Source organism: Chamaea fasciata, unplaced genomic scaffold (assembly GCF_029207755.1).
Source record: "Chamaea fasciata isolate MVZ Bird 193981 ecotype frontalis unplaced genomic scaffold, bChaFas1.0.hap1 SCAF_14, whole genome shotgun sequence".
NCBI lineage: Eukaryota > Metazoa > Chordata > Aves > Passeriformes > Sylviidae > Chamaea > Chamaea fasciata.
This window is the reverse complement of record NW_027094099.1, coordinates 16,105,938-16,394,295: the sequence shown is the minus strand read 5'-3', so window position 1 is coordinate 16,394,295 and position 288,358 is coordinate 16,105,938. Positions and strand designations below refer to the sequence as shown.

The window sequence follows — 288,358 nt, the reverse complement described above, 5'->3', positions numbered from 1 at the left end:
TTGCAGAGCCATCACTCTGATCAGAAACTGAAATCCTGCTTTGTGCTCCTTCAGTGTGGAAATCTGTCAGGTAAATAGAAATCACCTCGTAAAAGCCCTTAAACAGCTCTGGTTTATATTTTAATTGAGGAACAGAACATTTTAAGCACTTTTATTGGGTGGCGCCTGCTGAATGACAGATGTCTGCGGCGGAGTAATGCTGAGCACACTTTCATAAAACAGAGAATTCCTTGCTTAAAACATTTACAATTAAAGGCTTGATTGAATAACAATGAATTCTGTGCACGGAGCTCATTTCTGCACTTGTTTGTGCACCTGAAGCAGGCTGTGATCATTCTGTAGGTTGGATACGAGGTGCCAGTTGCTTTGTTCAGTGACCAAACAGTGCTCACGGGCACAGCTGGAAATGTGCCTTTGATTTTCCACCAGGATAGAGATAAGGTGCGCTGTGCTGCTGTGCTGCCAGACTTGCTAACACCCTTGTTTCAGCTGCTTTTTTTTTTTTTTTTTTTTTTTTTCCTAAGCTACAGGTTAGTAAGTCTCCCAATTTGCCAAGAGCCAGGGATTTTAAAATGAACACTAATCCTTTGCAGCTGAGAAAGTCTTAACTAGCTTCTGCTTTACTTTTCCATCTAGCTCCTGTGACCCCTATTACTGTAATACCCAAGAACATCACCTCTGGTTGTGCACTGAGCCTCGCAGTATCTGATGAAAGTTAGACTTGCATTAATATTATTTTCCTCTGTTATATAGGGAGAACTGAGGCACAGCCAGGTCAAGTGACTCGCCCAAAGGTGCTCTTTGAAAAGGGGTCCTAGTGCTGTACACACGTGCCCAGTCTTTGGCTGGGATTTCAAATTTAGTCTTTTGATTGCAGAAATGGCTTCAAGCAAGCTCCAAACACCCAACAGCAAACCAGATGACACGGCACAAACCACAACCTTTTGCTCAAGGCAGCTGAGAGACTGAAGTGAGAAAGGATTTGGAGTTTCATCCCTGCTGAACTGAGAAAGATCAGTGTGTGAACTGACATCACTGCGGATCTGGGAAGGCACGGAAAATCCTAACGGCGAGAACCTGAACTTCGGAAAAAACAGCCTTACTTTTCTCCAAAGAAAAGATGAATCCACAGAGTAGATCTTGCCACAGCAGAAGGAACATGTGTCATGGGAACAGCAGAGGCAAAATGTGTCACGGGAAAATCTTGACGGATTCAGCCCAGGACGCGAATATGCAAATTGAGACCAAATTAAATGCAATTGAGCAAGATAACACATATCCCAGCAATGAAGAAAACTCACAGCACACTTGCAAAAAAGATGGAGTTTAAATCCAAGGGGGGTTCTGAGGATGTCTAAGCAGTCCCCAGTGATTAAATTTTAGCAGGAATATGAAAGTTTCCCCAAAAAAGAGTCAGAAAAGTGTTGCAGGAATCAAACAAGGACTAACTGAAGTGCAAGGGCCCATGACAGAACTCAGGGGATGAGGTGTAACCTGCCCCCCAACATAGCAACAAACCACAGGTACTAAATAATAATATCATTTTTCTGCTATTAAGAAGTTATCCCGTAGCTCACTTCTGGGGTACTGTCTGTTTTTTATCTCCCTGGCCTGCTCTGATGAAAGGGGGATTTTCAAGAGTTGCTGGTTCCCATCTCCAAAGTAGCTCAATTTCAGTTCCAGGGGAAACGAAACTCTCAACTAGCCTCATTTGTAAAATCTTTGAAGATGTGGGAATGTCCTCTGGCTGTAAGGAGAGGGAATGTGATTCAAAGCCTGGTACAGATGTATAAAGGGGTTCAATATTTAATTAAACATAATCTTCCTTGTGGCATGAGTGACTGAGCTCTTTTAGGAATAAAAATCCTTGGGTTTTATTAAACTATTCTCCAATATGTGACAACACAAAACCTTTTGCTGGGCCTTGCTGGCCCAGCACCTGCCTTCCCTGTAGCAGCACTTGCTGCCCTGCTGCTGCCAAGAGAACATTTTGGGAGCTAATAACTTTCTACTTTTACATGAAAAATCCATCTCTCTACGGTGTCAGATCGCTCTGACACGTCTCCCTGGCGCCTGGAAACTATGGATGCAGTCCCCACATCACTGGGGTGAGGAACCCCCAGTGCTGCTCTACACCGCAGCCTGCCCTGCTCTGCCCTTAGAACCAAACACACATTTTTCAGCTTAAAAAAACACTATAGAAGGGAGAAAAAAAAAAATCATGTTTTTGGGTAGTTATTCTCTACAGAGAAGAGGTGCCCTGATCCTGCACCCACGGCTGAGCTCAGCATGAGCAAAAGAGTTATGCTGGAAGCGTGTGCTGATAGAGGCTCTGAGGATCTGGCTTTGCAAAGGGTCAAGACAATCTCAGTTAGGGCACAACTCTGTTAGTTTTGTTCTGGTTTTCTTCTTCTTTTTTTTTTTTTTTTTAATATAAAAGGAAAAGGACAGCATTAGCTCTTTTCTTTCCTGGAAGTGATACTCTGCTCTGTGTGAGAAATGAGAGCAAGTCAGTTTAAAGGGAAAGAGTGCATTGCATCAGGCACAAGCCTAAATAATACCAAGGTCTACAGCTGCCTGGCTCAATTTTGTTTCTACATACTTAAAATTACTTCTAAAAGCACAGAGTTGTATTTCACCAACTTCTGCCGTCCATTGTTAACCATTCATAGCTGCCACCCACTCAACAATAAGAATGAAAAGAAATAATCTTTTTAGTAGAGAAAACGTAATTACTAAGCAGGGTCTATACTGCTCCGAAAAGCTACCGGGGTTTTCTAATGATAAATCCAGTCCCCACAAGCCCCTGATTCAGTGGGATGTGCTCTTTCAGCCTTGTGGGTGGGCTAGGAGGTATCCTTTGCATCCTGACACAATGGCCTTGGCTGGAGCATTCGCATTCCTGGGAAGTGCCCCGCTGAGAACGATGAGAGTTTTCAAGAAGAGGCAGCCGGGGCTGGAGACAAAGCACAGCGGTGCCGAAGTGAATCTTCCCAGGGATGCTGGGATGTGAAGCACTCCTGGGTTTCTTCGACAACGACAACACGAGTCCTTGTGCTGTATTCCCCAGGCTTTCTCCCAGACGTCTACCAGCTACACCCTTCCTCCCCGCCTGCAATTAGCACTTGCAGTGTTGCAAAGGGAGATGAGATTCGCTCTCGCTGTCCTCCTTCAGAACTCGCTCACACCTTCCCCACTGGGTGGGAACATGTGCTGCGGGTTAGGAAATATTCTCATAGTGGAATTACATTTGCAGCAATCCTACCCCCTGCCTACTGTTTGCTTCTGACTATCAGACTCTGCTGCTCATCGTGGCAAAGGAGCACGTGAACACCAGAGCTCAGACACAGCACTTGGTTCAGCAAAGCCTCAAATCTCCGTGACTCGCTTCATTTTCCCCGGAACTGCTTATGCACAAATTGGGCCCAGTTTGTTTCATCCAGGGTAACTGGAGCTGGGTAAGTGCCTGCAATTTTGGAAGAGTGGGGTGAGGAGAGAAGTGGGAGTGTGTGACCGTTGACCTTAATTAGAGGAGATAAAAATGTCGAAACATGATTCCTAAGAAAACCAAGGAAGGCCTCTATTGTCGAGTGTTTCCACATGGATGCCACTGAGAAGAGGTCAAGTGCTTTCTATATACTTTAAGTAAACAGCAGATTGTGAGTTCACAGTCTGGGCTGGATTTGAGCAGCCTCTGTGTTCTGCAAGATCATAATTGAGTCCTATGTACTTAAGATTTGATATCCACTGACATTATTACTTGACAGTGCCAGGAAATACAGCAGTGATTAAGAGTTATAAAGTTTGCAAGTAAAACTGCCCCGTGTCACAGATGGCTCACCCTGTGCTAGAATTATCTCAGGCTCCTGCTCTGAAGGAGCAGCAAGAAGGGACTTCTGTAAAAAAGAGTCTGTGCTGTTGGCTTTCTGTGATAGAGACATGCCTCCTCACATCATCATTGTCACATAAAAAATGCACAAAACCTGCAAAATTAAATCTGCTAAGTGAGCAGTGGGTTATATGTCAGGAACAGAGTGCTCTGAATCAGGCAGTTTATTTACATGCTACTGGGAAGCACATCAAGCCAAGTTAAAATGTTATGCATAAAATTCTTCTGTTCATCTTTGCAGCTATCCAGACTGAAGGTTAAGAAGACTGAATGTGGTGGGTTTGTCCCAAAATTATCTCTATTTCCTTACCTGGAGGTGGGATGACACCGGAATCAGAAATGACAGCTGTATTTCATATCTGCTTGTTCAGCTTTACCACTACTGCCAGCAGTTTTGGTGTTACCAGATGGAAGCAGCTTTCATCTCAGGTGCTCAGCATCTTCCATACCTTGAAGAATCCTTGCCCATATTAAAGGTCTTGTTTACAGACAGGGAAACTTAGTCAAAAAGCATTGATCCAAGTCCCCAGAAATCAGTGGCAGACCATCCAAAGCCCCAGCAGACCTAATAACTTCTCCAGCTATTACAAGCAGGAAGAAAGGGCAGGAGTGCTCTAAGGGGCATAATTGAAAACAGATGAATCACTGGAAATGTTTCTGTCCCTTCAGTGGGCTTCACATGATGATTTCCAATAGTCAGGACCCAAATTATTGGGGGTGCACTGCTGGGAGGAGGGAACGAGGCATGTAACTTGGGAAGCTCAGTCCTGGAGAGTCCTTTTGGAAGTGAAGCTGTAAAGCTTTATATACACCTGAAGCAAAAAGTCTTTTTTTTCCCCTGTCTGCATCTGCCTGTGAAAAGGAAAAAGAAAAGGCAGCCCATTTGTGGATGTTTTCTTGCTGCAACTCTGAATCGGAAATATCTGTCCTTGATTAAAGTGGGAAATGCAATTGCACAAGTCATTAATTATTACTGATAAAACTGAAGTAGTGATGGAGCCAAATAAAAATCTCCTGCCACTACAACGGGATTCTGGAAAAAAAGACAGAACTGGGTGCCTGCAGCCTATTTGCATTTCCTTTTCTTTTATTTTCTTTTTTTTTTTTGGGAAGTACATGCCTGTATTGCTGGGTCTCCAAGCCCTGTGTGTCCTCAGAGCACATGATGTCTACAGGTACAGATCCAGAGACCTGAACTTTCATCCACACAGACGGGGAAAAAGCAGCAGCTCATGGTGCCTGCCACACGTGACCAGTCCCAATTATGGCTCCTTCCACATGACATCAGTATGCAGTGGAGGATCTCACTTTTTTTTTTTTCGCCAGAGGCAAATGAATACATTATCCAGCAGCGAGGCGTGGGGCAGGCGGATGCGTAACTCTGGGGTGATTTGGATTCCACGCTCGCGTGGGGGTGTGAGCCAACCTCAGAAGTCATTTTCACTGATGCTGACACATAAGGCTTCCCCTCAGAGACCTGTCTATCAAACTGCAACATGCTATGCAGAAAAATTAGATTACTCATGCTACAATAAAGAAGGAGAAGATGACAATGATGAAAAAAATAAAAAAGAAAGGACTTCAAAATATAACAGCTATTTATTAAATGAGTAAAAATCCTGAGAAAGGCAAAGTAGCCTAGAGACTTTTTAAAATAAATTTTTTAAAATTTGTTTTACCTCTTGCAGCCCATTTCAAGGAGAGCTAGTTGGAAAGACCCTATTAATTCAGATGGTGCCTCTGGAAAAACCACCACTTTATCATGATTGTCACATCACTGTACTTGTGAAATATCATCTTAAATAGTCATTATGATTTTGCTGCTGGTTTTGCTGCAGTCAGCAGTAGGATTTCCTTTGGCTTTGGTAAAAGCAGGATCAGGCCCCCTTGCTCTCTCTCTCTCTCTCTGTCTCTGAATTGCAAATGGGTTGTTCACGTGTCACCTCAGTAACCAGGCAAAGTTCACTGTGCTCAGTTCAAAGCAGCAAGATGAAGCTCAGGGCATTTCCTTCACAGTATTTGCCGAGTTCCTCAGGTCTACAAACGTGTTAAAGTGGTTTAATACGAAATCTGTAAAACAAACATTATGCAGCTATGTTTGAACCCTTGTCCAATAAAATCCATTTCTTTCAGAAAAAAAAAATACAAAGTAGTAAAACATACTTAGTAAAGAAAAGAAAAGGCTATGTGAAGCTTAGTAAAATCCTATAAATCAGGATGCTGGGCAGCTTCAGGAAGGGTGATTTAAAATAAATTTGCAGAAGAACACACAAACAGAGACAGACACACAGTCTATAGCTGGAAATGGATCTGGACCAGTGCCGAGGTCAGAACATCCCAGACAGCACTGCAGGACTGGTTTTACAATATCAGATAATGGAAAGGTTTGGCCAAATGCTGATTTTTCTTCTCTAGTAATAACAAACCTGTGCTGGGGAATCTGCAGTATTTTCTTCTTGAGTTATTGCTATTTGGGAAAGATAATTGAGAGTTTTAACTCCACTTGCCCTGAATTACGTTATGGCCGCACTTCCTGCAGCTGCAAATTCTATTTTACCTATTGTTACTCTATTTTAAGGAGCCAGTTTTTGTGCGTTGGTTTGACTTGTGGAGTAACTCCATTCACGGGGTTTACTTTCTTGTCTTCAAGTTCTCTTCCAAATATTTCTTCCCAGAGATGAGTTTTGGTTCCCATCCAAGCCCAAAGAAGAGAACCACAGGCTCTCCTGTGGCCCTGCCTCTTGCATGGCTTCACTGGAGCTCATGGCCTGGGGACCACAGCAAAGAAGAGATGCAGGGTTGCCTTTTCCTGCTCCTTTTCTGACAGTGTGAACTGATCAGGAGATCAAGCTCATTCCACCCTTCAGTCTGCTGAGGAGTTTTTTGGGGCTTTGGCTTCTTGATACAGAACGGCGATTTCGACGTGACCACACAGAGGGGAAGCACGTGGAATTACAGGCCTCTTTAAAATTGTCAGGAGCAAATATGATCAGATCTGGTTCTTGATCTCATTACTGTCTAAAAGATTTGGCTGGCATTTTTAAATGCCATGATTTATGTTCTTCACCTTAACACAGCCCTCGGTGGTGTAAACTGAGTAACTCTATTATTCTCCTGGGCAACTCTACAGAATCCGATTGGAGAATTTTTGCAATGCTGTGTCTATAAGAAAATATTAACATGGATTAAGACAAGTTGATAGATTTTAAGCCAGGCTATTCAATGAGAACCAGTGAGAATAAATCAAATAACTTTGCCTAACTACAGAAAGTATTTGTAAAGCCCTGTAAGGTTTCCATTTCCTAAAGCCACCTGCCATCTCAAATGCCCCTAATCAGTCACAGATGCTGGATACCAACCTGCTAACCCTACGGCTTTGAGAAAAAAATATTGCACTTTGTAAACTCATTCTTGGGTATTTCCTTAATTTTTCTTAAACTAAACTTTCATCCCTTATTTTCCACTTAAATGTAATGAGTTAAATCAACTCTGACATTTTGTCCTGCTTACCCTTACAGTTCTGTTTAGCTGCTTTGCTATCTACTTCTTGAAAAAGCTTGAGGACCTCAGGTTTGGGGATTTTTAAAATTTCTCAAAAAATCATTATAGTATTTTTTTCACTCCACATCTCATGATCACCCTCCTGGTGTTGAGAAATCCTACTTAATGCAAAGTTATGACTGTTTCTCTAATCCACTGCCAATGGAAAAATGTATGTTTTTCTGTTCTTATGGTTATCCCCATGATGAAGATGTACCAAACACTGAGCTTTTCTGAAGTACTGTGGAAACATCTTTTAACCTGAAAAACAATTATAAAAAAACCTCTTTAAAACACATGACCAAAGAAGTCTACTCCTGAAGAAATAAGAGACATTTTAGAGGCTACGTACAGCACCCAATGAAATCAAAGTAAAGAATTTCATAGATTAGGGGAGGTACCAAAACAGGCCCTGGTGCCAAGCACCATTAGAGGCCATTCAGCTGTGCTGGGGGATGGATGTCTTGGCTCTGGAAGGAGCCATTATTCCACTTTAGCTTGTGAGGACAGGCTGGGAGTGGGAGTTGTAATGGAGGTAGGAAGCAGGCTGGATTTTATTAGTCTTCCATCATCTTTAAGAGACCCCTAAGCAGATCAGGTTTCAGCCTCTCCCTCCACTCCTGTGTCAGTCGTTGGTTCTGTTTTTGCTGGAGGATAAGTTTCATTATATTAATAAGCAGCACAAGTGGTTCCAATTGTGGAAGAACCACTCTGAGCTGTCAGAAATGATCAGAGGAGAAGTTTCAGCCTTTCCATGATCACAGCCTCTTCTTCTGGTGCCTCAACTCAGCACTTTCCCAGTGCACTTCACATTTTGAGCAGCCATGACAACAATAAAAGGTACCTCTACATTTCGGCTCGGGGAGGTTGTTTTGAGGAATTTTATTCCCTGATCATGGTAGTACATCAGCTCTCAGAAACCAGATGCTAATGGGAATAATTGGGCTAACATCCAATCTACTGGCTGGGAGACTAGATCTAGACATGCACTTAAATGAAACTATACATCTTCAGTCTCTTACTGCAGTCAAATTCCAAACACAAATATCTTTAATCATACCACTAAGCCTGTAACTTTGCATTTCTTATTACTCATGATGAGATAGTGAGAAAAACTCAGAGCAAAACACTCCAAAAGCTGGGACAGTTGGATCCCTATGTGAGAGTGATCCATTAATGCTCACCAACAGTAACACTCAGAATCTGTCTTCCTCACATCATCCACTTGAAGGAAAGGGTTTTAGGTAGACAAAGTAATTAAGAATCTTTACAAGGGTGGAAATATTACTAGATTAATTGTGCAGATAAAAAAAAAAAGAAGCATAGAAAGTTTTAAATACATCTGTGTTCAACAAGCAAGGCAGTAAAGAGAAGGGTCTGAGGCACAATGCTGTGCTCCAACCACTGGCAGAAAGCAGGAAGACAGGAACCCATGGAAAAAGAACTCATCAATCCTCATGCTGTGCCCACTGAAGCTGCTGGCATTTGTGCAGGAATACATTTCCACTAGTACCCAACCCCCAGGATGCAGGACTGGGGTTTGCATTCAGGGATTTACCACCCAAGGACTGAGAACTGCACTTCCTCCCGAGAGGTTCCCACAGCGCCCTGAGAGGAACTGAGCCAAGTTTAGTTTTCAAATTAGACTCACCCAGGACTAGTCACTGAAATCTCATCTGTGTTATGGAACAGAAAAAAAAAAAAAAAAAGAGGGGAGAAGTGTAAAAGGAAATCTTTGTAGCCAGGACTACCTGCCTCTCCCGCAGTAGGAGACGCAGGAATACTGTTTCATGTCATGGAGATGTAGTTAAAATGCAGACGGCATATCCTTGTTCTCAGAATCTGAGAGGTGTGGTTTGTGCATGTGGACAAGCCATCGTGCCTCCCTTTGATCTATCACTTGATGTAGAGGAAGGCTTTTATGTGTTAGTGCCATATAATGGATAATTTAATCTGAAGCCATTATGAAAAGTATTACATTTTGGGTACATATGCTTCAATTATTCTTGAAAGTACACAGGAATATTTTATGACATGCACACAGATTTCAAGTAAAAAAAAAAAAAAAGGAAATAAACCCAGAATTTTTGTTTACCATCCAAACAAATTTGTTCTTCTGAGGCAAGTCTGCATGCATTTAAAAAAAAAAATCTGCCATTTTATGATTTTTTTAAGGTAGGTTGTAAACAATATGCTTGAGTGTAATATTGAAAGTGACAGAAACACCATTCATTAAGATTACCAGTGGTCAAAGAATGAGAATGGTTTGGGTTGGAAAGAACCTTAAAGATCATGTATTTCCAACGCCCTGCCATGGCAGGGACACCTTCCACTATCCCAGGCTGCTCCAAGCCCTGTCCAACCTTGCACACTTCCAGGGATGGGGCAGCTTCTCTGGGCACCCTGTGCCAGGTCCTCACCACCCTCACAGGGGAGAATTTCTCGCTAATATCCAATCTAAGCCTGTCTCTGGCTGAAATCTCTAATCCTATCCCCCTTTTACAAACGGAGTGGGCCAGAGGAAGGCCTGACAGAGTTACCCATGAATCCATGGACTGCTGGTATGACATGAGACACTGTGACAGCGGGCAGGGCTGGAGTATCCCCTTTTCTCACATAAACATTTTAAGAATGATTTTTGAGAGTGGAGGGTCTCTCTGTTTATTTTCTTTTCCAGACATGCTTGCAATGACAGATCCTGGAGGTGGCCACAGCTGGACACCAGTCAGAGGTGAATGCTGACAGCAGTGTCACTGATGGCCTCCTGCAGGTGCCTTTGCGCCCGTTTCCCTATTTCTACATCAAGCATCCTCAAATAAGATATCTGTTTTTCAATCAGGAAAATTATCTTAGCTTGTAATTGTATTCCTTTCTGTTTTCTTCTACTGAATAAAATGATGGCTGTGGCCCTGACACATCAGCAGTGCCCAGGCTGAGCTGACCCAACCTGTCCCCAGCCCCTCTGCCGAACTTACCTCGGATGAAAGGCGTGGAATGACAGACACAGAGTGGAATGACAGGCACAGAGTGCCAGGGCTGGCAAAGAGGCTGCTTCTGCAGGCATCTTGCTGGTTGTTTTAAGGTCTTCTGCCTCTAAGTGGCACCACGCTGGGTGATTGAACGCTTGCTAGAATCTGTTCTACCTTTTATTGTAATGATTTCTTATAGAGCTCTGACTTTCCAAACTCTGAACTTTCAAGAGTACTGCCTGGATGTCAGAGCCCTTTCTTCAGAAAGACCAGAGCCTTCTGGAGTGATGGGCCCAGTACTACAAAATCCCTTTGGAAAGCCACAGCTCTTAACCCTTCACTGGGAAAGACTGAACTTGAGATTTTTGAGAAGGCTGTCACATCCCTGGGATTTGTAATGGCAGGGATTCAGAACACAGCCAGGCACGGCTTCTACTGGTGTGAACTGCCAGAGGGTTACACTGAATTGTACCCATCCATGACCTGGCTTATGGTTTTGTATTTGCTTAAAATAATTAGGCCCAGACTGTCTCATGCATTTTCTGCTCAGAAAGCAGGAAATAATTTGAGAGGGGGAAGAGGGTGTCCCAGAATGGAGGAGTCCAACCTACAAACACCCGCTCTTAGTCTGGGAGCCCTGAAACTGCTGAAGCAAACTGCACTCCACAAAGCAGCCATCCAGCACAAGAGACATTGTACTTTTTAAACCAATAGAAAGAAATCTCCTCTCAGTGCCATAACGGGCTCATAATGCTAAAAGATTTAACATTAAGATATTCAACCGTCTACCATGAAATCTGCCTTTTCTTACTATGTTATGATCCTCACACATCTTGCAGATGTTCAGGCTTTGCCCTCCTTTAAAATGCAGTGATATTGTCCTGTGCCTACATCATAAAACAAGCTCCACAGCCCAAACTCTACAGCTCCCAGCAATGACAACCAAGCTATGCAGCCCCAGAAAATCATTGGCACTTTAAGAGGACTAGAAAAAAAAAAAAAAACCAACAGGAAAGTTTTTCTGTATTGAGGGAAGGTTGTCAGGACAGTAATATAGTACTGTGAGTAGTGAAGACTGGGAGATTTATGTGCCAATTCTGTGCATGATTTATTTAGATGAATTGCTCTGTATCAATACGTAAAAATCCAATAAATGCAACTCCTTATACAAAGGGTTGCTCCAATCCCAGTGTTACAGTGGAGACTTTTGGCAGAAAGTCAGGATGTGCATTAAAAACACACTTTTTAAGAAGTCTAATAAATAAAAGCTCTGAAATATAGTTTCCCACTGAGAAAGGCATTTTAAATCATTTTGATAAAGACCTTAAATTAGGCTTTAAAAGGAGGGGGAAGCTAGATCCCTGTAACTAATTATTTATAGCTATTTTGAATATAAGAGTCCAAGAAAGCTGGTCTCCATCCCCCATTTTCTACCACAATGAGTGGGAGAGAAAAAGCCATTCTCCTCCCCAATCAAATTAAAAGTATTAGAAGGGTGAGGAGTAAAACGAAATTAAAACAGGGAACAAGCATCTGAACAAGGAAGTTTCACATTTTCTGCCAAATTAAAGTTGTGGGCAAGAGACGGGTGTTCAGTTCTCCTCTGCCTTACTCAAGGGAACTGGGCTTTTAACTCACTCTAACATCCCAAAGAGGGAATATACTGTATTTGTTAAACACCAGGGCGAATGTTTTTAGAAGGGAATAAACATCTGAATAGCCCTAGTCTCTGTGAAAGTCAAAGCAATTTAGAAACTGCACAGCAGTCAGAATTGCTGGGGACTTCAGCTTCTGAGTCACTTTGGTGCTTCTGAGTCTGTTACCCAAAAGCATAGCTGGCATTCTGCCTTGGAGGATTTACAGTCTGAGGACCTGCTACCACTCCCAGCAAAAGCTGTGGGGCGCGAGAGGCGTTGGTGTGGGAGTGGCTGGGGCTGGATCCAGTGCTGGATCTCACTCCAAGCACAGCAACTCCAGTTTGTAAGGCAGGAGACTCGGCATGGGAAGGCTGAGGGATGAGAGACTAATGCTCAAAAGCACAGTGCCTGTGCTGGAGTTTCCTGCTGTTGTGGTTGTACCTGTCAGGCTTCCCACCGAGGTTACTGCGCTATTAATCTCTGACAGAAAGCAGAATTGCCCTCCCATTCTCAGCAGATTGATTCTCCCCGAGCTCCCTTCTCTTGCCAAGCATGAGCATCTCCCAAGGCTCTGCAAAAGGAGTTGTTCATTCTCCTCTGCTCCATCAGGAACGTTTCCCTCTGAGCCTGAGTTCACTCCTCTCTTTAAATCTGACATTCACACCTGTTTTGTAGAAGGGCTCAGTGAGGTTTACTACAGAACTTGCAGACCCAGGAGGTCACTAAGAGGTGGCATTTTGATAAAGAAGGGAAATATGTGCCTTGGAAAAAAGGGGAAGAGGCTCTTTGGATCTAGAGTTTAACAGAGCCTACATTTGGCCTGGCTGCGTGGCCAGAACTTCACGGGAGACACTAACACACCTTTCACTGAGGAGGACCAAGTCTTTTAGTGTCTTCCAAGGCCTGCTTCCATACCAGCTGAGACTTCCAGACCTCTCTGCCAGCTTACAGTCCTCAAGAACCACCACCAGAACATCCAGACATGTCCTCTGAGGTCAGAAATAGTAGAAGAGCTCAACCACAGAGCATCAGTGCCCACTCTTTACATCCAAAGCCAACACAGAATAATGTAGCCAGGTTTTCAAAAGAACTCAACAGCTTCAGGGCTTTGTTGAACGTCTGTCTGTAAATACAACAGTGGGAACAGCAGGCTGCAGCTCTGGAAATCTGGCCCAGGCTGGGACTACTCAAAAAACTGGCCATGAGCCTCTCTGAAAATGCTGTCCTATGTGATCCCACGAGAAAAAGAGAGAGGGCAATAGCACAAAAAGCAAAGGTGCTGCAACTACAGGTAGCAGGAGTTTTCTCCCAGTTCAAACTAGATTTCAGATTTCTCCCAATCCACCAAAAATAAAAGTTCCTGGACACTGAAAACCCAAAAGATAAGATAAAAAAAGAAGTGGAAATTTGAATTTAAATTGAAACTTAAGCATTAAAAAAATTACAAAACATTTGTTGCTGTCACGAAAACTTAAACTCAGGCTTCTGACATTTTAAACTTAATAACCAAAACCATCAGCCATAATGATTTCTCCATCTGATTCAGCATTAATATTCAGACAAATGCCAGGGGCTGTCACTTCCCATATTAAGGCAATCCACATTCGTTTGCATCCAGAGCACCTATGGATGTTGTTTGTCTAATGAAAAAACTGTAATTTTTAAGCTGAAATGAAGGAAAGGAAAGAGGTGGAATAAGGCAGCTGAGTGTCTTTTGAAAAACATCAAAATGCATTTACTTTTGAATGCCTGAAAAGGATCTGATTATTGAGGGATCCTTTCCTCTTCACTTCATTATCATTACACCATCAGTGCTGGATTATCTAATTACTCATCTAGAACTGGAAACTTCATTTCCATGCATTAAGGTGTAAGAGGACTGGCTTGTCTGGCTCAGCAGTCAGCACTTAAAGAACAGCTGTAAAGAGCAGAGTCAGGACGACTGCAGCACAAGAGGAAATCCTCAGTAGAATTCAAGTGCTTTATGTCTGTCATAAACACACTTCCAGATCAAATTAAAGGAATTTCTTTTAACTCTATTCACAATCTCCAAATATTCCGCTCAACGAGCTGCCTGAGATCTTAGTCATTCTAAGAAATGAATCATATTCCCCCTGTCATCTGGCTGTTCTCTGCTGACTGCTAATTCATGGTATATTGATTTTAAGACTCTGTTAACACATTATATTTTCATGCTAAGCCAGGAAAGCTTTTCTTGCTGAAAAATCATGCCCCATCCTCATTCCTCATAATGCTCAGTTTTGTTCCTCCTCAGTTATTTAGAATGATTGATCAACACAATTTAATCAGCTTTAAATGATTCAGGGAATTGTTCCATACTATTGTACCACCTACATTGTTTTTTATCTGCGTTTAACACCACAACATGAATTCTGCTTATTAAACTTCTGTGTTTGCCCAGTGATGCAAGATTTTAAAAGACCAAGTAGTTCTTGGGCTAAGACACCGGGGTCCAGAAGAATTGTGTTGTAGAGATTTTGGAAATCAACTGCTCATTAGCTAGATGGAAGAATTTAAAACAAAGATCCTTCTAATGACAGGAATATTTTTCATCACTGATTTAAAACAAATCAAGACTTTTAAAACACCTGTGAACATCTATGCTATTACAGATGGCGATTAAAATTTAAAAGGAATTAGATAATAAACATTTTGTTTGCTTCGTTTCAAATGTCATTAATAGTGAGTGAGGTCTCTCATTGGACTAGCACAAATCTGCTGTTGGCAAAAATCTAAGTACAAACACAAAGGCTTCATGTTTCAGATGCTTATAAAACTTAATTCTCCTCAACAACACCACTAATTTGGCTTAAAGTTTATACATAAATATTTTTGGTGGGTAATGAGACCACAACTTTGCTTTTATTTAAATGTTTCTAACAGGCATGAGATCTTTGTAACTTCTAACTAAAGTAGTTATGCTTAAACAGAAGCATTCAATAAATTTTCAAATCTTTGAGAACTTTTCTATTAATGCTAAAATTTAAAAAAAACAAGAACAAAGAATATTTAATTTCTAAGAAATGGGTATATAAACGTAGTTTTCCATTTTATTCAAACATTAATGAATTGCCCTGCAAAAGTATTTCAGTGGGTTTTCTTCACTTGTAGACACTTGGTATACCAGGTTCTGGCTGCAAATATGGTGCAGGTGACTTACCAACTTTGTTTCTGAATATTTCTCAGAGGAAACACATTAATAAAAATTACCTTTTAAGTAAGATGAACATTTTAAATATGGAGTTTCTTAGTAGAAAAAAGTTAGAGTAGGAGCTACAACTCTGTTGATCAGCAAATTGCTGTACCAAGAACAAAACTATTTAAGACTAAAAGAACCACAAGAAAAGATAAAGTCATTAGCACAAAAATAAAAGAGTAGTTTACATATAATTAAACAATATATACACATACTTATATTTTTTAAAGTCCTCATATGTACAACATCAATATTTCCCCCATTCTGGGGTGGAACAACATACAAATGTAAAGGTTTGCTTGTTCTGTGTGGTACAATAGATATAAAAGGCAAGTTTGGGTCAGGGAATGATAAAACGTATCTGGGATCTAAATGAAGCTGTGCCATCTCCCCCTTGCCCCCCAAAATTATAGGTCTGGGGAGATTCTTTTTCATATCCCAGGAAACTGCAGAGTGGATGGAAAGTCTGTTTGCATGGATACACAAAGTATATAAAAGAAAAGAACTGCACTCAAAATTTACCACTGATTTGTACAATCAAGTAACATCCAACGTGAAATCTGAGGAAGCTGAGAAAATAAACCTCCTTATATAGTGCATTATATAAGTAACACATAATACATAAAAACTCCAATTTAGGTTTTACCCAGTAATGTAAATGGTAACATAAACCTACTATTGAGAGTAGTTTACTCTACAATTTTGGCTGAGAAATGCGCTGATGGGTAACTCACTCTTAGCACTGAGCTGCAGTTTATTAAACATTTCGTATCTGAGACGTGAATAGAGCGGAGGATTAAATTAGAGGATCACTTACTGCTAAGACTAACACTTCAGTCAATGCACAATTTTGTCCATTCAACACACCTTACAAAGAACAGACCCAATTCTGCTTTCAATTACTGGGGTGCAACTTTGACTGAAGTCAACAGATGTTGCACCTCAGTAACTGCTAGCAGAGCTGCACACTGAATAAAAGCCCGGGAGAAAAACTCTCTGATGGAAATATTTTTGATGGAAACCTGATTTTTCAAATAAAGGCAAGTTTATTGAACCGCGTGTTTCACAGAACAAAAAAAAAAAAAAAACAAAAAAACCCAAAAAAACACCCCCAAAAACCAACCAAACAAAAACCAACCAACCAACCAAAAACCCACCACCTTATTTTCATCAAATATTTTTCTGCTGAAAACTTGAAATATTCAGGATTTTTTTTTTAATGATGGGTCAGGATTGTTTTTTTGAAGAAAGAAGGAAAGAAGGAAAGAAGGAAAGAAGGAAAGAAGGAAAGAAGGAAAGAAGGAAAGAAGGAAAGAAGGAAAGAAGGAAAAAAGTCCAATCATTTGACATGTCACTGAAATAAAATATCTATGGATTGAAAAGAAAAAGCCATACTGAGAGTGCCAAGAAATGAAGCAACGTGAGAGGATGAAAAGCTGGCAACCCTCTGAACGTTTCTTACAAATTCTCAGTTTAATATTTTAATTCCTTAGACAGAGGGGCCAGATCTAGAGAGGTCCATGGCTCTCAGCATGGTGATGTGCAAGGAATTTCTAAACAGGAATGAACCAAGGCATGCTCTGGGCATTTGCTGGTGGTGGGTTTGTTACGTGGCCACCAACAACACAGTGGCTGACAGAAACACTAGTACTGCAGTTCTCATGCACTGGACAAAACACAGGGATAGGGCTCCAAAAGGCAGGGAAATTAAGTCTCCACAAATTCAGCAATTTCCCAGGGTGTAAATCCAAGCAGGGGTTTCAGGAAGCAGGACGTGTGAAATAAGACAGGTGTCTGTCCCTGACCGAGGCAGTCTGGAAGTGTTTAGTGCATTCCATGAGTGTTCCCTCGTGTGCTTCAGAGAGCTGCTGGGAGAGAAGCAGGGACTGAGAGAAAAGCAGAAGGGAAACAACTGCTCTGCTCCCAACAGCACAGAACCTCCTGGAAGGTCAGCCTGGTGCTTTGGGCCATAAAGGAGAAACACGAGTGAGACCATAAACTTCACTTTCATGGGGAGTCCAAAGAGTCCTGTGAAGTCATCAGGACTGTTTTGAGGATGAAGAATCACCCACATCAAATAAAAAATTCAGGATTGGGCCATAAAGCATGCAAAATATATTGTATCATGAAATGCAAGTCAGTGCTGCGATGATACAGCCATTACTCATGTGTGTGCTGGACATCCCTGCTCTAGGAACAAACAAATCTTCCATGCTTGGGAAAGATTATTGAAAACAGAACCTCTGTGAAGGATAGTTGGGGCTGGGCTTGGACAGCTTAGTTTCTTTCCAGCTAAGAGATCTGGGGAGCTGTTTGGGATAGCTGCTGCTCCTCTGTGGCCAGGTTCCCATGTGGCCTCCCTGCTCCCTGCTCTGTGAGATGGCACAATCTGCTCTGGCCATTGCAGGGGCTGTGTGATCAGGACATGGCAGACACCAGGAAGATGTGACAGAACCCTAGACCAAAAATGACTTTCGGTGTGCCAGGAATGGGGCATTAAGCTATTTATTACCTAAGGCTGGACAGTGAATCAAGAGCGTTTACTCTGGAGGTTTTAGTTGTGTACTAAGATTTCAGGGAGAAAGGAATTTTTTTATTTTAAATTTCTGCTCCTCTCATACCCAAAAGCCCCCGAGAAGAGATCCCCTAATGTTTTAGGCATTGTGAAATATGTATAAAAAGAGTCGCCACGGCACAGACCTTGCCTGCTATTTTAAGGCAGGCTACTGAAGCGAGGGTGGGTGAGACAGACTGTGAAAGGGAGGAGGAAGGGAAGGAGAAAGGTTAAATAGCAGTAGGAAACATGGCTAGAAAGGACTATTTGCACAACTGATGGTTCTGAGCTGTTAGATTATGCTGACAGTGTATTAATCATATGTTACAGCCATATGCACACACACTGGTAAATTTATATTTGTCTGCCTATAAATGAACATTAGATGTAAATATATGTAAATTATTGACTATTTTGCATCATGTTAATAGGATAAATATATTAAATATTTTAAATATAAAAATCTTTTCACATTACACCATCGGAAGAAATTGCAAAAATATGAATGTGGGAGATGAGCCTATGGCCTGCACCAGCTCCAAAGATTAGGCTTGAAATCCCAGATTGTCCACAGACTCCTTCTGCAACTTAGCAAAAGCTAAGATTCTTAAAATATTCCTGTCTCTTTTTGCCATTGCTTTCCTTCTCTTTTTTTGGCTTTTTCTCCCCTTTTGCCATATGCTGCCCTGATGACACTGCCTCTGGGAGGGAGCGTTTGGCCAATTTCCTTGACAGCGCTGAAAAGTCCCTTTGCATCCACCTCTCCCGTCCTGTTGCTCCAACTCCTGCACTGCTCACTATGGATGAATTCCTGCAGTGTTTTGTCTAACCACCTCTCATATCCCTCGTTGAAGGCTTGTGTGCTCAGCTTACATCCAGTCTCATCAGGATGTCTTTTTGATTTAAGCTCTTGTCTTCTCCCCGCTAGGCCTAATACCTCATCTGTTACCCACTGCTGGTGTCTGCATTGTTTCTTTATCCCAGGAATATGGTGTGCTGTGTCTGGGCTGACATCTTCTCCCTCACACCGTGGCTCATTTGGTCCCTCTTTAGTCCTGGCATGCTGATAGCACCTCTAACTGGCTGTAAATTTCTGCTCTGGAGCTGATGCTGATACATCCTGGGATAAACCCATTGCACGGAAAGAGCTTTTGCTTTGCGATGCGTTTTGTATTTGTTTGTGTGTGTTTTTGGGAGACATAACATGGCTATCAGGAGACAGGAGAGAGCTAAAAGAAGAGATGTGTAGCAGGAATTTGTTGGCACATGTTGAGAAGGAAGTCAGCTTTGTCCAGAGAAGTGAGTGTTGGTGGAACTGTCCTGTCACTGACTCTAAGGCAAATGGATTCAGTCTCCACCTCAAGATGAAATCTGTCCTTTCTCTTACTTTGCTCTTCCATCACCTCCATCTCCCATTCTTTCCTATATTCCTTATGGATAGAATCTTATTGTGCTCCCCTAGTAACCAATTAATAAAAATCACCACAACAGAAGCGGAATTGAGATGATAAGAGATATAGAGATAAGAGAGATGCACGAGAGACAGCTGATGTATCTGCACAAATCCCAGCCTTGATCCTGCAGAGATGCCCGCATTAAAGTCAGGGAAAGATTCCAGTGCAGAAAGTTAAGTGTGTGTATCAGTCTTTGGCAGGCTGAGACCTTGAAACCTGCTCAGGCATCACGGCAGGGTACAGACATAAACTTGACACTTGCAATGTTTCACTTAGCTTTGACAACATGTGATACTCGGGGGGTTGTTTTAAAAATAAATACGAACCGTTTCCCTATTAGTTCTGTTACCCTTTCAAATGGGCTTGGAATATAGATTTCTTGGGTTTGATACTTTCCCAGGGAAAGTATCGCTTAAATTAAAGGAGAAATTTTGAAAGAAACTTGGTCTGTTGTCACTGTCATATTGAGCCTTTTGGACCAACAGATGGAATCATATGGATGGATACGGAATGAAAGAATGAAGTAAGAAAAAAAAAAATGTTCCAAGAGCTGTTCTTAAAGATTTTCAAGGGCATTTGAGTAGCACTTCCCTCACTTAAAAATGCATCAAAAAGGAAGAGTGGATCTTTACAACAGTGGCCCATCCTCACGTTTTCTAGGACAAGGTTACTGCTGGCTGGCTTTGGAAGAAAAAGCTTCACCAAAGCACAGATCACTCTTTTTTTACAAAGTCATTATCAAAGCTCTTTGGAGCCAGAGCACTGGGTCACATCAGGCATGGCCAGGCTGTGGTCCTTCTCCACATATTCTCCTTTACTTTACATCCAAACGGACAATGCGTTTTTCCTACATCCAGGCAAGTTGTGCTAGTTGGAAAGAGAAAACACAGGCTCTAAATCTAGTACTTCAATTCATGCATTTTTGGGATGCTGTGCTACAAATCTATTTGGTAGCAATGATGTCATATCAAATCTACTCAAAATTTAGCAGCAATTTTCAGATCCTGAGAGGACCTGAGCAGACACAGCCTAACAGTTTCCATGAAAGCATTCCCATTCCCTTTTTATTTGCTTTCTACATCTACTGTGTTGAACATAGTTAACAGTGAGAACACTCAAAAAACCAGCTCTACAAAATTCTGAGCAAATGCAGGAGTAAATTCGTGGTGAAGCAGATGCCATCTCAAATGCATTCTCTCAAAAAAATTGACTCCACCTAACCATGAAATATTCCATTAAAAAGTTATATACTGGAACAAATAACTCTGGAAAATGGGCCTGTCTTCACGGACTTGAGGTCCAAAAAGTGCTGGTCATGCACAAAGATGTGTACACATACATGGAAATACATTTAAATTTTAGTCTAAGATAGAAATGTACCTATTTTAAGTACTATTGTACTCTAACCATGTATCCATGTTTGGCTTTCTGTGCAAATCTCCAGGGTTGTCGCTGGTGGTACCAATCTGAATATAAAACCTTTGAGAACAGCACAGACTCCTGTAATTTCTGACAGATAATGTCATAAAGTCAGACTAATGTGAGAGAGGGAAACATCTTGCAACAGAGAAGAAAACCTTTTTCAACCTGTGATCAGTGGATCTAACCAGAATGAAAACCAAAACAGCCCACTTGGATTCCTGCCCATCACATTCTTCCCTGAACAGTTTCGCTGTGAACATTTGTACCATGAAAATGTTCCAGTGATTCATAGTGAGGAGCAAATGAATCCCAGAAAGCTGCAATCCATTCAGAGGCAATTAAATCCTGTCGAGAGGATTCAGAGCCTAGGCTATTCTGCCAATCCAGAGCTATGCTGAGAGGGTTTTTGTGACTTCACTGCAGCACAGTGCACTCTGGCCTAAACAGCGCTTGCTCCACCTTGGTTGCGTTCAGCTTTTTCTGCAGCTTTTGTCTTTCTTGACTTTCTGGTTACTATGGTGAGTGGCTGTCACAGGAGAGTGCAGAGAGGATGTTTAGGACATGAGTAAAGCCAGCAGGCCAAGATGGTTATGGGACAGTGCAAGTCACAGCAGGTTCTGTGTGTGGGAAGGGGAAGTGAGAGCTGGAAGCTGATCCATCCCTGTGCTCATGAGGGACAAGTGTACATCTCCTGTCCCAGCACTGCAGCTCAGTCATGGCTCTTGTTTTATGGCTCAGGATGGAGAGACTAGCTCCCACAACACAGGCAGCCTTGGATACTGCTGCTGAAATCTGTGCCTATGGCAAAAGGAAGTCTTGGTACCACATCTGCAACCGATGGTGAAGGATTTGGAGGGGTGGGTGGATCTGTGGATCACAGATATTCTTTGTGATCCAGGATATCCAGACAGCAAAACTCAGCCCTAGATCTGAGCAAGTGCTGCCTACATGGAGTTAATAAAGTTGTGACCTATCCTTGTCCATCTTCATTCACCTGCACATTCTGATCAATAATGCATATTGCTTTTTGCCTTCTCCTCCCCTGTGAGAGGCAAAGCCAATAGAGCAGCATTCCTACAGGCACATCTATGTTTGCTGATGACGCAGAAGTCAGGAGGTTTGTCTGCCCTTGTGCAACCTTACCCTTGGATAAGGCCCCCCTGTTCCTGCTGCTGAGTTCCTTTCCCAGATGAAGATTGTTTAAGTCTTAAAGTAGTGAGTGTCTTCAAGATGGGAGCAAATTAGGAGACATGTCAAAAGAACAACTACAACAGGAACTCTTAAATACCAGGTCTTAAATCATTCTGGCAAATTGTCAGTGTGCTTATATTTCTGCCTCACTCCCCCAAGTTTGCTGATGGATGACCACTGATAGGAATAAGTTGGAACTCATGATTTGGCATCCGAGCTCAGCATTAACTAAATCACCCCCCTGCTGCCACGAAGAAAAAAGCATTGGTTCTGATCCAGTTTAGGAATTTAAAGCAACCACAACAGAAAAATGAAAACAGCACTGATTTCTAGCTCAAAGGAAGATGTTAGGATATAACACGGATTGTCAAGAGACTACTTTCCAACTGCAGACAGCCAAGTAGTGCTTTCTGCCCTGCTGAGGTGCATTGAAAACCCTCCTGGGGTTTTATTTCTGGCAAGTTGTGAGTATTAAGGTATTCAAAACATTTGAACACTCTGGCTTCTCAATGAGGTATTTCACAGGCTGAGAATCTGTATTATTCTCCTGTACGGCTGCGTTTGCCCCGTGTTTTACAGACCAGCAGACCAGCAGAGATGAGGTAAGTTACTAAAGAGCACATGGCAGGCAGGTGGCAGAACAGGAACTATTGCTTGGAAATGCCTCTTGCTCTTCTGTCTGCTGAGGAGTCAGACTATGCTGACCTGAGTGAATGTAATGAGGGAGGGAGCGAGGGAGAAAGAGAGCACAAGAACTTCTCTCCTTTTATCACACCTTTGCATGCCCACCAGGGCCCTGACCTCTCCTACGCCGAGCCCTCTGCAAGGGGGCAGGTTCAGGAAGGATCAGGGTGAAATGTGAACTCACTATTTATCGCTCTGAGAGGTCAGACTGAGAGTCTGGACGTGAGGCAGAGGCATCTTGGATTTCTTCCAAGGCTGGAGTAGCTGCTTTGGTTAGTGTTGCTCAGGATTTTGCAGGGCAAACTCTGAATCAGCTCTAAGTCCTATTAGAGGCTCTGCCTGAAATTTCTTTCATTCTCATCCGTTCAGCTGAGGGCATTGAGGGCATCCTGGCCACTAGGCAATACCCCTTTGGATGCTGCAATCCTTAGCCCCAGGGTCTGCAGCAGGGCAGCTCCGCAGCCAGTGGAAGCTGCGTGGCTCTGCTGACACAGGCTCTGAAGGATCTGGCCTCATATTTTGACTGTCACACACACAGCACGAGCAGCACTACTCTTCCCTATTTCCACCACCACCACCACCACCAAGATTTTGTTCAGGACTGGGGTTTACAAAGATCTTATTATAGAGAAATGAAAAGAAAACTCATCTAAAATCTGGTTACATTGAAAAATTCCAGCTGTCTTGCAATTCAATGCAGCTGTGCTATCTAGTATCTCTTTCTCTTCCTTTTGCATCTCTTTATGGAACATTAGCTTCTATAGAAAAATGCTTTTTGTTTTTTTTTTTAAACATGGTGATTTTTTTTCCTCCTTCCCTCTTCATTATTTGCTGGCTGTTATTTCCACCAATGAAACCTACAGACTCTGACACGGAAAATGCAAAGATATTTTGAGACAGAGGAACAGCAATGAGGAAAAAAATAGCATTCGGGAAGAGTTTCTACTGGCAATCTCGTGTCCGTGATTTTTTTTTTTCCTTATACAAACTGTAATATGATGATATTATGCAACTGCCTTCACGTATTAGAATCATTATGAGCCGTAGCTTTGTGATATCATACAGCAGGTGCTAAGAACAGTTTTTGCTTTTTCCCCAAAGCGACTACAAAATTACTTACGATTCCATTATAGAACAATCAACACTTTGTGGGGAGAAGTTTGTATTATTTTGTGATTGTGTTAGCGAGGAAAAAGAATTAAATCTATCTTTCTGGGGAGTTTGCAGCATTCTCTGGGTGAAAACTAAACTGAATTAATTTGTAGCCAAATGCCTATGCCCTTAGCCAGGCAAAACTCTGACAGAACTGGAAGGACTTCAATTCTAACTCAGAGAGTGAGAAAGCTCTGCTTTCTCTCATAGGGGTCTTTGCATCTCACCTGAGCATTGGATAATGCAGAATTCCAGGCAAAATTTTGTCCTGCAACCGAGACTGAAAGGGCCACTACAAGAGGTGGTCTTATATTTTTCTCACCTTTAAGATAAACCCAAACCCAAAGTGTTAATTAAAAAAAAAAAAAAAATCTGCCTCTGGGGGTGAGGCAGGTTCACAACCAGGCAGATGTGGAGCCCAGCCTGAGCCCTGTGAGAGCCACCTCCAAACAACACATGGCATTCACCTCCTCTCTGGGGAGACTCTGGGGCTTAGGAAAGCCTCACCTCCGGCCAGCTTGAGTTACTCCAACAAGAATAATTCCAGATGATTCCTGCTCCCAGAGGAAGAGAAAGCCACAGCCCAGGGTCTGCAGATCTCAGTGCAAGGAAGACCAACAGGCTTACACGGGGTTCCATTTTCTCCCCAGAAACCCCTCCTGGTTTCCAATGCCCACATGGCCCATGGACTGCCACCCCCAGAACTGCTTTATTTCCAACAGAAATAGGGCAGAGATCTCCCTATCAATTTTTAGCTAGGGAATTGCAGCACCGTGGCAGAAATCTGCCAGCCTCAGTCCCTCACCCCTTTCAGTTTAAAACCCCCAAAGACTTCAATTTTTCCTCCCAAAAGTCCATGCTGTTGTCCTATCCATCCCAAATGTAATTAATATTTTAAAAAGTACTTTCCCATGAAAAAAGCAAAATATGTCCATTGGGTTGTATTTTCTATCCCCTGAAGATAATTTGCTCTTATTTTATGAGCACTTAGTACCAGATATTCCCTTTAGAATCTGAAAATATTTAAAATAGCTCTCTCTACATTAAGGGTAGAAAGCAGAAACACAGGAAAAATCTATACAGAAAGAAATGTGAAAGTCTAGAGAGGCAGGGTAACCAAGTAATAACCAAATCTCTGGAATACTTCCTCCCATAATGTGAACTCCTAAAGTGCAAATTGCAACATTCAAAGCTCCGGCAAGCCAGAGCTGCTTTTGTTACATCTGAAAACAGGGATACAGACCAATCATACTCAGGAGAAAAATACCTTAACATCATTCCTTGCAGGAGGGCCTCTCTGAGCGAGCCATACCACGCTTTCAGCAGGGGCACCTTAAACACCAACCGCAGCCCATCGTGGTTTCACTGCTGCAGGAAAACACTGGGATAATATTGTTTCCCAGCCTCGGTGTCACATTAAATCAGAAGCAAGGCCGTGGATCGCTGCTTTAGCCAGGAGTTTCCAGGCAGAGACACTTCAGATCTGGCTCCCTGCAGCTACAAAGCGAAAGCACACAGAGAGCCAGCCAGGTGGTTCGTGCTCACCGGGCCAGGGGCTCTGCCTGCTTTGGGTGATGAATTGATTTCAGGATCTCTCCACGTGTGAGGGACTGCCTGGAGATTTCCAGCTGTTGCCGGAGTGAACAGCTGGGGACAACAGGGCAGCAACTCGGCACAGCCTCGTGCCGCGGCGATTGCTGAGTGTCAGACTGGCGGCAACTGGATGCTCTAAAACAAGCCCCAAACAGCCAAAGCATTGCTCTCCACAATGACACGCCACGTGAAAAAACAAACAAACAAACAAAAAACCTCCAACCACTTAAATTTGTAATGGCACCATCACCCCAGGCCACAGCAGACCCGAAATCAAACGAGTTACACTGCTCCAGCAGCAAATCCATTGACACAAAAAACGTTTCCTGGTTACAAAATCCACGGTCACATGTACACGTCGCCTCGCCCTTGGCAGCCAGCGCTGTGCCCCGGGCTCCTGGGCAGCTCCGGGCGCAGCGCCCACCCCGCGGGATCGGCGATCCATCCCCTCGCTCCCGAGCCGATTCCCACGATCCGCAGGGCGAATAAAGGCGCGTTTTCCACCGGTCTGACCTCGCCTTAAGGGGCTGAGATCAGCGAGAAGGCGCCAGGAGCGGACAAACGCCCTTAAGGGGCAGCGAGAAAACCAGCGGGGAGCCTGGCGCAGGCGGGCGACATCGGCGACAGTCGCGACAGGCGCGCGCCGCCCCCGCGCGGCCGGTAGATGGCGCTGGCGCACCGCGCAGCGCGCGCGGCCCCGCTGCCCCCCGCGCTCTCGGGGCCGCGGGTTCGGGGCCCGCTCCCGCCCGACCCCGCAGAGCCGGGTCACGGCCAACGTCCCGCGGCTCCCGCCGCCTTTCGAGCACGGTTTAGCAACGGAAAACATTAAAAAAAGAAAAATAAGAGAGAGAAGAAATTACCCTGAAAGCCTGAGATGCTGCAACACCCCCTCACCCCCCCCACCCCCCCTTCGCCCAGCAACTCCCGGGAATTCCTGTGCGGAGATGAATATGGATGAAAATCTATATTACCCCAGGCACCAACTTAGCACAGGGTGTTTATGAAATATTCCTGAAATGTAGTTTATTTACAAATCAAGTTATCCACTTATGTGAGATACTTAAAACATTGATGTGGTTAGTGGGCAGTTATTATTATTACTTAGCCCTTGTTACGCTCCAGGTGCTCCATGTGGCATCAGTCAGGCTCGGTCTCTCCTGCCAGGAACCTACAAGAGATAGGCCTGGGCCTGATCTGGGGAAGTTTCCCCTGAAATCAGGCTGTGGCTGATTTCCACAAGATACCCGAGGAAACCGAGAAGGGAATAAAAGCTCTAAGATTTTTTTTTCCCTTTTTTTTTTTTTTTTTTTTTTTTTTTTTTCTGCTGGGTTTGTTTATTTGTTAGCTATAATTCTTCAGAATAGCAGCTGGATCAAAGTTCATTTCAAGCAATTTTGATCATGAAATAACCAGATCAGAAGCTGCTTCTTTCTTCCCTTCTTACGTATCTTCATCAGAGGCTTTTCCCTGTTTCCTTTGAGCACCAGGCAGCAGAGATCATGTACCCAGCCCTAACAAAACCCAGTTTCACACCATTAAAAGGAGGATAAATTGGAACACTTGCCAAGGACTAGACAAGCTTCAAAAGAATATTTTTAGCAAACCCCTGAGTCCTAACAATTTGTAAAATGAGAAAAATTCCTTAGCAGGCTCTGAGCTGTATTCCAGCACACGGAGCTTGCTCTCAGTGTACCGGCGCTGCACTGTATGCAAATATATCACATTTTCCATGTTTGTCTGTACATGTTTTGAGTAAGGGCACACTAAAGCACTGTCCCTGACTCATGGAGAAAGCTCTGACTGTGGTTGTTTTCTGGATGTCATCTGTTGTCAAATGCTGCTGTTGTATTTCTCTGGTCTTGATTTTTTTTTCTTTTTGAACGGTAACTTTACGTCCGCTTTCTCACACACATGTTAAAGTGTTGCATCTGTAGCAAACCTGGGCTCCCTGAACCGGGTTTTGGAGCAGGACAAACTTCATGGCTGGTGATTTTTGTGCGGGGTGTCCTCGCCAAGCAAAGCTGCAACATGGAACCGAGCACGGTGCAACTTCAGGGCAGAGGGGAGCAGTTCTTTTCGTGGAGGAGAATCTCTCCAGCTCATCCAAGCAGAGCTGCCCGTGGAGAGTTTAAAATCACAGCAAGAACTTGTTACCCTTTTGGGACCTCTCTCTGGCCTGTGTCTGTGTCTCCAGGCAGTGCAGAGGGAATCGCTGTAGGTGCACGCGCGGCCCCTTTGCTTTTCGCTGCCTCACATCCCTGAGGAACAGAGGGAATTCTCTGCCTTGCAGCAGGGTTGTCCTTTGTTTGTTGATTTGTTCCCCCTGTTCTGTTTCAAGCAGGTATTTTAAATAGAAACCACCTTGAACAAATACCAGCTTTGCAGAAAAAAAAAAAAACCCAAAACATTGTTGAACTACCCAGCCTGGGCTGCCTGTACTGCGTATATTTTGCATACACCATTTATTTTTCTTTGCCATTTTCTCTTAAGAAATCATCCCCAAATAATCTCTTCCCGCCTATTAAAATTGCATTCTTTTTCACGTCAAAGAGGTGGAAAATACGCACACAGTGGTTGAATCTTTGTTATTACATGCTATGCTATTCTCTGTCAGATACTTAAACTCTTTCCTCAGGTAATCCTGCATTTTGCAAGTGCTCAGAGCAGCACAGGGACGGACACTGGAGTCCCTGTGTCACTAATGAGCTCTCTCCATCCAGCCTTGAGTTAGATATCTGCCCACCAAGTTACAGAGCTTTTTCCTGCATTATTTTTTCTTATATTAGGAGCATAACTTGTTCATGTAGGGTAAAAAAAAAAAAAAAAAAAAAAAAAAATTGTAATTTTAGAAGGTATAGTGGGAAAATTATTTCAGAGGGAGTTAACTGGCTAAAGTTGACCGAGATCAAAAAAACTGAATGCCCAAAATTCAAAAGGAAATATTCTGTCCTTTGCTCACCCCTTGGAGTGAGGAATTACAGCCCATCTCCCACTGTTTGGAGAGTCGTTTGCACTGTGTAAAGATGAAGCAGAGCAGACGAACCATCTCCCTTCTCGATAAATTCCCTAAATTTTTGAGAATTTAAAGGCAGACCTTTAGCGGGCACTTTAAGCCCTTTGAATATAAAATTTGCCCTTTCCCTTTCCTCAAAAAAATCTGAAAAGGAAAAGCCCTTCAACAGCTTCCCTCTGGATGTGTTAAGGAAGTACATCAACCAGACAAATATCAAATGTTGATGGAATAGGCATAATTTTTTTTTTTAAAACATAATTTCTAAACTTTCTGGCAGAAAGGACCGGTAGCATTTTTGGTCTCTGTTGTGGACAGTGTCAGATGACTTGGTCTCTTGTGGTCTTAAAATTTGCAAATTTAGGAACTGCTGCAGTTATCTGTGAAATCGTTGTCCCTCTGAGTTCAGGGAGGTAAAAATGAAGTTGCATTAAAAGCTTTTAGAAAAAATACCTTTAAGTGGTACTTATTTGAGAAGCGTCACAGTGCTGTGCCATGTATGTATATGAAATATTGTTTACATGGGGCTTTTTAATGTTACAGATTCCTCTTCTATTAAGTTAAATTATTACATAAATGATCTCCTGAAATCTGATTTTACATGTGAAAGCTGACACAGCTCAGAGAAGCTGGAAGCATGGGTGCTAAACCTGTGTACTGACAAGTTAGAATTTCTTTTTTAGGGCTCTTTAGCTAAAAAATAGCTCATATTTACAGTGAAATAAATCACCTGCCTTTAATGGTCACTTTCCCAAAGCATCTGCTGAAAAGCTTTTATCCACCTTCTGCACCTGCTAAAATCAGATTAAAGAAGAACCAAAGCTGTTTTCTAAAGGGTCCATGTCTGGGAAGAAGGTGGAGAATTAAAAAAGGAGCCACAATCAGGCTGACTTTTTAAAAAAGTATTTTTTGGTTTTGAAATAGGAAACAAAAAATGTAATTTTTAACTTTTTTTTTTCTTTTTTTTTTTTTTTTTTTTTTTTTTTTTTTTTTTTTTTAACATGAAACAAGTACTTAAAATAAGACTGTGATAAAACCAGCAATAAAAGTCAGGTTGAAATCTCTCCCCTGGTATAGATTTAATTAAAAGTATAAGAAAGTTTGTGACAGAAAAAAAAAAAATCTAACTCCATACCTAGCAATCCTCCAGTGGTTGGGGAGTATTCTGCAAAGGACGTATCTTTGCATTCTACCATTCTTTCAGGGCAGAAATACATCACCTTAGTTCAAAAATAGGTGTTTGAAAGATGTTGTTGGGTAAATGCTGACTTTTAATAACTAGGTTACTAATTATTAATTTGATGCTTGAACACCAGGGAAAAAATGCTCGGCTCTCAGAATTTGTCCTGTCTGAAGGGTAGAAGTGAAAAGAAATAACGCCCTGACAGACAGAATGTTTGTTTGGGTAATTACTAACAAAGCCAGCTGTGATGTACCTAAAGAGCACAGATCAGATATCATTTCTGCTTTGCATACTACATCTGCTTTCAATATTTTTGGTCATTTCAGGTCTCTGTGCAGAGTTATTTAACGCTGCCGTTTGTTGTGTAACACCAGTGAATTCTGTGATACCCGAGTTCTGCCGGTTCAAAGGAGATGGCCCTGTGGAGCATCTTTTTGATGTCATGGCTTTTGCTAGAGGCTTTTGTTTAAAGCTTCCCACACACTGTCTGCTCTCTCTCTCCTGCTCTCTCTCCTGCCTCACGTGTGGGAAACAGCAGAGTAATTTGCAATATAAATTACAGAATCAACTGTTGAGTTTACAAATTGAATATGCATGAAAATATTGCATAGTATTACTGTCTTCCTCAGCCTAATAAAGGTAAATATGACTGAAATTTGTGTTGGTGAAAGAGCGGATATTTTTATACTGTAGATATTAATTACAGTTGGGCTAATTTAAAGTTTCTGTTATTAATTCCCTTATAGTTTCTCTGTCATTGGGATTAACCGCAGCCACCTACAAGCACAACCATTTGGTAATATCCTTAATTACCACGAGAAGATGTTCCTCTTACAGTTAAAGCAGTGCTTTAACAAGTGCCTCCTACTCTCTTTTGTTTAGTCCAAATAAATATTAGCCCAGGGAAAAAAAAAATAAAAAAAATAAAAAAGGGATCAACACTCTGAGAATAAAAATGGGCTGGAGGGACTCAGAGGAGCAATGATTTTGGTGAGTGCTTAATTTCTTGTTTGGTTGAAAAAAGCCTGGATTGGCTATTGACAGGTCCCTGTCAATAGGCAGAGACCCCAGAGGTCTGGCTATTTGCACATGGCCTGATTGACTTGTCCTTAATAGACATATAATTGTTGACAAATACCTTCCAATAGACTGTGGCAGGCATGGCTGGCAGACAAAAGAGGCTTCCCTTCGGCAGGCAGCGGAGCCGAGCGGCTTGAGGGAGGTGGCACCTTACCCAGGGAATAATCAGCTTCCCCTGAGAAGCTTCTGGAGGAAAACCTGTAAAATCCACCCCGTTCTCATCCTCTGGTGGCTGGCAGCCAGCTCAGACATAAAAAAGCAGCGTTGTCCAAAGGCTGTGTGGGATCCAGCCAGGGTGTCCCTTCCTCTAGACAACCTCAAACTCCAAAATACATCTTAATCACAACAGGCAGCTTAATCATAACAGCGAACTCTGCACTGAGCCCGTCCTCTTCCCAGAGCCTATGGTTTTTGAAAAGCACAACTAGAATTTTTCCTATTATTGTTTTCTCTCTCTCTCAGATACTGCTTCCTCAAACATCCACCCCAGCTGTTATTTAGGGACAGGATTTCAGGGTAGGCGGCCTTTCTGTTGTTCTTAAGTCCTAATGTTTCCACTGATTCACTGAATAATATTGAAATATTAATTCTTAAGAGCAGAACAGCCAAGTGCAGTGGTTGCGGGAGCAAGATTCTGAAACATTCCCGTCCCCATGGATTCCTGCAGCCGCTGTGCGTGGTTGGTGCCTCTGAAAACAAAACTCAGAAATGGATGCTTAGTGTCGGTCACCCATTTGTGAAAACCTTGGCTGACTTTCCAAGGCACCTCAGGAAATCATGGTGGAGCCTGCAGTCTACAGCTAAGGATCTGGGTCTAAACACAGCCTCATTTTGTGCAGTGCCTTCACACACGCACACAATTCTAAATGAGAGACTTAAATAATACATTTACTGTGCTATTATTTTCTGTGTTAAATAACAGCACAGAAAAGAGAATGAAGAGGTGTAGGCAAAGGGAAAAAAAATAATAAACTGCATTTATCTGTCCTCAAGATAATAGTTCTATATTAGATATGTTGGAGCATTAATTACATGGATTTTTAGAATGTTTAGTACATTATAGGCATTGCAATACTTGTCACAAGACAAAAGGCCATTGAAATGATGCAGTACAGCCTTAGGCAGCCATAAAAGAACAAATTGTTCAAGTTTGTGCATCAGTGCAAGATCCAAAGAACCCTGTCTCCAAGAAAAATACCAGTGAAATTTAGAGATGTACCTACTGTGTGGATTTACCCAGAAATGGGCTGAAGCCTGGACTCTGGCCTTGGTGTGCCTGCCTTTCCCTGTCAGCAGCAAGCTGAGAAATTGCTCCTGAAAGTTTGCCTTGCAGGATTTCTTCCCTTGGTCGTTTTGGATTTACTAACATCTCCCCCCTTGGGACACGGTGCCTGTCAGGTGGAGGTAACACCCTCGCTCTGGAGCGTAAGTGACTCGCAGGGGGAGGGCAGAGGGGGGAGGAGGAGGGTCAGGAAGTGCCCTCCTTAAATCCCTAAGCTAATGTCTTCAGCCTCCCACCTCTCAGCTCCCCCACCTCCCAAACTAATAAAAACAAGCATTAAAAAAAGACATGCAGAGAGGAAAAAAAAAATACCCCACAAAGCAGTGCAGACTGTGATCAGAGAGGTAAGCAAAGTAGGGTACAAATTAGTGTGACACCATCAAGGTGACACTGTAGACAACCTCTGACACCCAGCACAAAGCTGGATGCCTGGTGCCAAAAAGACCTTGAGCCTTGTCTTTGATTCTTATTGATCAAATACATAGATTAAATACAGTATCAGATGACAAGGCTAAAGCCCGGGATTCTGCATACGGCGAAGACCCTCGGACATGAAAGAGCAGATAGACAACAGAGATAGGGAGACAGACAGAGAGATAGAATAATTGTATTGTGAATAAACAGATCTGGGCTGAGGCAGGCGGCTCTGTCGGGCAGATGGGCAGGGCTTTTTGTACTTACTGCACTTCTTACAGGTCATGAAATCCGAATGTCAATAATATCAGGAATAAGGGACAACGTTTTTAGCAGCGTTTTCGCAATCTCCAAACATTCCTGAGCATGTGCATCCTGTGACCAGCTGCTTCAAAATGGTGCACGCGCCTGTGCGTGTGCATGTCCATTAATTCAGAATTACTCCAATTACGAGCTTTTGATGCTCCAAACCCCTCTCTCTAACCCAAAAGAGATGGAGAGCCCTCGGCCTGTCCAATCAGATCATTTTCCCTCCTGCCTGCAGCAGATGTAAGCAATTTACTTTTTTATTTCTGCATATTCAGTGCGAGCGGAGCTGTTGGTGACTTCTCACCCCGGAGCCTGCAGGATTCTAACCCTATCAAATTAAAGCATTTTGCTCACTTATTCCCAAGCGCTCGGCGGGTGCTTAGCGGGCCTCCCGCTGCATAGCAATGGCGGGCGTTCGTGTCCGCTCATACCCCGAGCCTAATCAGAGATTATTAGGGAAAATATACAGTGCTTTAATTTGATGAGACTGGTTATAGGTACTGCAGTTAAAGGTCACACTCTTGCGTGTATCTCCCTCAGTCACTGTAATATTTCCCTCCCTGCTCGGCAATCCTCAGCTCCAAACAATAGGCCAAGGAGACACGTTTATTTTGGTCACACCGTGATGAGCTCAATAGGGACAAAAATGAATTATTTAAAGTTCGCAATAAACAAACAACCCGGGCCAGGTTCCCCTCAGCCCGCTCGCGCCCTCGGTAGTTTTGTGCACGTGTGTGTGTGCACACGCTTGGTTCCGCTCTTTCCTCCAAAGAACTCACAGTAAAACCCTTCCTCAGCTGGGAGGTGAAGCCATTTAGATGCCAGCTCCAGGCAGGATGGTGGCCAGGGGCCACTGCCCGCTGCAGGGTGAGACCCTGCCCGTTCAAGCCCTGCAGAAGCACTTGGGAACCTCCCAGCACCAGGTGCCTGGAAAAAGACTTTTCAGCTGCTCTGAAAGCTTTCCCTACCCAGTAGGAGGTAGTGGAGTTATCCGGGGAGGATGAAAACACACACAAGGCCTGATATGGGAGGCTCTAAGGCTCCCCGCTGCCACAGTGGGAACTGAAGGGTTCAGCTCAGCGCTGTGCAATTCAGAGGTTGGGGGAGCCAGGGAAGGGCATCGACTCTGACGTGCCTGCCTGTGCCAGGGGAATCAGCTCATGGCCTCCTCTAAATCCCCACGGCTTCCAGCAGAGGTTCTGCGGCTGCAGGGAAGGGGGAGGGAGGGCGCACAACAATTTTCTTCTTCTGTCAGCCTTAACTCTGCTGCCATTCGTTAAAATAGCAAGGTGTTTAGGCTCTTGTAAGAGCGGCATGGCGGGGAGGGGAAAAGCGAGCCAGTGAGAGACGGGTGGGTTAATTCTAATCTCCTTTCAAGCCTAATAGTTTGAGCATATGTGTCCACGCAGCAGACCAACAGCAGGCTTATTTACCTCCAAAATTTACATGAGAATTGCTTTATGCAGCTGTATGTAAAAATTCAAACCACACAGTGTCACTGTATCACACAGGTCAATCCAAAGCCCAGTGGCATTATAGCGGGAGACAAAAGCCTCACCACTTCACCAGGGTTTCCTTTCGGACTCAAAGTTGCTCTGTTAAAAATGAAAAACAACAAAAACAAAAAATGGGAGCCTATTTCCACCACCACCCCCCTTGCAGATTCCCAAAAGGCTGCCGAAACTATGAGGGCCTGGAGCCTGAGCCTGCTTTTGCCCCTCTCAGCAGGCTGCAGGGAGGGCTGCAAAGGACGTCAGGATCGGGCCGGCTTCATTTTGTGTCTGTGAATAATCCCGTTAGCTGATCCCCAGGCATAGACTTTTTATATACACATTACTGATGGGCAGAGGCAGAAGAGTTCACGGAGGTGCGGTTTCAGTATTTATCCTAAACAGAGGCAGACAGGCTCAGGCTGCTTGGGATGCTACAGGCATCTTGCTCCGTCTGGTAAATTGCTTGTGATTGCCTGGCTGTTGGTTTGTTTTCCTCCTCCCAGTCGGAAGGGTCTGTGATATCTTCAGAAAAGCCACAGCTCTATGTGCTGTGCTGTATGTAGAAATACACATTTCTTCAGAGATACGGAGGATCCTGCACAGCAGAAGAAATCAGGATCTTTCAAAATCACCTCAGTTATATTCTGCTGCACTGGTAGCATCCCATCTTCTTCCATATGAAAAGCCATTCTGTTTCAGTACCTCTAATTCTACCTGTTTCTCCAGTAATCTGATCATCTTTGGCTTCCAAATTTGACTGGTATTTCATGGTCTCATACTGCATTAACAGCCTCTGCAGTGGCACCCCCTTTAGAAAATGCAGAAGTATATCAAGGGCCAAAAAGTTACCTGTACATTTTTTTTAAACTTGATAAAAACTTTTTCTGTGGAGTCTTGGGACAGTTCTTATTTTAGTCTGAACCAATTATTCAGCCTTAATACCTGGACCCTGGTATGCTTCTGTCTTTGATCAGAAAGAACTTGCCTGAAGGCCAGCTCAAGAGAGGTTCAAAGTCAAATGCTTTGATTTAAACCACTCTGCTCCCATCCATGAAAGAAGATGAGAAGGAGCTCTCTGGTATAAGACACGGATAAGTGCAATGCAGAGTGTCACATGCAGCATTACAATGCATAGCATACAAAAAGGGATGTTTCGGGGAGCAGAGGGCTTCAAACACAAATCACCCAAACTGCCTGATGGTTCTGGCTGTGGTAAAACACCCCAGGGACTACAGCAAAATTCCCTAGCCTGTGAGATGCTCCCCATATACCACAGGAATGCAAGAAATAGAGATCTCAGCGTGACCAAGGACCTAGATTAAGTTGTTTGTGGTCTGAGAGCCCCTGGAACATTTATAAATGTCTTTGGATGAGGATGGGATGCTGCTGGATGGACCATTCCAGTTTTCTGAACAGTTCTTTCCTTGAGACTGTGTTTTGCTGCATAATACCAAATAACAATTAACTATGTGACCACAAGGATTTCCAGAACTGAAGCCAGCTAGAGACCCCTGCCCCATTATTTTAGGGAATAGAAGCATGATTTCTACTGATTGCCATGGCAAGGGACTCAGGCCCAGAAATCACCTTGGATCTCCACAAAGAAAGGAAGCATAGCCTTCTGATGGCAACAGGAGGTTGCTCTCCTTCCCTACTTTCCTCAAGCACCTTGAGTATTTCAGTCTTTGAACTCCCAGATGCTCAAAATGAAGAAAAATTCTCCTTGGGCTTCACACGGGAAATGAAATGCAGGAAACACAATATCAAAATACAGCCCTGGACTGGCAGTGTCACCATTTTATTGCTCGGGTTGTAATCACTCTTTAGGGGGGTGATCATTCCCCCATGTCCAGGAACAGGACTGACTGCACTGCCTGGAAATGCAGGAAGATGATTTTCCCCCATGCCATTCAGAACTTCACTTTGTTGACAAGAACTAAGGGAACAAAAAGGAGAAGAGCTTTTTCAGCTATCATTTTCCACTTCTGGTGAATGAAAGTAACTTTTCTTTAACCCTCAGTGCTGTGTCAAATGCATTTAGTCACTGTATCCTGCTGGGTCTTTTCACTGGGGAAGGTTTTGATGGCAGAGCCCTCTTTTTCTCCACTGACTGGTACCTTAGACATTTTTCTGTCTTCTTCTTCTTTTTTTTTTTTTTTTTTTCATTAATTTGCCCCTCCCCATCCTTTCTGGTGTGCTGATAATTTAAAAAGAAGAAACCCAGAATACATTGCAGCATAACACAACAGTACTAAAGCAACCCAGATTTGATTTTTGCCTTGGAATGGGACCTGGGGCCTCTTTGGAGGGAGCTCCCCAGAGCCCATCCCCACAACTGCACCAGGGAATTCAGCAAGACTGCTCTGGTGTGTGGGCTCTGTTGGCCAAGGTGTCATTTCAAAATGTACCTTGATGGGGAAATAGAAAAAAACCATGGTGACAAGTTCCAGGGCTGCTATGTCACCACACCTTGTGGTGCCACAGGCCAGCAGAAGTGGAACCAGCAAAGGAGACAAGTGAAGTGTTTCTGATACTGAAAAAGCAACTCAGGCCACAAACAAACAAACAAACAAACAAAAAAAGAAGAAAGAGTTTGAGGGCAAGGCTTTAAAACTCTTCTTCCCCCTTGCTCAATTATCAACATAGGGGAATCATGATTTAGAGATGATGCTTTCCTCATTCCGGCTATCATAACAGACTCCTTTCCAGGCTCTGTAAAGGGCTGTTATAAATGTATAATCCCACACAGCAGAAGAAAATCAAAATCAACATGCCAAAAGGCACACTGGGGCTGAGGAGATGCAGTACAAGAGATCAAACCATCAGAGAAGTAAAACACAGGGGAGGATGAACAAGGGTAGGAAAGAGACGGAGGGAGAGAAAAGGAATAATTAACAAACAGCATATGCTATAAGGAGCAGGAGACTCCAGCTCATAAAAGAAAGCACTGGGCTCCCTTCTCTGCCTGCACAGCAGTTCCACAGGTTTTGAGATGAGAATGATGAGAAACTAATTTCCAAGGTGCACCTCAGATGTTTGGTGCACAACACCGCAGAAGGCCAGAGCCTGCTGCCATCAAACAAATGCATCTTCCCAGAGGTGAGATTAAACTTTAATGCAACCTACCCTGTTAAACTATCCTGCCAGGCCAGCAAGGTGCTCATCTGCTGCTTATCAAGTGCAGGTTCTGGGAATGCTGCTCACTGTGCTGCTTCACCTGCGCCACGGCTTGCTGAACTCCACACACCCCTTCCACACATCCTAGTAATGCACTGGGTAAAATACAGAGGGAAATTTGACACAGCTTGAAATCTATCCAGGTGAAGGGCACTGTTAGAAACCAGGGTGGAAGGAAGGAGGGGTGTTTCTGGGTTCAGAAGTTCCTGCCGTGTTCTCTCATGAGGGAGGATCTCAAATTTTTGGTGTGCTGTTGGCCTCCACTTTTGGAAATGAGCAAACACTATTTCAGTGCTCTTCCTGAATACTGAGGGGGCACCTTTTGTAGCCTCTGCTTTTGTAAAAAATGGGGGTTTGACTCCCATGGTGTGACCTTCCTCCGGAGAGAGAAAAATCTGCATGGACGTGACAAGAGAATTCTTAGAACCTCTCCAAGCAGCTATGAGCCAGAAAGGAGAGAGAAACAGGAGTTCAGAGAACCATGAGAACACATCAAAGTCCATTAAATGTCGTGTGAGCCTTCAGGAAGTCTGGTCACTTGTGTTTCTTGCTGCAAAGCCTAATGCAATGTGGGTGTTTGTGATGTTTCCTTCCACACTGACAGGCCTGGAGCAGCCAGATCTTTGATTGTGCCACAAAACTCTGGGATTCAAGTAGGAATTTGTAGTTCATAAGGATGCTGTGGAGGAGAGATGAGAGAAATGGGAACTTCAGAGAAATGTGTTGGATTTTGGAAAGGAAATGAATTGATCAGGACATGACTTAAGCGAATGGAAAGAGAACAAGGGAAGAAGGAATGAAAATTGCTGTGGGGGAAAGGATGGGTTGAGAGTGCAGAAAGTTTCACAAGCCTAAATGAACACCTTCCTTTTATTATCTCTGAAGAGTGGCAACATGATGCCTAACTGAGGATGAACACATGAAATTGCACATCCAGTAGCCACTGCCAGTTGTTAATAGAGCAGCAAAGTGCTGCACTATACCATGGAGAGGGAACAGCAGCACCCACACCCTTTGTGCCCACTTCTTGCACCTTGTAGCATCATTTTCTTCTTCTTAGAGTAGATAAAGGGGACTTAGGGAAGACCTGTCAGTCAGCCTTTAATAGCTTACTAGATTTTAGAACAAATTTGAGGAAAGAATCAAAAGGAGTAAAGGGCAGACATTTACTGTATGGGTTTCCTGGGGCTAGGCTGTGCCCAGCTACCCTGATAAAAAATATATATATTTTTTAATTAAAATTCTAAAAAGGTATCCAGTCTTCATTAAAGTGTTTCAGCAGGTGCCACTTGGGAAGTACCCAGTTTCACTGGGGGAAAATAGAGACTCAGTCGGAGCTCTGAGGTCTGGGTTGGTGACCGGGGAAGGGAGGATGTGAGGTGCTAGAGGGGGGAATAAGGGGCTGGAGGGAAAAATATTAGGGGAGTTCTTCAAAGATCAGTCTTTGGACTGATCTCATTTAACGCTTCATTAATAAACCTGGCACAAAAAGTTAGAGTGTTCAAAAGAAATTTGCAGATTGTACAAAGTTGGGAGGCACCATCAACACAAACGAAAATCGCAATATCGTGCAGGAAGAATTGGATGACCTTGGGGACAGAAGTAATAGAAATGGGATGAAATTGAACAGTACAAAATGCAAGGTCATGCACTAAAGGACTAATAATGAGAATTTCTGCTAGAAGCTGTTGGGAATGACAAAGGAAGAGAAAGACCTGAGTTTCCTAGTTGATTACAGGATAAATATGTGCCATAATATAATGCAACTGAAAAGAAAGATGCAATCCTGGGATTCATCACCTGTAATAGTGCTAATAATGAGAGGAAAATATTAATGCTACTACACAAAGCACTGGTGAGACATTATCTGAAATACAGCATCAATTCTAGTTACCCATGCCCAAGGAGGATGCATGCAAATTGGAGCAGAGGGTGCAAAGAGGACTATTACAATGATCAGGGAACTGGAGAGCTTCTGAGAGAAAACTAAAAGCCTCTGCTTGCTCAGCCTACCTGAATGGTGGCTTAAAGGGACACAGATCCAGTTCGGGAATGGTGGTGTCCAAACCAGCTGGGTAAGGATATACGTGTGTAAAGGTGACCCAGGAAGAACTAGTTATAAACTGATTTTAAATTCAGGTAATTTGGGGATTACAAGATCCTTTTAACCATTGGAATAAAAAATCTCTGAAATGACTTCCCAGTGAGTGTAGTAGAAGGACAAAATCCCTGCCCAGAGGACTGAGATAGTTTTAGAATATAATCTGATCAGATTATGAATTCTACAATGTAACATTACATGAGGGCCATGGGACAGAAAAATGGATTTGATACTCCAGACACGCATTCTTAGATGGTTTACAAGCCATCTTTTGTATTTTTCCTTTAATGCCCAGGAGGATGGGAAGGGGCACCTCTTTGCCCTTCAAGTGGATAACACCAGTAAATGAGAGACTTTACAACACAAGAATCATTTGGAGATAACAGTTAGTCAAGTAAGTATCTCAAAAATATTATGAAAAATTTAGTTTGTGTGTATGTCATACCCTGAATTAATTTGGGGGAAAGATCCTACTTTAAAAAAAATTATTATTTGAGAAGAACTGTGGATAAAAAATTGATTTTTCCTTATTCTAAGAGTCCACTTGCCAGAATAACACACGTTCTTTGGTTTTCTCTGGAAATATGTCTTGATACCAATGATTTATGCAAAGTCCTCCTTTTGGTTGTCTATGACATGTATCAGCTATTGGCGCTCACACAGCGCACTGTAAACAATTCTGGTTTTTACAGATTCATTTTCATGTGAAAGGAAATATTAGTAGAGTGGTAAAACAATCTGGCAGTATCTGGGGCTCAAATCTCCATTATATATATATATATATATATATATATATATATATATATATATTTGCCACAGTTTGCAAGAAAGGCTAAAGCGCTGTGAAGGAGCACCTCAGCAGAAAGCAGATATTTACTTTTGGTGGCTGGGAGGATGAATATTGACCCAATAGTTTTAAATATTGTATCTAACTACAGCAAATGATCCCTCAACTTCATAATGGCACAAGTTCCAAAAACTTCCCCCACTGAACATTACAATGAAGCCCCTAAAATTGGAATAAGCAGGATAGTAATGACATTTTCAGTGCTTTCAGAAGCATCTTGCTTCCTAATCCTAGATGGAATTTTTCAGAAAATTAATTTCTTCACTGAAAAACCCAGCTTCAAGCTGACCACTGTTATCTGTAAATTCTAATAAATAAGGCAAAAAAAAGCAAAAATATTCAGAAAAGTCTACATACACACACACACACACACACACACACTTTCAACATTTTTTAAACCATATACATTGCTATCTCCCTCCAGACAATATTTTCAGTCCAAATATTGTTGGAACACATTAAAAAATAACATGTAAACAACCCAGAGATTTTTATATAGGTCAAGCAAAATATTTTTGATAACCCAATGCACTTTGGGAGGGAGGATTTTTTTTCTTGTGCAAGATACTTTTTTTTTTTTATCCCAAACGTCAGAAATGTCAGCTAAGCCTATTTTATAATTTTTTTTTCTTTAATCTTAGTTACTGGATGAGAAAAATCAGTTATTCAGCTGCTCTAATATCAACAGTTGGAGGGACAGAAGGGGAGATTTTACACTGCTGGAGTGTAGACACCCAAACTGGCCAATGCTGCCTGTGCTTAGCAAGTAATAATGATGAAATGAATTTGTCTAACTAATGCCTGGAGGATGCCTGTGATGGGAATGATATCAGAGCTCCACAGCAAAACTGGTGGGGAGTCATGCTCCACACAAAATACAGAGGCATTTATAAATAGGAATATAAGTATATAAATACAAATAGGAGTCTAAGTATATAAATAGGTAATATGTGTTTGTATAAAATGTATGTGATGGGAATATATGAGCACATCCCTACTTTGAAATGTAGGGATGTTATTCATTATGAATGCTCTCGCTGATTTGAAACCTCACCTAAATATTGCATTAAGAAGTGATTTTTAATTACAAACGTGGCAGGCAGCTACAGTTATTTCTCCCTGCATTGACATGATAACATTATCTCACTGCAAATTCATGATTCACTTTCTGAGGCAACTGGGATGGCCACTGGTGTGTAAATAAGGGAATGTGGGGAATTGCTGGAGAGAGCTGCTCTTTCCTGCTGCATGGAATAACCTCATGCAGTGGAATTCAATTTGCCCATTTACAGGGATGTGCCTTGGATGGGAAGTGTCACTGCTCTGCCTTGCCAAGCACTACGGCTCCTGCTATGGAGGCACAATGAAACCAAACAATTAGTTAGAATTATTGCTCTTAAAGAAAACTAATTTGCTTGTCTTTCTTCTGAGAGAAACTCAGTTACCGTATACCATCAACCTTGGCTTGACTGGCACTGATTTCCCTGGTCTAGTCTGCTGGGAACCTTAAATGAACATGAGCAATTATAAACCCAAAGTCTTCAGCAATTTGTAGGCATTATCTCAGGATAATTGCCCTGAAACGTTCACGTTGCAAAGCAAAGGTAGATAATTTTAAAATCCATCTTTCTCTGTCGGTGCTGTGAGTTGGGCGGAACACTCTTCCCTCCTGTGGGCCTTGGAGCGGGGTAATAAAGCCTGGAACTGGTCCTTTGGAAAGGCCTGTTGCTGTCTTTTGGAAAGCAAAGAGGCCAAGTCTCAGTTCAACCTCTTCTGGCTTTATTATTTTTATAAAATGAAACCCAAGCCTTATTTTCTGGCACAAACAGAGGAAAACTGGAATACTGAAAGTCGAGGGAACAAACCTGCCCTGAGGAGCTCTGCAGAGTACCATCCACTGCAAGAAAGCCTCCCTTCTCCCTGGGCAGGATAAGCACCCTTCAGAAGGAAATACTGGGTCTTGGCTTCCTCATGGCTGCCCATGCACTGGCACAGCTTGGTATTTTCTGGGAGCTTTACTTAGAAGCTTCTAAAAGTGCTCCTGAGTGCTCAGCTCCCTCTCTACGGCTGGTAAAAAACCTCCTGAGAAGTGCTGAACGTTCCTCTCTTCTCATGACTCACACAACTGCCTCATCTGTAGGTGGTTTCCTCAGTTCCTTGCCCCCATCCAACCGAGCAGGCAACTGAAATGCATTCATTGCCTGTCTGATTTATAGCAGCTCTTCCCTCCACTGCAAGGAAGGGAAGCTACGAGCAAAGCACAGTGATCTCTGAGCTCCTTCTGCAAAGAGCTAGCAGGAAGAAGGATGCTTGGAGTGAGGAAGAACAGAAAGGCTCACAGCTCTCCAGATTTTCTTGGAGGCTTTCAGAAAAAGAAGCCATCGCTGTATTTTTTTTTTTTTTTAATCTTGCTTTGAAATAATCAAACCACACAAAAGACCCTTCAGTGGAACTGGACTCTTGCAAAGCCACAAAGCTCATCTCAGTGAGGAATGGTGAGGACTGACTTCTGAGGAAGGAAGAAGAGGCCCCCAGAGCAGAAATACCTGGTGCAGTCAGTATCTCATACCTGTGCTTCTATATATCAAAAGTAGTCTGGCTCAGTAATTTCCAGAGAATTGTTACAAAAAAGGAATCATCAAAAATTAAAGCTGTACAAGCCCAAACCAGAGACTGGGTATCAGAAAGAGAGCATTTACTGAAGAAGAAATCAGTGAAGTAACAGGTATGTTGGAAATATCCAGTGAATGCTTTGAGTGCTCTCCCAGTACCCTTCAGTTTGAAGCCCTTACTTTCCTATGGAGACTAGGAGAAAATTCAAGGAACAAACACTATTGTCAAGGAAAAACCTCTGCAATATTCTGAGTTCCTGTAAATTTAATTGATTCTTGACTGTTCTGACCTTGGAAGAAAACCTGAATTTCAAAGACTGATCCAGTTCTTCGCACCACTTACGGCTCATCTGTGAACACCATGAGAAGAATGGGACTTGAAAACTTTCATCCTCCTCCATCCATGCCCCCTTTCTCTCCCTCACTCCATTGTTTTTCCCTCTCTGTTTACTATAAAATTGCAAACTATCAATGTTGCCATGCCTCATCAAACCATTGGGGCATCCATAACACACTCCTGCTGCCCATCATGTTCCTTACCTGAGTTTCCTTCTAGAGCTGGCCTTGCCCTCAGGCAGGGCTCCATTCTCCACAGTGCTGGGACACCGCACAGTGCATGGCCAGAGTGCAGGACATCACCAGCTGTGCCCAACCCATGGCCAGATCAGTCCAAATGTAGCACATATATCCTCCCTCACTCCAGCACTGCCCACTGCTGGAGCTGCCCAAGTGTGTTTGTTTTTCTGGGCCCTGGGGAGTTGGCTCTTTTCTCTCTCTCTCTAGTTATTCTATTTATTTTTTTTTTCTTAATAATTGAGATGCAGAGTGAACAGGGGAGAGGAGAAATGGGAAAAGGGGAGTTATCAGCAAGAGGGCTAGCTGAGTGAGGTTGGTGACCTGATTTCAAGTATACTGGGGGTATTCTGTGACCCCTGTAATTTTACTGCCTCCTGAGTTATCGCTTGTGATTTTCAGTGGAGCGAAATGACACGTCAGGGAACAGTAAGGATTCCAGCAGACCACAGACAGGCAGAATACAAAGTACCTACCAAAACAGCTTCTGTACCTCTGGAAAAGATATATTTTTAATCCTTTGGAATGGAGATTCCAACATCCTATCCAGATCCTCATAGGCTTTGCTAATTGAAAACACTAGAGAAGACACCTTATATATATATATATATATATTTTTACAATTGTGGGCCAAGCTGACAGTTCAGAAGCTCCAGAGGAGCTCAAGCTCAAGGAGATCAATCCAGATTCAAGCGTCCTCTCTTTGGACTTGTGGGGCAGAGCTTGTTCCCCATCAAGACCCCATTTTCCTTAATGACCAAACAGAAACTCCTTGCTCGCCCCAGCAATGCTGTACTCACTGGAGTCCCACCAAACAGCAGGGACTTGAAATCTCAGGTAGCTTAGCAACAACACACTGCCCTATCAGAGAGTGGACTGTATTAAAAAAAGAACTGCTCCAAGTAAAATATTCATCAAGGAACAGGTGACGTAAGAAGAGATCTTTCCTGCAAAAATAATGGAAACAGGACAGATAGACTCTCTTTTGGGTGAAATTTCAGCTTGCACAAACCCCAACTTTCTGCAGTGTTTGACACAGTCTGTAACTTCATCATGACTATCCCCAAAAAGCAAAAGCAAAAATGAAACTTAAAATATTTGCTGCATTCTGCTTTCAAGTTTAAAAAATGGTACCTTTTTAGAAACCAGTGAAGTCCTGTTTCATTTCTGCTTGGAAAGGGGAAAACAGCTTTTATTTCAGATAGGTTGAAAAGAGCAAAGGCAAAGTGACAGAACAGAGAGGATTATAAACACTTCTGTTTATATGTAGAAAAATGCATTGAAAAAAATGCATTGAACCAAGACACTTCTGGCAAAATTTCTTGCTTGAATTGAAAATCCATTTTCTATTTAAAAAGTTTAGGCAAGGAAGTTTTGACTGAGTGCAGTATTCACACACCTTTTAAAAACTGCTACAAGCTGAACATGTAATTCCAAATCCCCCTGGAAAAGTTCTATAAAATTATTATCAAATAAATAGAATTGTATAGTAATGACAGGAAACCATCTGTGAAATTGACTGCAGGATTAGTTCCCTGATAGCAAATGCAGACGGCAAGGCAAAAAGTGCCATAGAAGTTTGTCCCCTCCAAAATGTGAATATTTTTAATCATTCAGTGAAAGATTTCTTTCTTTCTAATGGATTAATGTGTGAAGAGTCTCTGCTCCAAAAGTGTGTGCTGAATACCTTTTTAATTTTTAAAGAAGAAATCAAACCCAGATCACAGCAGTGATGGCTTCTTTCTTATTCAAGTGCTTGGAGCAGGGTGTGATTTGAATGCTGACACTGCTGACGTGCTATTGCATTGCAGTTTGTTACATGTGAGCACCTGTTTTACCCAATCCCCCGATTTTCCTGGTGCATTTTGTTCCAGGCAGGGGCTACACCACAAGTAGGCATAGGCCGGGTTTAACCAATGATCTACAACTCACCTGACTTAGTTAAACAACTCTGATGGTCTAATGCTGCCAACAGGGAGAGAAGGGGAGGCGGAGCAGATTTCTGCGTGCCCCGAAGAAGCAGAAGATCAGATGCTGGGAACCTTCAGGCGAGCAGCTTTATTGTGATAGCTGGTCCTTCAGATGGCAACTGAAAACAAGGTTTCTAATACAAATTTGTGTGAACTTTCCCTCCCTCCCGTTCCCTCCATTGGCCTTGCAGAGCCTTTTGGCCATTTCGGCTTAGAGCCTTAGGGCTTAATTATTAGTATGACAAGCCGAGCTTTCAGAGAGGTGAAGGGGGAGAGCAGAGGTGAAGTGGCTGGAGACATCCTGCCTCAATAGGGCACAGGCAGCAGCCAGGCTTCCCTTCCTTTCCCAGCGTCACTGGATGGGCTCTCACAAACAGCTGGCTGGGGGCCCAGGTGGCCCACAGTGCTGTCCCTGTCCCCTCAACCTCCCAGCTCTCTCTGGAGGGTGCACAGCTGCTTTTGGGGCCCTGGTGTCTGAATTTGGGAGCATCTCCAGTGCCAGGCAGCACCCTGTGTGGAGCAGCGGGCAGGATTTTCTGTGCACACATCTCTGTGTGTGCTCACCCGTGCTCCCCAGGGCACAAACCCCTCTGAGTCCTCCTGACCTCCTCCTGCACCTTTCTGTTTTGATCCTTTTAAAGCCCAAGACTCATGCTTTAGGTTTTGGCATGAGATGAGAAACAAAATAATCAACATCATTAGCAGGCAGCTCTCCTCTGTGTCTCCTGCCCCCATGCCACTCACGGGCTCCTTGCCCTCGTAATATTACTGCATGTATCAGACAAAACCCCACTATTTCATTGCCTTAAACAGGAAAATGTTTTCAACTCCCCTATGCGCTCCTGCCTAGTTCATGGCTTGATTTAATTTTACAAGGCAAGAGCTGGAACAATTATCTGATTCTTCATGTACAGCAGGCTTTCAGTGGTCATTTCTGAAGTTTTACTGGTTCGTAACCTCTGTAATCAGAAGACCCAGCTAAAAAAAAAGAAACTAAGTGAACAGGCAGGAATCTGTTCATATTATCCCTTCCTAGCTGTCCAGGCTTTCATCCTCTTTTCTCCCACACATGCCCTTATTGCTCTGCTACTCACCCACCAATGAGGGTCTGTCAATGGCAGTGAGAGGTCAACATCAAAGCACTTTTACAGCTAGCAGCTTGCAGCTAATGCTGGCATTATGGAGAGAAATAGAGAGAGAGAGAGAAGCATAGGGATTGAATGAATGGCCCTCTCATATAGAAAGAGGCCGAAGAATAGAACAAAACCTCCTATTCTCCCGCTCTTTATAATACTCCTGGGCCGAGTGTGCGTATGTGGTACACAGCTGAGTTTGAACTGCATTAGCACTCTTTCAGTTTACAAACAAGAGGCCTAATTTAGAAGAAAAATCTCTTATCTGATTATTTCTTTGTGCTCACCCATGTGGTAAAAAATTTCTGTACAGAGAAGGGAGGGGGGCTACAGAGGTGACTTATTAACTTCTTTGGCTGTATCATAATTGTGAAAGGTAATTGGGGGGGGGATCATTATTCATCCATAATTTTCAGACTTGAGGAAAAGAAGCAGTAAAACAGTCCCTCAAAAGATATTTTGATGTGGATCAATATTTTTCCAAAGAAGGCATTAGAAAGACTCTGGGTCAGTCCCACACCAACTCTATGGCTGGTGCCACTCCTATCCCCTGCCCACACAGAAACCCAGGGATTATTTTTGTTCCCTGCAATTGACATTGAGATTGGATGCCTTCCTATAAATATGCTATGGCCTTGGTAGAGTGGATTTCACAATTTGCTGGAATTGCCACCTCATGCTAGGAGGATAATTGCAATCACCTCTCCTGGCTCACCCATCTCTGATTCTGCAGAGGGAAAGGAGGGAATTCAAGGCTGGTATGACTGCAAAGCTGTTGCCCAGAGACTCTAGCAGCAGGATTAGGGATGGATATTGTTTTCAGGACTGACAATGGGTATTGCTTGTATTTTCTCCCTTCTCTGGAGTCTGGGACACGCCTTCCTTCTAGGACTGCTCAGTTAATATATTCATATATTTTTGAATATAATCAAAAAACATCTTGGATCTCTCTGACACTTTTCTCAAGAAAAATCAAGGTTACAGTATTTAACTCATGCAATAAGGAGCCTCAGGGAAAAAAGATGCATAATTGTTACACTTATTTCACATCTCCATGGGTTATGCTACTCCCAGAAGGTTGATTGTGGTCTACCTGAAGTGGTCAAGTGAAGATCTAAAGGGGGTTTGTGAGGGAGAAAGGCAGCTTGAAAGAAATACTGGAAAGAAGCTTCACTGGGGTTCTCACTTCCAGTGGCAGCACATCCACACAGTGTAACACCTCAAGCCCTCTCCAGACCAGGGGTTTCTGACAGCAAGAATTGGTTATATTCATGCCTTAACAAACTAATTTTACATCCATAACTGGGATTTTTGTCCACCCATGCAACACATGAATGCATCATCCCAGCTGAAACAGTCTTTACTCTGGACAGATTTACATCAGGGCAAGCTACTGGGATACGAGTAAAAAATCTTAGTGACTCTGAAAGCTTCACCATGTTTTTCCTCCTTGCATTCAGGATGCAGAGATTACAGAATGGCTGGAAAAGTGCAGAGGTGATAGGTACTGAAAAAACCCTAATCTAGGAGACTAGAGACTGGAGAAAGTATTTTGGAAAACAGCTGGGTTGGTTTAGGGGACCTGTACTGGGGGATTCGAATGCTCTGTGCTTTCAGAGGCCCTCCAGGTGACATGTAATGAATACCAAGACTTGCCTTTCAAGCATAAATATGACAGAGATCTTAACCATGAGAGTATCTACTGCTTAAAAAATTCACCATGAGACCAGAAAAAACCAGAACAAGTAAACTACAGTATAAATACATCTGTGCATTGTAACTGCAGGATGCCTTGATGCCTCAAATGCCTTTTGAATACTGATGCTTTTCTACTTTACTACTGGAACTTTTCATGTTGAGTTTTGTAAATGTTACTTAATACACTTTTGAATGAGAAATCAGCACAATAAACATAAGAAAAATCCATCCATTTCCCCCCCTCTGTATCTTCTCACAGTACGGGAGCACCAGGGTGCTTGTCTTGCACAAAGGTCTCTAGTTTATATTTTTTTAAGATGATGAACGTGCAACTTCGCTTGGTATGTACAGATTTATTTTAAACAGAAGGCACTGCTGGTAACCTCAGAGAACTGTGTTCCAACCATGTTGGGCAAGAACTGCAAGTCCAGTAATCAATGAACTAAAGAGTGCTGGGTCAAAATTGGTGTTAATTGGTGGATAAAGGAATAATGACACCTGATCTCCCACCTACCCTTTCTGAGAGTGCCAAACACTTGCTCCTAAGCTATGAGCTATAAAGGGCAGAAAGAATTAATTATATTACTTTCCTTTAGGAGTAACTGTGCTGGCCCTTTGAGCTCAGTAGAAGAGAAGCAGCTAGAGGATATTACTATTTTTATTATGACAATTTTGCACACTCAGTCAAAGCTAAGCCTGACTTTATAAATCTAATGGTTTAAAGTCTTTGCCATGGCATTGATCTGTTTTGAAAATTCACACAGAAGCAGTAGGAAGCAGTTTAAGCAAGGAGTAGCCTTGGCAGCCGGAATACCAAATTTTTTTTATTTACCTTCTTGAAGATGGCTGTGACGGTTCATTAGTGCACATTCCTAACTATAGACTGTTTCACACAGGAAAAGAAAAAGGACATAAATATTTAACCTTTGAAAAGGGACTCATTTACTGAAAATCCAACTTTATGAACTGAGGTTATAAATAACTCTGATGCACTGCAATCAGCATAGTATAATGAGATCACATGAATGGCTGAGTTGTCTTTAACCTTTGATTGTTTAGAAGTGCAGTTATTCATTTGTGCTAAGGATTAGTGATGATGAGCACCAAAATGAAGCCGGGTGTCATCAGGCCCAGGGCTGCACAGAAAACATCCCTCAAGTGGAAGTAGTCCCCTCATCTCCAGTTTCTACCCCCAGGTAGAAATCCTTTCATTCCCAGTAATTCAGCTGTAGTCTGTCAAAACACTGAAAGGGACATATATTTCAAATTTATCTGTGGGGATTTTTTGTAATGCTAGAACTGGGCCTTTTCACTGTGCCAAAAGAGATCTCCTGAGGGAGGTCTGTCCAAGTTACACATTTTTAAGCATTTGTATTAAAATGCGATGTGTAAAATACATTTTTAAGGTATATTCTCCCACACAAGAAATATCTGCTGCACAATACATACGTATTAGCACAATGCATGGAGAAAATTCAGAAGTTTCACCCCTACAGAGTCCTTCCTTGACATTGTTCTTGCAATTCCAAGTCTCTGGCAAAAGGTGCCTGTGAGTTACCCAGGGAGGATAATTCTTACTGGTAGATTTTTTGGTTAATTGATTTTCAAAGCAGATGATTTAAAGGTCATTACATTGCAATGTTTTATAGCAATAAAAAGCACTCCCAGTCTTCTGAAGACTTCCAAGACAGCCCTGGATTAAATCTTACCATTTGTACCACTGAAGCAAACCACTAATTCCTGTATCATTAAACCCTTAATAAATGCTGAAGGTGAATCATAGTATGGTTATGTAACCTGCCCAAAAATACGGGAAAACCCAGAGCAAAAATACTAAGGGTCATAACTGCCCCCAGAATGCTCCTCAATGAGAAGGTTTGCAGAGTTGTGCATTCCAAATATTGTCATTTTGCACAGCTTTACTTCTCTTGATCTGAAAGTATTTGCTGATTTTACAGGCCACTGAAATATAGTTTACTGACTAATTTCATGATGAAACAGCTGTGTTTTCAAAATTACTCATTTTGGGGTGAAAATAAGCTACTGACTCACCCCAAAATACAGAAAAAAAACCCCTAATAACAACAACCAAAAACCCCAAGCAAAATGCAGAAAACATTCTTGACCAATATTTTTTTTAATGCATGAAAATATGAACTTTTTTTTTCCTCTCTAGTTCTGCTCACTTTCCTTAATACTTTGGGCTCAGGATTTGAGCTGCATTCTCAAGAGATGAAAAGCTTCTTCAGTATGTAAGGATAATAAAACAAGCTGGTGTATGCTGAAAACACTGAATTTTTCATCCATTAGGAACATCTGCCTATTCCAGGAGGGATATCAGAAAACGTGTCCAGGCAGAAACACAAATTGAGAAAATGTCTGTGGCAGCATCTGAAATAACCACAACAGGATAAATAATAAAATATTTACCATGACACAGTAAGGCTCTCTCACCATGGCAGTGTAGGGCAGGCTCTCCAACAACATAGTTCCAGCATTAGGTCATGGAAATGGTGTCAGAAGATGGTTTATTGTAAATTATGGCCTGGATTGCCATATATCCACTACACCTCCAGGAATCTGAACTCTGAAGTCATTTAGAGGTAGGGTTACATCTAGAAGAAAGGATATCTTCCCTGGGAGATAAAACAATACAGCACTTCTATGTTTTGCAGATGTAGCAAGAGGAAAAAAAAAATCATTGGAAATGGACATCGAGCTGGGGAAAACTCTTCTGAAACCAGAAAACTTTTTCCAGAAAAAGCCAAATAAAAAGACTTGTTTCTTGAGCATTAATGCTAACCCTGCCCCTCCTTTGGCCTTTAAACTGCAACACAGAGTCTGTTTCTGATTTTAATTTCATCTGCTCTTATCACTTGGATAGAAATGCAGAAAATCTTTGCCATCTATTTTCTCACCCTGGTGTGTGCTGTGGCTTGCAGAGAACAGGCCAGCATGAATAATGCCAATAAACAAAGTCAAACCACACAGCTACTTTTGAAGTGGTGTTCAGTTAATCTGGATACCTTTCCCAAGCCTTTCTTCCTCTTCTGCTTGCAGAATCTGGGGCACCCAAAACAGCAGCTATTCCTGATCTTTATCTCTGTTGCCTCAGCAGTGGTGCCCCACCAGCACCACGTCTCAACAGATTGTAAGGCCACATTCCACTTAAAGGAATTCAATTAATGAATGAATTAATGTAATGGAACAGTGAGAGCCAAATTAAGGTTTTCAAAGTTTGAAGTTGTGATATTCTTTTCAAAATACAATTTTTATTCTTTTTAACCAGATAGGGGTATTTAATTCCTGAGTAGACTTATCTCCCTTCCCCCCCCAGGTTTTCTTAACTTTGATAAAGCTGATTAGGAACCGAAGGAGGTAGAAAACTCCTTAAGTTATCCTTAAACACACCTCAAGTGGCTCCCCTGTGACACATTTGTATATCATTGTTCCCTCTCAAAGCATACATGGAAAGACTGAGTGATTTCCTCAAAATTACACAGGCTATTGGCACCAAAACTTTTAGACAAATCCAAAAATTACCAAATTAAGCTGCACCCCATTTTTCTGGAACACAGCCACTATGCCTAATTTTCCCCGAGGAAATAAATTACAATTAAATAAAAATTGAATGAATAAGGGAGGAGAAGCCTAAATATTAAACTATAACTGTTGGAAGAGAATACAACTTTTTGGCTGGTTCCACTGTGTCTATAAATTACAGCATAGCGTAATGTATCATGTCTCGGATACAAGAACAGCACTGAAAAGAATAATTTAGTTTCTCATACACAGAGTTAATGATGAATTACCATTTACATGTTTCATCATTCACTAGTACATATGGCTATAATTCAGGAATCGTGACGGTACAAAATCTATTACTCTAACAAAAGATTTGTATCAGACAATTATCTTGATGGTTCCTGTCTTGTTCTTGGAGTAGCAGCGTATTCAAAGAGCTCTGTGAGTTATCTGCCAGCTCTGGAAGTTCCTAGATACCAGTGAATCTCCCTGCTCAATCGTAAAAACAGAGAAGAAAAACTAATGTTATTTTTATGAGTAACTTAAGAATGCTGGCATTCCCCTCTCTCCCTGCTCGGAGAGGCTGCAGTAAACCACTCATTGAGCCTGTTCTTTCTGTTCTTTCTGTTCTTTTAAAAGGATTCCAGGGCTGCATTTTTACCTGTGTTTTCCTTCAGCTTTTATGTGTCATACAGCCAGTTTCTGAGGACTTGGCAATCCTTCCCCCCTGCACAAAATAACTGACTTGTTTTTCCAAAAGCACATTATATTATGATGTTACAGACTCGACTCTAAAGGTCATTAATTCATGATTTAATGTTGTATGGGACAATAATTTTTTACTCCCCATACTTTCTGTAGAACTATAAACCAAAAGAAACCTCCAGATTAACTCTTTCATCCCTGAATACCATGCCTATATTCATGGAGGCCTGAATCAAAAGCCATTTCTTACAGTAGAATACAAGTAAATATGTTATGAGCCACAGGGACATGGAATGAAGCCGTGAAATATTCAAATCCTGAATTTACTATTGACTCATTGTGCAAGCTTTCCCATGCCATTTAGCCTCCATAAATCTAGCTGTGAGGCTTCAATGAACACAGAACAAATTATGCCCAAATCCAACTGGGCCTATCTGGTTTCTGTCATGGTTTGACATCACCTGCTTCATTTTATAGCTCAACTTGCATTAGCAATCCATACCCAAACCCATGCAACCTCATCTGTGCTACAAAGTCCACAGAGAGAAGACCCATCTCTCCATTTGGGTTTTATGATAACTCCGTGAAGCTCTTCCTGGTCATAATTCTTCTCTCAATATCAAAATACATCTCCGTATTTTGATCCTTTACACTGCTCCATGAGGCAGATATAAAGAACTTTTGAATGTGGTCTCAACTTCCATTTTCCACCGTAAAACTCTGCTTCCTGGAACAAGTATGAGAATCAAATGTATGTATTGACACCGTCTCTTTTATTTCCAGTGTCTTATCTAAGGAATCTTCAGCGAGTCTGTCAGATTCCTTGATTAAATCATACGCCTCAGCTTTGAGCCTGTTTTTCCCTCAGTTGACATCTCGCCCTAAATGCAAGCTTCTGCTTAGGGCTACCTCTTCCTCATTCAACCTGTCAATCCTAAATTTATCAAAACTCAAGATGTGGATATCCTTTTAACCTATTTATCCACGTTAGATAATTCTTGACTTCTCCCCAGGAAACGTTTCTGGGAAGCTTTCCATTCTCTTGTCTGCTTATTAGGCTTCAATGTTGTCACATTTATGCAATTCATTTGTACTTCTGACTTTCATTTCTTTCAGGAAATGACTATTCATTTGGGGAGGTCTGACTCAGTCAAGACAAAGTCCATGGGAGTTGAAAGCTCTGCTGTACCACTGAGGCTCCATCTGTGAAGAGACTTTGACAGTTCTTCCCTGTAGCTGAAGATTCTGCCTTTCCAACTACAGGTTTGACTCCCTTCTGGACTTACACTTGATTTTATTTCCATTATTGTAACTTACCACTTTCAGTAGATTGACAGTCAACGAATGAAGAGCTGGGACTAATGAACTAATGAACTGGGACTGATGAACTGAGGCCTTCATAACTGCCTGGACCTGGAGACAATCTCTACAGTCTTGGCCACAATTTAACACTCGGAAAACCACACTAAAACATCAAGTGGGCATACAGAGTTCGGAGTCAGACCTCCATAGTTGAAAAAATAAAAAAGGTGAAATTGTTCTTTTGTTCTTGTTTTACTGTTTGTGTATGCTAACATAGTGAGAAAGATACAGAAGGGTTTGACCATTATCCCCCTCTTGCCAGTTATCATAATTTTTCTGGAAATAGAATCATAAACTTGGATTAAGCCACCGCCCCCCACCCTAATTCAAAACCAAACTGGATCCAATTCAGGTCTCAGCCTACCTATCAAATATTCTCAGACACAATTAGCAGTCGTACTGAACAGGATTTAACCTGACTTTTCCAGTGGAGAACATTAAGTGAAATCAGTGGACAAGGGATGCATTTAGCTGAAGAGCAACTATACGGGTTCCAAGGACACCCCATGCATTGCATCAGGAATAAATCTCTACAAAGGTGTTTTGCCACAAAATTTTTCTATTTTTTTCTTTCCTGTCTGGAGGTGTTGGGAGTCCTATCAATCTTTCATATAGCATATTACATTCCCAAAATATACCAATGTGTTACACTGTAAAAATAGTACCCAAGGTACCTTAACTATGAACTTTACTGTGTTATAGACACCTAAGTGAAAAAAAAACAGGAAAATGAGGTTGTTGGAGCCACACATTTTAACATGCAACATATCTTTCTCATCTGGGCTTGCCTTCAGAGCTATGATAAGCAGTTCAAACAAACTATTTGTACACAAGCTATTGCTTGCAGTGCCTAGTAAAGTGGTGTTCAATTGTTATTCACACTCTCTCAACACATTCCCTATGGGACAAAATAGGAAGTTTTAAGAAAGTGAGCAGGAAAATAGGATTAGAAGGTAAAGCATGGACTCAGGAAAAGGTTACAGCCCATTAAGTGACAGGCTGTCACGGTCATGTGCTGACTTAGCCCCGGTCACCCTCGTAAAAAGCACACACGTACGTGGTTGGTTATCACAGATCAGCAGCAGTCACTTGTTAAATCTGAGCCTTAATTCCCAAACAAATATGTCCATCATGCTAAATGGAAGTAGGTATGTGCCAATACACTACTGTGATTTTAAAAATTCATTGGGAGGACTAAAAATAGCTCCTAGAATACATTAAAAAAATGTGTTTCTATGCTGTTCTTCGCGAAACCCGTTACTTCACTTGTGAGAATGTTGCTACACCGTCCATCTTTATGAGATTATAGACCACAGAAAACACATGGGGAAGGCTGATTCTCTTCACATGAAGCCTTCTCTGCACCCATCTGGCAATATAAATAAAGCTTAGTAGCGGGGATAGATGACACTCGGTTCCAGGCCCTTTACACTGCTAGACTGGTGTAAAGCAAAGAGCTGGTGTCTGGTGCTCGTCTGACAAGGAGCAAATCTATTTTTGCTTGTAGAACTCTGTGGCAGATCATTAGAATATAAAAAAACCCACAAAAAAACCAACCCCAACCCCAAACCCCAATGCTCAGATATCTCACTTTTGCCTGCTGGAGGAGAGCAGGCTGAAACAGCGCTGAAGACTCTGTTGAATCTTCCAGGACATTAATAACCAAGAACCACTAGAAATAACCATGGTAACAAACAGTAGCTAAGTACAGTACAATCACCCTGATTACCATAGAATTAACACAAAACAAATGTTTATTTTTCCTAAATACGTGTATTATGATGATGATGATAATGTTAGTAACTACCCCAAATTATAGAGTATTTGCCCAAAATGCCAATGGCATTGCATTAAATGCTTTGCTTTGCACTTGTTTTCAGACTTGCTTGCAGTAATTGGTGTAAGAAGTGTATTTATAACAGATTCTTTCCCCACTCTTTCTCCCACCCTGTCCCCCCTCCCTGACTCTCAACCAGCTCCATTAGTTTGAACATCCATTGGATTCATTGGTCACTTCACAGCTGACCACAACACTTTCCTGACATTAGTCATCATTGCACCATTAACCTTTTAAAAGGCTCTCACCTACTAGACAACACAGGTTTGATTTTCATTTACACTCAGGGATTGCGTATTCAGGGAATTATACCGTGAAAAATGAAAACATTAAACTAATAGAATATATGCAGGGTTGGTCTTAAGTGCATTGAGGAAAAAATGGTACTGTGTTGAAGGAAATAGAGATAATGGTAGTGCAGTGGGATGTTTACTTTTTGTTTGCTTTTCCTGAGCCCCTCTGTGTCTAATCCTACTTCTTGGCTTCATTCACTCTGCTAATGATTCTAGGTTGTCATCTGATTTCTCTGCTGAACTGTCACACTTCCACTGTGCCACTGCTAATATTTGCTGGATGCTGGCAAGCGTGCCTGGGAAGTTGACATGGCCAAAAGTTCTGGGCACTGCTTTTTCTGGACTAGTATACCTCCCCAGACTGAACACGTTTGGAAAGAATTTAAACTTCAGGATAAGAAAAATATTCTTGGGAATTGCAGGGACCACAAAGAAATTCTAGTAACCCAGGTCTACTGGTTTATCAGTGTCCCAGAGCTGTTGTAACACTCAATGACTTTCCTTTTGAGTATGATCAGATTCTCAAGTGCAAAGAAGTCTCCAGAAGGCAAGGATGCAGCCCAAACTCACACGTGATTCTGCCACCTGGGACAATGAGCACCAGCTGAAGCAGGGAGTGATGCTGAAAGGATGCTCAAAGTTCAACTAGAGGGAGGAGGCAAAGCTGTTGAGTCTGGCAGCTAGGATCTAGAATGAGACTGGCACAATGATTGACAGATATTCCATGGACCTGACCCCCTTGTCACATTCACCTCGTGTCAGTGGAACTGCATTAACTAAAACACAGTGACTCAAGATTTACACTGGTGCCAGTGAGAAGAAAGGGGAAAAAAAAACCCCAACAAAACAGGTTTTATACACACAGAATGGGAAAATGCTCATCTGGTGCAAGTGTCTGAAACTGTGAAGGGGACAGAGCTAGGAGGGCATTTGGTGTGTGCACACAGGGCTGTTACAAAGCACATATTCCACAGTTTTCATCATCCAGCACACATTTCCCTCCAACGACAGCACACACACACGGGCACAAGCAGCCACAGATCCCATCATTAGCCACATCCTCTGCCTGTATCAAGAATCCCAGAAAGTTGAGGATCCAGTGCAGTCCCAGACTGTCAGGCTGGGCTGGGTGTGAGCTGCACTGACAGCTGGCACTCGGCTGTGCTCAGCCCCCCTTTTGCAGTGTACAGCATCATGCTCCGACACGCGATTGAAGTAATTAGCTGCTGAGCGGCTGAACGTACCCCGCAGAGCACTGGTGTCTCGTCTGACACATCTGGGCACAGAAAGTAATTGAAACAGCTGCTTCTACCCATATGGCAGCAAAAGCTGGTGGTAGAGAGCCTGCTGGCTAGGCTGTACCAACCTCAGACAAATTAGCCATCATTAATCCCAGAATCTGACCAGCATACACACAGCCACTAATCAAGACATCTGGGGGAGGGGTGCTGACTGGGAGGGGGAGGGAGAACTGCCACGGGAGAAAGAGGCCATTTAAGATTATTCTTAATGGCAACAAAGTGTGAAAAAAGAAGAAGAAAAAAAGCCTAATACTTAAGGGAAAAAAGCAACAAACAACACCCAGCAGACCACCACAGCCCTCCCTCCCCAACACTTTTCTCAATCAGCTTGTCTAGGTGGCTTTGCCCACGCTGTTCATTAGAGAGCTGCTAAAATAGCAGCATTGCTTTCTGAAAGTGTCACACTGATATATGCACATGTCTGGCATCACACAAAGATTATAAATAGCGCCGTGTAATCTAAGAACCTGGGGTATTTTTACACTGTGTGGAATGTAGCAGTGAAGTCAAGGCTGTGGGTGAAAGCTGGACCTGCCCTTGTAGGCAGCTGAGGTGCACCCTCCTGTTCTGCAGGACCAAGCGTGGGCCAAGCAGGCACATGTGGGCTGTTTTCTTTCATTTCTCCCATACCATTCTTGGCTCTGAACTTTGTCACCTGCAGGGAAGCTGTGCAAAACAACGTGGCTCATCTTGCCACTGTAAAATCCAGCATGCAAGTGGGAGGACAGGGAAAACTTCATAACCATCACCTCATCACCACAGACACACTGACTGCTGTGCAAGGAAGGAAGCAGTTTGTTTGGGGAGGAATGGATCAGAAGATGCCCACGGTATTCTGCCTCATGTTTGGATTATTTTATGCCTAATAGGGTGTGAACCCTAACCTGAGTTTTTGCAGTTGCTGGGGTATTTTTGGTCTCCCTCTGACTTCCCTGGAACCCCTTTTTAATGGCTGAACTTACAGCTCAACCTTCACTTTCAAAAAGGTCAAATCCCTTTGGGGGGCTTTTCCTTAGCCACCCACTCATGTTTCATAAACTTACAGGAATGGAGCACCCAAGATTCTGCCTCAGTATCACATGTTGAATGGCTGAATTTACCAGCCAATTCCAGAGTCACTGGGGCATCAGGCATCCCAGTGACTGCACACACTGTGCTGCTTCAGTCACAGTGCTAGAAGACCTTTGAGTGATGCCAAGTGCATGTACATTAGCATTTCAGTTGGTTTCAGGAGTGCGCTTCTGATTAATCCTCCTTACTGTGCCTTGGCTGGAACTGCAGAGTGGCCTGGGCTGCTTCAGCTACATCCATTCCTCCTGGATGCATCCAAAGCAGGAGAGATGTGCCATGAGTGCACCTACTGCACTCCAGCTGCTACCAGGACTAGAAAGGGCCAAGCCAAAAGCAGCCCCTCAAAGCCAGGACAGTGTGGATGCAAATTCTGTGGTGTTTGACAGAGCCTCCCCTTGCAGGCTGCTTGCTGACACACATCATCTCCAACAGCACAACACTGCTGGTGGGGTGGTGTGATACAACAACCAGGAGCATCACTCTGCTGTTACCATATTTACTGTGAGCAACCAAACTATGCTGAAATCTATTCACAAACTGCTAGTGCTCTCCAAACAAGCTCTTGGCACTGCTACTTTCCGGTTCATTCTGGCTGTTCTCTGCACTGCTTTGGTAGTAGGAGTGGGATCACTTGCACATGGTCCCACGGTGTCCCAAGCAGCACCACATTCCAAATACTTTTGGCATAAATTTCTTCCACTCTGGGGAAAATAGTGCTACGCGCTTTAAAGCAGACATCTAGTCCCAGCCCCCAGTTCCTCAGCTTTCAGATCCAGAGATATGACAGGTTTTTTTGCAGGGGGAAAACCCCAGAACTAAAGTGTGAGGGGAGATTATAATCAGTGAACTGCATAGTGCCTGTACACCTTGCAGGTTTGCAAGCAGACTCTCTCTGGCCCCTCCAGAGCTTCATTACAATCTTAATCCTGCACATCTCACTTTGGCCATGTGGGATGAAGGGTTTAAAACCACTTGTCTGACAGTAGAAGTACAAACTCTGCCTGGAGGTTCCAAGAGGACTAAGTGGCAGTTTCAAGCTTGTCTGGTGTTGGTGATCCCTCTCCTCTGCTCACATCTTGTCGTGTCCCTCCAAGCCTGAGTATTCTTCAAAATCTGCTTTAGGAATACAGTTTCTTACAGAGATTTGTGAAATTTGGAAGCTTCCCTTAATAAACAAGCAATGTCTTTCCCCATTTGGAAGTCAGTTCTTCTTGATCCGCTGCTCTATGATTATTGGGATGAAAGATGCTGTGTAAAAGTCTGTGTTACATCACACCACTTTACAGCTTCACTGCAGGCTCATCTGAAGGAGGATGAGCTACAAGACAGCAATTGCACTGGTAATTAACAGAGCAAAAGACATTATGGAAGGCACATGAAAGGCAAACATGATTTCTTGAAAAGAGTTCCCTCAAATGTGCTTCTCTCTAGTAACATACTGTGGTTCCCTTGACATCCCAGTCCTGCTTTATTGTTTTAAACAAACCTATGTTACATAAGAAAAGTTCCTGTCTGGAAAGCTTTGCTGACAGCACGTGTCTGATGACAAAGGAGGCCCATAAACTCCAGCACGCTGGAAAAAAAATAGTACAAGCAATGTGACAATCTTGGCTGCTGGAAGTGTCAACGTGCTGGCTGTGTCCTGCCTGGCTCCTGAGGCTCTGCTCAGACTTAGCTTTGTGGGATGTGCCTGCTTGGAAGCCACAAGAGCAGAGTGAGGTGGCCCCTTGTGGTTTGTTTATGGGAATTCATAAACATGGGCTTCCATCAATCTGTGTCTGTGAGGGATGGAAGTATGGTGCTAATGCTTCCCCTGACACATGGATCAGGTAACGCTGCCAAAAAAATATCTCCCCCCTTTCAGACATTCCACAGCTTCTGGATCCTGAAGGCAGATGTAAGTTGTGTCTTCTATAAAGGCATCTGCAATGTGGTCTTTTCTTTGGTTAAAAATTCCACCCCCCCCCCTTTTTTTTTTTTTTTTTTTTTGATTGCTTGGCTGGCAGGCTAAGGCACTCTTTATTCTCAAGAAGGCTGTAAGAAGAGCCACAGGCTGCAATTTTTCTTCTAAATGCTGCTGGCTATTTGCTCTCCAAGTTTTTTTCCTTTATTCTATGCAGTTTTATTTCTATAGTTGGGCATTGCAAATATTCTGCAGTAATTTTGCTTCAGCAATATAAAATTGTGGGTGTTTTCCAAGAGCCATATGGAACATTTTCTTTAATTTTTTTTTCTAGGTCTACCTCACAAGCTTTTCCAGATACAAATTTTCTTTTATGTGAAGATAATTTATAATCTGATACATTAGCACTCACTGTGCACTAGTTGATCCACTACTGAAACACCTGAAGTGGAGCCCACTTTACTAATTCCCTAACAAATGCCCTGGTTCAGCACTTCCCCTGGGACACATCCTAAAGCAAGTGAGAAAATGACTTACTGATTATCAGGCCTCGTAGTCTGACATGTTTAGCTGTCCTGCCTAAGCACTTGAAGTAAATGAGATTTCTGTAATTTGGTGAATCAGCACAAATAAAACCAGAGCATCCCCCCTCAGAGGTAAATTAACAAAGCATTTTGAACTGAACAGCTGAAATAGTTTCAAGTGCTGGAAGTAGTATCTAGATTTTCAACTTTCTTTTTTCTTTTTTTTTTTTTTTTTTCTTTTTTTGGAAGACGTTCTGCAGTTCAAGCAAGTTGACAGGACTGAAACAAATTAACTACACATTAGCATCAATCTGAGTCGGCAATCTTTTGTGAGGAAGTTTTGCTGAAAACTTCTCCCCCTTTCAACAATGGAATTTAAAATGCATGAAAGGAGATGGATGCAGGAACAGCATCCAAAAATTGGTTGCTATAATCCTGCAGTCTGTGTAAATGGCACACAGGTGAAATGACAAGAGCAGGTGATGCTGTGAGAAAGAAGAGAAACTTTCTGTGTCTGCCGTGGCTAAGTGATGAGTAAGGGACAAAGAGTACTCTGGACAGAAGCATGACAAAATTCAGGGAATGCTTTAAGCAGCAGGAAAACTTTGCTGGTAGTAGGATCATTCAGCCTGCCAGTCTGAAAACTGAGTTCAGCTCTTTGAAATATTTAAAATCTGACTTAAAAATATCACAAACCTTGGTGGGAAATAGGGTTCTAGGCATGGAACAACCCATGAAATTGGAGAAAAGGAAACTTGGCACATTTGCATTGATTTTGTCTCTACAGTCTGTCATGGATCAGGACCACAGGCTGGTTTGGAAAAAGCAATGCCCTTGGCTTTTTCTATGGGAGCTGGACATTCCACTTATCACCTTGCACATTACTTATCTGTGGAAAAAAAGCAGAAGAGCAGCTTTTCCTGGACAAGAATGCCAGAAAGGAAACGTGTGTTTCTCCTTCTAAAGGACGGAATTTTGAGAAGTGCGGATTTGAATGGCTGCATTCAGCAGCAACAATAAATACTCGGCATATGTGAGCACCTGCAAAGCTGCATTGGTAAACATCTAAAAAAAGGGACCTCTTCCCCCCTCTCCCCTTTGTCTACTACTATATTTATGAAATGAATTACATTTTTCAACAAGAGGATCACTGTTTTCGTTCCAATTCCCTTCCCAATTTGAGCCCCGAGCACAGGAACCACACTGCACAATTAAAACAGTTAGCACAACACCTGGATTACAACTCTGCACTCGATTGGGGGCCATATGGTTTATTATTCCACGTCAAACCTCAGCCATGCATATATTCTCTCACATAAATGCACCCCTCCAATATATATTTTGAAAGCCTCTGTGCTCTATTTCTTTATATACAAATAGCTGTTGCACAAACTAAAATTTCTGTGCTCAGCTGCAGCAGACAATGGCCTGAAATGTTAAGTTTTCAGAAAGGTTTGCTTCCAGATATTTATGAAAAAATAAAAAAAAGAAAATTCTATTTGAAACATCTGCAGTTGTTCACACGAAACCTGCCCTGAGGGAATGTTGTACCTGTGTCTGAAGCTTCCTGCTTGACCATACCGAGTTATGGATTAATTATTAATCTCCATCTCATGTATGTGTGTGTGCTTGAAGAGGTGTTTATGTTACCAGTCTGTAAATACTTCTTCACTCTGAGATTTTAATTCATCTGCAAGGCCTGTTACCTACCTCTGTAAGAAATGTTGTAGGCTTAAATCTATGACATTGTCAGATTGAACTGCTTTTGCAATGAGTGTATAAGATTAAACAGGGTCTAAATTGTCTTTTTATATATATCTTATGAACGAAATTGTCCTTCAATATTCTATTTAAAAAGTTGTGAGCCCAGAAAGCAAACTGTCCTGTGCAGCAGGATGGGCAGTGTGGGAAGAGGAGGGGGATGATTCTGCTGAGGAAATTTTGATACTCTCTAGAGTATCTATGGTCCCAACAGCTCAAATCCATCTGTAAAGTTACAACCCTACCTGAGAGAGAGAGAGAAAACAGGATTGTAAATGACACCATTCATCTTTCTCGCCAAGCAGTTTTACCTAAAACTGTGTTTCCTTTATTTCACACTCTGCCTTCCCCTGACCCTTCAGCATCATCACTTTTTGTGCTGGGCTTCCACAGATCTCTTTTTTCATTTTTTAAATGGTTCTGAGAGCATGTCTTTAATTATAATCCGAGGAAGAAAATAAATGATATTTTTGGAGACCCCCTTGGAGCATTCTCAGGGTGGTTCACTTATAAATCAAATTATTGAGGGCTTAATTGTGCAACCCTTCTGTCTTGCAAGGCCTTACTCATCTGAGTAAGTTCAGGGAGACTTCCCAGTGGGTAAATGCTCACTAACATGTGTGCACAATCTGGCATTACATGAATATCACTCTCACATATTTTGTGGGCCAGTGTATTTCTAGTATTTGCAGTGTGTTAGATACAGTTTAATGGTAAACAGCTGTTAGAAGTGATTTATCAACATTATGGGCCAGTTTCTAACATCCTTACTCAGGGTGGTACCTAACTCCTCGAGGAGTCCCTTTCAAAGCAGAGGGAATCACACACTGGAACACATCAGAATCTGGAAAGCTCAAGTCTGCTGAGTACTTTGGCCTAGTCCACTAAAATATTTAAACACACTCTCAACTTTGAGCACATTCATATACATCCTACATCCCAGTCCTTAGCAAAGAAAGCACTCAAAAAATCAAAAATGCAAATGCATTTTAAATTTTTTTCTGCAGGGTACTGATTTTGAAAGAGATGCTAACATCTAATTATAATTAAGCGTGTGCATATGTTCTTTTAGCATTCTTCCTCAGACACCAGCACCTTGAAGGACTGACCATGCCCAGAAGAAACAGTTTCAAAACTTACTAATCATTGTGTGATGGAGTTTGTCACTTATTGCTTTTAAACCTATCATATGTAGGAGGCTGGCATTGGATGGGAATGCTGCAGTTAGGAAGTGCCTTTATGAAACTATGTAGTGGGATTTTTCTTAAGAAAACTAAAATATATATATATGTGGGTGCAAGCTTTCTGTATATACAATAGATTGGTGTATATAGACATATTCATTTTTTTCCCTGCATCTCAGCAAACAAGAACTTTTTTTGAACCTAGAACTAGGTTTGCTCCAAACCCTGTCTTGATATCAGAATATATTCCGAAATATTTTGAAATATTTAAAATATTCTGAAATATTCATATTCTACTAGGCCCTCTACACAGGGGCAGATATGCCTTGTAATTAATTTGAATATTTCTTCCACAATCAGCTATGCAAGCAACTGCTCTCCTGCCTCTGGATTTATGGAAGCCTCCCCCTTTCCTCCTGGACATTTAGAGAAAATTAAATATGGCCAAAAGCAGGATAAAGGAGACGGAAACTTGTGTCAGTGAGCTTAGTGAATGTCAGTCCATCTGTTAGTTTATAGGTTAATGTCCCACTCGTGCCCTTTCCTGTGCCATTATCCCTTGATTTCCTGGTGCATGATTTGGAAAACGAGACTCTGGGAGTCAGGCACACACATTTGCTTGTTACAGAGAATATGCTTGATAAGATGCTCTGTAATAACAGACCCCAACAAAATACAGCAAGACATGTAAGGAAAAGAATTGGAAATTTAACTTTTAGTGATAGTGACTGTGTGTAGAGCCTGCAGCAGTCTCATCCGTCTGACCTTGCTTTGTGAACTACAAATGACCTCACTGAAAAACAACAGAGACCTTTTCTTGCTCTAGGCTGTCTCTTGATTGTATCTCTTCCTTCAGGTTACTGTAACTGCTCTTTTCCAGGGGTTGGGAAGAAAAAAAAGAGAGAAGCAGAGTAGAAACACTTAGCTGAAGACCCAAAGGCCCCCCAGGCCTGCTTCCTCCTCAGTTCTACCATCACTCTATTAATAACAGACAACGTTTTCATTAAACGATGCACTTTCCCGCTCCAGGATAGACTTGAGTTTTCTGTACTGATCATTATAAAAGTCCCAGGAGGGCTCCTACAACCACACTGTCTTCACAACAGAGACAAGAACTATCTGTTCCTACACAAACCATACATTGTAGTGATCCCAAGAGTGAAAGAGACCTAATAACCCACAAGTGAAAGAGGTACGGAGCCTAGTTATCAAATTCCATCCTGCAGGATAAAAGCATCCCCCATTCAAACTTCTCATATAAGGTCTTTGTGGATAAAAGGTTTCTCAGAGCTGCCCCTGAATGGCAGGAAGCTGTTCCTCGTGCATGGCAATTGCCCTTGTTTTACTTGATTTTAAATTGAAGAAACCTCCCTTACCATACTGAATCTTTTTCCAGCGCTGGGCGAGTTGTTAGTGCATTCAGGAAACAGCCTTCTATTCAGCTATTAAATACTTGAACACTTTTAAGCTGTTGCCTCTTCCCCTCTCTCCTTTGAAGAATATTACTGATATCTATGTAACCCTGTGCTAGGAAGGCCATTATTTTGGGCAGGGGGCTGCACTATCACATATGGTGACACCACCCCTTGGTCTGAGGAATTTGCACTAAAAAGAGACACTACACAGCACCCAAACCAGCGCCCAGCCATCACCTTCCCCCTTCAGAATGGATGATATTCTCAGTACACCCTCTCCAAAAGGTAAATTAAATCCTATTTTCATTTTCAAAGGCTTCCCTGTACTCTTAATCTTTTCTTATGAAAACTGGATGAAGAAAGTAAAAAGATCAATAATTTAAACATGAAAGTAATCAAGCTATCATGAACAGCCGACTACAGGGAATTCCTCACAGTACTTCCTTGGAGCTCTTGGAATAAAAGGCTACCAAAACCATTTATTTATGGAATATTAACTAAAAACTGGCTACAGTATAGCTAAATATGTAACAAAGTCATTTGAGTTAGCACTGCTAGTAAAACTCAGGTTCACAGTCTAAAAAAAGTTCTCAAGGATATTATCCCACTGGGAAAAATAATGAAAATTTTACAGCTTAAAACTTTGTACTTGCAAAAATTACGACTATTGAAAATGTTCCATTAGCAGCTGGAAACAGATTGTGTGGCCACTGGTACAGTTAATAGTGCTGCTGGAATGCCAAACCCATGGGCACTGCTGGGCAGGGAGAGTGAAATGAAGCTTTACTTTTTGGGTGGTCACCTTGATTTCCAGATTAGTCTGTTCCATTGCAACATCAGCTAAAAATCTTGTAAGCCCTTGAATGAGGTTCCCTCTTTACTCAAATCTTCCAAATCATGGGACAGGAATGGTCCAGGCAGCAGCCACAGAGAACTTTGCAACCAGCTAATGCTTTCAGCAGTAAATAAACCTTCCTTCCCCTGATGGTCATTTTCATGAAGTCCTGGTCCACAAAAAGTACATACTCTGGATTTTTAAATGTCGTTTTCCTTGGAAATCTATATGACATAAACTTTTGCCTAAAAATCAATTCTGAGTTACAATTTGATTAGCAGAAAATTGCCATCACATTTGTTTCTACATTTGTCTACCTCATGTCCTTTTCATTCATAGGCTGGACGATTTAAGCTTTCTTTAAAAACTCCCCAAGAAAGTCTGTGACATTAAAATGTCCTTTGATGCTCTTTCACTAAGCAGTGAATATTAACAGTTATGGTGACCCTGTTCCCTAATGTGTCTCTGTTGGATCAATAGCAGTTAAGTGCCACTGTTTTACAATTAAAAAGGGGATCATTTTAAATTTAAAAGCTCATAGCTAATTTTCTTCTTGGCACTTAATAGTATAATTCATTTTTGAAAAACCACATAGGGAGAGCATATACTTTATTCTTTGTTGGCAGCCTTACTGGGGCTAGTTTTAGTACTCATTGTTGCATTATGTATAATTTACAGCAATGCCCAGTCAAGCCATCCGTGTGGCAGGAAGTGTCATACTGCTCCAAAATATGAGTTTGATCCACAGGCGAGAATGAGAGGAAGAACCTGCTGGTTTTATACCTCGGTGAACATCTCTCTGATAAGCATTTTGTAGCTACTTGCTTTCAGTGTTTTCTTTCTGCATCTTTTTGCTAGGCAAGGCCTCAGCTCTTAGCAGGCCAAGAGGTTTGTGCTTGGAGTTTCTGAAGTCTGGGCAATCCAGTAAAATAATGAGTAGTACACTACTACCACACTGAGCAGTACAACTTCACCCTTCCTACCTGCCAAAAACCCCACTCTCATCTTCATTCCTGTGAGGAGTTTTTAATTTTTTATTTTGCAGCTGGAAAAAAAAAACGAACAGAAGAATCACGAAAATCCTGCTGCTTTCCCCCCAAGTTCCCCAGGGGTATTTTGAACTTGGACATTTCCACTGTGGGTGCAGAAGCCAAGGGTGTGTCTGCACCATTTGTAGGCTTGAACCTCCTACTGCTCAAGAGCAATCTCAGATGAAGGCACAAGAACAATCTCAGACCTTAGATGCCATGTCCTACAGTGGAGAAGTAGCTCTTGTAGGGCTTACCTGTGGGGGAACAGAAGATGAGGAGGGAATGGGGAGGTTTCTGGTGAGTAGAAGCTTTTCTGTTTACAGTGTTTCTGCCCCAAGTATAGGAACTTACGAGTTCCATGTACTCTTCAAGTACCGTAGTTTCAAAATTTGGTTACTGGTAACCAAGACTTTGCAATCCCTAAATTCAGGAAGGAGCCCAGCCCCAAACAGTTCCAACTAGTTTCAAAGAGGGAACACGGACAGAGAACTGAGGGAAGTTTAGGACTACACTTCAATAAAAGGTGGCATTTCCTGAATTTCAGTCTCTTTTCACACTGGAGCAGAGAGCAGCAAAGAGCTGACTGCATCAGTATTGGGGTTTGCGTGTGATCGCAGTCACAGAGGTGTTAAGGTGGTGTTGGGGAATTATTACCTGATTTTTTCAGTGACTTTGTGAAGATGAAACCTACTCTTCCCTGCTCTCCTCCAGCCCTGAATAATCCTACCTGAACTCTAAAAGATATTTACCGAAAACAACACTTCTGGCCCCGGCTGACACTGAGGGTAGCAGACAAATCAGCTGCCCTCATTTACAGGTAAGCTGTAAAGATGAGCTGGGGCTTTTAATGTAAAAGCCCATATTCATCCTGAATTAAAGAAATTCTCTTTTAACAAATCACTGCTGTGCATTAGCAAAAAAAACCAAAACAAAACAAAAGAAAAACAAAATCCCAAACCCCCCCCCCCCCCCCCAAAAACCCCAAAACCAAAACCAAAAAAAACCCCACCAAACCAAAACCAACAAACTGAAGCCACCGAGCTGCTGCAGTGTGATAAAGGCACATCAGACAGAGGAAATGCTGGGTTAATGTGAGCTGGCCCCCCCGGGGCACTCTCACCCAAATGGTCACTGCTGTAACCCAAGTCAGCGAGGGGGTGGTGGCTGGGAATGGCCGTGGATCAGGTTCTGACAAAGTGTGCTGCTCCAACACGCCTCCGTACAACACAATTAACTGCTTACACCAGGCGTTGCCTTGTTCCTGCCACGTTACACTTCTCACATTTCATGTAATAGTGTTTGCAAAGTGCTCCCAGTTTTCAATTAGCCAGCCCTGCCTTCCCCTCACTCTCTGTGCTATTCCAGCTGAATCCAGTGGGCTGCCCAGGAGTTCAGTCTCTCAGACACAAACTCTCAGAGCGTAGGTTTCAAAGACCCTGCTGGCAGTCTTGCATTTTTATTATTTTCTTTCTAACGCCGGTCATTAGATGTAATCTATTCTGTGCACTTCCGGGGAATCAAATCAGGGATATAACTTCCCTTCGCTTTGCTGCAATAGGTGTCCAAACAAAACAAGCACTAACCACTTCATCTGCAGAATAACCTTTCTGTGAGTGTCCTTCTACCTATTGATTTGCTGATCTCCATCACAAAATCTCAAACTACTGCTTCATACCCTGCTTCCCTTTGAAGTAGACTTACGTAACTGTATACAGATAAAAAAAAGAAAAGAAAATAAATCGAAGATCCAGGAGTTTTGCCTCCCCTCTCTGTGCCCTGCAACGAAAACCACAATCACATTTGCCTTTTTTGTTTAATTACCCTTTCATATCCTTTCCTACCTGGGTGAGATGGAGCACTCCATAGGCTTGGTTTTCATTAGGTGCTAAGTGCTTACAAGTACCTGCAAGGCTGTCAGTTATCTCAGAAAACACACCATGTGATTTCCTAGGACTGCAATATTATCTTCATGAACCAGATTCTCCGTGGTCACTTGAAACCAGCTCATGTAAAACTTGATTTCTAATTCTCTAGGAGTTAAAGAAGATTCCAACCCAGTTACAGTTTATTTGAGTAATGTAGATGTTTGCTACTGGAGGTAGCAAATTAAATGGTCTGACAGGTTGAGCACTGGCTTGGAAACTTCAGATGATCAGAAATCTTTGAGCAGGTTTGTGTTTGGTACGCCAGTTTCAAACAACTCTCAGAAGCAACCAAAGCAGCCTCCTGTAAGAATTTGATTTTTACACATCTCAAGTCAGAAAGTTCCCAGGATAGGAACAGCCCAGACTGTGGAACAAGAAATGCTCTATCACACAAAACCAGATGCAAATGTAGTTCATGTTCTCAGTTTTCAGAGCTGGATGTGAAACTGAGCTAAAATTGCCTCCTAAACTACAACTTTTATTACAAGGAACTGGTTACTTCCAATTGCCTGATCTAGAAAACAAAGTGAGAAAGAAAAAAAAAGCAAGACATTCTTGTATTTCTGATAAGGCTTCAGATGAAAAGGAGTGACAATTACAATTTCTAAAACTTCCATGCCACAAAAACATCAGTTTGGAATGAAGACTAAAACCATATTTTGGTGTATCTATCTCTTCTGTCTTTACAGTAGTTATTGAAAAGGTACTTTGTAATCAGCAGTATTCAGCATGGCACAGGAACCTTTCTGGCAATCCAAGAAATAAAAGACCTTAAGAAACAAAACCAAGGTGTGGTTTTTTTTTTTTTTTTTTTTTTTTTTCTTCTGGAAAACCTCTTGCTCAAACCAGGCAGCCTTAGCTCGGAACAGCAATGAGCTGAAGCTGATTACACTCAGGCAGGAGTCTGAACCAGACTGGGAATGGGAATGACTCCCCATGTGTGTGGATATTTTACCAGACATTTGGGCATGTTGGTGGTAAAACCCTTCTCATGGTTTTTTCATCATCTACAATGTCCCCAGATAGGTGTACGCTGGAGTCTGGGTATGAAGGAGTTATAAGTGAAAATAGACCCCCCCCCCCCCTTCAATATGAATTGTAAACAAAAGCATCAGCTGGAGGAGCCTGACCTCTACTCTTTGCTAACATTCCAATGTCTGGAGAAGGAATCATTTTTGGTCCAATACATTTTCAAAACACAGAAAGGTCTGAGATATCCACCAGGCTTCAGACCTGATCTGGAGGCCAGAGGCCCCCCTGCTGACTTTGTGGATTTGGATCAGGGCCTCAGAGAAACAGCAATTCTTCCAGCCTGCATTAGAAGACAATTGCCATTTGTAGGCAACGTGTGAATATTCAGGGGACTTTATTACATTGAATCCAGTAAAGTTTTACTCTGTATTAAGTTATTGCAGTGTTTGAAACTGAGCTGCAAAGTTTTGATTAAAAAAAAAATCAGTAAATTCCATATGGCTCCCAGGTGTTCCTCAACCTGGTCCCCAGTTTCCCCCTTTCCCCCTCACCAGAAAAAGAAGAAAGAGATCTGGATTTATACATAGAGATACCCTTCACTCTGCCACCACCCTGATATTATTGTATCCAGCACTGCAGACAAAGCTTGAAGCTTCCTGCACAGTACGAGCCCAGGTTTGCTTTCCCACTACACAGCTTTTACAGATGTTTTCAGGAAATTTGCTCCAGGCAGGTGAAGAAAGAAGTAAACTTTTTGGTTTTCCTCTATATTAATATTTCCTCCCTTGTCCCAACATCCATGTGTGATTCATTCTCCATTCAAGATGTTCACCTAAACAGGCACAAAGTCAGTCAGGATTTTGTATTAGACCTTGTTAGGTAATTTTTTAAAGCATGTTTATGAGTTTGCTCTCATTCAGTTAATCTAACCACACAAAGTGTTCGAGTAGAACCAAATCTTAGAGGTACCATCTTAGAAGTCACTTCCAATGTTTTCCTTTTATTTATGATGTTGTAAAATGTTGCAGCACAGGAACAATCTTAACACCTTTCTTAGTTAATTTGCTCATTTATCTTGATAGAAGAAAAACACAGTAAAATTTAAACTGACTCAGATATTTTCAATTACAAACCAAAATGGATTGTGTTGTGTAAAACCACAGAAAAAACTCTGCACATTCTCATTCTTTTTTCCCCAATTTTTAAACTTAGAGACTTCATAAATGCAATTTTCCAGACTTCTACTGGAAAGTCTGCTGACATTTTTTGTTGCTACAGGACAAACAGTTTTAGGCAGATTAAACAAAAAGAGTCACACCAAGACATGGAAAAGACCAGCTAATGCTCCCTGTGGTTTTGAGGTAAGTTAAATAGACTTCCCCACATTCAGCTCCTAAGTCTAATTGTTTTCCAGACACCCAAAGACACTGCAGGAAAGTCAAGGAAAAAAACAGAAGTTCACGTGCCAACAAAAAGGAAATAGATTTTCCTACTGAGGACAGCTTTGGGACAAGGGAAAGGGACCAGCACAACCAAAGCTGTACAAGACTCCGTTTTGTGGAATATCTTTGTTCCTGTTAAGTGGGGGAAAACCGCACAGCCCTTTGCCCAGGAAAGCTTCTCACTTTTATCCAACAGTTATTGCTTGTTCTCTGTTCTCTTCCTCCCTCTGCATGGTCTCTGGGTTGTTCTGCATTTCCCCACTTTCCACACTTAAATTACCTTTCAATACACTGCCCCTTCAGCCACTGGAACTTTTTAAATACATATATGCAGGTGACAGTTGTCTAGGGAGAAGTACATTTCCCTCTTCTGGTCCTTTATGCTAGAGTTGATGCCACACAATTCCCTAAATATGGGTGTTTGCCATGGCAACAACTGCAGCACAGTTTTGCAGAACTTGCCCCTTAAGTGGCTTAATGGATATGGTATTTATTCCCTTTCTGAAGATTTAGCTTCAGTGACACATTAATACAAACATAAATGGAGCAAATATTTGTGTGCTTCTTGGGAATAACAAAGGCACGTTTATCTGATACACACAGAAAAGACATTTTTGAACCTCATTAATACATGAGTAGAAGTCAATGGAGGAAAATGGATCTTGTTAACTGGCTTCTTGGATACCAATAAGCATCTCATTTGCCTTAAACATATCAACCTAGCAACACCATTTATTCAATATAGAATAATCAGTGACATTAGAGAGCCCCAGCATTGCACACAGAGGAATGATTAATCTATTATTCATTCCACAATAAAAACTCTGAGGGATTTACCATATGAAAAGTGATATTCAGAAAAGGAGGTGGTATTTTTTTTCCCCCTGACCTGTATGGGAATTCCTGTCCTGTGGGATGAATTCCATTGAATAACTTTGAGAGTTTGGGTTGTGGGTTTTGCCTTTTCCTTTTTCTTTCCTTTTTTTTTAAGTACCCTTCCTTCCTGCAAGGCAAAAAAGAGATTCCAGAGGACTCGCACAGGCATGGAACTTTGTATAGGCTGTATCACTTTTATGCGCTTATTCTGAGGAGATGGAATTGCGTTGATTTGAGAAGCAGAAGCACCTTTTACCTCACTGGTGCCCATCTTGCCAGGATGGTTGGTGTGACACAAGGTTATATGCACATATAGACACTGGTGCTGTGTACAGCTGCCTCACACAGCCTAGTGTCCACATCCAGAGGATATCCACAAGTCTTACCCTGCACCCAGGAACAAAAAAAACCTCTGAGGACACTCTCTCTGCACACCCCAGCACAACAGCAGCTCTTGGACCAGAGCACAGCCAGCTACTTCCATGAAGGCCCCTAAACAACCAGACTGTGCACCTGCTTTGCAAAGTTTAGATGGAGCCATTAATTTTTTTTCATCAACTATTTAATAATTATTAAGAACCATTCTGCTTACTCTGCAGTAACAGCCATGGCCTGAGCTACAGCACACCAGCAGTCGAGCCCTGCGCACGAACAGATGCACAGCTGTGCATTTAATTGGTGTCAAGGTGGCACCTGAAAAGCAGTTATTTGAATATAGATTTAAATAACAGGACAGGTGACTTGCAATTACTACATGTGCATTTGTGTGGACAGCTTGGGATTCTGCTGTTTCAAAGACCAAAACTTTTTAAATTTCTTCCCTCCAGGAAGTTTCCTCGAGAAGCTAAGAGGCCATTACAATCAAGGAGAACTTTTGTGTAAGTAAGCGCTAAGTAAAAATTACAGAACTGGGATTTAGATCATGAAACTGTCTAAAAGGCAAGTTGTTATTTGATTTTGAAATGTAATTGAAAATAAGAATAATGAAGATAATTCCAATTACTCTGGAATGGCCTTCTGCTCCTTGCAGGGTGTGCAGTGATTAACTAGCCTTTTATAGCACTTCATTTTTTTTCCCCCCAGTGATGGAAGATTTACCCAGGAATCCTTGGGTAAGAATAATTTGTTTTGGCAAAGATGTTTGCAGTAGAGTGGGGGGAGGGTGCTAACCTCTGTCTCAGCCCACTCAGCCCTTCTGGGCTGCCAGGGCAGGACACAGGAGGAGGATTCTCCGTGCCAGTTTGAGCAGGCAGCAAACCATGGAGACAACTGCAACTCTGACCATTCTACCTACCATAAAATTCACCTTAGGGCTACATCACAACCTACAGGCCTCAGCACACCTGTAAACAGCACTGAACTGAGTGTTCATGAATAGCAACCTGCACCTCTAAGGACCTGTGATGAATCCTCCCACTTTGCACTGTTGGACTCTGGACTCTGTTGGACCTCATTGGTGTATTTCTTTTTCCTTTCACTATTAATTTTGGAGAGTACTACTGACACACATGAGTTATGTGTTGTCTTAGGATATTCTTGCAATGCACTAGACTAAAAGCAATGGTGGCTTCTCTCATCAAGAACTATACTGCATCTTACCACTTGTCACCCTTGTACATCTTTATTGAACTCCAGAGATCTCCGAGAAAACACTTACTTTTGACGACTAAAATAAGGGTGCCTTTTTTTGGCCACAGCTTATCTTAAATTATGCAAAACTCCGAGATATGCGAGGCATATAGGAAAGGAAGAACAAGGCCTTTAATTGAATTCAAGATCCATTTCAACTGAATTGCTAAAGCCCTAAAACAGAGGAGCAGTTTTGCATTCTGCTAACATAATCCACCTCCATCCATGTTACTCCCCATGAGTCACATACACATAAACCCTCAGTGCACAAGATGCAAGAAAAGACCACATAGCAAGCAGCTGAATCAGCCTCTCCTTTTAGGCCCCATATTCTGCCCATGAAAATAGTGAGTATTGAGACAGGACTATTCCAAGTGTCATCTACAGCTCTTTGTTAGTGATAAGAAAGGAAATTTCTTCACTCGGAAATTCCAGTTTTTGTGCCAACAGCTGCATTGGTTCCTCTGCTGCTGTCAATAACTGTGTTCACTTCAGACCTTTCTAACACAGCATTTCAGAAACTGTTTGCTGCTTCTCAGCCCACAGCAGAGTAATTTCATCTGTAGGGCTGCGGCTCCTGGAGGAGACAGCATTTTTGTATTACTGTCCTCTGAATAAGTTTGTAACATGGACAAGTGAAATGACAAAGGCAATTAATGAGCAGAAGCACATTCCCTGGGCCCAGAGATTCAGGCCCTCAAAGCTTGAATCTACAGATCCTAGAGAACAAGGGCAGAGAGACAGTGCCGGGATGTGAACCACAGGAGCATCTCCTCCGCTGTTCCTCCTCCTGAAACCCACTGTCCCCCTCCCTCCCTGTGCTGATGCTTTCCCACAGTCCTCCATGCAGCAAATCCTTTCTTGGTCCAAGTCAGCCTCCACGGCCCAAACCAGCACCCACAGCCTCCAGGAAGGGGCTGAGTGGGGCAGGGGATAAATATTCCCTTGCTCTGGTCAGCAATGGCGCGGTGAAGGCACTGGAGCCCTGCCTGGCCAAACACCTGGGGCCAGCATCCCCCAGCAGTTACCTCAGGGTGTGGAGGGTGGAGGGGCAGCCCAGGGCCAGGTGAACTCCTCAGCCCACTCTCAGCTGTGGAAATGAGTTTCCAGATCATTCTCCTCACCCCTGCACAAGCAGCAGATTTTCCATGCAGCCTCCAAGCCCTGAGGGTAGAGGGGGCATCTCTCCTGTGCTACACCCACAGCTGCAGGAGACAGGGGACAGATCCCTCAGAGAAGCCCCAGCAGCTGCTGCGGCAATGGGGGGAGGCTGGGGGGTCGTGGGGGGTCCCCAGGAATGAGAGGTGCCCACATCTCATTGTCCCCACGCAGCAGCAATCAATAGGGCTGTAATTACCACTGCTGCTGTTTGGTCCCCTGAAACAGGGGGAGCACAGCTTTGTGCCTGTCCTCCCATCGAGGATGCAGCTCTGCAAAACTACTCCTCTTATCCTTCTTTACATATTTATTACAACTCTTTAGACTGATCCATGCAAACCAAAGGAAAGGGACCAATGGAAAGGGGCCGGCTTGTGCCAGCAATCCCCAGACTGTCAAGCGATCACTGAAGATTGGACAGGTCCTGATGAAATAAATGTTGGCTGCTGACTCTTCCAATTTTGCAACACTCCTCTGTGTCACTGGAGCAGCCTTGTCCAAGATTGAGATATTTGCAAACTGTCATCTTTCATAAATATCTGCCTTGAGTGACACTTTGCCCCCCTCCATTTCCCTTTGAAATGTACCTAGCTGGCACGGAGCCTGCGGGATTTCATTGCTTGTGATAGGTGATTAGCAAAGAGATGATTTCCTCCTCCCTCCCCCTCCTCCCCTCTGCCAAAGGGCTGAGTGACAGGTCCAAAAGGCGAAAGGCAGACTGGGGAAGCAAATCTGCCAGAGGCAGAAGTGATGACACTCCGAAAACACTTCATTCATCTTGCCAAATTACAGGCTGGGCTGGGGACTGATGGAGACTGGAGGAGGGAGGGGGGGGGGGGGATAATCTCCTGCCTTTGCCTTGCGTGTTCTGTGCTCAAAAACATTGCAAAGCAGCTCTTGGAGCTTGAAGGATGCACCCCAAACCCTTGCAATTTCTGCTCTGTAATGCTCCCAGGCGAGCTGCTACCTGGCTCTGCTCATAGTCTGGTGACGAGGAGCATTAAAGTGTCTTAGTCATGGATGTCACATCCCCTCAGCTCCCACAGGCTGCCTGCCCAGACATCAATAATGGGGCTGAGAGGGAATTTCAAACAGCAAAACAAAGTAGGAGGTGTTTGGGCCTCCCTGACATTGGAGCTGATGCCACCTGCACAGCCTCCCCCTGATTTATCTGGCAGCGAACAGCTCAGAGGGCAGAGCAGGTATTTGTGGTTGAGAGTTTTCCTGTGTCTGCTTTGGGAACTTTTGAGAGGTACTTTGGGAATGAACACGAGTGTGAGCGGCTGATGATGCTGGTTCTCCATGAGCTGGGATGTCTTCTGAGCAACAGCAAAAAGTAGTTGTGTGCTTGGACAAAGTTCTGCATAAAATTTTGTTTTTAAAGAAGAATATGGAATAAGAAATCCATTGAGGTTTTTTTTTTCTTTTTTTTTTTTTTTTCCCCTCTTCAAAACATTTTCTAAGTAATGGCTTGATTTGGGCTTTTTAATTTAGGGAATTTATTTCAGTTTCTGGGTTTGAAGTGGATGCCTGTCTCAAATGTAGTTACGTGTTTGTTTTTTTTTTTTAACCTTACATTTAATGGTTAACATTGAGATGTTTCAGACTTGCCAATTAACTACTTCAACCCAAAGTATTTTGTCTGAATTCTCAACATGCCCCAAGTCTAGTCTATTTACATTTTCAGACTTGACATTTCCTTTTAACAGTGAGACTGCTAACAAAGGAAATTATGTTTCCCTCCTGTCTTTGCCAATGGACATTGTGAGCGGTGATCATTGAATCTTAGATTCACTTTTCCAACTGAAGAGCAAGTCAGTTATTTCAGATGGTGCAATTGAAAGTCTCTCTCTTCTGTCATCCTGAAGTACTTCAAGAGATACACAAACCACTCCTGAAGAATGAGAATGATTTTATTTTTAATAATACATGAGTTTTTCATTGCATGTCAAAGGGACAACATCAGATTCTGGTCTTTCCTAGGCTAGTCTAAGACCTATGGTGCACTCAAACACAGGCTTAATGCTGTTGTAAAAACTTATTTGAATTTTGTTATATCAGAACTTACATCTCAAATAGATGCCGATGTCACTTTTCATTTTTACTTGTGTAAATGAAGCCTTGGCTGGCTTTCTGTAGCATCATCTCTCAGTGGTACCTCCCAGGATACACTGAAAATGGAGATAGGGGCATAATAAAGTGAATCACTAATGACAAAAATAGATGCCTCATACATTACAGAGTGAAGTATCTAATCTAGGCAAGAGAAATATCATCTAAAATGATCCTTAGCTAATCATCCCAGAATCAAAAACATCAGGGGTAGAAATAATGAATGGCACTGTCTGTCCTGGAACTGTTCGATACAAGTGTGTTTACCAGGCATTTATCTGCTAAATTCTATTCAGCAGAAGTACATATGAAGAACTTAAGAATTTTCTAACAGTTGAATCCAAACATAACATGGTTCCCTTCTTCTCTTGAACACTGAAGATGTGCTCAGCTGGGAATCAGAATCTGCATGTTCCCAACTGCTGAGTGCCCTATATCCAAGTGCTCAATGCTGTCAGCTGGAAAAGACATTTCACAACAACAAAATTATTAGATTTTTTTTTCCTTATTGTATCAGCTTTTGCTTCTTAATTGCAAATGCTGGAAAATGTCCATCATTTGGTGCTGGAACTGGGGACTGCCATCAAACACAAAAATAGAGCACAGGAAGAATCAAAGTGAGCCAACCCTCTCCAGTAGATTCCACTACTAAAAAGTGTGAAAAAAACCCTAGAAAAAAATCTAATGTCATTTATTTTGATAAGTCCTGTTCTGTCATAACTCAGCAATTTACAACTTCAAACATCTAATTGAATATCACATACAGTATGAGGTAGGTCTGCCTAACAATGTAATATCCCTCCCCCTTCAGACGGAGAAATCTGGGAGGAGAAAAAAATTACAATGAGTTTCTCAAGGACAAATATTGAGTTTGTGATGGAACAGGGATTCAGATTTGGGTGCCCTTTGTCTCTCTTCAACCTCGCTGCTTTACACGTTTGCCCACACCCAGATCTGCGGTCACACAGCAGACAAACACAACAGAAGCAGGGAGAGGATGAACAAGCAAACCTGCATGTCAACACATGGACAAATAACCCAGTTCTGCACCTTCAGGGGAGCTCAGGTGAAGCTGAAGCACCTCCACAGATACTTGCAACTAAAAGTAAAAATCCGTCTCAGCTGTCCCTGTAGCTTAATTATTTTCCCTGCAAAATTAGAATAAGAGGGAGAAGGGATTCCTCATCCCGAGTGCTTTAGGGTGCTAGGGTCTGTGATGCCCAGCTCTGAAAGCAGCTCAGGTGCGTGGTGCATGCCAGCAGAAGAGCAGCTGAGACTGTTGCTCTCACCTCAGGGATGTCTCCTTGGAACTGCAGATGACGGTCTGGATCTGTAGAGAGCAGCAGGATTCATGCATCTGTTTAAGATTTCCCAGGGGTCATCTCCAAGAGTTCCTTCCTCACACCCTGACATTAGATGGCTCTGCATCAAGGCAGTGAGGCGTCTGAAGATTGTAGTGGATGCAGCCATCTAATTTCTGGAGATAAGGAGAAAGTGATAAATGCTACATATGTGAGCATGAGATGTGGTGCAACCCATCTGGCCACCTACAAACACATGTGTTGTACCCATGACAAGTTAATTGTGCATTAATCAGGATATAATCTCATACTGCTAATGCAAGTCATGATGTAATTTTACCTTTACTACCTATACAACTATGGCCATTATTATCCTGTAATAAATCGTATCACTTCAGACTGATGAATGATACTAGTTAATGTCTCTTCACCTAATTCGTTATTTCACATGGTGATGTAGCATTACTTTGGTTTGGTTTTTACTCAGGGAAGCTGCCTTACAGTTGTCTTTATTGGACTTTTCCAGAACACTTGGAACAGAAGGAAAAAAAAAAAGAAATTGATATTTGTTTTTATTTAAAAATAAAAAGGGGAAGATTTTACCAGAGGATGTTGTTTGCTTTTGTTAGGATACTTCTTTCCAGTGAGCCCAGCTCAGAGCAGAAACAGAGATACTTCAAGCAGCAATAACCAAAAATGCTGAATTGGAATTTAACACACATTTGGCCACATTGCTTCTTGTTTGTTGCAGGATTTTTTGCATGTTTGATGCAAGAATAAATAACTGCACATCCCCACTGCTCCCACAAGATGCACATAGGCCCACTTGCTCAGTGGCAAACTATTTAGCTGTGGCTAAAGATGAAAAATGTGTGTGTTGGAATGATACAGTCACTTTTTTGGGGGTTTTGAAACTCACCTCTTTGCCTGCACACCTGTGCGTCTGACCCTCACACCTTGAAGCTTTTTAAAGTTCTGGGTGGCGGTTGCAGAACACTTTTTTTTTTTTTTTTGTGATGAATAGGAAAACACAGAGAGGGGACAGAGATGTAGAATGAGTTATTTTTCTAATGTTTTTCCATTAAGCAGCAGCTGCTGTTTCCAAGCTGTCAGCTCTGTTGCCAGGGTGATTTCTGTGCGCATGGCACAGAGCGGGGCTGGCGGGTTCAGTGCATCCTCCCTCCTGCCTGGGAATGTCACTGCACCAGGGAACTCCCACTCCAGCAAACCCCTTCCTCTGACTCGGGTGGGAACCAGGCTGCAGGAGCACAACTCCTTGCTAAGGTCATTCAGCACTGCCTCTCCCGCACTGGCACAGCCTCGTCTTATCCCTTCCTCGTGAAGTGGAACATATGAAACGTTTCATTCTGACATTTTGAATTTTGCGTATAGTTCTTGGTCTCCTCCTCAAAGGACATAACAGATAAGCTAAGTTAGATGTTAAATATTTCAGGCGGTGGCAGCAAACACAGCCCACGAACCAAAATCAATGTTCAAGTGTCTGCACAATGCTAAGCAGTGACTTCAGTGGATCAGCTTCTCCCTCTAAACATTGTGCAAGGGTTAAAGAGCTTTGTTGAGCTACACAGAGGACAACAAGGTCGTCTTGCACAGAAAAGTGTTCACACTCCAAGCACAGAAACAAGGGGCTAATTTTTTTTTCTAATATTAAACTCAGTTTGCCTTCCAAAATGCAACATTTTCCCAGTCTACAAGGTAGGACTCCAAGACAGGGAGAGCACCTTTTTCCGTGGTTAGGGCATTATGATCAATTTATGGTTTCTGAGTGTCTAATGAATGCAGTAGGAAAGGTAAAGCGTTCACAATTCTTTAATATACTGGTGAGAAAACCTTATCAGTTTACTGGAGAATCACAAATGGCAACAGGTCAGATCAAATTTCTCATGTGGCATAAAATCATAAATGCAGTTCCCAGGGCTACCTCAACTTTAATAAAATGAAGTCATCCATGTGTTGCTTTGTATTAATATTGCAACTAGGTTTAAGCATATATGAGCCATGATTTTTCCTCAAGTGTTAAATCAAATTGAATCACAGGTTTTTATGAGTGATAAAATGATAATAGACCAGATCTGGTCAGCTAGGATAATAACTTGATTCAGTACTTTGGATGTAAGTGTTTAAGATTTCCACAATAAAACTGTAATGTTATACCCTAAAGTGTGTTAATAACATTAAGTGATGTAACAGTGAAAGCGAACTGACAGAATGTAATACCCACAGGGCCATCATAATAGAAATAATTTATAATGTAACAGCAATAAAATCTTTAATGTTATCTCAATCCAGTCCTGTCCCCAAGTCTGGGGTTTCAGATTACACGTGATTTTTTTTCTATGCATTTAAGTGTTAACTTAAAATAATTAAGAAAATGGTTTTCAAAGTGGAAGAGCCTTTCAAAGTTGCTGACCTGATAATAATATTATTAACTCTTTCCTTCCTACCAAATTCCCATGTGGCCAATAGCTGATACAAAAGGAGGTACATCTCTTTTGCTTCCATTTTTTTACCTTTCAAAAGCAATTTGCAGCATTCAAGGGATATGTAGAACTACCATACTACATGAAAAAAGTATCCCATTCTCACCATTTTCACATCTAAATGCAAACCCAAACCACACTGTAAAAGAGTTTGAACAAAGACCCAGTAAATGTCACCACACCGTAAGCACAAGGTTCATGCTTGTGGCTACTTACACAAGAAAGAGGAAGCCAATGGGGTATCTTCCATCCTCACTGTGGCAAACCAGAACTTGTCCTGGAAGAGCCTGATTGGATATTAGCAAATGTCCTTCCTGGCAAAATGTTGGGATAAATTCCCCAGAGGGCCCATGAGATCTTTTACAGTGAGATCTTTAAGAATAGAACTGATTAAACATCCCTAAGATGTGGACACAAAGTATTTTATCCAACCTATTAACAGAGAGGCAAATCAGAGAACCTCATGCATATGACAGACATTTCCTCCATCTCATGCAGCATAAATATGTTTTCTGGAATCTCAATATGGACTGATGTTTAATATCTCTTAAGACAGTGGTCTTTAGGAGATAAAGAGCTTTTTTTTTGCCTATTATTCTCTTCAAAACATATGAAAAGAACTGTCTGGACAGACGTGCACAGATCTTGCAAAATGTGTACAGAAACATAACATTTAGAAGTAAGCCAAAAACAATCTTTCATACTTAAACCAAGTTTTATTTGTTTCAAGGTAAGGTATAATTTTATTCCTTCTTCCTGATCAAATTGCTTGCTAAGAATATTGACTGTTTTAGGCAGGAATACTGAGGGCTTTCTATAATGTATGCCATGCCTCAGAGGAGCCAAACCGGAATAAATTCAGCATCTGAATTCTCTTGCAAACCCATCCAACCCAGGACTAATAACCTGTGTCTTTAGAAAATACTCCAGCATCAGACATACGAGATAGTTATTGTGCAATTAAGAGAAATCCTCTGACTCTCAGGTTCTCTCTGGACTCACCAGGGAATGCAGAAAAAAATAACTGGAACTGAACAAAGAAGCAGCTTATCATCTTGAAATATGCTGGGTTAATCGTCCCTTTAAAAGCAAATGTATTAGGAAAACATTAGATCCTTAGCCCTCTGTGACATAATTACACAGGCTTCTGATTAAACAGAGGCTCTCATTAAGTACAACATTTTATTTTAGTTTCTTGTTGGTTGTTGGTATTATTGGGCGTCCTGCCCAATTCCAGCCAGGCTACCATATGAACAGTGAAAACAGCCAACATTGTTAATACAATAACAACAACAACACTTGGCACTTCCAGCATTCCCTTGATCTCAAAATCTTGCAGCAATTTACAGATATTACTTGGGTGCACCATGTGACAAAGTGGTGGAGCAGGTAAGACTGACCATGCTTATTTCACAGATGGATAAAAGCGGGACAGAGAGGGATTCACATGGCTTTCCCTGGCTGCTGGAAAGTCAGTGGTGAGATCCAGAAGTCCTGAGGAGAAAACCACTTGGAATTTCTGTTTCAACAACGACTGAACTTTGTTCCTCCCTCCTTAATTGCTGTTGTTCTTTACAGGTTCCTTGTAGCAGAAGAGAAATTGTGCTGTGAAAAATCAAGCAGGGATGCAAATCATGAGGAAAAGGCAATTAAGCATTGCTTATTTTTTTGCCGTTTAAGAAAGCCTGGTACAATTTCTCTCCAAAAGAGACTTGTGGTGGTTTACATAAAGGAGTAAGGACCTAGTTTTGGCCAGCTAAGATGTAAAGTTTGCACAGTGGGTTAAAGTGGTAACAGAAGGATGTTTTGGTTTCTAGATCACCAAATCTGGCCCTTCAGACACAGGTAGAGAGGCTTGTTTGCAGAGCTTCCAGTGATGGGAATGTAAGGAGAACACTTTTGCATGGGATAAGGGGTAAATTTATGAATGCACAACCTCTGAGCTGACAATAGCGCTGAGCTTTTTCCCTCCCATCATCCTGATCCACCTTTGGCAAAGATGCTCCTCCCCCAGTGGCTGGGAAGGGGGCTCTGGTGTACTGGAAGAGATTTATGTGGCCAAACTTACAGAAGAAAGCACCTCAGATGTTGAAAGCTGAGCAGAGCTTACATTTTCTGATAATGGTATGGGTACAGGAGGAAAGTTCTGCAGAATACAGAGTTTCCCTTCACACAGAAAGGTTTAATCTCTAAGATTAGTAAATATTTCTCAGTGGTGTGCTGGCTAGTAAGGAGAATCACTGCTGATTTACCAGATTTTCTGCCACAGCCAAGTAATTATTTTTCTCTTTAGCCTAAAAGAAAGAACTTTTCTATCTAGGACCATGAAGTGTTAAACTCCTCTTAGGCAGTAAGGTTCAGAAACAAAATCTCACACAGTGCATATAAATATCATCTGCATCCAGACTCCACCGGTGTGGATTGTAATTGGCACTGCTGTGAATTATCTGTTGCTGATACACACCAACAACCCCTGATTTGGAAGCTCAGGTGCCCCTTCCTGGCTGCAAAAATAAAAACATAACACCCACGTGGAAACCTAATGGAGTCAGTATCAGAACAAGCTTTTAGGTCTGTGTGCATGCATTACAAGAGTAACAGAGGTGGAAACCTGCTTGTCACTTATTCGGCTGGATATGAGCAACTGGCTTCAAAAGAAACTCAGGAGTGAAAGATTAAAGGGAAGATGACCATGAACTCTCCTTTCCCCAAAGAAGTTCAAAGATTCCTGATTTAGGTTCTTATCGCACTATAAAGAGGGGAAGCAAGGAAGATAAAAATTTAAAAATAAATGATCTTTAAGAAATTATCCTCATCTGAGTGTCCTCCAATATGTCTGGTCCTCTAAGTGTTAAGTGAATTGTAACTAGATCCTAGGGAGACAGTTGCAACCTGGTTATCAGTGGCAGTAAATGGAAGATAATAGCCCCACTAGAGAGTTATGAAATGGCTTGTCTTTGAGCTGCCAAAGTGTTTAGGCTCTCTTTTATTATATTCACAGCAGTAATCCGATATGTCCTGACTTCTGTCATCTGTATGTAATGCTTATCAACTCTCTGCCAGTGATTCACCCCCTTGTCAGGGACAATTATTCCTCAAAGTGCTGAGGTTACGACTGAAGCAATATTATGACTGGAAAGAAAATATGAAAGGTGCAGCACATCACAGCGAGCAATCTTGGGGCTGACGTCAAAGTGGAGGAGAACATTGTTGATAAAAAAATAAGGCATAACAGGAGTGTTGCACTGCTGCTCCCATAGCACTCCTGAGCTCTGCTAAGGTCATGCATAACTATGACGACGGTGATGGAAGATTTTCCCATTATTTTCTTGGAGCTGGGTTTCCATACTTCCCTGCTTAGGTGCCTCTCTCCATCTCCATTCTATGTCCCCATTTAAAGCCACTTAAAACTGAAGAGGCAGCATGTATTCTGTCCCTCTAAATTTGCAGACAGGAGCACAGCCCAGGAAATTCATTTTCCTCCAGAGGATCATAAAATGAAAAACATAATCCAAGGGACAGAGGGCCCAATTTGCAGTTTTCGTGTCGCCAGAAATTACAGCAACACCTGCAGTGAAATTCTGATCCAAGCACGTTCAGACCAACCTGTTTCATCACTCTTTTAGATGCCTCAGGCAAAACTGAAGTAAATTTTCATCCTGAGCTTGTGACTAGGGGAGAGCCCTGGGGATGCTGAAGTCCTGGCACCATGAGGACAGTGCTGGAGAGCAGAAGGAAACCTGGGATCAGGGCATGGCCTCGGAGCACCAGAAGCTCAAGGCCACTGGGAGAGCAAGTGGATGTGGCATTTCTTTGTCTCCTCTCACAGCAAGGGGTGACTGTGGCTTGGGACCTCTGTCAAGGGCAAAGAGGAAAAGCAGCTGGTCACTGAACATAATGGTGGAGACAGGGAGGCCAGAGAGGGGTGGCAGATGGTCCCAGGGGCTGTCCAGCTGACCAACAGCAGCACCTATGCCCTGCCTGCACATGTGGCACCAATCCAGGACGGGTTCTTAGGTGTCAGCCAGCACATAATTCACCGGACTGAGGGTTTCAGCCTACAGAGTAACAGAAGTGGAGGAAAACAATACCTCTCTGTGGTGTTTTGATAGTCCTTGGCCTCTATAAGTACTGTGCAAACTCTGTATTTCAGTCCATTTTGCAAACAAGGGGTTGAGCAAGGCCATTTCCCTGCTCAGAGGGTCACAGGGGTCCAATTGCAAGGTCGGGGAGGCCCCAGTAAGAAGGCAAAACAAGCAAGGTTGGAGCAGGGAAGGAGGGAGGCAGCCAGGGCAGAAAAAAGAATGGTGTCCCAAATGAGCTGGCTCAAAGCAGAAAGTGGAGCCACTTCTCTGGGCACAGAGCTGAGTGCAAGCCAGGCCTTTGGCAAGGTCTGGTGCTGCCACTGGTGCTGGGATGTTTGGTGCTTCCTGCCCATGCACCCACAGGAGCCCACAGGGGTCCCAAGGGTCATGAGCAGCAGGGTCAGCTGTGCTTCCATCGGGAGGGAAACAGCCTCCAAAAGCACTGAGGAGAGAGAATGAATCACTGTGCCTTGTCTAATATATTGCAGTAATGTAATATAACAGCAATAACCCCCAGAGTACCATCTGGTGAACTTGTGACTAAACACAGCTTGTTTTGCTCAAGGCACACAGGCAATGGACAAGTATATATTTTATTCCTCCGCTTCACCCTGCCCAAGCACAAGTGGCAGCAAAACTATTTCTGGGAATTTTAGACCATCTACAAATCAGGGCTGCAAGCAGTTATTTTTCCCCTATGAAACACACAGGCAGCTCTCTCTGCAGGAGGGTGCTCAGCAGCATAAACTCCTGAGTCTCAGTTATGGCCACCAAAGTAGACAGAGGCCTGATCTCAGCTGCTCACTCTGTGTTAGTGACGCTGCAAAATCCCCTGTTGAACTCCTGTGTGTAGGTGGATGTTTCAGGTGATATTTCCCAGGGATGCAGCAAGCCTGACTCACCCATGAAGAATATTGGTGACTGGTTGCTCTGACCTTGGTCAGAGTTAATCCTGCAGGAATGAAAAGGTTCAGATTTCAGTACTCACTGGAAGAAAAGGGAAGAGAGGAGGAGCAGCCCCCTACTAAGATAAAGACACAGCCAGTGGCTCTGCCATCAGTTACAGCATTGCTTGCATTTGGCATTATATTATGAAAATATCCATTCAGAGGGGAAAATGAGATCAAAGACAATATTTCCGTAGCGATGACTTCAGCCCCACTTCACTCGGCTCCCTCTCCTCCTCCCGTCCTTCGCGTTTCAAGGCTCCTGCTCTATTCATCCTCTCCGTGCCACCCCGGGTTTATAACACCACATCATCAGCAGCACTAATAGCCCGTGATTCTCTCCCCCTATTGTGTTTGTCAGAGTCAGTAATCTGGGCACTATGGTGGCGCAGCACTGAAGAGCTACAGTGTGTTCCTATAGCAACCGGCTAATCCGCAGGTGGAAGGTGATTGGGCACCTTTTGCACCGGAACAATAATTTGAAAGATCTTTTTCAGTGTGCTGCTCTGCAGCGTGAGTTCATTGTGCTGCAACCCACCATGAATCGTTATGAGCTGTCAGGGAAAATGCAGCCGTGGCTGCACAAATCACAGCGAGGGGAGACGACATTCTGCCAACAACGAGCCCTTGAAATATTTCACGGCAGGTTAAGAGGCCAAATTGTGTATGGCGAGATGTATTGTATAGGATAAAACAAAGAGCTTGTATAATAAGCCAATGCTGACAGTCTCCAAGTCAGGGAATCCCAGTGAAGTGTAAGGCCATGCATGAATATGAGTTTTCCTGAGCTGTGGAAGGAAAACAGCCGTAATAAAAGAAAGTGCTGGGCAGAGCTCCCACATTCGACTCTTCCAAAACCAATTACTCCCACCTGGCTATTCCCATTTCTCCTAAAACATCTCCTGTTACAGAAGAGAATTTAATATTCTCTAATTGAAACCCCTAATTTAAGGCATTTGCTTGCTATCTTCAAAGTCTGAAATCCTGGCCTGGACTTTCACAGGGCGATTAGATATTGTGGAAGTCTCAAATTTTTGGATATTCAAAGTCAAACTAAGGAGCCTTCAATAAATACACAACATGTTTGCTCTGAAAGCCAGGCTCCATTATATTTCTCACAGTTGAATAGTCTGAACTTGAGGTAGGGTGTGATCTTCCCTGCCCATGGCAGGGGGCTTAGAACCAGATGATCTTTGAACTCACTTCCAAACCATTCTAGATTTCCCCAATCTTTCCAAGTAAACCAGCCCAATCCATGGAGAAAGGGCAGCATAGGCAATGAGAGAACAAACACCTTCATAACCAACCTCAAGCAACAGTCCCTGTCATTTGCAGTCTTGGTCTAATTTCTACTCTTTTTTCTTTCCTTTTTTTTTTTTTTTTTTTGAAAACACTAGACCAGAAGTAGTAGAGAAAGATAGAAACCTCTTTAAAGCTCAGTTGTAGAAGTTGATGCGTTTCCCATAGAGTCATTGCAATGAAAAGTGAGAGCAGATCATGGAAATGATGTAACAGACTCTGTCACAGGAAGGAAATAACAAGGAAATCTGTTAAAAACTTAAACAAGAAGAGAGAAATAGCACAAGTGCTTCTTTACCTCAATTTAATCACACTGAAGAAAGAAGGTCTCTATTAAGTGCCTGGACTTAATAAAAATGTCAAAAACTCTCATTGCATAAATCAGCTCTTTCAAGATTTTTTGGGGTGATGGAGGAGAAAACTTATAAACAGAGGGAAAACAGAAACTTTAGGTTTTTAGGTTGTGACTTTCAAGGCTGCAGCTTCAAAAGCTTCCCTACATTTACTGGCCAAAGATTCCAACCTGGGATGCTTCCATCTAAAGCAGATTTCCTAAGTATGAGACAATGAAGTCAGTGTCTCATTTACAGCTGAAGAGTTTCATAAAGCAACGTGTCCACTGAGAGCTGAATCAACAAACAACCAGTACAGGACAGACACTGCTTTTATGACCTAACTGTTTTGCTCATCCCAAAGTAGGATGAATAAAATGGAGGAGGCAGGTTCACATACTCAATCCAAACTGACAGAAGAAAAACTTGGATGGGGTCTAGCATATCCCCCCAGGATATTATTAGATTATTGAATATTCTACAGCAAAGATCAGTGTCTTCCTCTTTCTTCCCCCTCCTGCCTTTCACCTACCTTATAAATCAGGAAATCTTCCCAAAGAAAGTTTAACTGAAACAGGCAAATATCTCAGAAGTTTTCTTAATAAACTATTTCCAGAAAAATATTTAAAAAATTTTGACCATCTTTAATTGTGAAATGTATTGATTGTTCTTCTCAAGTAATTCATGCCTTAAAATGACATATTTTTGTTCCTTTCAGAGGACTTGGATAGATAGCATTGTTTTTCTTTCCAAAGCACATCAAAGAGCCCAATTTTTGGCAGGCTTTCTGTTTTCTTTAAAAAAAAAAAAGAAAGGGGGGGAAGAGAAAGAAAAACATCAGCAAAACAAAGCTAAGAATAACTGCTCTTTTCTGAAGAGTTGTGGTCTTCTTCACTTCCAGATTCATGTCATGGTGCTCACTTCAGGGAGCTGCTGAAACACAGAGCCTGGAGGTGGGGAGGAGGAGAGGAATGGAAAGATCAGAGAACTGGCACAGGACTCAGAGCCTTTCCCCTCTTGATGTTCAGGCTGGATCTAGACAAAGTCAGTCAGAACCCAGTGTCATCATGGTTTTTAAACACTTTCATGGGCCGTGCAAGGTCACACTGTGGCCTCTAACACAGGGGACAAGTTACCACATATCTGCAGCTGGTGATCAGAGCATCGACAGCTCTGGTGATAGCTGCTCTCCAGCTTGTTGTATCTCCATTTTGTAAGTGAACAAATCCTAGAAACTGGCTGGATTTGGGTTAAAAATGGCCCTTTCCTTTCAGGACAAGGATGTAAGTAAGCACTGAGAGCTGAGCACCTCCCCCTTCTGCTCAAATGTTCAGGGGAAGTAGGTTGCTATTGCTGCAGAAAGGTTTTCAATTTTGAGCACGTTTTTGCCCCTGGACCCATTTTTCTTGATTTCCTTTCTCAGCCAGTGATTATGATTTACTTATCACAGACCTGCACTCCTGTGGCAGGATCTGATGTCTGTGCTGTTGGTAAAATATCATGCACTATTGCCAGATGTTGAATATGAAGGAACAACATCAAAACAATGCAAAAGAAATGCCACCAGCTTTTACTCTGTGAAGCAACTTTTATCTTGATTTACCGTGTAACTGGGCTTATTTACTGGTGTTAGAATCAGATTATTTTAAGGCTTAAAATTCTCCTGGTGATTGTGGTACAAGTGACAGAGTTTCCAAAGCTGCTTTGCTCTGAATCGAGAATAAGATATGAGGAAAGAAGTGGAGATAGTTTAAGGGAAATGCCAGCACTGCCTGCTTTATCACCCAAAATGTGCTGTCACACTGAGCTGAAACATGCAAACCTTCCCCACCAAAGCCTGCTCCGGGGTAAAACTACTTTTGACTTGATGGGACTTTTAATGGACTGTTATCATCCAACAACCCAGACACAGCGCAGCAGGAACTGGCAGAGCATGGCATTTCTGGAAAAGGACACAAAATCCCTGGAGTGTGGCATGGAGCTGCACCCTGGCCCAGTTCAAGTCATGCCCACACTTTGGGGAATGAGCCGAAAGGCACAAAGACAGGGCAGCTGATACAAAACCCACTGAACTTCTCAGTGATAAACAGAAGTGCATCACTTGGCTAACTTGTAAATGGCTGGGGCAAAGAATACGTCCTCTGGATCAAGATGACAGGGTTCACTGCTAGAACAAATCACACAATATGTGAAGTTAGACTGTGACCTATTGCTTGGTACAATTATCTGACCTCCTCACAAAGCCTGGTGAAGATGGCAGCGATCCTGCATATAAAACAGAGCCTGGTGGAAAAGTTGCTATTCTTCAAACCCGCATCTAGACATCTTTCAAGTGATTTCAGAATTTAGGGTGAAAGTGGATCTTAGGCCTTTTTTTAAAAAGCCATTTCAAATCCTCATTCATATCATAAATGCTTTTTTCTCCTTTTTTCTGCAGGCCACTGAAATCTCTGGGGCCATGACATTGTCTGGCACTGAATGCAGCCCCTTTTTATCATTATAAAGAAATAATGAAAGCATATGGTGGAGAGGCACTCATATTTCAGTGGATGGTGCCTTCCTCCTTCTCCATAACCAAGCACTGAAAAATATATACTATGATGAGAACATTGAATATTTCCAATACACTAACAGAAAATTCCTAATAATTCAAAGTCATTCTTGCAGCCTAGCTTGATTGTAAGTTCAAAGTAAAAGAAACCAAACATCTCTTCACTTTTGTGCATTAAACATCAGCAAGTGACCTGTATTTTATTACAGTACACAGCTGTTTTATCACATAAGTAAATAAATCACCATTGAACCAACTTTGGGAACGAAGATTTTGAATAATAACACAATTAAGTTTTCCCACAAAGTCCAAATAGCCCACTTGCTCATAGTTGCTACAAGCTGTGATTCCCATGTGAAAGATATCAACTTATTTCCTTTTCCTGTCAATCACCAGTACCAAGTGGGGCCCTGGTATGTCAGGTCATGACCTTTCACTCTGGGCATGAGCCTGAAAGCCACTAGTGAATCAACTAGTTTAATTATTTAGGCTGTTTTTAATAAATATAAAAATGTGGCCTTAAATATTTCACATGCTTGTCCAGTTTGGGCTTTCAAGGACCTCTCATCGGGCCCACCAGCCTGAAAGCGTGCTCTTATTGGTAGGAAATCAGTCAATTAATAACCAAATCCAGCTTTTGGAATAAGGTTTATTTTGTTGATTCTGAGCTTCCTGGCTTGGGTGTCACTTGCTTGTTGGTTTAGAGGACAGACCTTTTGTTATCTTTTTTTTTTTTTTTTTTTTTTTTTAAATATAAGACTGTTTTTAATCAACACAGCAATGGCCTATTTGCCTACCTCCCAAAAAATGATCCTTTATATAGACGCCAGCATAGGATTCACAGATTTCCATACATGGTCTATTTTTCACATCCTCTTCACCTATGGGGGGAAAAAAAAAAGAAAAAGCAAACAAAAAACCAAGCAGGAAGAAATCCAATATAGCAAAGCCCATATAAAGCAACTCTTTTAAAAATATTTTTCAGTAATGTTGACAGGTTTGCTATTAGGTCCCTTAGCAGTGGACAGTTTTATTCCATTTTAGGTCAAAGTGTGATGACAACCTTCCTTTGCTAAACTTTTCCTAACAATTTCTTTCAGCTTGTAACTCCCATAATCTAAAATTCCAGGCCTGAACCAAGCTGCTGATTCTGGCCAAGATTCTGCACAAGTGATCTGCAGTAACTACAACCACATCAGTATAAAACAAGGAGTGATGCTTTCCCTGGATGTCAGGGGCAAAGATTTATGTTCTACAACCCATTTATGCTTATTGCTCAACAAACATTCCAGCTGGTAGATATAGGACAGAATTAAACTTGAGAAACTAATTGGTGGTGTCTTTTTAAAGAACAAGCCTCTGAACTTGGACTGCCAGAGTTAACTTTGCTTCTGAACATTCCTGAGATGTACAGAACTTTCCCAGCATCTCTCAGATTTATTTTGTTCTTCTTTCCCCTGGTGCTCTAAGACTTCTCAAGAAAGTGAGTGTGAAGGGCTGTCTCTTTTTATAGATGATAAACCCAATTCTTATCTTTCTCCCTCCTCTCCCCCTGCCATGGTCCTGCATCAAAGACAGAGCTCAGGGAAAGGGAAAAGAGATGCTCTCAGGCTGAATTTTCCAATCCCTCTCATGGGCTGCTGGGTTTCTGCAGGAAACATCAGCATGCCAAAATTTGCTTTTATTTCAAGCAGGAATATTAATCTAAATGATGAAATATATCTCAAAAAATGAAACTGCTGCAGTGGGGTGATCATCAAAGGTACTTTAATTGAATTATGCTTTGTTTGAGACAGTAGAAAACATTTCATCTTGATCCTGTTTGAATTCTTCATTCTGCCTTAATGGCTTCAAGGTGTGCACAATAGCAGTTTAGGATTCACAATATAACCAAACAAAAAGTCAGCTGAAGTGTTCTATCTTTATTGAAGAAAAGTGTCCTTGCCTGATATAATGCTGCTTCTCAGCAATTTCAGCAAAACTGCTGTAGCCCAGAGAAATCTTCCCAATTCATCTAAGTCACTGATGAAAAGCTGCCTCCTAAGAAGTTTCCAATCCTCCTCCCTCAAGATGCACCAGCAGGAGCACGTTCTTGTAACATGTGAGCAACTCCTGAAGCTCCTGGTGGAGGGGAGATCAAACCCAAGGCATCGATCTGAGGATCCTCCACTTTGGAATGAGACCTGGGAATGCGCCAGGGACCTGCGGCGGCTCCGGGGGCTTCAGCTGCAGCTCGTGCTCACCTGATACAGCTTTTCAAAGTCTGACCTCTGGCACACCAGGTTCAGCCACGTAGCAGCCGACCTATTAAATGTCCAAAGAAGCCGTGGGCCAAATCAGACAGTTTAAATAACTCAGCTGCGAGCACAGAAGCCCATTATCATTTCTGTGAGACCAACCCGAGCAGCTGATTCATCTCGGGCGGTTTGCTCTGGACGAGAGGTCTCCACAGCATCCATTTTAAGTTTTAAATCAGACCAGGGTGAAGAACTCTGCACTCAGACACTGTGTTGAGAGGTGCCATTTGAAAGGACAGACAGGCAGAGAGGTTTGTATTAAAGGCCTTTTTTCATCACATTTTACTAGGTCTGTTCTGACATGATTACTGATTTCAGTGGAATAAATGCATGCAGTGAAGTAGAGAGTTAGGGAACTGTATAGCCATTATTCCCTTACAACACACATTTCCCTGGTAAACCTGTCCTGACTTTGCATGCATCTGATGGGTTTAGTCACAGAAAATCTGTATTTACCATATATTTCATTACCATGCATTTACAGCACAAGCCATGAGAGGCCCTAGCCCAGTTTTAGAAAATTATGGGAGTTTCCTGATCCATACTTCTTTTGTCTTTCCTTCTCTGGTGGGGGTTCACACCTTTTCTTACTTGAGCCTAAAGGCAGAAGAATGCTTCCAGATCTTTAGCAATCTCTGACAGATCACACCCTTTTCGTACTATAAAAATATTAACTGGACAGGAAACTTACATGAGTCCTGAAACCAGCCTGGAAGATGTCAGAAGCAACTGCACCTTACAGTTCTCTGACACTCTTTCAACATGACTCTGCAAGGAAATGGCCATTATAAAATAGGAAAGATGTGATTACATTACTCCTTTTCCCTTGGACTATTATTTCATCTAGTAGGCCGTTGCATTTTAGACTTTATATGCGTATTCAGCAATTCCATAAATAAGATTTTCATTATCAACATTGAAATCCCCAGCAGTTTGCAGCTCCTAATGAGGTTTTCACTGTTCTCAGGCAACACTTGGAAAAGCCTTTTATATGATAAAATGAAGATGTGAGAGAGACTGAGCGAGGTGTATGTGTTGCCAAAGGCATTAGTTTCAAACAGTCCTCAGTTTCTTCACTCAAACAGGTGGTGATCAGGTTCTAGTAAAAAAACATACTTGAAATTATTTCCATTATCTAGGCACTGGGAAAAAACCCCCCCAAACAAGCAAACAAAAAACAAAAAAAAAAGGGAAAGAAAAGACAAATAAAAGCTGCTACTATAATCTTCTTTGGAGTCTCCAGAAAGTTCAAGCTAACATGCTTAGAAGAAATTTGCAAGTATTTGGATGATAAATTATGGCTTCCTGTAGGATGTTTCTAATAGTCACCCCCTCTTCTCTCAAGTTTAAAAATGCTAATTCTTAGGAAGCACGGAAAAAAATAAGTTCTTTGAAATGACATAACGAATTGATATATACAAAAAATGGTTCCCAACATTCCTGTACACAAATGCAAGTATTGGTGAAGATAAAGAGCTCCCAGAGTGCTGAGAAAAGGAGATAAAAGACAGGCTCAAGCCAAACTGCAGACTCTGAACAGATTATTTGAGAGGGGAAGGCAAGCGTGGTTCAGATTTTATAGCTGCCTCTTTGCCACACAGTGACAACGTGCTGCATTCAGATACTAACAGTGAAATGTGGGACCAAATTCTGCAGTGGAAGCAAGTCTGTACTTGAGGAAGGCAAAATATTTCAAATTTAAGCTGAACTTGCACTCTTAAAAGCCTAATGAGCATTGTAAAGGTCACAAGAAATACAGGAACCTCAAGCGACACTATTTTGTAGAAAGGTCAGACATTCTCCTTCAATTAAAATTAAGATGTATTTATGTATTTCATACTTTGCATTAAAAAACAGGGGCTTGGCTCCGGAAGCTGAGAAACTTATTTCGAGATGCCAAAATAACCTTGTGGAGTGGGAAGGTGAAGGGGATGAGCAGCTTGTGAAGGGCAAAGCAGTCTCATGGCTTATACCAGAGCCTGAATGTATGGAGGGCCCAGACTCCAGAAACTGTTTGTGCCCATGGAGACTTAAAAGAACCACCCAGGGCAGCCAGATCCTGGCATTAATGCTGATTTTGAATGTCTAAAGTCACAGTGAGTTTCATGGCTAAGTTCCATGATAGCCTTTGAAGATTTAGGGAGCGTTGCATTTCATTTGAGATAACATGCTTTTGCAGTTGAATGGCAAGTTCCATGAATTCCTCTTGGATAAAATCTGAAGTAAACATCACAAAGTTTTGCATGGGTTTCTTGCAATTTGTTTTGGAGCTTTTGTGTTGAACGGGACTGGAAAATGGCTGGCAATGTTTTATTTCACTTATTATACATGGATTTTGAGCATGCAAGTCTAAGCAAGAAATGTTTGGAGAGCACGACTGTGCTGCATTTTTTTTTCTGGGATAAGTGGCAGTTTTAATTAAAACAATTATACAAGTCTTTGTTTTCTTCAACTTGTTTGATTTAGTTGGTTTCTTTAGCAACAAACAAAGCTTTCATGGCTTCTTCACATTTGCACAGAATATTAATGCTGCTGCCTTTGATTTCAGAGTCTTGTAGACTTCAGCAGTCTCTCAGCATTTCAGCCTCTAACACGGCTGAGATTATGTGAGCAGCAGAGATGGGGATGTGGATATCCCTGCAGGTGGGTCAGGATAATCCCAGGCACAAATATGGGCTGGGAAGAGGATGGATGGGGAGCAGCTCTGAGGAAAAGAACTTGAATCTGCTGGATGAGTCCAGAGAAGAACATGGAGCTGCTCCAGGGCTGGAGCCCCTCTGCTCTGGAGCCAGTCTGGGAGAGTTGGGGGGCTCACCTGGAGAGGAGAAGGCTCCAGAGACATCTGAAAGCCCCTTCCAGGGCCTAAAGGGCTCCAGGAGAGCTGCCAAGGGACTTGGGACAAGAGATAGAGGGACAGGACAAGGGGAAGCAGCTTCACATTATTGTATGATTCTACAAGATGCTCAGTAACCCAGGGGGGGCAAAATGGACAGACAAAAAGGTGTTCTAGTATTTCAAAAAGCTACTTCTGTCTCAGAATTCCAAAGTTTGCAATGTCAGTGACCTTCAAAATCTTCTGATTCACTTTATAGCTGGCTCAAAGTTTTGGGGAAAAAAAGATTAGAGTGTTGTTGTTTCTTTTTTTGCTGTAAAGCTTCTAATTTTCTTCCTTACTTTATTTTTAAACATTTTTGATCAGCTCTACTACAGCGCATCATGTTTTCCATTGACACATGCATGCCTATGTTTAAAATATCAATTCATTTATCCTTCAGAAATGTTGACACAAAAGATAAGAATCAGTATAAAAAAGAACTGTTTTAATTTTGGTGCTTTTCAAAAGGAAAGGGAGCTTAAAAATGCACTTCCCTCTGAAAATATGGATTCAGATTTTGGCTCACACCCGAAATAGAAATAACAGTGGTATTTAGTTTCTCATCACTAATTCTGCATGGTTTATCCCAACAGAAAAAGTAAAATACGTGTCTGGGCATTGTGGCTGTGCCCCAGAGGTGACATTTGGGGTGGGGTGGGCAGAACAGGGCGGACAGTGCTGAAAGTGTCCGAGTTTGACCAGCATGGAGAGTTCAAATCCATCACGTACCAGAGAAGGGAGCTAACAGATAAATCTCTTTCTGCCTTCCCTTAAAATCCATCATTTAAAAGATCTGTTTAGTTTATGCCTGTTGCTGTTTTTAACATACATATAACTAAATCTCTATTTTCATTTATTTTTTTTTTAGCTGCTTGTCCAGAAATCAGTACATTTTCCTTTCTTGAAGCTGTAAGTTAATAAAAGCCAAACCCTTCTTTTCCAGAGCTCCTCCCAGATGAGTACATCTAGGTCAGGTTTCAGCCTGGCATAAATATTTTATGCTTGAGAACTGAAGGTCTGCAGAAATTGGGGTTCGCATTGGAACGCCTGACGCAGCCTCGGCCATAGCAGCACACGCGGGTGCTTTGCTTTAATAAAAAACCCCTTAATCTCATTTGGCTCTACCTCACTGGCAGCTTGAAGCACTTGAATCAAACAGTACAGCTGTGAATTGTGACACTGGCTGGATGGAAGCCCAGAAAACTTTTCCCAGAGAAAACCCTTCAGGGAGGAAAAAAAAAAAAAAAAAAGAGAGAAAAAGAAGGAGGAGGGAAAAAAGCTTTGACAACTGAAATACAATAGAAGCCAAATACAAAACCCACACAATCAAACCTTGCCACCCTCCAACCTGAATCTGAAACAAACCAGGAAACCAAAAGATAGATTGGATTCTTCTTAAAAAGGTTGTTTTGTAAGGTAGAAGGGCCAACCTGGGCAGCCCTGAGCAATGGCCCTGGTCTGTATTTTCTGCACAGCAGCAAATAAACAAAACTCAAGCCAAAGGATAGGAAAGTTGAATTATACCACTCCTTCAAAATCCATTTAAAAGAAAAGGCAGCTTTGATTTTTGTGAGGAAGAAGAAAAATATCCAGCTGAGGAAATTAAAAGAAGGTTGGAAGCACAAGTGCCATAAAGCAGACCTAGCACAAGTGCTCTTGCAATATTTATAATCTTCTTTTTTTGCTTGAATCCTGATGTTGATACCTTCCCCTAAAGCACATAACTGAGCAATATGGAAAAACAAAACAACAAAACCATAGAAAGCACATCTGAATGGAAGGAAATGTTCTTTTTCAGAAGGCAGCAGCCATACTCTGGAGTCATAAGGTCAAGAGGTGAATTTCTACTGAAGGAAAACATTAGAGCTGGATATTTCTCATCTGTCAGTCCCATTAAATACCATCTTTTAAGGACCCAGGACTGTGCATTGCGCCTTTCTTCAAGTTAGCAGGATAATAAAGATTCTGTTGCCTTTTGCAGATGTTTAAAGACATGATGTGAAAGACAAATTCTCCAGCTAAAACCCTCAAGAAATGTCACTTCTGTGTCTTACTGAGGGAGCTCCAGCACATTCGCTACATAAACATCTGCCAGAAACATTTTAAAAAGGAGGCTGTTTAAATAATGGCTTTCGTAGGCTCGGTTGGGATTTTTTTTCCTTCTTTAAAGAAAAGAAAATGAATTTGTGGAAAAGTTCCCTCTTCCAAAGCAACTTTCCTTTGCAAACATGCTTCAGCTAGGATGATTTGAGGGAGCAGCTGTAAAATGAAGAAGAAATGTTGAAAATATTTCTTCAAAACATTCTGTATCCATCACACCTCAGAGACAGTCATAAATCAGTGCTTTCATTGACTTCAGAAAGTTGTTGCTCTTCATTGTTATGCTAACTTGTTTGTGACAATTATAGCAAGGCTCTCTTTACATAATAATTGGATTTTTCTATTAAAATTAACTGACAAAGAGAAAAAAAAGGCAAACTAATAACCAACATTCTGTCAGGAGTGGTACATTTGTAGCATAAACTGAGAAAAGGAAAAAGAATGAAAATAAACTCCATTTATAGTCTTCTTACTGTTATTTGACTCCTCGTTCTACGTGACTAACTCAAGTCTACCTACATTTCTCCATCCTTAAATGTCTGCCAGAGTGCTGGGCTCTGCAGTAATTGTGCCTGGGTACCAAAATGGATTAAGATTTTGGATGGGTTTAGCTTATCTTATGTTTATTAGAAAAAGAAAAATCTACTCTTCTGGATGCAGCACTTCTATTTCAAAGTGACAGAAATCAGTGACAGCTGGAAACCCCTCTAGGGAAGTCCACCTGTTGCCAAATAAAAGGGTGTTTCTTCCAACCAGGACTATATTTCCATTTTTGGATAAAATGGGAGGGGTCTGGGGATGCTGTTTAATGCAGTCCATTAAAAGCTTTATGAAACCTTCCAGATCCCACATTAAAACAAACAAACTTCTGAGGATTTTGGAAAGGACACTGAAGGTGCAAAAATGCCATTGGATGATTAATATTGTCATTCTAACATATAATGATGTAGGGAGAGCTTTCACAAGGAATTTTGTGATATGGAATATGGTTTAAAGATTAACATCAGATGTTAGACTGCTTCTTCAGGACAGAGATGGAGAAAGATGAATCTACAGCAATTTATCTGATAAGCAGTCCAGAACTCCTATTTCCTTAACTAGGGGAGAGGGCAGGGGAAAGGCTGCCAGGCACTGTGAGGAAACAGGAGAAGTAAAAAACAATCTGCTGCAGTATTAGCAAGTAGACTGGTGCAATATATTTAACACTCAGGTCAAAATCAGGAGAAGAAACCAGTTAGATCTGTCTGATGGCACGGCTCAAGCAAGTGACGAGAAAAGAAAAAGTCTTCCATTTTTGCAGGGCTCAGAAGAGTTTATCCATCACTAATGCCCACCCCTCAGCATTATCTTCATCTGTGGATTTACCCACAGTATGCAGAACATTTACTTTCAGACAGGCCTTGATAATTTCTTGGCTTTGGCAAGGTACTCAGATGTGAATGGAACTATTTTGGCAGAGGCATCAAGGAGGGGAAAAAAAGTTCCAAGAGGCCAAAAATTAATTTTTATCCCCTGGTTCTGGCTTCTGCTTCTCGTCACTGATGGCACCATTATTTAAATCTCTTTTTCTTGTGCTATGCAGAAAAGGTCCCCCAGTGTTAACCAACATACTCTTTCCTTTCTTCCTAAAAACCAAAAGAGGTGAAGACCTGATTTCCTTCTTGTTTAACATCCCTGATTGTCTCATGAAGCTCACTCAGTAAAACTGCTTTCCAGACTTAAATACAGTAGATGAAGAAAAGCAGTAATATTTTCCAATTGTTTCTTATCTGTTGGTAATTTCTTTCACAAGTCACTAACAATTGTCTTTCTTGATGATTAGTTGCCATTGTATATCAGCTTGATTTTTGTATTCATATGCTTTCACAAAAAAGGTTGAAAGTTCAGTTTTTCCCAGTTTTCCCATCATGTAATAAAACATCTTCCGTGTGATCTTAGCTCCCAAAATCCCTTGTGACTTTGACTTCACACAACCTTGTAAAATTTGAAGTTCACTGGGTTTGTGAAGAAATGAATCTCTTTATTTGTGTGTCCCTTACAGACACATCAAGAATCTGTGTGATGTGACATCCTCATGGTATAAGTCAGGCTGATTTCTTCTGTATGAAAATTATAAACATCACATTTAACACTTCCTTTATTTAATCCATTTGCTTTTCTAGAATATGTGTATTTATGTTTAGTGATATGAAAAATGAGAATAGCTATCTAGGTAAGCTTTTAGAACATATTTCCAGGGTTTAAATGGAAAGATTCATGAACAATTCTGTGCAGGGGTAACTTAAGTAATAAAGGATAGGGAAATTGAGTCATCCTTTCCTACACAGGAGCAAAGAAAGTATTGGCTTGTTGCTGATTTAACTCAAATGATGATTGCTGATATTTACTCTACACTTCCTCTTAACAAAACTCCTAAACTGTACAAATCTCCCTGCACCACTCTAGCACAGCTGATAGACACCAGCTGTACTGTAAAATGAGGAGTTTCTGAACAGACAATGATTATCTGTCAGTGGATAATATCCTGTTCTGAATCACTAATGGCCTCTGCAGGTTCAGTGATGGGATATCAGAACAAGCTTAAGCATGAGCTTAAATATTTGCATGCAGTGAAAGCTGTGTCAGAGGGATGTCTGTATTAAAATATTTGTGTTAACGATTTATTTTGAGGGCTTTTCTGCAGAGTTTAGTACCCAATCATTTTGTGGAACATTTTACCATTCTGTGTGAGATCTTAGTAAGTATTTCTGTGTACAAGCCAGGCAGGGAATATGCCTTTCTATTAGCAGAGCTGGTGTGATCTAGACAGGTGTAGTTTGATCTTTCCCACACTGACCTTCACATAACTTCATACCTGACCTGAATGAAGCACTGTCTCAAGGGTAAGGAACAACTTGTTCATAGAGAAGAAAATGATTATGCTCCTGAGTTATGTGGTGCAGCTTTATAAGACGAAGTGTATTTTGGGCGTGTGACTACAAAGCCTCGTGTTTTGACAATTAGGCAGCATACGCAAAGGCCCATTTCATTTACAGAACCCAGGGGTACTCTACAAAGCTTTCTCTATAAACATGGGTTACAGCCTACTCACAAAGGTGCTGCATTGCTTCTTTTCTCACATTAACTGCCACACTCTAATTGTTAATTTGTGGCTAACATGCAAATAGCAGCATTTTATCCCAGTAAGCAAAACTAGAACAGCTTTGGATTTGCACTCGATGCTGTGGGAAGGCCCCAAATCCCGAGTTTGGATTTCATGTATTTGATTTTCAGGGATCTTTTCAGAGCTGGAAAAGAAGTATCTCCAAATAGCTGGAATTTGTAGGTTTATTTTGCCATGAGCAAGTTTGTTTCTCATTCACATTTCTGTGAGCTAGGGATATTTAGTTTTAAAAAGGAGTGAAGCTGGGGCCTTCAAGCCTGGATAATTCCTCTGGATAAAGGGTGCTGCAGCTGTTTCAGGTCTCAAACACTCTCCTGCAACGACATCTGACATTTAGCTAAAACAAAGAATGCAAATGAAAGCTCTGCCACCCCTACAGGCTGGAGTTCAAGGTAAAGGACCAGGCTTGTAGCAGGGGCTGGCAAGGACTAAACATCTTTTGGCCTTTGGGCTCTTCCTGCACTTCAGTTAATATGAGCTTTCCCTGGCATACAGAAATATCAGAGTAATAACTCAGTTTTTTAATTGCCAAGTGTTCCGAAAACCCTTTGAAGGAGGAGGCAGAGAAGGAAGTAATTGAGAGTTTAAAAAAAAAAAAAAAGAGGAAAAAAGGCCCTCAAACTTTCTCAATGTGTTGATATTTTTCAAGGCAACAAGGGTCTGATGAAGGAGGGAGATGGAAGAAAAGCCATTACCATGCTTAGTTCCAGAAATTCTCCAGTTATTGCTAGAAAAGCCATCCCAAAAGCATTTGAAATTGGTGCTGTGTGCTGTTTATACTCTTTGGAAGAAAAAATCAGAACAAAACCCCAAACATCTTCTCCAAAGAAGGGAAAGGTTAGAAATTATCTGTGCTGCACTGATCAATTTACCCGAGTTGTCTTTCCATGGATTGTATTAATAGAACTTCATTTTCTTTTATTCAGCTGCTGGCCAATTTTTTCTTGACTCTTAAAAAGATCAATGAACACATCTCACTATCTTTGTACAAAATGAGCCCCTATTTTTTCCTCAAAGTTTAAGGGACTTTATTATTTTCATTTGTAATGGATTTTTCTGTCTCCTTTTTCTTTCAGCCCCTGTTGTGATTTCTCTGATCTATTCTTTCTTTTTCATGGATTTTGTCTAAACTACTCAGGTTTGCTATTCTGTAGGGCACAGGTAGGTAGGAAGTTATGTCTTTAGGTCCAATAATGTGCAAACACTTAAAATTACACACAGCTCCTTCTTTAGTGCTGGTGTGAGACAGAGGAACCATCACTAAAATGAGACTAAAATAACAGTGTGTTGTTTGAGGAAATTCAACCAGCAGTATCAGTGAACTGAACTGTACTTTTGAAGTGTCTCAGTAAAATCAATCAAATATTACTCAACAGGAGGAAGGCTAACAAGTTATGGCCAAACAGGATTAACTTTAACCAGCAAGTGCTCTTTGGTTTATCTTTTTTTTTTTTTTTTTTTTCTGTTTGTTTTCTGTTTTGTTGTTGTTATGTGTGTGGGTTTTTTTTCTTTTTTTTTTTCTTTTTTTTTTTTGTTTGTTTTTTGTTTGGTTTTATTTGTTGGGTTTTTTTTGTTTTTAGGGTTTTTGTTTTGGTTTGGGTTTTTTGTGTTTGTTTTTTTTGGTGGGTTTTTTTTTGGTTTTGGTTTAGTTTTTGTTTTTGTTTTTTTTTTTTTTTTTTCCCTAGTTTCAACAGACTGTACCTGGTTTTAACCCTACATTTTCTTCCTCAAGCAAACATTACTGGTTTTTGAATGCACCTTGCCGGATGTCTTCTCTTTGTTTATGCACATACAGCACACACCACTTAAACAGCTACTGCTTTATCATGTCAGTTATTACACTCCTTATACATTGAAATCCTAAATTCTGCAGAGAAATTCAGTAATGTCCTTAATCATAATTTTACCACAAATCCAGTCTTTTTCAAGAAATGTTGAAAAATGATAAAAAACATAGTTTAAACATGGAAGTCAACCCCAATAACTTTCCAAATCAATCTTTTTGTTCTGACAGAAGTTCCAACACTGAAAACTGTGGGTTTAGTTAGTGTTTGAAAAGCGAACTCCCTTCCCTACCTATGCTTAAATTCTTCCTGGGAAATGAAGTTGTTAACATTGAAATGTTACAAATTACTGTTTTATTTTGAACAAACTTAAATATTGCATCCTGGTTTTACTTAGAAATAAAAAGAGAAAGTGAGTTTGAAATGACCATTTGAAATGTATTGCTAAAGTCATAGTAAAAACATTTCAAAATTCTCAAACGAAATTTTTTAAAAAATTGATCTGTTCCCCAAAGCCTTTGTGATTTAGGCAAAATGGCATTCGCTGAGTTCAAAAGCTTTCAATAAACAGTACTTAGCCTGTAGGACCACTGGAAGTTATAGTAATTCCCATTCTAAGAATCAAAATTTCTGGGCCTTGCTGAAGATGCCTGGGACTGTTTCTCCTGCAGCAGAAACAGCTCATATTAAGAGGGCTCATTGTTTTGGCCCTTCCAGGCTCACATCCGCAGACTGGGGCTGGGACTGGACGATTTTTAAGGTATCTTCCAACCCAAACCATTCTATGATTCTCTGATTTTATGATTACAGCTTATATCCACACAACACCTAAGGTGATTTAGCAGGTGCACAGATTCAGTCAAGAAAAGGAGCAAAAGAACAGATTTGCCTTCTATACAGAAATACAAAACCATAGTTTCAAAAGAAAAGACAAAGCTCTCATTCCAAAATCCCAGAATGTCTAAAGTATTTCGGAAGTGGTGAAAAGAAGAGAAAAACCCTCTGGCAGTACTGCCACTCTCCATTTTCCCCATGCACAGTCCTACTCCCATATGCAGCTCCTGCCTCCCTTTGGCTGCTGTGCTGCTGTTAATAAGCCTGTGCTGTACATTTGGCATGATTTCCACCTTCCACTTGCCATTCATTCCTTTTACAACCTCCCTTGTTATAGGTCTAGTGTAGCAAACTGCTGCTTTATGGGAATTTGCAGCCCACTTGACATATGGTACAGGATCACCGGCCAAAATGGCAGAGGAGCACAGAGAGGATTTTACAGCCCAAGTTCATCATCTGTCTTGTTCCAGGACTTACTTTGGTCTGTGCCCAATAGGAGCCTAAACTCCCAGTCAGATGATAACAAGACTGGCTCCTCCACACATCTGTTGGACATCTCCATGGCTTCCACTCCTCTTGGAAGAAATCATGGACAGTGCTGGCATCCCCTCCCCACCACCAGCCACGGCTCAGGGGCCTCAACCTTTGCTGCTTCTCTCTGCTGGTGACCCCATGACAATGAAACCCTGGTGCTGCATGTCTCCCCATGCTGAAATTCCTCTGGTTTTCAGAGTTGTGTCACCGGTGGATCAGGTCAGGGGAATCTCCCCTCCAAATGAATTTAGGAAGCCTCACAAGGATTGGAAATGTGGATTCACCTCAGCAGTGGCACCACTGCTCCTCTCCTTCAACCAGCAGTCAGAACAGTGTTTTTAGTCATCATTCTACTCCTCATGGCAGATATGAATTGATGCCTGTCCTGCATCAAACCCACACAGAATTTGGCTTCTGAACTTGGGCAATCATTTGATCCTGTATGAGATGCCCTGCTCTGCACCCTACTAGAGGAACAGGTGTAATCAGACACCTGGAATTTATCAAGTGTGAAAGAAACTTAAAAAAATCTGTTCAGACGTGATTTTTAGGTTAAATATTCCAGATTGAGTCTATTTTCATTAGAAAGACAGCAAACTGAACTTTTAAATGACCCTTCTCATTTTCCTTCTGCTTGAACACAAACAAATATAATTTTTATTTAAATTGCAAAACTCCAAAGTGTGCAAAAATCTCTTCACTAGGTTCTCTCTGTCTCTCTTGCCACATGTATTGCTGAAATTTTAATTTAGACGCTGTGCTGTGAGTGCTCTGTCCCCTTGCACTGATAGTCAGGAGATCCACTTGTCACTTGTAGATTAAAACATTCCAGCAGCCACATTCACAGCACAAATCATTAGTTGCTCAATTTGATTCAAACCACAAACTTCTATCACAAAACTTCTGTGTTCCACAGGGGCAGCACATCTGTCTCCCTTCCACCACAATGCTGGTGAAAGGTTGGCTTTCTGCAAAATATTCAAGGTCCCATTTCAGCTAAGACTTCTCACTTACAGAATAAATCCAACCAGAAAACTGTACGATCTGTGAGTAGTCTGACAAATGAGATGAGCAGTGTTTTGAATTAAAAAAAAAAAAAAAGAAAAAAAAAAAGAAAAAAAGGGTTTCTCAATAAAAATACTTGGTGGTTAAGCAAAGTTAATAGTCAAGTCAGGTAATACAGCCAGGCCTTTTCCTGGGATCATGTCTATGTTGCATCCCAGGCTTTATCAATATCCATATATTCTGTCAGATTCTGGATTGTTGCTTCCATGTACCCCAAGTCCTTGCGGCTTTTATTCCCTTCCTTTCATTTCCTTTCATTCTCATTTCTCCTTATTGTTGTTGCTTCTTTGAAAAGATCAATGAACAGGTCTTACAGTCTTGGCGCAAAAAAGCCACTATTTTCCTTTAAACTTTAAAAGAATTCATTATTATTATTATTTCTCATAAGAGGGATGTTTGTATCTTCCTTCTTGCCTGTAGCCCCCCTGCAGCTAAACTTTCTGATGGTCCTTTGTGTTTAAAAGAGAATTAACGGCAAAGAATGCACAATTTGACTTAAAACATATTGATATTGTAAAATGAAGAGCCATTTAATGAATTTTTTGTCCCCAGTGAAGAGCCAGTGTAAGGAACAGTAGGGGCTGCAAATAAGACTGAAAATGGCACTTTAATAGCAAAATGCATTTGTTTGAACAGTGCTTCCCTTTTCTAATGATTTTACAACATTGTCTCTCTTTTGTTCTCTTCATTAGTTGTCTGTGACCACAAACACATTCCAGTAAGAAAGGTAAAAAAATAAAACCATCCATCCAAATGTTTCAGACATTTCAGGAAAAACACCTATTAGTACAAGAAAGCACTCCAGTTGGTTGGTGTCCTGCCTTGGACGCACACAAAAACCCACAAAAGCAAAATCCCAAATGACCCAAACTCCCCAGCACGCTCTTGCCTTGCAAAATTTTGCTTCCTGCCCATGAGAAGAAAGTAGAGCCTGGAGGAGGGGAGGTTGTTGACAGGGAAGATGCCATTAATATTTCTGAGATTGCAAGAGCATTGATACAACTGTTATTATTTTAACAGCACTTACAAGCACTGTTGAACGTTAGGGACTGAAATACTGGTAGCTGTATTTGAGGCTTTACTTATTAATGCCTGTAAAATGCTTTGATATCTTCAATTACAGGATTTTTACAGGGAAAACTTTTCTATTGTCTTTAGCCACGCCAGCCTCAATCCTCAGCTGAAAGCTGATAAATACCAGTGCCATACTGTCCTGTAATGCAAGTTAATGTAAAATAACCACAGACCTCTCTCAATCAGATTGCTTGTGGCTGCTTGCATCCCCTGGCTGGAGTTCAGGAGGGTGGTACATTGTGCCAGGGTCAATCAGACCACTGCTCCCAAACCATCATGCTTCCTGAAAAAACATGAGTTTTCCATCTTCCACTGCCCACATTCACTGAAGGGTCTCAGCTAGTACAACTCCAGCGCCTGCTCAAGTCCACGTGCCTGGGATGCTGATAGGATTTTGCTGCACTGTCCCTGTGCCACCTGTTTTGCAAGGATGCTCCAGGTTGTACCAACACAACCTCAAATCACACCATTCTTTTCAGCCCATTCCCTTTAGTCCTGGGAACATGGCCTGGGATGGAGAGGGGTGAGCAGGACATGACATAACCTGGTTTGGTAGTGGCAGCTATGAAATTCACTACTCTTGTACCAGTTGTTAAAAATAATAGCACTTTTTAAGAAGTTCTTTTTACAGATCTTACTCTGCACTTTTTAAAGATCTGTCTTCAGCTTGGCGAGTGGCTGTTCCTTTCTCCTGCTCCCATTCCATCAAGCTGGAAAAGACCTGTAGATTCCCACCCCATTAGCTCCACCTCCACCTCCACCATTCTCTGTCTCTGAGCCAGTCAATATTTCCTTGGCAGCACAAACTGTCTTGGAATTTTCTCATTACTGTACATGGCAAAGCCAAAAGCCATTAACACGTGAGATATTCCTCAGAGACTTTTTGGAAAATCCCAAAATGGCACATATTTAATGGCAAACCATCTCAAAAGGAGCTGAATGTTTTAAATATAATTTAAATTTAAATTTACTTATACTGTTGTGGTTTCTTAAATTCTTTTTTTCCTTTTCTAAAACTATATCCTGAGTTTTATAATATTAAAAAAGGCTTGAAACAACACTTCAGCACATCAGAAAAAATTAGTTGTCACCATGTTTATAAGATGACAGTGTCATGAAATAATATTATTTCATGGTTTTCCAGCTTTTAACATGTCCCCTCAATCTATCAAATTATTGTTATCTAAGTTTATAACTTTTTGACAGAGTTTTTAAACAGAAAATCTCAAATTCTGGTACAGCACACACAAAAGCTTTCTGCAACAATCAAGGACATTTTTAGATCTTGACTCACACCAGGACATTTTATAACTGATTGATAAATGACAAATTGCTGTTTAGGTAAAATGTGATTAACAGTAAATAATATATGATGGTTGTCATAGGCAGTGAATGAACAGAAATCATATTTACTCACCACCTACAATACTTCATATCTACTTATAACAGACTAATACCTCTGTAATAAATAACCGCAGCAAGGTCATAAATCAGCATTAAATGAAAGCACTGTTTTAGAAAGCCAAACTCAACATTACATGTTAGAACAAAGATTTTCAGCTTTTGTTAATAATAACTTGGTATTTGATTTCTTCAGTCCCATTCACACTACTGATTTTTCCTTAGCTGAATTCATTTAAAGGCAGGCATAACCACAGAGGGTTTGCCTACTAATGAAAACATCATCAAAACCTAAGTCCCAGTTGCATAAATGGATTTCTCGCCTGAAATTTGCTCTGAACACCCAACTCTACCCCCCCTTACACAGGCAATATATTTTTAATATACTGATGACTGGTTTTAGACTGGCTACTCCTGATCTGGTGTGGGAGGTATTCACCCACTGAGCTGCTGCTGTTTAACACCACCTGCCGTAAACCTCCATACCTGGTTAAAATGAAGAAAATTCAATGGCACAAAGCTTTGTAAACCTGCAGCATGGCTGGCAGGATGCCAGTTTGAAGCCACGTCCCTTTGCCTGGCAGACCTGGTACAGGGCAGGGCATGTGACACAGGACTGGGGTAAGGCCATATGTGTTTGGCGAGAAACCTCTCAAACATTAAAACTCTGCAGTGGAGGAGTGAACAGGAATGCAATACCTCACTCTGTGGCCCATCACGACTGAAAAGGTTTGTGGTTGGACAAGGAGCTTCAGGTTTTTAACAGTCTCCTGATTAAAACATTCTGTTAATTAAACAAAACTAAACCCCAGTGCTGTGCGGTGCTCCAGGGCTCGCTCTGACTGATCCAAGAGCTTTTGTTTACGACACAGAGACCAATTGATTTATACTTTTTGCTTTCAACAAGCCTCTCGTGAAGAACACAGTGACATGCTGAAGTGCCAAAGCAGAAGAAAGGTACACTGATGAAAACCAGACACTGCAGCCATTAGCATCGATCAGCAATTGATCAGTGTATGAGCGAGCAGAGAGGTACGCTATGGTTATTGTGTGTAACAAAACCTGATTTAATCTCCTTCAAAAGCTGTGTGTCCTCTGAAGGGGCTCTTTGGTTGGGAGGCACAAACTTCATTAGCACAAAGCCAAGAGTCATGTAAGGAGCTTTGTCCTGCAGATTACAAAAGTCCCTCCTCGTGCAGATAGGAGGATATGAAAACATTTTTCAGATGATGCATTAAGTCAATCAATAGCTTCATATCAAAGAGGACCTTACCTCTGTCCTTTGCTTATTTAATTAGATATTTCACAAAACTGCCTAAACCCACGCTATCACATCACCACAAGAACATGATTGATTCTGGAGAATGAGCAGGGAAATCAGGAGAGCTGAGAAAGAACCTGAGATGCTGGGGATCCCTCGTGTGCTGGACAGTAGCACTGACTTCGTTAGGAGCAGGTTCTTCAAACTTAGATAACCCTGAAAGGACTTTCTTTTAAGTGGAAAAAAACCCACCCAACTGCCAGATTGACAGAGGCCTGTGAATTAACTCCAATTACACTCAGTCTGGGCTGATACAACATCACTTTTCACTTTCACCCCCAGCCCTAACGAGCTTCAGCCCTTGAGATGTGAAAGACCAATAACTTAATCCACTGTTTGAGGCAATCCCTACTTTTAAAGCAGTGCTATATTTGATTAAGCCACTGTAAAGCTCAGCAGAGCTGTGTCAAGTTAAATTATATTCTTTAAAGTAAAAATGCCATTTTTCCCGAAATGTACAACTTCAGTCTTACTGTGTTTTTAAAAGAAAATCAAGTACCATTTATTTACATCCAGGCAGCCCCCATTAAGAGCAATCTATAGCTGGCAGGTGTTACAGGCCTGGATGTGTTCTAAAGGACTAAAATATTGTCTTCTAGATTAATAGATAAAAATATCAAACTGTTTTCAAAAGTGTGTACAGATGCCCCAAAAGGACAGCCAGAAAATACCCCTATGATTATCACTGAGTGATTGTGCAAGTCCCAATATGATTTAAACACTGCTGCTTTTACCAAAACCACTTTTAATCTCATCAAAATTGTCCTCATTAGACCAATGGAGTATGTTTCCCCTGATCCCACATTAACTGGCATTTGTCACCTTGCCTTTCTTAAACCTGTTACCTGGGTCACTCCCTTCACTCTCTAAATATTGGCACAATATCAGATCTCTTCAAATCCTCTGGAAAATCACCAGCGTTTCAAGGTATTAAAAACCAACACTAAACACTCGGACAGTTCCTTGGCCACCTCTGTGAAAATTATTGGATGCAGGTTGTTCAGATCAATGTTATTAAAATGATCAGCTCTGGCATTTTTGGAAAAGAAACTCTTTCAGCAGCATCATGGTCCTGTGTGGCTGTGTACTTTGGCTTTTTCTCAAACACAGAACAGAAAAGTTTTTGAGCACTTCTGATTTTTCTGCATTGTTATTAAATATTCTATCTTATCCACCCAGGAATAGCCAAGCACAGTGTCCTGGTATTAACCCCTACCCTGCAATCCATGCATGTGCACATGCAGACATGCACAGTTTTAGATGTTTCACTGCTGTGACGGAAAGTTTCCTATCTGTACTTTGGTTCGCATAATTTTTCTATTCTTCCTAACATCTAGGCCATGTGGTGTTACCAGTTTGCCTTTTCTCCTTTCATTATGTAACAAAGTTAATAAAGATCCATTTTCCTTCCAAGCTGGGTAGTTGAGCAGTATCACCTTTTTTTAATTTTTTTTTTATTGAACACAGAACTGTAGCTTCTGAGACAGAAGCAGAAATCTGGATACTGTCTGTGGTGAGGCTGGTGCACCATTCCCACTGAATTTCAAATCTTATGGGAATGAGATGATCAAGAGGACTTCCACTGACTGATCTCTAAATTTGGAAATTAGATACAACACTGTTCAAGTCAGAGCTGGACATCTCTGAGAAGAATTTGTGGAAAAAGGTATATGACACACTGGAGTGGTTTTGTCTTTGGCACTGGGGACCTCAATTGCTCAATGTATTCCTGCATCAGTAGCATCCTTCAAGAACACTCAGATGTTCCAAGAGAATAAAGTTATAGTGAAGCAAATAAGGCACTAAATGTTGTTTTTATTCAAGCTTAAACAAGATTGGAAGGTCTTCAGGACACTAAACTATCCTGCCACTTTCTCCGGGTGTTTAAAACGAGGTTCAGACTTGTACCAGTAATTCAGATTTGTAGATATTGTCCAAAAGAATCCCAAACCTCAACAATCAGCCTCAAAGCATCTCCTAAGCGAAAATCCCACATGCATTCTATGGAACTGGAGGGGCATCCGATTTTGTCTGTGGACTGTAATAGCGAGAGGAACAAAGGTGAACAGGAGGGCGATCAAATTGTTGCCCCCGTATTTGCTGACACAGAGAGATGTGGGCTATACCATCAGGGCATCTCAGAGGCAAATCTGTTAACATTAACCTCACCTGTGATTTCCCTTACACTTTATATAAACTGACTCTCTGTGCAGTGTGAAATTCAGGCATTACCCCGTGAGCTGAAACAGCTCTGACCATTTACCAGAATGCCTTGGGAAGCTGAACAAACTTTCTCTCCATGCTGTGCTCCTGGGAACGTGAAGTTTTCCTTCACTGGGGTTAAAATGTTTGAAAAGTGGTGCCCTATATAAAATTCTGTTTGTGTAGCCAAAGTTCTGACGTTGTTTACCTGAAATGTTTCTATAATTCCTCAACTTCTGAGTTTCAGGTTGGTGATTTGCGAGTAGCAGATTGCACTCTCCTGAACTAAATCTAACAAGCGCCACAAAGTGAAAATAAACTGGAGAGACTTGAAATAAAAATCACTTCAAGAAATCTAAGCGTGGTGGGTTTTTTGTGTTGGTTTTTTTTTTCTTTTTCTTTTTTTCTTTTTTTTTTTTCCTTTTCCTCCCACTTTAAGCCAACTAAACTCCCAACACATTCTGATCATCTCGCCACAGTGTGTCTGTGCTGGTGACAACTGATTCATGTGTACATTTACATATCCCCTCAGTGCCAGCAGCAGAATACAAAATGGGTCCTCCTGCTCTGGCAGATGACACAGCGCTGGCAAATCAGGAGGAGCTGTCAAAAACAGCTGTCCATTAAAAGAGTTTGCTGAAACAACTAAGAGCTGTTTGAAAATGCTAGGTGGTAGAATTTAATTGGAGTAGCAACTGTTCAAAATTAAGATTAAAAAGGACCAGTCAGTGCGGGATTTCAGGTTTGAGGGGTGATTTTTATATATGGATATTTACATTTGGGATAGAAACAATTAAGTCTGGTGATTTTCTCTGCCTCTCTCTGCTTACACTCATGCTCCATCCCCTACCAGAAAAGTTTTGGCACGTCCATGAGTGCTCTGTTGCACAAACAGTGCAGCAACTCCCCACACTGGCACCCAGTGATGCCTTGGGAAGGCCGACCTGAAACAGAGACGGGACATAGCTAGAGAATAAAGCAGGTATTTACTGAAAGGCCTTTAGGGTACACCTTGGGCAGGACAGGAGCCTGACCAGGGCTACACCCAAGGTGGACTAAGAATGGTCACAAAATTGCTGACCAGTCACAAGGTCTGACATTTTTATATGTTTTGGTCCATTTGCATACTGGGGTTTAATTATCCAATTACAGCCTCAGGTTGTGAGGTCCCATCCTTCTTGTTCCTCCCTTCAGCCCACCCTTGTTTGTGCTTTTGGGCCTGAAAGCTGTCCTTGGTCTCCAGCAGGAAAAAGAATTTGTCTCCCTACTCTGTGAAGAGAGCTTACTGACCCTTAATATGAGGCTCAGAACTACACACCTAAGCAGCACAGAACCTGAAAAACACGAAAGCTAAAACTTAAGGCATCACAGACAGCATTATTTTAGAGACACTGGGGAAAAACAAGGAATGAATGATTTTTGGAAGCAGCCTGTGTGTGTGGGTGCAATCCCTGCTGTGCTGCAGTGCCCGTGTGTTATCAGCTGTGGACAGGGAATGTGGTCAGCTCTCCACACTGGGAACAGAACTCCAGCACAGACGGCCCCAGCAGAGCTCCCAGCAAGAGTATTCCATTTCACCACGCACCCTGCCTGAACACCACATTTGTCTCAGCACATAAAACTGCATGCACATAAATGAAGGACTTTATGAGGTTCTCCCTTCAGTATGAATGCAGCCTTGGGAAAACAGACCACTTGCAACAGCCCAGAAAATTTCATTTTTCACTAGGAACTTGTTTTGAATGTGCTGGAGGCGACGCTAAGTCCCACTTTGGCTTAGGTGGTCTCTGAATCAGAAACTTGACTGTGGGATAAATGTAGCAGAATAGAAACACAGGCAAGCAAAACTGTTTGGCAAAAGCTAGAGATCCTGCACATTCTCCCTAGTTCTAGTTGAATATTTTGTAGAACAAAACCACTTGAAAAAATACCGAAATGAAGTCAGTGTGTTTCATTTTGACAGTGTCAAAGCAAAACTATTTTAATTTTGTGATATAAAAGGTTTTCTGTTTCAAATTTTTGCTCTTTTTTTCTTTCTTTTTCAATACAAATATTCAAGATCCCAGAAAAAGGTCCCCTTCAAGCTCAAATAAAAGTGTTTCTCTTTTTGACGACTTTTTTTCCTTTTATTTCTCTCTCTCTGCAGCAGCTCAAGCACAGGCAGGCAGAAGATCCGCATTTAGTTCTTCATTTTGAGACCAAGTCCTCATCACAGTGCCTTGGGCACCAACTCTGCTTATGTGCTTTAGCTTGGCGCATCTGTAAGTGTGTGCCTTAAACATTTCTAACATTTCTAGCACTTGGAATGCTTGGTGCTCATTCTTTTCCTCACACAAATGAAAATCTCCTTGGCTTTTACTTTTAGAAGGCAAACACTGTCCATCACAGGGCAATGAATTTGTGAATTGAGAGAGGCCATAAATATTAAGTACACACCCAAGATTTCTTCTTCCTTTAAAATCAAAGACCTACATCTTGAAAGAATTCAGAACTGCCGTGGCCATACTGCAACAGTATTTTGTAAATTTTAGTGCCTTTGAACGTTTTTTACCTTTGTTATTACTTGGACCCTAGCTTTGGTTTGTTTTCTTTAAATAAAATCTGCCTTAAAATGTAAGAAAAAAAAAAACAACCCGTTGCAGCAAATCAAAAAGCATGCAGGCACTAAAATTAAATTTTCCATTCTGGTAGAAAAAAAATAGAAGTTGAAAAGGCATTAGGCTCAGTTTCCCAGCAGAAACCTTACAGTAATGCCTGTGACTGCAAGTCTATAGCTCCGTGTATGCAATACATTGCAACTAGAAGTAGCAGTGACAGCTGGTGGGTTAGTAAACAGATTTCATTTCAGTTTTTGTCTGAAAATGATACAAATTTTTCTTTAATATGATTCTTCGCTACATCTTCTGTTTCCATCCAATGATGAGGTCCTTTCCAATTTGTATCCAAGCTCTGTTAAATATTTTATTTGACTTTACACACACAAATGAAACAAACAGAAATAATTTTGAAACACTTTGAGTGAAGTTTGCAGTCTCTTGGAATGATTAAAAAACATAGGCCCTAATGGAATTTGGAAGAGGCTGGGGATAAACTGAGGGCACTTTAATGGCCTTATATGCACAGAGTGACACACAGAAATAAAACTTAACACGTATTTTAGAGTGTTTTGCTTTAGAAGAGATGTATTTTTAATTTATATTTTCTGAAATTTCCTTCAGGAAATTCCTTTAAGTAATCATTTTCCTTTTGTTTTCCTGTTCTTCCTTAAACCACCTGAAAGGCCTTCAAACAGAGGTAGGATTATGGGAAAAAAGTTGGGAAAAAAAGCAGAAAAAAGAAAATGCCTAAAGTGGTCCAAACCCCATAAACTAATGACACAAAAGCATGAGGGTTCACTCTGTTTGTTTGCAAGGATATGTATAGGTAGAAAAGGAAAACCAGGGATCGTCAAACGGATTGGGCAATTTTAACAACAAAAAAAATTCCTACCTATATTTACATTAAAAATTATATGTAACATCTATTTTATGACACATAACCTGTTAGTGTTCATTGGCCAGAGGGTAAATTGTGAGCCAGACACACCCCCAGCTCCCAGGAATGAGAACAGGGGTGGCTTACGGAATTCTGTGTGTGCAGGGTGTAGCCTTAGGGCAGCAGACAGACATGTCTACGACGAAATCTGTCACTGCATTTCTTCTTTTCATAGCCAAATAATTTGTGCATACAAGCAGATAGATTTAGATTAGTCAGAAACGTGCAAAGTTTAGTACAGCTTCACTGCTTTGTTTCTATCCCTGCAACCTCTTGCTGCAGAGATTTTACAGAAACAAAAAGCCCCAGAATCTTTTAATATAAACAAAAAATAAAGTGACTGTGGATTAAAAATCTCCCCATGACACTGGTGGGAGGGTGTTGAGGCAGGTAGGACAGACCTGTGCTACAATCACAGCAGTGATCATGAAAGAGGAGCCCTCATTATTTTCAACATTAATAAAGCTTTTCTGCCCTCTCTAACCAGCCACTAACTATGAGTTTCATGTCCCTGGATGCTACAGAATCCCACAGTTCATGAGTATTATCAGCCATGACCAATGTGTGAAGGAACAGCTTTCATATTAGTTTGTGTATAAATCAATATACAACTTCATTGAAATCTAGTACATTGCATAGACACTGATACAATCTTGCCATTAAGACATCACTTTCTATTTCCTTTTATTGAGGCCTTCAATGTAAAGATCAACTGCTCTGCATGCCCTGTCCTGCCTCCTGTCTCAAAACACTCAGCTCAGCATGGAATAACCAGCCCTGGGTACCCCAATATATTATCTTGACAATGTTTTTGTGGATGTTATTCCAGCCCACGAAGAAGAGCTGAGTCCAGGTAATGACAGTCCCTGAGAAGCCAGACACTCCTGCTATCTGCATGAAATCCTGAAAACACCATTTCAGTGCCACCACCAGCTCATTCCACAGTGCAATGGCACTGCCAAGCTGCACCACACATTTGCCATTAACAGCCAACACCCAAGTTAAAATTCAAGTGAGAAGTAACAGGTCTGTGTCCCTGTGCACATGAGCTCCATAGTGGCAACGAAGATCTGTTGCCCACAGGTGAGGTACAGATTGGCATCAATAAAGAACTCTTAGTTAAGAGTCTTGTCTCCATTTCTGCGAAACCTTGACATTTTTAATAAGGTTTGTAAAGGTTTTAGAAATTGAAGGTCTTGAAATTATTCTGATGAGGTCCAGTTAGAGGAGATGGAAAAGGGAATTTAAAGGAGCCAAAGCATGTACAAGTTCACTGTGATTTTATCACAGAATATCCTGAGTTGGAGAGGACCCATGAAGACCATCAAGTCCATATTTTTTCAATAGGGAGCTTTAATATTAACAGCCTGTTCATCTACAAAGCACAAAGCAAGCACAGCACTGGTTGCTCTCTCACAGATGTGTTCCAGGATTCCAGGATCCAACATAAGGGGCAGAGTGATGCATCCCTGGGGTGGAAGCTCTCAGACTCCCTTGAAATGACACTAAAACCTCTGCACACCAGGTCACTGGAGAGCTGCTCGTGCTAAGTAAAGTTGCCATGATGTTGCCAACGGGGCAAAATCCAAAAGCAACCTCTGACTCCAGCCACATACAATGGGGTCGACTGCCCGGGCAGCTCAGCCAGAGCAAAGGCAGCCCTAAATACCATGATAAATTGAGAAAGGAGGAAGGGGGATATATAAAAATGAGGGATCATTCTTAAATCAAAAGCTATGGCAGGTCACACCCCTCACTCATCTCTGTGTGCACTCCGTGATTCTCATTCAGTTCTTCCGGATTCTCAAACAAAGTGCGGAGTCCTAAAAATATTTGGAACTATTACAAAGCATAAATTATAAATGTGTCGAGAAAATGGAAAAAGGTGTCTTGGGCCTACTTAGAGCACAAAATGATCTCAACCATTATTCAACAATGATATGAAGATCTTTTATTTCATTTCTTCTTAACAGTTCCCTGTGTTTGCTATCATTTCTTGCCCAGCACCGTGTCAATAATTACTAAATTAGCAGGACGCCTGTACAATTTCAGCTAAAGTGTTATTACTGACAAGTCAAACAAAGAAAGCTGATCGAAAAGATGGGACTCCATCTCCTTATTTAAATGGACCGTGTTCACAGAGGAAGATTGAAACTCCTTTTTCTTCAAAGGAAGAAGGGAAAGGTATAGTTTACATTTTGTGCTGCTCAAGGACAGAGAGTCAGAGGAAATGCCTTTTTAATGTAAACCTCTTTTCATTTCCAAGGGACAAAAATGAAGGTTATTTGAAAGAATCATTCTTGGTGGAAGAAGTAATTATGTATTTTTTTCAAATCTCAGAAGAATAATGCTTTTATATTTCCCTGAGATGACCCAATTCGCTTTGTGATGTGCTCCCTTAAATGTAAGTGTGTTGACTTCTTTGAACCTCATTGTTTTTAGTGTCTAAAGAAGCTCTTCTCATACCCCACTGTTGATTGATTTTGACTCTGTACCAATGCCCAAATTTTCATAAATCTATTTCTGGTTTCTACAACTCACAAGTGAAAATGGTGTATAATATCTACTCCTGGATAGCTCCAAAATACTCCCGTGGAATGACACGTCAAATTGGTTTTTTGAGAAATATTGCCCCAAATTTGTTACTCATTTGGGATGGAGAACTCCATAATCTGGAAGATCCATGCAGAATTCCAAGATCATGCAGACTTTTCTTAATAGTTATTTGATGTTGTTTCTTTGTGGTAATTTTTGGTGGAATAAATGTGAGTAGCTACTGGCATCCCTAACTGTGTGAAACAAGATGCAGTTCTGTAGCCTTCCTCAGAGAAATATCTACCTTAACCCTTTCATTACTCCACTATCTCATTCCCCCCATAAATAAGAGTTTTCACAATCAGGATCAACAGCTTTTTTGATTTTTTGATCCAAATCACCTACTTTAACACTGTTGAAAGTGTTCAGGCACAGGTTTTTAGGCAGCAGACATGTAAATGTAGAAAAAAAGAAAAAGATTAAAGAACCATAATCACTTGAACATGGCAAAGCAGAAAATGAGAAAAATTTTGACAGTCTTAGTCATTCAATGATTAGTATGTGCTACTCCCCTAAATCTGGAATTTATTTAGTTGTTGTCACTTGTCATGTAAACAAGACAGTGGGGACTACTTAAATCTATAAAATTAGACAGTAGGTTTTAGGCCCTTCCATGGTTTTTTTTAGTAGGTCTCACTGGCTCTCTGGGCACTGCCTTAATGCAAATAAATAAACAATGATAAAGCTAACTACAGCATCTCGCTGACATTTTTCAAACCTTAAAAAACTATTTTATTTCAATTTTTTGGCAAAATTTTGAGTTGAGCTCTCACTAGCTCCTGAGCAAGTCAATTCTATTCCCATGGAGCTGAATCCAATTACTAATTTCACGGGTAGCACACCCTTTTCCATTCCTTAATTCTCAGTCAAAGGAATAACTGGTTTATTATCCGTCATCTGCTACTTGCAATTCCACAATCTCACAGGCTGGGGTCCAATTATGCAAACTGAACCAATTTCTAGGCTAGAACCATTTTAGGAGTCATCTTTATCTCTTTAATCTGTCTGAAACTTTCTTCTTCTTTTTTTTTTTATTTTTTACAAAATTGACTGTTCTCAGAGCTTTAATTTTCATGAAAAGATTGAATACAGAGGAATTTTTTTCTCCCCCCAAACACAAGTGTTTCAAAAAATGTGACCAACTGAAAGCAAAGAAACAGATTTGTACACAGATTTTTGGAAATGAGTGGCAATATTGCAGTAGACTTCACTTCAAAAAAGCACCAGTCTTTTTTAATGCTGAAGGTATTTTTGAGGCTGGCTGTGAAATGAACTAGTGCTAATGACTTATTTAATTATTTGCTTTTTATTCAAAATCCTTTGTAAGACCTTTAGGTATGCATTTTCAGTTTCTGAGGATGTCATAAGAAATGTAGAATGAGTTAAAAAAAAAAAGAAAGACAGAACCTGAATCAGATAAAACTTGAGTTTTTATTTTATCACACAGAGGGAAGGGATATTCTGTGAAAATGAAAGACAACTCATATTTGAATTTACTTCTTGCAGCATGCACAAATTAATCTGTGGTGCTCTAGGCCACAAGATATTTATTGAGGGTAAAAATTTAGCAAGAGACAAAAAATTACTGAGGCTGTACTCTACGACTCTTGATTCAATTACAGAAAATTAAATACTTTAAACAGTGCTTAATCTCCATGGAAAAAGGAAACAGCTTTTCTCAATGAACAGATTATATCATGCTATTTATTAGGGAGTTTCTCGCACTCGGTTGTGGAGCATCTGGTTCTGATCGCTGCTACAATCAGTCTGGGGAAGTAGGTGGGATTGGTCTGATCCTCACAGGCACAATCACTACTACCCAAACAGAGAATATCTGGGGTAAGATGTAGCTACACCTTTAGTAATGAAGAGGAACATCACACGAGGGTGAATTAAACACGCCTTCCCCTGCCATTGGGAGAACATGGCAGCAAAGGTAGAGCTACTCAAACTGGACTTGGAAGCAAAGAATTAAAACACGTTTGGAAGAAAAATAATGCCATCTAGACAGCTTTGCACGATGTAAAGTCATTAAAGGTAGAGGGAAAGTGGATGTCTACTTGAACCATCATTCCAGGAGAAACGTTCTCCTTGTTCATACATTCCCAGGCCATGCATGAAGGAAGCAATGATTGCTCATGCTAGGATGGATTTTCTCTTTACGCAGAATCACGGTGGTGTTTACTTTGGCAGGGAACAAATTTAATGCTAGTTAAAACATTTTTTGTTGACTTTTACACTCATTACATGCTGTTGCAGCAACTCATGAAAATTATTAATAGAAATACAAATAGCCAAATGTTTTTTAAAATCACTGTTTGTTGCCTTTGAGTCAAGTAATCAGATCTTTATATTTGGAGAACCGAGGTATTGAAGGAAAATCTGGCATTCTGAGGAACTAGTTCATTGCAGTGCATTTTGCAATATTAATGCTGTGTACGAAAGCTGAGAGTATGGCATAAAGGTTTAAAGAAACCCTAAAGATTTCTTAGCTTATCTCTAATTTTTTTTTTTATTTTTTATTTTTACCACTAGGAGTCCTGAGGGAATGTTCATAACTTCAAAGAAATCACACCAACAGTGCGACGTAAACAGCTACTTCCAACTCAATCTCCTTGGCCAAGATTTATCTCCCCCACACGAAGCAGCCAACTGAAGTCTCTACCATAAAAACACTGTTTCCCTACAAATAACTAAGTAGGCACTGGAGGAAAACAGAAAACTGTCTCATAAGGACAGTTCAGATCCTAGACAGGCTAAATTGCCTTCTTACGGTGCCTCTTTCACTCCATTGACTACGTGGAGAGCCACAGGAGAGAATATCCTTAAGCACCCTGTTTAAGTGCCTAAAGTTAGGTGGAATAAATCTGGGCCTCATGGGTGAAAGTCATTTTATACATGGGCTGATTCGTGTTTATGTCTTTTTCTCATGCTACACATACATCTGAAGTGGTTTAAATGTGCACTTTTGTGTACCTGGGCCCATTATGACATATATATTCATCCTGTTACAAGTGGAGTGCTAAAAGGGGTTTTAATGGAAATGGCAGTTTGTTCAACAGCGTTTAATTCAAGACAACTGGCTTTGTGTATATATACACTGGGATTCTATAGAGTGTTCATATCTATTCCTGTTCCTATTGAAAGAATGTTGTATCTCCTTTGTGAGAGAGAGACTTGGTCTCCCAGAATGCAGTGTTAAATTCTCAGTAAGTACAACTCCCCACTGTCTATTAAGCAGGTGACCTTACTAAGTGGTCAGCTGGTTCTGTTTGCTCTTCCTTCAAAATCTATAAAAATCTATACTGAACATAAGCCCACACTTACAGATGTGGGAAACCATGCATAAGAATTATTGGCTGACACCAAATTTTAGGCACAAGGTAAATTCTTCTAGCAGTGAAAACTCACAGGAAACGACAGAATCTTTTAAGTATCCCTCATGGAACTCTCTTGTAAACACAATCCCTGAGGAGAAAATGTTATGTCTCACTAGAGTTTATAGAAGAGTGATCACCAACAGTTTTAAGAGCAGGCATGGGCCTCCACAGCTGGTGTTTTCCTGATCCCACCATTCCCACAGTTGTGTGTCTAAATTTCGGCCACCTCTGAAAGTCTCCAGTCAGGAAAAGTGGACTCACATTCTTAATATTGTGTACACTGTGTTTTCCCTTTACAATAATTCAGTTTCCCACCTTCTGGTAGGAAAATGTTGATTTAGTTGCAGGATCCTAACCAAGAACTAATTCTTCAGGAAGATGTAAATAGTGCGTGAAGATGAAACAAACCCAGAGCCCTGATCTCAATGCCTGGTGTGATTTAAAGTCTTCACGCACACTCCAGGCCCAGCAATGCCCAGATGGAATTACAGTTGAAGGAATCCTTAACAAAAGTAATTTTGCAGGATCATCTTCTACCACAAACTCAATTTTTTAGCTGCCTGGGGCTGGTGCATCTTCTATGACATTTTTCTTAGCAAAGGGTGCGGTTCTGGCCATTTTGTAAAAAGATGATTGCTCATTTGGGGGGGACTGTGGGTTGGGATCTTCAGCTCATGGGAACTGACACAGCCTCCAGAAGCAAAGCCAGCTGACACCTGCTGAGGTCCTGGCACACCAAATTTTAAATGCATGTACAAGTTTCACTCCCCAACACCAAATGCTGTGATGTCTACATCAAACAGTCAATTACATGTGGGCTGCTTCTAAACAAAAGTTTTTCTAATTGTTTCAGATACACCATCTGTTTCTGATCAAAACCATGGTGAAACTGCAAACCCTCATAAACATCATCCTAGATTTCTCTTTTGAATGAAATCAGATTAGTACTGAAGGGTATAACTTCAAAGAGCTCTGAGGTGCTGTTGTTATCCAAATGTACATGAGGCTCATGGGTCTTCCTTGCCAAGAGATCTCAAGGGAACAGCTTTCATGCTAGTTTTTTTTTTTTTTTTACCTACAGGGAAAATAACATTAAAAAGTCTTTTTCCAGTTGTTTTTGTTTTGTTTCTAGAGAAAACTAGACAGAAGTGGTTCGGGACTTTATTATTTTCATATAAAAACACTCTGAGATTGGTGGTTAAATAGATGTCAATAAATATTTCAGCTGAAATCCTCGGAGTGCTTTTTGTTTTACTATGGGCATCTCTTCCCATCAAGATAGACGTTTTGACTTTAACTTCAGGATATTTCTTAATATACTGCCCACAATAGTGTTTACATTCCCCAAGCAGGGCTCCCTGCTTAGCCCATTCTTCTGCTCAGAAATATACTTCAGTGTAGCTGGCATGAGACAAAAAAGAAAACTTTCCTTGGCCCAACACCAACACATTTCAACAAAACTTCTGATCAAAGTGCAAGAGAGAAATGAGAAATAAGAAAGGCAATGCTTGCAACAGCTCAACAGCTATTGTGGAATTTCTTTAGGGAATTAGAAAGCATCCTTAAAGAATCTACATTGTGGCATTAAAGTACGAGCAGCATTTCAACAAAATGCCAAGAAGAAAACTTTCATCAAAGAAGTTAAACCATTTCTGTCAGTTTGGAGGTCAAAGAGGCAGAATGACAATACCTCCCAGAGGGAAAAGGCCTTCCGCTGTAGGAGGTGAAGAGCAGGTGAAAAGGAGGGATCCATCTGGTTCCAGAAGTCTGGGTACCACCAGTGCAGTCCAGCAGGGTGGGTTTGCAATGTTTTGTACAAAATGTGCCTCTCTTTGTGACTGTTCCTATGACATTGCAGGCAAAACTTGTTCTTGGTTAATCTGACACATCACAGCTGAATAACTCCAGATGCAATAATGTGGATTCTGTCCCGTTATATGTTTAAACCTGAACTTAGTGGATAAAAAGAAAATCCTTCAAATAATGAAAAAATAAAGAGAATAATGAAAGAATAAAGACAGCACAGTAGGACTACGGCTTAAACACACCAACACTGATCACGAGCCTGGTAATGAAACAGTGTTTACTGGCCATGATATTTTTATTTTCACTTAATTCAAAATATTTCCTGTGTGTAATTGCTCGGGAAGTTACAGCTCTAAGGCATGACATATTTTTGTGACGGCAACATCAACGTGTAGAGAGAAACATTAGTGCTCAGTGTCAAGCACACTTGGGTGTTTCAATACACTTGGAGGAAGATACTCATAAAGCCCCATCACAATGGCATGGAGGACTAATATTCCAGACAATTAGACTTTCTGCTTCAGATGCGACAATTCAAATGCGGATGTCTTTAAAGCACATTTTCATCCCCTTTATTGCTCACAGGAGGAAAAGAGAAGCCTTTTTTGTTTATAAAATGTAGGGCTGAAAACTGTCTGAACAGATGCTGGAGACGGTTATGTCTCACTTTCACTGTTGCAGAAACCACTACTTGGTCATCTCATGCCCCTTTCCCACTATATCTCATATAAATATGATTATGACTTCAATTGTTATGGCTTGCAGAGGGTTGTAGGGGTAGAAAACATAAAGCTGGAGTCAGCCATCTGAAAATCTTCCCTTTTCCTTCATGACATTTCCTTGAAAACTTACAAAATCTATGCTTGCTAAATAAAAGTGAAGGTCTTTGCCACCTGAATCTAAATTGAATATAATTGGATACTTGTATGTCAAAGCAATCAGAGACACAAGTCCAGGTATCAGCACATCAATAGGAAGGCAATTGGGTCACAAGGTAACCTATAGTATATATGTTATATCTTCTTAAAGCTGTTCTCAGAATCCAAGGAATTCTTTTGTTAGGCACTGAGTGGATGTCTCTTATTAAGGGGGTGTTTATAATGGTGGACAATACGATTCAGAGCCTACACTAGTCTTCCATCAAAGGTAGAGAGAAACCTAACAGCCTGAAATAAATCTCTGCAATACTTCAATGGCAGAATGTTTCAGCAATTTTTAAATGTAGTTGTGAGCATCAGAACTGTGTCTGAACCTGATGGAGAGCACAAAGGCAAAGGAGACCTTGAAACGATCAAAACCCACTTGTCCAAGTAATTATGCAGACAATGTCTAACATTTATTTTTCCTGCCTAAACTAGTTAAGAAGCCTCAGCCAGCACAAGGAGGTACCTTGGCCTGGTGATATGGACAGAGGATTTCTTGTTCCAACAAGGGATATAAAATGAAATTATAACTTCAGGCAGAAGTCTTAAAAAGTATTCTTACGAAAGAAGAGAAGTCAAGAATAAAATTAAGTGATGAAATCCTAAACAGGAGGAAGTCTTTTAATTTTACCTTGTCCCTAATTTAACAAGCCTCAAGTTTAATCACAACTGGTAAGGCCTGTGCTTACTGTAGAAGATATCAAATCCATAATCATTTAGCTGAAAATGGGGTTATGATGACAGGGCAGCAGTCTCATTGCTAATGCTGGCTACTAAGTAGATCAGTAAAGCCAAGTACCTGACTCTCATAAACTGAAATGTACAGGTTTTCTGATGCAGTGGCTTCATTTAGCACAGCCAAGTCTACAATACACCCAGACACACATAATTCTGCTTTATGGCACTCCTTACTGCACCATATGCACAGACTTCCCTCCCCATCCCACCAAGCTATATAGATTTTCTAAATGCATGCAAATGTATCCAAGATGGCTCATTTTGTTATCAACTCCCCAAGTGCTAACATTCTAATCATTAACTAATTGTCTCTGTGCTCTATTGACAACTTGGCCACCTTCTTGCTAATTTTTGCTGACATGATGGAGGCCCTGAAGAACTGGGTTAACCTTTCAATGTCCATTGAAGATCCACAGGTCTGATGACGATTGATTGACCTGGCCTCTATGTTAGATAAAACCTCATCAGCTTTCCAAGTGATTTGTGTAATGAGGCGTCAGTAATTTACAACAGGTAAGTGAACATACAAGTCCCCTTCTTTATTGCCCTACAAAAATGAGTAGAAAGTTCAAGTCTCTGTAATGGGTGCAAACTTGTAAAAGTTAGCAAGAAATAGGGGTGAATACATGTGAGTTACAATTTCATGAATTTTTTTTTTCTTATAGATACACACAGGAGCACAGGTGCAATGTTCTCAAAATAGATGGCACCTCTGACACGTAAGTGATGTGTGTCTCTTACAAATGCATGTGTATGTATAGGTATTACACATATATATTGTATTTTGGTTGTTACAGAAGCATATGCTCACTCCTGTGCTCTCATAAAATCTTCTGCATGGTCTAGGAGCCTATATAGCCCACATCAATCTGGATTATGATAATATAAAGCTATGAAATCTCTTTTCTGTTTCTCTGAAAACTCTTTCGGTGTCACTGAATGTTCAAGGAATGAGCTCTAGGTGGCCATCCACATTCTTGGGTGTCCACCTAACCCTGGCTTTAGTAAGACAGAGAGTTAAACGCTCTCAGATGAGCAAAGGATATTTTTCTCAGGATGGTTTTAGGGGTTAGGCCATACAACCCATACCAGTTTACCTTCTGTGGGGACAATAGAAAGTACTGCACACTTATCTCTACAAGAATCATCTCTGCTCCTCCCATTTCAAGTAATTTCTATGTGCTTCCAAACAAATTTATTTAAAACACTACTCACCTCTGTGCTCTCAAGATGTACCCCAAAGGATAACAACTATTCCATAAAGAGAAAGGGAACAACCAGATTTGCTGTACCATAAGCCTCTATGGTTGTCTTCTTTTAATTTTATATTAAACAGCTGTAAAAAAACCCACAAGAGACAATAACACAAGATGAAATAAGAGAAAATACTGTTAACAAAGAATGATTTTCTCACTCATCACAGTCAGCCAGAGAGCATGAAATGTTCCATGTATGCAGACAGGCACAGAGATGTACACACCAAAAGCACACACACATATGCTCAAATAAAATATTAATGTAGTATATCTCTTCAAAATTATTTGATCAAATTAAAAAATAAAAATGCCAATCCAAAATTCTGGATTTTGTATCCTAGTTCATCTGTGGAAAGACAGAAAATCTCCTGCCTTCCCTCTTCAGCACTGTGTCCCTGCACTTCCTTCTTTCCATTTCGATTTTTTGTGCCAAAAACACTTGCAGTTTCCAGATAACTCTGATTTGGTGTCCATGTGGCCATCAGTGCTTTTCATCTGATGACATAGACAAAACTGGCAGCTCTTGTCAGAACCAAGCCAATATCATCTCACACACGTATGTGCATTTCTGTTTGAGTATTTTGTAAATTTTTTTTTTGCGTCTTGAGGGTTTTCAAGAGTTCATATACTTTCCTTTCATAGCCATTATTTATTTGGCATTGAATTGCATATAGTGAAGTCAGTTTGATTACAATGATAATTAAAGAAGTAGAATTCTATAGAAAATCATGATAGAATCACAGAATCACAGAATCATTTAGATTGGAAAAGAACTTTCAGATCATCAAGTCCAACTGTTCTCTCAGCACTGCCAAGTCCACCATTAAACCATGTCCCCAAGTGCACATATATACATCTCTTAAATCCCTCCAGGGATGGTGACTACATCACTGCCCCGGGCAGCTGTACCAGGGATGGACAAACCTTTGGGTGAAGAATCTCTAGTAACCAATTTAAACCTCCCCTGGCACAATTTGAGACCAAAAACCACCAAAGAAACGCCCTGCTGTTGCTCAACAACAGTTCCTAACATAAAGAAAACACAAAATATTTTAAAATGTTACCTAAAATGAAAATACTTTTGTTGAAACAAATCACAGTGAGTGTTTTGTTCTGGCACAACTGAAATCAGTGGCAAAGCTGTTCCTGACTACTATGGGCAAAGGATCTCATTGATGATTCTTATGAACCACAATGGATTCTTATAGTCAAGTCAAGATTTTATTGAAGGAAACTTCCAATTCCTTCAATTGCACTGCTTGAAATTTATCCCCTGAAAATAATGAACTTGATAAAACAAGAAAGTGTTTTAAAACCAACCAACCAGTTTCTACTGGCCCATTACCAAAAGATGACCACCAGCTCTCAATCTTCGTAAAATCCCAATTTTCCTCCTTATGATGCCAGGTGTAATTTTGTTTAAGATATATGTGGGTTTGTTTATTTATTTATTTATTTTAATTAGCAGGCATTGCTGTTCTTTGGGGACAGCCCAATTCAAAACTTTTGTCAGCATCAAACAAATCCTACAAAATGACTTGGCACAGACTCCTGTGCACCTAGGCTCTGTCCTGGTCACTTTGATGCAGCCAAAGATGAGGTCTTACCTTTCCATAAGCAGAGACCATTAGTTCTTAAATAACCAGCCAGTGCAGTCCAGCTGAAAAGCTGGCTGCTTTGATTCTTGAAAACAGTTGGATTTTGGGAGAGATCCTGCAGAGAGGCATTTTTGATTTGGGGTGACAGTGATAAAATTTTCCTCAGTGAGTTCTGCCTCTCTGGGCTGCAAAACCCTTTCTTCATCATTGTCCTGCACAGTGTCAGTTCACAGGACCAGAACAGAACAACTACTTTTTTATTTTTCCTACGATTTTTGAAAATTTAATTTAGGTAAAATAAGGCAGACAGAGATCAGAAACATAAACACAGGAAACACCTTATAATTCAACATATTAGCATATTTTTCAAAAGGTCATAAGTGTCTTGAATGCTAGGAAATGAATCTATCATAAATTTATAAAATGAATAATCTAAATTTATAGAAGAGAGATTTTTTCTTCTTAAGATACTCATTACTTTCTTGTTTTAACATTTCTATCTCTAAATAATGAGTAGTTTCTCCACTATCAATTTGGGGATTGGATGAAAATTATTGAATTTTATCATAATCTTTGCAATATATTAAAAACCATTATATCAATATTGAAGTAACAGATTGAAATAGTTATAGCATATACACACACACATTTATATTTGTATACACTCTCCTCTGCAAAAATCCCAGTATTTAAAAAGCTCATCTACTGGCATCTTTTACCCATCAATTTAAAACTTAAGTGTTAACACAGTGCACTGCTAATAATTCTTGTTTAATATTCTTTGTTCTATAGTGAAAAATATACAAGTGAGTGATGTTTGATATGTAAAACCCTTAAAAAGTAATCAAATCACACTTGTTCTTAAACTATTGGAAATAACAGAAGCTTACCAGCTAATTAAAACATAAAGTACTGTTTTTCTTGATAATATATGTTGCATCTTCTATATTAGATAGTCGCAATGAATAAAAATCTAAATTTTGAGAATGTTTATGTTGAAAACCAATAGTGAAAAAGGGCATTTATTAACTAAGAATTCACTGATTTTACATCTCTACATGATTTTAAAATTAATGCAATAGGAAGAGTTTGTTAGAAGGTGTTCATAGTTGAATGACTTGACATGATATGGACTACATGGGTACTGTTCTCAAGAGCACACAAGTGTTTTAGGAATTTGAGTCTGACTTTCAAAGAGCACCTTTTAAGCAGTTTATGTAATTTTCGTAGATCTACCCCAAAGCACACACAACAATGGGAAGCCCATGGAAACATTCACACTTCCATCAGCTGCCTTAGCTCTACACCTCCTTCCCAGAGGTTTGAAGTATTCCCACATTGATCAGGAACTTGTGATTCCTTGGGGTAGGCACAAGTCTGGCCAGTGAATTGTACGCATGGATTGTACCTTTGGCTAAAATGAATATTAAAAGTAGCTCTGTATATGAAATTATTTCCTTTGCTGCCCTTTTTCTCCTTGCAAGAATGATTCCCCTTGATGAAATCCCAGGTAACAGTGCAAAGGAAACCTGGGAGTTACTTGGATGGTTCAACAAAGGACTTTTATTTCTTATCTCACCTAAATCAGCTTCCACAAATCTCAGTCTTAGGTTGGAAAAACAATGAGTCATGCAGCAAGTGTTGGGTGAGGACCATTCCTGGTTGTTTCCACATTAAATCGAGGTAGGTGTGAAAATTCCACACAAGTAGTAGGACCAACACTCACAGCAACACTCCTTCCTCTCTGCTGCTTCCTATTACCAGAGGCAAAGCAGAAATCTGGCATCCATTACTAACAACAATAAGTAAACCTGATGCTTAATCAATCTAATAAGGAATGTTGTTGCCTTGGGCAATTGCTTGTGTATGTTGCCTGCCCACAGGACCACCAAGCTGAGCATCAGCAGAATTCCAGCTTTGGCTCAACCCACATGTGCTCGTGTTTTCCTGTTTCTAATGTAATTATTCTAAGTTATTCACACATTATTAGTCTTTCCTATAAAGGGTGTTTTGGTGGTTGCAGTTTTCTTAGAGGTCATCCCTTCAAACCTTGCTCCCTATCTCACGACCTATCTTCTTCAGCACTCCCTCTGAAAACAAACACATGGGGACAAAAGCAATTTCTCCTCTATGTGGTGAAGGCACCAGTATAGGCTGGTTGTGCTGTAAAGCTGGGAAAGGAACTGTCACCTATGTCTGATACAAATGACTTCAGGAATAAAACTGGAAATACATCAAGCTCCTCCACTGCTGCACTTTTTAAAAATAATTATACATGAAAGGACATCACACTCTAAAATAGTTTATTGCTGTTGTCAAGGATGGGAAATCCAAATATGCTTTCAAGAAGTAGAATGTAAAAACTTTGCTAAACGAACTTATAGTTGTCAACTTCTTCCATCAAGACTTTATTTATTTCTTGTTTGTTTGTTGGTTTGTTTGTTGGGTTTTTTTTAAAATGAGCAGATTCAATGTTTGCATTAAATCATAGAATTCCAAATGGTTTGGGTTGGAAGAGGCCTTAAAGCCCACCCAGTTCCACACCCTGCCATGGGCAGGGACACCTTTCATTATCCCAAGTTGCTCCAAGCCCCATCCAACCTGGTCTTGGACACTTCCAGGGATGGAGCAGCCACAGCTTCTCTGGGAAAGCTGTGCCAGGGCCTCACAGGGAAGGATTTCTTCCTGATATCCAATCCAAACCTTCCCTTCTTCAGATTAACATCATTCCTCCTTGCCCTACCACTGTATGCTCTTGCAAAAAGACCCTCTCCATGAATGAAGACAAAAATATTTTAACACACTTAGAAATGGAGAAACTCTGTGAAAAGATAAAACTTCAGAAGAGCATAGATGAATTTTCAGGTATGTTGGTATAGATGACTTTTTTCTCTATTGCAAGGCAGAAAGGGGGAAAAGGTAATCAGTGTTATTCAAGCTCAGATAAGTAAACCAGAATTTTAATAAACAATCTATTAATTTTTTTCTTTTAAAATACTTTATTGCTATTTAATATTTATGGGGCCACATGATAGGCCTGTAAGGGCACACCCCAATTACTTGCATGAAAACTATGTATTACCAAGAGTAAAGACAAAAGGATGTCAAAATATTCAACTATTTCCAAATGACTTCTACAAATATGTGAACTCCCAAACTGCTTTTTATCCTCACAATGCTCCTCACAGTGCTTTATTGAAGCAAGCACTCAAATTAATCTGTAGCTCAACCAGGCACATAGACACATGCTCATCTGTAATTTTGTCTTCCATAAAAAATAAGTTTCAGTATGAAAATTCTTTGACTAGCTCATAATTTCCTGATTATCAACAAATATTAAGCATGCTGTATAAACTGCATTAAATTTACTGTTGATATGACATATTGAAATTAATGTTTTAATAAAAATGACTTCAAACAAGTGCAAAGTTTTAGTGACGATTACATTATTCCTGCAGACTATCTCAGGCCACACAGAGAAGTCTAAGTAGGAGACAAACCATTTTCTGCCCCATGTCCTGAATGGCTCAAAGTATGAAAAGTTGGAAATTTTCCCTTAAATTTAGCCCCTCTAAAAGGGACTTTAGTATGGAAATCTACACTAGAATGGCTGTACATTGTTTTGTATTTCTCTTTGGTCATGCGTTTTTTACTAGGCTTTCATTTGTAGCTCATTATTTCTAATGATTATCCCCAATTCAAAAGTGAATTAAGTCAGTGGGGAAACTTCTGTTAGATTCACTAGACTTTGAATTGAAATCCTAATTTTGTATTTTGCTATGCTTAAATTGTAAATAATTTTCTTTTAAAGTAATTGTTATGTAAAGACTTTGGCACATGGAAAGGGGACATATTTCAATTGAAATTATTCCCCAAGAATAATACATCCTTACAAAATTCATATATTAATGTTACTCATTAGCACAGTTTAAAGTTTACATATCCATGCGCATGGAATAGCAACGTACCTACTCTCTTCCTTTTTATTTTCCCGTTTTTAAAATAAAATGAGTTCTTTTTTAATAGACTGAGTCTGTAGCTGATACCAAAATCTTATTCCAGGCCTAAAAAATATGGTCTAGGCTGAATTTCCTCCAGATTTTCAAAATAAGCTTTGGGTTAATTTATAATTTTCTATTTAGCAGCCAATGAAAATTGACAAATGGGATTTTCCCATGCAATTTGTTCTTTTCCAGTGTTGTTTCTGTGGCTAGAACCTATTAATACAAATTGCATTAAAAACCTCAGCTTCCATTGATGCTATTCACATAGTCAGAGCTTTCAGTATAATTTTACTATTTGATAGATGCTAGGTATTTAACTCTAGTCATTTTTTTTAAACATATTCCAGTTCAACAGCAGTGAAATGTCTTTCCAAAAAAGTTTTTATGCCTTAATTTTTTTTGCTAAGGTCCCTTTAATTTTTGTGCAGCTAAAGAAGGGAGAAAAAAAATCCTTTTTACATGTGTGGCTTTTGGAGATAGGTAAGAAAAAATGTGAGCAGAGTGGGGAGCAGGGGGAATCTTTTTCAGATGTGAAGGTTTTTTCTCTCTCATCTCCCAAACCCTGTAGATGGAGCCCTCCACTAAGATCTTGCTGCATCTCTAGCACAGATTGACTTCTTTTGGGTTGATGATGATTGATCGTGTTGTTTTCTTCATTACTTTAAACCTAATCAGTGCTTGGTGTAATTTGAGTAATGATTGCTCATTATTGGCAATTGTGAAGTTTAAGGCTTTCTTCATTTCACCTCACAAGAGAGTCAGTGGGGACGTTCTCCTGCCTCCCCATTTGGGCAACTTTTGAGGTAAGAGAAGGGGGAACCATCACCACTGATAGGTGGTAGTGAAAGCTTTCTGCAAGTTTATTACTGTGTGCTTTCTTGGCAGGGGGCTCCTGGCTTTACTCCCATCATCAGATCCCATCATGAAAAAATGAGTTTCCTAGCAGACTCTATCATTTAGGCCTTACTGAAATGCCTCAGCCCAATAAATCATGCTATTTCCTAATACTGTGTCTTATAAAGTGGTATGCAAGGATTTGCAAATAAAAGGGTTTCTCACTTCCCCTTCCCCTAAATGGAAAGAAGATAATGAATGAGGATCATACACAGGCCAAAATGATATAGTTCCTCATTACCCAAATTCTGCTTTAACTTTGCTATTTTGAATTAAGAATAAGGGGAATTACTGTATAATGGAGTGGTTGATTTACAGGCACTAAGCTTGGTAAGCAGAGAAAAAGATGCTAAGCTGTTCCATACCTGTAGGACACACCATGGGGGCCTGGCTAAGCCCTCTGTTTGTGCTGAAATTATGCTAAGGACATAATGAAAATCTAAACAAATCAGAAAATTTCAGATTCATGGTTATGGGAGTAAGGGCAGTTTTCCTTCCTGGGTCTAATTCCACAGGTACAGCTACAGCACTACCTAACAGTAGATTATTATATTTAATGATTTGCCCAAACATAGCAATAAAGGGAAAAATGGATACTTTCCACATTATTGCTAATTCTCACCAACTGCTTCAACCATATTAAGCCAAAAGTCACAACTGATGTTTTATCAGCTCAAAAAATTGCTGTGTAGTTGACATAAAATACATGGCACTCGCATTAGATACCACAGTTTCATCCATTCTATTTTCAAAGCCTTCATTTTATGCTTGCCTTGACACGGAGAGTATGATAGCCAATAATTGAATTAAAATAAGGGGGTTTTTTTCGATTAAAAAAAAAAAATCTGCACTGAGCACAAAACACACGAACCTCAATTTGCTCTACAGATAATTCTGGGGTGAAGAGATGTCCTGAGACACCAGCGGAGGATTTTTGTGGGAGAGCAAGAGGGGCTGCGGAGCGCGGGGCTGACGCGGAGCGCGGTGTCGGTGACACGCTCGGCGGCCGAGGTGGCTTCACACGGGGAGGTCTCGCAGGGAGGTGACACGGGGAGGTCACACTTGTCCCCCTGCCAGGATCACACTCAGCCCTAGGGGCACTGCCAGGGCGTGCAGCAGCGCTGACAGAAACAGCCTCAGCGACAGACCCGCGGCTCGCTGGAGGGGACCACAGATCTCATTTGCTTAAGTTAGACCAGAGGAACCCAGCATGGATAAAGCTCAGCTCTTTTTTTATTTTATTTTGTTTTTCCTTTTTTTTTCCTCCTCACTGCTGTCTTTGTGGGTTTTTTTGGTTTTTTTTTTTTCCTGAAGAGAGAGAGAGAGAGACACTGCCTACTATGACTGTGCAAGTAAAAATAAATACATTCTGATATTATAACATCACAATAATGCGATCGTTTGGATTCATACCGAGAACAGTAAAAACAATATGCTTTCTGATTGAATTATTCAAGCTCGTAGCTTTTAAGTTTCAATTATAGATACAAACATTGTAGGCAAGAGAAACTGAACAATAAACAGCGTTTTCTTGCTGAGGTATAAAAAGCAGTGAGTTGCGGAAAATGATTTTTTTAAAGATGAAAGTGTAGCCCATCATTAAGATCAAATCTATGAGAGGAGAAGCTCTGCAAAGCACAGTGTTGTTACAGTACACTACTCCAGATGTAATCCCACACAGACTTCCTTGGCTATGATTCCGACTTATCCAGTAATTACAAGCAACAAAGAAAACAGGCGCCTGGTAAGTGTACGTTCAAATACTGAGTTTAGATGAAAAGTAATACCCAAAGCCATTAAATCAAGGATAGGAAGCAAAAAGATGTTTTAATTTCTTCTTAAGCAATGCAAAAAATATCTCACACTTTAAAAAAAAAAAAAACCAACAAAACAACAAAACAAGCAGACAAACCAAAACCAGTTTGTCATTGTTTGCAAAAATGCACAGGGAAATTCTAAAGGCTCGGTGTGTGTTGGTGTCTGTCTGGTTTCTCAGGTAAGGATTTGGACTCAAACTATTTCTGTCCTAAGAAGACTTCTGCAAGATTTGTTACAGTGCTACAGGCCTATAAATGCAGAAACAAACTATATATCATACACATGCCTTTGTGAATGAAAACAAATAAGAATCATTCCATTTAATAAAGATTAAAAGCCTAACAGAAAACAGGGTATTTATAGCCTTAAATTGACTCACTATGTTCTTAACTGTAACCCATGTTGCTGATCCCACCCCCCCTGAACAATTCTGTGATCTTGTGTCTTCACCGGGGGGCTGATGCTGCAAGGATGTGTGCATGTAGTTCTAATTTCTTTAATGGCATCACAGAACCAGCTGCATTGCCTTGCAGCCTGGCGTGGCTGACCTAATGAGGCAAAACCACGTCTCGCTGCTTAACTCTGCGTGCCACGAGAAGCCAGGCTTAAGTCAAATGTTGAAGTTACTCTTTCAAAGCACACGGAAGAGAGGAGCCACGTCATGTCTCAGCAGCTCTCATGATTTTTCTTCTTAACCCAGGACAAAAAAGTATTACTGTGAGCTTCATAAACAGTTATTAGCAAATTCACTTTTTCATAGGGATTATGGGTTTGGATGCATTTTAAAATGTAGAAGTGAAAAGGTTCTTTTCTGTGTGAGAACCAAATGAATCAGTTGCTTTGAAAATTTAATTCGTCCCCCAAAGCCACTTTTTAATGAAAACTATTCATGGTCCGAACCGTTCAATTTGCTGCAGTGCCTGAAAATATTTTTGACTGTGCAGACACATTAGAAACTACTGTCCTGGAGATCCCAGAACTATTGAATACTGGTCAGACTGGTTTATAATGGCATTTCAGCCTCCTCCTTCACCCTGGGCCACTTTTTTGTGCTATGGCAGAAAACGAGTAAAGAAATGTCTCTGTGTGACAGGTTGGTTTTCAGGGATCTGCTCCTTGATCTGCACCTTTGGGTGTCTGCAGCGGTGTTCACCCAGGCACAATTGAGGGCTGGTACCCACAAAGAGAGGGTAAAGGGTGGGGGCAAGACTTCTTTTCCCAGCACACTTGGTTATATTGAATTAAAGTATTCAGCAAACCACAGTCTAATTTGTCTTTAATCTAATTTTGTCTTTAACTTCTCTAATAATGCAATGGCATTTAGCTTCAGCCTGAAAGGGGCGAGTAAACAAGTTGGAGAACCATAAATATACAGAAGGACAGTTATGTTCCACAGCTTGTGTTGCTTTACAGTTCTATTCTGCACTAGAAAATAACTGTGGAAGACATTAATATGGCTGAATCTACCTTTGGCTTTTTTTTTAACATGCACTTGTGGCCATGTTTCATATAGGTAAATAAAATATATGGTCAGGTTACATTTAAATAGATGGCAGACGCATAAAACTAGGCATGTGAGGTTTAATTATAAGCACAAAATTAAATATTAAAAGCAATTTTTTCTTTCTAATTGAATTTTGATTTGAGTTCTAATTTCTTGGTAAACAAGAGATATATATGCAGATCCATACAAATACCCACACCCACAACTAAAGAACTTCTAAACCCAGGATTTTCACTTTTGGGCATATTTTTCATCATTTATCATCATGATTAGTTTTAGATTAGAGCAATATGTATTCCCATTTTAAGTTGTTTTGAAAGAGATTCAATATTGATTGCACGTGTTTTCCCACATCAACATGAACAGAAAATGAATGATAAATACACTCTCTGTGGATGTTTTGAATACAGCAACATTTGGGGGTTAATGAAGGTAAAGAAAAAGCTCTCAGACAGAATCATTGGCCTTCTGCCACAAAACTAGGGAAGTAAACTGGGGCTTTAATTTCCAGTTCTGATGGAGCTGAAACAAGACAGCAAAACTCCAGGGCTCCATGCGTGGTACATCACCCTGCACATGAAGTTTAGGTCCATGCTCCCCCAGGAATGGACAGCCACGGTGGGTGGTATTAATTGATGGGAACCATGGTCTGGTGGCTCCAGTGGCATTCCTCTTTTATTTGGACATATTGGAAGGAGAGGTGGATAGATGATACCATATGTCAGAAATAATTACAATGCTATTGAGTCTCAGTATGACAAAGAGAAAAGTAATGACTCTGGCTAAGGCCAGAGAGAATAGAAAGCAATATTTTTTTTGGAAAAAAAAAAAAAAAGGTCAGTGTCTGGGAAGATCACCAGAACTGGGGATGAATGAAAATAGCAAATTTTGAAGCCAATTCTTCTGGCTTTCAAGCAAGACAGCAATCTATGTCGCTGATAATTCATACAAAATTTGAGTTAACTACCTGTGCATCTTTGAAGAAGCCAAAAGTATCTTTTCAGCTAGATTTGCACATTCTAGAGCTGACTGACTACTACATTTGTGATATAACTCAAAAGCAAACCCATATTTGCTGTCCTAAGTGTGGACCTTGCTGAGTCTTCCAAACAAAGAGGAGCCCACAAGAACAGATTGCAGGAGGACCAGCTTTTGAGGAAAGTTGATGAATCAAAATGAAGAAAAGACAAGAATCAAGGCACAGCCTCTTCATGGCTAGTGGGGCAAACGTATCTGAATTGATTACTGAAAAACCCCTCCATGTTTTGAGTGCATTTTGATGTGTTTCATTGAGCAAAGAGGACGTAGCTAAAGGATTGCATGGCTGTGGTGATTAACAAGATTAATTTGCATGAGGAATTGGTGCAGTCCTGGAACAGAAAAATATTGCAGCAACACACCCCGCCGAGAGACAAATGAAGCCAATAAGAGGAGCATTAAAAGCTGAGCGTGATGCTTGCAAGACTTATTTAAAAATCAACAATGGAACTGACTGGAAAGTTGAGAAGCTCCACTAAAATACATCCTGGCTTTACTAAATTGTTCCTGCCAGAGGATGTTTTTGCCTCTAAAGTTCAGAAGCATTCCCACTGGGGAAGAGCAACAAACACGAGCTATTTACTAGAAGTTGTCTGAGGCAATATACACTTCCCAAATCTTTCTTAAAAATGTTCAGTCCTATCTGAAATGACAGCAAACATTGTCCAGCAGTAATATTTAATGCAGAGCCAGATCAGAAGAACGAGGCCAATTTGTACCAGATGAAGAGCCAAGGCACAGAGGTGCCTGCTGGTGCTGGGCTGTGTTTCTGGCTGCACTGACTGGAAAGCTCACCCCCCAGCCCTCTGAGAGCTTTCCTGATAAAGGGATTGGGGAATTTTTTTGGACCACTGATGTCTCAGTGGCAGCAATTTCTCCAGCTGTATGAGATGGAGAATTCTGAGTCCCCTGTCACTGCCTTGGCAGTAGAGGCAAGTTGTGCAGAACTTGGGAACTGAGGGAACTGAGCTGTTCCTGAAGGACAATTTGTGGATCATGTAACTGTGTCCTGTATCAGGAGGCTGCTCACACTTTCTGAAGTGGTTCCACTCACTCCTGTCCTCCAACCTTCTCCAGGCTGGCTGTGTATGTTCAGCAATGCCCCTCGACATTAAAGCAAGCTGCAGAGTGAGTTCTAAGGCAGGATCACTCCAGTGGGAGAGCAAATCAGAACATTTCCCAGCCCTTCTCCCTCTCCTCCCTCAGTGATGCACCCACAGCACCATTACTCCAGACCAAAGGGCAGAATTTTGTGAAGCTTCTCGTTCAAGTCCTGGTAACATATAACTTGCAGGCATGCACTTTGACCCTCCCTGAGCTTGGAACGGTTCTCTCTGGCAACTGAGAGTATTTTTCCATCCTGCTGATGACTTAATTAAATAAATAAATCTTTGAGGCTGATATGGTTGCCTCGAGGTTTCATTCCTTGGCTGAATGCCCCTTCTTCTCCAAAGCACTGTCAAGTAGGGATAGGACAGCAAGGGAAAAAGAAGATTCTGGTCCCCATTACTGCTCTTGCCACACTGGCTTGTGGAAATCAGAGGCCTTAATTTGGAGCTATGTAGGAAGGAACTGGAATAGGACCAGGACTACCCAGAGGCAGGTTCAGTGCAAAGATTCTCTTTAAAGTGAAGAAGAGCTGAAAATATGCTCCTTTTATAAAAGAGACCAAACCTTTGCAATGTTAGTGGGAAGGATCTGCATGCTTCAAAGAGAAGCAAACATCTTCAGTGCAGTCCTTTAGACAAGAATGCTCCAAAGGGGAAACAACAATAACTGTTTGTTTTAAACACGTTGGTGCCACATAGGGTATAATGCTGAATGTCAGCTCTTATCTGCCATGAAAAGACACTACCACCATAAACACCTGAGTGGAACTGATCCCCTGCAATCTCACATCATCCCCGTGGTATACAGACCTTTCCTGGGTTGTTTATTTGCTCAGATGATATGCCCCTGAGCAGCATGTCAGAAATTTGAACACTGATTAAACCTCACAGCTGACCTAACCTATCGGGAAGAAATGTTCATGTATTAAGCCGAATAAATTCTGCCCAGTTATAACTGTGAAACCCAAATACTCTTCAAAATAGGCCAAAGACAGAAACCCAGAGCCAAACTATTTGCTCTCTTAGGAAGTCTAAGTCTAGAATTTTGCTATATAATAGCAACAGTAATAGTGCTGCTTCAACGTGCCTTAGAGCCAGTTCTGTGGGGGTCAGAAAGATGTCACGCAATTTCAGATAAAATGGGATTTATTTAATGCTAACAATACATATTTTATTCTGCTGTTTTGGACTTGGTTTTATTTGGGGGGATTTGGATGTTTTTGAGTATTTTTTTTAAAAAGAACTCTCTCTGAAAAGGCAAAAAGAAGCTTTTCTGATGTATGTCAACTGTGAGACCAAGCATTCCTTCTTGGTTATTTATGAAAGACTTTCCTGGCTGACTCTTAGAGTACTCCTTATCAGTTTAATCATAATTAGTTTATTATTGCTCACTGTACAGACTAGGAAATCAAACTCCAAGTACAACATGATTTTAAAAGTTTGTTTTAGAATTCTGCTCTTGGCGTCCTCTCACTGTGTTTTCAGATGGCAGGGAAAAGTCCCTGGAACTCAACAATATTCAGAAAATTGTTTTGATTAATAAAACTGTTATCCAGTCCTCTAGCTTGATCCCCAGGTGATTAACTTAGAGATAAAGTTTAAGTCTTGAAATGTTCAGCAACTACAAGGTGTATAATACAACCACCCCCAGAGGATTCAAGCATTTTACAAACTACTTCCAAATGGGGCTCCATAGTTAACCCAGCTTAAAATTCAAATCACTCCAACAGGTGGAAGCAGTTTTCTACTGCAGATCTCCTCCATCAGGTCGAGAAGGGAATTGTTTGAATCACAGGCACCACAAAGAACAGTAAATGCCCCTGTTTAGAGTTCAAAACACTGACCTGAGCTGGTGTTTTTCATCATGGCACTGCCCAGAAGGCAGTGGTATGTGCTACAGGAAAAAAAAACAAACCAAAAAAACCACCAAAAACCCCAGCTTTAACCTGGTGCATCAATGTTCCCTAACCCAGCTAATCCAGAGGACAGAAGATCAGTTATCTGCATTTTGGACATCGTACTCTTATTTGATTCAATCCATGAGATTTATCTATTCTGCATTAAAAGAGTTCAGAACAGCTTCCACCAAGTCTTCCCACCAAAGTTTTTTGGGGGTGGCAATCAGGGGCATAGTTTACAAATATACCAAGAGCTGCACTGTATAAACCCTGGGATGCTCCTGAGCCTCAGCAGTTTGCAGAAGATGTGCAGCAGCTCAGTGACTCATCCCCACTTTTACTTAACACAAAGGAACCCACCATTGCAGTATTTCATCGATATTTCATATCAAATGATCAGACTGAAGCCACAGTCATACAGAGGGTTTAAAGCTATCTCTAAAAATTATTTTAATGTGGGTTCTGTGTACAAATTTTGATTGCAAAGAAATTCCAAACAAAATTCTGACAAAAACTATGAAAATAACACAGAGTTATCAAACATAACCATTTATGGCATGAAGTATCTCCTCTGATATATCTTCTGTATTTCCAGCAGCAGTGTACATACATATTAAAAAGGAATTTGCCTGAAAGCATGTGATTAGATAACCCATCTCATATTTAATGTCAATTTATGAGCATTAGGCAAGTTCTTATGAAGCCTTTTTAAACCAATTCATTGCCACAGCAATGATCATTTATATCAGTCCTTGTACTCAGGTAGTAAAATTCCATAATTCACTTCACTAGATAACACTCTTAGCAGAAGGCTTTGCTAATGCTCAATATATTGTCATCAATACTAAGGAATACTATTATTCCCCACTAACAGCATTATTCATGACAAATGGAAGACGCCCTGTATCTGCTACTGGTACCTTTGATGCTAAATAATCCTTTTTCTCTCTGACACATAAAGGCTCAGAGGAACACTCAGCTCTGCCACTCACCCCCCTCAGAGCCCCAAGTGAATCTTTTAGTACTGCAAATATTGGGGAAGGCTCTCAGTGACAAAGCAAACTTGACTTTGTTGCACCAAGAGATTCCACCACTCTGTCCTGTTCTCTCTAGAAGCCTTTGGGCAGAAGCAGAGGAATGAGTCAATGGAAAGACACCGGCACCTTGGAAATTATGGGAATCCAAGGCACATGGGTCTGGGCCTTCTGACACACAGGGATTGCACTGCAAGAGTTACAGAGATACAGACAAAACCTTACAGTCCTGGTATCCACACACAGCTACCAAGGGAGCAGAAATTCAGCCACGGCCCAGTCCTGCCCTTGCTTTTGGGTGATATTTTCCAGCAAACTGGTTCTTGTGAGTCTGACTGGGAAGTATGACTCACTTGATAAATCATTTCAAAGTTTCTAAAATATTGGAGACTGTGAAAGGCCAAAGTATTATTAGCATCACAAGAGGGGCTGAAACACAAAAAGCAGATTTGGATTTATGGCTTTCATTTCTTTGCCAAAGCTGGGGTCTGAACATTCAGTTCAGTTTAGTCTGCAGATAGGGACCCGCTCTGACATTTAGATTGGGTTTCTGGTTTCAGATTCCAAATCCATTCAAAGTTGTGGTCTCTTTAATATTTATTGCAGAAGTTCAGATTGGCTTCACCCAGTGGCCCCATGATGCTGCCACGGCACCAAGGCCAGCTGGCGCTCCAGTGCCACAGCCACAGCTGTGCTTTATCCTCATGTCCCCACGCTGGCTCCAAGAGCTCTACTGAACCCAGAAACTTCCAGGAACAAGGGAAAGAAGGACACCAGAACACAAATGTTGATGTGTGGTTCAAAATGGCATTTGGTAAAAGGGCACCTAGCAATGCTGACACTAGGAATATACTACAGGCTTGTGGGGCCACAAATCACTCCATGAAATAATCAATAAATACAGCATGACATGAACTAATCAACCTTACAGTATAGCCCTACAGGTGGGGCAAATCTAATCTAACATGAGCAGCCTCTTAGAAACAGTCTCTTTTTGAGCAGGGAAGAAACAGGAAATACCCATTCCCTTTCCGGTATTATGTGGCGCTCGACTCAGATGAGGTATCAATTAGCATTTTTCTTGATGAGTATTTGACAAACCATTATTTCAACTATTTCCACTGCCAGGTCTTTGGGAAAATTACACTCAGTGCCAAACAGTCTGTTAAAATCTTGCCTAACAAGTCTGCACGTTCCACACTTGAGAATTTAAGCAGATGCTTTATGTGGCTAAGAAAAAGAGCTCCCTCCCAGTATCCACGGTGGAATTTCAGGTTGCTTTAATGGTATCCAAATTCCTTCCCACCAGACACATTTCCTACCAAATCATGAATAAAATACATCTTCTGCTTAGGCGTTAAAACACAGAGGAGAAAACACATCAGCTGTGATGTCTTAATGAGGAAGGCTGAGAGAGAAAAGGTACGACTGAGGTCCACAAACGTAGGAGCAATGATGTTTTCCTGGCAGGTGTCCTCTGTAGGTACATCTCATAATTCCAGCAAACATACAGAAGTAAAGTTCGAAGTTGTAAATATTGTATTATTCAAGGGATATTTGAAGTTTGAATGCAAATCATGCTAAACAAAATATTACGGTTGTCTTGTACTTTGCACATTAGAAAAAGAGCAAAGAGGTAACACTTGATACTATGGAAGACAAGGATTACAAAGTGAGTTCAGGACATTTAAAGCTGGGTAAATTCTGTTTGAGAAAATCTCTTACCCAAATCCCAAATTTCCAGATGACTGTGTACAATCTCTAAGCCACGTTAGTCATCAGACAATTGCAATGTGATAGGAGCAGTTATTTAATTATATCGTGCCATTTGAGGCTGCAAACTTATTAGAATAGGTTTTGTGAGACACCAGGAGAGGAAGAGTGGGGAAGAAAACTCTTTGAAAACTTTTTGAACTGAAGGAAAAGTGAAAGCCTGGGACACATTCCACCCAGGGCCTGAAACTTCACTACTTTCTTGTTATACCCACAGGGCTGCTCCATTTCTGAAACAAAATAAAAGATATCAAAATAAAATAGGAAAAATGAAGTAAAATAATGCTTGCCGATTACTAAGAACCTTCTAACTGAAGATGGAGGACAAGAGATGGCTAAGATTTACATAGTTCTTTCCAAGCACTGGTCTGTGATTTTCTTAAATTAAATAATGTTTTACTCAAAATTACATGTATATTAAGAGATCTGTTTCCTCTGCAATGACTGCCAGTAGCATCACATAGTTTTATGGAGTTCCCAACCTGAGGCAATAGCCTCAGAGAATGGAAAATCACTTCCCATGTGACAGAGATGGTAACAACATTGTCCTCCTCTACCAGCTCTCCAAATGGAAATGCAGTCATCTGCTCCTCTTCTGAGCACTTTGTGCTTATAATAGAAAGGAAGTGAAACTAAAAGCATCAGCAAACTAGAATGAACATTTTAGACCAGGCACATTTTAGACCCTTCAGACAGTTTGCCTCATTGTATTGCTCTACAGTCAGAGATGAGAAACCCCTATTATCAAGTTAAATGTTTCCTTAATTGTTATTTAAACTAGTCAATCCTGAAAAACCCTCTCTTTTGCACTGCTAGATTGTTTTTAGTTTCCAACACCACTGGAAGAGGCAGTACAATGAACTGGGAATTCAGACATGAGTTCCAGCTCTGTGTGAAAGTCACTTCACCCCTCTGTGTCCCAGTTTTCCCATTTGCCAACTGGTATCAACACCTACAAATTATCTGTGGCCTGGGGAACCAGTGCGATTGATCCCAAGAGGTGTTGGGAGAGCCAACACTCCCTGCCCAAGGTCAACTTTGAGGATGAAAACTCCTCATTCCCATATTGTTCTTTCCCACACTCCCTCAACTTTGAGAGCAATTTCCTGAAAAGTGGGTTATTTTTGTGGCAGGACAGAAAGAGACAAGGAAAGGTCTTCTGAGCTGCACATTCTGCTGTTTCATGTCAATAAACCTCTCCAAAACCCTTAATTCCTGTGAACTCAACCATTCTCTTACCAGGCTGTAACTGACCTGTCTATAGCAGGTCTTGACATTTTCACCTAAGAACGAATGGATTTAAGCAGTTTTATCAGAAAAAAAAATAAATCTTTCTCTCAGATTTTTTAAAAAATATTTTGATCATCTTATCTTTACACTGCACATATTCTACAGATCAGTGTTGCATGTTGGTGTGAAAGCCTGGATTACCGAGTTTCATTTTTCACAGCAAACACGAGCTCTTGGATACTTCCTGCACTCCTCAAGCCCCAGTGGCAGACAGGCACCAGTCAGTGGCATTATTGCAAAGGTTAATTGTTTCGTTTTGCTGTGATATATAACAGAGGCATCCAAACCAGAGCAGTTTGAGAACCACTGGTGAAGGATGGAGCTCGTGGTAAGTGCACTGAGGTACTGCTGGCCCAGATTCCCTGCACAAATTAACGCTGGTTTCCAGCTTTGCTAATGAACGGCTGTTACACTTCGCAGCTGGAGCTTTCTGCTGCAACAAATTCTGAGAGAATTTCTGAGGTGGAAGAGCAGGCACAGGCACAGAGACCACGAAAACTTACTATTGCAAGGGACCATCATTTGGACGTTTGCTTTAAGAGTGAATTATATATGATAATGGCTTCATTGTCATCAAATAGAATACAATTAATTTTATTTTTTAGTATGTTATCAGCAAGCAAACCACCAGTATTAGCTAGATACCATCTGGGAGTGACAGTTTCCTTATTACAAAATATGTAAAAATATGGACTCCCTTAAGGAATCTGTTGCACTACATCTGCTCCGATTTTTGTTATATGCTAATGGATTTTAACCCAGCATATGAAGCATGTAAAAAAAATAACAGAAAATTTTCAGCTAAATTACTTGTTTCACATTTAAAGTGTCACAAAGACAGAGACAGCCACATATGCAGCCTTAGCTACAGGGGACTGGGAAGAAACAAAGAAGTAAGGAAGAGGCATTTCTTACCTGCTGTTTTGCTATCCAAGCCTCACTCTCATGAGGAATTCTAGCTGCCCACATAATTAAGGCCACTTGGTATGTGAAGGAAGTATTGGGACTATACACATTTAAATCTCCAATATGCTTAGGTGATAACAAAAGATTGTGGCTGCTGAAGTACAATTATCTTCCTTATTTCCCTCTGTTCATAATGTTTTAAACAATCACAATGATTAGAATGGGCTATTACAATTAAGAGACTATTCTCCAGGGGAGAGGGTTGGATTTTCATGGTCTTCAGGCATTTCCTTAACTTTTTTTTGCACTCATCAGATCTCAAGAGTCAGCTGGAATGACAGACAAGGCAGTGAGGTAATGATGAGCTACCTAGATTACACAAAGAATATGGTAGATTAAAAATCCTTTCTGCTGAAATATTGGTGTCATCATTTTTTGTGAGAATGACCCACGACCAGAGTTTGAAATAAATGCAAACACAGGGCAGAGGAGGGCTGGGGTTTTTTCCCTGCCTTTTTTTTTTTTTTTTTCTCCCCCCTTTACAATTATGTAGTGCTGTAGCTTTGGGCTAACAGAATTTTTGCACTTGTAAAGCAGTTTGGTATGAATTGCTTTTCCATGGATCTGTGTCCCCAGGCCCTGCAATGTGAAATATTCCAGGCATTATTTTTTCATTAGCATCAACACAGGACATTTCTATGTATTAAGCACTAAAAAATATTTCATGATCTGTTTACACTTCGTATTCATTAATTAGAGCTGGGAAGTTTTTGACTGCACATAAGCATTTTTGCTCAAGTTTTCCTTAAATAAAAGAAATGCACTGCCAGCTGTGGAGTTCCGGAGATTGTCCAGACTATTTGGAAAGACAATCTCTTCTCTTGCCTGTCCGTGTATAGCCATGCATATATAAATATATACAGACATATATGGCCACACACGTATATGCTCACACATACAAGATATAATTAGTTACAGGTATGAAGATGTAACTTACAGTGAATTTCTAAACTCAGTATTTTCTAGAAAAAACAGTGTGTGATTGCACCTAAGTAAATGTTCATAGGAGGGAAAACTACCTTACACCTTTAAAAATCAGTAGTTACATGCTTTATACAAGCTCTCTGGTGTGACAAATTGAAAGAGCTTCAGAAATATAAATTAAGTTTCGCAGCACATGGGAAAGCTGGGTAGGTGTTCTTTACCCACTAATAAACCCAAAGGGTGGATTTAGGTGTAAAGAATCTGAGTGACAGGGCCAGGAAAGAACTCAAGTGTCCCCATGGTCTATCTTCACTTTTCTAACAACCAGATCACATTGCTTCCAGACAAAGAAAGAATTCCCTAATCAAGACAGATGTATAAATCAAAACAGAATACTCTCCCTTTTATCCTTAGTGGCCCAAATTCCAGATTTGCAATTTCTATAATTTCTATGCTGCTAATCAGGGAAATACACAAATGAAAAAGCTATAGCCAGACGATTTGAATACTAATAATTTTTTTTAATGGAAGAAAAAAATAGAAATGGGAAAGATATTTATGTATAATGCATGGGATAGCTTTTAAAAAATAAATCCAAACTGAGATTCATTCCCAGATCTAACACTACGGGCTGTATTTTGATGCTTCCCATTGTTACATGACTTAGTACCTGCTGAGTCCACTCTTCCTCCAGCAGGTTAGACATTTCCACCCAAATAAATCAATAAGTTTAGACACATGAGTGTCATAACAGGAAGCAATGGTTTATGGTGGATGTTTCTGGCTAGACATTACAGCCTGCCCCTCCTCACCAAATGGGTGACTGCCGTCTCCCTGTGGAGAAAGTGCAGCTGGAACGACGACAAGGGATGGATTTCTGCTGGGCCCATCTGGGAACTACAGTGGGATTTACTGCCCTGGCTGGCAGGAACACACAGCACTGCCTGGCTGACCCAAAGAATCAGCCTTGAGCCCCTGTGCTTTTGAAGAGGGATGGAGGAAAAAAAGAAAGTGAGTAACTTGCCCTGTTAATGGTATAATGAAAGCAACCCTTCAGCACCTCACTCCCCTGTGCATTCAGAGGCAACAGACCCCTGTAGCATTCATTTCCATTTTCATGGAAACACTTCATAGTAAGTGGCAAAGTCGTCCTGCCTCCTTTGATACTTGCTGCAACAACAAATACTGGTGCTATATTTCACTGCATTAACTGTGCACCAAGCCTCTCCCAGCCAGCTCAAATGGACTTCAGCAGCTTGGGCAAGTGCTCACATCAAAGAAATTGCTTTCTCTCCAGGCACAGGCTCACCCAAGAAAATCCCACCTTCAGTATTTTATTTTGCTTCCTAATGTCTTTATTTTGCTTCCTAATGCCCTGGGACAAATTTCCCAGGGCAGCCAAAGAAAAAAGTCATTCAACCTTCGAAAAGGAAGTGAGCCCTGATGGATGCACTTGTCCACATATCCCAACCTTGGCATCTTTAGCACTTAGATTTAGTCAAGATGTGCTCTCAGAAAACACATGTGACTTCAGCAGCCCTTTTTGGACACATTTTCTGATTCCAAACCAGCCTCACTCTTGGTTTCTGTCTTGGCACAGCCGAGAACGCTGAGGTTTTCCCAATCAACAGTTGGTAGTACTGACTTTGTGGTGTGTTGATTTTGGGTTTGAGCAGTCACCGTGGAGTGCTGGATGGAAGCTGAGGGTTCTCCAGTGGCACAGTCAGGTATGTGTTAGAAAAGGCCAAGGGGGACTCTTTAATGACTCTCAGTGAATTCAGAGCCAGCATATCACTCCAGTATATTCCTAATAAGATGTACAAGAACAGATTTAAGTGGCACTTAATGTTTCTCCACCTACAGTACTTGCTGTCACTAGGTGCTAAATAAAAAGGACTTACAACCCAGGCCTGAACTTTGTGAGCCAGCACAACTGAGCAGGGCTCGCTGAGGGCCCAAGAGTTCAGGTTCATGGAGATACAATTAAAATGCACAAGACAGATGCTCAGTGAACTCTAGCTTTTAACATTTCACAAACAACCTGGATGCCTTTACACCTGACCCCCCACAAAGATCTTCTTTCCCTCTTGATACTTGTATTTAAGATTAATGACTAGCCATTTGGTTAAGGGGAGTTTTGCCACTGTAACTTTTTTAAGCACTACTTTTCCAGCCGCATTTCCGCCCCAGTAGTGCTGATTAAATGAGAGAGAAACATATACCAGCTAAGGAGAAAAATCTTGGTCAACTGATGTCCAAAAGAGACAGAGGGTAATAAATTAAATCCAGCCACTGCCCCCAAACTCCTGAGGTACCCGTATTTGCTACACTTCCTCCCCAAAACAGATGTCTCTTCCTGCACAGTTTTGGGCACTCATAATACATGTGAGTTTATTGTCCAGTATACCAAATTTGGGATCTAAATATGCTAATACTGCTGAATCAAGTAAAAGCAGGGTCAACATTACAGTCTAGGGAACATAGGAGGGCCTGAGATGCTCTTTAACAAGTAGGTCTGGAATGCTAGTTGGGAAGAGAGAAGCATATTTCCCATGCTGATTTGGCATTTGTGTAGACATGGTACTTGAGCTTGCCATTGACATAGATTATACTTTTATTTCCAGTGTCAAAAATTCCTTTGCGGAGAGAAGAGGAACATTTTTTTTCATTGGCTTATTTCCATGAGTTACATTGTACTGGGAACTTGTAATTTCTTTCTCACCATGAAAATTTCATGTATCACTAGGACAACAGTGAGTATTCTGTGTAGTATAGCAATCTTTGAGTAGCCAAAAATGGTTAATGAAGTCTATGTTCATTATACAAGATATCTGAAAAGCCCTGGATGTCTGAAACCCAGGCTCCCAAAACAGCTTATATATTCTGTCTTTTCCTGGTATTCATAACACTTAATACCCAATCATTGCATCACTCACAATAGACAAGAACACTGCAATTCCAGCCTGGCACTGACCTCCAAGAGTTTTTAAGGAGACACTAATGAAGGAACTACTCAAAAGGCAGGCCACAGCAGAGGAAGAGCGAGAGGTCTGTTTCATGTCAATGTTTCAAATTACCCGAAGGAGAGGAACGCACATTTTCGCTTCTGGGAAGCTGGCTTTGGCAAGTGGGCAAAACAGTGCAGGAGATCTGATATGATGTCAATACCAGATCAAAGAGGCTCATCAAGTCAGCTAGTGAGTGAGCCGGGAGCCCTGGGAATTGCTGCTGGATTCCCTCTTGCTTTGGTGCTTTGCAGATTTCTTAAACTTAGCAATACAACCAAGGGCTGCTCTTTTCCTTGTCCTTGCAAATTAACAGATTGTTATTGAAGATATTATTTTAGATTGTCCCTACCTTTGATTGCTTTCAGCACTCAGCTTTCAGAGCACATTAGAAACCCCCTGCAGCCTCACTTTCTACCTGTTGTCCCTGTAGATCAGGGACTCTTTCTTCTTCTTCTGCTCCCTCCCTAAAGTTATAGAACTGGTTAGCTAAGAACTATCAGTATTGATTCACAGATTTAAAATATAAACTTCAACGACAGTAACAGAATGACAAGCTGGGTTTTAGAAATGCTAAGAGGCTTCTCTTTGCCTTTGAGAAAAGAGGTTGGAAAAAATAACTGAAGGACTCACATCAGTAACGCGTTTAAGAACTCAGCAAGCAACAATTTAACTTCCATATTTTAACAACCCAAATACTCATGTCATTGCAGCTTGAGACATAAAAGCAAATCATATTTCAGATGGAGTTAAATTAATTTATAAGACATACTGTCAAAGAAACTGCTTTACACAAGAAAAGCTTCACTCTAAGTTTGTTTTTGTTTGTTCAAAGACAAGCCTACCTGGATGTCTTGATATTTAAAAGACATGGGGATATGATCTCATTTTGCTGTAGATCTATGGCATGAGATTTGTGCGGATAAATTCAAAACAAGTGTTCTCAAACTCTCTCCTGGCTGTGGATCACAGCTTCAGAGACTCTGAATGGATTGCTAATTGGTGCCTGACAGGCAATCATGTACAGCAACCACTCCACGACTCCCCATTCAGAGAAAAATAGGTAAGAGCACTGTGTATACACAGCTCCCTTATGGCTTGTTACAAATGAGAGAGGGAAAACAAGTTGTGCTCAGAAGGAGTGCTCAGGACCACTAGAAAGTGCCAAAAGTACAGACTGAGAGCCACTGAATATAGAATACTCATCTTAAAATGTCAAATTGATACACGCTTAGAGTGACAACATCTGGGGGTGGCTTAGTGGGTGGGAAGTGTTCGTTCAGCTTTTGAGGATGCAAATATTCAACAAACTCTTTCCATTCATTTCAAAAGCCTCTGGGCAGGCTCTTAAGTGTTCCTCTATTGGTATCATTATTCTCCATCTATATATCAGTGCAGGACACCCTCCCCTTGCCCACCAGCTGCAGGTGGCTTCCAAATCTCCGATGTTCTCATCTGTTGGCTTTCCTTCCTTCCTTCCAACCCATCTTTCTCCCACTCCAGCCTGCTCTTTATTTCTTAGTTTCCCATTCTGCTCTCCAAGTCTCACTTCAGGTCTGGTCTCCAGGGTCAGGCTCTGAGAGTGGCTCCTCCTGTCCCCTGCTTTTCCTCCCATTTTTGTACTGACTTCCAGCTTGTTTACAACCTTTCTTTACCTATTGCCCCAGTGATTAAAGATTAACAGAGTTGACACAACAGGGAAGAGTGGTACAATAGGAAATGACAGGTGACCTTTTGCAGGGCTGCCCACCTGCCTGTTGCATATTTGATACTAATGAAGCTTTGCCAAAAATAAAAAGGCTCAAACAACAAGACTAATTTATTTAAATATTAAGTAACCCCACAGATATTCGCATAGCTGCCCATACTAAAATAAATCCCCAGTCGCTTCTCCAGGTTCAGTGAAATTATTCTGTGTTTATAGCCAGAAAAACCAACACCAGAGACCTGAAGAGCGATCTGAGCTTCCAAAACAAACAGGAGTCTGAGTGTGCTGAGGGATCTGCACTCAAACAATTGGGACCCTCAGGTGATTGCAAAATTTGGAGGTAAGCCAAGCCTGCCATTTATTTTCTGGTTTGTTTGTTTGTTTTCAAGCACAGGTGTTGTGGGTTTTCTTCTATTATGTTCTTTTCTTCCCCCCCCCCCCCCCCCAGAAGAGTAATACACTATTCCTTTAAAAGCCTGTGTTATTTTAGTGCAAAAGGGTCTCTCTCCTCCACTCTGCCTCTCAGCCTTGAGGTTCACATTGCACTGATAGCACTAATCTCTGAAGAACATTTCAGGATCAATGATTATAGTACTGCAAGCCCCTTGTTTTGCAGACTTTTAAAAATAAAATAAAATAAAATAAAAATAGCCAGCACAATCAGGACACATTCCTTTTCATCTCTGTCTTTCTCATAATTTTCCATGGCAGAGTTCATGTCAAAAATGCATGGTTTCCACCCTCCACCCAATTGTAAGCTCTTCAAAGGAAGAGAATAAAAGTTGGAGCCTGAATCCCAGAGCAAATGCTCCTGCAGCCATGCTCGAGCCAGCTTTTGAAGTCTTTCGGCTCACCTCTTGATGCCAGGCAGGCCCCTATTATTACCAATGTTGTTAGCCATTTCAGCTCCATTTCCAGGCCTACATGGACAAGAGAGCAAGGGAGGCCCTTTCATGTCAGGCTTTGCAAAGCTGCTTCAGTGTTTGAAGGATGAAAGTCACTCTTGTTTGTTCTTGCTGCGGTGCACAACATTTGGCTTAAAAAATAGAGGATGTTGCCTTTCTTGAAGTGGACTGTGCATTGCTGGACACAATCAACGCTTAATGGCAGCTCTGCAGTCAGGGGGTTCAGGGCTAATTTTTTTTTTTTTTTCTTTAAAGAATGTAAACAGCCAAGTACAGCGGCAGTGAGATCTTTTTTAATTTAGAAGAAAAAAAAAATGTTTGTGCAGATAGCAGAGGAGAGGAATGGGGAGGAATCAGCCATTTCCTCGTGGCACATGTACAGATGAGAGATTATTATAATGAGGTTCAAGTAATGAGAGCCCTTAATTCAGGGACACTGAGAGGAAAAGCTTTTCCCCTGTCCTAGAAGCAGCCAAAACAAAGCTGACTTATCCCAGATACAGAAATGGTTTGTGAATCCCACAGAGAGCCTCTTCCTGGGTTTGGTGCACGACCTGGGGGTGCTGTGATCCCTCTTCCAGCCTCCTGAGGGGAGGTTGGTGGGGGAGGATTGAAACTCCCTCTATTTAAGGTAGTATCAACAGGTAGAGTTTTTCATCATGCCATCCTCTTTCTCAGGCTCATTATGTCCTCTCTCAGTCCAGGAGTTTCCACCCACGCTTGTGTTTTGAAGGCAACCAGGGAGGGGATAACAAGGAAAAGGGGAAGCTAAAAGAATCCTCCTGAACACCATTTTTTCAGGGAATGAAAACCTGACAACCTCCAGCAAAACTGCAAGCAATGAGGTTGCCAAGATAAGAGAACCCCAAGCAAGCGAGCAACTAAATACATAAGTACATGGAGAAAGGAAGTTTTTGTTTTGATTTCTTGTTAGCCATGATATTTTGCCTTTTATCCCCCAAAGTTCCCATCCACCCCCTCGAAATCCGGTGCTATATATTCCCCAGCAACAACAACAATGCTCAGAAGTCTCAGAGCAGGGAACGGGCGGTCAAATGAACTTCTTGGTCCAGCTGTGTTTAGTTTTCAGATGCCCATGTGTTCCTTGTTAGGCTGTCTTCCAGCCCTCCTCTGCCTTCTTTTCTATTCTTCACAGGCCAAAACTATGAACCAATTACAGACCACAGAGTCAGCTATTTACCCCCTCCTGCCTTTACACAGCTATTTCCTGCCTGCTATCAGCAAAGTCAGACAAAGATGACAACAAGCCCAAGGTTTTTACCATAAGTTGAACCATAAGCAGGGACCTGAAAACACCCTAAAGCTGTTATATTTTATGTAGGGGAAAATTTGAAAAGGATTATCTGAGGAAAGCAATCAGATCCAGACTGAAATCTATCTTACTGGTGTTTATATGATAAAATAATTGCCATTTAGGCCTCTATCACACTTGGAATATGAATCATATGTCTGGAGGGCTCTCCTGCAGAGGTTTGGGGGCAGAGCTTCCTTCTTCACCGTAGTAGCCTCTCTGGAGGTGCACATGGGTCTCTGGGCCAAAGAAAACAGTTGTGATTACAGAGTGATAGAGGCAGCCACATGCTGATTCAAAGACCTATAATCTTCTCCCCTTCACCCTCCCCCTCCCAAAAGCAACAAGTCTGTAAAACTCATTCACTTGCCAGAGGCTGTTTATTCTGTTTAATGGCCACCTATCACCCCTTCACTCATTCTTTTTAGATTTACTAGACAAGCACAAAGCAAATTAGTGCAAAATGCTTTCAGTCAAGTGTCAGGTGGAATCAGACTTGATGAATACTATACTGCTGGGCTTTATAACTGTAGGAACACGTATACTGACAACACTGTCTCCTTCAATTAAAGCTATGCTGCCTGGTTTCTGAATCCCTTATAGAATCCAAAAAAGAGAAAGAAACAGTCAAATTTATAAGTTTCCAATAACCTATTTTAATAAAGACGCTTTGACCCGCACCATGATGGCACAAACAGAGGAATCTCAATGCTAGAAATTTTTATGATGTGTTTCAAAAAACGTGTTCTTCAAAGGAAACATTTCAGTGTGACATACTGATCTGCAGCAAAGTGTGGATGTATTCGAAAATAGCACCGTGTCGGAACCTTGTAATGTAATATTTATAGTATAAATCTTGCTAACTTACCATAGAAATGAGCTTCCATTGTTGCTTATCCATAAGGCCAGAGGGGTGGGGGGCAAGGGTGGAGACGGGGGCTGGTTTCTCCCTGGCAAGGCAGGGCAGAGGTGTGCTCTCCCCCTCAAAGCTAAAGCAGTGCACACACATCAGGGGAGAGCGTAACCCCAAGGGGAGCGCGGGGACTCCCATTAAAGTCAATAGGAGCCATGTGGCTGAAACCCACACACACACACACACACACACACACACACACACACACACACACAGAGATCTCAGGAAATTCACCCCCGTGAGCCAAAAACCCTCTCTCTGAAGATGGATTGTATCTGATGGGCACAGCTCAGAGTAATGAGCTGATGATGCCGCGCTGCCCCGGGGATGCAGCGAGCCTACAACAGCATCCAAGGAGCAGACAGCTACACCAGAAACAGGCACAGCGTGAGAACAGCCCCACCGATGGCCTGGGATAACTGCTTTGGAGAGGGAGAGACTGCAGGCTCGCCTGGAAGAATGATTTCAGTCAGATCACTGTGGCCACACAGGGGCCACCCTGCTCAGAGCCCCTATGACAACGATGCTCCCCTGCCAGGGAAAACAGAGCGTGATGCTGCAGACTGACATTGAATACCTGGACTTTCCTGCAGGTAGAGCAAGATTAGCCCCATCAAAGGCTACAGCTGTAAGAATTTTCATCGCAACATCTCTGGAGAAAGCAAACACGGTAGAGATGCAACAGAGAAACAACATATTTTAAGGCATTCTGGTATCATGGATCCAATCCCCTGTGTCAAAGCCATCTTATGCTCCTTTTCAAGGCCTAAAAAGATTAAACAAAGATACTCCTACAAGACACATTAAATAATCAGAACTTCCCCATTTCTTGGAATTGCAGTTAAACTGGCAAAACACTCTGAAGCTGGGAGATAGTCATAAATAAAAAGTATTATTATTCTCTACCCTCTTCAAGGACTGGATTTCACAGGTAAAGTTTGGTTCTACACTCTATTACAGTGCCTAAAAGCAACCCTAAATTAGGATGAGAGAGATGAATAAGGACCTTTATGCAGGTGTATTCCATGAATGTCTTTTATGGATGCCAAGTTGAGGATAAAATCTAATTTACAGCTCTAAATTGGAAACATGCACAGACCCTTTGGAATGCCTGTTATTAGTAAGTCAGCTCAGAAGTCTGCATTAACTCATATCCAGTCACAGTAAGAAGAAAAATATCATAATTATTTCCTCTACTGCTCTTTGCTCTTTCTGAGAGCAGAAAATGCCCAAATAAATTCAAGTTTAACTGAATGGGGCTGACCCATTAATTTTGTTCTTATTTCCCCCCACCCCCACAGTGAAGGACAAACAGGCAAACTATTTTCCTGCCCCTCAGCATTTGTACTTTTTAAGTTTAACAGATCCTTTTTCTTTTTTTTTCTTTTTTTTTTTTTTTTTCTTTTTTTTTTTTTTTTTTTTACCTTTCCAAAATTACTCTTAGTGCTTGGTTCCTCAATAAAACTAACCCATGATGAGAATGCATTCAAGATGAACATGGGAAGTAGGGGGAGGAGGACAGAAGAAGGACCACCTTAAGATACTGCCTGACACAATGCCTCAGGCCACAGACTGAAAGGTGAAACTCAAAGCATAAAGATGGGCTGAGATGTAACAGGTTTGCTAAGCACAAAATTCCCTGAAAATCATAAATTTTGATGCCTAAGAATAAGTAGTGGATCATGTAGGAAGGGAAAGACTATTCCCTGCCTCACTTCTTTTGTCTTTCTAGAGGAAAACACAGACACAAAGGACAGCATCCATCACCCACATTTCAGCCATCTCTGGAAGTTTTTAATTAGTCATCTAGGCTTTGTCTATAGTCCATAAAGGGAGATATGAAAAAGGGTTTTCTCGCCATTTTTTGTTTTGATAGTTAAACAAAATCACAGAATCATTGAGATTGGAAAAGACCTCCAATATCACCAAGCCCAACTTTTGACCAAATACCCCGGTGCCCACCAAGGCATGTCATGAAGTGCCACATCTACTCATTTTTAGAACACTTTCAGGGATGGTGACTCCACCACTGCCCTGGGCAGCTTGATCCAATGTTTGACCACGCTTCCAGCAAAGAAATTTTTCCTAATATCCAAGTTGCGCTTCTCCTGGCTATATCCCTATTAGAAGCTCCACTTCTCCCAAGGTGGCTCATACCTAAATTACTCCAACCTAAATTACTGCTCCAGATTTAGCAGAGGCACTTTCCTGTTCTTCCATCCATCATCAGCACTGGGCTCCTCCACTGAATTCATTCAACCACAAGGTGGCAATTCCTTTACCAGAAAATGGCATTTTCCCAGCAAATCAGCTTTAGCAGCACGTGCACATCAAATCCTGAAGCATAGTTGCAGCAGGTATAAATCAGAATAGTTTCATGGACCAGCATAAGCATTTTCAGTGTTACAAGCTCTTTCTGAGGTAAGCAAAGAAAGAGAAAAATTTTGGTAAAAATTGGAAAAATGCCTAATGAAAACATCTACCAAGGAATTCTGTGAAAACAAACCTCTAAGATTTCCAGCAATTGTCTTCTCTCCACTGTGTTTTAATTTCCTATAGAATCTATATCACAGGATTTTACTAATTCCACAGAGAGCTGAGAACCTGGCATTTAATCCTGCCCGAAAAAAGCAGCTAAGAATAAAAATTCAACTTACAAATCAAAGGTGCAGAGTCATCCTTCCTACTAAATAATTTACCAAGATTTAATATGCTAGCTTTAAAAAACAATTATGGAAACAAAACCTGTTTCAATTTCCTTTCTCATTTTAAGATATGACTAATATTAAAGTAGGATCAGAGACTCATATCTGAGGTTTTTAAACCAGACTCGCTGTGTGTCACTGCTGCCTCACCTGGGGGGTTCTTTAAGGTTGTTTGAAGAAATGAAAGTTGTTGGCTTTAATTACTCTTCCTGAATGGTTACAGTGGGAAAAGCAGAAGGTTTCAGGAAGCAGGTTTTCTGTTCAGCACAAATGCTTTCTGAACGTGAAATAAATGGGATAAGCGCTAAATAATAAAAAAGCAATAAAAGGTGGTTATTCAAATAACAATTGCAACGTGTACAAGGAAGAGGAATAGAAATCATTCTAACACCTAACTGCCATGCCTGTTCATTGCTCTGGTTTGGGTTTTTGTCTGTGAACTCCGGAAAGGTTTTAGAAAAATCTCCTTTAATTGGTCCCTGACTTCTTGATTGACTAAAGAACAAGAAATGATAGTTTTTAATCCTCCAGTGTTTTTTATTGTAACATAAAAATTCTGCCAATAGTTTGATTAATAATAAATAAAGGCCCAGAAGCCCAGCTTCTTCCACAGAATGTCAAGCAGAGGCTGCAATGATTTACCTCCTTGTTGCTGGTAACAGAGATGCTCTGACCCAAAATATTCTTTGGAGATGAGCTTTGAGAACTGGACAAGAAAGAATAATCAGCAAATCTATGTTTTTCAGAGGCCAAATGATGATGATTCAGCATCAGGAGCACAGACAAAAGAACAATCACTGACCAAAGCCCAGCATGGTATCTCTGGTGGCTGCAGGGAGTGTCACCACAGCAGTGTCATCACACCAGTGGCTGTCACACCCTTGGCGGGTCATTGCCCCGGGCATGGGCAGTGGTGGCATGTCCACCCCCACTTTGATCTGCTGCCTGGACTTTGACAACTGTTTCAAGCCCTCTCTTCCCACTGGCACAAACGATGGTCAATCCATGATGGTTTCTTCTTGTGGCTGCCCCCAGTTCAGGGGGAACAGCCCCAGTGAATTCTGCCAGGGAAGTTACTCAAATCAAAGCAATCAGAGGGAATGATGCCACCTGGCCAGGGATCAGACTGAGGTTAGAGGTTGGCACAAAAGCTCAGGAAAGCTTCATCCCTTTCCTTTTCAGTGCTGGGCTTCATCAGCTATTGACCTGCAGGTCTCTGCCAGGAAAATGTGTGTCTGGGAAGGATCAAAGTGATTTCCTTCTCATCTAGGGAAGGTCTGAGGCCTGGAGACTCAGCACCAAAGAGGCATGCTGGCAAGACCTACAGGAAAGCAGAAAGGACCACAACACAAACACTGAGGGACTCGAAGTAGGTCAAAGGAGGACAACCAACCTTCAGGGAAGTGGGGTGGGAGACAAGAGAATGCATTCAGATGGATCAAATCCTCACGTAGCTGCGCAGTGCGTGACTGGTGGGAAGAGGCTGTGCTCTTCCTCCTGAGTGCAAAACCACTTCTCTTGTTATACCCACGTCACAGAAATCAGCATATGGCTTGCTAGCTCCAAAGGTTGTTATACTGACAGCATTTCCTAGCATAACGTGAAGCCATAATCTGCTGCTGACTGGAAGTGAGGAAGAGCCAATGCTTTCTGTTGCCTAACCACAGAGCTGAGAGTCAGGAGTCTGAATAATTTTTCCAGCTCAGCCAGTGGTTCCCTCCATACTGTCGATTATAGCCCTTGGACTCAGTTCTCAGTGGTGAAAGGAAAGGGTAACAACATTTCTTATTGTTGGGTGACTTGAAACTTAATTAATGTTTTCTAAGTGTGATGACCCTCAAAGGGGAGATGCCAAACATCACAAAGCACTTGGCACCTCTTTTCTCTCTCTCAGCCTCCAAGTCAGCTAAGTGTCTTGATTATCATAAAATCACACAATAATCCATGTCTTTTCTGCCTGTTACTGCTGGTGAATTCATGACAAGAACTGCATAAAAATGATTCCACTCTCCCAGACTCTACAACTCATATGGCAGGCCAAGAGAGAAGCTGACAAAGAAGTGAACTCATCTGCACCCATGTCCCTTTCCTCCCCATATTTTACAGCTTCAGAGGACTGTGCTGAAGCTCACTCCCTGTTACCTGGTTGGCAGGTCTTGCTCAGAAATTATTTCACTCATTATGGGTACATCCTCAGAACTGGATGCTTTTACACTTCCGAAGAGCAAGTGCCATAAACTGGTTGAGAAAAATGCACTGGCTGCCATAAACCAGCCTCTGTTGGATGCACTAAATATGTCAAAGCAAACTCAGAGGGTCCTTTAACTCCATAGCTGTGGCATCAGGAGGAAAAGTGCTTCTCCTCTCAGCAAGCAAGACCAGCTTAAGGACTCCACCTGATTTCTCCCTTGTGGAACAAAATATAGATTTTATTACCTGCTATGTAACTTGCTCTATTTATGGTTTGAATAATTTTTTCCTCCGTTCAAATACATTTCATTTTTATCGGCTTCAGTGGCTTTACACCTGATAGAGCCAAAGCCTGAACTGGGGCATTTAAAGACTTCTCAGAAACTCCAAGGCAGAGGCAAGGCCTGCTATCTTGCGTATTTTTAGGCCAAGTTTTGACCTCTGTTATTTCTCCTAAAATACCTCCCTGGGCCTTCGCAGTTCTCATTTTACCCTCAGTACAAATCAGGATAATCCCCGCTTTTGGAAAAGACTCACTATCCAATCCAGAGAGCCCATATACTAAACCTACTGCAAAATACAACTTCCTGAACATTTCAAAGTTGGATTACAATACCAATTGAGTGCATGATTTAAAAATAGAAGTCAAAAAACCTTTAAGTATGGTCATAGAAAAATGACACCGCATTTTGCAATGTTCCTTAAAAAAAAAAGGAAGAAAAGAAAAAAAAAAGCAAATAAAAGATGGCTGACTGCCAGAGTTTTGTGTTAACTTGAAGTGCAGAGGTGATTTTTAATGCTTCAAACATCATTCATGAAATATTATATGTATAATTTGTACTCAAAATAACATGCAAGCTCTCCAAGGAAACATTAAAATAAATAGCTTCTTTAACTCTTTTGTACCTTGATCATATCTTATTTTGATGAATCAATAAAAGAGGGACGTAAGATTGATGGAGGACAGATCAGTAGGGCAATCATGTACTTTATTACATATTTATGAGTCTGAAAGATCAAAGGATGTTTTTATGCACATAACTTGGCAAATGCGTTTTGCCACGTTCAGATATATTCCAAGTGACTTTAGCAGGAATGTGAAAGAAGTTGGCATGCTGCCCACAGAGCTATTTGGTAAGACTTTGAATGATGGTGGGATTACAAATCATGATAATAAAAACACATACAGCATAACATCGATGCATGTAAACAGTATATCCAAATGCATATGTGTGATTGTATAATGTGTGTATATACAACATATTGCAATTTCTGTGCACGTTCTCCTGTATCAAACTGGACTCAACAGCTCTTTCACACACTGGAAATCTCTCTTTTCCTTTTAGCACACTCCACATCAGGTCTCCAATGCAAACAAAAGAAGGGAAAAGAGTGCCCTTCAACCAGAAAACTTGAGCTCATGGGCTGCCATGCACAAACATAAGGAAATTAGAACATTTGCAATTTGGTTTTTTTGTCAGCAAAGGACACCCATTCCTCTTTGGGTCACTGTCAGATGCTACTCCTGTTGCATGGGCACTGAGATGGAAGAAGCAACACCATTAGCATCAGAACCTATAATTCCACCTTTCCCAGCTTTTGCACATGGATATTTCACATCCTAAACTCACATTGCTCCTGTTTTCACACATTAAATGCCTCAGCATGAAACAGCAGAGAGCATCCCGTTCACCCAGGGCATGCACTGTCACCCAACTGGTCCTATATCCATGCAAGAGCATGTGGGACCTGGAGAAAAGAGTGAAGAGCTGCCCTACTGTTCCCCTGCTGAATCCATTACTGTATCATGAATTCAATAATTCTCATTATCCCTGACACAGAATCATTGAATAAATCTGCACTACAACTAGTAAGAGGTTTACAGCAGAGTTTGAGTGGCTCAAGGATGCTGAAATCTTGTGTACTACTGCTACTACTACTACTACTACTAACACCAATAAAATTCCAGTGTCCAGAGTTTGAGGTAATGAGTGTCATATCTGGAAGTGAGAGGGTCACTGAACTTCGTTGGGACTGATAGGTGTTTGTGATCTGGAAGAGTTTAATCTGATCCGCAAGAGATCCAGGGCAAGTCACTTTTTCATATGGTTTGGAGAACATAATTTTCCTGTGAACTCAATCTCAAACACTGCTGCTCTCAGAAATACTCATTGCTAACAACAGGTCTGAGGAACTGTACTTGAGATCTCTGCAAATCTGACCCAAGGTGGGCCTCAATTAGAGCTAAAATATTCATGCACCCATAGTCATCAGATCCCCTTCTTATGTCCTCAAAACAAAACTGTCACTCATTTCTTAATTGCAAAGTGATAATAAAACTTCCCAGACACAGAGGGGATTGACTAAGAAAATAACTCTTGTGAAGACACAGAGATTGACAGAAAAGCATGAATCTCCCTCAAAGCAAGACAGCAGGACTGCTACCATTCTTCCTTTACAATTTTCTTACTACAATTTAAAAGTTAATGGTAAATTTTTTATTAGATTTAGCAGAACTTGATTGATTCCAGAATGCTGTAGAGGCCTGTCAAAATGTGCTAAAATATACAGTATCTGCCAACACCCCACAGGGAACATCAGGATATTACCTGCAGCTACAGGAGGGATGGGCTTTGGGATCTGTCACTGCTTAAAAGGTGCTACCAACATTCAAAAGAAAAAGCTAGTGAAAATAAGGTTTGTTTTTTTTTTTTAATATTAAAGTTCATGCGGGCTATTAGAGTCCCAGAGCAGAGGTATAAGGCATGGAAAAGCCAAGTGCCTTCATCACTCCTACTGCATTCTTGAGTCAGGAAAATGAGGAGTCACTCAGGGTAGGTCAGTGTTATACAATGGTAACACACTCCATGGTGTCACAGATCATGCCAGAGGATTTTGTCCAGTCATTAGGGCTGGAGGGATTCAGGTGGGTGGCTCTGGCTATGAAAAACCACGGCAGCAGGTTTCTCTTTCTGCTGCTCCCTCTCCTCTTTGCTCTCCTCCCCTGCTCTTGCCCCTCTGTGACTCTTCCAAAGCCCTCACAGATACCTCTATGTCTGTGATCCTTCATGCATTTGGACACTATGCATGCTCCCTTTGACTCTGAACTTCAATTGTCCATTTTAATTTTTTTTTTCATGTCACTGTGAGCTTTGGTGGCCTCACTAACCCCTTGACTTTGGTGTTTACACCCCTGCAGCACCAGCAAGGTGTATGCCCCATGATCTGGGGCAGGCATCACTTCACAGTTCTTTATTACTCCATGCACATTTTGTTCATTCTTCACGAGCCATTCTCTCAAGCGTCCTCACCTATTTATTCCTCTCTTTTCTGAACTATCTTCCTTTTGCTGGCATCATTTCCACTGAAGTGCCCAGAAAAGAAGTATTCCAATATCTGCTGGATCAGACCCTATTTTGCTGTGCCTACCCTAAGTACTATTAAGAAACCTCTCATCCTAGTATCTTCCCAAGTGGTCACCTTAATGACAGTCCTAGACAGCCCAGGCTCTAAAGTAATTTCTGCTACTGGCAGATTTGTTGCTCTTTGCTATTTTTCCCCAGTTTCACCTGTGTTTATCAATAGTTACTTCTACAAAGGTCTCCTCAGTGTCTCGGGATTGATTCAATGAAGCCTTTAAGCTGCTGTATAGAGTTAAGCACATGAATAAGCTTTCATGTGAAGACAATAGGACTAAATGGCTCACAAGACAATATACATTTAAGTGTTTTTTTGTAAATTAAGCTGTAATTGTTCAACAGTCTTGTGGGATTTTTCTTTTTTAAGGAAAAGAAAAAGCAACCCAAACAGCTCCTCTCTGCATTTCTGGTTACCCGCTGGTAGCAAGGCTGTTATTTTCAGAAACTGCTGATGGATTTCTCCAGTCCAAATGTTTATTAACATAACAACTATTAAAAACCACACCTCACCACATCCCCAAGACACACCCAGGTCCTTCTGTGTGTGGAACTCAGCAAACAAGAGTGTTAGGAGACAGCTGTGAGCTCCAACAGCACTAGGTAACATTGGATTGCAGCAAACTTAACAACTTTGTTATTCCAAATATTAGCACTACTGATGAACCTTTACTCTGTTTCAACAGACACATAATTAATTCATTTACAAGACCTGCAGGAGAAGGTTTCTCTCCACAGGAAGGGGCTTTGGCAGATTTGCTGGCAGCGTTTCAGGTGGGTGGGTTCAATTTATAGTTCCAGCTACAAGCTTTTGTTCACATCCAGGGAAGTGCCCTTAAGTTAGTCTGGGCTTAATTATTCAGCTATAAATCCTTTGACTGCAAGCTGATTTAGCCCATATTCTCTCTGAGCTTCACCAGGGCATCCTTTCACAGGGTGACATTAAGTAGAGGATGATAAAACAGAAGCACTCCTGATCTTTCCCACCCTCCAAGGAGGGCTGGAATGGGGATGGACCATGCATTGTTTCAGTCCCACATGCCCCCTGAATGATTTTGAATGGTGGCAGGCAGCACAAGAAAATACATGTACAGGACCATTCTTAGAGCTCACCAGGACAGATGATCCTGTTCCTTTCCTAGGACAGGAAGAGCCAAGGGAAGGCAGGGACTGCTTTCAAGTTAGGAGATATGTATCAAAATGCTCCACGATGAAATGCATGCTTAAGGACTGCTGAATCTGGCAAACCAACATGCCAGCAAACAACTATGTAAACAGGCTTTCCTGTTGTTGTCTTATTTAGACACAAAGAGAAAGGAGAAAATTAAAGATGGCAGCACACAGGTCTTGTTCATGGATGCTGTCATTTGTCACACTCTCTAGCCTGGTACTCAGCTCAGCTGGTTAGGAAGCTGTATTCACACAAGTTGAAGTGAGAATTTAAAATAAGAGTTAGGCTGGTTCATGTAGCTATGTGGACACGTTTACTGCAGTGTAATAACTTAATTTGAAATAGTTAATGTTAATTAGAAATGGATTTAATGAACTTTGATGAAGCTGCCATTTTGCCAAAGCAAAATTATCCATACAGGCTTTTATTCAGCTTATCTGTCTGCATTTAAAACCTCTTCAGATCATGCCAGAATAACTTTTTTTGCACAGAAAAATTCCTACACAGAAAAAAAACCCCACCCTCACTAAGCTGGAAAAGACAGTGGCCTGATGTAATCCCCATTGTCAATATGTTTATTGTCACGTACAGCTCAGGATCAAAGGACATGCAGCCAGAAGATCTAATTAAAAAGTGAGGATGTAATAGACAAGCCTCATCTTCTGCTCAATCAGCTCTTACTTAGTCCTGAGATCTGAATTTCACACAGGCTAGCACAGGCCTAGAGGTCAAGAGATTTACTCTTCATCTGAATCCAGAAAGGCTCCTTGTCTTGTCCTTTGCTTCTGAAACAAGATCTCCTGTTTTGCACAGCTAAGTCAACCCAGCCCAGCTGCAAACCTTTCACATTATCCAGCTGTGATATGTTTAGCTGCGATAAAGCTTTCCTTGCCTTCAGATTTGTTTTCAGGTTTTGCTACGGGGGCTGATTTTTCCTTTCCTTTTTTTTTTTTTTTTTTTATTTTTTTTTTTTAATTTTTTTTTTTTTTATTATTTTTTATTTTTTTAATTTTTTTTTTTTTAAATCAGAGGAAAAATATAGTCGAAAGTTTCCAACTGTGGACTGCCCTTTTATGTCATCAAATGTTATGAGACTCTTTATTTTAAAATAACTGCAACAGTTGCTTCTTGTTGTTTCTGTGCAAAACCAGTAAGAACTCATACACGGCACACCTGGCAATAATGATAACTCTGCTCATTTTCTTCTTTTAGGGGAAGATTGTGGTGACTGTAGTCCAAATAACAATGTATTGTTTGGGCTGGCCTGCTGGCAAGGTCTGAGGTAGGATCAGAGGATCCTCAGTGACTGAGTTTAGACCATAAATCATTACTGCCCCTCACTGAGAAGGGTAACTGAGTGACCCCAAACAATTTAGATGAACTTGGTTTATTTCTCTATGTGATAGACTAGGCTCATACCTGTCCTTAACCTTTAGAAGCTTATGTGTATTTCCATCAGAGTTTCTTCCACTTAGAACACTGATCACAGAATTATAGACTAATTTAGGTTGGAAGGGATGCTGGAGGGTCATCTGGTCCAACCTCTGTCTCAAAGCGGGGCCAACTTTGAAGTTGGGTATTAAAAACGTTTGCAGTCTTATGAAATCATCTCTCTGGGCCTTGTGAACACTAATCAAGAGAGGCTGATACCAGGTCTGTGAAGTCAGTATGAACCTCATCAAGGGTACAGAGGTGCAGAAAGATGAAATTTTCTGCCCTGAAAGTTAATAAAAAAGCTTCCAGTGAACAGGAGAGGAATTCGACTCCAAGCCTACAGCTGACCAGGGAGCACACTGCAAAGCTCATTTCTTTGTCTTTCTTACAACAAATATGTTTCCTTGAACCTTAATTTTCTGGCTAATTATGCTCAGGTTTACACCCTGAGATGAAATATAAAGATAAGATTCCACGTGAGGAGGAAGACACTCATCATCACTTCTGCCTTATTTTCAAATTTACAAATTAATTCAGAGCAGAATTATCGAAAAGAGATGTAGGAGTGACAGCATGTCCCAGGGAAGGTTGTTTGCAGTGGACCACAACTTTCCAGTGTCTGTTGGGTTTATTACTGTTTCATGCTGAAAAACTAGAGAAGCTTCTGCTGAACAGTTCAGCCATTTCTAAGAACAATCACACCAGTTGGTTCTGAAAGGTTTCGAATTTTTTCAGTGAAGTTCCACTAATGTTCACTGGGGGACTGTCTCAAAATGTGGTAGAGGCCAATGCAGGGACAGGGAGGTATCGTTCACTGTCCTCATGAATATTCAACAAAACGTGGCCAAATTATAATCCTCTGCAAATCACCATCTGCATATGCTCGGTGGAGGTTTGTTAGACGGTAGCAGCACAATTCCCAGAGCATTCTGTCTTAATTGCATATATGCCACATCTCCCACAGGGCTGCATGCCAACCACATGGGCCTGCTCCATGCCCACCTCATCCACTGACCTGGATTCTTCCACAAACTGCACCTCAGGAGGGGCTGCAGCTCGGCTTCAATCTACACACAAGGAAAAAAGGAGGTATTTCCAGAACTTGAGAGTTGCTATGGCAAAAGAAGGGGCAAGTTCTAGACATGGCAAGAAAGCACAAGGAAGGTGCAGTTTACACAGTGTTTAAGCTGCACATTTGAATAAGAGATTAGGATGGCAATAAAATATCTTACCCACATTAATTTTTTCCTGGTGACAAAGCATCTGGGATGAGATGTCAAAGAGATGAGCATATGTCTAGGCTTGGCTGCTCAAAGGCAAGCCACTGCAGCAGTATCTCCATTAGGAAAGAAGCGAGGGTGGTAACAGCCAAAATTATTATTACAATGGAAATTATTTGGATGCGGATGAAGATGAGTTCAGAGGACACTGCTTGAAGAGTTGAAAAAAAAAAAAAAAACATTGAAAAAGAAATGGTGGCTCAAGAAGGTCACTGTAGGAGCAAACAGAAAGTGAACAAGAGAAACAGGTTCCAGGACAGAGTCTTTTTAACCAAGATTTCAAGACAGAGATTGTAATGAGGTCTGTCAGATGTAGCCAAAATGTCAAAGAACATATGAACGGAATAATGGCCTTGAGATTTGGCCCTGAAGAGCTTACTAGAGACCTTGGCAAGAGCAGTTCCACTGGTGTGGAGAGAACAGAAGCTAGAATGAAATACAGAGTATTATTATACACCACAGTGATTGGCACCAGAGGGATCTGCTCATCCCATGGGCCATTTACAGGGACCTCTTGGGCTAAACCCTTAACTCAGCTAAATTGGCTTAACTCCTCCAGAAATTTCATCAGTTTACATCCCTCAGAAATTCCAGAGAAGAATAGCTAAAAACACGTCGGGTTTTTAATTTCTTTTGAATTTTGAGTTTATTTCAACCTCCCTATACAAAATAATCCCCACATTCTGTAGTGAGTAATCCATTTCCCCAAGCATCTCAGAACACAACACGTTTTGTTTCTTTACATTGTCTCAACAGTGTAAAATTAGGCAGATCTCAAGCTAGCTGCTCTCATTACACAGTGTGATGAATCTGAAAGGGGAACAAACAAACTCCAGGATGAATGATTAGGCATTTAGCCTTACAATAGCTTTCTTTCTTTACACACTCCTCTTCCTATCAATTTCTTTTTTAAAAAAATGAAAACAACAACAACAAAAAACCCCCACTTGCTATAAATTAACTGAATTATTAATCTCTTCTCCTTTGCAGACTTTGCATGTTGGACAATAGCCAGGGGATGGCAGTACCATGTGCTGCTGCAGGTATTCCCCTTGGAGATAGGACACATGCATATTCCTAGACATGCAATAAAACCTGAATCTTTAAAGGAAGTATGAGATGATCTCCCTTGACACTTTGCTTTTTAAATCATCTCTTTGGTGATTTAAAACCAACAAGTTTGAACAAGCCTGAAATCAGACCTCTTTGACCATCTCCAGCTCAGTGACGTTGGAGCTAGAATTACATGGAAAACGCAGTGCTTAGACTTAAAATTAGCAAGAGCTCTCCAGAAGGAACAAAAAAGGTATAAATTATGTTTGATTGAACAAACACAACTCCACTGTTGAACAGCCACTCAATGAAGAGGGCAGGGAGAGGCAATGGAGCACGGTAATGTGTAATATTACTAGTCAATGGGCTGTGTGCTGCAGTGGGCTCCCAAACGCTGGAGGTGTCAGGGAGATAAATAGCAGAGTGTCCTCCTCAAAAATATGATTAATACCCTCCTCGGTCCACTGCTGAAGATGTAGTGGGTGCAGCTGGTTTGGACAGCAGTTGCATAGAGGAAAATTCCAGGACGATTGCAACAGAGCAGAGAGGGCAAAGAGTAGGACAAGTAGTCAACTGAGTGGGAGTGTTGAGCCCCTACAAGGGGAGAAGTAGGCCAGAGCTGGCAAAGGTCTTTTGGCTGCTGTTTAAGTAATGTTTATAGAACTTTCATGCATGCACAACTGAGTTTCGAGTTCACGATCTTTGGAGGAAAAAAAGGGAGAGAAGCATGTTCGAGTTCATTGTCTCTTGTAATAGTCATGCCAGAGGTGGCTTTCAAGGAGCCATTCTTCTCTCCTAGCCAGCCCCCCTGCAAAGCCTGTACGTCACAGAAAAAGCAGGTGGAAAACTGAGAAACATAAAAAAAAAAAATAAACTAAGAAAGCCTCACTTTTTTTTTTCCCCCTGCAGCCAACTGTAATTTCCTGAGAAAACCAGGAGTGTGTCAAGTGGGGTTTTCACACTGTATCGTTTTCAAGGAATCCTCTAAAATTCTCAGAAAAACATCCTTTCATGCTTCTGTTGTCACAGCACTCAGGGGAGACTGTCCAGAGCTCAAATTCCCAGCATTAGAATCTGAACACACTATAATGTAACTAATGCTCCCGAAATCAAACAAAGGCAGAGGGCTACGGATGGCTTTATTTCTTAGGGCAGTGATCCCTGCCTTTGTTGGTCTGCAGGCAACAATACCAAGCAAGCAATATATTACCAGCAATGCCATATTATCCACCGTCTTGCATCCACAATGAATGTCTCAGGGTCACCCCTGAAAGCCTTGGGTGGGGATGAATGCCTCGGGCAATCAGACTCCCATCAGCAAGGAGGTGCTACAAAAGCTGCAGGCACCAGGCTGCTGCTGAATGGAAGGAAGGACACACGTGTTATTAAGCACACAAACACCACGCAAGCAGGATACACATAAGTACTTCTGTTTAACTTCAAATGACAAAAAAAAATAGGGTGGGGTGGGGGGAAGGAAAAGTTCCAGTGGATTATTGATCTGAAAGACAGTGATTAATAATCACCAGTTTAGTATTCTGCATCACCACTGCCTGTCACACTTCCCTGGAAACAGGATTAATATAAGAAGATATTATACATGTGAGCAAGGCACTAAGGTAGCACTGTATTGATCTGAACTTTAGAGCTGCTCAGTGCCATTAACAAAAACAAAAATAATGTAGGCACTTGCAAAAAGGAGGATGGTGGGCAGAAAGAAAGTAGTTGGTTTTTGTTTTACAAATTGCCACCACCCTGCTCATCTCTGCAAGGAGATTCAAGAATCAAAAGCTACAGACCCTTGGTAAACTCCGTGTAACCTGCCCCACAAAGCCTTTTCCTCACCGTTTGCAGGGTTGGTCCCTGACTGTAACATGGAAAGTTGATGTAAGAGGTCACATATCCCCATGGACCCACTTGCAATCCTACAGGAACAGCACTGCTTTCCAAGAGAATTTAGAGAAGGATATATATTTTTGAAACATTACGTAATCCAGAGAACTGTAATGCTCATTTGAAAAAAAAAAAAAAAAAAAAGTCTAGGCTGACATCCACCGAGTGTTTTAAGAAAGAAGAAAGGAAAATAAAATAAAGCTGCTTAATGTATTTAAAGACACTTTCAATGAAATGAAAGTCATTTAACTGCTTTATTAAACCACTGTCTCAAATTCACTTTGTTCTGTTCCTACCTTTTTGTTTCTGCATAAAGAGGGGGCACCACTATTTGTTCAACATAATATTAAGCATACTCTGCTACTCAATTAGTAAACATGTCAAGAGGTGGGTTAGTTATTCATGGTTCAGGGGCACAGCCCCCTTTCAAAAGAACTTTTTTTTTTCACTCTAATGAAATGATGGATAATCTGGAAGTAGGTGCTTTAAGAAGATATTAATCATTCTCTGTGGTAATGTTAATCATGCGTTCCATCATCTCCAGATGCTGTGCATCACCTTCCTCAGAGATAAAGGGCACCCAAGCCAGCAGAGTCCTTTTGATCACCTTTCTCACAGTAACTCTCATAAGGCATTAAAAGAAGTATTCACATTTCAGGGCATCCTTAAAAATGAAATAGAAAGTGGGAGAGTGAGGTAATGGAGGGATTCATGGACTTCAGTCTTGACCCTGTCATTACTTATGCTGCCCAGATGGGAGGTGCACAGTTCTTTCGTCCTTTGTCCTAATCTTTGACATTTTTCAATGCAATGTTTGGAATGAATGAGGTATGAGGAAAACCCTGATCACAGGAAATAGAAAATTAATTCACAAAAGATTTGAGGGAGGGAGGTGAGGGGAGAAGCAAAGGAAAAAAAAAATCTACCTTCACTTTCTCTGAAGAAAAATCCAACAAAATTATTCCCTCACAGTCTGCTATTCCATTCTTAGAAAACATTAGCAGAAGTCAGGTCAGATTTATCTCAGAGTACTGTGTGTGATGTCTCTTGCAGTTAATAAAACACACTGCCACCAGAGAGACTTCTGGCCAATTAGACTATTTTATGACTAATCTTTTATAGTTTTTCTTCTTTTTTTTTTTTTTTTTTTTTTTTTAAGTTACGTATAAACCTAGGGCATATCTTAGATGGCTGAAATATCTCGTCTTGCAGACTTAGATGCTTCAGAGACCCCAACACCTAGAGAAGAAACTTTGAAGGTCTCCTAGAGCTAAAAAGTTACTTTCTATAAACTGTTGAATAAAGATAAACCACAGGGGACCATACCCACTCAAAGGCAGGCGGTGTTTCTGTCACAGCATGTAAGTGTTGAGGAGAAAAGAAGTTGTGTGAACTTGAAATAAAACAATCCAACTTTCTTAAATCCACCTTTAAATACCAAATCCGTATGCAGAGGAACTGCCCGAATTGACTCTCTTAGACAGTCAATGATCCCCACCAAATGTCAGTCACGATGTACTGCTCTATAAGGTAAATTACAAAAAAATAGGAAATTTCACAGAATATTTAAAAATCATTGCACCCAGAGATGGTTTTGAAAATATTTCAACCAAGTTGTTGTTACCACCCTCTGAAGTTCAGGTGAAATGATGATGAAATACTCTTTTTATTTTTTCAGAATTTAAAGTAAGTCAGCCAATTACCCTCACCACACATTTAATACAAATATAGTTGTATTTCCTAGAATGCTAAACTTCTGCTTAAAGTTTCTGCAGTTTGATTTGGTAAAGAGAGTTTGCTCTTCCTAATTCTCAAAAATGGGTCATGCTGCAACACCCCATTTTTGTCCCTTTTTTTAACTCTTGACTCTTTGAAAGGAAAACCTAAAGCACAGGGCTGTCACTGGGCAGTACCCTGTGGTCAGTGTCCCTGGGGCAGCTGCAGGAAGGACATTCTGTGGAGTAAATAACCCACACTTCATTGAGTATGATAAAAGTACCCTTTTTACAGAGGAGATGTTCCATAGTCTCACCTGTGAGACACCAGAGGGAAGAATCACCACCTTGATGCTTTGCCACTGATATTAAGGAGCTTTATGTGCACTGAATTGTGCATGTGCTATGCTCAGTTGCCCTGGGAAATATGGATAAACAGCATTATCCAACACTACAGAATATATGCAAACCAGTCCCTTACTTTTTCATTTTTCGCCAGTAATTCCTGGAAAAACAAAGCCACACTTTCTCTGACATAAAGCTGCCTCACAATATGCACTAATTCCGAAGCTTTAGACAAATTACATCCTAATGTACTGAGGATCTTTGCAGTGAATTTATGTAGTGCAAAAATTTGATCCAATCTTTGCAGCAATTCCTGCTTTATTTTGCATTCCCTGGTGCTGCCTCCCAAGCAGTACACACTGTATTAACATAAGATCATTGGTACAGGCCCTTTGTAGACAGCAAAGCTGAGAGACTAATGGATGTCTGAAATGTGAATGTTTTTTCATTCCTTGTGATCTTGTTAACATATGTGTATTTAATGGTGGTAGCATTATTTCTGACTTACACCATTACACTACATTACAGTTGCTATTAATTATGCTTGCTATTGGGAACAGTTGCATGTTTACACATTTTTTTCCATGGGTAGTTCTAATTTATTTTTTGTAAAGACAGCTATTGTATCACTCAGTTTTCACAATCCACACAGAGCCATTGGAAATGTATTTATATTTAAATGGACACAAGACAGAAATTGTTGTCAAATTTAGGAAAAGAACTAAGATTTACAGGGCCTTGGTAAGAAAATTTCTGATTCCAGAACATGGTACTTCATTATTCTTTTAAAGTGAAACACCTCAAATTAAATGTAAGTGAAACACAATCTTAACAATAGCCAGAATTTCAAAGTGGCTTCAACTCTTCCTTCACTCAAGTGTGTACAAATCTGTTCCGAACATCACTAAGAGCTGGGACATCAAAATGCAGGTACATTAAATGGAGCTTGATCAGGAAAATTAGCAGTTACAGAGCTGCAGGGTATTTGGTGGATCCAAGGTGAATATGTTGATATACATCCTTTGTGAAATCCTGGAGTGGTTTCCAGGAGAAATAGGTACATAGTCTCCCACTTTATTTCTTCTGGGAAGTGAAGTACTCTTTCATTATTGATAAGATAGAGAGCTGCCTTTTCTATTCATTGCACTCAGCTCACATTGATAGATGGTATATAAAAATTTCATTTTGGATGGTAGAATTCAAGTGCAGTAATACAATGGTGCTTTGTGGATACAATCTATAAATCTTGAAAAAAAAAGGAAAAAATAATGCTTTCTGTCATCATGGATAGCAGATTTAGATCATGAAAATTACCCACAATACTAAGCCAAATGCATTCACCAAGTATTTTGGTTGATAGGGTCAGGAAATACAGACTTTGATGAAGTTCATCAGGCTTCTTATGTAAGAATGTGTGTGTACATGGAAAATAGGAGCTAAAATGCCTTCCAAAGCATCCTGGAATCTCTACAAGGTACTGGTGAAGAATCTTTTTTGGAATTTACTGACCAAATTTTTGCATGCAAAATAGATATCCTAGTCCTTATTAACAGCTCTGTAGAGTGCAAGATTATTTATTCAGACTGTGGGCCAAATCTGGATTCAAATTTTCTCCTTAGGCTAAAATCCTATGATTGTCACAACTCATTTCCTTGAAGAGATGCGACAGCGTGCCAAGACCACAGTATTTCCTTTCAATATTTTGATTTCACCAACCTTGGAAATACCTCTCAAGAACTTGGCTATGAAAGGTGGAAATTTCCTGAAAAGTTAATCCGAGCTGATTGCTCACTACTTTGAACCAGTATCTCACAAGAATGGGTGCCTTCTGTTTTCAAAAGCCTGTGATATTTCCGTGATGAAACATAAACTCGCCAAGAAAACACAAAGCAGTCTGCTGGAACCGCGTCGGAGAGACAACTGAACAAACAGCTGGTTAAAGGATTAAAGCCAAAACAAAGGACTGTTTGAAGGTCTCTCTAAGTTTTAGATAGCAATGGGAATCTTTTGAAATGGGGGCACAGTAGAGCTGCTATAGAAAGAGAAAGGTTTGGGACCTTTCCCATTTCTGAGATACTGAAACTCTGCAGCACTGTCTGGTGAGTCATTGGCAATGACAGAAGGCAGTAAAGGATAATAAGTAGATGAACATTACACCTCTGTAATTCCAATTCACTTTTAAACAAAACTCTTCAGTCTTTGGAGGAATCCAAAGCATTTCTCTTTATTAATTGATTGTCATTGTCATGTTCCAGTTAATATTACCTTCCCCTCTTCAGCCCACTTTGCCTCTCCCTTTAAATGAATTACTACTTTTCAGCACAATTAAGTGTTTGAAGCAACCAGGAGATACAGTTTAAGCACAGTAAAAATGTCCAATTGGAAAGGCTAAAGATCAATATCAAAGGTCTAAAAGGTTAGACCAATCCTATCAGCTTCAGGGGAAAGCTGGTGCTAAGCTACCCTCCAAGAAAGAGCTAATGGCCCACAAATGATCTTTGTTCAACCTGGTTTCTCCCATTTAAAAAGAAATCCTCCCTTTATTGAACACTGTAATTTTCCCATTGCTGAAAACACAGAAGCTTTAAATTCCAATTTTAGTTGTGCTGAAAGATGGGAAATAGTTTCTTTTAAATACTTTTCTTTATGAAAGAAGACAATACACGCTGCCTATTGGCCCTCATTATCCCCACCTCGATTTGACTTGCCTACCTGCTCCACTGCACTGGTTCAAGACAATTAATCCTAATATTCAACCCTCCTGGTGTAATTTCTCATCTTGGCAGGTCTCTTTCTATAATGACTAAAGGGGAGTGGCCAAATTCTCAAAACCTCTGGGGTGAGCTGGATACATTTCCACAAACACAGACAACAATTCCATCCTGATATGTTAATGAAATGCGGTACTATCAAACCAAAGTGAGTATTTAAAGCCACTGTCCGAATAAAACACACAGTGCTGGTCATTGTATTACAGATATGGTACAAACAGGGAAGTCTGCTGATTTGGAAGAAGGGCGTTGTAGGAAACCATTGTTTTAGGTTTCAGAGACAGCTGATGTTGAAGAGATATTTGTATTATTTTTCTAATTACACCATCAGAATCTCTGCATAAAACTCTCAGGTGTTTTAAGCAATGTGTTTATCAGCAAACCAGTCACATCTGTCTGTGGATGGGATGTTGGATGGGGATTATGGTCAAGAATCAATTCTCAGATAGAAAGATGTTTATCTGGAGTTTTCCCTCTGGTCGCAACAGCCCAGTTTTAGATATTTCAGACCAGAGTGGACTATAACTGGGATTCTGCTCCTTCATCTACCTCTCTGTCTTGCTTCCTCCCCTGCAGGCAGCAGGAACACCAAAACTGCCTGAGCAAGAAAACTGGTCATTGGCAGCTTTTTTCCCCAAGCCAATGCCATTTATTTGAGTTTTCATTCCCCAAGAGACAAAGAGGTAGCCAGGCAGAGGTAACTGTGGGGTAAAATACTCAATTGCTAAAATTCTGCTCTTCCAGTCACTCTAGCCACAGACCCTGGGTGTAAACTGGTTAGATGAGATTTCTTTGCTTCTGGAGAAGATTCATTCTGACTTGCATTAGGGAAGATTTAGACCTGCAGTGGTACAAGTTGAGGAAACCAAAAGTTACACTGGGTTTCATAAAGGTTTGGAATCTCCATATTTACAGATTTATGAATAACAATATTCCATTTCTTTGGGATTTTTTATCTTCAAAATCCTGAAAGAAAGCATAACCAAGGCAAAGGAAATCAAGATTCACCAGAACCAGTGATAGCTTCTCTGCAGGTAATGCTGTAGCTCCCAGAGCTATTTGAGTGGCTCTGCATGCCAGGGTTTGGGTTATTTCTCCTGTTAGGAAGGGAAAATCCCATGATCTTAATCAGAGGCAGAACCCACATCTAACCATGGAAGACCTACAGCACATATCAGTTTAGAGTCACAGCCTCAGTGGCACAATATACAAGTAGTTGTGGGTTTTCAGCATGAATTTACACTTGCTGACAGGAAGGCAAGCCAGAGAATAAAGCTGCTTTAATTCAGAGTAAAAACTTATCAGCTTTTTACAACCATTTCACATTGCAGTGGTGTCATGGAAGGATTTTACACCACCATAGTCCACTGCCTTTTTTTTTTTTTATGCCAGGGCTTTTTGTAACTACAGGTTGAATGGGACTGGTGAATTGATCCATCAGAAGAGAAATGAAACCTAAGATCTTCTCTTTCATGGCTTTTTCAGGCAAATCAGCTCCCCAGGTGAAGTCACCACATGGCTGCACAGACAGACACACCATCTCAAAGCACAGCAAAGCATAGGATGAAAACAAATAGGAAACGTTGGATTGTTAATTTTGGCATTGTGACTGAATAAATGCAAGCTACATCTGCATGCCTTTGGGCACACACAGAAAGGTAAAAGAGGGGGGAAATAAAAAAAAAAAAACCCACTTCCATAGAGTACTTATAAATACAATCCATATTTTTTTTTTCAGAAAGTCTTATTGGTATAAAGTCAATGTAGTAAGTATTTCTGAATTCCATTCACATTTACATTCTCCTCAGATCTAATATGGATATTTGGAAGTTATAAATATTTCCACTGAAACCAACATTTAGGGCAGTAGTAAACTTATTTCTTAAGGACCTACTTTATTTTTACTTAATTTTGGTTTGTTTTACTTTCCTTATTTTATTCTACTTCGTTTTTGCCTGTTAATTCAACATAGAAGAGGTAACATGTCAGCCTTTTCAAGATGCTTTCACCTTTTCTGAGCATGCTTCAAAAGAATGGTGGTGTTTTTTTAGCTGATATTGATCATAAAGCAAATGGCAATCTATTGGCTTAGCCAGGCAATCATAGCCATACCCAGGAAGATGAAACCTACTATTACTTTAAACTGGAATTAGGGCCTATATAACTACCAGGACTTAGTCAAAGGTCATAGGGAACAACAAAAATCTTTATCAAAAGTTAGAACAAGCTATAATAAGTATTTGAGCCAAATCAACCAAACCGCATTCTACCTTTTTTTTTTTTTTTTTTTTCCCCTTGGTGTTATCAAAGGGAATAAAATCTCCCCTTCCTTCACACATTATAAATTTAGGGCAACTCAGGAAATTGCTCATTAGAAAATGAATTTAAGTCATATGTGACCAAAGGCAGAGGGAGCTACTCCTGTTCTGACTGACTGACTTGGTCATACCAATAACCTGCACAGTGGAATGCTTGTTGCTGTTGGCTGACAGACTTGTGGATCAAGAACTATTTGTTTCAAAACTTCACAAATTATTCCGAGTAATCATTAGGCTGGTAAAAGTTGTGATCTACTCCTTGGAGAATTTGGGAACAGTAAAAATCAGAAAAGTTAACTGAAGGAATTATTTATTGCCCATTATTTGGTAAATTATTCCATCACTGAAGTTATGCAAGGTGTTGAAACCTTGTATTAACAAATAATTCCTTAAATATATCAGCCTAATAGCCTGATTTCCAAATGAACTGCCATGAACCTACCTGGGAAAAGTGAATCTCTGGTGACTATTTTATAGTGAGAACCCTACACTACTGTCTCCATCTGATAGTTATTTTGTACCCTGAGGCATGTGGCTTGATTTAGCCTAGACACTAACTACAAATGTCATTTCCATTCATATGGCCCTAACTCAGTAAAAAAATTAAACATATGCTCAAGACCCTGAGAAGTCAGCTCCTCACATGTTGAACATTAAGCACAGTCTTACATCCTTCGTTAAATTCTGGTCAGAAGGACCAGGATTATCCAAGTACTTAGAGGTGAACATGTTTTTATTTGCTTTGCTCAATTAGGACTAGAATGATCTCATTCTGTTTTGCAGATTCCCAAGCTCCCTGCTTCAATAACCACTATGGGTTTGGTTTGTTTTCACCCAACAATGAAAACTAGAAATTTTTGAATCCTCTGCTGGTTTAGCTGCAATAGTTTACTGTCCATCAATTCCTCTGTTGAGGCTGCAGTTTTTATACCACAGGTGAATGGGCAGCAGTAATTCTGGATTACAGAAAGACGCTGAACATCCAAGCTCTGATGACCAAGAGCTCTGATTCATAACCATATTGGATTAATCATGGGGCTGCAGAAGGTTACTGCCCCAGCTGTCTGCCCCCCCCCCCCCCTTATCTCCAAGGTTACTCTGTTGGAAGTTATCTCTTCAGTTGCTGCAGATAAACCTGTCAAGGAATGGGAATGAAACACATCTGGTTGATCCTAAGGATGGGAAAATGTAAACAAGATGGATCCCTCCCAAGTCCTGGAAAAAAACTGTATTTCCAAAACCTGTAGGAGAAACCTGCCCAGTTTCAAAGGGAAATGGAAGATCATGGAAGAGGAGGAAAAACAACTCCCACAGCTTAAAACATTGTGATTTTCAGATCATTCTCTTAAGTTGAAGCACAACATTATTATTCTATTTGCTTATGTTTCGCTCTTACTTTCAGAATCAAAAAATCTTAGCAAGTTACAGATGTTTATATTATAGAATTATGTCTTGAGAAAGACACGTAGAATAACTATTTAATTTCTCAAACAATTCAGCTAGCCAGAAAAGACCGAAAATAATTCCTGCCACCAGATTCCTGCACAAACCTGTCAGTTAGTCCCGCTACCACATATTTCTGTTCCTGCGCTTTGAGGTGTGCACCCTTTGTACTATGAGAATAACATTTCTGCTGTGGCTCCAAAGCTTTATCCTCTACACAGCTATTCCCAGCACCTCACAGCTCACTGTGCATCCTGGAAACATCAGGTGACCTCCCTTCAAGCTTCCCCACTGGTGTTAGAAACAACTGCTCAGTGGAAAAGCATCACAGGCTGTGTTCTGGCTCTGCTGTCACTGGAGCCAGGGGGAGCTTTGCATGCTTTGTTGCTTTGGCCACAGAATCACACAGAGATCTGCTTTCCTCCCTTAAATGACTGAAAATCAGTAATAATCAGGCTGAAATCAATGGAGTTTTACTGCTGTACGCTGTGTTAACACGAGGTGTGAATCTGCCTTTGGATCCAGATTCTGCAGCAGGGAATGGTGAGCAGGAATGCTCCAATTCCTCTGGTTTCACTCGCCAGTTGCTGATATTAACTCTATATATTTTAAGCAGACACTTGCAGTTTCTTAGATGTCTCCTCTTTCTCATTTATTAGTTGAGTTATATTTTAAGGGTGCTGAGAGATTTACTGTCAATGTATAAGATGTATTCATTTTAGTTAAGGCAAAATCCTTGCGCTAGGATCCAAATGTTGGACACATCTGTTAGCAGGCTAAGGAATGACCCTGTGTTATTATTATTTTTTAAACCTGACAGCTCACACATTTGAAAATTGCATAAAAATATGTAGCTTAGCAGCTCTGCCGTCTCTTTGTACTGTTTGCTCACATCCGGATCCATTTTTTCCCTCGCCTGAAGAGGGGGAAGGACAACCCCATATCAATGGCTCCCTACGCCAGATCACATTAGGGAAACCCCCAACTTTTCATTTCAAATCAGCAGCATCTTTCCTTTGATCCAGAAGACCACAGCTGGGGAGCTGACAGGGCTCTGCCTCGTGATTCCCCTGCTCCGAGCCCCTCTAACGAATTCTAGCGGAGTCACCTCTGCTCGGGTTTAGCAGAACCTTTTCCTCCTGTCACTGACAGAGCAGCAGAATTAATCACACTCAGCCCAACTAACGTTAACAATCTGTCAAAGTGGCCAACGAAATGCTTCATCTACTGTAACTAGAAAACTCACCTGAAGACCGGCTGATTTGTCCTGGCACTTCTGCCTGTAGGACAAAACAGACAGAAATCACCTTTTTCCCCCTTGTTCTCTTTTCAGTATTTGCCACCTCCTCTTCTGTTGCTTTTTTAAAAAATTATTATTTTATTTTGCTTGTCTTGGTTTTGTTTTATTCCCTTACAGTATTTCAGAAATCACTGAGTGGGAAAAAGGTTTCTGGTTAAAGAAATGCTCATGTAATGTTCTCTCTTAGATGGCAAGTGGGCCTTTACTGTTGACACCAAGCCAGGGGTTGTTGGAAGTTTTTGCAGTAATGTCAATAACTCAATACAGTGACTTTGTGATGCTTTTGCCCTGCTGCATTTTGACAGGTTTTTGACTTCCAGCTATTTACCTATCAAAGAAGTAGCTGATGCTGTGGATAAACTCTCCCTCGTAAGTGGATCTGCCCTACACAAGCAACTGGAAGGGAAGGCCCTGTTACCTGTCTAGGACAATGCTGTAAATCATGGACTTCACCTTGTAAGAGTGACTCTTGCAGCAAAACATCTGGGTTGCTACAGAAAGCGATTTTTAATGTTGTCTCTCTAAAACGATTTTAGTAAGGCATTTTTTATGTATCCTACAAATGGAGTCTAATGACCCTTGCAGTGAACATTTTGTCATCTACTCCTGAATGTAGTATGGGGTAAAACCCAGTAAAAATCAGAAGGGCAAATTTTCCAACCTTTTTTTTTTTTTTTACTAAGACATAAATACTAATTAAAATATGATTAATTATATTAATACTCAAACATATTTTGTCATGTTTTCTGCTTTGAAACTGATGAGAGATGGAATTTGCTCAAGCAATCCACATGTCCCCAGCCAGTCACCAAGGCTCATGGAACTTCCAGGGCAGCTCAATCAATCCCAGTGTTTGCTTTCAGTCCCTGCAGTGGATTTCCTAGCACTACCCCATGTTTTAATGGAAAAGGCAAATCTTCACATTAGGACACAAATATTATCCAGAAGACCAGAATATGTAAGAAATTACTAAACCGACTAGTCACTGAATTTTAATTTTTGTTCTCTTTGGCTTAGCTTATTTTTACTCCCACATTCTTTTGTTTTGCTTTGTTATTTTCTTGCACTAATAGATCCATGAAATCGATCTCCAGATGCCAAGTTGGATTCTATGGTCCTCGTGCAAGACCAATGGACTTGCAGGAAATGTGAAGCCTGAAATCTATCCCTGAACCAGCAACTTCAAAATCCAGATCAGTTGCAAAATTTTAAAGGTGCTCTAGGTCATTTAAAACATTAGCCAGGATTTACCTTCCTATGGACAATTTCTAGAAAATGACTGGGGCTTTCTTGGTCTGGATGTAGCTCCCAAAAGATTAACTTTTTAAAAAATATCCCATCTCTGACTGCTTTTAGACCCAATGATTTAAGGACACCAGGAAACCAGGGGGAAACTTTCAAGATACATGTGGTGTTACCTGGCTCATGAAGTTGGGCAGAATCACATCACAGGATCATTCAATTATGGCAGGAAAATTACAGAACGACTGTTTTATTGTTATTTTTAGCAGAGCCAAAGTGCAACATATTATTGGCTAGCAACATCAAGTGGCAAACTGTTAATGCATTTAAGGCCCTTGTTCAACAACACCCATAAACATATTTCCCACATCTGTATCTAAATATCTGTTTGACTTCAATAGGTTTTAAGCATGTGCTGAGAATTAACCTCTGTGCTTTTCCTGATGTGAGGCTCTGTGTAGGTAAAATGTCTATTGTAACATCACTGTCAGGTTCAAAATCCAGGTCTTTCCAAACTCCAGGTACTTTTCAGTACGTAAGACTAGAGGTAAGGAGGTAGACATGCATTGGCAGAACCAAGATTTTGAGGTTGTTTTGAGGTTGGGGGTTTTCTTATGTTTTACAGATTTCCAGATGTTTAGAATGAAAAGCCCTTGTGCAATTTTTGAACATCTCAAGTAATCCACCCTAAATAAAGTACTTGTGCCTTTTGGCACCTCTCAATCAGCAGTATTTGAACTGCTGGTGTTCACCCAAACGAAATGATTCTGAGTCTGTGACTTCCCTGGAAGGCCAAGGCATGACAGTGGAGAACAGAGGGACTGGGACACCCAGAGGGGAAACACTTCTGAGGAAGACCTTGGGTCTGCAGACACACAAAGAACTGCCCTGTTACATCACAAAGAGCTTTAAGATTCACTTTTATCTAAGCTTTGTCCTCAGAGGTCCATCTCATTAGAAGAAAAAATTTAAATTTAAGCTGGCCCTGATATGTCTACTCATTTATCAGAGGAAAATGAATAATCTGTGCTGCAAAAAACATATTCAGCCTTTGCTGCCTTCCAGAAAAAAGGATGTGCAGTTTGAACCATGGGAAACTAGTCGCTCTTATTTGTGTGTTTTTCTTTCTGCTATGCACTTAAAAGTAAGCAACTCATTACTACAACACAGAAAAGCATATTAAAATATCCATTTCCTATTGGAAATTGTCCACCTTAAAATGAAAACCAAACCGTGCTTTTCCTCCCCAATAAAATACTACACCATTGCAACTGGAACTAATTTGGTGGTAGCCTCAGGAATGAAGCAAAAGGTTCAGTTGCAAGGAGGGAAGGGTGTCCACGGCCAGGTCAAAGCTGTGGTAACACTGCAAGGCAACCCAGGAGGGGTTTGCATAGCTCTGGCTGCACATGGTGAGTAACAGTGGTCCTTCACCCTTCCAGGCTGTCAGTCTGCCACTGCTCACACACACTAAATCCACTCTGGTATTTAAAGGAGTGGCATTATTGATCCTTTTCACTATTTTTTTTTGCCCCCCACTCCAAGGCCACTACAGGCCACTGAAAAAGAAAAAGAGACACACGCATACACAGACAGACAGCAAAACTCAGGCAGCACTTTAGCTGTGAGTAACAAGCATCAATACCGCTGACCTTGCTGCAATTTTTTAAATCAGGGGATAGTAATATACAGCCCAGATAACACTATATTTTCTTTATTACCCTGAACTGTACTTAATTGATATAACTCCATGGGAGGATTAGCTTTTATACAAATACCCACGCTCTGTTGTATGGCCATTCCCTAAGGAAAGCACTGCTCATATATTTCTCTTAATGTGGCTTTGCAAACTGGTCATTGCACAGTCATATGCTCAGCAACACTACTTAGATGTTTAGCATTCATTGATTATTTTTTTAAATGCTGAAATCATTGGAGTGACTGATGGTTGCTTAGATATAAAATTCTTAACCACCAACTACTAACATCTTTGACTCAATTATAATTATAAGACAAATTTTGTTACTCTATATATATATATGTATATATATACACACACACACACACATATATCTTCAGTTGTGATGTTTAGATGGAAAAACACATAAGATGAATTAAGGCAGAATAACCCGACCCTTAATTCAGCTGCTTTCTGGGGTGAGTGGAGGAAGAACTTAATGGAAACTCCAAGGCCTTTTGTTTCCTTTGGGTGAGGGGATTTACATACTACCTAAGTGTTAGCACATTTAGCAGCTTCAAGGCCAATTTCATCCTGAAAGGAAAGCAAGAGACATATCTGCTCTGCCGCATGAATTTTCATCCAGATTTCAAACTATGTGAAGATGATATTAAGGCATATGCTGTGAACATAAATTCTGTAAGAAGGTAGAAAACACAATGGATTTGAAAGGTACCATGGTCTCTTAATGCTTTCCCTTTGTAAGAAGGGAAAAGGAGACTTCATAGGCCAGTTTGGAAATCTGTGGAGTGACCAGTATCCTGCTACGCCTCCTAAACCTAAGGATAAAATTATTTCTGTGTAAGGGGAAGAAACAGTGCTTCTCAACAGCATCCAACTAATCTGCAGAGGTCTGCATATCGAGAGAGAGATTACTCACCTGGAAACTGGGCCTTTCTCCTGACAACAAAACACCCTTGATTTAACTGGCAGTACCAGGGAATCACATCGATTTTGGATGGTGAATCATGTGCCTACACGGAGCTCAGAATTGCAGCCTTACAAATGTTATCACTCTGCTAGTGATTTCCTTGGAAGTACTGAAGTCTCCCTCACATCCCCAAGGCAGAGAATCATAGGATTTTCAGGCTGATTTTGAAAGACCAAAACACACTTTCCTAGTTCTCACAGCTACAGGGGTAACCACAAATATCAGATCTGAAAACATCAATCGAGTCTAAATGCAAGACTCAGAATCCACAGGGCAAAAACCCCCATGACTATGACATCTGTTAATTTTTATAGCCTACTTCCTGAAGAGAAAATGTATGTGATCAGAAGGTGTTTATGCTGGGGAGAGGGAAGGACACACTCGACAAAAATAATGATGCTCTAACAAGCTTTGTGAAAACAGGTGGCTGTGTAGAAGTGACTGTGGCTGTTCCATCAGTGGCCAGAGGGAAAAGAACAATGGGGACACAGGATCAGGCACAAGAGCATCCACCAAAGAAACTGCAGCTACAGGAAAATCTGTTGAAACTGGCAGTAAATTATGAAAAAAAAACAAATCATGAAGATACTGTTTCTTTTGTGCCACAACTTACAAAACGAATTGCTTGAAAAAAGGACTAATGATTTCAAAACCAATCTCAAATTTTTTGAAAGTTTACAATTGGCAACGAGATCTAAAGCAATTTGCAAATACCAGGCTGCTCCAGTGCAAGCAGAAGTTGCAGAATCAGAGCAGTAAACTTTTAGGTGACACTGAAAAATTACTCCTGATGAAGTAACCTAGAGCATCTCTGCACATGGAAGTACCACAGGCCAGGGTGAGGAATGAAATAAGGGATTCAAAGCAGCAAGAGAAGCCTAGAAAACACTACTGTGTATCATCAGAGAGATTGCGCTGCTAGAGAGACTTCAACACATCTAATTGATACTGAAGCCATGAGGTTTAAATACAGTGTATACAAATTAAGACATCTATATTCTATCAAACTCATTCAGAAGAATTCACGCATACCAGAGCCTCATTTGTCCCCAGGGAATGTGCAGACATGAAATCTGGCCTGCCTGCAGATTACATTCTCAGAAACATGGTCAGGATCTCATTTCTGGTTTTCATAATCCCGTGTGTGCATATTTATTTTTTGGCCACTGGATAGATCACAGACTGGATCCTTTCCTCTGCTCTAGAGGCGACATATGGATCTGCTGGTGAGAGGCTGCCTCACGTGTAGTTCAGCTGCTTCATGCAGGTCTCTCTGAGGCTGAGGAACCACCAGGTGCTGCTTGGGACATCCTAATGTCTCCTTGAGTTCTTAGAACCCAGCTGAGAACCCTGACAGCCCCAGCTAACCTCCAGCTCTGCCTGCCATGGTCTCCCTGCTGAGCTGCAGGCAGCTCAAACACATCAGGAAAGATTGAAGATTCCTCTAACACACACCTGTGCTTCCCATCCCTGAAATGTTCCAGGCCAGGCTAGATGGGGCATGGGACAACCTGGTCTAGCAGAAGGTGTCCCTGCTCATGACAGGTGCGTTTTGGAACTGGATGATCTTTAAGGTCCCTTCCAACCCAAACCAGTCTATGATTCTATTATTCTGTACTGTTGGGTTGTCTTGAAGCCTGGCACATGAACCTGCACAGTTTCCACGCAAAAAACCTGTTTTGTTAACAGAAATCTCTTAATCACAGGAGTCACAAGCCATTTTGCACCACCTGCAGAACCAGTCTGAAGCCAGGCTGGTTGTTCCCCAGACATGCTACGAACATGACTGAATACATCATGTTCCTCAATTTTAAATGGCTTTCATACCACAAAATATTTGCAGCTGAGAACGAGATTGGAGTTCAATCCTCAACCTACTTCTCTTACCAAAAAATACCAGTAGAAGTGCGAAATGCAGCAAAGAAAAAACCCAAAAAACACAACCCCAAACCTCCAATTAAATTAAGACAATACCAAGCATCTGTGTGGTTTTCTTGTCTCACTTCAGCGAATCTGAAGAAGAGTCATTGCCTGCGAGATACACCAGAAGTCTTTTGTTGATATCATAGTGCTGACAAGTGTAATGGTGACAGCAACATCATGTGAAATTATAACAGGAATCTTCCTTTCAGCAGTAGGTCTTGATAAATTGGACATACTGATTCCTGCTATTTGTTGCAAGGTAGTGTGGCATCTCTCCTTTTTTTCCTTAACAGGCGCTAATTATTGAGCATCAAATAGCGTAAAATATAACAGCTGTGCATACTGTCAGTGCTATATGGGCTGCTGGAGGTGTCTGTGTGTGCATATGCCAATGTGTGAGCAACTGACAGTGGGTGGTTTTGCTGTTTGCTTTATAAATGCATCTGAATAAACTGGATTTTTTTTTCAAGGCAGTGGAAATTCAACTGGTTTACAGCTGAGTTAACAGGGAGAAGCCAGTGTCTAGAATGCTTGTGATGACTTTGCTGCAGTGCTGGAGGAACAAGAGTGTTTCAGACTTCTGGGCATGGCTGGGAACATGAAAATTCTTGAAGAATAATGACATTTTTTTCTACCCCAAATGCCCATCTCACAAATCCCAACTAAATTATTAACATGTCTTCAGGAATAGCAAATAGGAAGTTCCAGCATTTGAAAAACAGGAGAAGAAAAGAAAATTGGAAAACAAACGAAGAGAAACCAAAATCTTGATGTACTATTTTAAGCTTTTATAGGCAAGTGTGCCAAATAGTGGGAACAGTTCAAATAGCAGGTGAAAGTTTGCTGCCAAAAGCTTTCAGTCCAAAGAAACTTTTTCCTTTGTGAGATGATTTAAACTGTAAACCATAAATACCCTGGTACCTCCCTGACCAAGATAACAACCTCAGGAGAAAAAAAAAAAGGAAAAAAAAAGAAACCCCTAAAAATATTACTGTGACCTGTTTTATGGTAAGGTCAGGCTCTTAATCAGTTTCGGGGTATAGCTCTTGAAACGAGAATGAAAGACTTTCTCCCTGAATAGTTTGCTCTCCTCAGGTTATAGTGAAACAAAATATGTAAAGTTTTTTGCTTCTGAGTGTTAGAGCTGCTCTTTTAACTTTCCTTTTAAGTTGGAAAAATGCAGTGAATAGAATCATTCTTTTCAACTCAAAACTTCTTCATGAAGGGTTGAGTCTTTTTTTTTGTGGTTGCACTGGTACTAACACACCAGCTTCAGATGACCTTTACAAGTATCACATGGAGGCTTTATCCTGATTAAAATGGTTTTCTACACAGAAGGGGAAGGCCTGTGACACCACTCCGAACAAAACCTCTGCAGGACAAGGTGTAAAAGGATAAAATACATTGCTTCCTCTAAGAGGAATGGAAAAAAGGACTGAGAGATTCTGAATAAGAGAGAGACATGAAAACCTGTGTTTCATTTTGATTAATTCTGCACAGTTCTTCTTTAAGCAAATGACTAATGTGGCCTCTGACCCAACAGGAGAATTCTTTTAGCTTCATCCTTCAGGAAACCCAAAGAAACAGTGCTAGGGTTACACCTAATGCTGACCTACCTCATCCATCTGCTTTCAGTGAGCAAATGTCAAGTTCATATTCTTCTCCCATCGATGAAGGGGTGGGGAAGGGAAGAGAGAGAGGATAAAATTGCAGTAACTTAATCCTGGCATCAAGATTTATTTACTGTTGATCACAGCTGGCGGACTTTTTGTATCTTGCATATGTGTGAGGCTGCCTGGGTCAAGGTGCATGTGCCAACGAGAGAAAAGCAGGGATAAAGTGCAGGAGGGAGGAAGGCCTGAGGATGTAGTGAGCCAACAAGGAATGAGAGGCTCCAGAGTAAATTTATAGTTATGTGATCTGAGCCCAGGGGGAAGCCTGGGCAACAATGCTCCCTGACCGTAAAAACGTGCCGGCTGCTGATGGGTGTTAATGGTGGAGGGGGGTTATGGAGGCAGGCACTGGGGGGTGGAAGTGCTGGGGATGGAAGTGCTAGGGGGTGGGCGTTTGGGAAGTGAGATGTTAGAGGGTTAAATTAATCAAATAATGGAGGTGGTGATGTCGTGCTTACAGCTGTGCGTGTGCGTGCCCCGCTTCTGCTGTCACCTTCCAACATGCTTGGGTAAAATTAAGGAAAGACAAAACCATAAAACAAAATACAGAAGAAAGGAAAAGAAGGATTCAGGGAATATGATGAAGAACCCAACTGGCATTTTGTGCAGCTAACGTGCATGACATTTCAAGAATTGTACTTTGCATTTCCCTTTTAATTGTTGTGCCCTTTTGCTCCCCGTGCACAGTGCGTGCCACAGCACTCTGCCTCTCCGAGGGCAGCTGGGAGAGCCCATGGATGTGCTCGTGTGCACTTTGGGTTCACAAGTCTCCATTTCCAATTAGCAGATGAATAAAGGATGTAGGACGGGGGCCTATTTTTGATTGCATGTTTTCCATTAAAACATTTTCTTTCTCTCTCCTCCTTCTCCCCCTTGTCTAATAATTCACCCCTCCCCTGAACCCACACTCAGACCATTAGAGAGTCCTTCCAGCTCCAGTGTTTGCAGTAGTACCTGCTGGACAGCATAAAATACAGGCATTTATCCCTCTGATTGTCACCAACAACTGGGACAAGGATGCAAGGACGCTGGAATGCCAATCCCATTCCCTCATGGCAACTGCTGCTCAAGGAGAGCCAGTTATTCACCATAATGGCATCACAAAACACCAACTTTCCTTTGATTGTGACTCCCAGCCCAACCAGCAAAGTGAAAAACCTGCTCTCATTGAGTAGGCTGGAACCTGTTTTCCTTTTTGAACTGGATTAATGGTCCAACTAAGGATCCTCTGGACCAGGCCCAAGCTAACCTAGTTAAAATGCAGGTGAAAGGGACGTCTAAGAAGAGAAGTTTCTTTTAAACAATTTCAATGTGGGTTTTTTTTCTCTTATTTACTAGAAGTTCATTGAATCTCACTCCTTTCAGTGAATATCTCATAAACCATTTTAAACGAGTCTCAGCCAAACCTGCATTTGATCAGTATGGGAAAAAGCCAAATATGCCACAGCTAAATGAGCATTTTTTTTTCTGGAGACTTTCTGAAAAATAAACAGAGTAGAAGACTATTGAAACACAAGAATCAGTTAATAAAGAATATCTTCTAACAAAATTCTGAGACTTCTCAGACTTCTAGCCTCAAGATCATACATCCCTCTTCCCACCTGTACTGTGCTGTTGCTTGTTGCACATAAACATTCCTGGGAAATGCTGGATGCATAGACCTAGTTTGAATTTGTGTATAAAGACGATATTGTACAAAGTCAGTGACAACTTTCAGAGTTCATCTGTAAACCACTAGTGAAATATTGAATTGATTGTAACATATTCACTATAGAATTCTTAAGGAAATATCATGATCTTTTTTTAGATATAATTCACTGGTTAAAAACAAAAACAATTTAAAAATCTGTAACCCACACCAATCTACACTACGCTGAGCATACTTCTTTCTGCCACAAGCTGCCAGAGAATATCCCCTTTAAAGATAAAGCACATGTTAACCCCTAAGAGAGTCACCTAGAATAAATGTTGCTGGTATTTTATCCATACAATTGCACTCTTTTTCCTTTCTTTTTTTCTTCCCCCTAAGAAGCACACTGGTCAAATGTACCAAGTGCCTCTTGTTAGAAGTTATCACTTCAGAAAGGAATCTGCAATCTGTAGCACTGCAGCCCTTGGATGGGATCGTGAGTTCCTAATCTCCCCGGGTCTGGCCTTTGAGCAGAACTTGAGAGGAAGGGGGGGTGGGGAATGAGAGAGAGAATGAGAGAGGGAGCAAAAGGATGAAGAAGAAAAGCAAAATAAATCAAAAGCAGCTTTCTTGGTAACACCAACATCTCAAAGGCCAAGTGTAAAAGGACCAGGGCTCTAATGATATCAATTAGGCTCAATCCTCTATGTCATTTTAGATATATTGTACTCTCTGAGTATACTTAAGTCCATATGTATAAGGTCATTTACTGGGTCCAGAACATAACAAATTATCAGCAAAGGTTTTGGGTTTTTTTTTTTTGCTTTTTTCCTTTTCTTCCTAACACTTTCTACTTTCTGAAATAAATTACAGCTCATAATGGTTTCATGTTGGGAACTAATTCTATTTAATTTTTTTTTTCCTGCTGTACCAGGGGAAATGATTACTATATCATTGCATATGTTCATTGCACAATGAACTAAAAAAACAAAAAACAAAAAAACTTGTTAGATTTTCTTGGATATCTCTCCACAGCTAAGACAGGTGACTTCCTTTTTGAGATGTCATGGTATAATTGGTATCAAAGGTGCCAAAGAGATAGTCTCTACAAGACATTATCTGCCTTGGCTAATCTCTCCCAGCGTCCCTCATTACACTGTGGGTTTCTTCACAGCAGCATAATTTCATATTCATTCTGAAGGGAAATAGTAAACTGCTAAGAAAAGCAGAGCAAGAGTCTTCAATATTGTCTGTTTGAATCTCTTGGCAGGCCTTCAGAAACATGTCATCTTGTACTATCAGCAGCATCTCAGGATGTGGTGACCACCTAAAGGCACACTTGAAGGCTGACAATAAACTTGTGCTACTCCCTACACTTCCTATAACAACAGGCTTCATGCTGCATTTGCCGTCATTTTTCAGTCCCTTGGAGAGGAACTATGCCAATTTGGGCAAACACAGCGGAATCTTGTTACATAAATTGAGTCAGTTCAGACTGAAGCTCAACTGTGCTTTTCATGATTAGGCAGAAATGTTTTCACTGAGGATACACAGTTATTGCACATTATGTTGAATGGCAACACCATTTCCACTGGAATCATTAGAAGGAGGATGTTTGATCTTGTGCAAGATGGGACAGCTGAAGCAACGCCAGGCACAGGTCTCACAGAGCAGTGTTTGTCATTGCCACATGGTTTTATTTTCACAGGGGTTACGTGTGTCTCCTGCTCTCACCACACATCCTGTGGGCACCCCCTTTGCCAATTAGCACCAATGAGATCGATGAAAGATCGATCGGTCGGGATAGGAAAATCAATCCTGTGGTGGTCAGGGCACTCACCTCAGCTGTGGGAAAGCCAGGCTCAAGACCTTGCTCTAATGAATGCTCAATTATTTATGCAAAGTAGAAAGGTCTGGCAGAACAGATTGAGGAAGTCTATCCCAGCAAAATGACCCACTTGGGGTTGGAACAGTCCCTAGGGATGGGGAAGGCTGAGAAACTGGAGCCCCTGGCTTGAACTAGGAAGACCCCCTGGAACACAGAGCTTTTTTTTTTTTTTTTTTTTTTGCGAAGTGGCAAGTTTCCAATCCAAATTTCAGTTGAAGCAAATGGGAATTTTAAATGGCTCTGCATGTAAATCTGTCCTACTGATTTACCTCCTACCCCACCCAGCCATGGCTACACCAGAGTGCCTGGGTTCTGCTGAAATAGAAAACAAAGCTTGGTTCAGACCCGGGTTGTGTCGATGTGCAGCCAGTGACAACCAGTTGGCCAAGAGATTCTTGATTACAAGTCTTAACATAAAGCTCAGCTCTTGTGAACTTTTTATCACCATCTCTTATCATTAAATATTGCTTTCAACTCCCAGCTTTTTTCCATCTCCTTGATAAATGCTGTGCAACCCAGAATTTACTTTTATTCCCACTCTCCTTCCTTTGGTTCTCTTCCTCATTGAGGACCTGCACGTCTGCTCCTCCATATTTATTAAAGGGGAAAAGAAATATTCTGTTTACCTTCCTCTATATTTATTACAGCTTATACGCTAGAAGTAAAAGAAATATGCAGAAAAAAAGGGAAAGAAAGCAGCCTTCGTCTTGGTTCTTTAAAACACAAAGTTTCAAAAATTCATCCTTTTTTTCATCCTGAGGATTCCCCTTTATATCCCTGTTCAGTAGTGATGGCACTACCCTTTTGTGTCTCATGCCTACCTGTCCTGTGAACTGCTCAGGTTGGAGACTGGTCCATCCCCTCCCCTGTTCCTGGGACAGCATAGGGGGTTACCAGACTCTGGGGCCTTTAAGTGCCTCTGTACTGAAGTGAAAGCACTCATCTCATTGCTCTCATTCCCCCCAGTACAAAGGGATGATTTCATGTCACGCCTGCATCACTCCAGATGTATGGCTTGGCATAATTTCATTCCTCCTACTATAGGGAATTAAACAAGGCCTCCAACTGGGAAGTTTTATCACTTTAAACTCCCTAAACACAAGGGCTATCTGGGTCTTGGAAAATCCAAGCTACACTCTGCAAAACCATCTGCCACAAGCAGTCCGGAAAGTACTGGGCTGGTGCTCCATGGTTAAATCCCTGGGGATTCAACTTCCCCACGGGGAGGTTCCCGAGGTTTGATGGAAAAAGGGGTGGAGTTCAGGCAAGGTGGGGGGGACTCCTGTTCCTTGTAAGCAGAGGTGGAAGTAGAGAGCAGGAACTGGGCCTTAGCTGCCAACTCTGAAATATCAGTCTTTACTAACTTGAGTTAACAATTAATGCACTAATGTGGAAAAGAACAGCAATGGAGGCACGCTCAGCTGTGGATTTTCCAAGATCCTTCTTCAATACATGCCCTACATCTTGGAAAGGCACTTCCTCCACTAATGTACTTGGAAGAAAATGAAATCTTGTGTCTACCACTCAAAGACCAATTTCTGTTCCTTTTCTCCTACTCCACATCTCCAGCCTGTATGAATATTATTCCTCTACTTCTACTTCCACTAATTGAATCTGAATACTAAAAAAGTGATATGAAAGCCAAGCAGTGAAGGGTCTTTATATGCCTTTTAAATTTTTTTATTATTTTTTAAAAAGCTTTAAACTGAAAAAACAATCTGATAAATTAATTCTCAGGTGTGAGCATAAAATAAGACGTCCTTTAGGAGTTGGGAATTAGCCCAAGAGCATCAGAGATACAGTGGCAAAGGGCATGCTTTAAGAATACCAAAAAAGATTTTGTAACAAATTAAGCTGGGGATGAAGCTGTGCCTGATGTTACAGGCCATTATTATGCACAGTTATGAAACACTAGTATGCATTAATAATAAAGATCAGTGTCGCCTTCTAGGGAAAAATTGAGCATTCTTTTAATTAACTTAAATTTTTCATCAAATTGATTGAAAAGCTCTCATCCTTTTTTACTTTCATGTAGCCCTACATTTTATGCCATAGGCTGAAAGCAGTTTTATCTCAAATACGTGGTGTTTTTGAAAGAGTCCACGTGTTATGAGTTTAAAAAAAAAAAAAAAAAAAAAAAAGAACAAAAAAAATCACAGCAACAACCTAGAAGCAAGCTGGGGCATGAAATGAGAAAAAATTGGTAGTAGCCTTCAAGTAAATCACTTTTAAAAATTTGGTGTTTATCTTTGATGGAAAGAAAGGAAATGTCTTTTCCCGGGTAGTGTGGCAGGGCTTTGGAAGGGGCTGGACCTGAGCACAGCATCCAGCTGGAACTGGGGAGAGCCCTGAGCTCTTCTCCATCACTGCTGGCTCCTGCTTGCCTTGGTTTCTTCTCTGAATTTAAGTGCCGAAAGTCCCCAGCTCTTCTCATGTAGCAGGAGGGTACGAGCCCTTCCCAGAGGACCTGGGTGGGATGCTGCTGGATCACTTTTAGGGCACTGTTTGGGGTGCTTGTCCACACACCTGGACAGCCACAGCAGTTCCTCTGTTGCCATCACACTCCTCTGCACTGATCTTAATGCTAAGAATTTGGGCTTTCTCTCACAGGAAATTCTCAGTCTATTTCCTCTTTGGAAATCTCCAGGGAATTTCCTCCATGGAATTCCCAGGGCAGCATGTAAGAAAAATGTACCTCACATACACTGCTCCACTCTATGATCCCTTTGCAGAGCAAGGTCTGGAGGTGACACTGGGCCACTGCTCCCATCTTGATGTGGGGCAAGCCAATCTCCCAGAGCAAGGGGATCCATAGCTACTTATCCAAGGAGGCTCAGGCATCTATTGCACCATGCCAGCAGTGCTGAGGTCCTCCTTGGGACATGTCTGCAGCACAAACACCCACAGACTCTCTCTGGGCTGGATGGGAGTTCAGGTTCAGAGAGCTTGGCCCACAAACCACGTAGCTACAATAGGGTAAGGTCACTGCAAAGTCCAGCTCTGAGGCAGTGAGAGCACATGCCTGTGAATATGCGAAAAGAGACACATACGGATATACTTTTTAACCTATTCTTTTTTTTTTTTTTTTTGTTTTTTTTGTTTTTTTTTTTTTTTTTTTTTGGTTTTTTTTTTTTTTTTTGTACTTTAAGATGAATGCTGAAAGGGAAGCAAACGGCTCACAGGTTGGTATTTGCATTACATAGCTCAGTATTGAAACCAAATCAATGGAAGGTTTTCATTAAGATCAGCATCAAACCTTTTGGATCCTGAAAGAACTGAGGGGAAAACAGGAAGGAGTGAAGGGGAAAGGGGAGATGAATGGATGGAATAGAATATTTTCCTTATTCATCACAGAAATATATCAATCTTCACAGCTTTTATTTCCTGTGCATCTACGCCATCACAGTCCTTCCCTCCCTGTTACCTATTAACATTCTACAGTGAGTGAACAGAAATATTTGATATTTTAAAACATGTCCTACAGTCATAAAACCTGACCACGTGAGAGCTGACAGGATCAGCACGACACAGGAGTCTCTCGGCCTGGGCACTTGTATGGGAAATTACTTTTTTACTGGAAACCTCCACGGAACAGCTGTGTGCGTCAGGCTGATTCTGCAGCTGACATTTCTATCTGAGCTGGAATGAACCAATATCCCACGCTGGTGGGAAAGGCCACAGGAGATGCTGGATCCAATTCTCCCCTCCCTTTTACGGGTGTAAAACAGGCGCTTAACAAGATTTCATAGCTATAACGCTGGGCTGAGGATCAAGCCAATTCTTCTGCTGGAGATGAGAAAATCAAAATCCTGCAAACAATTCTGACTGCAGTATTTCATTAAACTCTTCATAAAGGAAGAGATATGAGAGGAGTTCCAACCTCATTTGTAATCAGCAGCAATGGTCTCATTGACTCCAATAGGGCCAGGAATTGCACCTATTAAGTATATTATTCTCACAAAATTCTAATTGAAGCAATTACATCCTCCCATCCTAAATCCCACCTGGATTTTCAGCTGGATATTGTATTCTCCAATTTCTGGCCTCATACCCTTGTCTAGTGTTTCTGTGCACCATTAAACAACTGCTGCATTTCATATCTGAAGCAGGTGCAATTATATATCAGGTTTTTACGTGTGAAAAGTACTTTAGGATATTCGAGGGTGAAAGGTACAATATGACTATGAGATATTGAGCCTTTCTCACAGTTAAATCCACTTTACAGCTCCACACATTTCTAAAGAAGTGTAACTTAGAATTCAGCATACACTCTTCAGTGTAAAAGAAACTCTAAGAAAATAATTTTGATTAAAACAGATACAGTGCAAAAATACTTTCATTATGTGACCGTTTCAAGCAAAATTTTCAAGCTCCTTTTAAAAAGTCTTTTGTTGCCATGTTTGCAGTTGCTAACAAATAGCTCCTAATCTATATTTTTATCCAGGCCCATTCCCTTCTTACCTTGCCATTCTTTTAATGTGTACAGCACCTTATCCAGCAGTATCCAAGATTAAAGTTCCTCTCATTGACATAGAATGAAGGCAAATTATACCGTTTGCAAGAGAAGAGATAATAAAGGGGGAGTCTATAGAAATACTTTGATGAATTATATAGTGGCAATTTTCTGACATTAGTAATGTAGGGCAGAAGACAGTGTTTCTGATATATAGATGTAAATTCATCATCCAGACTGCATTAAAGAAAACTACATAAGATTCCTTGATTTTTGGATTGCTTACAAGAGCAATCAGGAAAATGCTGGAGTCTTGTCCAAGGAAGCTCCCTTAGTGCAAAAGGTGAAGAATTACATAGATGAAATAGGTACCCTTTTGTGCTAACCATCATAAAAACAGAGCCAAAAGACTTGCAGCAGCCTGCACCTACATATAGGGGGGAAGGGCTTTGTGCTGTAAGCTGAATAACCAACCACAGATGGAAAAATCAGTTATTTTATATATACAGAGATAGATACATAGGTATTTTACATATGTCTATATATATGGGTTCTTTTGCTTGTTTGTGAAGTAAGATAATATCCAGTTTCCTGCTTTTAAAATAAGGTGTGAAAGACCAGCTGGTGGAGAAGGACAGAAGGACATGACACACAGTAAGGCCTAGCATAGGGAACTCAGCAGTAGCTCCCAAATTTTATTTAATAGTTTCCTTCTAGTGAAGTATTCAAAGTGCTTCATTAATTCAGAAAATATTTTTCAACAGGATAAACTACTCATGTGATAAAGTGAACTGTTTTTAACCCAGAATTTAGGAAAACAAGGTGTATTGCAGCTTCACTACTTTCTACCAGGAACCTGGTGGTCTTTTAATTTTTCTTAGTTAAAATTACAGAGAGGAGAATTTTGGAAAGGAGTACTTTGGGGAAAACTTTCTTAGATGTTGAGTGTTCAGATTTTTGTTACTATCAGATGGAGACAAGGTTGGAAAAGTACAGAGAAAAAGGAAAGAAGCAGGAATGAAAGGATATGTTATAGAAGTTAATAAATCAGTTTATCAATGGCATGAGCAGCTACAAAAAGCACTGAGAGTTCAGAGCTGCTTGAAACTCCCATCAGGTACCAGAAGTTCATCAAAGCTGCTGGCAAAGCCTGTCTGAACCCTTGGCACCTCTGCCAAGTCTGTGTCCCTTCAGCACCTCAGTGGCCACAGGGTGACAAGCATTGTGAGATGATGCCAGTTTATTTTTCCCTCAGACTTTGCCTCCACGAGCACATCGTTCTCCTAAGCACATCCATGATCTTCTCCCAGCACCACAGCTTTTGCAGCTTTTCAAAACAACAACAGGACGTGATTTCTTACACAGCAGAGATTTCAGCTCTGTCAGACCCCCCCAGTGTCCTCATCCCCAGCACACCACGTTCTGGGTGCTGTGTAAACACAGAGCTCAGGGTCACGTCCTCATCTGCACATCCAGCAGGGTGCACAAGCACTTTCTGCAGTGCAGGGAACAGTCCCAAAGCACACAGGATTTTATCCTTATTTATTTTTTTCTCTTTTCATTTCTTCTTCCTCTACCCCCCCCTACACCGGTCTTGGCCGTTAGAGAAAATAATGGGTTCGTGGGTGGATTCAAGACGTCAGAGAGAGAGAACAAGCACTGCTGTTCACTTTGTAGTAAGGCAGGGAACAGTATTAAAGACGTAGAAATCAAGGAGTGGGGCTGCAGCAGCAGCAGTAGCTCATCCAAAGCAATAACAACGCGCAAAGGCAAGCCATGGCAACTGAAGGAAGGCTGGAATCTCGCGTGCCCATGGTCTTGTTCTTATTATTACAACACAGCGTGACTAAAAATATCAAACCAAACAAAAGAAATTCCTGCAGGCAAGGGGTAAGAGAGGAGGCCGACCACTGCTGGAAATTGAACTTATTGTTCACCTAAGTAGTGCAGCGGGGAACAGAAATCATAGAAGCAAAGGCCAAGATCAACAGCAGGAGCAGCGCTGAAAGTAACAACAATGTTCCTGAACAAGGAGCCACAGACTCCAGAAGAGGAGAGTTAGAAAGAGGCTTCCCACCCTCTCCATCCCTCCAGCAAATCACCTACACTGAGCACAGGCTGGATGGATTGCTCTGCTTCAGGGCAGGTGGATGCTGCAGCATCCTGGGATGGATCTGGGGATGGCTGAGGGATTCTGGGCCCTTCAGGTGTCAGCTCTCAGGTGACACAAAACTCTCAGGCAGGGATCAAAGCTCCTGCTCGTTAGGGTCCTCCAGGGCTGGGGCAGGAAGGGCACAACTGCTAGGCTCCCAACTGAGCCAGCCTTGAGGGAGAATGAGAAACAGCTGGATGCTCTTGCATCTGGAGCAGCCATGGGGCCAGGCTGCTGGCACAGAACTCTGGGATTCTGGGGGAGTTTGGAGCCAGGAGCTGGGAAACCCAAGGCTGTCAGACCCCAGGACACAGCCCCGGCTTTGAGAGCCTGGCGCATGGGTTACTGGGGCACCAGGATTTGGCTCCTTGTGGTGTGGCTGGTCCCAGCAGAGACCTGATTGATTTCTGTGGTCAGAGCATGCCCCTAGAACACTTTTTGCCTAGCTGAGCATTTTCTGACAGAAATCTTTTCTGGGGTGCTCTCTGACCAGCCCTAGCTCAGAGCAGCTGTGCGCAGAGAGAGAACGTTGAACTCCTTCTTTGGAAAGAAATATGTAGGAATTATCTGTAGAGCTAACTGGTAATAAAACTATTATTAATGGCCATATTTTTGCTTTGCACTCCTGTGATACCTTCTAGAAAATCCCCAAACCGTTTCACAAGTTAATGAGCCAAAAAAACTTCCATGCTGGACTGCCAGGCAAGAATTTTTACTACCTCCTTTTCTCTCCTAACTCCTCCTGCCTTGATAAGTTTTCTTTGGCTAGCCTGTTCTCCAGCCTCACATTTAAACATCTTACAGGAGAGCTGTTCCTTCCCATTCCATACTCCTCTGCATAACTCTGCCCAGGGACAGGAGGGAAACATGATGAGAATTGAGAACCCATTCTGAGACCCAGAAGAGGGACCTGGGGCACTCAGAGTGAGAATTTTATAAGGTACAGTGCTGTGGAGGATTGTGGAGATGCAGGAGAGGCAGCTAAGGATTGGGAATAGGTGTGAGGGGTCAGAGCCTGTGGAGTCATAGTTTCAGCTGGTGTAAACCAGTGTAGCTCTGCTCACTAGAACTCCAGTGCAAAGTCCATTTCAAGAAAGAGAATGACGGCTGGATAACACAGTGCTCAAAAATACATCTTCCTTTAATGTAAAAAGGGATGAACTGTGCTGTGAGATGGTGACAGGCCCAGATTTTCATCTTTCCAAGACAGAACTGCTGTATGTTTTCTACATCTGTATAATTTTCCCTTTTAGATTGTCACTTAGTAATGAATAAATATTTGTTTCCTATGTCAGAGCTCCTTTCCATTCCTTCAATTTCTCCTACATTAGGCTGTTTATAAAGGATGCTCCTGGGATGGAGAAACAGGCCCTGAGATCTCAGAGATGATCCTGTCTTTAAGCTTCCACTGCTACTCCACCTGTTTCATTCCTTCCTTTTCAGCATTGCACCATGCATTGAATATGTAATTTTCTCTCCCTCTGCCTGTCAAACACACATTTTTTTTCTGTGCTTGTATATCCCAATCTATAGAAATTCCCCCAACTTGTGCATACATCAGCCACACAGTAAAACAAAGGCTTTTATGTATTCAAACAGATGATAGACGGATTAGAAAGACACAGCTAATGTGACTCCTACTTTCAATGGAGCTTTAACTGACTGAAAACACATAGTTCATGTTAAGTCTTTGTTGAAATTCCTATCAGTAATACGCATATTGGATCATGAGAATAAACATAAAATGTCACAAGCTCTTTTTTTTCTTTTTTTTTTGGCCTGGTGGTGGTTGCAATTTCAATCTATTTGTTACAATCAGGGAAAACAGCGCGCCACACTGGAATAGCTGAGACTCTGATTCATTTCTGAGGACTGGTGATAGTGCAGGCCTGGAAGAACATTCCTTGCCACCAGGCTGGTATTAATTTCCTGTTCAAAAGGGGCTATATTGTCAATGTGACACTTTAATCAGCCACCAAAGTGACTCTGGGAACGCAGACTTCATAATCAATGTCAATGTATTTCATGTAGCTCCAATACGGCTCCGTCATTTCGACTCAGAAGCGCGCAAGGAGGGTCAATACATTTCATTAGTTTGTTTCATCTAAAGGACAGTACAACATCAGAACTTTGATTGTATTATAGGAATTGCCTTAATGTGACACCAGATTCCCTGATTGTGCAACACCAGGCACTGGAGTGCTAGAGGGCACTCGAATTATCCTTCACCCACGCACAGCCAAGATGTGCCTGTGAAGGGTGCTACAAACGGGGGAGAAGATAAGAGGATGCTGGCAATTTGCATAATACACAGTAGATTACGGCTCCTCTAAATACATTATGAAACTTAGCAAAAAAAAATCCTAATTTTCAAGGACACCAGTTGCCATGAGTCAGGCATTTGTCACTTGGAAAACCCCTTTATAAAATGCTTGGCATATCTAGGTAGGGCATTATTTTCATGCAGTTATTTATCACTGATAAACTAAGTAAAAATATCCATTTTCATATCAAGAACCAAAAAAAAAAAAAAAAAAAAAAAGGAAAAAAAGAGAATGTGAATCCTTTTGGAAACATCAACGTGAACTTATTCCAAGGTAAACATATGCAAGTAGAGAGATTCTTAGTATTTGTACAATTTGTACAACTGTTTTACTAGGAGTCTGATTAATGGGATAGGAGACAGGTGCATGTTATTATTTAACTGCCTTGAAGAGAAAAATAACACATAGCAGGAAAAAAAACCCAAGCAGGAGTTTGGCTGAGTGAAGTTACAGGAAAATCACTGGGGAAAAGGAAAAGTTCAATATTCAGCATTTGTATGTACCACAGGGAAGGATGTGAATTGGGCTTTACTTTAAAACGAACAGAGATAAGCCATACTGAAGGCACATTATTGATCTAATTTCTTGGTGGATGCAAGCATTTCAGCTTTGGTAGATCAGATGAAACAGTTTGTATGTTTAGATGGTGGTTTTTTCAGATTCCATACGACAGATGTCATTTCACAATATGCTCAGCACTGACAATTTCAAATATTTGGAATTAAAAGCCGTATACTGGTATATATCAACCAAATATCCAGCCTCAATTTTACTCTCCTCTATGTTTCTAATAGCAAGATTTGTTTCCAAAGAATTTAATATCAACCAGGTACCTCAGTGAGTGCAAGCATTACTAGCCCACGTATTTTTCCTAAACCTGCTGAAGTTTCTAAATTTCTAAGTCCTTCTGAACTTTGTATATATTACAATTCCATTCAGAATAAGAAAAAAGTGTCTCAGTCAATGCTTTAAAATTCAATCCAGTCAGTTTTTGAGTTCATTCACTGTAATCAGGCAGAAGGTTGATTTTTCTTTAGCCACAAGGTCCCTCTTAACAAGAGAGTTTTCTTCAGAGTTTTCTCACAGTATCAGGTGCCATCATGGCCAAAACACAACTATGGTTATGAAAAACCCCATCCAACCAAAAAAAAGCTCAAGAAAGCCTGTCTCCTATGCCACCTCTCCCTGTCATAACCAAACTGGAAATAAAAGAACAAAAATGATACGATTGATAACACTTGGAGGGACAACAAATATCACTGCACAAATCTGATGGCAACTTCAATTAAATCTGCTGCTTACTCTAGTTGTTAAAAGAAAGAAAAGAAGACTAATTTGCTTTGAATTTTTTTCTCTCCCATTTGAAACAACTTCAATTGAGAACAGGGAGAAGAGGGATCACAAAACATGATGATGACTCCGAAACAAGGATGGGTTAACCTCAGAAGGTTCAGATGTCTCTAGTCAGAGAAAGTATCAGGGAGGATTTTTCAAAATAGCTCAGTGTTGATCTAAACTTACTTCAGCTGAAGTCAACAATCAAACTCCCTGTGGAAGAAGAGTCAGTGACTTTGAAAGTGATACTTGCAAAGAAAAATACTTCTGCTGGCTTTGATCATGTAATTGAGATAGGAGTTTAACAAGATCAAGATTCTCAAGATTTCTTCTTGGACTTAAATATTGACTCTTACATTTAATTACTGACTAAATAACCTCTGAACTGCCGAATTTATTAACCGTAAAGTTCACTTTGGCACGAGATGTTATTCATAGACTTTTCATGTTTTATCTCCACAGTAGTGCTGATCACACCAGCTCTGTGTGGACTACTTCAAATAACCAGATGAGAAAGCCCACTTGGCAGTTCTTGATTATTTAAATATTTTAAATTGAGAGCTGAAAATGTTACAGCTTAAGACACATTCAAGTATTCACATTCATTAAAGAAATTAATTTTGGAAAATTCATGCTCCCCAGTTTGCATCAGTTTAGATCCCAGAATTCCTTCATTGGACATAATTAGGCACAGTTAAAAGGACCAGCTCTCAAGAGGAATGATGAACTGCTTTGGAAAAGCTGCTGGTGAGGAGTGAAATGGATCATACCTGTGAACGAGCCTGAGGAACATGTGTCTGAATTCACATTACAGCCTCATCTCATCAGCTCACTTCAAACTTGGGGGTTCTTTGAAAGCCATGCTCAGAAAGGAAATTTTTCTTGTCTGCATCTAAAACCCAAAGATAATTCAGATGATATTTTAAGTGATGTTCCTTGCAATTCAAGACAACACTTTTTCTTTTAGTTTTGTTATAAAATTTTCACGTGTCCAGGTTTGTACCGTGTATTTGTCAACATGAGTCAAAAAATGGCTTTGTGTCTCACTGTGGGATCTTGCTATCAGTGATCTGATTCTACTGACAATCTCTGGACAGAGTTTTAGATTAGTTTCTTGTAAAATAGTTTTAGATTATCTTCTCATAAAATAATTTTATATTATCTTCTCATTAAATAGCTTTACAGAGGCTAGAACCAGATTTTTTTATTTTTTTAAGAAGTGGTGTTGCACAAAAAGGGAGGGTTTGACATAGAGAAGTACAGACAGTTTTATTTTATGTTTTATTACAGGGCTAAAGAGGATTTCTGCAGTGTGTGACAGCTGTGCAAAACTTTTCACTCCTTTAATAAACCCAGTGCCACAGATGTTAATTTTAGCTGGATAAGAATTTGGCCCAGTATATAGAAATTTAAATCAACAATGTAGGATTTTTATATAGGGGTTTTGGGTAGGAAATTTGGAAGTTTTTTTTTTCCCCATTTATGAAGGATCTTTTCCTCCACCTAATTTTACTGTTGGGATATCCTTTGGCTACTGCCTTAGGAAACAGAGTGAATAAAAAGACAGGAAGATACAGCATTCTACACTAAAATAAGCACCTTCTGTTATCAGTAAAATTACAGATTTTGAGAGGAGTTAGCACCTTCAAGGATTTGGCTTAATAAAAGCGGCTGAAACTTCAAATTTAACTGCAAATTCCCTTTGACGCACAGAATTTATGGCAAAATTCCACCAGAAATAAGAACGAAGTAAGAAATCTTGAACATACACACACACTTAATATGTCAAAATAGAGCTGAGATATTAGATGCAAAGTTAAAAATGTAGGAAACTTTGGGACTTTTTTCCTTGAAAGCTGGTGTAAAAGACAGAGAGAACTTAGTATTAACTAAAAAAACCCCACAGACCAAAACATAATGGAAGAGGGGTATAGTAACTGAAGGAAATATTCGTAGCATAATTAATTAAATATTTTTAACTACAAAGAACCTCTTCAAGTCAAACAATACCGATGTGGGCAAAATCAGCTTTAATTTTAATAGCAATAAAGAGCCCCCAAAGTTGCAGAAAGAGAAGAAGAGAGAGATTTGCATCTTTGCACGGGTCTGATTTTGTGAGCGGCGAAACACATCCAACCACCTACTGAGGGCAAACAGCTGAGGCTGGACCTTTTCCTGAGCCGTTCAGGTGTTATCCTGAACTTCCAGGAAGCTCTTAAATGGTGAGAGAAAGTCTCTTTTTTTGAAGGACCTGTGAGCCACAGTCAGTGCTCCAGCACTGGATCTGCCCGTCAGCAACTGCCACCAAGCACAGGGCAGCAACGGGCTCTGAATAGGAAAGACCCATTTGAAAACAAGAGTGCCTAGGGGCAGATGACTGAATTTGATCACCAAAAAGACCTCAGAACTGGTGGAAAAAACAGTTAGGACACGTGGGAAAGATGTGTTCGCCCCAGGAAAACTCAGAACTTTGGGATATGAGGATAAACTCATCCTAGGATGCAAAGCTGAACCCCGCAGCAATAAAACTGAATCCTGTTTTGGAGGAAACTTGTCTTCCCAACAGGGCCCAAATGCATCTTAATGAACTCGATCTTGAGCAAAAGTAATTTAAAAAGACAAGACTTTTAAACAATACTTTTAAAAAGTTCCAAAATATCAAACAAGTGTTGATCGCCAAAAAATTTTTTTTTAATTCAGCTGTTTCAAAACATACCATTAATACACAATAGACATTCCCCCTGTCTGAAAATCTCTGACAATATATGTATATCCCAGTCTATAATAAATCACAGCAAAGATCAGTTGCACGCTTAAAATTCTTTGAAATTATGTATTAAATTTTTATCCTCCCAAAATAATAAGTACTTAACACTGACCAGGCAGATATTTTAAAGTGGGATGTTTTCAACTGACTTCAATAACTTACAAATAGTTGAAGTAGATTTGCTTTGTTAAAAAAAAAAAAAAAAAATCAAAGTCAAGACCTTTCTTCCCAAGATCTAACCTAGAGAATATTTTGACAGCTAAATTATAAACTATGAGAACCAGGGGAGTTGTTATGGACCATCAACTACAGTGAAGCCAGAGAGTGTTATTCAATTAATCATTTTACTCATTAGAGGTAAGTAAAAGCCAAAATAAAGTTAATCAAAGTCTTTTATGCCCTGTGTTTAGAGCAGCTCCCTGTGTCTTGATGGATTCTTCTTGTACCAGGGACAATGTTTCAAAGACAGATCAATAAAGAGAGATTCCTGAAGTTTTGAAAATTAACACCTTTCTCTAGTTATAAGTCAATCAGGAAATAATACCAAAAAAGAGTTGAAGAAGTCAACAGAAGTTCAGTGGGACCTTAACATGTGTGTCCCAAATTGCTAGATTTAAGTCGTTCTATTTTTCCAAGCAGCTAATTTTCCCTTTTTGAAGTACTCACAGAAGGTCAGGATCAGTTTAAACATCAAAGCTCCATGAATTAAACAGTTTCATGGAAAACAGAGGAAGAAAACTTGCCTGAAGTAAGACTCTGCAGTGATGCAACGTGGCCCACCTCCTTTCCAGGCCAAATTGGGTGTCTGGATATCAGTCCAAGGCTGCACTGGCACACTGGAGTGGAGCTGACAGCATGGCTTACCTTACACACACATAAAAATACACACATCCCCCTCCCCAAGGGCCTTTTGTCCCTGAAAAAAAAATCCTCTTTGACTAATTCTATGCTTTCAACTATCAACTGAATTTTTATGGATTTCTGCTGACATGTTCTATAATGTTTCAAAACATGATAGGAAAGACAATACATGAAGTATGAACATCGATTGCAAGAAAACAATCCACAACTCAAGGTCTCTGGAAATTTATCAATAAAAAAAGCTCAGTGAAAATAGTTGTCCTTTAGAAGAAAACAGGGTTGCTTCTTTTAATCCATTTCTAAGACAACGCTCTTTTGACAACTACTGTTAAAGACCCTTTCTTGATAGTTGTTACTCCAATTTCATTTCTATTCAGCAGGCCTAAACACAGTATATACTTTTAGAATAAAATTAGTGAAAAATTAATTCTGAACATAAAGGCATTTATGATTAATAACGTTTTATTGTGATGACTAATGGAAGACTTCCATGAACTCTGTGGTTTTGATTCCTTTGGGAATTTTAAGAGAGGGCTCTTATAAAAACATAGCCAAGTTGGTTTAAAAACTTGAGCCAGAAATCTCACAAAATCAGATTCAGCTCTTTAGCCAAATCTAGAAATGTTATAATACTGAAACAAAAACCCTTGTGTCATCCTTCAGTATCTGAAAATCTTCAGGAAGTGCCGTGATGGGCAGAAGGACAGAGCAGAGAGGTCGAAATGGGATCTGTAAATGTGAGGCTCATCTGCTCCCCCAGCCACTCCTTAAAGCTGCCTGCCAGAATTATTGCCTTCCATTTGCTGTTCCATCAAACAATACAGGAGGCATCATTCAGCAAATCAAAGGTGTGTCTAACCCCCGAAGACAGACTCTATCCACAAGCCAGTTGATGCCCTCATCATGCTGAGCTGATATTGAGAAACATTTCCCTGAAGAACTCAGCCAGATTCTCAAAGCAAAATGTCTCAGCGTGGCTCAGCGCTGGCTGACTCGTGCTGGTGGGACTCCACTAATTTCTTTGGAATTGCATCAGCGGTAAAATCAAAGAAAACTGTGATAAATCAGATTTTTTTTTTCTTTACCTTTGCCATCTCTGCTGCTGTGCTTTAGTGGCATAAATGATAAAAAAAGAAAAAAAGAAAAAAAGTGCAAATGTAATACTATCCAACATAAGTGGAGGATGTGTTCCATTTTCCACAAACAACATTTGTTTTATGAACTGAGCTCCTGGAGTCAGGTTCTTCGTACAAAGGGAAAAAGGAACAGAAAGGGAGTTGTGTGACTTATTTGGCCATTTCTAACTTCACAAAAGTGCTGTCTTGGTTTTATATGTCAGGTTAGAAGGCAAGTAAGATTTGAGAATATGGTAATTTTTTAAAAACCTCTACCCCAAAAAGTATGAACTGGATGCTCCACTGGAGGGAAGACATGTCACACTGATGAGGAAAATCTCCTGGTTCAAGCAGTGTGCTCAGCTCCAGCCAGGACACCTTTTCACTGTTTTTAAAGTAGATTTCTTACTATTCCAAAATAAACTGTACATGAGGATGCAGCTGAGAGAAAGCAAAGAGATAAAAGTAGCCAAAGTCCTCAGTGTATTAATTCGCCAATGCATTTTTTAATCACATAACTTTTTTAGAATGCAAATGGCTACTCTGCTGGCACTTGGAGTTAATGTTAAAATATCCTGAATAATGGGGGGTTTTGTTTGTGTATTTTTGTTTTGTTTTGTTTTGGTTTTGTTTTTGTTTTTTTTTTTTAAAATGTGCTCAAAACCTAAGTAAAGGAATATTCAAAGTGCATGTCTGGGGCCAGTTGTCACTTGCGGGGAGTAACGGGCTTCATGAATTTCATGGCTATCTGACATTCACTCCCTTCTCCCTTTGAATTCTGAATAGCAATGGTTAAAATATTATTTTAAAACCGCAAGTGTTGACCTTTCCGAGGTGGGTCCCTACATGGAAGGTGAAGGGCAGGTATCCTGCTGGGATAATGTCACTCCTCAGCTTGCTGAAATCCATTGTGAAGTGCTCTCGGAGTGTGACGTTGGCCCAGCAGGAGCCGTGCCCCCCGGAGTGTCCCGCTGCTGAAATGACAGAGCTGAAAGGTGGTCTGAGGATGGCAACAAAGGGAAAGTTTTACATAAGGCATGGTGGCTCCATGTAGCGAAGCTGGTTAAAATAATTAATAAATACCCAACTGACAGAACAACCAAAATTCCAGTCCTACCCAGAGGACAGCTTCCAGAAAATGCCATGGGTACAATATTTCATCTTATATCTGGTCTAATATTCAATCCTTGAATCAGCTGCTACAATCCTGAGCCAGTCAGAGCCATTCATATGAGAGTGAGATCTGCAAAACTTCATAAAAGTCAAGTGGATGTCAATGGTACTATTGTGAGCTATTATGGGAAATGTATTCAAGATATGATACAATGCCAATGGACAATTCATGACTAAATTATTCACTATGATTTATTTGCCACCGTATCTCACTTCATGGCAGGCATGTGGGAGATTTTCCAGGTTCACAACTAGTCCTGGAACAAACACAGGCTGCCTGTGAGCCCATATTAGAGCTGGAGGGAATATCAAGACAGTTTCTTAATCGAAATAACCCCAGAATTCTTACCTTAAGGCCTCCCTCCAATATATTTCCTAGTGCAAAAAGGACAACGAGCAAAGCCTTGTACCAGACCACAGGTGTGTGAGGAGGAGAGCTGGAATGAGGAGAAAGGCACCCCATGAAGTTCAGGATGGAGTGCTGCCAAAAAAAATGTGTGGCTATTGAATTACAGACGCTTGTAGTGACCCAGCAAAGCCAGTCACTGTGGGCTAAATTTGCGCTTAAGCTTGCAGGGGTGGAAAGAGAGAAACAGCACCATTTTAACTGAGAAGGTTTTCTATTTTTAACCTGCCCTTCCTTTCTCAGGTATGATACCTCCTCTCCACGGAGGAATTTTGGCTGGCATTGAGGGCCAATAGCTCCAAATGAAGCCCCAAACCTTTGCCAGCAGCCATGGGCACAGACAGCAAAATCCAGCCCTCCTCCTCAGAGACAGGCAGGATCCGTATGGCTGAAGGTGCTAGCACTTTTCTAAACTGTTTTAGTCCATCTCTAATGGAAATCTAATGGAAATCATAAATTACTGAAAAAGGTCCACAGGTGCTGAAATTTACTACTGTGTTGACTGCTGGCAAGGTCTGAAAGTGAGGAACAATGCAAGATGTGCTAGGAAAATGAAATATTTATGACATTCATATTCTCCCTCAAGCTTAAAAAAAAACCACCCAGCAAACCTTTTGCTTAGTGACCAAATAATAAAGCCAAAAAAAAAAAAAAAAAGAAAAACAAAACAAATGTGCAGGGATAAAAGGAAAAAACCTTGACCCATGCGGATGTTTTTAAAACTATCGTTGCAAAGGGGATCCTTCTCATAGCAGGTCATTGGGTGTATTTATTTTATTATTTAGAATATTGTAATTTTATCTGAGCATAAGAATAAATTGGTCTCAATGAAGAGAAGAATGGAATGGCTCATCATGTTAAACTCTGAATAATCAATGACATTTCTCAATATGCTATTCAGTACAGTACATTGTTAGATATTATATGCACAGAGAGGAAGTTGAGATAATTTTTCCCACAAGTAAACGCTTGCCGTAGTTATTGTAGTTTGCATGAGACAGGAATGACTTGGAGCAAGGACAATAAAAAAGCAGGGGGGAAATTACACTACAGATTTGATCTGGCTTCCACAATCAGTTTGGCAATTGGTTTCATTGGGAACAGCTTCAAGCCTTGCAAGAATTAATGAAAAATAAAGGTTGGCTTTGAGCAGGATCGGCACAAAAAAATAATGTGAATGGCATGAAAGGTTTTGATTTTATGCATTAGACATGGGCAGGGGGTGAAGAACAATCACTTCTAGATTTTCCAAATACGGAGCTGGATATGAACTTGGTGGCAGCCCTGTTTTAAACAATTCACACCTAGTTGCACCTTGCAGGCTCCACAATCACTCTGATGTCTACCATATGTGCAGAACGACAATTTAAAAAATGGGGTGACACAAAAGCTAGGATCTTTCTCATAAGGTGCAGTTCTATTGCTACAACATACTTTGGGTTTTAATGCCAATTCTCGAATGCTAAGCCTATGCTTGAGAGTCAAGGACGAGTTGGGTTTTATGCACAAAGATAGACAGTGAGTACAAAGAGACAAGTAAATGACCCTGCCATCAAACCCAGACACAGAGAGCCTGTGGGAGACTGTGTGTCTTTCACCATGAGCTGACTGTCCCTCCAGGGCTGAGAACATTTTGGATTATGACTCCTGTCTTCCTCTCCCTGGAATGTACCTTATGTGACGGATCGAGCCTGATTTCTAAATGACTCCACAAGAGGTCACCACAAGACGAACAAATTGTTGTCATGGATTTTGTAATGTCATTCCTCAAAATTTCACAGACATTGGTATAGATCTGCTGAATTGGACGAGAAAAACTTCAAGGGAAAAGGGGATGATGAGTCATCCTTGTGGTACCCTGCACCCCACTAGGTCAGAATGGAAATGGGGTCAGACCCTAATGATGTGGGTGATATTTTTCTGTGTGTCACAGGATTGGTCTTCTACTCCTTGTGGAGCTGGGGCTTTGAGGACATACCTGCCCTGTGCAACAGAGAGTGCCAGAGAGACACCTAAGTTAGAATGGTTTGAGGTCCTTCTGAGAGTGAAAAGGTACAGCCACATATGCCAGGAGCTCCAACACCTCCACTGGTTTGCAGCTGAGAGGCAGAACTAATGAATGAGTTGTTGCTGCAGCCAGGCTGAGCAGATGCCTCTAGCCCTGCTGAGAGGACACACAGCTCTCCCAAGGCTCCACGGGCTGTGCCAACCCAGTGCCCCTGGCAGGGAACTAGCTGAGCCTTAGGGAATTATCATGGAAGTCTGGTCTATCCACAAGCTGTCTCCTCCAGCTCACTGATAAACCCATCAAATGAAAATGAAGAGCAGGCGCTTGGTTAGAGTTCATATTTTAGACAGCTTAATGAGAAACTGTTGGAGGTCAGGGTGACATTAATCCCCCACAACACAGGGATAGACTTGGAAGTGGATGGAAACTTTCTCCAGCCCCCGCTCAGCAAAATATTTAGGTATGGGCTCACCCAGAAGCATTACAGCTGGCTTATTCATACACTTCGTATGGAGCATGGGAGAATACGTGCCTTTAAAAAAAAACCACACTGTCTGGGATCTAAAGAGACAGATAAACCAATATGTTCATTTTTGATTTGCTTGTGACATTCGAAAGGTTCAGGAGCTGTGAAATTCTGAGTCTGGAAAGCGTTTCCCAGTACTGTTTTGTGTGCTGATTTGATTTGTACAAGGATCAGCCTGAGACAGGTCACGCAGAGCAAATCACTTTAGTAAGCTAAACAGTAGTAATAATTTTAAGTGCTATTTTCCCCTTGAGATTAATTTTATTTTCTAATATAACCAGAGGCCAGACAGAGAAAGAGGAGAAGAGAATGACATTTTCCTGGATCCTAAAAGAAAGCTTAATGATGGAGAGGGGGTTCAAAGATAATGGGAAATGGGGAGAGGCAACAGTAATAACACAGGAAGACTTTACATTTATGGGGGATGAAATTCACCCTTATGCACAGGGCTAGGACAAGGATCATAAAGTTTAAATGTTTACCCAGCACAGAGGTGGATTTCACCCCTGGTTACTTGTCTGTCCTCCAAGTGTGCAGACACAGAGCAGAGAAAAGCAGAGCCATAACCCAGGATAAGGCTCTCAGACCAGCAGGCTAACACCACAGTGTTTGTATTTTATGCACAAAGTAGCAGTGTCAAAGATGTACTAAATAACAAAGATTGCTTTAACGATGTCAATAGTCAGGTGTGTGTAAAAAGAGAGGAGAGGAAAAGTGGTTTGGAATCAAATAAACCAAGAAAATCAGCAGGAATATCCTTTCCCCTGGATGAGCTATGAAGCTCTGGGCAGCCTTCCCCCAGTCACTAAAAAGCAGCTTTTTCCCAAAATCCAGCATAAACCTTGACCTCTCCAGACTAAAAGGACAGTGACTGATCCCTGGGAATTGCATCTATTCTCCGTGTGCTTCACCATTCCTGCAGGATGCATTTCCACATCTTCATTCTTCATAATGTCTTCCCCATGCCCATTTAGTACTTCCCATATAAACACAGATACTTCCTCAAAACATTCTTTAAGTCCATTGTTTGCCAGCACTGTCACAAACCCTGCTCAAGGTTTGACTAATAATTTGCAGAAAAATTTTATGGTAATTGTAGATTGTGTGGTCCTACAATTACAGGCAAACAAGAAATTTCATATGAAGAAATCCTGTATTTCCTGTAGTTGGGAGTCCTCTAAATTGTATGGGATTTAAATCAGCTTCCAACAGGCCTAATGAAAAACTCTTAGTAGCTTCTGTGGGGTGTGGGCTGTGTTACATGGCCTTTTAAAAAAAACAGTGATGTTAAGTTCATCAAAACCTCTGAAAATTGATAGTGATTTGAGTAAAATTCTGAATGAAAAGACAAAGATAAGGATAATTTTTTTTAAGGCAATATTACTTTCTAAAAGGCACTAGTGTATTTCCATATTTCTCTCACTTTTCCTTAGATACTGAAGATGGAAAAGGCAGAATAAAAAGTATAGAATGTTGTGAATTAAATTCAAGACTTTTTTACCTAAAGGAAAATAAGCCAAAACAGCAACATGTATCACAAAGTCAGACTTCCAGTTTAGGAGGAGGTAGCTTTGACTTTCATTTTTAAACTACAAACAAACAAACGAACAACCAGAAACAAACCACCAACATATTCATATCATCTTGAAACTGAAAATCTAAACTAAAGGAGCTAAAACTCATCTGCACATTCAGCTCCTGAGTTGCCTCCTCTGAAACTCCCTCTGGATTGTCCGTAAGGCAGCACAGCCATGGAGGATTAAATGTTAATCAAACACCAACTACAGTTCTAATCTTGCAGACACTTACACACATAAAAAACTTCCTATATGCAAGTAACCCTTTTGAGTTCAAAGCATTTACTTTACCTATATAAAGTTATTTACATGCACAAGTGTTTGCAGGTTCAAGGCCTATAACCTGAAAAGCACAATAATGTTTTCAATAGTCCCTCTTGAGCTACTTCATGGCAGTTCAGTCTTGGAAGGGAAGGAGTTTCTGAGTATCTATCTTTCTAACTAGTGTTCTTCATCCGGCCTCTCTCTGATTCTTCACAACTCACCAGATTTAAAAATATGGTATTTTCTACAACTGTTTTACTGGAGATGCAAAGCATATGGTAAATTTTGAGTAAACTGTGTGCCCTTCCCTAGAGAAAATACATTTAAAAATAAACCTGCTATAGAGTCTATAAAAAGGCATCACATTTACAACACACAACTAAGTCACTGCTGCACAATACAAAAAAATTAAGACAGCTCCAACGGGTACAACTTTCCTAAGCAAAGGAGGGAAAGTACAGTGAATGGGTGCAAAAGAAATTTAAAAACGAAACTGACGTTGTTAGCACTAAATTTTCCCTCCATTAAAGTCTCTTACTGTCATGTTTATCCTCCAAACTGTCCTCCCTGCATCCAAAATGGACCAGTCTGTCTCACTTAGGAGTTGATTCGGTGACAGGATCTACAGGGGATGCACATCTGCAATGCTGTGAAGCCCAGTTCTTTTCCCATATAAAATGTTCTATAGATGGCAATTTTTCCCACCGTTACTAAATATAATGAGTCCTGCAGTGGAACTTGGCAGCTCCTTAGCATTGTACAGCAATTACCAGGAAGAAGTGAAGAACACCATCATTTCCAAATGAAAGAATGGGGAATTAGACAAGCATAATGTAGTTCTCCACTGGAATAAGGATGGTACGCTGGAATTCTATGGCATCTTTTTTTTACATATACAAATGGGCTCTTCTGGTTTCAGAGATGCTCGGAGCAGCATAAATAGTCTTTTGTCAATTAAAAATCAGCCGGTCCCTGAGCTGAAGTCAAAGGACTTTCTACTACCTGAAAAAAAGATTTTGTATTTCTTGTCATAAATATCCTGCTTGGAATTGGAGAGCATGCTTTAAAGGGGGGAATAGAACAGAGCTGATCCTACCAAATAAATAAAACAAAATATACTGCACCAGCCATTTAGATTGCCCCCAGAGCAACTCCTTTCTCTTTTTCTCCTGAGCTTGAGCCTACATGAGAAAAGAGTGACCCCTCATTAATACCCTCCTTACAGACTGCTTATTGTTTTTACTTGTTTTATTTCCTTGCACTTGGAAATAGAAGCAATAAATTTCCAGGGAAATGAAACTCACTTATCAGATTTTCCAAGCATCAAGTTTCATATTAGGAAAGGGAAAAAAAAAAATCATTCTAAGGGGACTCGGTACGGCTGTAAACCAATATGTGGAAGCTCTATCAGAGAATAAACTCTCCTGGTAGACTCACTGTTATAGGCCTCAAGTTTCAGTCAGAAATTTTCATGAAAGGGCCAACAAATTTACAGGGCAAGTATTTAGTGATTCACAATCCAGACCCCTCAAATCAAATCAATGGAACTGACATTTAACAAGGTCAAATATTGTCATGTCTGAAACAAACGTGGATGGGCAGTGATTTTTTCACAAGCTATCTTTACCAGATTTATTTTTTTGTTTAATTTTCCAATAAACTTTTTTTTTCAATCTAACACCCTGATGGGAAAAACAGGATTAAGATTTTTTTTTAATTTAATAATTTCTGTTCACTCCTCCAAAACATTTAAATTTTTTTTTTCATGTTTTCCAGTACACAGATATTTAGGTATTTTCCCTAATGCAAAATTTCTCAGAGTCCTTCCAACCGACCTTGCTGAAAACTGACCTCACACAGAGAACAGGACAGGGTCAGGCTGACAGAGCAAACCTTGGACCAGGCTCTACCACCAGTTATCACATTATAAATCAAGATTTATACCACAAAACTCAGTGCAATGACTCAAGAATTAAATCTCTCCAGCAAGAACTTGGTTCACACAGAGAAATCCTCCCATGGTAGTAAATATCGATGTTGGGGAGGGGGCTGCAGGGCAAGGCTATTTCAAACCACTGGCCAAAGTGAAAGGAATTCTGAGGCTTTTTTGACTCGTTTTAAAAGGCCGGGCTTGGCATGAAAAATTCCTACTGCTCGTGTTTATGCACAATTCCACACAGCGAAGGAGAACGAAAGAGTTGTCAAATCTCTGAGCACAGGGGAGCACGAGGGGCAGGCAGGGATGCAGGCAGGGATGCAGCAGGGGTGCAGGCAGGGTCACCTCTGCCAGCAGCTCTGCCTGCAGCACTTTATTCCCTGACATCTGGGCCTGACCAGGCTCCTGCCTGTGAGCAGCTCCTCCAGACTGTCAGGCAAGCCTTAAATTCTACATCAAAGTTACTGTTAGATTCCAACGAGGAGACACTTCAGTGAGTCCCAATCAGGCCTTAATCTTTAAGTGCTGTTTTTTCTCTCTCTCTTAAAGATCATGCTGGTTTTTCACTCTCCCCAAGAGCTCTAGCTGAGCCAAAGCAAGCATCTCTCAGCCATCAAAACAAGCCAGTGAAAAATAATCCCTTTTTATTTTCCTGATTACTACCACGAGGAGGCACTGCAGCCTGCTTTATGGAAGGATTTTTTTAGTTATTAAAAAAAAAAAAAAAAAGAAAAAAAAGAAAAAAAAAGAGGCAAGAAAGAAAAGAGAAGAGGGAGGGGAAAAAAAAAAAAGAAAAAAAAAAAGGAACCAACCACCCTGGTGAAGTGTCTATTCGACACCAGCACAGCTCTGGTGTCATTCCCTATTTAATGGCTGTCAGTGAGGGGGAAAGACAACGTGGTGGGTAATTAAAACCAAATTGCAGGCAGGAGATGACTGCAGAAGGATGATATTGTCATTAATACTGATTTAACATGCACCTGGGTAAGGTGAGAGAGTGCAGCTAGGGAAATCGCAAAGGCACCAGGGTTGCCTAATTTAAAGATGTAGGGTTTCCAGCCGAAGCATGTTTAAAACCCGAATAAAACCATCATATTATGACAGCCGATATAAAACTGAAACAAATGTGCTACACATGTCTGTTAAAAAGAAAAAACTCTCCAACCCTGTGTTCACAGCAAAGCAAGCGCTGCGTCCTCTCTGAAGTTCAAAAGTATTTTTTTTAAAGAAGGTTTTTTGTTGGGTTCTCTCATATCTTGGTTTCTAATGTGTTCGGTGCTTCCTCTGCTTTTACAAAGCTGACTGACAAGAAGGGACCTTTGTTGGATGGAGGGGGGAAAAAAATCCCACTGAAAAATCCAGTCTGTCTCACAGGAAAAAAAAAAATCTGCTCCATTAATATTTCAGGGAGCAAAGATCCCCCACCTCGTATTTAGTGCATGACTGTGGTACAATTCACTTGTGAAGAAAGGAAACTGTGGACTGGCTACTGAGACAGGAGATAAAACAAGGAAAGTTTGTTAATGATAGCATGTTACAGTGAATGTAAATGTGCAGCTCTTAATTATAAATTCAGCTTTTCCTTAGTGAAACAATGCAGTTCAAAGCTTGGAAAAAAAATTATGACACCTAAAGATGAAAAAGGATATTTTACAAAACCTATACTTCCCTCCCCCCCTTTTAATTTTTTTTTTTTTTCCTTTTTGAGAATTCACTCTATGGACATTACATCAAGTTCAAATAACTCAAAGAGGGGGTTGCAGCCTTCACAGGCAACATATTGCTCTACAGGAAAACGTCCAAACTACAGCTGAAGTCGGGGTAGGAACTGATAAATCTCCTTTTAGTTTAGTTGTAAATGAAACGTGTGTATGGAAATTATCACCTTTCTGACTTACTCTTAAAAACTGAGTCATGATAGAAGTCATGAAGATAGATATACGGTCCACAGAAGAAACATATTAAAAGGTGAGTCTTCAAATGAAAATAATAATAATACTAAAAAATTAAAGGCATAATAAAAATAAAGGTAAAGATAAAAGAGCTCAGGTAGAGAAAATAAAGGTGATGGGTTTCTGACCCAGAGGCTGTTGAAATCTGTAGTGAAGTTCTCGAAATTCAGTAGACTTGATCAAACTCATATCAACCACTATTATGACAGGGTTTCACTGTTTCATTTTCCCTTTCGCAAGAATCTGAAAGGCACAATTAGACTTTTAATTAAACCGCAGAAATGTTTGTCACCTCCTTACGATTTCCACAATTTTCTTTTTTCACCATTCACAACGACCTGCGAATTAAATACTCCTTTTCCTCTCCCCTCTCCCACAACCCCGCACACCCGGAGCAGCAAAGCCGCCCCTCTCCTGCTGTTGGGGACACCAGCAGCGGTGGCTTTTGGGGTTCGCAGCGGTGGCTGGCGGGTGACAGCTCAGAAAATCCTCATTTTTTTTTTTCAGAGGATGCTGCAAAAAGAGCTCGGATCACACCTTGAAAGGCAGGTGTCGAGCGTGCTGAATCTCCAAAGCCCTGCGGGGAGCGGGGTGAGGGGCGCCGGCAGATGCGGAGCCGCGGGACCCGGGCGGCGGCCGCGACACGGACCCGGTGCCACCGGCCCCGCGCCCTCCGCCCAGCGCGGGGCATCCAGCGCCGAGCCGGGGGCGGCAAAGGGAAGGGCACGGCTCTCCGCAAAAGCGCTCCGAGATTCCGTGACAAGAGAGGCAGGCGAAGGACCCATGCAAGGCAGGTGCTGTTTCTCCCCGGGCTGGACGCAGAACAGACAAGCTGCTAGAAAAGACTGGCAAAAAACCCACGAGATCTGCCGAAGTCAGTGTGAGTTTCGCTGACTTGTACTGAATAGACTTGGAAAGCAGCTTCAGTATCAACAGTTTCTAAATTAAAACCTGTTTAGGTGATCATCAGATCATGCACTTGCTTGCCTGTTTCACTCAAATTATCTTTTTCCCCATATTCTAAAAACTGGAACTCCAGTGACACTCGCAAACAACATATGTTGGTCAGATGAACATAACATCAGCTTTTTTTTTTTTTTTTTTTTTTTTTTTTTTTTTTTCATTTCCCCTTCCCTGTGTGTCTGTGGATGAATATTTTATGGCTCAGTATTTTCCAGATCCAAGATCAGAATTCAGCTATCAATTTTCTGGACCCTGACTCTCCATTTTCGTAATTGGTAGTAATTTAAAAATCAAGTGACTTATTTGCAGCCTACTTTCTTGTTTAAGAAAAAAAAAAGGAAGCAGACATCTTTATAATAGCTGCCTAGAGAAATGTCATGACAAATTGCAGAACAGATCAGAAATACTACTTAGCAAAGAGCTTAATACAAGCAGCTTAATACATAAATACAAAAAACTAGGAGCAGGATAAAAAAAAAAAATAGAATCCTAATCTCTTTTGCTCAACTTTGAAATCTCTAAGGCCCACATCCTAAAAAACCCCGGTGCTTTATTTTACGATCACAAGGAGCCCTCCTCAAGTTAGTAACTCTAATAGAGTACATGCGTGAAAATCCACTGTGATAAGACTTAAAGTATATTTTCTAGTTGGGAATATTGTTTGCATTTTTCCCTTCCTGTTCCTTCTTTTCTCTCACTTATAAAATACATATTCTGCTATGATTTCATCTGTCTAAACAGAGGGATTCAGATAAACTACTTCCACTACTGCATCAAAGCATGATCTAAACGTTTGGATATGAATCAATTAAATTCTCCTTTTCACTTTGAAAAACTTGCCAGAGGAATAGTTTACTTTCCATATTAGTAGTCTGTGAGCTAGAGGGATTTTCTCCATATTCAGATCCCTATAAAAAATCCTGTCCAAGGACAGTTAATTTGGAAATTTTTAGGGTTTTTTTGAATATGCATAAAATAGATCATGTTGTAATTTCTTTTATGACACAAGGTGAAAGCATAGGAGCATCTAATATTTTCTTATGTTTGGTTCACTCTGAATTCAGAAAAAAAAATCCAGAGAAAAAAAGTCGCTTTCAAATTCTGTCATCTCTGCGCTTACCAACAAAGGGGGTTATATTCAATAAGCTCTGTGCTAACAAGGCCTCAGGTACCAGAAAAGAAAGTTGTGTGTTCCTCAAGTATCCCCACAAAAGGAAGTGATCAGTCTTCAAAGCAACTGATAATTCATGGACAGAAAACAACAATGCTCAACCCAATAAAAGCAGCTCTTCTGCTGTGAGTTGGAAATCTGACCCCATTCCCAATAGCTGACTGCAATAAAGCATGGAAAATCATGAAGCAACTACCTGACACTTAATACTGGGTTATTATTAGAAAACTATTTTCTTGTGGAGAAGAAAAAAAAAAAGTCATTTTCTTGTACGGCTATGAGAAAAAGGCAAATAACTTCCCTTTCACCTTTTAAAAATACTAATGCCTCTACCTTGAGTTTATTTGCAGCTGAAGTGGAGAAATACATGGGACAAACCTTCCCTAGGTGCAAACTGATATTGCTCTGTGGGCTTCAGTGTAGCTATTTTCATTTATTCTAGGTCTCGACCTGGCAGGGGAATTTTTTAATTTTTTTTTTTTCCTCCCCCCCAGAAAGGTAACAGCTGCCAGCAGCAAACCCAGAAACATGCAGTTTCTGTTATATTTTGCTTTCAGATGAAATGGAATGTCTTCGGGGAGCCCAGAGGCATGCTAATGAGACAGGTTCAATGGAGATGGACACACTGAGGCAGCACCTTGGCCCTTGCTCTGGCTGCCCTGCGTGCGGAGCACGGCTCAGCGGCTGGAGAGGTGCCCTAAGGGGGGCATGGCAGCATTTCCATTGCGCAGGGACTCTTGCTTATGAACTTTCATTAACACAGGGTTAATTTCTAAGGACACCAAAGAGTCAAAATGTCTTGCAATTGTTCCAGGACTGCTACACAGAACCATTTTCATACAAAAAAAAAAATTATTTGGATTCATGCAAATGTATTTTGTTTGCAAAGGGGAATATTGAATGTTGGACTTGTTTTAACTCAGCAAATACTGTAATATTAATGTATTCACTGAGTGGATTAGGAAATTTATCTTGTAATTTGTTGCTGCTACTAGTTGTCATTTTTGATTCCTGGAAAAATGAAATAAGATTTAACTTCAAAAAGTTCTTCTTTATTATCTAATTAAATAAAGGTGGCAGATTAATTGACTAATTGGTGCTCATGTATAGATGGAGACATATGGAAAGGATTTAAGATTAGACATATGGAAAGGATTTCTAAGATCTGTAAGACTGTGAGCAGCATTTTATCAGATGTTTTGTATACAACACGTGACCTGCGCAAAATGCTGCATTCAGCATATACGCCAGATTCATAAATGGGTACATCTGAAATTCAGCCTCGTGGACATGTTCACAATCAGCAAAGATGCAGAGTAGTAATTCCATTTTGGACACAAACCCGGCAACAAGGAGGAATCTTAAATACACACTAAAGTGCCATAATAAATAGTGATTTTTAATTCTTTTAATTTCTTTTTTTTGGGGGGGGACAGACTCTACCGTTCATACCCACACTGAGTTATACACAAACACTTTAAAAAATACCCATTCAAGCGTGTGGCAGCACAAAAGTGCCAGACTCCGAGTAAGATCTCAGGTGGCTGAGTTTAATGTGCACACAGAGGGACAAGGAGGGAAGGTGTGGGGATTTAAGCCACTCCATTTCAGTATTAATTCACAGGGAGGTGGTCTAGACAGCGGAACTCAACGCCACAATGTACACACAGAGCCAACAGATACAACCGCGCTCGCAGCAAAAAAAGAAAAAGACCGAGTCAGACAAGCCTTGCAAGAGAAAAACAGTTACATTCTGTTAGGTTAATGGGTTGCAATATCCCTGCCACATCTGCAATGGTTTTAGAGGATTTATACCTGTAGTGAAGCAAACGATGACCGCATTGCATTATCATCTTTCAAATAAATACAGTATATTCTTGAAATACTGCTTTGGTCAAGTGCCTGGGATTCTTGTTCGACTCTAGCAAAGATTTTGACTGCAACTCAGAATTTCAATGCCTATTTGGGAATTATAATAGAGCAACTTGCTACAAGAAAAAAGGTATATGCTTTTATCCCCAAAAGAAAGAAAAGGTCTATGTCATCGCTACCCTGAAAATGACACTTGAACTTGGGATTTGTGTAAATGTAGTGATGAAATCTTGAAACACTGTAAGAATTTATCAGCTAGAGAACTCTTCACAAGGGGCCAAATCAGTAAAGATGGCACTCTCTGTGAAGTTACCACCTAGAAAAAGGAGGTTTTTTTCTTCAAATACAGGTAGAAAGCCAGCAGTCACCTCCAGCTCATGGAGTTACAAGTGTTGGAAGAGGCAGATTTTCTGACTACACTGAGAAGAAATCCTATTTGTATTTTTCAAATGATATGAAATAGTAATTGCCTCCATTTGTGTTCCTGGAGCAGTCACAGCTCAATTCTAGAATTAGCATCATTTTTTTCAGCCTCACCCAATACTCCTAAGGAGTTTAGCATGCCATGATACCAAAACAACTAATTTTTCAGGTCCTGGTGCAAATGGCCCATATATAAGGGATGATTTAAAGACACTGATGCAGTTTATCCTCTGGAACGTGGGTACCCCATTATTCTGACTGTACCATGCCCTGCATACTTGACCCAACTGGGACAGTAACTCTTAGTCAAAATATACCCAGGTACCCACAGTGCCCACAAATATGAATAAGAAATTTGAAGATACTGATACTTTCCCTCAAGTCACTTTTCTGGAAGTAGCAAAATATCCCAGCTGGTCAAATTTAAAAGTCTTAACTCTTCCTAATCCTAACCATAACCTTAACCCAGCCCCAGACCATGGCTCAGAGAGACTTGGGAATGCAGCCCTGCCTGCAAATCAAAAAGAATAATTCCTTCAAAGCTCGTGATACTTTGCTCTCGTTTTATCTCCAGGAATTTGCAAAGTCCCACACTCATCTTGGCTGCTGCCTCCCTGTTTTTCTACTGCACAGGCTCAGTCTATCTGAAAGCAGACAACACCAGGTTTCCCCCCACAGAAACTGGGACATTCCCCAGCGTGTGACGCCGAGCACTTCTGACCCCAACCCTAAGTCTAACCTAACTAAGCTTGGGAACTAAAGAGGGACTCACAGATTAGTCATGCTTTTTGTTCACCTGTCTGAAAGCTGCAAAAGACCCCAAACCTGGACCTTTTCCCTAACCTTAGGTAGGCTTGGGAAACATCTGCCAGCCTCCAGCACAAGAATGGGAGAGCAGACAAAACACAGGACTTCAAACCAGCACGCCCAGAGCAGGGCTGATTATGGCAAACCTTTTATTAAAAGCATTTCAGATTGTATATTAAATAATTTAGTAGTGCTTACTTTAGGAAATCTATGAAAACATGTATAAACTAGTCTCATAAAAACCTAATTTTATGTAGTGAACAATGTGTGCCAGTTTCCTCATGGTTAGTAGGAGTATAAAACATCTCAGTATGCTGCGAGGGACTGAAACAGGCAAACTACATTAAAAAATACACTAATAATACTGTTTATAATTTCTGCCACCTACTTATATAATAACTAAAGAAGGAAAGGGGAAATATAGGTTGAGAAATCTTCTTATTTTTGAAAGGCTATAACCCAGCCTTCGTGTTCACTTCCACGATAAGCCCAAATTTCCTTCTCAATCCTACACTTAAAGGAAGAGAGAAGTAAAAGATTGAATCAAGACTCTGTGAGTTCAGAGAAATACTGTATACATTAAAATAAGAATTAATAATGCCTCAGAGGATCTTAAAAACTGTTGACAGACCCATGTGTCCCGCTATCCAGATATGTCCATATGTGTTGTTTCCAAATGTGAGATTTAACAAAGTCTGTCAGGTACCAAGTCATATTTTTCTTATTTTCTGTCACGTGCATCAGCCGATCCTTTCCTCTAACAAAGGAGCCACAAATTGTTCGTGGAGGTGACTCACTAGAAATATGTCTCAAAGATGAGTTCGGTGAAAAAAAAAAAAAAAGTAGAAAATCATTAGAAAAACAAAACTGTCCCTGTTATAGTTGTGTTCTCTGATTTTACAGAACTCTGTGTTTTCCTGCAATCCCACCCAGGTTGCCCATTCCCAATTTACAGGGCCCGCACGCCTCCCCATGCACCAGCTGCGGCAACTGAAAGTAATTATCACTCCAGACACAATAAGGTGTTAAAGGTAGTGGCGAGCATTTTGTGCAAAAAGAAAAAAAAATTAGGAAGAAGGGAACCTGATGAAAGGAGATTAGTGTCTGTTAGTCTTTTGGAGAGGAACAGGGGAAAGCAAAGAGGGGGAGCGAAATAATAAATAACCCCGATCCTTAGGGAATACTTGCATATGTGGCAGACAATGAAATAAAAGTTTTCTTTGAAGAGCGAGTTCCTTTTCGGATGAAGTAATCGGCACCAAAATGAAATCACAGAGTTATGTTACAGCTGATGTATAACTGATCAAAAGAGCAACAGGACAGAGTTATGAGAACAGAGGCTGAGGAAAACAGAATTAAACCTAAACACACTTTTCTGGAAAATAACCTACAGGACCCAGGGAATGGGAATAGCCACTGCCAGGCAGCTCATGAAGGCTTTGCCTCAGGAGCAGCCTGGCAGCCCGTTCAATACCTGTCCTGAACTTCTTCTGGGGGTGGGAGGGAAAGGGAAGAGACAGCACACGCAGGAGGGAAAATCTTACTGGAAAAGTTGTCAGAGGCAAGGCAGGGAGGGCACGGAAGAATAGGAGTTCGCTCCCAGGAACGGCAGAGGTCGGATCCGTTCTGGCTCTCTGTCTCTTTCCAGGGGATCTAATTTGCAGTGAAGCCCCTGGGACTCCTGTCTCCAGCACTGGTAGGAATGAGATCACAGCCTGAGTATTTGCTCTACATTTTCCAAGAAAATAGATTTTAGTGCAGCAAAGGACTCACATAAGGATCTCTGTGAATGACTCAGGTACGCGCGCACCGAGAAACGTGCGGGAGCTGTAGAGGGAAGGGATTTTTTTAAGTCTGTTGCATTTCTGCAAGAGGTAGAAGTTTATTTATTTATATAGGTTAATAGCTGCTCGTTCTGATCCTACTTTCACCAGTTTTTCCTCTGAAGTTATTCCACTGACGATTTAATGCCTGCTGAATTGCTGGTGAGGATATGCACAGCCTTTCCAGGCATGGTCGGCTCTGCTATGGGGCAGTGTCCAGCAGTTAAAGATGCAATTGGTGATAACCCTTTCAGCTAGCACAAAAACCTGGAATACAGGCTGTAATCAAGAATATCCAGTCTTTTCAGTGTGTAAACCCGCACTTTAGCTGTTGTCTACCTCCTAATTTCTGTGATAAATTCTGGATGCTGATGAGACTCCTCTTTATTTAGCGAAGAACAAGTAGAATCGGACACAGAGCAGTGTGAAATATTTTCAAAGAAACTGCATCCAACTTGCCTGCATTGTTAGAACCTTCCAATTCAACAGAGCTCAAAGCTAAAAAATAAGAGAAATTGCAGTCTATGGAACATTCAAAAGCAAGGACTGGTTTGTACAGCTGTAAACTAATGTACATGTTTTCACACAGTCTTTCTGCATTTGAATAGCTCTGACTTCAAGCTACACAAACCTGTCCACTTTTCTTTTGTACTGGAGATTTTTGAATGCTGTAACATCCCCCGCTTTGGAAATGTGACCAGTCACAAATTTAAGCGAAGAGTTGCAATTCGGTTTTGTTCACAAATCTCTGAAAAGCAAAGGACACCCTTATTGGCAGAGTAAAATAACCCCTCCAGTGCCCCTTTGCGAAACATCTTCCAGCCTCATGGAGACAGGAATTAGCTCAGATGTTCCAGAGTAAAAAGAAACACCCAGAGCCAACTGGAAAGCATCACATACAGCACAGCAGGCCTGCAGCATCAGCTCTGATGTGTCCTTGACACATCTTCTCTCTTGGTGATAAAGAAAGGTGCTATCAATAGGTGACTCAGAAAGGGAGAGGCAGCATATGTGCATAAATATATATATATACACACACGGAAGTCTAGTGCTTCCTGAACCAGCTTTCTGCTGCTGCCTGCTTTATTTCTAGTTACTTCCTTGATCAAAAGTAAGATGATGCAACTGAAGCAGGATGATGCTCCCTGAATTTCTTTTGGGAGTATAGGAATCTACTGATTACACTCTTCCTTTAGAAGTTTGTTCCTTCAGTAGAAATCCCCCCTCATTTCCTCCACCCACTTTTTAATCTCTTTACCAAGTACCAGAAAATGGATCAGTCTGTATTGGGACAACAGGATGTGGCACTTGGGGACATGGTTTAGTGGTGGACGTGGCAATGCTGGGTCAGTGGTTGGAATTTATGATCTCAGAAGTCTTTTCCAACCTTAACAATTCTGTGGTTCTAAACACAAGCTGATTGTTGTTTGTGTTGCTACACAGCACTGTCAGTTCAGTTCATTTCCATATCACTGGTGCTGGAATTTTATGGGATAAATCAGTCAGATATGCCATATTCAATGGCTATGTGTTTTCAGTTTCTGCCGATAGAAAAAAAAAATTAGGAGGAATTTTTAAAAGGAAAAAAAATCAGGACATTAGTCAATCTGCAAAAGGAAAATTGAGTAAAAATAAAATTGCTTACAGCTTTTATTCATTGTGAGAAGGAGCTACTTTATACGGGCTAAAGTAAATAAAAATAATAGATGGTATAAAAGGTCTAGTAAGGACACGTACAGAGGAGGTTGGGGACGCTGATTTCTTTTTTAAGGGCCCATCTCCTTCAAATGCTTGTACTTGCAGGTAACTCATGTTGAAGTGATCAAAGTTACCTTTATATGCACACATTGACACAACTGGCCTCAAAGTCACCTGAAGTGTGTGAAAACATTAATTGACATGAAGGTGAGTACTAAAAAAGGAGCTGTTATGGACTCAAAACTGTGTAGCAGCACTTGAAAGCTATAAAAGTGTAACACACAACACGCATTAAACGATTCCATGTTGTTAACACAAGCCATTACACTGATGCCCTGCAACATTTCCTTTGCCACTTCTCTCATATTAAGAGAATGTTTTTCTAGACCTTCATCATTCCTTGAAGCAAAAACTGCTGTCTGGAAAGAACAAGACCCAAAGCATTGTATGGCATTATTTGTACATCCACAGGCATGAAAGGCACAAACACCACTCAGTTCCTCCTGACGGAGACAGAGAGCGCACAACAAAACCCTCAGAGCAATTCCTTCCCCAGCACTTTTGCTAAGTATTCAAACTGGGGAGAAGATTTTCAGAATTATACAGGGAGGAGTCCAAAATTCTGTTGATCAACAGCCAGCAATTCAGATATTAAACTGTTTGTGATCCATCACTTCAGTCTTTTTCTGAAATTGCCTCATGGGGAAACACTACAAAATAAAACTTCAATACTCTCATAAGCTCCAAATAAAGCTTTTCTCTTTGATTGCCTCTATCTCATCTGTCTGCTTAGATTTGTGTGTCTAGTTAAGTGAATACAGAAGACCATACACTTGAAATGAAAACTACACAGAGTACACTCTTGACTTGTTACCATAATTTACCTTCTAAGTGGAACCTCTTATGAGCCTACTCAATTATATTTAAAATGACTGCACCTTTATTTCAACAGAGTGTGCACGCTGAACCTGCGGTCGAAAATCCTGAGATGATGTAAAATTGCAGAGCCTCATCAAAATTCATAGGGGATTCCTGGCTTACACTAGCCCACGCAGGGCCCCCAGAACCCATCAAACTGCAATGCCTCTCCCATGGGGAACAATATTAGTGTTAAGCAATAAAATGAAGTTGGTTTTATGTTTAATGTTGATTTCTTTTCTGATATGATACTTTAGTTTATGCTTTTTCATGCAACAATACCTTGGGTACATGGCAGGTTTACACTGAAAAACAGGGTTTAAAAATACTTGTTAAATGCTGAAGGCTTGACAGTTCCTTTAAATAATACTGGGAAAAAAATGCACAAGAACATTTTGGTAGTGGAATGAAAAATGCTGCAGTTTACAGCAGTATGTCACCGAGAAATTAGTATAGATTTTTTTTTTCCAGGACCACTGTCAGGGCTGGCAGGCCTAAAATTAGACATACCAGGTAGGCACTTCACACAGTCCCTCAGGTCTGGCTGTCAGCTTCCTGGGAACAAGACTCCTGTATATTTCAATACCCTTCCTGCTCCGTGGATCCCCAAGAACAAAGCCGACGGGCAGAGGCAGCACTTCATGACACGCATCTCTGCGAGCAGGAAACAACCCATCACCTTGGGGCTTGCTGCTGTTTAAAAGGCAGCATTTGGAAATAAAGAAACATTTAGATGGGATCTGGAACAGCGGGAACTGAAAGGCGACCGACTGGGCTGGTTTAAAATATTCAGTCGTATTTTGAAGTGATAATCAGATATGAACTGAAAAAATAAATCAATGGGTTCTCCAGTGATAAACTATCAATATTAACTAAAGGTCAAGAACAGTCAGATTTTGTTTGTCTTAGACATTGCTTTTTGCAGTTGACATTAATTCATTTTAAACCTGCACCATTTGCCACTGCTTCTTTTTTGTTTTTTTTTTTTTCCATTTTTGGAACAAAACCTGACTGTATGGTCTCATTTACTACATCATTTACCTTTTTCCAATTACACAAACGACTGAAGTTGACAGTAGCATGTTTTTGAGTATAAATATGATAATTTACTACTGGGAAAGAGATAACACGATCCTCTTTATTCTGCCATGCTCTGCTTGCAATGCTGCGCAGAATCTTAATTGAAAGATTTTTAAATAGTAGCTAAAACATTGTTTAGGTTTTGTTGTTGTTTTGTTGTGCTTTTTAAAATAACAGCTCTTGAAGCATTTTCTTTTCTTCTACTCTGTGTCCTTTTGCTCCTGCTTTTCATCCATTCTGGTATAACCGACTCTGTCTGGATCATGAGTTATCATTGGCTGCCAGTGGAATGCTACAATGCAATTTGTCTTATTGAAACATGGGCTAGCCCCACATGGCTGCAAAGAATCATTCACTTTCTAATAAATCAAACATTTGGTAAAATTCCTTCTTCTCTGACATGAAACGGTAGGACAGACAATGCCGCCTGTGAACTGAGAGGAGATGGTGATAAAAACGCCTTTTTTGTTCAGCGCTACTGAATTATTTTGTGATTAGTGAATTGCAACTACCAAATCCAAGCTCGCATCCTTGGCTGGTATTTTTTTTTCCCTTTCAAATTCAATCACTGTACTGTTTGTCTACTGTAAATAGAATGTTTCTGCACTTTACATAATTATCAACATTGTTTTTCCATTTAACAGAGAGAAAATCCTCGTCCCCTTCATAATCACTGCAAATTTTGCCATGAAAACACGGAATTCTAATGCCATGCTATTATGTCTCTGACAATCTTGGAAAAAAAATTATCTGATAGAAGGCTCAAAATTATGGAATATGAAAGGCTCAAAGAAGAAATAAATTCATCTTTTCTTGTAGTGTCACTAAAACTTTGAAAGTTACCACGAGTGTCACTTCTCTGCAGCTGTAGCTTTTCTGCTGAATCTTTGGAAGTCAGGTTATCTGGAGGGGACATCTGGGATTTCTAACAGTAATTACAATACATTTTGAACTGCGGAAGTGACATTATGGCTATCATCTCCTCAGGAAGAGGGATAAGCCAGGATGAATCCTGAGAGTCCATCAATCCCCACCGACTGCATCTGAGCAGTTCACAGCCCAGTGTTAGGCTCGTGCTTTAAGTTCCTCACATGAAATCTTTTAGGATGGCTTTATTCCTTCTCACATTTTACGCTGGTGTTAGGGTCTCTTAATGCTGCTAATTCTATCTGCCAAGATGTCAAACATCCCCCATCAGGAATGTCGTTCTTAAAACATCCAGACATGTCCGCCAAGCCAAAGCTGCCTTTTATCTTATGATTTAGGAAGGAGAGGGAATTATGGCTCCCTTCTACCAGTTTATGATCCCAAGATTTAGAATCTGCACAGAATCTGTACCATATGTTTGACCACAGTCTGCACACACTTTGCTCGGAACACAGTCCTGAAATGCAGCCCAAACAACCCTGTGGTGCTGAGAGGTGGCAGGAGGGGGAATTTCCATCAAAGGCTGGGTATGGCTATAAAACAGCAGTGACAACCTGCAGGAAGCACTGGGGCCCTTCCATAGCAATACAAAAACAAACTTCATGGAGTTTATGGAGTCACAGCTCAGCCACAGACGTCTTTAGGACACAAAGGAAGGCAGGACCCTTCAGGAATCCTACATCTCGCTGTTCCCCCAGCAGCAGAGCAGTGTCAGCTGGTCACATCTGGATCCAACAAACGAGAAAAGACACTTCACTACACCTTCGAGGTTACCTGAGATCCTTCTGTCTGATTTGGAGACAGATTCAGCTTGTGCCCTGGCTAAGGTTTGTGTTTGAGCAAGAGACATGTCATTAACACCCGTAAAACCAGTTTAGCAGCAGACCAGGAAGGAGAGGGCTCTAGTGGAGAGTTCAAGAAAATGGGACATGGTGCAAAAACTACTTTTTTAGCTTTCCTGACTTGTAGACACATAGAAAGGGACTTCTCTTGAGAATGAATTTCATGGAAGACTTGCAAGAGCTTGTAGTGCTGACTTGCACGCTGAGATCAGGCAACAGGGAATGCTGCTGGAAACTCTCTGCCAAATCTTGTTTGTCACCACAGGATCAGAAAATTTCTTATTGGCTTCCGTAGGCCAGAACCAGACCCCAAATGCAGGAACATCACCTGTAAAACCCCCTTCAGACAGAAAATTTGCAATCAAATATTTAATTCAACACCTAGGAATTTTCCCAGTGAGAACCAAACCCCAAGGCAGTAAAGGATTTATAAGCTTGTGCAGCTTTTGGCATGGCATTAACTATGGTCAAGGTGAATTTTGGCTGAGTCTCTACAATTTTTTATGACTTAAAAATATCTTTACAATTCTCTTCCCCCTCCAATTGCAATCGGAATAATTCTACATGTTAGGAACAGGGTCTAATCTGAATGAGTTTTCTTTAAATTAGCCTGTTTACATTTAAATCATATATCACTCTGGTTCTAATTCAAGCCCTTTACTGGCACCTATGCAGGAAAAGACCATTTATTTCCAGTCATTCTTTTGATGCAAACAAAACCTTTGTCCTGCAGCTATATCTTAACTAGGTTAGGAGGCACAACAGCTATGTAATGGTATCATGTGCACTTCAGTCACTGCATATATTATTTTTGCTAACCTGTAAGTAAATTAGCACCAACAGCAGCCTATCGAGAGTGGCTTAATCACAAATTCTTGAGTCCCTATCCCAGCAGTGTTACTTACAGTCAACCTGATCCCAAGGCACTAAGGAACCTCACTGATCCCTTTGCCTCATCTGTAAAGTGGGGATAACAATATGGGGTGAAAGAAGGATGCACTGGCAATATTTGTGAAGTGCTTTGAAGATGCTGAGACTGCCAAGTGTTATCATGGTTTCTAAGCTCTGAAATGTTTGATATGATTATGTGCACACATAATTTTTAATGGTAATTCAGAGCGCAAATTAGAGATGATATTTACATTTCTTCCAGGCAAGCTTAATTTCCAGTTATCAAGGAAAATATCTATTGCACAAATAGGGTATCAGCTATTCAAAAGTTCCCTCAGGGCCTACCAGTTCTATAGCATGCCATTTTTTTTTAAGCTGTCCATGAGATGACAGACTGTAGCAGTTCCCTTGGAGGTATTATGGATTACTGATGAAACAATAACCAGAAGTAATATTTTCCCATCAAAACTGGAGCCTGGGGTTTTTGTTGTTGTTGTTATTTTCCTGCTAACAACACATGCTTTCAGAAAGACTTTGCCTTCATTTATATGTAATTTGCAATCCTATACAAACAACCCCTGAAAATATAATTAAATTCATAATGGGCTTTTTTTAAAGCAAAAGTCTGTAATTCCCTTCTGTTGAACGCACAGAATTGTCAGTCTTTGGACTTGGAAACTTTAACATTTCTATTTGCTAAAGAAAACTATCTAAGACTGGATGTGTTTAGTAGACAACTCCTACTGCACCTTCTACACTGCAGAAATCTTGTGCTTTTGAAAAGACATAACATATTAAAAAACATGCATAACATATATTTAAAATAGAATGAAAAGAAATTAAAAGACAAAAAGAGAAAAGATTGAGCAGTTGGAATCTTGTCTAGGCTGTTCGCCAGTGACACAAGAGAAGACTGTGCAGTCCACAGAGCCCTGGTCAAAACACCCCATGTCACAGTAAATTACCAGAACACAAACCCATGAAGACACAGAAATGCTTAACTCCTTCTGAAACCAGGAAGAGTTGGTCACCTAATTGTTTCTGGGGCTCTGAAGGGTAATCTCTGTGTTCGAGTTTCCCACCAGCAAAACACACTCAACACATATATAATATATATTATTTTGAGATATGATATATGATATATAGATAACATAATATAATATATATTATGTAATGTATAATGTAACACAGACGCTCCTTGCAACAAAAATTCCATGAAACATCAGTATTTCAGTGACAACAAGGACCACAGCAGTCTTTGAATTTCCTTTCCTATGCTCCTTTTCCCATTCACCTACAAAACTGTAATATAATGGAATCACAGAATGCCAAAATAACTGACGCTGGGGAAAGGCACCTCTGGTGTTTCTCTGTCCAGCTCAAGCAGAGCAGGTTTTCCAAGGTTTTATCCAGCTGAGTTTTGATTCTCTCCAATGCTAGAGGCCCCACAGCTTCTTTGGGCACACATTCTAGTGTTGCCCAGACTCACAGGAAAGATTTTCCTGGGGTTAAATGGAATTTCCTTTAACAGCCAAATGCCACCTTGATAAAAAAATTCACCATACCAAATAACCAGCAAAATAATTATCAGAAACAATGTGTTTCAATGTGTGTGTGTGTGTATCTTAAACTGCAGATCCTCAGCTCTGCAAACTGCCCAGCACAGCACAGACCAGTGTGTGGTCACATCCTCAGGGTCCAATTCCCTTTCCTACCTTGCCAAACTGGACCCAATACTGGGGACAACACACTTTCATCTGAATAATCTTCAAAGCATGGGGGAATTCTGGAAATACACCGTGCTGATTTTCATGCATTACAATCACCACTGAATGTCTCAGTTAAAATCCTGACAGCTGGTTTAATTCATGTCTAGATTCTCTGAAACTTTCTCTTATTTTCTCCACGTACAGCTTACCTCAAACACCTGGACTTCCTTCATAAAAGTTGCAAAATATACACATTTCAAACTGGGAAAGCAGAGATACAATGCAGTGAGACCGTCAGACCCAGGAACCTCAACTAAAACATGTTCAAAATAAATAACTTGTCAGGATGTGTACACTACATCTGCATCAGGGAGATTTATTGAAGGTTAGTTTAACACTCTTCTGTCTGAAGGAACGAGGGTGGCTGAAGATCCCAGCCTACCCTGTGCCCTCAGTTCTGTGTGTGCACGGCCACACTCTTTCCTTGGGGTTGCACCAGATCATGATGCCGGGCAGGATTTCAGAATTTTTGTTTGAAGACATTCTGCTTGATTTTAGTGTTCTTGTCCTCCACAGCCAGGAAAGCTTTTGTTTTTCAGTTTTATTTCTGTTTGATTGTTTCTCTGAGAGATACAGAGATCTCAGTCTCCCCTTTTCCCTGTAACCTTTGTTTCTCTCAGCCTCTGCTCTGACAGTGAAAATGCTGTGCATTAAACAGACCCACCCAGTGCCGCTAAAAGTGGGGGAGAAAGAAAAGAGGGGAAAAAAGGGTTGTCTATCAGACCCGTAATGTTTAGTTTCTTGAATGTGTAACATTTAGAAAGATATCTGAAATAAAGGCCTCTCTATTCAAACAATGTGTGCATCAAACAATTTGGGACCTTGGGAGCTCCTGGCCAATTGCTATGAGTTTGCTCTCCCCTCACTCAAGGGAGGTCTGAAATGTCAAAATCTTCTGTCATCCCACTTGTCACATCACATCCCACAAAGGAACATGGAAGCCATCATCCCCTCTGCTGTTTATTGTCATGAAACCCCATAAATACTCACTCTCCATAAGCAGTAACAGCCCAATTAAAGCACTCTTTACCAAGCGTGATCATTTTCAGACAGAAAGTATTGATTTATCCACCTATGGGCACTGCATAGAAACATCTCTTAATGAGAATGATAGTGACCTCCGAACTCTGCTCTTTCACCCTGTAATATACTCTCTCAATTTTCTGTTAAGTGGTCTAGTGGCACATCAGCAGAGATGGAAAGACACTCTGATTCTTTAATGTCGACACTGGAAGGCTCGCAAGGAATGCTCAAATCTTCATTGTAATGGGAGGTGAACAGAAAGGTCACTTATATGCAGGGCTTTCAGCTTGTTTGACAAGGCTTCTTTAATAAGTGAAACCTTGTTGGGGTACACTTGTCTGTCAACTGCCTTTGCCACTCAGCTCTGACACAGCCAAACACAAACAGCCCCTGTCGCATCGCCCGGCCCTGGAGTCGCTTCACCTGCCCGGAAATCCTTGGCAAAATTCACAGGTCGGTCGGCTGGGGGTGTTTTAGCACAGAAGGGTAGGAAGCAAAAGAGACCCATGATTTTATTCTGTTCAGCAGCTTAAATTCGTGAGCTTACTGCGTGTGTAATTGACAGCAGACATGGAGCACTAAACCAGCACATCCGTTACTTTGATTAATCCTCCTTTGGAGTGTGATATTGTTTGATATACAGTGCGGGGCTGACACAGGTTACTGTAATGCCACTTTACCAAACAGATTACAAAATTGTGCAGGGAGTATACAGCACTCGTGCAGATAAATACACACAAGAGGAAATTCTAACAGCTTTTAATTTCCATGCTTTTCAGTTTTATTGTTGTAAATGCAACTCTTTATAGGACTAATGACAGAGGCTGGCTCGACTGAGTCAATTACACCAGTAGGCACTTGGATCAGATATTTCTTCTGCTTTCCATTTGCACTGTCTACGCTTCTGATATTTGACTAAATTACATTGCACCGTGGTGCACTGGCACTTGCCATATGTTATATCTCAGAGCATTTTAAAGGACAATAACAAAAAATAATAATATACAACATGTAGTTCAAAGTGGGGACGCAGGCAGGAGTGTCAATCATTATGAGCTACATTCAGCAAATAGCCCGGAGTGTTGCGTTCCTGTGTCCTCTAATCTGTGCTGGTGTTAAATGAGTAGGAAAGTTGGTAAGGATGCCAGGGACACTGACTGCTCTCAACTGTGTGGGACTACTTGTGCGTGTCTGTGAGTGCGCGTGTTTGTTTGTTTTGGGGCAAGAGGGATATTTGGTGAATTTTAGTGCTCATGAAAGTTAGGCAGAAACAGCACCATCTGTCCTACCACACAGAGTGCCGCAAACTTCCTCCACACAGATCTGCCAATGCACTTCAGCTCTGACCTCCAACACCCCTTCAATTCCAGTAATGAGTCTACAGCATCTCTTGAGAAGAAACTGTCAATTGTTCTGATTTCTGCTAAATTGTGTTATGCTTAGCAGTGTGGGCAACTGCCCACTAGTGACTAGCCTGGGGCCACTAAACTCCAATCTGAACCTTGCCTTCTGGAGGTGAAGAGCTGCTTTAATACACCCAGGCACCATTTTATGAGCTCCATCTCCTTTATATTTCACTCACACATCAAAAGTAAGCAGAACAAATCTGCATTTAAAGTCAATTCAGAACAAGGGATGAAGTTTTGTGTCTCTCCCTTCAGAACTTTCTGTGATGCCGGGAATTTTTGGTTCCAGATTCTGATGCAGAGCGCCCAGGGAAGGATCCTTCTGCACAAGGCAGTTTGCCAGGTACATATCCCTCGGCATTGAGTTCCATGATGGGGTGGCAAGACGTGCCACATTTGTTCTGAGAAAACTCCATAGTATTGACAAAAGTTGATTTGTATACCACTGTCTTCCCGAAACTTGACTCAAAATCCACTCAAAGCACTTTAACTGTGGCAATCACTACGTTTGTCACCCACACAAGTACATGACAGTTCTTACAATAATCATTAAGGAATAAATAAAACCATTCTTAAATATATGAATGTTCTACTTGAACCTTCTTTTCCCATGCTTCATGTAAAATTTAGATCTGGGTCTTTTTTTATTCATTGCTTGTAAATGGCAACTTCCTAACACTGACATTTGGATTGTGCAGTTGTGCTGCTCAGATTTTTCACATTTGATTGCAACAAAGGGAAGCTGGGGTATACTAATGAACTAAGAATTTGCCAGACTTGATCCGGTTCATAGTTGCTATAGATGCTGTGTGATCTCTTCAAATCATTGGGTTGAGACATTTCAAAAGGAGATGCAAGAAATTATGATGGTTTCGGCTAACCTTACAACCTCAGAGATTTGATTTTGCTCTTTACTCAGTTGGCTAAAATGTGAGGCTTTACATTCCCTTCCAAATGGGTTAGCCTCAAACGTTTTAATTATGGATATTATTATCCACAAGGATGTTAAAACTCTCTCTAAATCTTGCTCTCAGATCTGGGAATGGAGATCTGCAGCTCAGGGTGAACATTTGGCTAGAGCAGTTTTGACCAAATTAAATGAATGAACGATATTAACAAGTAATCTAATTAAGTGCATATTACTATGTTTGTGTATATTCCACAGTCCATGCCACCTACCATAAAAGTATTAGAGCTCATCAGTGCAAAGAATATTGCCTTCAACTCCAGTAAAAGGAATAATTTCCCTGCAGGGCAGTAACACTCCTCAACGTGGCGAATAGCCACAGGCTGCGGGGTTGTGACTTTATGGTAAATAGCTGCCTCTTTCATCAACAGAGCAATGAATTGGAAGAGCCCCTGGTGAAATGTATGAGGGTAATTTGATTTCTTCAGGTATAAACATGCAACCCACTCGTTTTCAGGCACCGCTAATTAGGCTGGGTTATCCAGATGCCTTGGGGTAATTATTTTGGCTGTACTCACTGATAGCTGGGAGGGTTGCGAATGTCAGCCGTGTTCTTTCCCACCTTTGGCCACAGTCCCAGTGATTCATACCACAGTGATCCCGAGCTAGCATCTCTTCTAAGGGGCATAATTCTACTCCCTCAATAAACATGTCTAATCCTCAGCTTCCATTAGGGTTACTTAGAGTTTTCTGACTGATGGTCAGACACACAGGCGAAGCAATGCCCCCATTTCTTTGTCTGTCTTTAAGTGAAAAACTAAGAGAGAAGGCTGGTTTCCCTTTGTTTTGCATGTTTTTAAGGGCAACTATTTTTCAGCAATTCAGTCCAGTGAAAAAAATATAGTAAATTACACTTCCCAATTTAAGGAAAAAAAAATAAAAGCAGGTATATGCAAAGGAAATTATTATTCCCAGTGATAAAATGCAGCTATCCATGGAGTAGGACACCACAGAAAGTGGTGCTTAGCAGATTGTGCTCAGCCACTGATTACAGCAATATCAAGCGGTAAAGCAAAACCCCACACTTTCAGACACTGAGACTGTGTGACCAAATCCTGCAGGAACAGCACCACAGCATGTGAAGGATCTGGTCAGGGCTGGAATATGACCAACAAGGATCTGATATTAAAAGATATTCTTTGCACTCCCAGCTAGACCCTAACAGAGTCCATAGATCACCTCTACATAGCAGCCTGATCTGACATTTCCCTTAAGATGATATTTCCCTATCTCTTGGGGGTTGGAATGAGATGATGATTAAGGTCCCTTCCAACTCAAACCAGCAAGAGTCTCAGAGAGCCACGGAGCCTGCTGCTCCAGCTAAAATCTGGGAAGCAGTGATGATACAACTCCACAGCCTTCAACATCCTCAAATCACCCAGCTGCACAGCCTTGAGCTGATTCAGGCATGGGAACAAAACTACCCTTCCTTTGAGCAGACACTAACAATTTTTGGGGCAGCACTGTGCCTTTTGGACAGTCCCCTGCTCTTCTGCTTGTGCACCGCAGCCTTATCCCACCATGAGAATATCTGGATGGTTTGGGCAGTTCCTCCATCCCCCTTCACAGAGAGGGATCTTTCCTCTCACTCCTTGGAAGCAAACTAAAGAGCAGGACACTGACCTGGACCTCCACGCCTGCACACACACGAGCAGCTCTGCTTCTCCCCAGTTCTGCTGCCGACACTGGTCAGATATTGTCATTTTCTCCAACTGAACCATTTACGTGACAAAGGGCTCCTTGTGTTGGGAAAGGCTTCTCATGGGAGCAACAGTTTGCCAGTCTCTAGTGCTGATTTCTCTGCTAATAACACAAGGGGGATAAAATGTTGTTAATATTCAAACCCCCAAGATTTATTAGCTTTTTGTGTAATGCACATTTGTAAGTGTAAATGATGCAGAAAATTCATGTACATGATAATCAATTAAGAGCAGTATTTTACACGAAAACCAAGACTCCACACACTGCATAAATGACATGCTTTACTCTAAATTGACCTAATACATTTCCAGGAATGTGTCAATTAAAATTTTAGCCTTTTGGAAGAGGGGGAGAAAGACTACGAAATCTAAGCTATTAAATACTGGGAATAAAATCAGAATATTGGTTTCCAGCTGGCGCAGTAAAAGAGGCTAAAATTTTAAAGAAATAAAGAAGCCAATCAAAAAAAAATTAAGAAAAAGAAACAAAACAAACCCCAAACCCACAGAATTTGGAACTACTTGCTGCTGCCCCACTCCCAGATATTTCACTCTCCGTTTTCCAGTATTTTGATTTGTTGGATTGTCCTGCTCTTTTTTCTTCTAACAAAGGGAGAATATGGCAAAATAGTACTGCCATTCCTTCTTCCATTCAGGATATATAATGTATATATAATATATAACCTCTGATTTAGAGGTTATATATTATATAGTGTTATATATTTATATATATACATATACATATACATACATATATATATATACATATATATATATATACACACACACACACATATATATATATATATATATATATTTGTAATTATATATACCTCCCTATGACCTGATAATTAAATAGTGGGGAAAAGTTATTTTGAAAATGGCACAAGCTATTTCTATATATAACAACAACTTTTCTGTAATACACGTAAGGCCTTTCCACAGTTATGGTTCAAAATATTTCTATGCAACAAAATTAAATCAAATCAGTGCTTTGCTCTTCTGTGCTTTGTTTTATTCCTGTGTTTTACCCAGTTCAGAGAACATGACTGACCCAAGCCAGTTACTCTTTCAAGGTTTTTATGTCTTCTTTGTGTGCAATGTTTAAACAGCATCTGTGCTAAAAATAGATAAATAAATAAAATTAACCAAAAGAAACCACAAGACTTTTAATATTTGTCAGGAATTGCTAAAAACTACAAGTCCCAGACAGGAGAACCTTCCCTTCCCCAAAACCTGCCTGCAACAGAAGAACTCCTGTGGGTACAGGAGAGCATTTCAGCACAGTCCCTTAAAAATAATTATATTACAGAAATAATCAGTAATCAGGAACCAAGAATAAGGCCCAAGAACTCAGTTTTTCCTGTCAAGCATTTGTTCACATGGACAGAAGGATCAGAACACCAACTTCTCTCTACTAGGAAAAAAAATATTACCATTAAATATGTCTGTCTCTTTCTAACTGTATTCCAACAGATCCAGTGGGGAGATTACTTTAAAATTAATTAAGAATTCTTCCCAATTTTGAATGCCTGATTTTTTTTTTTCTCCAACAATTTCACCGCTGGATGTCAGTTGCTTCTCACCTCTTGCAACTTAAGCCTCTGAGCTCTAGCTGACATTTAAGAAATGATCCATTTACAAGTTGTACAATACTTTTTTTTTTTTTTTAGGCGGCTTCATTTGTAATTAAAATGCAAAAGGCAGAGGTGGAGTTGACATTCCAAGCTAATTCCAGCTGGAGCCAAAGGACAACAAACGGCAGCTGACCAGCCACAGAGGTGCAGCAGCGTTTTTGCTTCACGCTTTCTGAAAAGCATTTGAACCGCGATCCAGTGAGGAGGGAAAATCCATTCAGTTCTTTTCATCAGTAATTGTCTTCCCCAAAATAGCCACCATTATCAACATTTTTGGGCTGGGGGAGGGAGTTACATACACCATACACCCAGGGACTGCTGCAAAAGAAAAACCAAGGGGAACCAAGCCAATTTTCATTAAAGCCATGGCTAATAGTGGCTTCTCAAAAGCGTCAATCATAAATTCCAAACCAGAGCTAAATTCCACCATCCACTTCTGCAGCTCTACATTCCTGCATCTATAAATGTTGCAATATGGAGCAGTGGGAATTCATGTATGGGTTCATGCAGGTGTGGGTTTTTGGAGAGGATGGTGGTGGGATTTTTTTGGTCGGGTTTTTTTTTTAGCTTTTTTTTATCTCTTTTTTCCATTTGTTTGCCATGTCTTTTTTTCTGGTGGCAGCTGTTTCTTCTGACCTCTCCCATCTAAAACTGCTGGGGTGTGCAGATCCAGCAGACCTCAGGGGGTTTCATTCCTGGTAAACTGTTGTTTACCATCTCATAGAAGATTTTTTTTTTGTGCACAGATTACACATAATAATGATAATGATCATGCTCTGAGCTCATGTGAACTGATCTCCATGACACAGACTGAAGAAGGACCTGAAGTAACATATTCTTTTAAAAAAATAATTGTGGGATAGTATAATTTCCATTCACACCTTGGCTACTTATGGGGAGGTGCTCTTCCCCAGACAGACTTCATTAATGAGATCTCTCTAGTGATGAGGAAGTTTTCTTTACATACTCCAGTCCATTTATATTTATTATTACAGCTGAAGGGAGTAGCTGTCCTTTCCTCCTTAGAAAAGCAGTCCATAGAAACCTGAGAGAAGATTCCATCCCAGAAAAATAAATGACATTTGATGTCTCATACAGGTGCTGGGTCTGGCACACCAACTGATAAGAGCCTGGGCAGAGCCCTTTCCATCACCTTCCACAGGCTGAGGATCAGCCCCTGAGCTACACCCTGACACCAGTATTTATTCTCTTTGTGTTTTTTCTTTCTTGGAAGGAAGGTAAAGTAATAAACCTGTGCCTTCTACAAGTAAATTTCCTTGTCCTTGGTGGTTGCATTCTCAAACACTTGGACAAGAATGAGCTGCTGAGAAATGCTCTGTGCTTTTTTAAAAAGTATTTTTATCACATGAGACTCGCTTTAATGTATTTCTTAGGTGAAAAAGCTCCAAGAGGATCTAATCTTGTAAGGAGCTGAACATTTCCAGTTAAATACCAATCACCCTTCCATCCCTACCAATTTATGAAGAAAAAAAAGCTTTCACTCCTTCCAGCACTGGTCCAAGGAAGAGTATTTCACAGGCATTCCTTATCCTCAGATCCATGCCATGAGCTGCATTCTGTGCTGCTGGAAATCACCATTGCTCCAGTGCAGAACCCACTCCAAAATGCTGCTTCAGAGTCAAACCAAACGCCACACAACCACCCCCTGGAAGTTACCCCGACGAAAATCCACAAGGAAGGAACCACAGTGTTCCAAACCAGCCCACCAACAGCCACGCTAGGGATGTACTTCCCCCTGATTTAAAATAATTTCCCAAGTAACGCTTTTATTTCTCTCTCTTTTCTTTTTTATATTACCCTTTTATACCCAAAACTTTAAACACTCAATTGTTTGTTTTAATATGCCTTTTATAGTTTTGGCAGCTAGTTCAGTGCCACGTACAGAATTTTAAGAATAATCATTTGCTCACAATGCAATTTTTAACTCTTCCCAGATGAACAAAATTTACAATATTAATTACTTTGGGAAGAAATCTTGTGGGTTTTAAGTTGCTTATATGTAGTAAATGGTTTAGAATTATAGGGATTTACAGACAAAATTCTCCTTTAAATGCAGTGCTTAAATATATATAGTAGTCTAGTAAGAAAAAAGCAATGTGAATCCTCTTTTTTTTCCCTCCAGAATGTATGTTCAATCTTTTTATTTTTTTTAGCGAGTTGGGAGATTTGTTCCTTCACCAAAGGAATGTTTCAGTGCAATCTAATTCAGACTAGCAGAAGTGCTATTCTGGAGAATAAGATATATTGTGTGGTTTATTTTCCAGGAGAAATATTTTTAGTTTTAGTGGGACTCATAAGCTAATAAACTACCTACAGAAGAAGAAGTAAAAAAAAATCCAGCCATAAATCTCCGCTTCCTTATTTTTAATTGTAAAACTCTATTACTGTCACTCAAAGGGTTAATGATTCTCTTGGCTGGAGGACAATTCATTCTAGGGCTAAACGCAATGACAAATAACCATTATTCTTTCCAACTGCACTGATAATCGGGACAGCTTAAACATTTTCGCCAGTATAAGTGAAACCATTAATCCTCTTGGATTTCCCGATAAGCGGTGACTGCGAAATAATGACTGTGTCATTGCAGGCAAGAAAAAATGTTAACAATTAAAACAAGTTAGCCATTATCTTACAGAGTACTGAATCGCTTTCACATTTCATTAGCAATATTGTAAGTGATATGTACCTTATTAAAAAGCTCTTATTATCCAAGAAACCTAATTAGTCAAAAAATCTCTCAGTCACTGGTTTAATTTTCTAATAATATGAATGCTGTGTTGGGTAATGCACTGTAAGGAAAAGTTGGCTGTTTGTCCAAAAAGAAGTTCCAACAAGAAATTCAAAAATCTTAAGATGAGAGGTACAGCAAAAGGAAATACAGTTTTCTTACTCAGTATCAGGTGAATTAAGATTTTGTGAAATCCACTGCCTGGGCATATAAGTATAGAGAAATCATTTTCTCCCCTCAATGTTTAAGCAAATTGCTTGGCGTTATTTTGAGTGTAAGGTCCAAGAAAAAGGCAGAGGAACTTTCTGTCAAGCTGCAAGAGGCATTTTCATTCTCCTCACACTCAACCCTGAAGCTTCCTATAAATGAAGCTGATGAACTAACACCTGAGACACAGCTACACCTGGAAATACAGGAGAAAGAAGCCTCTGCATTTCTCGACGGCAGTGTCAGAGATCACACCTTCAAATCCTCCAGGCTTTAGCCTCTAAGCCCCTAAAAAAAGACCAAAAGTAATACTATCACTGCTCTGGCTGCTTTTCAAAAAACAGATGGCAGCTACTAAAAACACCTCTTGTTGTTTTCCCAGTCCATTTTTTTTTTTTTGTTGTTGTTGTTGTTGTTGTTTTTTTTTCTTGGTCAGCAAAGCGAGACTTGGGGAGAGAGAAGGAGGGAAAGATGTATTTGAGCCGGGTGCTCTGGCCGGGAGCTCCCAGGAACAGAGCACAGCTCTCGCAGCATCCCTGGAAGTGCTCGGCTGCACGGCTCCCTCCCTGCTCCCTGCTCCCACAGCTGGGAAATGCCAGACTGCAACTCCTACAAAGGACCCGCAAGCCAAAGGTCCTTTCTCAAAAAAGTGACCATAAGATGCTGATGAAGCAGAATTTTTAAATTTTTTTTAAATTTTTTTTTAGTGCCAAATAAAGCATGTTTGGATGGACCGAAACACTCACGAAATCCCACTCAATCAGGCAGATGCTTTCAGTCTAAAGATGAATTATTGCTTTTTTTTTTTTTTCTATATAAAAAATATTCCTAAAAATTACAGGAAGTGTTTTATTCTGGATCATATAATTCATATGGCTTTATATTTTAAAAATGAATTGTTATTGTAATGAATATAACTTTTTCTTCATGAGGGAAAGCTAAAGATGTTTTGACAGAGTGACCTAATTCCTCCCTTCCTCCCCTTCTTCTCCTTGCCTCTGCTCTACTGCATATGAACCTTTGATTCGTGCAGAGAACTAAAAAAACCCTCAATGATTCAGAATAAAAATCTTTCACCATTTAATACTCCATCCACAAACAGATACTTAGGTAGCCCTCTCAGTTTTTCTTTTATTTTGCTTTTAAATGCCCTACCTGCTCCCAAATCTAATTAGAGGCTGGACAATGCTGTTTGTCATGTTCTCACTGCACATCCGCGCTATATTTTCAGTTTTGAATTTGCAAACTATCATCTCAAATTCTGATGCCCCGTAATTTAAATACTTTGCTCCTTTCCATTAGAGCTTCCCAAACTCCCTTAGAGTTGCAGCTGCAATTGAACTGTAAAATTAAGGTTTGGTTTCCAGTGAGCAAATGTTTGGACATGGGATTCTGGCTCATATTTAGCAATTAAGAATGTGCATTTGAGCTGACAAGATAATGTGACTTCCGTATCTCTCACAGCAGGAGTTTTGATCCCATGTTAGTATTTAACATATGGGTTTTTTATACATCACATTAATGTGACTGTAATGCGGAGTCAAAACACATTTCCAAACAGCGCTCCTTTCTTTCAGAAGGTTTTTCTAAAATAACAACAAAAAACAATAGTTTTCATATTATAATAAAAGTCTGTGGGAGAGGAGCAAAAATGGTTATTTTCGTTTGTCACTCAATGAAAAATCCTGGCCTTACAGCAAATACTTTAACTAAACCTTATCAAACGTACTTTTAGTGGAAAAATCAATTTCTCCTCATGAGAAAAAAGAAGTATAAGGGCAAACTCTACATGAGGTCTCTCACTCTCTTTCCCTAATACACTAAAGGTGCTCAAACACCACAGAGAAGAAGACACAATCAAAAATCATACAACACTTTCCAGAAGAAGCCAGTTTCAAAAATACTGACAATTATCACCATTTCTCGCCCTCCCTTAGTCTATTGCTTTTGAGTTTTATACCAATCTGTTTAAATCGAACTATATAAAATTTTCTTGTCCTTGAACTACCAATTATATTGGGGTGGGAGCTCAGGCTGTGTTTTATGTAGGCTCAGTGTGTGCTCACCAAAGCCACTACATGAAGAACTTTTTGTACTGTCAGCCCCTAAATCATATTTGCAGCAGAAACTTGGGTCACTGGCAGACATTTCAAAGTGAAAACGGCAGCTGAACTCCATTCCCCTAAAATTTCCCCACAGGTTTTTAATTCTGGAATAATTGCTTTTCTTTGTTTTTCTTGGTGTTTTTATCATTATTGTTATTTCTTCGATAAGGCCAAACCTGTCAAATCTTAGGTGACAATTATGGAGAGGACTTGTATTTGCTTTCATCCAGCTAAGATGATATTAGTGTTTTCCTAAGATAAATACAAAATTAAATAATAGCATGTAACTGGCATAGAGTCTCTTACCATCCCTAAAAAGCACTTACACAAAAACATAGATGCGGGGGGAAAGCACTTAAATTAATAAACTAATATTCACAGGAAACAAGGCATCAACACTATAACCTACAGTGCACGGCTGCAAATGTGTATTTCTATCTTCAACCCTTGTTGAAGTTGTTCCCTATGCCACAGGAAAGATTCTAGGTTTATTTTCCCCTAAACCTGAAGCTTATTAAATTCAATTTAGTCTGGCCTTTCCTAGCCGCTGGGAGAGGATGATATATTTTTTCTCTTCAGGCAGGACTGCGCTTAAACACAACCAGGGATTCATGCAAAACCATTCAAGACTAAGGCAAGTGCTTCAGGGGGGGCAGGAAAAGAAAAATTAACTATAGCTGTTTCTACAGTAAATTGTCAAGTGATATGTTGCTTCAGGATGGGTCAAATCAGCTGAAAGTCAGATCCTGGCTTTGCCAATGAGTCACAACTTTATCAGGTCCTGCCTCTGGTTATTACTGCCAATGTGACCGGCTTGCAAGGAAGGAAATGCTAGTGCAGAGCTCAGGCCTGTCGTGTTCTATATCATCTCCGGGCCTCAGCCTGTGTCTGCAGGTGTTTCTCTGTATTGAATCTCCCTGGGGAATCTTCGGCTTCACAGCAAAAGCCGGCTGAAGTGAAAGTGATTTGATTTGGATCCTATTACAGGCACTTTACCTCTTCTATTTCCGTGATAATAGCAGATTGGAGTCGATTATTGTACCGGGAGGGAAGTTAATGTGTTGTCGAGAAACACTGGTAAAAGTGGCACAGGAAAAGGCACATAAATAAAAGTTTAGAGGGAAGCAAAAATCTGGGAGGCAAATCTGCGTCAAGTGTCTTTCTCAGCTCCTACCAGCCTCTGAATGGCCCTGGATCCTTTTCTGTCTTTATTCCGATTTTTACAAATGAGGGATTTCTTCTTGCTTTAATTCTGTCGCTGCTCCACATCTTTAGGGCAGGAGTTTTCCTCCCCCCACCCCAGCCCCTGTCGGGAAACTCAGCCACCCAAACAGAGTTGCCGCAAGGACTGAGTTTGCACTGATTATCTTGCTTTGTATTCCCTGGAGCCTAAAAGTTTGCCAGCCTCAACTAATGCACCTCAGAGAATCACAGAAGCAGGAATGAAACCCTAGCTGGGTTTGAAAGAGGCACTTTATGTCCGTTCACAAAAGAAAAGAAAAACATTGAAAAATTTCCAAGAACTCCTGCTAGGTGACAAAGTAGCATTTGTAAGATGCCCTTCAGTGCTCCTTCAACTTCAATACTGAAACCTTTGTGTTCTCTGTGGTGCAGCTTCAGATGGAAGTGATACCGGGTTAGAAAAACATGCTACATCAAACAAGACGTGGCTAATAAGATGGAACAATCAGGTTTTGCTCTGATTTCAAATGTTCGCTGACAAAAAATTTTGTGTAGCTCACCCGTAATGCTTGATCATATTTTAAGTGGCAAGCTGGGGGGGGGGAGGAAAAAAAAAATTGTCATTGAAATTGTGACTTTCAGCCAAAGACTTTTCCAAGCCAGAGACATAAATAAAGCATTACTGAAACATAACCGCTATGGAACACAATAAACGGGCACACAGCAGCACAGCCTGAATGGGGTGAGATTGGGGAAGCAGGGCGTGGGAAGGGGATCTGGCCAATTTGGGGAACATGCCAGCGCAAAAATACTTGTGCATAGAAGTTCCACACAAGCCCTGTCATCTTCTCTTCACCCTTTTTGCAACAATGAAATAGTCAGCTCTTCTACTTCTCTCATTTCCATCTCCATCTTTTTCCTTTGTATATATCTCAAATTAATGACCAATGCCCCAAAACTACTCCTTTATTTAAATACCTCTGCTGCTGCTTTGATAAACTAGCATTTTGCATCTCAACTGTAGTCTTATCTCAGAACAAAATTCTGGTCAACAAGTACAAAAAGAAATAAATACCCCTATCAATTTTCTTAAAAAGCCGTTTTTTAAACTCTTCTTTGATTTCATTATATTTTTAAACTTTCTCACTTTAAGGGCACTATTTTCACATGACTGAGCCACACACAGCATTGAATTTGATTCAGCAGGCAGTTGCTTGGGCATGGCTGAGTGGATCAATCAAAAGAGCACAATTTGATTACAGAGTGGGATGGTCTAGAGATATGTTGGCAGCCCTGTTTGCTTTGCTTCAGGGTCCTGACATTTCATCTTCCTCTAGCTTTAAAATATCCAGAAAACGGATGTCTTCTATATTTTTGAATATCTTCACCTGTGGGAGGGAAGTACAGTCCCCAGGCACATCACCCACATCTGAAATTTGGCCCATTTATTCATACCTATGCAAAGCAAACACCAAGGGAACAGAATGCCCTGCCAATCCCAACTGGAACATCCACATCCACCTTCACCCACAAATACCAAGCCAGATGACAGCAGGAGTCAGTGCCCAAATTGTTGAAAGAAGGTATGTTCCCTTACAAGTCTCAGGCAGAAAAGGGGGTGTTGTTGTCTTTTTGAGGTCAAGGCACAAAGAGCAGGGCTACAATCTCACACAATCTACAGACTTCATGGCATCAGGTGCCTTCTTTACAGGAAGAAAATGGGACATGCACATCCTGTCCTGCCCCGCTCATGATACAACAGGCGTAAAATTGCTTGTACACAGTCTGCACAACAAACTCCCAGATCCCTGCTCTTCTCCATTACCACTAAACTGTGAAATGACACGTGTCATTCCAGTAAAAAATGAAAGCTATTAAATTTTCATGGATGTTTAATTTCCAAATGCTGAATTATTTTTGTATGGAGAGGCCCAAAAATGTAGATAAATTCTCAATCCCTTACAACTATCACATGGGATTAATTGGATTCATTTTTTTTTCCTAAACATAAAAATAATGAAGAAATTTTAGACTGAAATAAAATTCATTTTCACATTCAAGTGCCCCACCCACAATCAATCCAGCAAAGCACAGATCTACCTGCAAAATGTTTTGGCATTGCATGTTGTGTAGACAAATACATTAGCTTCAGGGTATTGCTCAACTGCTCACTGTGTGTCAGACCAAAACTAAATCACTAGAAACTTCTTCACTGGCCTGCAGGGGCTTTGCAATGTTCTGGGTCTCCACCTTTCCTCACCTTTTTTTCTTTTTTTTTAAAATTCCTTTTAAATTCCTTTTATTTTTTTTTTAATTTCCCTTTAAATTCTCTCTTAATATTTTTTTCAGGCATTTAAAGACCATTTTTTCCCCTAAGTGCCCTTCATGGGCAACAGGTTCCCCTTTTCTCTTCCTTCCTCCTCTTCTTCTCATATTCATTACCAGCAGCATTAAAAGGGTCCCAGATTCCTGTATATAAACTAATCTGCCCCTCAAAGGATTCACGTCTGTGTGTCTGATTTATTATAGCAAGTGGAAACTCTTTTTTGGAAGGTGTAGACAGAAGTTGTAAAGTTGTTCCCGTTCTAAGAGAGGCCCAAACTGTGATCTAGGGGAAATAAAAAAGAAAAGTCTATGTCTGCAGAGAACCCATTCTGAACGTGGTGACTTTGTTGCCTCACTCTTCTCTTGTCTGTGGGTCTGAGCTTCTCCCATTCTAGAGAGACAGACAGACAGACAGACAGAGGACTGAGAGATCAACAAATCCAACACATTACCCTGACTCAAGCCCACAGTGCACCAACGAAGTCAGTAGAAACACACTACTTTCAAGGGCTAGGATAGAGAATACAGGTTTTCCATTAAATTTCCATTAAATATTTACAAAGGGCATCCAAGCAGGGAGTCACACAAAGACTGGGCAGCAGTGCCCTCAACCAGACTCTTGGCTGAAACCTCTTTAAGGTAAAACCATCTCTTCATGGCTATCATGGAACCACTATCTTCTCTCCAGCTCCCTACTCCAAGCACGTTTCCCAAGAGAAACCCAATGTGAATTTTTTGTATTCACCAGGATATCACCCAAACTATGCTTATTTTAAGTAGAATAAAAGGTTGTGAAAGTTATTTACAATTCCTAATTCTTTGTACAGAAATTGTACCAAACTACCAATAATTGGTCTTCAGTGTGACTTCTTCAATGAATCTGAAAAAAAAAAAAAAACCAAAAAAAAAACCCCCACACCAAACTACAACCCACACAAGGATTATTTTTTAAAATCGGCGTTAATAAGACTAACATGTAGAATTTACAAAGAGAGCCCAGAGGTCCTATAACAGCATGGCAGGAGCAAAGCTAAAGAGAAGCTTTTACTATAAGATTACTAATGAAGAGTATCTTTAATAGTGAATAAATTTGGCTGTGACACAGAATCTTAAACAGAAAAGAAAAAAAAAAAAAGAGAATAAGGACTACGTTATCTCTTTACAACCCTTCTCTAGAAAATGGAATTTTTCTTTTCCCATTTATCTCCTGGGCTAAACAATCACTTTAAGCATATATGTGACCTCATAGGGCTGTTTTAGCTTCCTCAAGGATAGTGTAAGGAATAATAGTTGGCTTGAAGGAGTGAAATCAGTCCCTATCCACAGTACAGCACATCTGAAGTGGAACTGCCTCTGCGCATCACAGGAATGCTCCAGTTTTGATGCATTACCCAGCGCCCTCCATATCCAAACAAAGCTTTGCATCTGACTAGTTGTTACAGGCAAATGATTTACATAATTACTTTGGATTTTTCCCCTCAAAAACACACAGCATATGAATCATTGTACTCTGTCTTAAAGTCATTATTAGCCAATTAGAACTCCAGGATTTGCATAATCACTCTTCAGTTATTTCTTGGTAATCATAATGTGACATGTGATTACCGAAGTCAGATCAGTGATTGTACAGTGGGTTATCAACTCCGAATTATTGAGGAGCTTTTCAGCAACAAAATAACTACCTTAGCTGTTCAATTTCCTTTGAAACTAGCATGAAGAAATCAAAAACAAAAAGTGCAAAGTATGAGTAAAGGCCCCTCCCTAGAGTGATGAAACCAAAAAAGAGTATTTCTAATATTTATCCACTCACGAGAGCGAAGGACTGGTTTTCTGGATTTCAAGTCTGATACCAACCCAAGTACAAAACTACTGTTCATTACACTTGTAAGTCTTACAAATTATCTGGATAATAATACAGAAAATAGTAGAAAACATGTAAATTTGAGAAATAACAAAATCTGGATGCATTCCGCATCATGTGCCCTACACAAAGCCCAGCCCTGGTTCAGAGCATGCCAAGAACAACCATGGCCATGGAGAAGGAAGGGCTGCATCGTGACTCCTGCATCTGCTGGGTGACAACAGAGAGGAGCAGGGTCAGCACGAGCTTCATCTGCAGACAAACTCCCTTTTCCTCGGGATATCTCCTTGGGAAAAGCCCCGGATAATGTCATTGGGCCGGGAGCAGAGAGCCACCCATGTGGGTGATGAATCGTGTGCCTCGGTAACAGCCCCAGTCAAGTGTAGATGGCACGGGAGGGTGGCGAGGTAATGAATCTGCTCCGGGGCGGAAGGGGTTAAGTGCCTTGCCGGAAGACAAGTTAATGATGTACCGAGGCATTCAATGAAGATTGATTGGGAATGGTGTAAATCGGCAGTGGGCAAGGACAAAGAGGCTTGATTCGGGAACAGGGCAGGGTGGCGGGGAAGGGACAGATCACAGCTGAAGGTGGCTGGTGGGTTGAGTTGAAAGAATAGTCTCAAAAACCTCAGTGAGACACTCTGGGGTGATGATTTCCCTCATGTCCCCCGCTGTGAAGCAAACACTGTCAGAATGGTCCTGACTGGTGTCTGCTGGTAACATTTGTGGTACCCAGGGCCACTGGACTGACATAGTAGTTAAGCAGGGGTAACTAAATAGGATTTCGCACCTCCTTCTCCGAGATGTTCCCCATGTTTCGAGGCAGCGCCCATAATGTTTTGTATTAAAAAAATGCAATTTTTAATTGCAAAAGGCAACAGTATGCAAGAATTCGATCACAGGGAAGTACAAAAATGCAATCATACGGTATCGCTTCCTCTAGCCTTGCAGCAAACACAGAACATGAATACCTCAGAAAAGAGGGACACACTGATCATGGTGGAGTTTCAAACAATATCCATCAGAGGGAAAAGCTGTACAATGAAGGTAAGTAGAGGTCACAAAAATAAGTTCAACAGGTAAGTGACAAAAAGACGTAAGAAACTCTGTCATTATAGTCTAGCCTGGGTCGAAGAGTTTCACAGATTATAAATTAACAATCTCAAAATATGTAATGCCAGCTAACAATGCACAGTATTGTTATACCCATGCCAAAAAAAAAAAAAAAAAAAAAAAATGAGCCAAATAAATACCCAAGACTCCAGTTTCAAAATATCAAAAAGAATGATTTTCATCTGATAACTAGACAACTAAAACCAGAAGTCGTGCACAAAGGTGTGCAGTGGAAAGAAATTCTTTGGCCTGGATACTATACAGACATAAAGAGCAGACAACTCTAATCTCTAGTCTTGTTAGCTTCATCTATTAAGTAAGCCTGGAGTACAATAGAGCTACAACTCCTCTCAATGAATCTCATTACAGTGCTCATTTGTTGTAATGGAAAGGGCTCTTACTCACAATGACTCACAGTGGCTCACTTTAACCCACCCCACCTTTCAGTATCCCTCCTTCTCCCCTTCCAAGGAATCCAAAATAGCCCACTTAAGCCAGCATTCCCAGGTGTATTAGGTGTGTAGTAAATATCCAAGTGATCCCCATGGTCATTATCTTGGTTGATGGATACCCTCTAGGGCACCACAGTTTCAGGAATTACACCAATTCCCAGGTGCATCATTTGGGTCTATCTGCTTTGATTTAGTTTGTCTCTCAAACTCCAGAATAGGACCAAGATGAATGAAGTTATAGTTACTAAAAGCCTATGCTGAGGATATCTCAGTGCCTCACACTTGTGTGCCATGCTCAGAACATGGAGCTGGGGAAGAAGGAGGAAGAGGGATGCTCAGAATGATGGTGTTTGTCTTCCCAAGCCACTATGAATGTGTGATGGAATCCTGCTTTCCTGGGGATGGCTGAGCACCTGCTTGCCCATGGAAAGTGGGGAATGAATTCCTTGTTTTGCTTTCTCTGCACATGCACCTTTTGCTTTACCTATTAAATTGTCTTTATCTCAACCCAACTCACTGAGATTTCTCCCTTTTACCTAATTCTCTCCTCCATCCCACTGAGGGGAAGTGAGCAAGTGGGGCTGAGCTGCTGAGGTTAAACCATGACACGACTGGAATCACATAACAGGCAGGCTTCTTTTCTGACACTGTTTGTCTGCATGGGAATATTCATGTTGTGGTTGGGACTTCCAAACATCAGCAGGGTTTTGGCACAGGAATGAGGCAAGGACCCCATCAATATCAAGCAAACCCTTGTGGTGTGCTTAGAGGATTTGGATTCTTCTAACACAGCGTTCAGTGTGGTGAACACGTCGGTGAATTCTTTCAAAATCATATGTAAAAAAACTCCTGGTGCCCTACGACCTGAGCTAGCTGGTCAGATGGTGTGTCCCACACTGCAGGGCAGGGGGGGTGATGGCTGCCTGAGCAGGATACCTGAACCAGCACTTTCAAGTGCCATGATGATAGTACTTTCCAATCAAAACATTTTCATTTGAAATATCTCTCTGTTAAAAAATGCTGACTTTTGCAGTCTCTCCCCCAATAAAAACAAACAACCAAAAAAACCCCACCAAACAAGTGTCTGAAGAACAGAGAAACACAAAACTTAATTTAGTCACAAATTAAATTTTCCATTCAAACCTCACTTTTGACTGTGCCAAACTAGACTTTATACCTGCCTCAGCACAGGACAGGTTGTTCTAGGTCCACGTTTCCTCTACCAAGCACACCTGGCCCCTTCCCATAGTGCACTAGAGGCATCTCTTCCTTCCTACCTCTAATCTTCACAAGAATACTTGGGTACACTTTATAAGTGAACCACAGGTCTGCACTACATCCTTTAACCTCTGAGTGCATCTAATCTTACACTGGGGGAAAAAAATACAATAATATGTTTTTCTCTTATTTTAAAAACATTTCAACTGTACTAAAAGTGCATTAATTCAGTTTTCTCAGTTCAAACCATTCCAGCAGCAAATGCAGCCTGTATAGAGTGCTCTGCTGCATGTCCCCTATTAGCTAATTCTCTCACATCAACCTCATTTAAATCTATTTGTCCCAGACCACCCTCTTTAAAGAGAGGAAGGAGGAGGATGGGATCTCTTGCTACTGAGGCTCCCATCCTATTTATGACTGAGTGTTTAAGGATGCTTTACAAAACTTTCTCAGTCTCCTCTTGTAATTCAAATCAATTGTAGCCGTAAAACAAAAATTCTGGAATTTATATCCCCCCCCCACCCTGAAAAAAATAAATTCAAAGGTTTAATTTGATAATTGAAGAAATAAAGGGTTCTTTTCAAACCTGACATTAAAAATCTCTAATAAAAATGGGGAAAATGAAGGTCTAGGATGACAGTCTTTATCAAAGTGTATATAGAGACATTATATGTTCCAGTAATTGTTTAGGCCGGTGAATTAATGAATCCCTGGCTGTAAGTCTCCATTTGAAATTATTTCAGTGGTGTCTGCTGCTCTGCTGCTTTGGAAAAGCCTGTTGTCTGAAGCTCTGGAGAAGGGCCTTGAACCCTGCCATTCAATCCCTTTCAGCCCATCAGCTGAGTCTAATTGCCAGAAAGCACACGAGACCCCTAAGCCTGATTGTTCCCCGACCTCCTTTGAGGTTCTGAGGCATGAAAAGCAAAAGGGAAAAAAAAGCTCTCTTTTGATCTTCTGTTTCTTTCTCTCTTTCTCTCTCTCTCTCTTTTTTTTTCTGCCTACTCCTACTCTAAGAATGACACATTTCTTTATATGGCTTCTCCTTCTTATAAAGACAATAATTAATAAGGCCTTTATAAAATGAGGCTTGAATTGGTGTCACCTTCAAGGGTGGTCCAGGGCTCTGAAGTGAAACCCCTGGTGGGCTTAGGCATTGCATGGCCTTTGCACAGGTCAGGTTTAAATACCCTGACCTCAATTTTCACTCTCCTCCACTAATGAGCCGATTCACACATGGATACAAAATTATACGAGGGAAAAGACAAAAGGAGCAAGGTGTAGTTGACACCACATTGGCCAAATTTTATTATCATCTTTGTGCCTATGACATCACAGCTGTGGACATTGTCAAAGCGCTGAAACCGCTTACTTTCTCCCCCCACCCCACTTCTTTTTGTCCCCTGCTTTCGGCTTTATATAATTACTTTCACAAACTCACACTCTCTTGCCTATTATTTGCTCAGATGTCATGAAGCTGTGACGTTAGTTGGGACTGGGGACCAGTCTGGGTTCTTGTGTGGTTACACATGCAGAACTGGGTCGCTTTTCTTGAGGTTCTGCTTCACTGCCTCACTGTCAATTGTGAGGATAAAGCGGCATTATGTGTAGCTATTCTATTTCACAGGCTTATCATTCTGACACCAAAAGTTTAAAAAAAAAAAAAAATCATCACACCAGGGATGTTACGCGTCCATTAAAGGAAAATTGTTGATGGTTGACATTGAATGAGTTGTCAAAGACAGCGAGACACCCATTGCATAAGTTTCTCTATTAATGCAAAACGCTTAACAAGTTTATTAGAGAAGAAGCTAAAAGGGGGGGAAAATGATGCTATGACAGCCACACCCGTGGGTTGTAAACCTGTCAAATCCCGTCAGGGGAGCAAGGTCAGTGTTTGGATTGAAGACAGAATCAGCAGGAGGCACTCTTCCTCTGAGTCAGTGGATCCCACACCAGGCGCTTCCATAGCAGTATATAGGACAGTGCCTCAGGGCTAATTCACAAGCTAATGTTTCTGCCTGACACAGCCACAACATGCTGTTGATAAGCTAAGAAACAAGTACTAAGTATTTCTAGGAAAAAAAAAAAATCCCATGCCACTTTTTGTTGCCACAGGAAAGCCGACTAATGTTTAATCGCGCAATTAAGTTCCGCCGTCCTTGATCTCTAACGCGGTTTCGAATGGTTGCTGTTTTCTCCACTTCTTGTCCCGAGATGATGTGCAGGGTTGTGGTTAAACACCAGCAGAGCTCCTAAGAGGTGGGCTGGATTGATCCCTGTGCCTTAATCTTGCTTTTCGGGGAGGGTGTAAGGGTGATGAATAAATGCATGCAATGATGCAACATGCTAAAAAGTCATTGCACTAAAATAAAAAGTATGCTATCACCTTTGGGACAATTTTGGAGGTCTCACCTCCCAGGCAAAGCTCAAAATGAATTGACACTACTCTCGTTAAGAATAAATTAGACTTGAAAAACATTTGTTCGTTAAACCCCATAATACAACTGTACAGTTAATAATCCTGTCATGCTTCTGCAAAATACGGACAACTCCAGGCTGCTAAACAACAGGTATTTAACAAGGTACAATAAGTCTCCCCAAGCAAGGAATTACTAAAAAAGGCATATCATTAATTGCCATTATTTTGTCATGCAGGGAATTTCATGCAAGGAAAAAGAATCGGCTGAATTTTTTCTTCCGTTAAAAAAAAATAAATTTAAATCTCCATCACCCCTTTGACTTTTAGTTCTGACAGATTAGTTTTGCAAACATAATGTTGAAATGTCCTAGCAGACGCACGTCAAGCATGTACACATACATATTCTAAAAGACAGGCACTTCAAAAAAAAATATCCAATACACTCTGGCTAAAATTTGAGAGAAAAAAGAATTTCATCATATTTTTTTTTTTTAGCCTGAAGTATTAAATTAACTCTAAACCTCATAGGAAAAAAAAAAAAAACAACAACCAAAAACTAAAACCACAGAAATTAATATAAGAACATGAATTTCCTGCCTGTGTAGGTGATATCTGTGAGTGCTGGTGGCAAAGGAGAAGAAGATAACAGGCAAACATCACAGCCAATTTAAAAAAATATATAATCTCAGTAGTGGCACATGAAGACATTTTCAGTTCAGCAGGATATGGCAAATTTATGGGTTTGGTGTTTCTTTTCCCCTTCCAACCATGTATATTAAGGACATTTGCTGGCAGACACTTCCCAAACCGCACTGGGACTGCCAATGAACAACCAAAATGAGCTAATAACTCTCTTTGGGCACATGCTGATGAAAGAAAGAAAGCTGGAATAACCTGATTTGGCCTCACCAACAGTTTTTTGTATGACAGCTAATCAAGCCCATAAATATAGAATGGATTAATTATCATCTCAATTTTTTTTCTTATTGCTATCTATTTAACTTCCAAAGTGTTAGTGTGTTTATGAATATCTTCTGGGGAATTAATATCACATATTTGACACACACATTTCTCTTAAAATAAGATAAAAATATTATGAGGTTATTTTTTTTCTTAAATACAAGCAAAGTATTAAAAAAAATATACACTTATAACAGATGGGACATGAAATTCTATAAGACTGATCTTTATTAAATATCTCTGTGCAAAGGCACATTGAATGAGGCAAATTTTTAATTGCTGTGGATTTATCCTTCTAATTCATAAGTGCAATACATTATGTTAGGATGAGACCATAATACAACCTGTTTCCAGCTCATTGATGAGGCTGAGGGAATATCAGTTTATTTATCTAACTTTTAGCACAATCCTATGGAGCAGTGCTGCAAAGTGCAGAGCAAGACTAAACTGAAAGGGAAGGAATTAACTGAACCATTCCAATCCAACAAAGGGTTCTTCATTTTGTCCCAAAAATCAAGAAATACAAAAGTTAAGATTTGTAGGATCATCACCACTCCCCTACCCAGAACAGACAGAATTTGATTATTCCTCTCCTCTTTCTGCACCATCATTCCAGTTTCTATCTCTTCAGATGTATTAAATTTCTAGGCTGCTCCTCGTAGTGTACAGGACACCACAATCAGATCTTACTAAAAAGCGTAAGGAAATAAATGAAGGACAGTCTGTCTTTATATCACTTGATTTGTACTGGGAAATGAATCATTCTGGGAAAGAGCGTATTTCCTAGCCACAATTGCACCCAAATATAGAAAACATAGGGTATCATGATCACTCTCCATAGAATAAATTATCGTGATATTAAAGCTGTTTCTTTACACTCAACAGTGTACAGTGATAGGGCCAAATGTATGGATGTGTCATATTCTAAAATGCATATAAAATACTTAAAACTGGAGAGGAGAGTCTGAAATGCCTGGTTCCTCACACTCTTACTATGTTTTAAAGCACTGAAAATCAAATGGGCTTTTCCGGTACACAAAATACTATTGCAGTGGTAGTAAAGCTTGGCCGTGTAAAAACATAAATATCAACCTAGTGAAAGAAGCCTTAGATATATCCAAATATATCATACAGTAGTATTTATCTGAGCATACTTACATAAAAACAAGTTATGATGGGATAATATTGACATGACTTTCCCTGGGCTAACCTTGTAAATGCTGTCCTATTAGAGCATGAAAAGTATTTATAAAAGCACCAGAATTAATTTGAGAGCAACGTTTTATTTTTTTATAGTAATTCAGTTACTCTCCCTTCCACAAGAAAGAAGGGGGGGGCGTGAGGAAAATACCTTCTGAGACCACCCACAAGCAGTAGGGGGAAGAGCACATGGGCTTTTCCATGGATTCTCTGTGAAACAGCCAATACCCAACACAGCACAGCCTTTGGGGGAGTCACTGGGACAGGAGACTAATGAGGACATCTGCACGTGTTTCCCTGCAGACATGGCTCCAGAAGGGATGGCCCCTCACCCAGATTCCCCTGGACAGCAGCACATTTCCATGGGTACCTCACAAATTATGTGCTGCTAAAGCCGTAAAAGCGCCGTCTGTGGAAACGCTTCCCTAAATACAATCCCAACACCAACACACAGCTAAAACAGGATCACTAATTGTAAGAGTTCCAGAGCACTGGAAATGTTAAATTCCTCATCACTCCACTCAGCTGCTGCATTCCCTTGGTAGCATCACTTTGCTGGAAAAGATTCCCCATCGTGGATGCAACAGCAACATCGGTTTCTTCCATCACTAGAGATTCCTGAGACCAAGCTGCAGTTTTCCATTTTTGCACCAAGCCTTGGTGAAAACGGAAGAATTTGCTGTAAAATTGTTAAATCCATAGTAAATGTGCTGAATTCAAACCTTATAAATTCCAGCAGGAAATAAATCAGGTCTCTGAGGACAAGGGAATTTCTATGCTGGCTCTAGCAGCACGTCTAGACCTTGGATTATTGATATTCTGCCCCAATTTAGGTACCAAATAAAAAACTCCAGTATTTCCACTGTCTGCAGGTAATGGTGGCACAAAGGCTTTGGCCAGAAGTTTGTACTTCCCATTCACCTAAGAAAAGCTGAGTTCTTGGCAACCAGCTGCTATGAAAGACTCATTTCTTTCACCATCATCTCTAGCATGGACATAGTCCAAAAAATTCCTACATTTGGTCAAATTCTATACCTATGGTTGAATATTGTGTGAGGCTTCTTTTTCTAGTACACTAAATGTGCAGACATTTTTTTGTACTAAAAGTTCTCAACTGAGGAGACTTTGCTGAAAACTGTTATGGATAGAAAAAAAATCCTTTCTTAATGAATTCAATCAAGGAGGAGCAAATGGAAACACCAAATGGCAAACACTTTTTTTTTTTTTTTCCAAACAATTACAGCATTATTTTTTGTGAAATCTGTTCTGTAACAATGAGAGAAAATTAGTGTGTGTTCTATTCAAAAGATACTGCAGGATGGATTAACATTTATGATCCAGAGTTCAGTGACTTGAATGTTTTCATTTTCTTTTTTTTATATTAATTGGATTTTCCAGTGTACACTGAAGTGGTAAAATGCATTTAATCAATATGCTTTGGGACTAAATTAGCAAAGTACTAATTTTGTTGTGCAAGGTTATATTATGTATTGTACATTTTTAATCACAGTATTCTCCGTTTATTTCTCATTTGCCAAGCTTATGATCCCATTGTGTATAATGCAAAAGAACATAGAGTCAGAGCAACCCTCAGGAGTTCAAATATTTAGAGGAGGAGTGCTTTCCTCCTCTATAGGGGAGGGTTTATTAACTTCTCATCCTAACCTGAGCACTATGACATGAAATTGTTACACAGCCACAATGCCTGACAGCAGCAAGAGCTGCAGTCACTCACCCACCATAGTTTCTTACATTTTATTAAACATTTTTAAGGGAGAGATGCCTGCTGGAGGGATGTGGAAGGCAGTTGTTTTAGGAGAGCTGACCCTAGATGCCCCACCATTCCCAGGTGTGACCCACATCCTTCAAGGGTCATGAGGCAGAGGAGCAGGAGACTGGAAGGCAGTCCCTGTGGGTGCTACCTGGATGGTCTGGTGCTCACTCAGCTGAGAGAGCAAAAGGACAAAGAATCTGCCTGCACTGCTCCACAGAGGGAGAAAATTTCCATTAAATAGCAGAATAGTGAGAAAAATGCCAGAGCAGCCACCTAGATGAGATCACAGAGACTCCTGTCACTGAGGAGAGTCAGAAGCTGCCCCATCTCTGGAAGTGTCTAAAGTCAGTTTGGAAGGGGCTTGGAGCAACGTGGGATAGTGGAAGGTGTCCCTGCTTATGATAGAGCCATTGGAACAGGATGATCTTTAGGGCTCCTTCCAATCCAGACCTTTTTATGATTCTGATTTAGCTGGGGGGTTTTGTATGTTTAAGCCCTCAAAATCACTGTACATTCCTGAACAGGATTCTGCATCTGTCAGGGGAAACCAAGGCAGCTGGTGAAGTTTCAAACTGAGCTTACATAAACGGGACAAATTTAGTATCAAAGTGGCATCTTACCTTCCTTTATAACATATCTCACTGCCTCTCTTCTTCCCCTGGAGCATGACATTTGTTCCTTAAGACCACACTTCTCTGTCACCTTCACTCAAAATAAAGGAAGTGACATTTACAGTGCAACACCACTAAAGGAAAGGTGATTCTCAAGATTCATTTTTAATCTGTGTCTTTTCAAAGGGAAGCACAGGTTAAAAATAAAAATAATGAAGAAGAAGAAGAAGAAGAAAAAAAATAGGTTGCTTTGGCAACTGCCTGGGGCTGGCACTGCAGTCCTGCTCCCATGCACGCTTGGAGGCACTGAGGGACAGCACCTGCAGCACTTCTCAGGGGGTGGCTCTGCTCAGCACAACCCTGCAACCACAGGCTGCACCCAAAAGGCACAGGCAGGCCTTAACTTTAATGGGTCAGGATGGAAAATAATGATTTGCTCAGTAGTGGAGAACCAGTGTTAAGTGCCTAAAATGGTGTGAATGGCTCAGATGTTCAAGGGCAGTCTATCAGGCACCAGGCAGTGTTATCAGGATCACCTGTCTGTCAGCTGCATTACCTGGCTTCCCCTGATTCATTTGTTCTAAAGGAGTCACTGGGTTTACTTCAAACAAACCCAGCAACCAAACAAAGCAAAACCAGCTCCCTGCTAAGACCCTAAGAGGAAAGGGGAAGAGTAACACACTTAAACATAAAGTTGAACGGAAAGGTTTAAAATTTGCAACTGATGCTGTGCAGCAAGGAGATAAGAGCCTTCCAGACAAGTTAAAATGCACAGATATGCCAATCAACTCCAGATAGATTCAAGGGGTGGTGAACACAGATTACTCACATTACACCAGGCTATCTCAAGTTACTCAAATGACATAAAGGGATACAATAATCACACACTTGTCTCATTGTGTCAACTTTTTAACAGGGGAAAAGCCATTGTCCACTTCAAGAGGAAACAGCAAAGCAAACCAGATCAGATTATTCTCAAGTGAATTGTCAGGTTGAGGGGGTTTTCTACTTATCTGATACTAGAGTAGACACTGATAGCAAACAGCTCACCTGACTGCACACAAGGACCCATTCTCAAAGCAAAAAGCAATCTGTCTCAATTATTAAAAGACAAATTAGACAATCAAACTGGAAATTTGTCTTCTTTATTAACAGAGCTACCATGCAAGGGGGTGGCTGTGATGGAGCCAGAACATCTTTGCTGGGGTTCAGCTGCCTACAAAAACAGACAGTGGAAAAATATCAGACCAGTGTTGCCTGGGATACAACCCTGGTGCCCTTAGGGAGACAAAATACCCACTTAGGATGGGGTGAGCATGGGGAAAAACTATTATGGGGCACCTGGGAAATTTTTCTTCTTGCTTACAGCTCTTTTGCATGTATTCCTTGCAGCACTCATGGCATGGGCCCTGAGGCTGGCTGCTGGGAAGTGTAAAGCTATTTGGAGTGGTGAAAACAGCAACATTTGAGGTCATTACTAAAAATGAAAAACTATTAGCTGTAAGTGGGCAAGGGCTCTGCTCTCTCTGAGCCCTCTAAGTTACCAAACACAAAGCCTGCTCAGTTGGGCTTTGCATTTAAGGGGATTGCACTCTAAGACAACTCAATCATTCCTTCCATGTGGGTTTTAGCACAGAATATATGCACAGCTTCAGTACAGGAGTGACGTGAGGCAGTGTCAGCTCATATCAACTGGAAACTTTGAATTAGCTTCAGAGGGCACTGGCTCTGTTCTCTTCTGTCTGTAAAAGGCACATGATACTATTTTCTTTAACCAGCTCTCGGAGGATGCTGACACAGTTTAGAGAAGAGCTGACCTTCTAAGCTACTGAGAAGGCCACTAATGAACTAAACCTTTCTTTTCCAAGGTCTCTCCCAGCTTTGTTACAGTCTGAGCTTTCCTGCCCAGCAGGTCCCTCACTGACCAGCCAGACACAGCGAGGAAACCTTGGGAGGTTTCACACCACATCCTATACTGGGCCAACCTCAGAGTGCCCATGAACTGAAAACAAAGAACCAATTGTTATTTTGTCAAACAAAAATTCCTTTTGGGGGATTAAAATTGATAAAGCTAAGAGGCTTTTCCTGTTAAGAAGTGACAGTCAGCTCCAGATCAAAGGATTAGTTTTCTCTTGCAGTCTCCACCAACCGTTCCCTTAAAGGATTGCACCTGGTCAGATCAAAACACAATTTTTTTAGGCAGAGGTACATTACTTTTTCCTTCTGAAAGAGAAATTTTCATCAGGATCCAAGCAAACCCTTGCAACTACAACTTAATACCAAGAGAAAATAAACTTTTCTGATGCTAAACTAAGATGGTCATAAATACCAAACATTTTGTTGCACTTTGGGTTATCTTTCTTCTAAATCTGATGTACCCCTCAAACCCGAAAAAGCTGTTAGAAATTGTGGGATCCTTCCGCTCCGACTGTGAGAGTCAGTGGAGAAGCAATACTACATATAAGAAGTGTCAGACTTTGTGCCCTGCTCTGTTCAGCTTTCTTCAGTCTTTCTCCATGAGATCTCCCCTTCCAGGACTATTCCTTGGTGTAAAAGTGTGCTGGCTTTGTGTGCCCTCTAAGTCCTAAGACCAGAAAGTTCCAAGTCCTGTGGAGGTTGTGCTACAGAGCCTCACTGAACTGGGGGCTAAGTGACTTCCCACATTGCTACTCCAGCTCCAGGTATTTAAGTGCATATTTCACAGAGTGTCTCAACCACAAGAGCAGCAGGGTTGTGTTTGGGTCTCTTTATTTCAAAGCTTGTGGTAATTCACAACCACACATCTTAGACCACAGCAGGGCCCTAAATGTAGAGTCCAGCAATGTGAATATGAAGATAATTAGTAATCGGAACTTCTCCTTTCCCTGAATCCTCATGTTCCTGGAAAAAACATTACCACAGCACTAAAGCAGAGGAGATAATAAGCCTTTTTCTTGACTCCATCAGACTGTCTACATCCTAGTCTGAACAGCTTTTGCAGTTTTAATATTCTCCCCACACCCCTATAAAACAGGAAGCATTTTCTGTGGTTTTAGTCCACCCAGTGTACAGAAGTTTTGTGACTCTGCCCCCCAGGCTCCTGTGTGTTATTACTTCAAAGGCACTGATCTCTTTTTAAATGTCCCTTTTGACAACTCAAATCTCTGAACTGGAAGTCAAAATTGGCTAAACTGAGATCTGATCATCGGCAGTTTTACTTCCAGCTGCATCCTGTGCTTGCAGTAATAAAAGCAGTGATTATCTTTGATATGGTTGATGATGTTAGCGGGATAGGAGGCATTCCAGCTGCTTAATTTAATTTCAAATCCCAGTGCTAGCATCTAATGGCTGCAGTTTAGCTACTGCTACAGATTTCATTTTGCAGTGACCATTGCTACTGTCAAGGTAGCTTTGTATTCCCACCTGACTGCAGAGTCCCAGCAGAAGATCACTCATCAGGTAACCACCCTGGTTTTAGACAGCTGGATTTTACTGGATTTAACCAGGACTGGATTTTACTGGATCATTTACAGTAAAATCCTGGTACTGATTAAGTTAATACAAAATCTGACCCACCAAAAATTTCTTGATAGTACTAGTATATTAGGAACGCAGATGATAAAATTTAAAATACAGAAGGCCATAAACCTTTATGAATTAGGAATTACTGAACTTTCCTGTAGGTGGTAAGACTGCACACAGCCACGAAATTTAAGGCTGTGTTTCTCTGTCCTTCTGTCTCTTCATTATAAACACCCTGCAGATCAGTGCTCTATTTTTGCCAATGGATACGAGGAGAAACACATGTGGTCAAGGCCACGTTCTGCAAATTTCCTCTCTACTATTTTCTTTATGTTGGTGGTTTTCATAAAAATTATCCTCATCACTAGAAGTGGTTCTGCTTTTACTTACCCATGTACTGCAAGTTAACTTAGTCCATCCGAACTATCCTAAAGTCTCCAGTGATGCTAGAATATAACACTGAACAGAGAGAGAAGAATTTAAAATAACAGTCAGAAAAACTGCCTGTGTCTCTCAGTGGTGGGACTGAGAATAATGGGGTGACAGAGCAGAGGGAGGAAATGTTTGATCACTTTTATTTTTTTAGGTTCAAAAGTCTCTTACTGACACAAACTACAGTGCTGTGATATCCAAATTAATTTATCAGCATCTGAACTATCCCAGCCTTTCTCCTGCCAGCTGAAGAGTCAGAGAACAGAAGTGCTGGGCCTTGAAAACAAGACCTTCATTTTTGGGTTTTGCTTTTATTCCATTTACCTGTGTTGGACAGACATAAGCACTCCCTCCTCCCTCTCAATTTCCATATTTATCTCCTGAAACTCATTTCCCATGCCTTGAGTTCCTTTACCTTTAAGGAGCTGAAACAGGCATGAGAAAGGAGGCACTAATTAAGACATCCTGACTTCCAGGACCTTCCCAAAACAGAGCGCGCTTGTTCGGGTCTCTCTGTTTTGGGAGGCCTTGCTCAGCATGACAATGGTCAGGCACATTTCTGAGCCACAGCTGGAAAACTGGATTAGAATCAAAGATCCCAAGTTTAAATGATGACAAAAGCATCTGCCTCAGCATTTGTGGACACCTCTGGTACAAAACAATTCTGTTGCCAGATCAACAAAGAAACTGCTGAGCTTCCCCGGCAGATTCTCAGTATTCATTATTATCCTCTAATGGCAAAGACAAAAGTGAGCAGAACCTGTAGACCAGAACAACAACAAAAAAAATCTTAAATTTTGAAGGGCATCTACTGTTAGAAGAGTCTGAAAAGGGCATATGAACTACAAAAGCACAGAAACCCCAGAGGTCGGCACATTAGTGTCCTGATTTTTTGTTGGACATGCTGCAACAAAGAGACACAGGGTCATAAAATCTGTGGTTTCCCTCAAGTGGGGCATCCAGCCTGTTCCCTGTTTGGTTCAGGACAGCCACCAGAAATGGTAACAACGCGAAACAGTCTGGAGTAATTGTACCCTCCCCATCCTGTTTTCTGACATAGCCTTTTCCAGGATGATCAGAGTTTATAGGAATTGTTGTGTGCTTGTGTGGTAGAAGGTCGGTGCTCCTCTCAATTACCTGGTCAACCACAGCACTGAAGCAGACACCATTAAAAGGGAAACAAGAAGAAAACTGGCCAGCTCCAAACAACCTGCCAGTCCTGGTTTCATCGCTGGGTAAAGTATAATTAAGAGATGAAATGGACGTGTATAATTAAGAGATAAAGAAGATGAAATGTGGTTTTGTGACACTGCTCTGGGCATATTGTCCTTGCACTGCATCCCACAGCACTGGATAGAGCCACCTGAGAATCACAGCTCCTATTAGGCAATGAAGATAAAGGATGTGGACAAAATGGAAGGAAACATATAAATGGGGGAATCTTGGACAGCAAAAAAATAATAGGGCAGCAAAAGATCTCTTTCTCCAGTCCTATGTCACTCTTAAGCAAACTGTGGAGTGCAGCATGTTTAATAAGACATGAAGAAAAAGCAGAAGTAAGATTTATTTGTCCTTGCGAGTTGTGAATCTTCCCCCCCTACCCCAAAAAAAAAAAAAAAAAAAATTAAAAAAAAAAAAAATTGAGCTTCCCTTCTCTGCAGAGCACTCTGGTTCAGCAGGCACAATTTGGCAAAACCTGCTTCTAGCCCAAAGGGGAAGTAAAGGTTGCAGAGTTTTGAAAGAGAACAGAGGATGGACTAGGTTAGGCTTTTGAAGCTTTTCTGATAAAAGGAAGGCACAATATAAAAAATACATTATGAAAAAGAATTTTTTTCCATATCCTTCTACCTTTTAAACATACTTAATGCTACTTGTTCTATTAACCTCTTCTGAACTATAGAGTTCTGATTTGTTGAAATAAAGATGCTGCTGTACCCCACTGCTATCACAATATATGATAAAAGCCAGCAGTTCTCATAAAAAAACCCTGCTAAAATCATTAGCAGTCTCCCAGAGTAAGGACTGTGTCAGGTAGTGACAAATCCTTTTTAAAAAGGAGCTTGAAATGAAAACAACTTTTTTTTTTTTTTTTTTAATATGTCCATATGTCTGTGTACTAGAAGCAGAGAAAAATTTTCTACCGGAAACATTTTTGACTGGACGAGACTGAAGTAGGAAGGAAGGAAATAATAAGCAGAAAGGGGGAAAACGTTATTTATGGGAAGTTGGTGAGGAAAACACGGCATTGCTCTCACTCCTGGTCTGAATGCGTGTCCCCTGTGTGTGTCCCCAGCCCCTGGCAGGGTCCCTGCCAGCCCCTCAGCCCTGGCTGGGTGAGGGTGGGGATACACGCTGCTCCCACCAGCCCGGGCTGGGAGCTGCTGCCCTGCTGACCTTGGCAGCTGAAGGCCCCAGATGCCCAGCTCCAGGAGGAATCTCTGCAGCAGTGTCACGGGGTGTCAGCTCATCTCCCCTGCCCTGCTCCTCGGTGCTGCTGACAGACCTGCCTGTGGGGTCTGCTGTGGGGTCAGCTGCTGCTGTGCTGCTGTGTCTTCCTTGAAGTCACTTTCCTTTGATTTCTGAGCATGAGGTGCATCCTCTTGACAAGATGCATCTGCAGTGTCTGATTAGGGTAAAAGAACCGTGTGTGGGGAATATTCCCTATGCTTTTGCATGCTGGCTGCCAGTAGCCCAACTGGTCTCCAAGTGACAGATGAAACTTGGAGCCTTCCAGGAAGCAGAGAGGCAAAATATTCGAGAATAACTGTACACAGATCTTTATTTTACTGAGGGAAAAAGAGCCAGATTTTCACATTTCACGATTTAATCTATTTACTGGAAATATCATAATGGAGACGTTAAATAAAAACTAAAAGGCTAATAAAAGCCAAGCAGGACAGAGACATGGCTGTTTATTATTAAAAGCACCATTACTAAAAAAACAGCTTATTTTTTATATTTTATTTGAAACAGTAAATTTAAGATTAGAGGAAAAAAAAATTATACAACTGCTTCATGGTGCTTTCTTTGTATCTGAAGGGTCTATGAATATAAAAGCGTATCAGGGCCAAATCCAGAAGGTCTTACTCAAGGAAAACTGATTTTAGTGGAAATAAAGCCTGATGGACTAAAGGATTTGGTTGGTAATTTATGGGACCCTTATCTCTGATCCACCTTCTAGGAATGCTAGTTTGTGGTACAGAGCAATGTAATATGCTTAAATATCTATGATTAATTCGGGTAATCTGGTTTATAGAGGCCGCTTATGTAAATGAAAAGGATTTACCTTTATGTCTGAGATGAAAAAAATATACATCAGATACAGCGAACCACACATTACAGAAAATGGCCTGGCTGAATTGTATTAATGTCTGAAAAATGTTGAGAAATGCTGTATCTTCTCCTTAAGCCAGTAATCATAGTACCTACAAATTGCATATCTTATCCTACTTTACACATATGCAGAAGTGGACAGCGGCTGTTTTGAAGGCAGCATATCTCTCATTTGTACTCCTTACAACACGCTTTTCAAAGCCTAACAGAGAACTGTGGCTAAAGACTTTCAAAATGAGGAGAGGGCTGTGAGGGATTAATGCTTTACCTGGGAAATGGAGCGGAAGTCAACTATCAAAGCAAAACAGCAACATTCCCGCGGGCCCGGTCTTAAGGACGGGAGGTTTTCATGTGGTGAAGTGGTAATTCAGTTCAAAGTCTCAGGGAGAACTCCCTTTGTATGTCTGTCCAACAACAACTACAAACTTACAGATAAGAGGTGGAGGAGGGACCGGTGTGATCATCCTGTCTGACACTCTCCAAAGCAGAGCTCTCCCAGCTAGCTGTGCCTTGAGAAACAGGCTGTCTCCTGGTTCAAAACCTCTCTTCCATTTCCACTGGCATCTAGGGATAATGCCCAGTGCTTCAGTGAAACAGCTCTGAAGACACAGATCCTTGATAAATAATTCCCACTGGACTGACAGCTGTCCAAGTTCAACAGCAAAGACTTCTCTGAATGGCCCATTCTTTGATATTTTCAGCACATGGAACAGCCCCATCTTTGGTAGCAGAGAACCACTAAAGAGCCCTCGAGGCATGTGCAAGGTGGAACATCCTTCAGGACAACCCTCCATTTTCCCTGCATCAGCAGGGAAAGTTTCTTAATGCTTTATTATAGAATCAGAGGAGGGTTTGGGCTGGAAAAAAACATTAAGAAATCATCCAGTTCCAACCTCTTGTACCATGGGCAGGAACACCTTCCACTAGACCAGGCAGTTCCAAGCCCTGTCCAGCCTGGCCTTGAGCACTTTCAAGAATGGGAATTTTCTGTAATTAAACCCACTTCCCAGCTCTAGGAGAAAAACCTGGCCATTTGCAATGGCTAATACTGATTTTAACATTAGCTAACACTATATAACTTACAATCATTTCTCCAAAAGAAAAAAACCAGATATGGTTTTGAAGAAAAGCTACAGGTTCTGCAGCTTCAGATGAAATCAGAAAAGAGAAATGTGGAGCAGGAGTTCTAGAACCAGGTTGGACAAGATGGAAGCTGATTTATTCCACCTAGCACCAGTTGTAAGGTATTTGCACCACAGTTTCTGAGATGAACAAGATTATGGCTGATTGGAGTTGGATTGCAACAGAAGGTTTAAGCTAATATTTTGTCCTCAGTACGTATTATTATATCTACCACACTGTGCAATGCAACCCCTGTATGCAATCCCCATAGCCAAAATCAGCCTAGTAAAATCAAGTTTAGTAAAACAATGTAAATAAGATAAGACATACCGAAAAAAGCTCTGATTTCATATTAAAGTGAAATCAACACCCTCAACCAATACAGACGCTCATAAAGAGATAAAACACCTCAAAGCAAAGCATCTGTGTTTGTGCTGCTATTTCATGTCAAGGCAATTACAGTGATGTTATTAGGAAAGATCAGGAAGGGAGCAGTGTTGTCATATAGGGAGAAGAGAAAACAAACCGTTAAGCAATCATGTAGAACATCTTAAAGCTGGTGAGGGAACAAAGCTCAGCACTGTCAGGGTATTGATCTGCTCCAGAAGGTGCAGAGTTCTGCACCACTGTGATTGCCTTCCCTGCTGGGTTTAGAGAGGGCTGAAAGAATACAGTATTGATCTGGCCCAGTTCCTGAGAAGTAACTTAGTGATAAACACCGGCTCCAGCCCACGGCTTTGACAGCAAACTGTTGCAAAACAGCAGAGCTCTGTTGTGCTCACAGCTCCTGTCATGCAGATAATGCCTGAGCAGCACCACTGCCCACTGCATTTCCAGCAGGAAAGAAGTGCAGGGCCAGTGGCAAGAATATAACACCTGACAGCTCAGCTACTGCTTCCGCTCTTTTCACTCAAGTAAGGCAAGGTTTCTGATGAATGCAGGGTATTTTATTATTTATTCTGCCTTCAGAAAATACTGAATATATAAGGAGGCTTCACCTTAGCTGGAGCCTAGTAGAAAATAAATCCAAAGTGGTGCATTTAACAAAACAGTTTTTCCTCTGTTTCTTGCCATTCACTGTAATGCTGTGGGAAGACAGAAAAACGCTCTCCTCATTTATTTTCTTGCCTATCAGTGAAATCTTGTCATTCTGTAACAACTGGGAACTCCAGAGAAAGCTTTTCTACTCTTAACAGCAACAATGCTGTCCTACAGAGGTAAAACTCACGTTAGTAATTGCAACCTGGAGAAAAAGGCTATCATGCACCTGCATTTCCAAAATCTTGGGCAGCATTGCATCCCCTTCCTGGTGGCATCAGTCCTCAGTTACACCAGAAAACAGCAGACACAGGCACGCAGAGAAGGAAGAGACTTTAAGCCCTGACAAACTGAGACCACAAACTTTAGGCAGTTAAACTACAGACACAATGGGTGGTTCAGGGCAGCTCTAGGAAGTGTTACAAAGCCTAAGTGTTGGGGCAAAAAGAAACCTGTCCTGTGGAGTCCGCAGCAGTTGACTTCTGTCCTCTCCCAGGCCCACCTGGAGAAGTCCATCAGCAAAGATGAACTGAACCACATTCTATGAGATGCTGTTGGCTTGTTCTAACTTCAGGGGTATTTCTGTGTTTGTGCTGAAGGCTTTTGGGAATTCCTTGAACTTTCATTGCCTTAAGCCTGAATCTTTGCATGGCCAGTGCTGATCATCAGCTTGACCCCAGGAACAACATAAGGCTCAGGATTTCCCTGTGTGTGGATGCTGGACCTCGCCCCTGGGAGCCCAGGCTTCCATCTCTGTGTTTTTATGCACAGCTGAGAACCACAGGCACTGGGTCAAATTTTTCACAAATCGTGAAGGCACTGAATTTCCAAAAGGATTGCTGTGGGCTGCACAGGCCTGCTCCCAAAAGGCTCCAGGGAGAGCAAATGCTTGTTTTCTCTCTCTGCTGCACAGGTGCATAACCTCACCTGCTCTCCCCAGCTCTTCACACTGAAAGAATTTCCCCTCCACGCTCTGTCAGGTCTGCTGAAAGATGCTCCATCTTTCTGCTAAGCAGACATAGATCTTTTATCACATCACTTCTGCAAAAAGCACACATACATTTTTTATTTTAGTTTTTTTTTTTTTGGGGGGGGGGGTTTGGTGGTTTTTTTGTTTGTTTTTTTTTTTTTTTTCCACAACTCAGCACTGAGAACAAAAGAAAACTGTTTACCAGACACAGGCACCTGGTTTGGGTTTTGTTTTCCTCTGCTACTCTCTGAATTCAACTCTGTTTTTAAATAAAGAGATGCAGAAGAAGCAGGAGACCTCCTGGGTCAGCTGGGTCAGCCTCCTCTATCGAGCAGGATTTTCCCATACACTCTGACCCCCTCAAGGATTTTATCTGGCCTGTTTTTTGAACACCTCTAATGATGGTGACTCAGCTACCTCACTAGGCAGCTTATTCATCTGTCTAGCCTAATTGCTCTTAGCTTCATTTTGTCTTCCTTTGTATGCAATGTGAAATTTTCCTTTTTTTTGTTTTTAATTTTTTGACTATTTCTTTATCAAGGCAGGGAGGGAGGGGGGTTTAACAAAAAAATGTCATCTTCAAAAAAAATCCCACAGTTTCTTCCAATCTAAAAATATCTGTAAAGCATGGGAACACTATTGTCATGTCTAATTTATTAGCCTATGTGTAAGCTGGAGATGGTTTGTTCAGTGAAAGGGTTAATAACAGTAACAGCTCCAGGGGTCCTGGCACCCCTTTTTTATCCTGCAGGAGTGGGGATGGGACCATCAACATAACTGCACCTAGATAGAGGAACGGAGTGTCAGAAATCCAGGTCTTGAAGAACAAGACATTCCAAGTATCATCAAGGCAAGCAAACACACCTTTGGTGATGGTGGAGCAGCTCTTCAGGCTTTCCCCAGGGGGGAAACACTCACTTTCTTTAGTTCTTGAATCCAGGGAGCAGCATCAGTTCAGTACCTGGTAAAAGGATTTTGGGATACTGGGGCAGAATGCAGTGAGAACAGCTGAGTCCCTTGTCCCAGGAGTGGAGATGTTGCTCACTTCAGAAAGCAAAAAAGACTGTTAAAGGATTAACAGCAAGAGCTACTCATCCAAACGTGAGTCCTTTGTCAGACCAAGAATTGAAAACTGATATCCCAGGATGGTAATCTGGTTTGCAATCAGCTGGGACTCAGAGCAAGAGTCAGTGCTCTGCAGCCTGGCAGGGACATAAAGTGGCCTCAGGCAGAGGCAACTCTGGCTGGCACCTGCAGCATCTTGAGGTATTCATCTGCAGCAGATTCTCAACCCTCTACTGGTTTTGAATTTAGGAAGAGCCAGGTGATGCTGCCTCATACAAGTTTGCAACCCATATCCAGTGACCTTCCATCAGAGAGTTTAAACCCTAGTTTGAAATAGATGTGCAGTTTGGGCCATGATCTTTACAGGGGTTCATGTTGCTGGCTTATAAGACTGATTAGCATCAATGTAGAAAGCTGCAGAAAAATCCAACTAAAGAAAGGCATTAATGAGTGTTTTCATTTTGTTTATCATTCTTTTTTTCAGTTAGTTTTGATTTAACCCTAATTTTTACCCAAACGCTTAAAACTAAGCTTGGGCAAGATAATTCCTCCTCATTAAAAAGCAAAAAGGAAAACCAAATCAACGAAAAAAATGACAAACAAAACAAAATTGTGGCTTGAAAAATTGTGCAAATATTACCGGGTTCTGTTCCATTCTAGAGAATACACAAAGGTTAAAAAGAGAAAGAAGGAATTGATCAAAAGAGATAGGGCAGAGAAGAAAAGGTGAAAAACGAAGGCAGGTGGCAAAGGAATAACAAAGAGATGGTGGTTGTGGACAGAGGAAAACACTCAGGTAAAGAAATGTGCCCTAGTGCACAGAAGTGGTCAGCACAGCCACTCACACATCACGTGTTTCTTGTCACTCAAACCACCTGAACAACTCATTTCAGCACATGCCTTGTTTTCAGCTATCAGTCCTGCTGCAGTCAATTAGATAGGCTCACACTTAAATGCCTTACAGAACCAAAGCTGCAGAGCAGGGCCTTTCCTCCAGTTAAGAGACCGTTTTGAAAATGCCCTTGACCAAAGCACGCAGATAAACTGGCAGGTGTTAGCCTGGGAGGTGTAATGCTGCTGAAGTGGAAGACTCGTGGGGAGAAGAAGCATGTTCTGCTATCCCCTATGCTCCCCTACAAAACCAGACTCTCAAAGGTTTGTGAAAGCTGTAGGACAAGGACCAGAAGACGCTTCTGACCTTAATTTATTTCATGCTAAAAAGGTGGCAGATCAAGAGACTGCTTTACATAAACCAAGAGGATGCTCTACTCTCTCTGCCATCTGTACAGGAATGCATGTACAAACAATGCTTTATAGAATAAGAGAACATCGACAAGGGGTTGATTATTTTCTTATTAATTTCTTCATTAAATGAAGCTTATTTTCCTAGTCTTGGCATTCAAGGACTGTATTTATAGCCCCTAAAGGAAAAAAGGAAAAGAAGTGGCTTTTCCATGGCCACTAAATGAGAGCAGGGCAGAGCTGCAGCAGAGTTACTGAAGTGAACAACCTTGATCTGACCAAAAGGAGTCGTTTAATTTTAGGTACTCCCCAAAGGCTTTATTCTTCTTGGCTGCCAGGCCAGAAATGTCAGGTGTGCTGAGATGGGGCACCCTGGAAAGTGCCGAGCCTGAAAGGCAGCAAACAGGTTCCGCATGACTGCTGTTAGGTCTGGGAGCCTCCACGGAGAGATGAACCCTTTGACCAGATAGGTGTGAACCAAAGAGGGGACTGGGTCATTTCATTTCAAAGTTTTCTTTGCTTTACAAAGGCTTAAATAATTTTTTTTTTTAATTCCAAGAAGCTCCAAAACCTTCTGTTTCAAAAGAGGATAATAATAATAATAATAATAATAATAATAATAATAATAATAATAATAAATTAAAAAGAAAAAATTGAGGCACTTTCTTTTCACAAATAAATGACACAACAGGGAAAGACCCAGCAGGGGAATTAAAGCTCTTTTTCTGACTGATCCAGCAGCATTTTTTTAGGCATTAGCTAGACTTAAAACAATAATGAAGTTTGTCACTGTGTATGTCATAGAGCAGATCTCTCTAAACCTCAAGGTTTCTAAACTGTAATATCTGTGGGGAAAGAAATGCCTTCTGCTATGGATATACAAAGCACCAAGTACAACAAGGTCTAGCTCTTGACAAAGGTCTCCAGCTGATGTTGAAATACAAATAACTAATGGGACAAGATGGAAATTGTGCTCTAATCCTCCCAGTGGCTATTGTATAATGAAATGAATGGGGACCTTGGGAGAAAAGGAACAGAACCATACCCTGTGAACACACAGCTGCAGATTCAGAGCCTGGGTATTGCCAGTGTAGGTCCTGCCCAACAACCATTAAAAAAAAAATAAAAAGTACAAAAATGCTTGAACTTTCTTCACTAATTTGAGCAATCCATGAAAATTTCTTTTAGGGTTGCAAATATGCAAGAATATGCATGGTGACCATTTCTGTCCCAGCACAAGACCCCTCATAGTCTGCTGTCCATGATCCTCTGTGCATTTGTTCACAACTAGTGTCTGCCAGGGCCAAGAGTTTCCTAAGGAAGCAAAGATTTTCACTGATCCTAATCCCAAATGAGTGTATATCACCAAAAGTTAGCCCACTGACAAAATAAGCTGCTAACATCAGCTGCTAACATCAGCAGTTTCACAAAGTGTCTTCCTAAAATTCAGTAGGAAAGGGAGATTAATCCAGCCCCTGGAACATTGTTCCATGATGGCTGAAACTGAAAAGTGTTACAGCCCATTCATGGTCCTACAAACCTAAAAAATAATACTTACGCATTCACTTTTAATTTTACTTTCAGCCAAATGGTTATCTCAAAAACTCATGGAACTTTTATTGTGTGTTTGCTTTGCAAACAACTGCTTTATCTTTACACCTAAAATCTGCAATAAGACATAGTCTCCCTGACCTACGGGTTGCAATTTTCACATGGCCAAGTGCCGCAAGATGTATGCCATGACTCCCAGAGCCAGGGGCAGCTTTGGGAATGCCTGGGGAGGGGACAAGGAGGGGACAACAGCAGCTGCCACAGATGTCACCATTCCTTGGTGGTTCCAGCTGTGTATGAAGGTGACACTGCCTGGATATTTACAGGCTGAGTAGCAGCATCTTCCCCAGCACCGTTTTGCTACCAAATTCATGAGAACACAAGTGCTGGAAAAATATCTGAATTGCTCACAGATTTCCCCAAACAGTGATCATCTTCTATATCCTTTATGTACATTTGATGGACCAGTTGCGCAGAATTCACATTTTCAGCACCTTGGCTTATTTCTATTAAAACTGAATCGCCATCACATTTTGGAATAACCTTATGGAAAAGGAAAAAGCCAGCACAGCAGACATCTAAAGCAAAGGGTATTGAGATCATCCAAGTTCAGTCCTGAATGTGCAGTTAATAAATTCTTGAAAAAAAAAAATCTTCTCCAGTCACAAGTACTTTTATGAAACACTCTTGGATTAAAATGCTAAATTTTCCCCTCTTAACTTTGTTTTTAAATAATTTTACTGTTCAAGATGCAGAGTTTCTGCGTCTACTGATTTGTACAAAAAATTAAAAGTATTTATTCTTTGCAAAAATGCCACATTTTAGCTGACAGGACAACTTGAGTGCGTCCAGCAACTTTCAAGAGTTCTTGCTAGTCCTTTCTTATAGAAACACCACAAAAGTTTGGACGGGGAACAGCAACTCTTCACAGGACTGAAAAAACAGCAATCAATGGTTGATTGACAATTTTGCCACAAACTTTGTATATAACCTTCTACAAGTCATCTAATTTCCCCATATCTTAATTTACTAATGAACTAGAGGTTGTATCTACCTTTCCCTCTATCCTTTGCTTACAGAGACTGAAAGCATTTTAGGTCAGAGCTGGGACTCCCATGTACCACACCACAGTCAGATAAAAACCATAGCTCAGAGAACTTACTGAATGCAGTATTTCAATAGAGCTCTAGGGGATGCCTACAGCTCAGTTCTGAGCACGTTTTAATTCCTAGGAAAAATATACACATTAAACAGGAGTGGGAGGAGTGGAAGGAAAAAGATTCCAATTATCAGGCAGTGGGAACAGAGTCAATCAGGAGCCATTCTCCCTCCCTTCCCAAAAACAATGTAGGTGGTAGCACATTGAGTCTTCAGATTGCACCATGGGATGCAGAGCCACAGTTCAGCTTTCAATGTTACTAATAAAAGGTTAAGGTTTCAAGCTATTTTTTAATTTAGATCTGTTGTTTGGTAATTGGAATAAACATTCAAATTTGAGCATCAAATTTCTCATTAGTTTCACATCAATACCTGTGCTGAAACTATGGATCAGTGAACTGAGTTTCTCACTGCCCAAGTGAATTCATTAATCATTCTCTCCTAAGATGGGCACATAAGCAGACAGCTGTTCTAAGCAGCTGTCTTCTGATAAAACTCCTAACGTGCATACGGCTAAAAAAAAAAGAACAAACCACACACAGACACACACAAACTCTAACTTTTCAACAGTCTGCTGTTCTCTTAACTCAGAGATCTACCGGCATGGACAGGTCTGGCAGGGAAAGGAACTGGATCCCCACTCAACAATGCATTCCAATTTGTAAATGGTCACTTTATGGTTACAGACAGAAAGTTTTAAAACCATTAAGACTTAGTTACCACTTCTTATCTGGGGTATCATGAGGAAGAAGAAATACAAAACCACACACTGATGAATGTATTCAATGGGCAGGTATAATCTTAAACCAGATCCAGTAAATTTTTTTTTCTGTCTATAGCCACGTAGCTTCAATTCTTCATCCACTATTCCCATTCTTCTAAGAACAGATATTTAGATTTATTTTCATATGCCTTGATGGGCTGGGATGAGATAGGCATTATGGCACACATTAGTCTCCTATTTTCCATTACAGCCAAAACAAGTGCTTAGGTAACTGGAGCTTATCCTATTTAAATATATGCAATCAGGAAATTTGAGATTGCCTTGATGGAGCATATAATATTTCCTTTAGAAGCTCCCTGATATGCCATCGTCTACAAGTTCATCCATACAGCAAATGGTCTCACTGGGTAACCTTTCCCCAGCTGCGTCACCCACACCAAAGAAAGATGAGACCATTGAAAAATGTATAAACAAGGACTTTTGAACTGACTTTGTCCAAGAGACAGGAAGTATAAACACACCTTTTAATACCCTGAAGCATTACAAAATCTTTGCTGTATGTTAAAAAGGATTTTTGCTATGTTTGGTAAAGGCAAACTTTAATGAAAATTTTTTTTTTTTTTAATTTTAAAAATTGCCGAAGTTTCACTTGGCAAAATTGTAGATTTGTTGAAAATTGCATTGGCAGACACATTCAAAAATATCTGGAAAGAGAGAATGGGGGATTTTGTTGAAAAATTAGCTTCCTGGCTGTGTGCAGAGCCATCAGACAATTCAAAAATAAAGAAATAAAATGAAACCAAGAGCCATGCAAGCACCAAGCCAGATTTAACTTCAGTAGAAATTTGGACCTAATTTTTATTCAGTTAATCTATTTGGAAAACTCACCCTGACTGCTGTACTGAGGGAGATTCCACACACTCCTTTGTGTTTCACCAGAAAGCTGCAGAATGTGGTAACTGAAATGCATCAAACATGTAGATGTGGCACTCGGGGACACAGTTTAGTGGTAAATGTGGCAGTGCTGGACTCAATGATCTTAGAGGTCTTTTCCAAACTAAGCTCCTATGATTCTGCTCTGTGATTCCACAGTGGAGGAGTTGGGCTGATACAACAGCCCAGTGTTGCTCCCCCAAAACTATTTGCTATCAAATACTTCTTGTTACTTGGAATTTGAGGGAAAAAAATATACATAATCTTTAACAAGGCAGTGTATGTAGTGACAAAAGGAGACATTTCAGTTTCCTCTTCTGAAGTTACTATAGCAAACCTTGTGGGAAGCAACAAAATCTTCGATCCCTTTCCTTGCAAACCTTGCCCTGATCTTATCTTCAGCCAGGCACAACCATAATAACTTTACCAGTGAGTTACCCTAAGTCTGGAGAAACCATGGCCACCTGTCAGTGGAAAGCCTGAGGGGACTGCTGAGGAATTTATTTCTGGTTCTAAACTGTGTCATTATGACAAGAGAAGGATAACCATTAATTGCTTCTTTGGGATAGTTTATCTCAGTAAAATCAACGTGATTCAGACCATTTCTGAAGTAAATAACAAAATAAGCTCTGTTACTGTCTTGCACTGAAAGACTTGTGCTTCACAGGGCTTTCAAAATACTTTGACGAACAAGAATTACTTCATCCACCCCCCTTTTCAGGACATCAACATTTTATAGGCATCTAGACCTTTTTTTTTTTTCTCTTTGTACGCGTGCGTTGCTTGAATTTCCAGTGACCAAAAGATTTCCCATTTCATTATGACCAGGCCAGCTCCCAGCTCAGTTTGGAATGAGAGCTTTGCCTGAGTGCACACAGGAAGAGACTGAAAACAAAATACTATATTTCATATCCCCGGAAATAATCAACCCTCCTCCTCTTACACGTAGAAGAAATTCAGACCTTGTGACATCCCTTATAATATTTCCATCCTCCCAATTTGTAATGGCTATAGGAGGATCAGCATGACTTAAAATACATAAGTAAAGACCTGCTCAGAAATTGGTAATTTTCTTTTTTCTTCTTTTGTATTAATGATTTTTTTTCCCAGCTTATTGTAGGAAATCTGCATTAGAAATTGAATTCTAAAAGTAAACATTACCTTACAAAAGTCCTGTTAACAGTGGGGTTTGTGACAGAATGGGACATCAGGAGAAATGAGGAAGAATAATGAAGAATTCTGTAGTACCTGTCCTGAACCAAGCAATAGTGTGCTATGCTTGGTATAAAACCTACAAAGCTCAACTGTGGCTTTCAGAAGATGATCAAAGAAAACTTTCCCATCTCCAATGGCATCGATAGGAAAGTTCATACCAACTTCAAAAGGCCAAATTCTGCTGATTTTACTCACACTGAATCACTCTTTATTTCATGTGTATTCCACTGACATCAGTAGAAGCAGAGATGAAGTAAGGGCTACTGAACCAGAATACAGATTTCAGAATTGGATGTGAAGCAATTAAGTTGGGATACTTGTATCACTTTCTGACTCGATTCCTAGGTACTCCTGGGGGAGATAATGATAATTTTGATCCATTTTCTGTTACAATATTATCTTAGTTTCAGCATTTAACATGTTTCCTTCCTAAAAGGAAGTGCAGCCCTTCTTAAATGCTGATACTCAGACAGTTATCTCTTGACAAATCACATGCAGATTTACTTTTTTTAAGAAACAATAATTCACTCCTCATCTAATTCCCATTAAAGCAATAATTTGTAAAAATGAAAATTACTTTGATAGCTTGACCAAAGCTTGTATCTATGGTTAAATATGTACAGAAGCTTCCTGAATGAGGTAATTGATCAAAATAGTTTTCAAGGGCTTTGGCTTTAAAGAAAAATGCCAATATCAAAGGATACAGTGAAATCATACACAGCAGTTAAAAATAACTCTGCCTCCTGTTGAGGAGGTCTTGGACTGTTTACCCCTTTGGCTTGGTATCACTTCAGGCATCAAAGGACAAGGCACAAGGATGAAGAATAACTTGCCCTGACCTCTTCCTAGCCTCAAAAATCTACCAATTCTAATAATTTTATATGGTAAACTTAAAATTATACAATTTTATTTGTAAAATTTAAATGGTCTTCCAGGTCCCACCTTCCTCCCTTTCATTTCTTTCCATCTCTTGTACAAAATGTGTCATGTTTTGAGGTTATTGTTGTATTAACAAAATTATCCAAAACTCCCCCCAGGGATCTATGGCCAGTGTGTCACATACAGCACAAAGAGGAAGAACATCCTGTGCAGGAGTTTTCAATCTAAACAGCAAAGACAGACAAGAAGTAACAACAAGGAAAGTTTACTGTTCTGCTTTAGAGGTGGGCAGCTGAAGGTTGAACACGTGGAACTGTGCGAGGACACCGATAACACCAGTGGCAGTAAATGAAAATAAGCAAAACTTTCCCCAAAGTGACTTTTATTATGAATCTGTCTCCTACCAAGACTTTTCATGAAGTCCCAAACAAATGACACTGCTCTAAACTGATTTTTTTAAAAAAAACTTCCTAAAGGTGAGTGTCTCCTTGGGCAAAGGTGCAGACAAGAGGGAAACAGTGCATGTGTAGGCTCTCAGACATAAAGGATCCTGTGAATGAGAGAGGTGAAGGGAAGAATGGATTTCATTTTCATTGCTCAAACTAATGGAGTTTACAACTTACAAAATGAAAATAAGCCCAGCACATGAACCCATATTTTGAGAAGGATACAAAGTGTATCATAGCGATATACTAATCCTATAATTCCTCAGAGAGGCAAATAACCTTTTCTCTTGATATAGGCATCAGGCATTGATCTGTCACACTGTTTGTTCTAGCAGAGCTCCCAGAGGTGCATTCAGTTTGAAACGTTAAGGCTAGTTCATTAGCTGTCCCTAGCTCGTTTCTCTGAGAGAATCAAGATAATACTGTGGTTAGTTAATGGCTTTCTCTTGTTTCCCCCAGAGCCTGCCTGTCTGAAGCCTGCAGGCCCAAGCAGCTTTCTTTTTTTCCCCCCTTCCCCTTCACTATTTGTCACAGCTGGTAAGGCTTGCAGGAGCCTGGCTGGTTTGGGAACAGCTGGATGGCACAAATGGTTGAGTCTCTCCTGCAACCACCTTGGCCCCTGCTGCCAGAGAGGAGGGCTTCTGCCTGCACAGCAGTGGGGAATGAGGGCTGGAGGGAAGGGCAACTCCTCATCATCATGCTACAAATACGTCTCCCTCAGAAAAATGCCAAAATTATAAAAACAAAAAAGAAAAAGGTGTTCCTGTTCTCAGGGAGCTGCTGAGATCCACTGTTTCCTAAATAAAACCGACTTTCGCAGGGAATTGATATCTCCAGAATCAGGAAATGTCACCTGCCTCGCTCTTGGGTTCTGTTGTTTACCTTCACAGTTTGGAGGTTGAGTAGTCACAGACAGGAATCTCTCCCAAGAGCCATCCCACTAACAGCTCCTAGTGGATGAGCAACATTCCCTGTACTTTTGCTTTCTGCTTAACACATTCTGTCCCTCGTCATCCTCACGTAGATGCTGAAGCAAGTCACCCACCTGGAGAGGTTCCAGCACTGCTGTGAGCATCACAAGGCTGAATGAGACAGCTTAAAATGTGTTTATCTCTCCTGTTTTTAGCTTGCTTTTTAGGCTTTGTAAAATTAATATCTGATTCCCAGGAAAGCAAGACAATGGCAAGGTTGATGAGTGTCAGATATCTGCAGGCAGAGGTGGCAGAAGTTCCCTTTGCAGGGAGTAATTCTATCAATGTACCCCAGTGCTGATCTGCAGTGTCCCTGCTACTCTGGTGCCTCACTCTTTTATCTACACATTCAGCACTCACTGCTGTGTTACCAGACACTGCTAGTCATGAAAGGCTGCATGATGATTTTATCTGCCTTCCAGTATATTACCCATTGGGGAACAAACTTAGACTTGTAAATGTTTTCTCTTACAAGTGCTCTAATCCAGACATTTAGAGCTGCTTTTGCTCGCCAAGCAAATAGCACCAAGCTATTTACAGAAATCCTGCTGAAGTTAGCAGTAGGCAGGGTGGTGACTATCAGATAAAACCCAGTCTGGAAGACAACTCTTTGATACTGCCACAGGATTTTTTGTTTGGAACAGTAAATACACACCCACCCAACAAAATACAACAAAATATAAAAGCTGCTCTTTGGGATACAGGTTTATGATACTGCTGCATGAGCCTAAGAGTGAACTGCCACCAAATGAAGTCATGCATTTCTCTGCACAGAGAGTGATGGCTGTTTTTGCACTGTCTTAAAGATGGAGTCCAGCAGAAAGTTATTTAGTTGAGAGAGAAATTTTCACTCATCTAGTTCCCTGAACCAGCACGGCAGGACCCAAGAGAAGCAGCAGCTCACTGTCAGACTGACTCAGCCACAGGTAAACTGATAAAACCACGTCAGTCACACAGGCATCTAACACCTGTCCCCCAAAATGACATGGAATATGCAGTATAGCCATGAAGACTGACAGACCAAGAGCAGCATCTGACCTAATCACAAAATCAAGGCACCTCCTTAGATATTCACCAAAATTTATGTGAAAGCTGAATGCTAACAAAGAGAAATGAAAGAAAAGGTTTCCTGGACAAATCTTAGTACTTGATCAGAACAGAATTAGAAAACTAAAGTTTGAAATAATGAACATGGCAGGTCCTTTTTCCAAATGCTCCACTGGGTCCACAGTATGATGCTGCCTTCTGTTACATCCAGAAACGACAGGGTATAGCAAAGGCACACGAAATAAGATGGCAACTCCTGTGCTCCCCAAAACACAAGCAAAAACAGCAATGAAAGTCGACAAGACAAGACAATGGAAGAAGAATTGGTTCTTTCATCTGTGGAGGACATTCAGGTTCTTTAGAAATGCACACCAGACTGAGTTTTCAAGAGATTGAAAATCTACCATCAAACACGCACAGCAGAAGGGCATATGTGTAACTAGAATTCATCCTACATTCTCAATTTCATGATCACCTCAAAAGACAAATGCTTGACATCAGCCCACACCTCTCAATCAACTTCCCAAGGAAGTATTTCTTCCTTCCATGTCTCACTCAAGAAACTCATTCCCAAAGCCAGCATTTTATCCACAGTTAAAACCTCCCAATTGGCCTGCAAAGAAATTACGCAGCCTATAAGACCTTAGGAGATTGAGAGTACTCCCTATGAATTCAACAGGCCACAGATCTAACTGGAAATACTTCGATCTCTCCAATTCTTGTGTTAACTTCAGGTTCTCTTTCACAATGCTCTCAGTCACTGACTCAACAATGAATTTGGTTGTCTCTGTGTTGATCCTTCCATCACAGAAAGGACTGTGACTTCCTCTCAAATGGCCATTCGAATCAAACACTGTTTTTGTCAAAACCTGATTTTCAGAAAGTAGCAGAGAAAGTTTGGTGCAACTAGGCTATTATTTTCAAGGTGAGATAAAGTTGGCTTCTATTTGTCAGATCTCTGTTAAAGGAAGGAAATATATTAAGGAAATGGATAGGGCTATTTAGTCATCTTTGCTAAGAGCTCCATTTTCTATGGATGAAACATGCTATTTAATGATTAACTATTATTATTTTTATATCCTATTTTATGACACCATGTCTTCCTACAAGGCAACTATTTACTACTCTGAGCACTTAGTATCAAGAATTATCATTCTTTGATATCTTTTGGTACCAAGGAAGTGAAAGGAAAGAAAGTTACAATTTTAAAGAGAGTAATTTATGAGAAGTGAAAAGAAGTGATTTATGACCCCTGTTAGCAACAGTCCTATTCGTCTCTTATGAAGATACAGAACACCTGTGATACAAAAAAAGATAAATAATTATTGCAAAGATTAACCAAAATAACTGGAAGAGCACTATTTAACAAAATAGTACACAACAGATCTTCCTACTCCTGTAGATATCTGACTGTTCATCACTCTTTTAGAACATTTTTGGGGTGAAATTTGGTAAATCACATCTGTGAATACTGAAAATGATGCAAATATGAAAGAAAATGTCAGGAAATTTGTGCACCTTTCAGAATAAAACCAGATTATCCTTTCATTTGCTGTAGGGGACATGCCACAACATGGCATTTTTTTCCTGCAGAGTCTGTGATCAAGATGTTTTTTAGAAGATCTGAATTTGTGACAAAATTTGAAGAGTGAAAAGTTCAGAACATTCAAGTCACTCGGCAATTCATTTTCAGATTTGATCTCATTTTGTATTTTAATGAATGTTGAAATTTGGCTGAAGTCACTGGAAAGGACACAAGCTGATGCTTCTTGCAAGAAGGCCTTCTAGCAGAATCTGAGCTCATGACTTCTTTCCGTGAAGTCTTAATTGGTTAGGACAGAGGATTTTTTAAAAATTTATTTCCCAAAGCAAAACTTGTTTCCCCAAGTGCTCCAAGAACAGTCACTAAAAATGAAATTAACATGTAAAACTGTAACATTTCTAACACTCCTACATGACCAAAAGGATGCAATTTTAGAACTGTGATTTGGAACCTACAAACATTTTAAACATTTGTCTTGTGGTTTATTTGTAAACTAATGAGTCTTGATGCTGCTCCCTATGCTCATGCTGCAATCTGTTGTTGGCCTTTTTGCAGCTTTAAGATCTACACTTTGGAGAATCACAGGGGGTGTTGGAAAAATAAGCCAACAGAAGCAGCATGATTAAATTTCACTTTTAACTTCTGAGGAACTAACATTAAGTACCATGTGTTTTTAATGCATGAAAACACCCTCAAAACTGGGGCACTGCAAGCTGGATTAAGATCAGCATTTCCTTTTCCTCAAGACCTTGCTAGATAAAATAGCCTGGAATTTTTTTTTTCCCTTTCTTTTTCCTAAATGGCAGGTTGCCAGCAGCTAATTTAAACATAACAATGGAAATAATCATTCTCACAAATTCAAGAACTTGTGTCTCTGTATCTATGGCAAATGTATTTAAGCGTCTTGCTAATTACTTTTACTTACAGAAGGCAAGAACCAACAGGATTCTCATGCACATGTATAAGCTGGCAAGCTTAAAGATGTGCTGTAGGATTGAAGCCTGGATGTGCTCATGTACTAAAATCACAAACTTCAAAGGGTTACACGAGGGAGGCTAATTGAAGAGCCTTTTTTTATAATCTCATACAGTGTATTTACTTTTGCTTTTTGGGATGTAGATGGTGAAGCAGTGTATGCAAACTTGTAAAATAAAACTTGTAGTGTCTGTAAGAACTTCATTTCACATATGACCTTTTACAGTAATTGGATCTGAATTATAATCAGTCACCTGAGTCCTGAAATAGATAAAATAGTTTTTTAATGTTAAAAAGTTTTAGCCCTTCGTTGATTATCTATCAGTGCTTACAGTCCTGTGAAAATAAGATAAATGAGAAATTTGGTCTCTAATTAGACTTCACTAGATTTACAGCTTTTAATTTATACGCCAATGCAACTCAGGCCGGCACTAACACAGATAGAGATGGAGCCACAGTTTTCAATTGATTTAACAATTTAATTGCAGCATTAACATCCATTAACATTTAACTAACCTTTTAAACTAACCTCAGGCACAACCTTAAAGACTAAATGAAGTAAAATTGCATATAAAAAGGTACTAACATACAGCTGTAAGAAGCCAGAGTGAATCTTTAGGGAGATTTAGCATCGCTTCCTCACATCAGCAGGAGGGAGTCTGTTTTCCTTCTTGCAAAATTCAGTAGGAAAGCTTGCTCTAATTTATAGGAAAAGGAAATAGACACATTTGATGGTTATTAACTCTCATTTATATCTTCTTGTCTATACGTGATGTCTAAAAGACACAAATATCCCTTACTCTGGTCATGCACTAAAGAACAATTTTATTACTCAGAGAAACAATATTCCTGGATTATCTGTGATAAAATGTGATGTAAGGGAATATAAAATAAGGCGCTGGATATGAAAGAGAAACCTCGTATTTTTAGAAACAACGGACAAATAGGGCTTCTGTTTATGTGGGTGTAAATCTAAAGCAACAACACAGAACCTGCTGGAATTACTTCAGGTCTACCCCCTTGGTACCACAAGAGAAAGTTGTAGAAAATAAGCACAAGAAGTGCCTGATTTATATCTGTGTTGAGCACCCCAAAACTACTTCAAAGCAGCAGTAGCTATAGGTGTTTGGGGCTTCAGCAGGGAAGTCCTGAGAGTCAAAGCTGCAGTTGTGCATCTTTGCCCCCCCAGTTCTGTGGCAGCACAGGGCTGTTGAGGGGCTGACTCCAACTCTGGGGGAGCACCTCACACAGAGGCCATAAATCTGCATTCCAGCATCTACCACTGCATGTGCCCAGAGCCCACCAGCGGGGCTGGGTCAGGATTTAGAAGTCTTTTGTTTCTCACATGGATGACAAACGGGAGTTTTGGGGGCCTTGTAAAATGTCATTTAGGCGTTCTTGACCTGTGTGGTGTCAGATCTGACATAATTCTCTGTACCATCTGTGTACAGATGCAGAGATACTGAAAAAATTCATAATGCATTGGGAGGGGTTGGTAGCACAGCACAACATTTGATATTTCCAGCTATTATCTCACCCAGTTTCTTCTGGATTGAACCACTGCTTGCACAGATTATTCCATTGTGTTCAGTGGGTGACTTGTGTAAATGCTTATCAGCACTGCTGAGTTTCACACTCAAGTTCTCAGCTAACTGTGCATGTGCTGTTACCATTTCTCTCTGTCTAAATGGGATTTCATATTAGCCAGAGAATACCAAAACATTAGGATTATAACTTGGAAACTATCCCAACCTTGCGTCTTTTGGTGGCAGGACTGAGCCTCACACAAGGTTTGCAGTCTGTGTTGACATGCAACGGTTACATGGAGTGTAAATTGATGTTCCAAGGATTAAGAGTCTCCTAGCAGTACGTGTTGATACCATTATGTTGTAATGACTCCTCTGGAATTATTAGTCATTCCAATCATCTCTCTGCTCTACTGTTTGACCACATGCACCATAAATGTATGAGGTCAACGATCGGGATATTAAAAGCATTGATACAACAGAACGTGCCACATGGGTTTTTCAAGCACCTGGTTTGAATTCACGCTGCCACACTTGCAAAATGCATCACACATATGCAAAGCCCCTAAAGCCTTTTCTTTCAGCTCCTCCTCAAACTCCAGTGAGTAGACTGTAGGTGGGCACATGAAGTCAATGAATTTATTGAAGTAGTTCTAGTAAGCTCTGGGTTATGACCCCTTAACAAGTTAATTCCAACACAAATGTGTGTGGTAGTACCATCCTTTCTTGCTCCATTGAGACAAATGCCATGAAAGAAAATCAAAAGAAAGTTCAAACAAACTTTTAAACACAAGCATCCACATTGTATGAGTACTTTAGAGAAAACCTGAGTCCCCAGAGGGAGTCCTGCTCTATCTTCAACCAACTACTCCTCTAAGGTTAAAGATTATTTTGCTGTGTATCTCTGTGAATACTTTACCACGTACACAATATTTGGGTTCTTGTTTTACTGAAAGAGCAACCTTTTGAACTGTAACATGTGGATTCATTGATCAGTGTTCATATAGAAGAAATAATCCCCTAAACATCAATACAACTTTTTAAGCTGCCGCTGCTCTCTCTATACATCCAGAGGAGGTCAAATTTCCAGGATGTGCACACAACCCATCTGCCTCTTGTTTCCTAGATTCATCACTTCAGTACTGTAGCTGCTACCATCAAAAATAGGATTTTACATTTCTTTCTGCCTGTGCCTCTCAACAGCTCATCTGTGGATGGAAATTCCTCCATGCATATTCTCTCCTCCTGTTTTAGCACAGTTAAACAATGTCATTTTCTTCTTTCTAAAATAAGGTGTTTGATTTCATCAGTTGCAAAATGCTGCTATATAAAACAAGAAAGTTTTGCTTTAAAGTTTCAGAAATATGAACCAGTGTTCGCATAGGTAACTGAAATCCAAGCACCAAAATATTACTTGAGACTGACATAGAAAATTGGTTAAATTAGATGTTTTACTTGAGTAAGTGACAGATTAACATACCAAAAAATACCCAACAGAAAACCCAAACGAAGACAAAAACCCCACAAACAACACAAAACAAAAACACCAATCAAACCAAAACACACAAGTATAGAGAATTGTAAGGCAATAAACCTTGTGTGTGTGCTAACAGGAAGATCAATATGAACTTACAGCTTTTAAGAGTGAAAGTAACCTACAGGAACCTACAGGATGATTTTTCAGATTTCCTTCTTTTAAAAAAATCATTATATGTTATTTACTTCAAATCCTCCCCTACATTAAAACCATCTTAATATCCTTTCAATATCCTGATACGCAAAGTCTCTTTGACAGAGAGCTGCTGTGTGCCTCCCATCTTCCCTGTAGCTGGTTCAAGGCAGGCAATCAAAGGATGCAATCAAGGGATGAGGTCAGAACCAGCCTGTGCTCTGCAAACTGGAAATTATCAGCTGATACAATAACATCCATCTAAATACAACCCTCGGGCTCCCCAGCAGCTCTTAGGAGATTTCACCTGGAGTGGGAAACAGAAATGGTCCTGGGTCTCCTTTTCAGCTCTCAGGGTATCACAGCCTCCGGTTTGATTCATATTCCAACTACAGCCACCTAATGATATTTGAAGATACTCTGGATTTCACATCTGGCCTTCACATGTGACTTCTCTTCATATGAGAGGACTGTGTAATTGCCATAGGTTCCACACTGCATTTTCCAGCCCCATTCAGGTTTTGAGTACCCCACAGCACCTCTACAAGTTCCCCTTAGACAACTGGAATTTGAGTTCTGGCTCCTCAGAATCACAGAATCATTAACAGTTAATGACAAATGAGGTGGGACAGCAAACAAGTGTTTAATCATCCTCCTGATTTTGCAAAGCACCAGCATTTGGAAGTGGGATGTGTTACACCAGGAGAAAATCCTGGATTGAAAAAAAAAAAAAAAGGCAAAACGTGTCCTCCATATATAAATACATATATATATACACATAATGCAAACTGGCAGCCAACTAACAAAATACTAGGGAATGACTCACTGAATCAGACATGACATCAGAGATGGAGAGGCCTATTATCTCATATATCCACTCTTCTGAATAGCCTTTGCATTGCTTTATTTAATTCTTTGTTCTCTTTGCCATTAAATATCCCTGCTGATTAGGTTTGCTCAATCTATCTCAATTAGATTTACCTCACTTTCCTAGTCAATTCAGTGCTTAGTCTAGGTTTATATAAATGAATTCTGGCCACGCAGCAATTGCTTTTGGAATTAACTAAATATAATTATACTGTAATTTTGAGACTGCAATAACAGCGTAGTTACATGTAATCATTGTATAAAGTTATGAGTAACTGCATAAAATTTATGTTCTTTTTGATTAACATATTAACACTTTTCTTTTTTTAAATCACAAATTGTGTGGGCTATATTTGGAAATTACTAGGAATCTCCCATGCCTCAACGTAACATTTAAGACTCAGTCCTCACATTAAAAGCAGTGAAGGACACCCTATGGGCTAAGACAAAACTCTCAAATTTCCCAGTAGCTTCCATGGTGTCACACCACAAATTTCACTCAGAAGTGGATTTCTTTTCCAACTTTGGCTACAGAGCTTACTGGAAGAGTGAGAAATATGGAAAATATGTTCATAAAAACACACACAGATATAATTTAGAGTGAATATCATGATTCAGGCTTGATGCTCTGTTGTGGCCAAAATAAGCTTTCTCATTCAGAAATGGATTTTAATTCTGCATTCATGCTGTGCTAAACACAACAGGACTCACCCCTCATTTGAAGAATTTAAGTAATGTTGAAATACAAATAATTAATAATCATTATTAAAAACTCCCTAACTTTAGATTGCAGACATGTGCTGGAACACCTTTTAGCTGACAATCAGTGAGCTACAACATAATTTCCCATGATTTTGTTTTCTAGACAAAAAAAGAAAACAAGAAAGAAAGAACAGAAAGACAAGAAAGAAAGAAGGAAAGAAGGAGGAAAGAAGGAAGAAAGAAGGAGGAAAGAAGGAAAGAAAGAAAGATTTTGACAGGAAATGTGAAGTTAATTAAGTGTATGTCCTCAATCTAATGTTTTTTGAAAGTTTCCAGAAAGAATTCCATTTGTTCCTAGAGAAGATGTGCAAAAATGACTTGTCTGCAAATCCAATTAAAGTTGATAAATAATTCAGTTAAGGTAGCTCAATATTCAAATTGAAAACCAGCATCCAATTTGAGGGGGGAAATAAGCATTAAAAAACCATCTTGAACACATTGTATTACATTGATACTTCGCAGCACAAGCTGGACTTTAAATGAAATGCACTCTTTATTCAGATGACAAATTGCTCTAAACTCTTGTATTTAATAAATAATACTATAAAACACTAATAGGAATATAAATACTTAAATATTTATAACAATGATGACCATAGATTCAGGATAGAGATCTAAGAACTAAAGGCAGACACAGTTGAAGGTATTTCTGTCTCAAAACCAGGCCCCAATCTTGCAGTGAGCTCCATGTTGATTGCCACCTCTATTTGCTTTGCATGAGGGACCTTGCATTAAATTTTCAGGATCTTTTCTCTTTTCAAGATGCCCTAAACCCAAGCACAGGACGAGATTGAAGGAAATTACTTCTGGGATTAGAAACTATTAAATACTATTGTAAGAATAAACCAAACTCCAGAAGGGTCATTCTGTGTTAGAGAGTATGCAAATATCTCAAAGGCTCAGGACAGAGATGACAAAGGCAATAGGACATCAATTTATCCCAGAAGTATTTTGTAATTGGGTTTATGACAGAAGATGTGAAAGAATTATTGTGATGACAGTTGTACTTATGGAATGGCATCTAGAGACTGAAGGTGAACTGGTGTTCCCAATTTTAACAAGCAATTGTGGTTGTTATTTATAAGCACACAAATACAGCATTCAGCTCTATCCATCTCATTCCAAGATTTAGACCCAAATGCATTATGAGTCTTCCATTACTGTTAGAGTTTTCTTTTTTTAGAGTGTGCTTTCACTGCAGGTGAGCTTGCCCAATGAAAAATTAAGTTCTAGCTCTGGACGAAGACAGAGGTACAAGCAACACTGTACAGTGTTTTGAGTTTTGGGACAAGTTTGGGAGACTTTTGGGGTGTGTTCCTCAAGAGATGAATGCCTCAGCCTCAAAACTGTGGAGGATTCTACTAATATTTGATGACCTCAGGGAGGAAAGGGGGCTCAATTAAAAAATTCCAAGTGCAAGGCTTTGTGGGAACTAACAAGAATCTCTGCTGGAAGTTCATTCTCAGCAGCTGGGAATGAATAAGGAGAAAGAAGTCAGTGCTCTTGCTGGGAATTATCATTATGATATATCCAGCTGCAGAGGAATTCCTTTCTATTCAGGTTAGATTTCTCTAGTGAAGGTGAGGATGTGCTAATTCCATGATACCAGTTCCTTCTGAGTCCTTACCCAGCTTATGTTGCATATATTTGAACACTGATGTCCAAGAAAGTATTTCAAATTGGAAAGGACGACCTACGAGTGGGAAGAAATGAGCCCATCTTTCAAGAGATGATTAAACAGGCTTGGTCCATTTGGCCTTGCAGAATGAGAGGGAGAAGATTGCTGTAGGATGAATATGAAGTGAGACTGGGACAGGTAAATAAAGAACAAACAAAAAACCATGGACAGTGCTAGGATGAGAAAAAAAACCAGTGTTGGTGGGCAAGAGAATGAGGAGGATATTTCTAACAATCTAACCAGTGCTAAATGTAGCAGATGACTTTTAAGATGGAGCTTAATCATTTGATGAAAGGAATTCTATGATGAGGTAGCCTGCAGTGACAGAGGACTGGACTTTGTGACCCTTCCTTCCACTAAGATGCTCCTGTGCTACCTGCAGCTCTCCAGCTCCTGGGAAGATGCTGAAGAGGCCCTGAGTGGTTCAAACCTGCTCAAGGCTGTGAGGTAAGGATTCATGACTGTGGTGGAAACTCCAGGACTTTCAGAATCTAGACCCAAATGCATTATGATTGTTCACAGGGAGCACACACTCTGTGAGCTGATGCTTCACATGGTTCACCACCTGCCCTCCATGAGGGCTGTGCTGGCATGTGCTTCCTGATGAATTATCTAATAAACATGAGCCAAAGTAAGGGACATAGGTAAAATAAACAAGATGCAATGCATGCAAATAAATTTATTTATTCATACTTATATTTTAATAGTACTTTAATTTCGTTGTAGAATTTGCTTTAAGAACATTCGTAAAAGTTAGAGTAAAACAAAGAAAGAACAATGCAATTATAATAATGTATTATATATTTCTACTGGCTTCTTCAAATTTCCCCAGAGAACCAAAATACAAAAATGTCTTTAAGGAAATCCTTAAATTATGTAATGAACCAGAACGAGTTATGTTTAGTGGGTAGAAACAACACACCACACCAGTAACCCTTAGCTGCTGAGATCCATATAGGATTTTTTTCTGGGTGGTGATTTATATTATCCTATCAATGCATTAGGGGGGATTTAAATTCTTAACACCCACCATCACACCAAAGGCAGAATAGACTACTTAATATGAATAACAAGCACCAGAAGAAAAACACTCCACCCCATGTTTCTTCTGCAACTTTAAATTGGACACAAAGAGGAGGAGAGGAGGAAAAAAAAGAGAGCAGAATAACAGGGAATTAATAATGGAGAAACCTGATTAGAATATAATTTGTCCTCATTAGTACAGCATTCCTGACATAAGGCCGCTCCTTGAATCCTGTTTACTTTGAAACTCCAAAGAAAGAAACCTATATAGTTGTTAACACTCGGCTTTTCAAGGATTGCTCCGTAATGAGGGTGGAGTGTATATGAGCCGGTGGGTTCTTTACCATCAGAGAACACTGAAAACACATCTGTGCAGTGAAGCATTATTGGGCCTTTCAAACAACCTCTGCGGCCGCTGCCTATAAATCTCTCCCCCTGTCATGTTTAACTAAAACCCAATACCCATTCAACATGAAATCCATCAATGTTATACAGAAAACAATGACAAAGCACTCTCCTTTGTGTCAGGAAAAACAAATAATTCTGCAGGAAAAAAGAGGGAAACCTTTTTTGGCAAGCTTCTGCAAGGGTACGGGCATAGAAAGTGGCAGCTTTCTTTTAAAGCAACATATACCCAGCTACAGAAATAATTTTCAAGGCCAAATCTGCACTGGGCATTATGGTGCCTGTTCAAGATAATACACAATGCCTCAGAAGGATCTGTGTTGAGGCTTTTTATCTGAAGTATGTTTGTCATGAGGGCATAGTCAGCTTTTGCCACCCAGCTGCATGATCCTGTCAATGCCAGACTGGGGGTTTATGCATTTTTGAAGCAAAATATGTATCAATTACAAATCTTTTCTTCTGCTGCTTCTAACTCCACAGGAGTGCACATATGTGCATATATATATACAGACAGAATGCGTTCACAGGGTGGATCCAGTCTTTTCTTATTCCTCTAAATTCAACAGGGGGACACAGGAACAACAGAAGGAATAAGGAGTGAAGGCAATTGCCAGAGGGCAAAGACACCTTCCATGAGGATTCACTA

The 288,358-nt window shown here is 40.8% G+C and overlaps 2 long non-coding RNA genes across 3 annotated transcripts in view; one reads left to right on the top strand and one right to left on the bottom strand.

Moving 5' to 3' along the window:
• LOC136297005 (uncharacterized) overlaps positions 1-1,914 on the top strand; it is a 2,557-nt gene extending 643 nt beyond the window's left edge. Inside the window, exons 2-3 of the long non-coding RNA XR_010723061.1 lie at positions 7-70; positions 878-1,914. This is a non-coding gene — a long non-coding RNA (uncharacterized lncRNA). The remainder of the gene's footprint in view (positions 1-6; positions 71-877) is intronic.
• Positions 1,915-81,061: 79,147 nt separating this feature from the next.
• Positions 81,062-233,788, bottom strand: LOC136296844 (uncharacterized). 2 transcript variants are annotated; one of them, XR_010723019.1, is made up of 5 exons: positions 233,748-233,788; positions 199,730-199,851; positions 124,903-125,023; positions 90,859-90,942; positions 81,062-81,161 (listed from the first exon to the last, which is right to left on the bottom strand). It is a non-coding gene; the product is annotated as an uncharacterized lncRNA (long non-coding RNA). The 2 variants fall into 2 exon arrangements; XR_010723018.1 differs by lacking the exon at positions 81,062-81,161 and having other exon boundaries at positions 90,132-90,942.
• Between the last annotated feature and the right edge of the window lie 54,570 nt (positions 233,789-288,358).